The 288,358-nt window shown below is 42.4% G+C and overlaps 1 protein-coding gene and 1 long non-coding RNA gene across 4 annotated transcripts; one reads left to right on the forward strand and one right to left on the reverse strand.

Annotated features, from left to right (window-relative positions):
- Positions 1-1,817: 1,817 nt before the first annotated feature.
- LOC120409690 lies at positions 1,818-9,421 on the forward strand. 2 transcript variants are annotated; one of them, XR_005601437.1, is made up of 2 exons: positions 1,818-3,818; positions 9,007-9,421. It is a non-coding gene; the product is annotated as an uncharacterized LOC120409690 (long non-coding RNA). The 2 variants fall into 2 exon arrangements; XR_005601436.1 differs by having other exon boundaries at positions 1,823-3,818; positions 9,000-9,421.
- Positions 9,422-11,739: 2,318 nt separating this feature from the next.
- EGFR (epidermal growth factor receptor) lies at positions 11,740-170,274 on the reverse strand. 2 transcript variants are annotated; one of them, XM_039549019.1, is made up of 28 exons: positions 169,837-170,274; positions 60,571-60,722; positions 58,894-59,080; positions 58,110-58,244; positions 56,268-56,336; positions 53,953-54,071; positions 52,399-52,540; positions 51,599-51,715; positions 50,903-51,029; positions 50,731-50,804; positions 49,457-49,547; positions 48,520-48,719; positions 47,363-47,495; positions 45,885-45,984; positions 43,839-43,996; positions 38,401-38,436; positions 36,962-37,103; positions 35,160-35,282; positions 33,794-33,892; positions 29,196-29,381; positions 25,824-25,979; positions 24,964-25,039; positions 23,648-23,794; positions 21,171-21,268; positions 20,473-20,640; positions 20,336-20,383; positions 20,130-20,232; positions 11,740-19,104 (listed from the first exon to the last, which is right to left on the reverse strand). In XM_039549019.1, exons 1-28 carry the CDS (start codon positions 169,940-169,942, stop codon positions 18,728-18,730), a joined length of 3,669 nt encoding a protein of 1,222 aa, XP_039404953.1. In that variant the 5' UTR covers positions 169,943-170,274; the 3' UTR covers positions 11,740-18,727. The 2 variants fall into 2 exon arrangements, with proteins under 2 accessions (XP_039404953.1, XP_039404952.1); XM_039549018.1 differs by having other exon boundaries at positions 20,130-20,235.
- Positions 170,275-288,358: the final 118,084 nt, after the last annotated feature.

Below are 288,358 nucleotides of genomic sequence, written 5' to 3' on the forward strand. Positions count from 1 at the left end.
ACTGACCCTTTGATTAAGAAACTGTATGAAAGGCTGCCATCACCTCTGCTAAAGGCATAAGCATGGGCTCAAAAACTGACTTCTGTAGGTACTTCCTCCAAATGGTCTCCTGCTATGGCCCACGCTGCTTCTTCTCACTTCCAGGCAGGACCTGCAGTCACTTCTCTTCCTGTGGCACTGCCCCATAGACCTCTTGCAATGTCATCCTCCACTGAATAATACAAGTCCAAAAGACCATCCAAGGAGCAAATCTACCTAATCCTGTCCAAAACATCTCCAGAGGGCTCAAACCTTTGTCGCAAAACAAAATAACAACATGTATAAAGGGATCTAGTTAATAATTTAGGAAATAAAATGCTCCTTGTGTGCACGTGTCTTTGGTCACTCAACCATGACCAAATTCTGGTGCATATTTATTTTAAAGAAAATACCTGTTTTCCCAAGTCAGTCAGCCAGTCTCTGATAAGTCTCTTCGTAGCTAAGCCCTCTACCATGTTTTCTTCACATCATTAAAAAATATGCAATTCTTCTATCCTGACAGCCCTTTACAGTCCTGCCAACACCTATTTGTTCCCTCCTCTTAGGCCATCCCACACTAGGCCAGATTGTGTTTCTTTATCTCATTCTTTATAAAATAATAATAATAAAAAAGTTATTTTTACTACCTGTGTGTAATAAGCTTTCCTACCTTCCAGCGTCCTTGTAAGACTATGAGTCACATGCTGTGAAGCAGACAGGGTCACCTCCCTCCAAGGTCTCCCCATGATTTCTTTAGATAGTCTGAATGTCCCACCTACACCCTCTTGTCTCCTTCCTCTGGCTTCCCCCTTCTAAAGCAGCCTGGTGGAAATCCTCTGATATAGCTGGCCCAGCTACCAGCACTTCAATGGGCTCATCTCTGGCTAAATAATTACTTTTAGCTTTCCAGTGAGCATTGTCCCTCTGGGAGAAGTGACCTATTGTTCTGCACCAGTTTCTATTGAAGGGAAGCAGTAGAAAGCCAATGCAATTAGCACTCTGACAAAGTTGCTTACAAAGATGAATTTGGAATCAGTGTTACCTCTAATAACTATTTCCTTATCATATTTGGTTTATTTACATATAGATCACTGATTCTCCCAGGAATTGCCTGGTGCCTGCCTGCCTTTTGTGTTGTTTTCAAGTGCCCATTGGAGGTAGCCTGACCATCAAGTAACTATGAAGATGTCCCTTGCTGCTGCCTCCTCTGTGGTAGGGGAAGGCCCTGTTGGTATACAAAGTCTTCCTCATCAGGCTTTGATATGAGACAGGGGAGAAAGCAGCCTGACTTTTGGGAGGAGGGCAGCTGTTAGGATCCGGTTTAAACCCAGAAGAGCAAAGAAAATTAAGTCTCTTTGTATAAAATGGAAAGAACTTTGAAGGTTCAAAATATACCCAAAAAACGAGATTAAAACCAAACGAGGTTTGATGTTGGTGCCAAAAAATTGATATATTGTATTAATAGTAAAAGAGGCAAAGAGAAAGAAAGAGAAAAGAAAGAAGTGTGTGTGTGTGGGGGGGGTGGCACAGGGAGAGGTGACAGGGGTTAGGTGGAAGCATATCACCCATCCAGGAGTCCCAATGGCATCTCGTTGCTCCCCTCCATCTAGTCTGCTGGTGGTGAGGGTGCCCTGCCGCCGAAGAGTACAGAATCCTGTGGATTAATACCCGCTTTGGGCAGGTGGGAACACCCAGGTGCCTCCCCTGCAGGGGGCCAGTTTGACACGGTCCCTTGCAAGACTCTGGATTTGTTGCATCATCTGTGGTGCAGGGTCTGGGGACCCTTAGGGGGGCCTTTGATGGGCCGTGACACCCCCTCTGTCCTTCACATGGATGCGGCTTTTTCCCTGGGTGAAGGGTCCCTCAGCTGGGCTCCTCTGCACGGTGGAGGATGGGCGGTCACTGCGCCTCTCACCAGAGGCTTTTCCAGCACACACCCAAAGCCTCTCTCCCCCCACTCTTTGGTGGAGGGTGTGTTCGAGCCTGGCAGCTGATAGCCCTGGGGCCGTGAGCTCCACTGCTGAGGTGTTAAGCCTGTGCTTTGTGACTGTCCCCAGCCCTGAGTTTTACGTTATCTTCATCAGCGGGCCCAGGGCCTCATTCCAAAGGCCTATTCAGGGTGTGGTGGTATTTTCTGCAGCTTTTGTAATACAGTTTTACTGTGAGTCCTTCATGAAAATGTTTAAGTAATAAACTACAGTATTTCGGTCTCTGACAGCAACTGTGTGTGTGCTCTTGTAATGTTACATATTGGTTACAGACACATGCCTCGGGGGCATGTCCATTGCTCTGTGCTCCTAGAGTTCCCAGGTTTTGACACACACACAATTTGCTACTTTCCACCACTGATACAACTTATGTCTGATGGAAGCTAGATTTGTTAGCTTAGCTAACAAAACCCAAGAATAATTCAAAGTCTCACTTGTTTACAAGTCTGTTCCAGCATCATTATTCACAGCAGCAAAACATAAAGTGGCCAGATTTTTTAGGCAGATCCCCACTGGATTCTAAACCAATAAAACAAGTACTAGAAACAATCTTGCATTAGCAAGCCCTACGGGCCAACACTCTAATTTTTAAAAGTACGTGGAGGCAGTGTTTGCGTTAGGCAAAACCATGGCTTTTCTAAAACTGCCGCTCACTGAAATTAGCCTTTTTTTTTGTTTCTGCATTGTGTTAAACGCATGCTGGAGCATTCCCATAAGATACAAAAAGGCTGGATGAAGAATTCTCCCTACTAGCAGTATAATGATCACAAACCAAACATGAACCTAGATCTCTTTGTTCTGACACAGCCTATTTGCATTACTTTAAGATTCTTCACAGCATCATCTGCACAATATTGCTTTTCTTGCAAGACATGAAGAAACTCAATAACTGAGAATTAGGGAAACAGAATTATTTACAGTAACATGCACAAGAGCTTCTGAGGGCAGGAGGATGTCACACTTGTTATGATGCTGTCACTGGTACACTTGTCACCAAGGCTGTGTCCTTTGCACGTACATTGCCACGTCAGAAGTCAGCTCTGTAGTACATGCTATTGTCTTGCAAGTCTGCTAAAACTAAGCTGCCAAAGAGAAGGATTAATTTTCCATTGGATCAGCGCAGCAACCCTTTCCAGCAGCATCCTGTGAAGGATACAGAATGTTTTGTTCACTAAATATCAAGTAGCAGGAAACCAGCTGCCTAGATCTAGATAAGAGCCAGAGACAAATAGTGCTTGCCTAATCCCTATCTGTACTTGCTTAATCAGCTTTTAGTTCCAGGACCTTGAGCATAATGACCATATAAGGAGGGGTCAACCAAAAGACACCGGAGGATGACTACTACCCTTCATCCTGCGACCACCAGGAGGAAAAAAAAGACCCCCTAGCAACAAGTCACACATGCGCAGAATACCATAGAAGAGACACTTCAACCGGAAAAGAGACTGTATAAGAAGGAACTGGAACTGGCGGAAGGTGCGGCAGTTGGTGGAGCGAAGACTCCCCTGCCGCCCAGCGCTGTATTTGCCTTTGCCTTGCTTGCTTATTAATTAATAAAATTTTGTGATTGGCAAAATGGAGTTCCTGGATTTGTCACATATTTATCACAATTGGTGCTGTGACTCGGATGCAACTTGTACGGCGGGGTAACGGCTCTACCGGGGAGGCGCCCCGCCGATCTGTCGGCGGCCCTGGTGGTCCCGATCCCTACCTCGGTTGCACCGACGAACCTAAATTCAAGGCATTAGGCAAAGGAAGCCGGCAGACCCTGTAAATTTTGTGCACAAAGGTCCGGACGAAGACGCAGGACGCGTGAGTATCTGTGCGGAAGGATCCGTTCGGTCTGGGTCGGGTATCCTGGAGTGCTGCGAGTGTGTGCATGAGAGGGGAACCGGCAGCTCGGATTCTCCAAGCGAGTGTGGACCCTCAGTAGTGCGGTTCTCATTGCCCGCGAGGGCGTGAGCCACGAACCAGGGGAAGCGAGTGAATCTGCACCACAGACGCGCTTGAGGGCACTCCAGAAGATGGGACAGGGGAAAAGCAAGCCCTCCGTACCCATAAAACTTCCCCCGGTGCCTAGAGATAGCCCACTGGGGTTTATGTTAGATAATTGGAGACATTACCCTAGCACAGGGGGTAAGGATAAAGCTAAAATGATTCATTATTGTATAGAAATATGGGGCGGGAAGGAAATTTCCCAGGGTGTTTTCTGGCCTATATTTGGATCATCTGAAAGATAGGTAAAGCAGAAACTTAACGCCTGGGTAAATACAAAAACTCCTTTTAGTCAGGAAGCAAGTAAGAATGATAGTGGCGGCAGTTAGGGAGACAAGAGGAAACGATCCTCCCCCTCCTCGTAGACCGCGTCAAATGCCCCAGAGAAATGGGGGAGGGGACACACGAGTAGAGAAAAGGGATGTGAATGTGTGTTTTTATTGTGGAAATAGAGGGCACTTTAGGAGAGACTGCAGAAAAAGGCTGAAGGATGAGAGGATGTTTAAAGAGGATTAGAGGGGTCAGGGGCTCTATTTGCTGGGGGCACGAAAACATCAAGAGCCCTTAATAAAAATTAAGATAGGTCCTCAGCAACAGGAATTTAAGTTTTTGGTAAACACTGGAGCAGAACGGTCCACGATACAAGTGTTGCCCGCCGGGTGCAAAATTTCCCAGGGTACTGCCCAAGTGGTTGGGGCAAAAAGGGAACCCTTTGAAGTCCCCATTATAAAGAATGTATTAGTAAAAACAAGATCTAAAATGGGAATAGGGAGCCTTTTATTAGTTCCAGAAGCTGATTATAATTTGTTAAGAAGGGACTTAATTATAGAGATAAGCATTAATGTAGAAGTAATGAATAAATAATTAAAAGTTAGACTTTGTCCCTTGAGAGTGGAGGATGAAGAGAAGATTAATCCAGAAGTATGGTACACCCCAGAGAGTGTGGGAAGACTCGAAATACCTCCCTTCTCGGTAACCATTAAAGATCCTGAGGTGCCGATAAGGGTCAAACAATACCCCATTTCTCCAGAGGGAAAAAGGGGATTAAAACCCGAAGTTGACAGGCTACTGAGTAAAGGTCTTTTAGAACCTTGTATGTCCCCTTTTAACACCCCTATCTTGCCAGTAAGAAAGGCAGATGGGTCATACAGACTAGTTCACGATCTAAGGGAAATAAATAAAAGAACAGTAGCGCGCTTCCCGGTAGTGGCCAACCCTTATACCTTATTGAGCAGATTAGGTCCCGAAAATCAGTATTATAGTGTAATTGATCTTAAAGATGCATTTTGGGCATGCCCCCTAGACGAGAAAAGTAGAGACTATTTTGCCTTTGAGTGGGAAGACCCAGTAACACATAGGAGACAGCAATTAAGATGGACAGTGCTCCCCCAGGGATTTACAGAGTCTCCGAACTTATTTGGACAAGCCTTAGAGCAAATCCTGCAAGAATATCAGACTAGAGAAGGAGTGGTCCTCATTCAGTATGTAGATGACCTTTTAATTGCAGGAGGAGCAGAGGACAAAGTACGAGCAGAAAGCATCAGACTATTGAATTTTCTCAGTGTTAAAGGACTAAAAGTATCTAAGTGTCTCGGTTTTGAAAGACAGGTGTCTGCTAAGGAAGGCAGAAACCCCCCTTGAAGTGGCAGATATAACCCCTTTTCCCTCCAAGTTATTATATTTTGAAATCAAGGGCCTTTAGGCAAAGATGTGGGAAATAGGAATAACAGTTCTTTATTCTCTCTCTCTATATATGTATATAACCAGTCAAACAAAACAACAACAACAATGGCACAATGGCAGTAACAGCAAACAATCACAAACCCAGTCCCAGCCTTCTCGGCTGTCAGGCCCTTTCCCCTCGGGTGCAGTTCTGCTCGCAGCCGGCAGGGGCGCTGGCGGCTCCCGGTGAGCAGGGCAGGTGCGATGGTTCCCCCGCGGCTGCAGGGGGCGCTCCGGAGCGAGCTCGGGGAGCACGCGGCACTGGTGCCCTGGGATCCCGGGGAAGGATGGAACAATGAAGCTTCACAAACCCCTGCGCAGCTGGTCCCGGACTCTCAGGAACAGCAGGCTGGAACGGCAGGCTGGAACGGCAGGCTGGAGCAGCAGGCGGGAACGGCAGGCTGGAGCGGCAGGGACGAACGCAAATCCCGGGTGGCAGGCGAGATGTATCCAGATGGGAAAAACCCACGGAGGCCCAGGCAGGCAGGGCGAGCAGGGCTACAGCGTAGCAAAAGCTCGAAGCAGCAGTGGAGCAGGGCAGCCACAGCTCGGTCTCCAGCAGGGCAGGGAAAGCGGCTTTTGGGGTCCCGGCGTTGTTTCTAGCAGGAAGAAAGAACGGCCAAAAAGAAAGAAGCAGCAGCTCCTTTCTCTGCAGCTTCTCTCTCCGGACGCTCAGAGCAAACTGACCCCACACCCAGGTGTAGACAAAGGAGTAGCCAGGCCCGCCCCACTCCCCTTTTTGTTTTTCTTAAGTACAGCTATTTGTCCCCTAGCAACATGCCTATGGGAGAAAATTCCTTTAACAGGAAAAAACTAAGACTAAACTAAAACCCCAACACTAAGGCAAAATTACAATTTGTGGAAGAGGAAGTGAGATATTTAGGCCATTATCTAAGTAAAGGAGAAAAGAAAATAGACCCTGAAAGAGTAAAAGGGATTCTGTCCATACCACCCCCTAAGAACAAAAGACAAGTGAGGCAGTTACTGGGTCTAGTGGGGTATTGTAGACAGTGGATTGAGAACTATAGTAACAAAGTTAAGTTCTTATATAATAAGTTAAGCCAAGAAAGTTTAATAAAGTAGAGCGAGGAGGATAACCAACACCTAGGAGTACTGCAGCATGATCTAGTCAATGCCCCTGTCCTGAGCCTACCAGATTTAAAAAGACCTTTCTATCTATTTATAAATGCTGACAATGGAACGGCCCATGGAGTACTAACCCAAGAATAGGCTGGAAGAAAGAAACCTGTGGGGTACTTATCAAAATTGTTAGATCCTGTCAGTAAAGGGTGGCCCACCTGCCTGCAGGCAATAGTAGCTTGTGCTCTCCTGGTAGAGAAGACTAACAAGATTACCCTCAATGGAAAACTAAGGGTATTATCCCCTCATAATATTAGAGAAATTTTACAACAAAAAGCAGACAAATAGATAACTGATGCCAGACTCTTGAAGTATGAGGGGATCCTATTAGACTCCCCGAAATTAACCCTGGAGGTAACAACGCTACAAAATCCTGCTCAGTTTTTGTATGGAGAGCCCGATGAAGCTAAATTGGCCCATAATTGCCTGTTAACCATAAAAGAGCAAACTAAAATAAGACCAGATCTTGAAGAAGAAGAATTAGAAGAAAGAGATAGATTGTTTGTAGATAGATCATCTCGAGTAATCGATAGAAAAAGAGTATCCGGTTATGCAATAATGAGAAGAGAAGAGTTTAAAGTGATAGAATCAGGACCATTAAATAGATCCTGGTCCGCACAAGCCTGTGAGCTTTATGCCGTGTTACGAGCACTGCAATTATTAAATAATAAGTTAGGAACAATATACACTGATTCTAAGTATGCCTATGGGGTTGTGCACACGTTTGGGAAAAAAATAAGGTGTAGAGACCCCAAGTGTCACTGTTATCCGTTTGTATGCTACATCTGTAAAGTATGCGGGGACAAGTGGTGGAGTCACTGTAGGCGAGGGATTCCCCCTAGAGGGGTTTGTATTCCTTGCTGGACGCTCCAGCGGAACCTAACTGATTGGATCTTAAAGTATAGGGTGGTGCATGAAAGATTAATAAAAGAATCTGAAGAATGGTGGAAAATCTTTGCATACGGGATTGAGCCAAAATATTATTGCTATCATCCTAATGAGCCAATCCCCTTTATAGTTGAAATTATTAATTGCACCTGTCGTACCCACCTGAAGGGAATCCGGTGTGATACACCTCAGGTTAAGAACTGTAACTGGGACTCCTATGTTAAGAGGCAAAAAGAGCGACAGAATTGCCCCCAGGGGTCTCCTGAAGAATACTCTTGCTGCCGAGAAGATGGTACCCCTCGTGGCTCGAAGCAACCGAGTCGACGAGCGAGGCAGAAGAGTAGAAAGCTGTGGAGGAAAGAACCCCCAGAATGGGATAATAAAACTACGCTCATGGAAATGCCTCAGAAGTAAGATTAAGAGCAAGGATCCCTGGAGGGAGGGCAGGTCGCAATGTGTAAATTGGAGGAATCCTCGAACATACTTTTGTACTCCCCACGCCTTTAGTGATGCTCGTTGCTTGACCCGGCATATTACCCTTCTTGTGCTTACATTGTATTTAAATGAAGCTAGCGCAACAGAATCCCTATCACACCAACCATTTAAATGGTCATTAATACGGTGGGAAGATCAGAAGGTTATACAAACAGTAACTATGCCAAGTAACCCAAGCTTTAGTTGTCAACTCTGTGATCTTATACAGGTAGAACCATGCCTGAACAAAAAAGGATTTTATTTCTGCCCAGCATCTAACCCAGGGAAAACCTATTGTAACTGGCCTGGACACTACTACTGTGCATACTGGGGCTGTGAAACAGTCGCCTTTGGGTTTTCCCCTGGAGGAGGAAAAGACAAATATATCAAGGTCGGGTGGAGGCCCAGCGGGTGTCAGCCCCCAGAGGACCACTGATTTTGTTAGTGCTTGGACTCACCTTTGGACCATGTATATTTAATAAACTAATTTCTATAGTAAGAAGCCGCTTAGAAGCAGCACACCTTATGCTTGTCAGAGCTAAGTATGAACGAATACTTGAAGAAGAAAACTTAGAAACATTAGAACTGGCTAAACAAGAATTACAAAGATTCAGTGAACAAAAATGAATAAAGAAGAGAAATGGGGGATTGTGAAGGATACAGAATGTTTTGTTCACTAAATATCAAGTAGCAGGAAACCAGCTGCCTAGATCTAGATAAGAGCCAGAGACAAATATGTGCTTGCCTAATCCCTATCTGTACTTGATTAATCAGCTTTTAGTTCCAGGACCTTGAGCATAATGACCATATAAGGAGGGGTCAACCAAAAGACACCGGAGGATGACTACTACCCTTCATCCGGCGACCACCAGGAGGAAAAAAAAGACCCCCTAGCAACAAGTCACACATGCGCAGAATACCATAGAAGAGACACTTCAACCGGAAAAGAGACTGTATAAGAAGGAACTGGAACTGGCGGAAGGTGCGGCAGTTGGTGGAGTGGAGACTCCCCTGCTGCCCAGCGCTGTATTTGCCTTTGCCTTGCTTGCTTATTAATTAATAAAATTTTGTGATTGGCAAAATGGAGTTCCTGGATTTGTCACATATTTATCACAATCCCATATGTAGGTTGGATTAAATGTACCATGAATCTGTACTCCAAATGGACTGGAAAATAAATCGCCTATGCAAGCTCATTTTTTCGGCTCTATTTGCTGAAATAGGGAGACCTATTTTAAAGCTATGTGTGCTCTGGACAGAGTTTCTTCCTTCCAAGAGAGGGCACCATCATCTTTCCTTCTGCTGCTCTTTGAAGTAGGGGTAATAGGAATAGTCCCACTCAGGCCTTGCAAGCTTGGGTTCCTTTTGGATATCTCAGATAGCTGCAGATGTGTTCTACGAGTGCCCCCATAGGATGTCTGGCCACAGGGGCAAGGGCTGTGCCTGAAGGATCCCACCACTGTGCTGTGCCAGAGCTGCATTCCCATGACATTTATGCCTAGCCTCCTAGCCTGGCTTGGTTTGACCTAGCATGGACCTAGCTGGTCTCCATGGACGGCGGTAGAAGTTGTACATTGCTGTATTTCTTACTCACGATCAGTAAATTCACGGAGATCCTCAGCTTGTGATGATTTAACAGGCTCCAAGAGCTAGATGGGAATCTATACAACCAGCTGTGACCCTTACCGGCTGTACTTTGGCTTGCTAAATCAGTGCCAGGACAAACACTGCTAAATAAAAGCTGTCTGTGAGATGAGGATATCCATCTCTTGTATCATCATCGCTCCTATCTGAGAGGGACAGCGTCCAGTGAAGTCTAGTGCAATCCAGAAGTCTGTGCCCTTTCAAAAAAGAAAAGGAAAAAAACGTGCAAACATACAATACATACATACAATACAAGATAAAGATGACAAACACTTACTGCACTATTTCATAAAGATGACAAACACTTACTGCACTATTTCTGAGCTAGTTCAGTTTCACAGGGCTGTAACTCACTGAAGGCAGCAGTCTCTAAGGTTAACATACACATTAAATAACATTCCTTCTGCTGTCTTCAGAAAGAAAACACGTTTTCAAGTAAAAGGCTTTCTGCAACAAGAGCTCTGGTGTTGAACTTCACACAGATGGTACTTATTAGAGAGATTTCCATTTCCAAAAAACAATTTAAAGCACCACCTGATCTGCAATTCCAGCTCCTCTCTCTAATAAACAGCAGCGATAATTCACATTGTGGGATTGGGAACTAACTTCCTCCATATATATTCACAGACGGGCTCCGAGCAGGCCACCTCATGATGTGGGGAGCTGGATCAGCCACCACTAAGCACCCTGAGCAGGACATGTCTCTCTGTGCCTGCCATGCCAGTGGACCCTTCCTGGGTGTCTGCCGTGGGTCTGATGCAGGTCTGACATAAGAACTGAGCCCATCTCTGACAGCAAACATAATGCCACTTTAAGGAAGCTGAGTCATCTTCACTGCTCTTCCTACCACCCACCTTTGGCAATTGCAAGGCCCCTCTTTCTTGCCAGATGCATGCCTGGTACAAACACCTCTTATCAAAGGCTGCTGCAGAAGTGCTGCCGCAGTCAGCAGCCTTAGGACAGGAACAAACAAGGCCATTTGTGACCAGTTACTGCTGAAATGTGACTGTCTCAAAGAGTGATGGTGAAGCCCTTTCATGTTCATTGCTGTAGGAGGCACGTGGGTCTGTCCCAGGTGCCATGGTAGGTGGTCCAGCTGTGGCTGTGGGCCTCCTCAGAGCACATTAGCTCTTTTATTGGCTGTCTTGTACATTTCTGATGTGTTCTGATGTAATTATTGGGCATTCAGATAGTTCCCCGAAGGCTGGCTTTGTTGTTCTCCTGGGTCGAGGTCAGGAGTGCCAAAGGGTAAGGCTTTGCTAAGGCTTGCTCAGGGCTGCTGTTGATAATGATGGAGCCTGTGGAAGAGACTTGTATTCCTCTCCTATCTTTTAACGGCAATTTTCTATATCTTATCTTCATCTGCCATGTCCTGTGCAGGCAGATAGGGAAGTTAAACTGCAGCTGTGCTTCTTTGGCTGTCTTCTATTCTTGCACCCTCTGTCACTTTTCTGTTTATTTGAAGTTGACTGCACTGAACTCCGTGGAATTTCTGAATACTCATCCTTCCCAAACACCCACGCTTTTCTATACTTACATCATTCTTCATTTTAAGTTCCTCTCTTTTGGTGCTTTGGAAGTGGGATTTAGCAAGTCAGTGTCCTCACCTCTCTGGGGTAAGTACAGAGGCAATGCTCTGCTTCTGTCAGATACAGACAACACCAGTTTCCTGTCTGATAAGGACTTTTAAATCTACAAGTTGCTTTATGATCTTCAGAGAGGAGGTGCATAGATGTACAATGTATATTTCAATTTCCTTCTTGATACTAATTATTCTTCCTCATAGCAATACTAACTTATCTAGAATCTTCTCAAGCCAGATGAACTCTAAAAGGGGGGGGGGGAAAGGAAATAATGTGCCAAAAGAGCAAATATTTAATTACTTTTATTAAAATAAAAATATCATGCATTAATACGCATTAGACATTTCTGAGAACCAGTAATATGAAGATTAAGACTACGTAATTTCTGCATAAAATAGGTTGAGCTGGTAAAACATGCAGCCTATGTACTGGAAGGGACTGGATGGAAAGATGAAAATGAGAAAGGTGCTGTTATGGCTTTTTTTTTCTGTGTACAAAGTTCATCTATAAAGACAAAAATTATTTCATTTACTAATTGTGATACCAGGGACCTATCCAGGCTGAATGCATACTGACAGTTCCAGCTCCTCTCTTCTTTACTATCTTGCCAATGCAGTGTATATTGCTCTGTTACGTTGAGGATCCTGCAATTCCTTTAGTCTTTGTCTGTTACATGTTCCACCAGTTGGATAATTAAACACTGATACTCGGGGTACACTAGGGCTTCATTTGACTGTCTTTGCTAACAGAATTTCTTTTCCTGCCTAGTATAGTACAACAATTTAAGTGACCAGTGTGACTCTGGTTGAGACTTCATTTTGCCTTAGCTATGTACTTTGGAAATGGCCAACACTACGGCTTCATATGGATCAGCTTTTGAGGGATTGCCTTCACTCTGCTTCTGCTCTTGTCATGGAAGTGGAGTGGGAACCTGACATATAAAAGAGCAGCTTTTTTTAGGGCCCTGATAAGCAGCACCTGGGCTTTCACATTGCACTTCCATTGGTCACAAGTGTTGCCTGTATTATTGCTCACATTATGAAACTCCAGCACTGTGCACACAGAGAGCCAAAGAGTCTTGAAGAGAGGAAAGACTGCTGTTACTAGCTTCACTAAGCTCTGGATAAATCCCCAAGGTGACAAATTTTCCCAGAAAAAAAATCTAAGTCCATCAAAAAAGAACCCTTATTGTGAGTTCTTCTCTGGCTACAAGCTACAAGCTAGCCACTGCTTTTTGTTCCCCCCAAATACAACAGTATATCACAATAGAAGTCCTCCAAAAATTAAAAACAATTAAAAAGAATAATATACACCTCATTTTTTCATCGCTCATATACAAACAATCTTTGATCAACAGTATAAACCATTAAACCATATAAAAGTCAATAGTTTCTTATTTTACAAATAGTGCTTTCATAGTTGAGTAACTTTACAATGCTGTAAGGGTACCGTCTGTATCTATGGATATATTGCTTGACAGTTTATTAAAACCAAGTCATTATACCTTATACTCGGTTGATTGCATCAATACAAAGCAGCCTAATATGGGCAATGGATCCATAGGATCTCTGATTATTGTGAGGGATTTTCAAAAATCACTCAACATTAGCCTTGTTTTATACTCTCAGTGTAATCAATTTAAACATCCCATTAATTTCAAGGAGAACACTATTAGGAATGTAGGATTAAAAAAGCAACGTAGGTATGTGAGCCAAGCCTCCTACCACTGTAGACAACTAGTTTGATTATTTCCTTTAATAAAATATGAGGATAACATTGATGGTGGTTGCAAATGCACACTCTCCAGCTAGCTTGTGAGAGGTAAGGAGAAGACTCTGGATAAATTCCAGCTTGACTGAAAATAATGTACTGCATTGTCTGTGTAGGAACAACACCTTCTGCCAGTCCAGTTGTTAGTGGCATTCTTGATTTTTGGTTTTCACCTTATTAATCAGAAAAACCCATTACTTCAATGTGAGAGATACAAAGAGACCACAGGACCTGTGCTGCTGTGCATCCAGACAGCCCCATCTGCACCATGTTAGAAGATGACAGCAAAGCTGATGAAGCACCAGCCCCAAACCTTGGCTGAAGGCATTTTGCCTGCTGACTTCAGCAATGCAATAAGTGGCATGTCTTTTGCCAGGCAGGTCTCCAGTTATCAACTCTTTCCTTTGGGAAACCCATTTTTGGATGCTGTTGAGGCCTTAGCTTGACCACTAGCTGTTGTACAGCCTACTATGACTGCACTTTTCTCTCCCTGGATAAAAAGAAGGGGTTGCACCAACCCACAGTTCTCAGTCCACATGGTCATGGTAATAGAGGCGGTGATCTGCCTAACACCAGACATCAAACGCAGGCAGGATGCGGGGCAGAAAGCAAAGCATATCATGGAAGCTCTGTGATTTCAACTCCCCTGCATAATTAAAGTAATACATAACCAAGTGTTACTGTTTTAAAGTCTCACTGACTGCCTACACACTTCCTCACACAAGAAAGTTATTTCATCATTTCTCATCTTCACATCATCGTATTTTTTCATGATACTGAGCCAAAATATCATGTATTTGCTTCTTTTTTTCTTGGCTGTGTCTCTGTTTAGATATTGCATTAAGTGCAATATGGAGTAGCGGTTGTAGGTTTGGCCCTGAAGTGATACATGGTCCCAATATCCAGCTTGGTTTTCTACAGACAGGCTTCACACTCCTGCCAAGCTCACTGGAGGCCTGACCCAGCCTAAATGAAGGGTGAAGCTCTGTAGCTCTTCCCTATAAAAAGAAGCTGTGGAAGTGGTGATCAATACCCTATTCCTTTAAAGCAAGAAAACAAGACATTACATCTTTGGTCCTAATGCAGCCCATTTGACAAGCTACTTGAAGGTGTCACGTTTTTCTTTTGTATAAACTTTTTTTTCTATTATTTTCTTTATTATTTTAAAAAGGCTCCTTGAAAGTTGTATGTCAGAACAAAGAGGGAACACTTATAAAAAGAATGATAGAAAATGGGATCCCATTATAAAAATTTGAACCAGTGGTGATAAAACATTACAAAGCACTCTTGCTAAGTGTTATACACAGAGTTTGACATTTCACAAGTATAGAGTTTCCACCAAGGAGGAGGACACAGGTATATTTTCATACTTTGTCCTGATTCAGGTGTTTTCTCATAAAGAAACTCTGGGGGAAACAATGGCCATAGTACCGTAACTGCTCATTCGAGAGGCAGTGGTCATACTAACAGATGTTGAATCCTGAATGTGAAAAATGAGTGCTCGTCTGGAAACGCAAAGTTTCTCCTTGGCACCCTGAAGCACCCACAGACAGACCAAGACTACCCCAGACACCTTGTGATGGGACTTCTTTAAGCTGTTTGGGGTCCTGTGACATTGTTGTAACCCTAACTATGTCCCTCAGGGAAGAGATACCCCTCATAGTATGAATGCCATGTACCTTGGTTTTGCACAAGCAATCTCTGCAACCCCCTTCACATGACGCTGGGATCAGGGACAGGAAGGAGCACCTGTACCTGCAGGCCTCAGTGATGTCCCTGTGCAAACTCAGCAGCTGTCTTGGGTACGGATTGGTCAGCTGTAGCCCTTCCCTGGCATTACTCCCCCTATACAAGCCCCTTCCTTTCAAACAAGCCAGAGGACCACATTTTCTAATGCTAGGGTGGGCTTCAAGTCTCAGTGAGGTTGGTGGGATGGGGCATCACCCCGAGGCATTCCAGAAACCACCATCTAGTTCCAACTGCTCCCTCTAAAAAAACTTACTTCAATGTTGACTGTCAGTTGGGAACAAAAGGAAGCCCCTGGCCTCTGGATGAATTTACTTGACAAAATCAATTGCAACATGAAGAAAATTTTGCAGGTCAACTTCTTTGCAGCAAAAGAAAACAACCCAAGGCCCAAAATGAAATCAAGTGTGTTGACACTGTACACAATCACTGGAAAACATCAAAGTAAGATGAAGACTCTTAACTTACATTTTCATACACTTAGAAGTTATTAAAGGTCCTAAATTATTATTGCAAAAGGAGTTCTGTAATAACAACTGCTTTATGAGATATGCTAAGGACTAACTTGTGAGTATTTTATTTTGTCTTCCATAAGAAATACAGTAAAAAGGGAAATTCTATTTTTCTCAAGTGGTAAGACTCCACTAGCTTTTATAAGAGGCTGTGGAATGCTACATTTCCCTATTTAGCTGTGTTTTTAAAATCAGCCTTTTCTACCCATACCTCCAGTTGACCTTTCAAGTTATTTTTGGATGTTGATTTATGCTGCCTAACTATATTCTCCTGTATGAGCACCTATGATCTGCTGGGGCCTCCTTGCTGCTAAATGTGCAGTGAGCTGCAATGGGAAAACCAGGACATTTCTGCTGCTTACTGTTTTTTTTAATCCTGGTGGAAATTATTTGGTATATTGCTACTGTCTGTTACCCTGTGAGCATCACCGTGCACAGCACCTGTGCTTCCAGCCACAGCCGGTCGCTGCACAGTCCCATCCACTCCCAGTGCCCATGTATCTGCCCCTGCAGGCACTACCCAGTTTTTATTTTTTGCTGGCTTTTGAATCATTACTGAGCTGCCAATGTACGAATCATGGCTTACAGGATGCCTGTTTACCAGAAATACTTCACAATATATAGTTGATCCTGACAATCTGGAATCTACATTTGTATCAACAGTTTGTGATCCTACGTCCTCTTTCCTACATTTTTCATCAAAAACATCACGTTCAAAGGGAGATATGTTCTTTCTAACTTACATTGCTTAATTTTTAGATGAATCTCCTTGTTTCTAGCAATGAATTGCTACTGAATCCCTCCTGAATTAAAAGGGCATGTGTTAACCTCTATTCATGCTACATAATGTTGGTGATACACATTGCTATTTCTCAGTGGCTTTCTTGTTTTAGCTAACAGATCAAACAGATTAAAATCAATAAATGCCTTTGTGCAATAGTGTTTGAAAGATTCTGTGGGAGAATATGCACTCTGTGATTTTCTAGTGTTTGGCTTGGAGACAGATTCAGCAAATTGAAAAATTATCTGTGAATTCTGTTAAGATCTTTTTTTAGTTTTATGTACATTTCTGCCAGGGTGGTGGGTGGGGAAAAGCAGCGCTGCCTGTGCGCACATGTTGCACACTTGTGAGAGCAACACAACAAATCTGCTCCCAGGAATGCAAGGAGAAATCTGCCGCTAATTGGACGTGGGAACTGAATTTTGGTTACTGTTTTAAATACAAGCCACTGAGAATCCAAGTCAAACATTGCATCTTCCACTGGGTCATGGTGAGACACATCTACCAAACAGAACAATCTCTGGATTCTGACCCAACATGCCACTCCACTCTGTACTGTGGTGAGACTCATGAGCTGTACACATACAAACTGCTAATGCATGTTGCTAAAAAAAGGGGCTCATTTCACATGACTGGAGGGCTCTTTTCCTCAGTAAATCTGTAAAAACAGTGCTCTAAGGATTTGCTGCTTGATCCTGGACTTCAGATGCAATACTTAAACTGAAACACATAATGATGTAATCAGAACATGGCAGCGGCATAAATTTGACTGTTTCTTGCTACTTAATATAGACTACAGATCCTCTCCAAGTCAGCTGCTTATGCTACCCTCAAGCAAGTTGCCACCATTCAAATAGTTAAAGGCCTTTGTCCCCAAATAAGAATTTGCTTTCTGATCTAGTGGTTTGATTAAAATAGCACTGCCAAGCTGTTGGTGGGATGCATCTAAAGGACTGACTAAATTCACACTTTAGGCACTTTACTCCTCCTATATTCATAAGAAATGTTAGTGATGGAATAATTTTATGGGTCACTGGAAAGAGTAGCTGCTTTTGCTGCTGTGACTGACTTACAATATCAAGCTAAAATCTCAGCCTCACCTTGCCTGCCTATACCACACTAATAACCAGAAGATGATGCTGTGCATTTCAAAGAAGCAGTAGGCAACCCTGTGCTTCAGAAGAGGGAGATAATATTTTCCATCACTCCAGATTTTTCTTTCTTTCCTTAATTCATTCTCACTGCTCCTTCTGCATTGCCAGGATAGTAACCCCAAAGGGACATGTAACCAACTTCAGCATCTGCTCCAGAGTGGGACAGCAATTGGCAGTATTCTACTTTGAAGTGAGTGAAATGTACTACTTAGATACCCCTTTTCTTTGTCAAATGTATAAAGGAAAATGATTTCTGCTCTGAGCCCCTTCGAGAAGGAAAATAAAGCTGCTCACCTAGAGCTACCTGTGTTTCTTTCCTTAGTCAAGTTTAATTTAGTACAGTTCTTCCAGTCTGTCTCGTGAGTGCTCCAATTTGCCACTATTTGCATTTCCTTGACATTTAATTGAAGTCTGTTAAACGTTATCTGACACTTCATTTTTCAGATACGGCAACATCTTTAACAGTTTTGTTGAAGAAGAAAGGCATTTTGACAACCTGACAGCTGCATGAGGGATCAGAACAAAAAAAAGTCTTGGGTTTGACCATCAGAAAACAGACTAGTGAGCACTTTATAATCATGTATAAGTGACTTGGAGGTGTGTTCCTCTTGTCAGTTTGTAGATGTAGTGGTCAGCAGGTGATGCATTGTGCCATTTTGCTCCTTGTGCTAGTTCTCCCCAGACCAATCCACTCCATACTGCCCTGGGCAGAATCACCCATACGTCCCTCAGATGCACTTCTCACCTTTGGGCCAAAAGGCACTATATGGAGCCAATTTGTAAAAATCTGGTGGTTTGGAATAACAGTTTCAGTTCCAGAAGATTTGGAACATAATTTTTTTTCCTGCTGGTGATCTGAGCAACACTTAGCAGATGAGCAGTACAAGCATCTGATCTTGTAAAAGATCCAAAAATTCTGTTAGAAACATTTATAAAAATACAGAATGTAGAAAGGAATTTGACTGTACAATGTGTACAGCTCTCAAGTTCATCCCAGAGTGGCTTTTTACCATGCTACCATTTGAAAATGAAAGGAATGCATCCGTATTTCTTCAGTCCAGGAAGATCCTGCTCCATCCCAACATGCCTCCAAGCGCAGGTTAGGGGCCTCAGCTACTACATGGAAATGGGCAAGGAAAGACCCAAACTACCATCAGACAGGCTTTGCAGTTTAAAAGCCCCATGCTGAAAAGGAGAGGTGTGCTTTTTGATGCATTGTGGTTGCCATTTGCTCTGAGCCAGAGTCCGCTCTTGCAGCAGCCAACAGTTCACTTATCCAGCTTGCCTCGCTGCAAGAAGGAATTCTCTATGGTCATGCTGAGGCTTCAATGTATTCGCTTTTTGGTGCTGCTACCCTCAAGTACTCTGGGTTTTCTGCTGTGGGAACTTTCAAGAGACCGTTAGGTTTGGTTTCCTTCGGTAAGAAGTCCTGCTGGTAGTCGGGATTGTCCAGATTTATTTGGTGGTTGCCTGCCTGGATCCAGTAGGGAGAGCTCTCAAAGACTGTCTTGGCCAGTGGAGACTGGTTGGTGTTGAGATACTCGGGGTTGTCCACAGCTGTGCTGTGTGAATTCTGGTAGCTGGAGTCTGTGGGGATCTTTGAGTTTGCTGTGAGAGAGAAGTTGTTGTAGATTGGATTCTGGACTGCTGAGGCAGATGCTTTCTTGGGCACCAACTGGTTTACATATTCTAGAATAAAAAGAAAATAAGAATGAGAAGGAATGAAAAGGAAGATATAAAATTATTGCAGCCATTTGTGTCCCTTGACATTTTGTTTCAACCCAGCTGCCACTTGCTCTTCGCACACAGCACATCTCTGAACTTCCCAGAGTGGAAAAGAGCCACAGGCAGGAAATGCCACTCTGTGGCACCGAACATGCTGCCCTGAGGTTCACTGTCAAGAATTTTGTTTGCTAACCAGCAGAAAGATGGCTTGGACCACGAGACAGGGAGATAGCTACTGCTGATTTTAGTGGTGTGTGGGCGGCTGTGTCCCAGATAGTGTTCTGAAACGGCAGTTTGGGAGGTTAGCTGCCAGAAGCTGTTTCCCTGGAAAAAATGTTTAGAGATGAGGAAAATGCCTAGAAAATACAGGACTGGCAGTAACAGTGACTCCACATTTCACGTCAATGCTATTCCTTGCAGGGCCTTTCACCCTTTTTAGCTATGGCATATTCTTGGAACGGTTGGTTGGGACTTTTTAAGGACACAAAGCATCATCACTGCATTATCCAGCCCCACCTCCCTCAGTGCTCACTGGCTCTCTCTCTACACTAGACCTCCTACACTGTCCACGTGCAACCATGAACTGCCTTCTGTGGGTCAACTTCTGAAAGCAATGAAACAGCCACAAAGCTTTTTATATTGCTGAAATGGTGAAAGGAATGAAACCATATTTTTAGAGGATATTTTCTCAAGTAGAAAGCTTTAAACACATAACCACACATGCAAACTCCCTGCCTAGATGACACACATGGCTAACATAAGGAACTCGGCTCATGAGGGAACTGCAATGAGAAATGGTCAGAAGCAGACAGGTAAAGGCTAGGAAAACTGTATGTGCACACTTTTCCACTCCTATTTACTGAGAAAAAAGGGTAGAAAGCATTTGAATTGCTTCCTTTCTACAGAAAAGGAAGGAAAATGATTATATTTGCAACCAAATGGCTTGTGAATGAGTGGCCATGGGATAGAAACACAGGAGAGGTACTCACCTGGGGCTGGTAGGAAGCTGTCGTCTATGCTGTCCTCCAAGAAAGCGCCTGTTGGGTCTGAGCTATACCTCTGGACAAAGCTGTCTTCCCGCACAGGGTGCCCCTGCTAGGATGGAAGTAGAGAAAAACAGTATTAAAGGGACTGATTTGTAGAAGCTGTTCCACATAGGACGACTTACTCCTTTATTAAAGGTCATTCTACTTACCCCGTTCCTGTCAATGCAGGTTGTAGTAGAGTTGTTGCTGGTAGCGCTCTTAGAGAGAAAGAAAATACAGACATCATGAGAAAGCAGTTCACTCTTAAAATGGCTTGTCATGTTTCCACAGTGGAAAAATTTCATACCAATGAACTCAAGAGAGGAGTGCGAGATGTTGAAGGGCTGTTGAAAAAGCCCTGGTGTGGCACGAGGTACTCATCTGCATCCACTATATCTTCCATGTCCTCCTCCTCCATCAGGGTGCGATAAAACTTGGAGTCCGTAGGGCTGGGCAGGTGCATCCTATCATCTCCCTGTTAAAAAAGTCAGCATTAGACAGGACTTGCAGACTCCTTTCAAGCCCTCATTCTCCCCTAATCTCTGAGACAAAGTAATTTAACAAGAGGCACAAGATGCAAAATCTTGGTTCACAGATTCCGATTTGGAAGGGACACACAAAGGCCATCAAGTGCAGTGCTCAAGTAAATGGCCCATACAGAGATCTGTGTGTTTAACCAAATTTACCTAGAGTTTAGGGGAACTTGGGCCTGCAATCTCAGTCCATGCTGCTGTAAAGTAACTCCATTTTGAAGAGGAACAAACTCTGTTCTCCTCTCATGACAACATTATGGACTGTTCCTGGTCCTAGACTGGGACCAGTGCTAAGAAAATAGTGACCAGTCTTGACATTTTGTTTGTGGTTCTAGCTGAATGTGTTAAAACCTGGAAAGCAACAACAAATCTGGCCTTCAGTTATCCATATGATATGTTTTCATATGCCTTACTAGTTACTTTGGGCCTCAGATGAAATGCCCACCAGACGTCTTCCCACTGCAGTTAGTACCTGTATAACGAGATAGCGTGGAGGGTCACGGGCCATTTTTGAGAATTCAGCTATCAGCTCACGAAACTTGGGACGGCTGTCTGCATCGATCATCCAGCCTGCAGGAAAAGCAATGCACAAACAAAACTGTTTTGGTGATCAAACACAGAGTCTAAAATAAAATATAACAGCAAAAAGAGCAGTGCCATGCGTGGAACAAAGAAAGGAGCTACCCCTATGGGACCACCATAAACAGTTCATTCACCAGCCATGGGTGTGAATTTTAGCATTTAAAATGCAGATCTTGGCAGTTTTGGGAAGAAGGAAATAAAACCCCATGTTGGAAAACCTTCAGGCTGAGTCTGTCTCCTCTCCTATCTCCATGGGGGCAGGCAGGTCCCACTTGAGGGAGAATTCAAATTAGTCTGCTTTGAGAAAAGCTCTTGAAGGACAGGAAGCAAACTGACACCAGTGGGTGCCTGCAGAGGTACCATGATTTGACCATTGGATAGTCCCCAGACTGCTTAATGAAGTCCTGGGAAGCCTACAGCAGAAGCCTCCCTCCGTACCAGATATCTTCTAAAATTCAAAACATCCTCACTGGAGACATTTTGGAAGATTACTGCAACCAAGCTGTATTTAATTAGTAAACAGATTTTAACAAAAGTAAGTCCTCAGAGCTTAGTGTGGATCAATGCTAGAAGAGATTTCAAATATAGATACTGGAGGTTTTACATGTGATATTAGTTAGGAAACCCACATTTTCTGTAACCAACTCACAGATGAGCTGATCTAGAGACTCTTGTGTTTAAAATTAAAAATAATAAAGGTCAAGCTTAGTGTGTCTAGAGGAACTCAGAAGAAACAGCCTATCTGTACTAATGGAGAAATGCAGTGGTAATATGTAATCTGAAATCTGCATTAAACACAGGCATTCGCATTAGACAAAATCTCAGAATTTCCAGTGACTTTTTACTATGCTAGAATATGATTCCCTTCTAATTCAAAAGGAAATGCTTCTTGCTTTTAGACAAAATGGAGCGTTTAATGTTCTTGCAGGTGTAGATCTACTGTTTCTGACTTTACCTCTGAGATGCCTGTATTTAAAAGCTGTTTTTTAAATTAAAAAATTAGTAATTATTGTGCAATAACTTTGAATATTTCAGTTTATACTTTCTGATTATAAAAGAAGTGACTGGGAATCCTGAATTCCTTTAGACAAAATGGCACAGCTTTAATAGGGTCTGCACTGTAGCCTGCAAACATGAGGTCACCAGAGCAGCGAAAGATGTGCAACTGAGTCCTGTGCCAGAAGGAAGGCTCGGCCCCCAGCTCCTCACACTCTTGCACTTAAATTCAGTGTAATGGCATGAAAGGGATGGGGACACTCCACTGGCTGAGTTTTAAAATCAACAGGTGCTTGATTAGGTGACTGCTAAATGCCTCCTTTCTACATCTGGACTGACCCTAAGGAAAGACAGGGGCTGATGTGTCAGTAGGGTTCAGAATCTCTGAGGAGGAGTTTCTAGGACATTGCTTTGGCATCTGGGCACCTCCCAGGCTAGGTGCACACTTCTGGATGCAGTTCCTGCTTGCCCTGCTGAGCACAGGATCAGGCTCACCTTATGTGGTGCTTGTCCCACCACAGCAATATGTGGGTGCTCTAGGATTCCCCAAAATTGCTGCACTATGGAGTGTTCATGGTAGCCTGGCTCCTGTTTCAGGAACAGGTACATGTTGCTCTAGTGAGACGGTCTTAAATGCCACCTAGTGGGCTGCTTATCACATCCCCACAGCAGTGAGCAGGGATGCGGCAGTCATGGCCTAGAGATGTGTGTGAAGCCAGGTAGTAATCAGACATTTAGTAGCTGATATAGATGGAAAGGGGGTTTGAGGTTCAGAAGCCCTTTGGTGTGCCCTAAAATGGCCAGAAAGTGCTTCAGAAACCCTCTGCTCTTGAGCTACTTTACTGCAACAGCTGCATGCCAAAAAGGGACCAGCCAAAAGTGAGGAAGAAATTGGAAAAGGAACTGTGAATCCTTATGTGTATCTGACATTACCATGGTGCCTGCACTCCCGACACTCCTTTAGTAATAATCCACATGTCTGATTGCAGTGGGAGGCATATTACTGAACTAAGGGGGAGCTTGGAGGAGAAGGCAGTGTTCATTTTATTTCCTAGACACACAAAACCAGAATATCAGGCAAAGTGGTTGGTGTCATGCTAATTTATACTGCCTGACTATATCAGTTTAAAATAATTAACAATATCAGTCAGTGGTGTGAGTGCTGAAAAACACATTAGCTGGTTGAATGAGTGACTCATGAAACTACATCCCGTGCTCCTAGGTAAAGCTCAAGGTGTCGGAACACACTCTGGTGTCATCACTCTTTCACACAACCCTAGTTCTGTCCCATTACCAGGAACACAGCATAAAATGCAACTGAGTTACTTATTCAACTTAGATGAGCAGCCACAACCCCAAGTGTAAACTCACATTTGACCATGATCATGTACACGTCAATGGTACAGATGGGGGGCTGCGGCAAACGCTCGCCCTTCTCCAGGACAGAGGAGATCTCACTGGCAGGGATCCCTTCATACGGCTTGGACCCAAATGTCATCAGCTCCCAAACTGTCACACCTGCAGGGGGGGAAGAGAAGATCATGAGAGACTGCCAGGAGCTGGACTGCTTGGCCTGGGTGTGGAGAGGTGGCGAGCAGAGAGGGGTCCCCTGGAAGCAGGTCCCCAGTTTTGCCAGAACTCCAACAAGAGAAAGCATTTTCTGGCATGATTTTATAGAGAGATTAATGTAACAGTTTGAAATTATCCTGCTTCCCTTTAAGGTTTTGCTTTGTTCCTTTTTTTTTTTTTTTTTAAAATCTCAGCTAATATATTAGTGTTGAACATTCCACAAACTTCCCAGCCCCACAGAAAGGGAATGCAGGTCTCCCAACTCCAACACAGCAAGTGGTTTTAAAAATGGAAGTTGTCTCTTTGTTTGAAAACAAACTCTCTGGAGATGAGCAAAAGCAGTTTTTGAAACACGTGTAAACCAGCTGCCTAAGCGTCATTTACTGACATACCATGGACTCTAGTGATGTAGCTGTTGTGATTGTCTAGTAGCTTAGGATACAAAACAAGATTTTGGATGCCAAGATACATAAATGGATTAAGAAGACCAGAGGCTGTACTGTTTTGAAAAGGACACAGGATCTGACCATCTGCATTAAATATTTTCCAGGAATATAAGAGCCCATGGGGGGGAAATTTTGCAATAGGTTGCTTTGAAAAGTTTCCTTTCTGCTCCTTTCTTTCAAGCTGGCTTTATGAACTATACCAAATACAAAATAAATTCTCTAAGAAGGTTATCACTTTGCTTCCCTTTTAGCACAGTCCTCTCAACAGCAGGACAGCATAAGCATTTTAGGCCTCAGTGGAGTACACTGATTGACACCGACTGACAGTGAGGCTGATGATTTTAAGTCTTCCTTCTAGTTATGTGGTTCTACTGCCAGCTCCATTATATTTCACGTGAAGCTGATGAAGAAAAACATCAACAGAACTTCAGCAAATGGTCCAGAGTCTCCTACCTGTAGCCCCTTTCAGGGGAGGGGTCACTACCCAAAGCACATTCTGTGAAACATCTTACACCTCACTCACATGTTGAATAGGTGATTTGGGCCCAGTGTTTATATATTTGACCTCTTGTTCTTCTCACAATAGAGAGTAAAAAGGCCAGTGTAGAGTCACCAGCAAATCCTAAAAATTTCCAACCCATCTACAATAATTGTAACTGCTTTTAAACTCACCATAACTCCAGACATCACTTTGATGAGTGTAAATCCGATGTAAAATTGACTCCAATGCCATCCACTTAATTGGAACCTAGGAAAATTCACAAAGAATCCTTAAGAGGCTGACCCAAAATTTATCAGGGATATTTACCACCAGGTGGTGTGTAAACCAATAGTTTGGTTGCAGAAGGAAAAAAACAGCCAACACAACTATCTGAATGGTAGAACAGGCAACTTTTGAGTCCCCCTTTATTATTTTCATGTATCATGAAGAACCTGGAAACGTGGAATACTAGGTATATCAGAAATATCTCTTACAAAACAGTTTTACAATATTTTTAACAGTCAAGTAAGTATGTTTTAGCCTTCTATCAGAACAGGACATAAATCCAATCTTAGGCTACATGACAAAGACTGATCTACACTCATATGGTTTCTATTTATGGCCTCTGCAATATTTGCAAGCAGCTTCTCTTTAATTTCTCAGCAGGACACATTCCCTCCATCAGCACGCGGTACAACACGCAGGCATGTTGAACCTATTTCTTCTGCTATAAATATACAACATTCCCTTTCTCTTTTTAAACTGCACAGTGTTATTGTGTTGGCTACACCGATGAGTTTTCCCAGACATTCTGGGTGGGAATTTCAAAAGTATTTGCTGCTCTGCTATCTCTGCTCCCACCGCAGTCCCACTGGCCTGATGCTGCTTTGGCTGATTTCAGAGGACTTCCACAGGCTTCAAAGGCAGCATGCTGAGATGGCAGCTGAGAGCTTTGAAAAACACATTCCCTTTTTCCCCCCTTTGTGTGAGGCTTGTGCGCAAGCACAAACACCAGCAAATGCGCAGCAGTTCATTCTGCAGTGTGCTTTACCTTGCCTCCCTCAGCATGGTATTCCTTCTCGTCTGCACCGAGAAGCTTTGCCAGCCCAAAGTCAGTGATTTTCACGTGTTGAGGAGTCTTAACAAGGACGTTCCTGGCAGCAAGGTCACGGTGCACCAGGCGCCGTTCCTCCAGATAGTTCATTCCCTGCAATATAACACACTGTTGGTAAGGCCTCATGCACTCGGAGCTCGGAGCCACAAGTAAGTCACCAAACCTCAGCTGCTTTGTGGTAACTACACACACCACCATAAACACGTGGTAAGTTATCCCACCTGCACTCTCCATTTACATGATGTTTATTGCAGGGTGAGGATGAGTGCTTGCACTGTTACTCTTACCCTCCGGGAACCTTCTTGTGGGTCCAGGAGCTGGTGGAGTGATGAAGGAAAAAGAGGCAGTAGTGGGTATAGTACATATTAGCAGGACATGTGGTTCCTTTGGGATTTACTTCAAGAAATACAAGATCAGGATGGAACTTACAAATAAGGGGACAGAGTCTTCTTTCAGCTCTACTTATGCAAACCCAGTGACTTCAGGAGAGCACAGTACAGAGTTTAACTATCCCCTGCCATTATGTACACAGGCGAACCCTACAGAGAGTATGTAGACAATCATTCGAAGTCGCTCATACTGTGTTTTATTACAGGCAGTGTACTGCAAAGGTGAAAACGGGAGAAAAATAAAAAATTCATTTTAAGTCTGAGCTCAGAGTTGCATCCATTTTCCAGTCCTCTTTGAAAAAGGCAAGTTCTTCCAGTTTCACTGCCTCCCATGATTAGGCCGGATTCACCATAGCATACGTGCTTTTTCCGAATGACTGCCTCTTGAGGAAGAATATAACTAATTGTGCTGGTTTGACTTCTAAAGCACAAATTTAACAGCTGTGTTTCTGACCACAGAGATTACTCCCTTTTCCCTCAGTCTCTTGCTGTATGGAATCAAAAAGTTCATGATTTCCAAGTTTCCTGCAATATCTTTTCCAAACCCCACAATTATTCCCAGTCCATACGTTTCTGCTGGCAGTAGCTTATGCACTTGTATTTTTATGAAGAGAATTAATAAAAAATTACTTTTAACCTACAAAGTTAACACCAAAATGATCATGTTGATGTGACGGCAGAGGACTGGAGGGAATAACTGCCTTCCATCCTCCACCCGCTTCCTAAGCCCACTTCTAACCTGGACCACCATCGAATCCTCCCCCCAAGTCCCTCAGCAGAACTTCACCCATGCACTGCTCATGTTGCCAAAACAAACCACCCAAACAAACTGGCGCAGTGCCACTACGAGCGTGCACTGAATCACACAAATAGATCTTTAGCAAGCAGAGATCTTGAAACAAAGACTCTTGAGCGGCTGACAGAAAACAGACTATCTTAAAAAAAATAATAATTCCGTAATCTAGCCCTAGTAGGACAAAAATTTTCCTGCTAAACATGACTTGCTGCAGAGGCTAATAAGACTCAGAGCTGCTGAAAGGCAGAATATCAGTGTCACACCAAGCTAAGGCGCTGATGGCTGAAGACTCGTGCACGTGCTACACTGAAGATGTTGAACTGCCCATTTAGAAAGTTCAGCAGATCTTTAATTGTGTGCAGGCCTGGGGTTTAAGCAATTTTTCATCACTAAGCATGAGACCAATGTGTTCAAAGAGTTCCTTCACAGTGTTTCTGCACATGGAGTGTTTATGCTCTGTCATAACATCTTGCCTGAAAGAGAGGACTCCATACCTCAGGGAAAGATAATGTTTGTAAAAGATGCAAAGAAAACTTATTTCAAAGCTGTGAAAACAGAAACAAAAATAAGCTTCCCAGGGAACTTGCCTCCTGCTAGTTAGTTACCAGATATGTATTTGTTTCAATTTTTTTTTCCACTCATAAGTAAATTTCAAAAAAAACTTTCAAAAATCTAGGATAACTTTATCAGAGTAGTAACACCAGACACATTGGTGGGAAAAAGCTGTACACAAGATTTATGAGTGCTTTGAGGAAAACTTCAGTGTGGAGCAGCACAAAGGAGTATGTTGAAGGTCAGGCATTGCTGGCAAGGGTAGAAGTTGCTATGGGCAAATGTTGAACCGCCATGAAAAAATCAAACGAAAGCAAACAATTGTGAATAGCAACCTTTTGGGCAAGTGATGCCCCAAGGATCCATTTGGGGACCAATACTGCCACCTTAAAAATTAACAAGGAGAAGAAGGAGGAGGAGGGAAATATGGCCTCCAGCTCATCCTCCAAAGGGACTGAAACCAGGACAGAGCAGTAATTGATTTTAAACAAGAAAGCAAAAGAGTCACAAAAGCCACCAAAAAAATGCAACCCACATCCCAGGTGGACACATAAATTAAAATTCACTTGTTGTGGAACGCAATGTAAAAAAAGTACACGCACTGAGATGAAGAATGTGCTCTGTAGACATTTGGTGGATACATTTCTGAGGTCCTCAGCATGTTTCCTGAAAGCAAACCACAGCTGGGATGTATACAAGGCCTCAAGGGACCGATAAGGTTTTAAGTGTGTGGTTATCCTGCAGACCAGCATTCCTGAAATAAGCAGCATTAAAGCAACCATGCTGTGTGGACACTGCCATGTCATATGACGAATCTTCAACAAATTGCAGTTATTTTTTTTGCTGGTTTTGCTTCGTTCTTCCACACTTGCAAATGGCTAACCACCATCCAAACACAGCATATTGCTGCTAAGGACTAGAGGCTGTATTGCAGTTCCTTTGCTACTCTTTGGCAAACAGTACCAGGTGTGATAATGAGTCTTCTATGGCCATTGCAGTTAGCTTACAGACCCCAACTCAGCACCTGTAAATTACAGAACAGCTCTGGGGCGCCTGAATGCCTTTTGGTCAAAGGCAGCCTGCGCAAGGATGGAGCTGGTATCCAATAGTCAGCAGTTTCAATCCCTGGCCTCAGAGATTTCAGCATGAAACTCTCTGAGGCACACAAGAAGGTGTGTTCAACAACATCACTGTCCTGTGACACAGCCCGAAGAAATCCACTGAGGGAAGCAGCATTTTGCTATGGGAATTGACAAATTCTGTTGCCTTCCCTGCTGCCTGTGCTGCATCACATTTGCATCGCATTATCATTTCAATACTGGGTGTTTGGTTTGGACATAAATGTCGAGGTGATATTATTATGCTGCCTAGAAGCATTTTGAAGAATAGTTAAAGGTTTGCTCATCAGTATGAAAACAGTAAGTTGTTCCAGAAAAAGTAACTGCTTATTGCCATGTATAAGATACCTAGGATCCAGGTGGTAAAACAGAAAGATTTGCAGAGACAGGTAATTAAATAAACACATTACATGCTGTCAGAGTTTTAGCTGATCTGGAGTTCTGGTCTGCTTACCTTTGCAATCTGCACACACCAGTTGAGGAGGTACTGGGAGCCGATGTTGTCCTTGTGCTCTCGGATGTAATCCAGGAGGCAGCCGTAAGGCATCAGCTGTGTGATGAGCTGAACAGTTGAAGTGAGGCAGATTCCCAACAAGCGACACACATGGGGATTGTCAACACTAGCCATCACATAAGCTTCCTGAGAAGAAAGGCAAAGAAAACAATGTGAAACACTCCCTTTGGCATGACATGAATATTTGGAGGCAGTTTAAAATAAGTTGGTCATCCGAGAGGTTGCTAAAATACTATATGCAAACTCTGTACCTCATATCACACACAAAATATACATATTTCCCACTCTGTGGACCAGATAGTTTTCGTTCCGTGGAATGTCCAGATTTTGAACACCAAATCATCACTGAGACGCCAAAGAAGAGCCAATCTCTCACTACTGGTACACCAAGAAAACATTGGACATAAAATCCTAGCGGATTAAAACTTACAGACCAAGGAGGAATTAATAAATTGATCAACTGGAAGCTGATGGGATTTCATCATTTTGAGCACCTAATTGCAAGTGCAACACATTTTTGTGAACATGTGCCATATGGTTTTTTTTCCTCACAGACCTTTTCATGAAACTGACTGGAAATCAGTATTTTTGAGACTTCTGCTCCCCTGTCAAGGTTGGTACTAACCCAGAAAGTCAAAGTTGTCTTCTAGAATGCAACTGACAGTCTCATTTTTTAAGAGACCATGTTCTTCTTGACCATATTGTTCTTCAGTCCATGTCGAACCAAACAGATTAATTATCACGTCACCACTTTAGAACCTCGAATGCTTGTCTTTAAGTAGCAACAGTGAAAATATTGTCCTCAATTGGAAAAGCTGTTTTAGACTCATATAGCAATGTAAATGATACCAGGAAGGTACTTGGAATGTGGGAGCATAACAGACCCTTTGGTCAACTGGAATTTTGGGGTTTAGTTTCATATATATGTGAAAAACTCTTTTTTCAAATGTGGGTACACCATGTGTAGCTTTATGTACCTAGCTAAGATACCCAAGGTACCTCCTCTTCTTTTGTTCTTCTGTGGGAAGGGAAAGACCCCTTCAGAGGCTGCTTCAAATACATCCTTTAACATGGCCATGGGGTAAAAATCTCTGACCTCATGGTTTTTGTGTGCAAAAACTACTTATGGCTTGAAATTTGAGATCTATATTTATACTCAAATCCACTGCCAAGTGCCAGCTCAAAGAATGGATTCCAACTGGAGAAAAAAAATTAGAGCTGCAGTTGTTTGATTTCTTTAACTAACTTTGTATCTGATTTACAGTATGTCACTTCTAGATATTTTAAAAGTAATTTGATTGAAAAGCAACACAAGAGGAAATGAATGAGAATTTTTCCATTCAGTGAGCAGGTCAGCATCTTGATTCAGCATCAGGAGAAACACCTACTAATCACCCCTTGGCAATTCAGGCTAGCAGTCCCCCAAAGCTTAAAATCATAGTGAAGGCACAAATGGTGCAAGGGAAAGAGTAAATCTGCTCTTTCTAAGAGCTTAAGAAAATAAATACCATAGCACTTTACTCATCACCTAGCAAGCGTTCCACAAATGTCACATAGCTCCATAGCTGGTGAGAACTATTATTAAACAAAGCTATTAAGGCAATGACGTTCAAGAAATAAGCAACCCCAATTCTTAAGCAATACTTTCTGGCCTCTGTGTTGTTGCTTAATGTGCCAGCCTAAGCAAAACATGATGTAATGCAGCCTCTTTTGAGGTACTAGTTCTGCATTTGGTACCCTTGTTTTGGAGCCCTTGGGATGAAAAGGACCTCCAAGCAGACAGGTTAAATAGGACCTCCACCAGAACTGGTAAGAGCTCGTCAACCTAATGATGTGGGCACACCATTAAAACATCCCTCTGCCATGGATAGTATTGATTGTGTGGGCTAGCTCAAGGAAAGATAAAGCAGGAACACAATCTGCTATTCAGTTTGGATATATTTGTGGCATCATTTCTTAGAGAATCTTGCAAATTTGTTATCCAATACTCAGACACAAGCAGAGACCAAAACAACTTCATTTCCCTACGCTTCCAAACTGACCCATTGTAATGATGAAGAATGCCTTGCTTCCTGTTGGGATTCAGATCCATATTGTACTCATTTTGGCGGGGCAGGGTGGGGGGAAGACTGCAGAATTGGAGCTGTTCTCACTGCCGATCTGCCACGCAGCCCACATGGGGCTGACCCGGGGGCTGAGCATTGGGATGCCGAAGGAGCAGGGTGGGTGTTTGGGCCACACAGCTTTCGGAGAGTGTCCAAGTGTTGACACCCCCTCTTCCATTTGATACTGCAAAGGAAAATAGGCCACTGCCTCCTCCTCAAAGAGAGCAGAACAGAGCTATTGTGTGGTTGTGGGTCCCTCTAAGTAGCCCAAGACATTAAAGTGGGTCTTTGTTTCAACTGTTTATCTTGGAAATCTCCTCGGGTTTGCTCTGACCTGCTCCAAGTATGCTTGGTATTTAACAACAACCTTCTGAATTAACTCTACCCTAATAAAGTCAGCCAGAGCTTGCCTGGATTATAAGAGCTAAAGCTGCTGTGCTTGTTCTATACCAACTGTGATTCTGTAAGACAAATCATCTTTAATTAGACATTATTATCTTTGAGGTTCCAGTGACCTTGAAAAATTGGTTGTGTAGCAAAAAGTTTTGAGAAGAGCTTTTGGAGTCATCCCTCTGACTTCTTTCACTAGTTTTGTATTTTTTTAAATTTAGTTCTGAAATAAAGAGTTCCACCAACCAAATTACCTAAAAATGAATAGGATTGAAAAAGCAAGAGCTTTTTGTTAAGCATCCTAATTCAAAGGAAAAGATAATGTGGGGATTTGCTACAGAAACTTCTTTTAGAAGAGAAAGTACTTTGATACCACTAAAAAGCACACAGTCCCTGCATCTACTGCCCTGTCCAGTGATCTTGATCTGCTGAAGGAAGGACGAAGCACTGTAGGCTTGTTCACTAAATCTTCCTACAGGGTACATGCCTTCAGGAATTTAATGCAGCTAAGTCCAAAGCATCCTTTGTGAACACTGTGTTATGCTCCTTACCACTGTGAAGAGCAAAATGTGGGGCAGAGCTCAGGGCAGGCAGCTGAGCAGCATCTCACCCAGCTCCTCAGTGTAGGGAATGCCAATGAAGGGAGGGATCACAGGCAGGCGAGGGGCAGGAATGAGGGCCACATAGGTAGGGACCTGGGGAAGGGCTGAGACTTGTCTGGAGTCTAACTAAACTAAAACCAGAATGGGTATTGCTTCCTGTATGGATTCAGAGATGGACCACCTATTCTTTTGCACTGCTGCAATACACCTATCAAATCATATGGTGCATACACACAATCTGCTGAAGCAGAGTAATGTATTGGAACAACACTGTTTATTCAGGGTGACTTGAAAAATCCAGCTTTATTATGGTCAGTAGCACAAGTGGTGGTTTGTTCATAGACATTTCTCCTGAGACATCTCACTACAAGGACAGGCTTTTTGTTAAGATCTTCACCAGCTGCAACAACTGGAGATGAACCTTCCTACCTGAGGTGTCATTTACTGGCCAAAACTGGATTTAAAAAAAAAATTCCTTCTAAATTCAGTCCCTACCAAAATAGAAGTAATTCCACAGTTTTCCCCATGGCTGAAGGATTTGTGTGCTTGATTAACAACACCATCTGTTCCAGACAAACAGGTCCATTTGGGACATACCAGGGACAGGACAGAATGACAGACAGACACACTTTTGTTGCTTAGGACTGAACCACAGTCCTAAGGGAAATCTGAAGTTACACTGAACTTCTGAGTGCTCCTCTCCTCACTCAGCATTCTCCTTTCCTTGTATAGAAATTTATATATCCTTGGTGCCACATGTTCCATGGCTTTGGATCTAGTTAAGATTTTCATCAATTTCAGGTTCAGGGAACTTTGTATTTAGGACTCTGGCTCACTCACTGTAAACTCAAACATTTATGAACTCCAAAATCAGTATCCCATAGCCTTTCCTCGTGTTTTCTGAAGGGATGAGCTAAATCCAAACAATAAAATAAAAATTCCAAGCTTCTTTCAGAAGGTGAGATAATTTCTTGCATTTTATGGCAGAGAAACCAGACAGCTGGGATTTTTAAATTTTATTTTGGACTTACAGTTAATTTAATCCTATTTAACCAAGCAACTAGCTTATGACAATCCGCAGGACTCATAAACCATTAAGTCTGTTGTTATTTGGCTTAGCTGTACCACCATAATGACAATGAATGCTACAGCTTAAGGCCTGAAACATCAGAAAAAAGAAAAAGAGTTAGTTCTGAATGTATGGTCCTGACCACTCTTTAGGTGCTACTCCATGAGTATAAAATCTGTATTTGGATTGGGTTCATGGGAGACACAAAAGCACTTCACAGACTGGGCTGCAAAGAGCAGTACTTCTAGATGAGGAATTGAGTTTAGGATGCAAAATATTTCTTCCCACACAAAATCCTAAAACCCCTCTAGTTATTAGAGAAGAAAATCCACAGACCACTGACAACTTGAGAAAACAAACATGAAAACTCACATCAAGTATTTCCTTGTTGGCTTTTGGTGATGTAGCCTCTCTCAATTCTTTAATAGCAACAGGAATTTTAACCTTCTCTCCCTCTGGGATCCAAAGTCCCTACCAAAAAGAAGTACAAAGAGTTAGCCAGTCTCATACCTAACGGGTTAATTCTCACAGTTACATATATATTTTACATCTGAGTAGACTTAAATATTCTGAGCAATGGAAAGACATAGCAGACAACAAAAATATGCAAAAAATGTATCTTGTGGGTATTACCAAATTCCTGTTAATGGGCTGGTACTTCTCTTTCAGACACCTCTACCATATTTTTTTGAAAAAACATGTTCATAACTGTCCCTGTGTAAATAGCCCAAGAGTTGCATAAAGAGCAACTTCTGTGGGTGGAAATCTAACTAATTAGACCATCGCAGCAACTGCATGTGCAAAACCTTGCCACTTCCAATTTATAAATCATGTGATGAAAATAATTAGCATTTTCTCATTAAAACAAGATGGCATCTATACTGTAAAAATAATCCAGTCCTAAACATATGCAGTGGCAGGGAAGTCTATGTCCAACTGGTGCAGTGCTCTACATCTATAGTGTCAGGAGGCCATTTAGGTGGCAGGTCAGCAGTGTAGCACTGTGAAATCCTGCAGTTTTTACATTCAGCACTGTAACACTGCTGAAATCCCCAGCAGTTCAGGTGCACTTCTTTTTGTGCCCCTGAAGTTCCTAATCATAGCTGGAAGCCTGATTCAGAATATAGAGCTTTATAAAGAGATATAGGAACCTACAGTTACTGGCAAAGCCTGAAACACATATCCTGAATAAAAGGAGGAACACAGAAAAGTGGAACTTGATGAAGAAGAAGCACAAAGGATAAACAAACACCATGAGAAAATGTACCTTGTGAACCTACACAACTAAAGGTGTGCAGACACTTTCACACATCTGAATCAGTTCTAATGAAAGAAGGATTGAAAATTCCAATGAAAGAATGATTGAAAAAGAAGATCCCAGATGACACAGAAAAATGGCTTTGCACTGAGTTAACCAAAGTGCATTTCTTTTCCTCCTTAATATTCACAATAGGATGTATTTGACTGTGCTAATTTTTAAGTGAATGTCTTTGTTGTCCAGGTTCAGCAGTATGGCTTTGGCAATGTTTTATGTAAACCTTCTCCTTTTACCCAATTCCTAACAAAACCAATGATGATTGAGTAATCTCTCCACACTTCAACAGACAGATACATGCTATAAAATCTAGTTAAAAAAAAAATTTACACAATGATTGAAGCTCCTAGTTCTTGCTTTGTTTGGGTGGCTTCTGCAGGAGGGAGCAATATGAAAAGGGGAATAGAAACATGGTGATCTTACCTTATAAACAGTTCCAAAAGCTCCAGAGCCTAAAACTTTGACCTTTTTAAATTCTGTCTCCTTTAAAATTCTCAGATGAGCCTGGTTTGGTGCCTCCCCGCTGGGTGTCAGTGGTTCAACAAGCTGGTGCAGAGAGAAGATGATGTTAGAAGGTTACACAGTCTGAAGGCTGAACACTTTGTGGAAGCAAATAAATCCTTCCTTTAAAATAATGAACATTTGATTCCATGTGAAGTTTTTGGGAGGATACCTCTGCTCTGACTTGCAGGAATAAATACCTGCTCCAAAAATCAAGCATGGAGGGGCAACTGCCATTTTGAAGGAGAATGAAGGAATAGCTCTTCTCAGCCTCTTCTCAAATGGGGGCTTTGACTTCAAAGCCTTGAAACACATGGCATGAAAAATAATGTAATTACCACAGATGCTAAAGGAGATTATTTTTGTTTTGAACTTGTGAATAAATTATGAAAATGTTTAAAATAATGGGCAAGAATCATCTGCAACCTTTCATGTCTGCTCTTGTTTAACTGGATACAATTCCCATGGTACCAGTGGTTCCCCGAGACCACGCAGTGTACAAAAAGCAATTGAAACTCTGACAGTGATTCTTTCCTCAAAAAAAAAGGATGTTGAATTGGCTATTGATTTTTTCAAAATTTTATCTAAGCCTTATTGCAAACAGCAGTAATGCCCTCCAAAGACATTTAACACTTTTATGATGCGTAAGTCAGCTTTTTCCTTAGTTCTTCCTTCTGCTTTTCCTTTGAATAACACCATATTTAGCTAGATTCAATCTGATTTTAGAGGGTCAGCAGGCTCTTTGTTGTGACGAAATATCCTCATTTTGAGGAGTCCAGAGAGTACGATATAAGCTGAGCACAAATTGAACTCTACTATCACAACTGCAGAATACAGCAGTATGTGAAATATTGTTTCGTAGTACAATGGAAAACAGGCCAGCTTGGTTTTTTTTCTTTTTTTTTAAAGGATATTAGCAGCTGACTCTGCAAAGCTGGCAAGTACAGGAAGAAGCTGCAACTGGGATTTTAGCAGAATGTTAAAAACAATTGGCTTATTTATTAGAACTGCACTAGAAAGAGAAGGGGGCTAACCACAAAACAGCCATTTCCATCCAGGATTAGGAGTTTTGCTATGTATGAGGTGTCCAGAGGGTGATGCTGTAATGCACTCAAAGCCATGCAAAAACAAAAAAAGCAGTGTAGAAACCTTGTTCATGCACAACAGGGTAAACCACTCACTTTGATGGCTTTGTGGGCTTTTTGTGCTAAAAACAAACCAAAGACAAGATTTAAACACACTTCCTTAATTTCTTTCCCTCCTCTCCTTTTTTTCCACAGGATCAGGCACACACCTGATCAAGGGGGTAAAATTTTCAGAAGCACCCCAAGCTGCCACAGGAGGCTCAAGGCTTGTCTGGAGGGACACAAAATGTGAGGCTGAAGGTCTACACAGCAAGGTAGTATGGATCAGCAAACACATTGCACTTGACCCTGAAGGTGTAGTTTTTTTCTGAGTAGACAATCTCAATGACTTTCCTTGGGATTGAGACATCCAAATCCCTTAATTCTTTTGAAAATTATATGCAGAGGGATCAGATTTGAGATTAAGTGAGAAGATGTTAGGTGTACACCGCCCCTTTCCTGAGTAGCATGGCAGCTGCCGCATTTTCCATTCCCAGGGACTGCTGAGTTACAAGGCAGATGCAGGGTGCTTTAATCATCTGGTATGAGGAGAAGGGCATCCACTGCCCCAGATGAAGCAGACGTGCTGGCAGCACTCACCTCCCTCTCCTGCAGCAGCCGGCGCAGGGTCCGCTTTCTGACGATGTGGCGTCTCCGCAGGTACAGGCCGATGCCCAGGCCCACCACCACCAGGCACAGGAGACCTCCAACAACACCGGCTGCGATTGAGGGGATCTTGGAGCTGCAACACAGGAGGGGATGCAAGAAAGAGAAAAAAATTTCTTAGGTGTAAGATTTTAGAGAATCCCTACAGAGGTTGCAGGAAGCCTTAGGTTTTGATCAAACACACACACTGGACACCCACATTACAGATTTCTTGGGCACCTGTATTTTTAAGGGCCTCATCCAGTAATCTGTTCAAAGTGGTGCTTAATTTCCATCTGGGCTTAAACCACAAGTCTTCATTCTTCCCTCAAACTCACAAATGGAACTGATCCTCATAACTTAAGCAAGGGGATTTCTCCTCCTTCCAACAAACCCACCAAGCGCATGAGCATCAGATCTGTGAAGCCTTTGTGTGCCAGCTGTGGGCAGCCCACATGTGATCAGAGACATGAAGCATGTGGAGAGAAGGCCTGTCAGGAACACAGACACAGTTGTGATACCAGCAACGCAGCTGACATCCCCTCATTATTTGGGGAGGCATGCTGTAAGGGTCACAGTGAACGTCAGATCATCTGTCTTCCTTACAAGTACAAATGTCTGAAGCCAGGTATTGTGTACCATCCCCACTGTACATACGGATTGCTGCCTCTTTATTAGAGCCTGAGTAATTGCAAATTTAAGGTGAAAAGAAAAACCTGATTTCCAAGGTTGTTTTTTGGTCTGTACTTAAAAGATTCTTCCCAGCATTTTTCGAAGTTGCCCCAGGGATTTCTATTAAATGCAGTCACTTTTTAACAGTACTTCTAGGCTGAATTTGTCTTGCCATGGCATGACTTTGTGGCCAGAAATGAAATCCCTCTCTCTCAGTCCGAGAAGACTGTTTGTTTGTTGCATGACCTTGAGCACATCATGAAGCCAAACAGTGTGATACAAGATCTAGTGTGAGTGTGACAAATGAGCATCCATCTGGGCGCACAGTATTTGGATATGGACAGATCACAGGGCTGGAAAAGACCCTCTGCATCTCTGAGTCTCCTGTAACAGAGGTGACTATATCAGTCCTAAACATATCTCTCTCTGCCCTTAATCCTTTCTTTTTCAATCCCCTCCTTTTATTCTTCAGTAACAGATCCCTGGTCTCACCTTGACAAAAACTGTAGGCAGAACAAGATTTTGAAGTCTTGTGCCAGTAGCAATATTTCTCAGTTCTTTAAACCATTTTTATAGGTCTGAGCCTGCTCTAATCTGTCACTTCCCCATAAAGAGCTGAAGACTTAACTTTAGTCCCAGCCCTGCAGTGTCCAGTGAGGAAATGTAAACACACACGCATTCTTTCCAGCTCTGCCATTAATTGTAGCAGATGAAATACTCACCCATTTGGACAGCCTTCAAGACCTGGCCCTTTGCACCTGTAAAAACAAATGAATGTTACAAATATAGTAGCTCTGGCCTACATACTTCTGTAATTCCAACTAAGAGTGCTACTGATTGAAAAGTCTGTGTTTCAGAGCAGTCCAAGTGTTAACACAGGAATTTATAATAGTCATACACTCCATTAAATATCAGTCAGCAACAACCTTGCTCCAAAATCTTTTATCTAGAGAAATAGCCATGCTGCATGCTTAGTTTAAAGAATGTTTTAAAACAACATTTTAGCATGTGGTAGAAGTGGGGGAGGACACAGATACACAAAATTCATGGATTCTGTGGCTCTGTGCAGAGCCCGGGGCTGACCATGGAGGACAGACATAGCCTCCTGCTCGTACAAGGACACAAATATACGTGGAAACATGTCATTGCAGACCCTTCTGCCTACTCCTTGTTTCCTGATAAGGTAAAGGTTTTAATTTCTACACTTTCTATTGCAATGGAAAACTTGGGTAGCAGATACATCCCATCAAAAAATGGGATTTGACAGCACTCTCTCTGGCTGTAGTTTGTTGGCATGTGTCCATGATATTTTTCCTTTAGAATCCAAAGTCTTATGTTACTGGTAATGTAAACAGGTATAACAGTTATCCAGAGAGCCAGGAACTGTACTAGCAAGTCATTCACCCTCCATTCGAGTTCAAAATGCTCAGAATTTTGGCAGTGCAGTGCAAAACCAACACAGATGAAAACACAGGGACTGAGTTCACTTGATGGTCTAATGAGTGTGAGAGGCACAGTGCATTCCCCGAGTGCTGCTGGGCTATGAGATGGATGCTCTTCATGGGAATTGTGGTCTTTGTGGTGTCTACTGAGGAAGGACAGTATTTCAGAGAGGGTGACATCACCTCTGGAAAACAGAGCACAGGAAGGAGTAAAGTCCAGTTTGTGGTATCTGCTCCCTGTGCTGACTTAAAGAAAATGGATCATCCCAAAACAGTTCCAGAGGAGGTCAAGTAGGGGGTAAGGAGTGAGCCCATGCCAGGAAAACTCTGGAATCCCTCTTACTGAGAGGAGGAACCAGAAGAATTTCAAAACGCCAGGTAGAGTTGCAGATCTTCTCTCGTAACTTGGTCTGGGCCTGGGGAAGGAAGAGGTGAAGCAACTACTCATTTTACTGGGATTTTGTTTGTTTGTTTGTTTGTTTTCATTACTTGGATCTTCCCTCATGTATTTGCCTTGTTTCTGGGCCAACACAGCGCTCCAAGACCCAGCATCTGGAAGGTCTTGTAAGTTCACTGGACTCCCATGCAAGAATGTGCATCCTGGTGTCCTAGACATGCTGGAAGTGCTGTGCATACCAATCCCTGGATTCTGGATCCTCAGCCTGGTTAGCTTTCCTATCTGCATACAGCTTGCTTTGTTTGCTCAGTTGTAAAACTAAGCACAGAGAGGCTGCACATGCAGAGCAGATTCTTAAGCAGACCATTGCTTAGGGTCATAGGAGGCAGTCTTGCCTTGGGCTTCTCTCTTCGGGTGTTCAATGGAAAACTGATCTTGGACTCCAGACCTCATCCAGTCATGCTCTACCACCTGGATATAAATTTCTAAGGCAACAAAGCATGTGCAGCTGCTCTTGATAAGAATATGAAATTAGAAGACCTCACCTAATTTCAGAATATGACTATTGTCCCTCAAAATATCTCTCCCTCAAAAATCTGGTTTGCCATGCTATTTTATGATGACAAGTTCTCTACGTGCTTCCTAACAGCAAACAAAACTGGCTGAGGGGGTTGAATCTACAGTCTGAGGAATGACCGACCAGTTCTTCTCTTACACATCGAAGCAGAGGCAGGAGAAATGTAGATTTTTATCAGTCCCCTTCCCTTTCCCACACAAATCCATCAACAGCAAGTCTGGTGGGAAAAAGTAAAAGGTGTTTGGGAAGAAATAGAGAGTTCAGCTTGTGCTTTTCAAATCCCACTTGGTTTTTTGATTAATTTCACAAGTCAGAGAAGAAACAAAGCCCGTACGAATTATCCCTCCAGGACTATATATAACTATATTTGTTAATGTGGAATTTTATGATGACACCCAACATCAGTAACCCAGATTTTATGGAATCTAAACAATCACGTTTTCCATTCCTGAGTCATTTTTCTTCTGCTTACAGAAACCAAAATGACAAATGTGGCCTTATGTTATGAAGTACCTTAAGATCTTATGGATATGTTAGATGAATATAACAGCAGTGGTAGTCTTTGATATATTTCTCTACTTACTGGAAAATTAGTTCTGTGTACAGTTCCTGAAAACGACTTCATCCTGAATTCAGCATTTTACCTGTCTATGTAAATATTACTTGTCCCAGTGCAGACACAGCTATTTATTTCCTAAATCCATCAAGATTTTAACAACTTTCTCCTCAACCCATAGTTCCTAACTTGATAGAATGCAGTCAATTGTTATGATTAATGGCCTTTCAGAGGGGTCTCACATATAACAGCCTAAGTTACTTCACAATCATAAAAGAAATGGAAAATAATTTCTAAACCTTTTTAAACTTTTCAAAGATTTTACTTCATCCTTTCTTTCTAATTAACCTTCCAAGTGTGACAAAGGCATAGAATTTGTGCTGTGGCTCTGCAGCCTTCTCTCTCAGACCCACTTGTTCACTTTCTCATCTCCCCCAAAAATCCCTTAGCATTTAAAATGAAGACTGCTGAGACACAGAGTGTTGATAGCAACTGTGGATGGAGGCAGGATGTGTCAGCTAGTGGTACTGGCTACAGTGGTGGCTTCCCTCCTTGCTTATCCACCTCAGTGGCTGAGTTTAATTCCTATACTCTGTGAGACTGCCAGGGAAAATCAAATGCTTCAACATTGACCAGATTAATTAAGATCGTGAGTGTCATTAATTGATGAACATATAAATGGGGTAATTCCAGGGCTTTTGAGATGTTGCTTTCTTTATTGTAGCATATATTCTCAGCTGTACCAGAGGCAGGGCAAAAGGAAGCTTGTGTACAAAATCCCCATGAGAATACAGAAGAATTGGGAGAGAAGGGGTCTTTTGGGCCAAGCAGGAGAAACCATTCTTCATTCTATTTACTAATGAAGGCTGAAAAATGGACTCAGCAAAGAAAATGAGACTCGAAGGGATTCTTCTTGGCATTACAAAAGAAGCAATGAATGACCCGTACGCACACCTAAAGCAAAAAAATGAAGTGCATGACAAAACTCAGCTGGGAAGAGAAGTCTTTTACTTGAAGCTTCTTCAAATAAGGAAAACAGAGAGAGATCCTGGGAACCCTTACTTGCATGACTACTGAAGTCAGCACACTTAATCATGCTGATAAGATTTTGTGGGCTCTACCCGTGAAATTGGACAGGGACAGAAATGAAGTTGTTGTTTCTTGTCATGCAGAAATTGCTGAGACTGTGGTTTCTAAGGATGCAAAAGCTTTGTGAGACAGATGTTTTCCACCCACTGCTGAACAGATCCATTCCCAAAGCAAAACGAGGGAAAGGCATGAAGAGAAATGGCATTGCTGATGGATTGCCTTCAGAGGGACAATGCTGTGCCATACTGCATGTTCCTATATTATAACCTTGACACTGGCTCCCTACTTATCCATGGCCACAGATGTCCCATCTGTGTAGCAAAAATAGCAACATTACCTCCTTCTAGCTCTCTTGAGCCCTTCAGGGATACAGCCTATTTCATCTGCCACATTTGGACAGCAACTCGAATCGGGCTATTGAGCAAGTTCACAATGTAACTGATGCTAACTCAGCCCAGTTCCATCATTTGAAAGATGAAATTGATACTACTTTTTATGTTCTGCCTTAATAACACAGGGCCAAATGCACTGAGGCATATGTTGGGTAGCCCTCACTTAAAAAAATTCTTCTTACTGTAACCTCATCTCCTGCCTGACTCTTGTGGTTCCCCCACCCACTGCTAAAGCCAGGCAGGAATTGACTTCTCTGATCAATTCTGCTTGGGGAACCTGCTTGTGCATTAAGAGCCACCGTGTGGCTCGTTTTACATCCCTGTCTGGCAAATTATGTTCTCCAAGTCTGCGTTCGAGCCTAGTGTTTGATCTTACTACTGAGGCTGCACAGTGAAAAAAAGCCTTGTCCAGATGTGGTCACTTAATACACTATTCTGCCAATCAGCTGCATTTCCATGTGGCCAGTTAGAAGGAGGATATTGGATCACTCTGGCCAGTTCATATTAGTAGGGACTTCTGAGGTCATTAATAAAGAGCAAACTTATTAAGATCCCTTTTCAGCCGAGAAAATTTGTTCTTAGGCCTGCAGTGGGAAGCCCTGATAAACCTTGTCTGTGACTATAGCAAAACCAGTGGGCATCGCTGTAAATTGTGGCAAATCCACCAGGTTGGTATAACTACCATCTGAGAACTGTTGCACTGAATTTCACCACAAGCACTACAAAGGGCTGTTACTTGCTGATTCCACCCTTCATCTCCTTTTTTCCATGAAGGTGGGGAACCGGCAGCTGGATTAATAATTAATAATTAATGTACCATGTGATGGTTGGTCTGAATATGTTACAACTCCTCTCTTGCAACACTTATTACAGGCATATTATAGAATGATTTTGGATCAGACAGACCTGCAAGGTAAAAAGCAGAGGGCTGTCAAAGAAAATACACCAAACATGGGCTGGCTTTTTGCTCTGAAAGCATCACAGTACAATAACCAACTCTCAAACCCTAAAACCTCTTCCTGTGCATTCCATGTCCTTTGTAGGTTGGAAATCAGGACAGAGACAATTATTACTTGTGATGTAGGTTAAACAGATCAATTCACAGCTTGTTACAGGTTGCAGTTTAAGCATGTCCCCAAATGAGGACAAAAATGGCTCGTATAGATTGGGTTTACTCTGATGCCTGTTAATAAAACCACACTCACAAGGCTTTAAACTCAGACCGAGTGCTAGTATATGGAAAGAAGGAATAAAAGAAAATCCCTGTGTTATCCCACTTGGATTTCCCTCCTGAAAGTTGAAAGGTGCAGAGAAAAATGGGCCCTGGGAACCCAGTATCCACCAGATGTCACTGATGTTCCTCTCAAAACCAGAGGACACAGCAACAAGCGAGGTGGGAAAAAAAAGGTGCATCACTGGTGCATGAGTCCTGTAAAATTCGTTCTCCAGTTATCAAACAATCCTGTTTCAAACTCCTTAAGCAATTTATTTTCTTTCCTTCTGCATAAAGACAAAGTACCACTGACCTTTTCCTACTTATAAAGTCTGCCACACTCTGCAGTGTGTCCTCCTGACCTCTCTTGCTCCCTGCTAGTTCTTCTTCTCAGTGGTTTGACATGGGACCATCAGGAAGAGAAAGAGCTCGAGACAAGCTGTTTCTCCATTTCTTTTCTTCCCTGTCTCCATTCAGTCCCAGGTTTTACTCACCCCCGGGTGCAGTTTGGATGGCAGAGCTGGCAAACATTATTCCCATCGGCATATTTCCAGACGAGGGTGTCATTCTCTCCCAGAACCCCTGCTGGGCAGGATTTCACGCAGTGTGGGCCATCGATAAAATGGGCACACTTCATGCAATTGTCAGGACCCTGCAGAGAGAAACAACTTGTTTACGATGCCCTTACATCAGCCTATTCAAAAGGAAATTCAGAAGATGCCTTCCACTGCTGGAAGTTTTCAGCATCATCTGGTTTTATTACCTTGCTACCTGATATTCTTGCAAGTAATTACTCTTGTAGGATGGACCACACAAAGGCATTTCCTGCTGCTTTAAGCCAATGTTTTCTTGCATTACATTGTTGTTTCTTTTTTCCCTCTGCCTTCTGTCCAGTTGGAAAACTTGTGTTTTGCATTTTAAATGGGGAATAATTTAATGACACCCTGATAAGGGGTTAGCTGAAAAGCAGACAGCTTGGCTGCTACCTGGTGCAATCTACTGTCACACAATTTAAAATAGGGGACCTGGCCCTGCTGACACCCCTCTGAAATACTGGCATCAAATCATTATTTTTCTGGTTTCTCAGCACAGGTTCTTTCCTCTGGTAAGGAGAAGCATAGGATGATGGAGGCAACCCAAGGAGTCCATGCAATTTTTGTTTTCCACTTTGAAAAACACTTAGTTTGTATTTAAAGGCATTGCCTTTGGCCATTTTTGGCAGAACTGTTTTTATTAAGACTCTACCAGCACCATGAATGACCTAAATATTTTAAAGCAGAGGAACCAGCAATTGTGGGTCAAGTTCTACTATGGAGAAAAAACAGACCAGATCCACAGTGCTGGTTGCAGTGGGACTACAGTAAGACACGCTATAGGAAGATTATTTTAATCACTGTAATGTCTAAGGGCCACTATAATAGACTGATTACTAGATGCTAGGCAAATATGGAACAGGGGGTCACTGCCTGAAGGAGTTCATAATGTAAATAACATCCCTGAGGCCATGGTGCTAGGAGGGAGGATGGAAATGCTTCACATTACTGAGCAGTGACTCTTCAAACTGATGATGGGTGTCCTTGTTCTCGCCAGGACAGGGTTAATTTTTGCAGTAGCCAGAAGGGGCGTGGCTAGGACATAGGGGTTATTCTACACCATCTCATGTCATTGCCAGGGGTAGGGGAAAGGAGTCTCTTCTGGGGAGAAAGGGTTTCTTCTGGTTGAGCATGCATGGTAGAGGGAACAGTGGGGCAATGCTAGTTTCAAGCAATCACATGTGAGTCTTTCACCTTTCTTGTACACTGTTATTAATGTTGTTGCTGTTACTATTCCCCTTCTTATCTCATTGCTGTTTCCAGTAAATTGTTCTTATCTCAGCCCATGATTTAAACCTCTTATGCCTCCAATTCTCCTCTCCAGCCTGCCACAGGGGAAAGGGGGGAGAGAGGGAGTGTGTGACTTGTGAGAGAGAGTCTTTGGAGAGTCTCAGTGAGAGTACCAAATTGGGGAGTACCATTCCTAGACTGCAACAATGGGCAGTCAATGGGCAGTCAAACACTCAGAGGCTGCAGGGGGTGGCAAGAGGTGTTTAAAGAGTTGGGTTAAATATCACAGAGGTGCACCTGTGATGGAAGCAGGAGATTTGATCTCCCAAAAACAAAAAAAAAAGAATTGGACTTTTGCAATTAAGATATGAGTCCGAGCTAACATGTTCACACCAACTTGGAAGCTGAGTAGCTACATGTTACTCAAATGTTTGCCATGTTTGCCACAGTAAGTTTTTTTTTTTTCTGTAAAAATACAAAAAAATATTAAAGACTCTACAATGTCTGTGACTGTGGATTACATGTCACAAAAATAAAACTAACACCCTGAGGTTTCCTATCCTGCTCCCTTGCCCCAAGATCTTGACTTCTAACCACCCCCATCTCTGCTCCACCTCAGACAGGGTTAATATGAGACCTCAGGATTATCTGAACATGGGAAAAACATATTAATAAATGATTTAAGGCTCAGGTTTGCTAAGATGAGTCTGCTCTTACAGGTCCAGTGCAGGTTGCATTGTACATGGTGGAGTTTTGCACCAGGCACTCAGGGTGGCAGGGGAGGCACTTGGAGTCCTTTTCAAACTCTCTTGGCTCCCTGGAAAACAACAACAAAAAAAACCAGAAATAATTAAACCTCAGGCTGAACAGCAAGTAATAAACCGTGGTCTTCTCTCCTTTTCCAGACTTTTCCACGTTAAATTGAGATGATGATGGTGCTGAGACAAGAGGAGGGACCCTCTTGGCTACACCAGTAGCACTTGCTCAGTGCAACCAGGAGGACGTAAGAGTAAGGGAAATTTGGTTGGCAGTGAAACACATGGCACTCCAGATTGCACACTACAAATTAGTTTACTTTCCCTTTTAAGCTAATGTCACAGAATACTCACAACCATTCTAGAGGCTTTTAAATGGTAGTGATGCAAAGAGATCAGCAAAAACAGTTCAAGTGATTCCAAGGCTACAAATAATAATTAGGAAAGTTAAACAGCAAGGCACTGATAATTAAATTCATGTCCTCTCTACAACACACAATGAATCATTAAAATATGAAAGTTGGGAACAGATGGTTTCAATAGCAATAAAGCTGTTCCACTTCAAGTAATGGTGTTATTAATTAAACTAAATCTTCCCATCATTTGACACAAAAAATGCCCCGATCTGCCCTTCAGGTTATAATAGCTGCTAGAGGGAATTCACTTTAAAAAAAAGACAGCTGTTAAATGGCAAGCCACTAGAGAAATACAAACATCAGAGGCATTAGCACCCTGACAAGTACTTGCTTAAAACTCAGGAGCTTTAAAAGTCAAACTTTGAAAGATTTACTGAAAAATCCCTGTAATTTTGCTGCTAGATATGCCTTTTCCACCTACATCACCTGTTGAATTGACACACAAGGCAGCAGTATTTTTCCCATGTCCTGAGTGAGGCTGAAGCAGTAATTTTGCTTGAAATTGCTGCTCTCAGCGATTTTTGGATGAAAATTCCTTCTGCCTTGACTGCAATTTTGCGAACTGCAAGGCTCATCTGAGCAAATATAAGAATCCCTTTGCAGTAAGGAAGTCTACCAAGCAGCAAAGCCCTGGCTCTGGGTATGACTGAGCTCCCAGAGACTCTAAATGTCTCTGGCTCTCACCCATGACATGACAGTCACAGCTTGGGCTTTAAACTCCTTTCTTCCTTATGGGAAGGAATCCCAAGGCTTAGCCTGCTTGGGCCTCCAGATAGTCTGCTTGTGGGCTTAAGGGGATGTTTTCTTAGCAGTCACCGTGTCAGGAGCAAACTCCTAAGCAATTCTGAATAGGGAAGGAGAGGTACCTCAGCTAGGTACTGTGTTCACACAACATCTCTGCAAAGCTGGGGAAATCCCATGTAACCAGAGACCCAGTTTCTTGCTCTCTTTCTAGCTACAACACATTTTAAAAACCAAAACCCCCATACCATCACCAAAACCTAAAGCACCTGAGACACCTTACCCTTGCAGGATGTTGCACTGTTTCACACATTCCTTCTGGCGATCAAAAAACCTGCAGGAGAAGCAGTGGAAGGGCCCTGGGCCCCAGCAGCCTACGTCTGAGCACAGGGGGTCGCAAACATGCTTGGCAGCAGCTGAGAGAGAGACAAGAAAAGACATGAATGTCAAGGCAAGAGAGAGGTCAGACTCTCCATCCTCACTCCATCTGACCAACCAGTTTCTCCAACCTGTTCCAAAACAGATGTGAATGGTTCTGATAGTGTGGGAGAAGAGTAATCATGCTTTTTTAAATCCCAAAGCCTGAAATCTGAAATCTGACTTCTGGCCATTCAAAATAAGAATGAGCTCCTCTGTGACAACTTAATTGATGTATAATAAAGTTAAATCAGGCTGAGAGAGCTGGGGTTTTCCACCCTGGGGAAGAGACAGCTCTGGAGAAACCTTATTGGCGTTTTTTTGTACTTAAAAGGCACTTATAACAACTTTTTAAGGTCTGTAGTGACAGGACAAGGGGAAATGCTTTTAAACTGAAAAAGTAGATTTATGGGTATAATGAAGTTACAATGGGTGGTGAGACACTGGCAGGAGTTACATAGGGAATTGGTGGATGCTTAATCCCTGAAAGTTCAAGGTCAGATTGGATGAGGCCCTGAGCAACCCGGTCTAGTGAAAGACATCACTGCCCAGAGCAGGGAGGTTAGCCTACATGACCTTTAAAGGTCACTTCTCACCCAAACTATTCTGTATTTCTATGATAAATTTCTAAAATACAACAAATTCATATTCTGCAAAAAGAAATAATTAGATTTTGGCCCAGGGACCAGTGCAGTCAATAGCAGTATGGCTGAACAACAGTTTTGACCTTGTCAAAAAAGGCCAATGTTAGGAGTTAGCTTTTGTGTCCTTCAACTGACGTGGCTTCGCTATGCTCATAGTAGTGAAGAAGCTCCTAATCTGTTGGACATCACGAAGTCCACATTTTGGAGGGAAGAAAAGAAAATCCCACTCTTCCCTTACCACCTTCATTAAAGCAGTATCACTGATGAATTTTGCAGCCAGAGGAACAGGGAGAAAAAAGCCTTGCTTGAATTATGGAAAGCTTATTCTTGCATTTCAGCATGAGTTTTGGTGGGGAGCAGGAATACAGCCCTGACTTACCACACTCATTTTTATTTCTATTCTGCAAAATCTTTGTTTTCTGGCTCTCAGTTGCAAACAGGCTGTGCCAGTCCATGGTGTCAGCATAGCAGAGGTTCTTGTTCCTCATAATGGCAACATCTCCATCACTTATTTCCTTGAGGGAGCGCAGCCCTAAGGACTGTATTTTCAAGTTAACAACGGCGAGGGAATACTGGCCACTAAAATGGAGATGGACAAATAGAAAAAACATGCAAGAAAGGTAATTAGTAAGAGGGGTTTACTCAGCATGTTTTTCTTTTAGTTGTCAAATGTGTGTTGCTGTGAACTGCATTTTCTTCAAGCAAGATTCTGCTCAGCCCTCTAAACTTAATGCCTCATACATGAAATGCCTATTATGTAACAACTGCAATACTCAAATCTGGTTTTGCAAGGGTTTTTTAAGCTAAAGCTGGCAGGACACACACGTTCTGACAAGTAAATGATGTGGAACAATGGTTTCAGGTAAAGCAGCTATTATTTTGTGCTTGTCCACCAAGTCATTCTTCCTCTTGGGGCAAGCCTAGGAGGGCACTGGAAACATTGCTGCTGTCTGCACTGCTTGGCAGCCTCCATCCATGACTGCTCAGCTACCTCAAATCCCACTGTGCTTCTGATCACATTGTAACTTACCCCAGATTGTAAAGAGCACTTTCTGTCCTGCTCGTGCTTCCAGGATGGGTCCTGAAAGCAGGTTCAAGGCTGCCCTCCACACATGGCACAGAGGTGAGGGTCTTTACTCCCAGGGCACATTATCTACACTACAGAGATGGTGCTCTACTCCTTGCAGGGTTTGCCCCATTATGCATCAGTTTTGGGACACATGAGTCTCACACTGCCTGCAACGTTGGTGTGCTCAGACAAGAGCAGCTCGAAACAGCGTTTCTCTTAGAGTCGCTGTGGCACATGATTTACTTACTGTTGCTTTGTTCTGCCTCGTATAATCTCCAGATTTTCGAAAGCATAGAGATCAGTAGCATTCTCAGGCCAGGCTTGAATCAACAAAAATCCTGAAAGAGGAAAAGAAGATTAAAAAATAATCATAATGGAAATAAACTCACCATTAGTACTGACAGCAGAACCTTCTCCTGTAGCAAATCCTGCACCAGGAGAAGGCGCTTGTGCTTTCCCTGTGCTTATCTGAAGGATCTCAAAGTCTACCATGACATTTTAGGGAGCAAGGAGGTATTTCTAAATCTAGTTTTATAAACAGTTTACTTCTCAGCCCACCACAAGGGCTTAGGAACGTAACAGAGTGTGTCGGTGAGCCACACATCCTGCCACACAGAGTCACCAGCAATGACGGCTCTTGCCAGTAGATACCCTGGCTGAGGGGCTGCAGGCTCTGGGCCTGTGGGAGAAAGGCAGCACTATCCCATTTTTCAGCTGACCTCAGGGAAGAGGAAAACTGAAAAGCAGGAACAGAGGAGAATAGCTACTTGTAGTGGTTTTGCTGAGGCAAGCAGAATTCCCCACTCAGCTGAGGTGTTCGGGAGGAAGGGGAAAATTTGGAAATTGCAGGCTGCTGTATGAAGCTCTGCAATTAGTCATTGCTACCCTGAAGGGAACCACAAAGGTGAGAGAGAAAGAAAAGGAGAACTGGAGTCATGTCTGTAGACCCAGCCCTGATGTTACATTCATTTCATAATGGGCTGAGCACAATTACTTTTAATTGATACTTGGTGCAAGACAGTGGCTGAGTGCTCCACTGGCTGCTTTGTGCTAATGGAGACACGTTCACCCCAAGGAAGAGCTCTTCAGGCTGGAGAGGGTGTCTCCGTAAGGATGACGCAAGCCACTGAGCACGCTTCCCTAAGGAGCTGCTGAAAGGTTTCCCACAAATAGAAACACACTTGGCTTTTTTTAGCCGGAGTGGCACGCCTCTGCATCACCACATGCTTCTTGGGTGGCTGAGGATCTCCACTGCTTTTACTCTTCTCTAGGGCGGACGGTTCAGCAGAAGGGATGTTCTGGCCAAACCACACACCTTGGATGGAAGACCAGTACGGGTTATGTGGGCGTAATGCTGGCAAGGTGCTGCTGACCACCTTGGTTAGGAGTGACCCTTGGTAGCTCAGAGACAAGAAACACTCTGCATGCACTTCTCTTCATGTGCTTAAAAAATTTCCTTCCTCCTTTGTGTTTTTGGCAGTATCAGTCAAAAAATACCTCAGCTTAAAACTCACTGCTAACCTGATATTTCTTTGACTGTTTTGAAGACCTCCAACTTCTTGGGGTCCAAAGGTAGGGTCTTCGTGAAGGCATCACTGAAACAAACAGAATGAGAAATTGGGAAAAGAACAGCTTAGCCTGGATTTTCTCTAGCCCTTCTCTTTCAGTGCTTAATGGCCAGCAGGTAACTCACCCTAGAAATGCAACTGGGAGAATGCTGACGTCCCCGTTGATCTTGGTACAGTTTTTAAAGGAGTCGATATTTGTGGCATTTATAGAGAGGATCCCTTTAAGGTCACCTATTCCAATGCCATTGCATACTGTTAAAGGAGAGATATAAAAGTTAGGGGGGACAAAAGTGAAGCCCAGTCTCGTGGAAGGGTAGAAACATGGAAGTGCCATGAGTTCAGAAAGCATTCCCTAACATCAAACCTACCACTCTAAGGTGAGTTTCATAGATCTTTTGCCTATTTTTGCTTTTCAGAAGGTGCCACAGGATAACTGCTTCCTGCTTGCCCAGCTGTGCAGCTCTGGTCTGAGCATGTCTGCACACAGGCTCTGGCATATTCCCTCCTCTCCCTGTCCCATTTCCATTCCCATTGATGAGACACCAGCAAGGGCAAATGGAGAAGGCTGACGTGCAAGATATACATGCACACAACACACAGTTTATCTACTGTACTTGTGGTGTACCCCATCTAGAGAGCATGCTCCACAGCCATGTTTCCTGCTCAAACCACTTGTCATATCTCCAAAATATCACTGGATCCGATTTATATTGAATTTGCACTTAACTAAGATCAGAACTAAGATCAGAACTCCCTGCACTTTTTCTAGTAAGCTCTCAACCATCTCAAAGCCTTACTGGTTTATTCTATGCTTTTTATACCTTTGCTGCACAGCCCATCACACTTTTTACACTTCCGAACACCGTTTTCTTCCACTTCGTAAGTATCAGCATTGCATGAGCGAACACAGGAGCCGTGGTCTGTCACCACATAGTTGTCTGGAAAAAAAAAAGGATGCAAAGGTGACTGAAATACAAGAGGGATGCTTTGGGGGCCAGACAAGCACTTCAATACTCTTAAGGAAAAGGGGGTTCGAGCTTTTGGCACACTCAGGAAAGTACAGGCATTAACTACGAGTAGTCACAAACATAATTTGAAGATAGATTGACATACAGCACTATCACCATTTTACAGAGAGGGGAGTGGTCACAGAAGGATAACACAACATTCAAGCTTGATGGATTACAAAAATACAGAAATGAAACATCAAGAAAGGAAAAGCAAGCATCTGTAGAGAAAACAATGATCACAGGCCTTGAGAGGGAGTGTTAAAACCAATTACTTTTAACAGTCCTACTTAAGAACCAGTTAAGAGTTGATAATGCTTTGGTAATCCATAGGATTGATCCCATATAGCCATTGTTCTAATGGTTTTTAGAAGATGCCTTTCTCTTCACCAAGAGAAAAATTTTCAGAAGTCAAAATGCAAAGATTAAAATCACACAAGGTGATGGATGCAGACTAAAGAGGCCCACTTTGTGACCTGTTCTCAGTTCCCACAGAAGCCAAAGAGAACAAGTGCTCTTTCACCTGGCCACAACACAGAGGGATGACACAGGACTCTTCCCACTTTTCTCCAACCCCCCACCTCCTCTGGGGCTGCAACCTGAAATGAACTTACGTGGACATTCCTTCACACAAGTGGCTCCAAAGCTGTATTTTCCTTCAGGGTTCACATCCATCTGGTAAGTGGTGGGGTTATACAGGACCAAGGGGGGACATGTATCCTTGCAAGTAGCATCATCCCGAAACTTGCGGCATGCCTGTCATTGAACAACAGCACCCATTAAACTGCCTTCTCCTTAAAATGTGAGAGTGACTTTACATTAGGTCTTTAAAACACTCCGATGGCCTCATCTGCTTCCTGCTTAGCTCTAATGGAAACCCCAAGTGGCTACAGGGATGGTCTTTCAGGCTTTGAAGGTGAAAGGTTGCTTCAGGTGGGGCAATGGAGTTTAATTTTTTTTAAAAACACACCATGAGCTTTTCTTTTTCTTAACAAGAAACCTTGGCACTCCGGTGGAGAGCTGCTGGGATTCACGTGGGAACAGGAGCAAATCTGCATGCCTTAGACAGAAAAATTTTCCCTACAAGCAGCAACCAGATCAAGACAAACTGTACTTTTCTTGGCCATTTTTTAATAACCTAAATCAAATCAAGTCCTTTCCTGCCAATTACTGACTTTTCTGGCTAAATATTAAACTGAAGCCATTATATTTGGCTGCAGGTAATGAACAATTTAGCAGGCATTTATGAAGGGCAAGTTGGTTCTTCCAATCTAAATCTGCATTAAATTAATAATGACTCTCTTTTTCCCTTTCTTCTCCCCTGGCTTTCCAGATGAGAGAGAGTAACTGTCTTTGTGAGCCAGTAAGGGCATCACAGCCATCTTTGAAAGAAACCAGGAATAGAGGTAACAACAATAAAATCCAGGTTGGAAGATTTCTATGTTGATTACTCAGATGCCACTTAATACATAATGAAGTGTAGTGCAGACATGAGGAAGAGTTAAAACCACAGCATGCACCAAATCCCTGAAACTCTTGTGGAAAAGCAATGGGACTTTTATTCCCTAAAGAAACTCCATTTGTTTCTTCTCTCTTCACTGCCCCAGGGTTCCCCAAAAGCAGTGCTTTTTGCGGCAAGTCAAAAGCAGAAAGACAAACCTGGACTTCATGCCTGAAGTGCAATGAAATGCAAAAAAATGAATCTTATCTTATTCCCCTTACAAGTTCTTGCTTTAGTAAACCAAGATTATTACTGACTAGTGCTAAGGAGCACAAGGCAAAGCTGTGCTGGCCTGGAAAACTGCTGCACTGTGGGGGCAGCTGTGGGCTCATGGACCTGCTCATGTAGGGATGTTGCCTAAAGAAAGCACTTAGATGCTCTGCAACAACATTGAACTCACTGGGCAATCAAAGGCACTAACACTGGTTTGGAATACACTAGGAAGGTCCTTGGGCAGAGTCAGCAAAGACCAGCTAAGGGTGCTGTGAAGTTCATGTCATCTTCCCTCCTACCAAACACCCATGCAGGGAAGCCCTGGAGCACCCTCCAGGTCAGCATCTCCCAGGAGGCCTTCTGGGGCTGACGAAGGCTAGAGGACATGCAGCTGAAAGCCCTGCTCGCCGTGTCAGGGATTGAAGCCATTATGGTGGTGGTGTAGCATCATTACCAGGCAGTCACTCTCCCGAGGCCCCGTGCACCCTGCAGCACACTGGTTATGGCAGCAGTCGCTGGGCACCTTTCCCCTGCACCGGCCAGAGCACTGCTGAGCACAGATGACTTTTGTTACTGGAAGAGACAAGAAAAAATGAAAAGCATCAGCTGTACTTGCTGCAATGAGATCAAGAAATACGGAGAAAGGGTCTGGTGCAGGTTCTGTGCTAGATTTTCCTCATGGGACATTCTGTCCTCATTTAAGGCCAAAGTTTGGGAGGGGTGAGAGCGAGTGTGGGTGGTGGTAAGAAGGGGTCATGTTCAGCCTGTAATTATCTTGGCTCTTATGAGGTGCTAAGAACTCTGATCCCAGCTAGGAAATATGTCCTGCTTAGAAAGAACAACCCTGTTTCATCAAAGACCAAGTAAAACTCTGTGGAGTCATTGCATCTTATAGCTGGGCAACAGGGTAGAATCTGTCTCCATTTCATTGAGAAAATTTACTATTATTGGTGCTAACATTGGGAAAAACAACGTGACAGAACTTCCAGGACTCTGTACTATAACTGGAAACTGTACATTGTTGGTGTGGTGCTGTAAAATGTCCCTTTAATGCACTAAAATATTTCTGAAATTTGCAGAGAGAAGGGAGACTCACTCAACAAGCAGATTTCATATGCACATTGAATTACATTTCTTTAACGTTCAAATCCTTGGCCAAATTTTATCTTCATTAAACAACTCCCTCAGGGTTTGCACCAGTGCAACAACCCGAAGGAAGAACTGGGCCTGGTCCAGCTTTTTGCAGGGAAGCAAAAACTGCCTGCAACATTTTGTTGAGAATTGGGAAATCTTCTCCATTTGAACATCAAAGCAGAGAAAAGGATAATCAGAACAATTTAAAAAAACTCCAGAAATGAATGGCTAGCATGTTTTTGTACCAGAGACCCAAAATGTTTGTTCTCTAAAAAAATATTTACTGATCACAGAGCCTGGCATAAGGTGCCAGAAGAACCTGATGGCTACTCTGCTTCATTACAGCACCCTAACCATTTCAGCTGTGCACTGTGCTAACTGATATCAACTTCACAGTTGGCACAAATGAGTTACAATATTATCAGGAATTCCTGTTAAGTCTGAAAACCATGGTTGTTAATTAACAGAAAATTATTTGAAAAAATAGACTGCTACAGGGTATGTAACAGTGATTTTTTAAAATCATATATCCTTTTTCCACTACACAATTCAGTATCCAAACTGTATTATTTTATTTTTATTGTAGGCCTGTAGGCAAGGTAGTATATTTTCAAGGAAACAGATTATTTCCACAGTACGTATTAGCTTCTCTGATAGCAACTTCTCCATTCAACTAGAAACAGGGGAATAAAAGGCACATTGTTCTACATGAAGAGCATTTTGATACAATTTTTTTCGTAAGAATTAGCAGGGGAATAAAGCACCTCATCACTTTGATAACTATTGACTAGAGTTTCCTGCTGGAAACATATATTACATCAAACATTTTTACTTCATATAGAATATCCCATGCTCATTTTCAGGAGAAAGAGATGTATCCCCCAAACTTTCCCATGTATGGAAATGTGGGATACATTTTCAATTGGCCAGATTCTCAAATGCCTGGAGAGGCAAGCAAGAGCCTGCAGAAGATTTTGTTTTATGCACTCGTCAACCTCCTGATTCCAGTGAGGGTTTGTAAATGCTGGAAGCTTGCAGGGCTGAGACCTGAGGTTTCGCAAGGTCCTGGGACAGCTGTGCAGCCTCAGCTGCAGGAACCAACCCAGGAAAGGCTTTGTACGCACAGCCACTGTCCACCCTGAGAGCCAAACTGCAGAGCCAACTGACAAAAACTGAAGCTTATGCTAAATGAAGACAGAAAAGGTATATGCTCCTCTTTCCTCAAGCTGTAAGTCATACAAATTTGGCTCGATATTTGCAGGCAAAAAGCTTAGGTTCAGGTGACAATTTGCAATGGAAAACTGAATGTAGGATGTTGCTTCCATTTGCATTATGTCTAGATCAGCAGTTTTTCCACTGAACTTTTCACAAAACAAAACCCGGTGTATTTCCCCACATTTTAAACTAAATGATGAAGCAGTGAAACAAATTGACATGGTGTTCCTCCTCAACCTATACTTTAGGAAAAATAAACCCTTGCAAAATCTCAAGCACTTACAAATGGATGTTTCTGCCGCTCTCTTAGTATCAGGCAAGCATCCTACCTGCATAATTATGGTTAGTTTTTCAGTAGACAGAAATGTAGTTTCTATGTTAGAGCACACAAGCTATTTCTTAACTAATCTGCAGGCTTACATTTCTGGCAGTTTTGTTCACCAGGACCCCAGCAATAGTCTTCTGTGCAGTTCTGATGGCATTTGGGACCTAAGACACAAGACAGAGTATAATATTCTGTAAACAAAGAAAACAACAATATACCATAAACAACAGAAAACAATGACTTGAGATTTCCTCCTTGATAAACCAGGGTAGGAAGCACCAATGTAACAGTGCTCAAAAATTTTGAGAGCTTAATTCCTTATCCTTTGTTCACCTCTGCTTTCCTACGTGCAGTTTTCCACCTCCACACCTTTGACCAAGCAAGCACAATACCCAGCCAGTCTAGCTTACGAAAGAGGCATATTTTTCCCAGGAACAGGAATCTCAGCTACTGCCCGGCTGGCCCTTCTGCTGGGGTTTTCATGCAATGGCAAGTCATCACTGGCTTGCAGTCAGGCATGTGCCAGCTGCTCACTACAGGCCACATGTAAATCAGTGTTTCTGAACAACGCAGTTCTAAAAAGAAACAAATCCAACTGGATTCACAGGCAACTGCCAGCTACTCTGACCACAAAGTAATTTGACTTGTCTGCTTCGTACCCTCCTCCCAACCTCTGCCAAAAATACTCCCTGATGTAGGACTATGGTGCAGATGGACAACTGATGGAGAGGTAGGCAAGATGGATGGACACCTTGCCTGACCTTGAGGGTTCAGTGCTGGGTTCTTTCCCATCCCTCCCTCCTTACTCTCTTCTTTCTTCTTCTTCTTTCTCTTAATGACAAGCAAAGTCCCAGAGAAACAACTTATTTTAGAGTAGGGGATCATTATTAAAGCCATAAAAGGCTGTCTTAGCAGATTAATGTGGAATTCACTACATTTAAAAGGCATTTCCTACTAGAGGGCTTCTTCCCACTAACAACATGTGATTCTCCTTCCCCCCATCAGCCATCAAATAGCTGAACAAATGACAATACTTGTCCAAGAGTTGATTGATTTGGTGTGGGACCAAAGAACTTTTTTTTTTTTTTAAAGTTGAAAAGTTATAGGTTAACATTTCTGTGGTGCTCAGAGCCAAACCTCCTGTGCTGACATGCATAGTTTGCAACTCCTTGATTATGCCAGGGCTCCGTAGAAAAATAAGTCAACACAGAAGTTGTCTATTACCTCTCAGACAATTATGCAACTGGAGGAAGATAAAGAAAATATGTTTTCCTGCCAATTTATAGTGCCAGAAATGAAATGCTCAGAAATGAAAATAAACCCTCTCTTCTGCGAAATGACTGGGGATTTTACGAGGGACCCATAAGGCTGAAGGATTAGCTTAAGCCCACTCCAAGCATATGCTATACAAACTTTTAAATATCCCCTCATCTCCCTGTTGATCTGATGCATCAGACTTATCTACCTGTTTATTGTCACTTTTGCCAGTGTAATCTGTGCAGCCCAAAACAGGAAAATTTTATGGCACTCATCTTTGGTCTTAGCTCTAAAAAGGTTTCAAGTAACTCCATGAAGGTACCCAAATGGGTTTTCTAGACCAGAGCCTTACATTGTAAACAGAAGATTGCTGGAAAGCAAATGAATGCACATTTTTCTGAACTGTCTTTGAAGAGCACATATGCAGGGTACTGTCTTAAACCAACAGAAACATTCCCAAGAACTTTGCTGAGCTATGAGTTATGAACCTAACCATCATGAAAAATTCTATCTTAGGCCAGTGGTGCAGAAATGAAAGCACTTCTCTTGGAACAGGGGTTGGTGGTTGGTTCATTAGAAATTGTTGGACCAGGAACCCAGTGCAGATTAAAGGTGGGATGTTCATTTTACTCTCTGCAATGGAAGGGGAAACATAGCACTTCCGGTAGGTTAATACTCACAAGAAGACAGGTTGCTTGCAAATTCAAGCACGGTGGGAGGCTTCTTGCTTGTGTCGATGATGTCATTCCAAAGAACAGTGTCCATGTTGCACAGTTTGGGGTTGTTGCTGATTTTAACACCTCCATTGAGAATTTCTGTTACAGAAGCCAAAAAAATTAGTAAGTGAAGCAAATCCCTAATTTGCTCCAGAGACATCCCCAAAACGTCTCCGATCTAAAGAAAGAGAAATCAGTCACATCTTTCTCCACCTCAGACACATGACACTGACAGAAAAGAACAACCTGCATGGCATCAGCACTTCTGATGGTGTAACTAACACCAGGATCAGACTGATGGGTCCTGGAGAGTTGGTTGTTCTTGGATGCCACAAAGATGCCACTACGTGTAGCCTTCTGCCTGGTGCCACCTCTAGGGCCCACGGCGCTCAGCAGAGATGGCACTGCTGGTGTGCATAGCCAGAGACTGTGAGAGACACCAACACACATATCACCAGTTCCCACAGGGATCTAACAGAAAATATTGATATGTATGCACTGAAATCAAATAATACAAAATAACAAATGGATACTTCTTTGCCAGTTTCAGGAACAAAAATGAATCTTGATGAATTTTCTTTGTCTTTTGAAGAGACTGGCTAGCAGGAAAGCAATTAGATCCTTGCTTTTAAAGCAGGGTTTGATGGCATATGACCTTGAGAGGCAATCTCCAATCAGATCTTGACACCAGTAAGATAGCAGTTGAAGTTGGCTTTAGAGGTGCCTCCACCACTTGCCCGTGTCTCACCTGAAAGCCGCTTCATTGGCAGCTGTCGGAGTCCCTGGGTTTTATTCATGTGGTAGTTGGATAAAACTGCCAGGGCGTAAGAGTTGTCATATAGCACATTGCCTCGGATGATCTGGAGGTTTTCCAGGGGAATGACATCCACCATGTTAAGTGCAATGAGCACGTAGCCTGCAACCTCCTGTATCGTCTGAGAGAACAACAGAAGAAACAAGGTGCTTAATCCATAGTACTCTTCAATAACCACTTTCCTCCTCCCATTCCTCCAATCCACCATCTTTCAATTTTAAGGAATGACAGACCACTTAATCTCATTAAAAATAAATAAATCTAAGAACAAAAAGGGACTACGTGAAAAACTTTGCTGGTTAAGCATGTATAAACTCACCCTTTGAGCAGCTACCAGGGGGTCATTCCAAAGGTCCAGCATACCCCTGTTCTGTCCCCAAGCAAGAATAAGTGGGGCCGACTAGGGGATGCAGGAGAAAAGGGCAAGCATGCATGAAATGGTAACTAAGTGTGATGCTTCCCATAAATACTTGCCTAGCCTTCAACAACTGGCAGCACAGATGCACCATCTGATTCAGGCTTTTACATTCTCTCTTCTGTGCTCCTTCCCTTGCTCATCAGAGGGGGAGATTAGGCAACCTTCTCCTTTTTAAATAATATATATCTTTACAGGACAAAACCACAAGTGAAGTACTCTGCCTGCATGTGGGTTAATTCCTGTCTTGCACTGTGAAATATATGCATTTCTATCCCCTACAAAAATCACCGCAAGTGAAAAACCTTCAGGGTACTACTTAGGATATTTCCCTTCTCTTTGAAGACTACCAGTGAATTTTCAAGAGACTTGTAACATTCCTCAGAACCCCGAGATTCATGGTCAAGCTATGTTTGGGAAAGAAGAATGGCCATACCATCATATTTGTAACCCATATGTTCAAACCATAGATTTTTTGATCTTGCTCGTTACTTGCTGGTGGAGAACCTGGAGGTGTCCATGTCAGCCATGGCTCCTCCCCATGCTGCAGTTGCATTTTAACATCCGTCCTCTGTCCATTCTCTCCTCAGCTTGCCGTAATTGCTCATGCACTTGTGCACAAAACAAATGTTGAGATGGGAGTAACCCATGTGTCAACCACAGGGGATTATCTTGATGATCACTTCAAGAATCCATGTGGGAAGTTATTGCACAGGACTTGCCTGCCTGCTGAGGGTGTGAGCACTTCAGGCTGGAGAGGCACTTGCCACCATGGCAGGGAAAGGGATCGCAGTTTGGAGGGCAGTGAAAAGGACTCCACACTTCAAAATCTGCCACTCGCTTTGTGCTTTGTTTTGTCCAACAGCACCACAAAGCCTTTTGCTCTCTGGGAAGTGAGGTAACGGGTCAGGATGTAATTCTAATTATAAATAAGAAGAGACCCATCTGCATGGCACCCAGCACAGGTTGGCAAGTGCTTGAAAAGCTATTTCTGAGTGTACCTGATTTGTATAGTAGGGTTGAGCGCATCCTGCAGCCTAGAGGTATGCTTAGACTGTGAGCTGTGACTCCTCTGACATTAGCTAGCTATGTTTTTGGATCACCACAGAATTCTATCAGTAGGTGATCCTTTCCACTTAAAAAATGGAGTAGGATATGTTGTAGCAGAGAAGGCCCCATTGGCCACAAACACTAACCTTCAGGAAAGAGAGGTCACGATTGTGCTCGACGTATGTAATCTCCAGGTTGCTGAGTACCACCTCGCAATTGTTGTACATCCTCTGCAGACTGGTGAAATGGTCTTCCACATGTCCCAGTTGGGTCAGCTTGTTATTTGTCCCTTGACAAACTGTGCAGGAAAGGAGAAAGCTCCATGAAGGAAAGGAAGAATAACTACAAGGCAAAAACTTGTTGTTCACTTATCTTTAAAGGCACCACAGTAAGTTAAGCATCAGCTTCATAAGAAACAAGAACATTATCTGTCATGACTCTAATGGCAATAGTGTAGGAAGTATGCAGTGTTTCCCAGGGATAGAGAAGTACCAGAATTTAGAGCTGGAATAACCCTCCATCACTTTCTGTTACAGAAGAACTTCAATATGAGGCTTTTGTACATAGGTAGCGCTAAGTTTTCTGTATCACAAACATAACTCAGTTCCTGAGGAAAGGACATTGATACAGTTCCACTGACACACTACTGAAACTGGTATGCTGCCAGGTACCACCAAAGCTGATTTCCCTGAGGACCTATTTTACATTACTTTCAGGGACATTGGGTCTCTTTGTAAGCTCAGAGGGAGGAAGGGGGGCTTCCTGAAGGACTCCTTAAGCTACAAATCCGGGTTTTAAGGTCTAACTGAACCTCCAGAGCTTACACATCTCTTGCAACTCTGACATTTTGGGAGTATGACCGATTCAGGAGATTTTCTGGTTTATTCATCTTTGGCACTCAAATCCATTTTTGCCTGGTGGGGAAGGAAGAGGTGTCACACAGAGCACCACTGAGATTCCAAATATTTATAACAGCACAACGCAAAAATTAGTCCCCACCTGAAACTATATTACTCTGCTTTATTAAATCTAGAGGAACTGAAAGAAGTTATCACCATTGTATTTGATGGCAATGAATGAGCAAAATGCAAAATTGCTCTGAAGAAAGAACACCACACACAACCCTCAAAAATTCTGTACTCATACAGTCATTCCCTGGGCTATCCCTACAGAGCTCAGATGAACACGTCTCTCAGTTATGCAAAGAGAGAGCAAAGGAGAATGATACAGAAGACAATGTGGTGAAAAACTTCATACCCCCTTCCAGGGGCTCCTTCAGCTCACCTTTGCTCTTCAGTGGGAGCTGTTAGGAGGCTGTTATCTCATTGTATAATGCAACCCCAGCCTGACTGCACAGCTTTTCATAACAGAACAAAGCTTTCCATAACCAAAAGAATTGTATTCTTTTAACTTGGAGAAATGAATACATGAAATGATACTTCTGTAGAGCCATAATTTGTAGAAGCACCAATCACAAACTGGGGTGCTGCAAAGCAAATAACAAAGACTCTTGACAAAGCTGGAAATATGTTTCAGTTCTAGTAACAAAAGACACCACCTGTTGAAGATTTACCGAACAACTGATGCTTTCTTAGTAGGAAAAATAACTTCATAGCAGTCATAAAAACACACTTTCCAATCATCAAAACTAGTCATTGAACATATGGTACTTCTCAGTGTAACCATCAGCATTAGGAGCTACAGTGATAACAGATTAAATACTCTGAACCATGTTTAAAGCAAGGCTATTCATTCACATTCCTCAGTTATTTCTCATCATACATTATATAAACATTATAGTGTTTGGAATCAGAGTGGCAACTGCTGGTAAATGGGAACACTGTAACAGGGGCTGTGAGTACATCATCTAAGCTGCTTGACCCTTTTTATAGACTTCGAATTTCTGAATTTCTTAACATATGCATTAGAAATTCTAAGTGGGAATTTCGGTTCCAGTTTCTGTTTCAGTTTCAATCTTAACTGTTGCATTGTGTTCATACTTCAAATCTCTGTTTGCTGTCTGCTTCAAGTACAAGGACCACAAATTATCAGCCAGAGTCACTGGTAGGTTTTTATTCCTCAGAGTGGTCACATTTTGAAAGTTAGAAATCCTGTCACATGGCTAGTCTGCCCTGGAAAATGTGTTGTTTTTGGGGACAGGGGTGAAGAGGCTTTGAACTGACTGGAAAAGTCAAGGAGTTGTCCCAGAGGTCATCTTGAATTTTAAGCAATGTTTTCCTACAACCAAGCTAAAATCAGTATTAGCAGATTCTCAGACTGTTCAAAACCTCAACTTGGATGAGCAGTTCAGGCATCTCATATCTGATCTTTAGAACAGTGTGATTTTGGAAAGCACTCTAACACGATGCAGAAGCAGGTGCAGTTTAGACTGCTCTCAGAAATAAAAACATGTAAGTCATCCTGCTATGGTCTTCAGGGTCCACAAATGACCTGATGCACTTGTTGCATCTCTGAGGTTACCAGCAAAGACCTGCCCTGATACTCAAGACAGGCCCAATGCAAAAGCTGCAGTGTTTATGCTACACCTGAACCAAAGGACAGGTGGAAGGAGAAGTTTTCTCTCCTGGCCACCTGTGCCCTTGATCGACCCTATGTGGCTTGGCACCGGTCAGACAACACAACAGAACAGCCCAGATCACTGAATCAACCCCTAAGACAAACTGCACTCATTTGAATGTGCTTCTCTTGGGATCGGACAAGGGTTGGAGCTCTGAACTTGGGCCAGCCGTCTTGAGAAACACAGACTTTTTCATTGCTTATTAGGTCAAGGCTGATGCAGCAGTCAGAGGGCATGGTTACGCTTGCACTTCCCCCTCTACCTCTCCCATGGGACCTCTCAGGAAACCATGCCAAAGAGTTGATCCAAGCTACAAATAACATAGGACAATAAATAAATAATTGGACAGGGGGTATTTTTATCTCAGGAAAGCTCACTGTTTTGGTTCACCATGGTGCCCCATGCATTGGAAACAGCTCAGGGGACAGCAAGGAGGCAGAAGCAAATAGCCAAGAGAAGGAGACTTCCTGCTTGTGAAGCTGCAGAGGGAAACCCAGACATAACAAGCTCCAAAAAGGCTTCAGCTTGGCCCTCCAGGAGCTACTTTTTCCCCCTGTATTGTGAGTAGAGAGAACTTTGATGGCTCTCTGCCAAAGATGTCTTAAGCTACATGCAAAACCACTGGTCCCCTCATCACATCCTCCATCCAGTAAACAGTAGCTGTAGATGAGATGTTAAGATCTGGAGAGAGGAAGAAAAAGGGCTGCTTCTGCTCAGAAATCAACAGTATGTGGCTGTCAGAGTATCAGTCAGAACACCACTGTGGAGCTTTCTCCCTCATGCACAAATTTCTGTTTGTGCAAAGAGATATAAGGGATCTAAGTCCATCCACAAGGCGAACTTCATCACACCAGTATTTACCAAATGAGAACCCGGGTCATAAGCAGTATATGTTGAGCAAATAAAACCCAAACCAAACAAAACAAACCAAATCCCTGCAGCAGTATTACTGAACTCAGGCAAAGTCACACAATAATTTTCCAACTAGAACATTTGAAAAGAAAAGAAAATGGTCTGCTTGTATCTGATGAATAATATAATTCCTGCAATTTCTTTGCTTACGGAAACTGTGTTCTGAAAAGATACATGCTATAATTATCTGTATATAGTATCACAGTGCCACTCTGGCCAGAGGCTAAAGCACAGACAATGAGGTGCTCGCCTTGCTCCGCAGAGTTTTAAGTGGGATGTGCATGCTTGAGTGGACGGAATTTATTACGATTTAACCTCTATTGAACTCTGTCTATTTGCCCTCTAAAGGACAGATTCTGATGCCACATATAATACATTCATTACATACTTTTGTTTCAATGTGTAGCAAAGCTAGCACTATCCAGGTTTAGGAGTCAGTGGTGGGCATGGACACTTGCATGGTACTGCCGGAGGCTGTGGTAGTATGTACCACATAATGTATGTTCTAAAAAGGAGAGTATAACATTCAGGGTGAGAACATCCCTGACCAGAAGAAAAACCAAGACCCAGAACTGAACCTCAGGGCAGGCGCTGATCCCTGAAAGATGAAAGCTTTGCTTTTATCTGTGATGTTAATATAATAAAAACACAACCGGTCTGGAAAGTTTTGACACAGAGGGCATGTCCCAAGAGGCTGCTGTCTATGGCAGTGATGAGAGCAGGGCTGCATGCTGGGAGTGCAGGGTTCTCCCACCCCAGCCAGGGTGATCTCCTGGACCCTTAGTGCCCCAGCCACCACTCCTGTGACATGGGGAAACTCAGAATTCTGAGGGGCAGCATAACGGGATTACCACCAAAAAGCATTTAAATTCTATGTGATATAGATTTTAGCAAATATGCTGCAATTCCTAAATGCCAAAGTGATGTTGATCTTGAATCAGTTGCAGCATTACCTCAACAGACAGCCTAACAAAAATTTAGATATTGCTGAAATGACCCAAATGTCAGGTGCTGTACAAGGCAGGAGCAATCAAAGGGCTCAGGAAAGAGCCACACTACACTGACAAATGCAAACTCGTTGAATTTAGTGCTTATGAAAAGTGCAGGGTTGGCTGTCCTGGCTAGTAAAATCTTCTGTGTGTCCACAAACATGCTTGTTCCTCCCCTGCACTGCCTCAAACTTGGACTTACAGGACTATTTCTAGGTGATGCAAACTGGTTCAGTCTGCAACCCTTTGCTCCTTGGCCACTTTTTTCCTGTGCAGCCTGAAGTAGTAGCATGAAACCAAAGCATTTCCTAAATGGCATTTTCCCCAAGTGATGGTGGGGAGACAGAGGGCATTCATACAGCTGTAAGGCTAAGAGACTGTATTTTCCCAAATCCATACAAGCTTAGATTAAACAAAATGGTCCCTGCAGCAATTGCATTGATACAAGTAAAATCTGTTTTCATTTTCCCCCAGAAAATCTCCGATTACTGAAGTCTCAATCCTGTCACGCATATTTGCCCCAGACTTGAGAAAAATCCCAGAGAATGCTTTGAAACCAAATTATCACCAATCCCCAAATCATCCTCTGTTTCTATCCATGCTTAGCCTATGTTAGTCTCCCTGCAGCTCTGATAGACACATCAAAATAATAACTCACAAAGGCAATTTCAGAGATATGCAAGTCCATTTCCATGCTTCATATGTCACTTATAACTATATATGTCCCAGTATAATAAATTTATATTCTTTTGCATGTTTTCTAGCCATTGCTGACAGTAACACAAAACTTGTAGATAAGTGATGTTTGTTTAATCTGACAGTGCATTTAGAAATGCTCCTCTCTCCTCACTTGTTAGCAGTAATTTTACTTTTGATTGCTTTTAGGTACTTTACGGAAGAGCAGTACCTGCTTGGTTGGGATACAAAGCTGCCACTGAATGCCTGGGGAGATAATTCTACTTGGTGTGCTACCATCAGTGCCCACACCCAACATACCTTTACCAGAGTGTGGGGGACAAAAATCTTCCAAGTGAACTGCAATAATTTTGCAGGAAATGTTGTTCAGTTTGGGTCTGTATGGGCAACCACACCATCCCAACCCTTGTCCCTTGTATCCTCTGGGTCACTCCTGCACAACACAGAGGGGATCCCGGCCATGCCCTGCACCTCCATGATCTTCCCTGAGAGGAAAACTGTTTCCCCTTTATGAAGTCTGCCACTGACCTTCATCTAATGGGGCCTCAGAAATTAAAGGAAGATGCTTGTCCTTCAAGCATAAATATGCACATCAGCTGTAAGGGCAGGTCCTCTATATGAGGTATTTTTTTAACCAGCTTCAAAGCATACCCTTACAGCTATCAAATGGATCCACATAACCTGCAGTGGAAACCAGCAAAGTGCAGCTTACTAGCTGTCAAATGATCAAAATAATGATATTTAAGCTTATAATGAAGTACTAGAACAGACAGGACATTTGTCATCATGATTAAGCTATCATAAAGAGAAAGAACCATGTAATGCTTTCCCTAAAGAAAACAGGGTATGAAATACCAGACGTTGGAATAATAAAGTGACATTATGTTTTATGTAATTAATTTGTTAAATAGAAATATTTCTTATATTCACAAGTTCCTCAACTCTAGAGAGAGAAGGGATGGAGAAATTTCAGTATTGTTTGTTTGACACACTGAGTAAGAATTTCAAGAGGGAGGAAAGTTCATGTGACACAAAAAGAAAAACAAATCTGCTGCAATGTGCCATGGGAAGTTATAAAAAGGAAAGCTAGGAAACAGGTGAGGAGCACAAAGAGTGCTCAGATGCTGGCACAGGTTTTCCCTTGAGAACAGTGTTTGCAAACCCATACAATGCCTAAACAGTCCAGTTTCAGCTTAATGACAGCAAAATTTGGGCTCTGGAAATTCTTCTGCAGAAGAGAGTGATTTTTGCACATATCCAAATACTTTAATTTAAAACACTGTGAAAAACAACCTCATGTGGCTGTAGTAAGTTCTTGCTCAAACAGTGCGGTTTAGAGTAATGCAGTTGCTGAGATTAATTCCAACTTTTAGACACACTGGGACCAAAACAATGACAAAGCTCTTGCAAATACTTAGATGGAAACTGTAATTGTAAAAATTACCAAAACTAACACCCTAGTGGAGAAAAAGAATATGCCTTGAGGGAAAGCTTTCCCAGATGGTTTCTTATTCCTATTTACTTGACAAAAACAACTATTCCAGATAAAGGTATTTTTAGGTTTTCCTTCCTAACTCCAGTTAGGAGTGGAGACCTGCCCTTCAATGTCAAAAGTCGCATCCTGAATTGCAAGGGATGGAGGCACCCTGGCAGTTGGATGGTCTGATTGCTGGTGAGTGCCTTTGCCCAAAAGAACAAATAATCACATACAAATCAACTGGCTCCTGAATGAAGACCTTACCAAAGTCACAGTATTTCTGACAACAAGGGATTCAGCCTTATTAATTCCCCAGGGTGCTTTTTTTTCCTCCCCAATATAATTTACTAGTATTTCTATTTTTCTTCTTTGTTGCCATTATTTAATTCTGCATGTATGTTTATTAATCCTCCAGGGATTAAGGCCAGACCAGGATGTGCTGAAATCAGGCTTTCCACTGGCTTCAATGTGAACTAGATGGGGGATTAAATTTCTCTCTTGCTGATGCCGGTGTAAATTTGGAGCAAGTACATGTACAGGATGGACTAGCCCAGACTTTAAGCTTTGCCCTCTGAATGTCTTAGGATAAAACTGTGGGGTTGATACACATAATAATTTCTGTAAATACCAGCAGAATTTCAAAGAAACAGGAATCGTCACCTTGCAATTTTCTACAGTTTGGGGAAAAGTTGATTTCCAAAGGTGAATAATAGATGGGAATTTTGAGATAGGGTATTTCCAGTGAGGTACTGAGGTACCTAAACCTGAATTTAGGTCAGTTTTCTTCACATGTTTCTGTCAGTGATCTCTAGGAAGACTTCAAACCACTGCTGAGGATTCCTGCAGATGACACAAACATTGCAGGAGTTCTAAATAACGAAGAGGGACAGATGACCTGCACAGGCTGGTTTGTATAATTTAGGAAAATAAGCCCTCTGAACAACATTACATGAGCTATAGCCAAAGGCAAGGTGTTACATCAAAGACTGCAGAACACAGACAGAAAATGGGGTGCCGGCATGCAATTGCTCTGAAAAGGACTTGGGGATCATATGAGGTGATCAGTGCATTGCTTGATGAAAGAAAAACCAGCATCCACTGGGTCCATCAGTGGGAGAATGCTGAAGGAAGGGAGGCAGGCGCTGGCATTCATCCATGGCAGTGCTGGCATGCCCCAAGGGTGGTGGCCTCTGCACTAGAGGGCTCTCCTCTCCTTGCAAAGCAGGTGCCACCTGGGGCACCTCCCACTCCCAGTGCTACCAGGATGCTCCCCTCAGGCTTCAGCCCTTCTCCAAGCTACACTTGAGCCCATGTCCCTGACACATGGCCAGTGACTAGTGCACCAGGATTTTGCCTTGAGTCTTGCAGGCTATTTATTGAGAATGATGTCTGGAAAGTCAAGCTCCCCAAGATGTCCTCACCAGCAGCTGGGGTGCTGTTGTTGGGTTGTTCTCCCCACTGGCACCCTCTGGAGAGGCTGCTACAAAGGTAACTAAGAGCTTGCATGGGGCTTTCTGTTTTGAGCTATTGCTCAAGGTTAAAGGCCAGGTCTGTTGAAAATGCAATCACCAGTGAACTTAAATAATGAGTTGCTTCTATAATCTGTTAGTGACGAAGAACCAAGAATAAGGGAACTTCATATCTTTCAACCACTAGGCAAACATCCACATACATAAATACACCAACAATAATGAATAGTTTATAAATATTAGACACAACACTTTACAAATTTTGTGCAGAAAACCACAGAGGCACCTTCCCCCCCCTTTTTAACCATCTTCATAGAAATTCAAGCCATACAGACTGTGCTATTTGAAATCAGCATGGACTTTGAGGTCCCCCCATGAAGTTTCTCCATGTGAGCCCAATGGAGCAGGGTGATGAGCTTGTCTCTACGAGTATCTTAAGAGCAGGATGGGAAAAGTGGTGAGTTCATGCCCCAGCTTGCCATTTTTAGTCTCACTGTTCCCTACATACAACAGAGCAAAGGAAGCTGGACGCTATAGAGGGCAAAATGTGGCTCTTCAAGACAAAATGCCAACTGCAGCTTAGACATCCAAGTGGTGTACAGCACAGGGAAACAGCACTGAGTGCTATGGAAAGGAACAAGACTTTGGGAACCACTGAGGGGGAAATTAAGGAGTGGGGAAAAGGCAGAGTTGGTGGTATATTGGTTATGCTGGACGGAAGTTCTGCCATCCCATTTATTCTGGGTCCTCCAAGAGAAAGCATTGCCCATGCCTTTGTTTTACAACAGTGATCCTCATGCTTCGTGAAATCCACATACCGACCAAGGGAAGTTTGCCTTGCACTGTACTGTGTGTACCCAAACAAGACCATGCAAGGGGCAACAGACTCCAGTGTCAGTCCCCACAGGCTCTGTGTGCTCCAGTGGTTTGTTTTCCCCAAGGATGGGTCTATCAGGTAGCACAGGCCCTGGCTAGAAGTCCAAGGCTGCAGTCATCCTGCCCTCCACCTTCATGCACCAGCATAGCTACCGTATTAATTGCAAAAAAGCTGTGTGCATCCGCTGGGCAGAGCGGAGGACTGTCACACAGCTCCATTCATGCAAGGTTCAGGCCCTGGGAAATGGCTCACAGAAATGAAATGGCCCTCCTGGCATCTGTGGTGAAGTTTGTATTACTGTGTTGCTGCAAGTGGTGTAAAAAGTCTGCATAGAACACAGCAGCAACCAGCCAAGAGACCTCCAACAATGGGCATGGCTCACCAAACCTTGAATCTGGTGACACATGTCTGGCAGGGCTGTGCCATCTCAAGATCTCCACCAAGTTATTTGGGAAAACAAATAGATGACAATGGATACATAAGCCTGTGTTCCATGGTCTAAAACCCCTACATTCTTCATTGTTGTTTGTTCTGGCAACATCTATGAAGCAGCAGGACTTTATAGCACAATAAAAAGAAACTGAAGATGTGTGGCCGTGAAAATATGGGATCAGTTGCTAGTTACATCAGCACTGAATTGTTTAAAATTGTTTCAAAACGAGTTAACTTGAGAAACAAGAGCTAAAGGCACTAAACTATGCTGTGAACATTTTAGCATGTAGGATTTCTTGAGACACTGCAATTGCTTATTTCAATTTGTGCCTGCCAATGAAAAAGTCATATGTTTTTCTTTACTTATATTAAATCAAGTCTCATGTTGAAATAAGCTGTGGGGCTCACGCACGTATTTCTGAATCCCCTGAGGTGTAAATTCAATGTGAGCACTCACACACTGGCTCAAAAAGGACAAGAGAAACCACTTACAGATGATTCCAAGTAGAACACTAAAAGCTTGCTATTACAAATACAACACATCCTAATTTTTTTTCACCAATAAATATATGATTTCACATACACACATATATATATATGTAGCTCTCCCAGATAAGCAGGCTGACATCTCTAGAGGCTGCAATGTATGTGGAGAACTGCTGAAACACAACAGCAACCACACAAGTTTCATTTGCTGCCTTGAACTACACATGCCCACCTCCATGATAACCCCATCTACTTCTGTGCATGGTTCTGCCTGCTGAGGACACAGGAAATGCTGCCAGCAACCACGGTGAATGCTGCACCAAGCCTCTGGGCCTGTGTAGCTGCATCAGTCCCGACGCTTCCTCCCAGGCTGGTCTGCAGCAAGTTCCAGCCTCCTGTGGAGTCAAATTGGAAAGCTACAGAAAGATCTATGCCCCAAAGTTCCCTATGGGACATCTTGTCCCTTAAGAATGAGGTCACCTTCTCAAGCTAGACTAAAACAAGACAAAAACTGCAGACAGGACTAAGATAAACAGTATTTACTGCTTCAAACAACAAAAGGTACTGTTAAGTTACTAATGTAGCAAATGTCCTATCAACTGACTACAAAGAACAAATGCAAGCTGATAAAAAGCTTTAAAAGTTTGTTTCCAACAACTGTGCATTCATGGGAATAAATGCTAACACTTACTCTAGGGCTTCCAGACAAAATTTGGATATTTGTGCATGTTGACAAGCAAGCGAGTTAATACATGCTGCTGGGTTTGAAGAGCCTCCAGTAATACTTAACTTTAAAAGGAATAGCAGAGGAGCATATTAGATGTAAATGAGGATCATCTTCTGATCTTCATTTAAACCTTCACTAAAACTCAGTGGAAAGACTGCTATTGAAACGAATGGGATCTGAATCAAGCTCTTATTTTGCTTAATTTAACTGTGTGAAATTTAATAAATGAGATAAATAGACTTTCTACCACCCTTTATTCTGGAAGGAGGAGAACTACAATTACATTTTGAAAGCGCAGCTAAAAAGCCACAAAATGATTTAACAGCACCTGGGTAAGTTTTGAAGATGAAGAACAATTTATCTTCAAAAGTCTGGGCAGAAAAACCATTGAATTTAGTCGTTGTTACTATAAATGTTGCATGTTATAGCAAGTGGACTGCTTTTAGAGCTGGTCTTATTTAGCAATAGGGAATCTCAGTCATTTAATGCCAGGGTTTGGTTCTGTGAAGACATGTAAACAAGTTTGAAAACTATAAAAGGTATTTGAAATGCATGATTACAGTACGTTTCATGCTGTTCAAACTCTGAAGAAGTTCCCTCTCCATCTCATGATTTGCACGGTTCTTTCCTCATGTCCTTTCACCCTTTTCAACAAAGGAAATGCTCCATGGCTTAATATGGAGCCCAAAAATCTGCAATCTGAACTGCAGAAATATAATGTAACACTGGATAAAGCTCCGCTAACACTTTCAGACTTCTATGATCATAATGTCCATTTGTGCAGGTCACAGAGAAAAAACATCTGAGGTTTTTTTGTTTGTGGTTTTTTTTTTAAATTTTTATTGTCTTTGAAAATACTAATAAAAGAAATACTGGAAATGGGTAAGTGAAACTTTCTTCCTTGAAAAGAACAAAACCCCACATTTATCAAAAGGCTGTGCCTTGTATCGACCTGTGTGTCTTTTTAGGTCATTATTTCATATATACTCAGAATTAGTGGCTGCTTAATTGTGAACAGTTTAAAACCATAATAAAGATGACGGCAGCTGCTAAGTTTGATTCTGCAACTCCTTCGTCCCCAGTGTTTGAGGGATGGTCTTCCTCAAGGACCAGTTCTAAGTAATGAGGCAGGAAAAACAACACACAGCTTTATCAAACACAACACCCCCTTACATGCAAATATGAAAATCCAGAAGATGACACGCAGATAAGGATTAAAAGAAAATCCTCCCTTACCTAAATGACACAAACCTGCTTTAACACATTCCACACCCTGCAGAAAAAGTTGCCAGAAAGAAACTGCCCCATCAGTTCAGTGAACGAGAGGAATAAATGTCCCCTTGTATACAAAAAGCTGGTAAATCAGCTACAACCTAAGCTCCAGCACAGAATGTGAAAATGTTATCAGTAGCAGACGGTTGGACTGTGCTTATCTTTGCCAAAAGTGTCTTGAGGGGGGAAAAAAACCCAGAAACTTTTTACTACTGGAGTGAAATGCATGGAAACCAGAGAAGCCTGACTGTAGAACTGATCTCACTCACTCCTGTTCCCATCTGCTCCTCTGCTCCTGCAATGTTTCTTCTGCAAAAGATTGCACTCAAGTGTTTTGATGAATGGAGGAATTTTTGTAATCCACTGGGTTTGGGGTTTTTTTCCTTATTTTTTTTTCCACTCTGATTAGAAATAATCAGCTTTTACCTTTTACTCTATCACAATTTGGAAACTCGCTGCTGTACACAGGTTCCTGGATTTTTTTGTTTCCTAGAAGAAAACAAAGGGAAACAGAGCTGGGAACATCCCAGTTCAAGCTCCAGCACCAGCATTACTGCTGTGCCCATCTCAGCAGTGTTGCAGGAGAATTGGCCCTGCTCATCTGCCAAGTGCATACACCATGTATACATTTGTTACTCCAGTGCTGCTAGGATGCCTTACATCTTCCAAAATACAACTGCACCTGTCTAAGAAACCCACTGTTGCACTTCCTTAACTTCACCGTTTTGTGGGAAGAAGCTCCTTGAACAAAAAAACAGTTAAAATCACATTCTAACATATTTCTGGTACATTGCTTGGAGATGCCGTATTTTTCTCTAGCCTGTATCTTCGGTGGAAATTCAATGAAAGGAAGGATTGGTGGAGTAGCAACCTCAGAAGATACTAGAGGCAAGCACTGTCAAGATCTGAGATCCATCACTCCAAGAATTTGCATGCTTGAATCTTCCAAGGACTTTTACAGACTACTAAAATTATGAGGGAAAAAAAGGCATTTATGTGAGGCAGACATTTATGTACCGCAGCTGGGAAAAAAAAAAAAACAAACAAAAAAACCACACTTTGCTTTCCAGAAAATGACATTAACTTTGGAAAGATCTGGCCTTGGCCACTGCATCCCAGAAAGTTTCCAAACTGGCAAAACGGTCGCCTTCAGAGCAAATGGGCACATCACAGAGCCAACTCTCTCACTCCACTGCAAAGCTGCTCCCTGTCTTGTGAAGTATCTTCTGATAAGCCTTACTAAAACCACAGCCACCTTATCTGGGAAAAATGACACCTACCAAGTTTTTAAAGCTGTAGGTCTGGCTGGCTGCCTTTGATGCATTCGCCAGTCTTCAGTCACTATCTGTCACTTCATGGTGGAGCTGCAGCAGCTCTTGTGAGCCCAGTAAACTGCCTTGCTGCAAGGGATGAAATGCTACCAGCCCCAGAGAACAACAGAGCAGCTCTGTGTGTTAGCAGCTTCGTGTGTTAGCCGCTCTGTGTTGCCTTCATCTTCACCTCCCAAAGCTTGGAAACAAATACTCATCGTGAACAAATAAAATTATTTCTTCCATGGGCTAGGAAATGAACTTTGTGGTGTTGAATGTCAGACTGTGTAGTACTACACTGGATTGCATGGCCAGTCTTGGAAAAATAAGGCAGAACAAGCCTGCTCTCAATACTAGAGCTAAAGGTCTGCATTACAAAACTTCAGAAGATTTAGACAGATTTTCCAAAGTAGGAATAGGAGTTTGGCATGTAAGTCATACAGCATGCCAGTGGGAGGTGGTCATCAGCATGGGCTACTGAAAATCCTCTCTTTAAGATCCATCAGCTAGGCTCAAACAAAGATGGAAGTTTTGCCACTAAGAAGTAAAGTTTTCAACCCTTACTATGCCTCCATGAAGGAACAAGAGCCCCCACTTTGCCCCAAATGCAACATTACTGTGTTGATATCAGTGTTGCATGAGGGCACTTTTAGAGCTTGTCTCAGTCCAAAATGACTTCATTTAGTTGCACTGGGCTGCAGTACCTTGGAGTAGTACCATCATTTTTAAGCATAATGCAAAATGGCATTAAAAATAACAGTGGTAAAAGGAAAAAAAAAAGAAAGATGTGCTTAGAAGGGACAGAAAACAGCTGCTGGTAGATGCATTACAGCCTCATTCAGCTTACAAGCTCCCCAAAGGTTCTGGTACAGGAGTTAAGCAAACCCATGGGAAAATCGAGCTTCTGATCTGACTCTGTTATATAGCTACAGGATGTCTCTGCTGTCACCAGGTTTGCTTTTACGAGACAGTGCCCAATAGAAGGCATTTGTGTTTTTTAGCTCTTGGATCTCATAAATAAAATTACTGAGTTCTTTCAGAGCTTTGCCAAAATCAGTTTCCATTAAAAGTCTCAAAACTGTCTATGGAAAGTTTCCGCTATGCTTTACTGAACTCTCTCAACAAATGGCAAAGCAGTTTATCCTTGTGGGAAAAAGCTCTGTCAGTGCACATCTATTCCAGATAATGTGCTACTAACACAACTCAGGAAAGAAAATCTGGGTCTCGAAGTAACTCAAATGTGGTGGTTAGGGTCTTGCTTTTCCCTGCACATGTTGGAGCCCATTGTGCCAAGGAGGAGTCCCACAACCCTTGCCACTTTACTTTGCAGGATGTGACTGATGTGCTTTGCAAGACCCTGCGACACAGCAAAAATTTACTTCTCACTAAAGTTGCACTTTTGGGAGGAATTAATCCTACCCAAAAATGTGGGAGTGCTCATAAACACCAAACATATTCTTACCTGTTCTTAATAACGTATGTCTTCAAGCATGCAAAACTGTATGTCCTTCTTTTTCCATTTAAGTGCATTTATTTAAAAATTTGGTTTTCCATCAGGAAGGGAAAATAAGTTTTATGCTTCAAGAATACAAAACTCGTCAAGTAGAAAATCAGCATTGGCCTAGATCAGCGACCATGTAAAGATGAAGCTGCTGAAGCTCTGATGGTGATACTGCTGCTTTTGAAAATTCTGCCTTAAAGCCTTATCTCATTCTTTTAGGTTTTAAGCAATTTTTTAGATTCAAGCTTGACCGTAAGTAATCAAACGGTATACCACAGAACTGGAAGGCTGTCTCTTGTTGGAAAGCATTTCACTCTGGCCATTATGTGAAAACTTATGGAGAGGCAACAGGATTTCAGAAGCAGTGACTAAATATACACATCTCTGAGACACAGCACTGGAAACTTATTTTTTGCCTCCTTTTAGTGAAAAGATGCTATTAGATCTCTGTGGTTATTACAGCAAAAGTGGATTATCTCACTCATTCTAAGGCATCATCTAAAGTGCTTCCTCAACCAGAGATTTCAATTTGTGCTCTACACCTCCCTGGGAGACCCTGGACTATTTTCATGCCCATGAAAGCTAAATAATGAAAAGCAGGCTTACACTTGTATAGAGAGCTCTGTACCCCACCTCCCTCAGAACTACTGTAGGTGCTTGCATATTGAGCAGTGCTGGAAACCACTGGTATGCATAAGCTGTGAACTCCTTCAAAGCAACTCCTACCACTGCCTTACCCCCCGCACCCCCCAGCATTGTATATTCACACACACACATATGTAACATATATATTTATAACGTGGCCTCTTGATGCCACCGTAAGTCTACCTGAAGTACTTAAAGGTGAGACTGAACTGGGGTAGACAGGTGGTATAGCAATGCACACTGATTTCCAATCTCTCCCTGAGAATGAACAGTGCCTACCACTGTCTCCCATAAAGCCTCCCATGCTAATGCACAGACCCCTTAACAAGAAAATACTCACAATCATGCAAATGCTTACAGGAGTCTCCCTATGGAGCCGTTGCCATTTCTTTCTCACTTATTTTCAAGGAATATATGTCATCAGCTTCAATTTATACAGAGCAAATAAGTTTTTCAATCAGATGAAAAAATACCCCTCTAATTGTGTAATGAATATCCCGATGCTGAAGACACAGTGAGCTAGGAAGTGCTCTGGAGCACTTCAGAAGAACAGAGACTCAACACATTTTACAGATACGTATGACGCTAACACATAGTAGACTGTGAGTGAAAAACAATCCTGTCTCAATTTCCACAGAAGTTTATCATCACATAACCCAGATACTGTAACTGCTTCCTTGCTATGATGTGAAAAGCTTCTTTCCTTGTTCACCAGTTGGCTGGAAGAAAAGACGGGGGGGCGGAAGGGGAATTACGTGGGGTTGTGGAGCATTATGTTCCACTATGACAACTGCTCCAGTTAGTGCATTAATTATTTCTTAGCACTATCATGTAACAGTGTGTCCCTAAAAAAAAGTAGTTGGCATACTTATCAGTGACTAACAAATGTACTTTATCCTCTGTGGCACAATATCATGACTCAAAACAAAGCTTGAATGCTTCAGCCAGAGTTTTTTCATCTAGGGTCATGCTCCTGTCTTGATTAAGAAAATAGAAAAGTATTTGGTTGGTTGTTTAGGGGTTTTTTTGTTTGGTTGTTGGTATTTGTTGGGGTTTTTTTTCTTTTTTTTTGAGGAAAGCACAGTATTTTCCTTAGTTCTGTTATGAGATAAGATATTTACTGCTGAACACGTGCTACAAATAAATGACAGAGCAATAAAGACAATTTAATAGCCTGGGAATCTCTTGCTCAAGGGGGCTAAGAGGTCAAAAGTTACGTCTTTGACATATAACATATGCTTTCGGAGTGCCTTCTAATTGCAGGAAATGTTTTGATTTTGCAATCTTACAAATATTCCTGAAAACTCAGGTATTTCTCAAAGTGATTCACTCATACGGGATTTAAAAAATGGATGCTTCCTCTGACCACCTTACCTTAGCACCAAGCACCTTCATGAATGTACTTTAAGAGGTCATGGATAGCCCCTGAAATATTTCCCCTCCTGGAAGGGGACTGTAATAATTACATTACATGCAGAGCCCTGCTGACAGGGAGAGGGGGAGATCAGCATGGTTACGCTGGTCACCAGACAAACAAACATCAAGTCCAGCTGTGCTGCACATACACACAGGCCCTGCCAGTTCCCTGCCAGAAGGGCTCAAACCCTGCCTCAGGAAGGGCAGAAAACCCATGTCATGCCATTCCTAACAACTGGGTGCTGCTGAGTCACTCATGCCCAGGAAGACACAGCTGCTTCCAAAGGACTCATTGGTGCGAGGTGTCAGTAGACCCTCTGCAGTCAGCGGGCACAGATAAGCAAACCAATAGAACTATTCATCCTCTCTGCATAGGATGCCATGTCCCTTTTTTGTCAGGCAGCCTGAGATTTCAATAGAGACACAGCATAGATCAAATTTCTCTACAAACGTATGGGTTATTACAAGACCTAACCTGCCTGCAATTTATTAATTTACAAACAATTAGGAGATTAATAAGAATGAATGACACCAGTGATAGCTATAAACAGATTTCTCACCCATTAGAACCCATACGGTCATGTGATGTTTCTACAGGTTCCCTGTTCAATGCTCATGTGTGCCATGCCTGCTGAAGACATATGGAGCCCCAGGGAGGCAGCAGGGCCTTTTGTGCCTCTTGGAGGTTGCTCCAGACCTTCATCCCTCTGATATTTATGAAATTTGCTTCTAAATGTTCAGCCTAAACTCGGGCTTTACCATTCAGACTATTTGTGTAAGTTGTGCTAGCATTGTTCTTTCCATTAAGGTACTTTCTTCCCAGTCTGATATTGTCTTTTCCAATGCATATACCATGTCACTGATTATTTTGATTCATTCAACTTCTTAGCCTTGTCACATAAACCAGCATGTTCCCCTGATTTTCCTTTCATTATATCCATCCAGTTAATACCCATATTCCATTGCAATGGGGACCAGAACTATACACAGTGTTCCTGCCAAGGACTTAGCAGTGTATTGCAAATCACATTAATGCTGTATCACTACTGGGACTTTCTGCAGAGTGTAGCCTTATTTTCTGGATATACACAAAGGCTCTCCCATTCTTCCAGATTAAAACAGAGTAAGTATGTACTTTTGGGTTCTGCACAATTTTAACTTTTATTCCATTTCTTAGCATCCTCCAATTCTACTTAAATGCCATCCAAACCTTCCTCTTACTTCTCACTCTCTCTCAGCTCTCCATTGTGACACAGCACTGTGAGAAATACCTATGCAAAGATCCCTAATGAAAATATTTAATTAGACATGTCCCAAGATCAATTCTTAAGGATACCCAGTAGATACCTGTCTCCAGAGCTTTTCTGATACAATCTTTTGTGTCCTCTTTAATCAGCTCTTCGTCCAAGTTTAAACTCTGCTACTGAACTTCACCTCCTTCAAGTTATGTAGTAACTTCCACCATTTCATTACTTGGGTTACTGAAGTTCAGGCTAGTAATTATCCCCACAAAATGAAATAAAAGCAAAAACCCAACCATCTCACCACGAAACACAACCTGGTAGGACTGATCTTTGCTAACACAACTAAAGCTTCAGACTATTTTCCATTTACTTTATTTACCTTAATTTTCCTTTCCTTCAAAGCACTTTCTGAAGCTGAGCATGATCTCAAAGGCAGAATAAAGGTTCTATAGCCACGTGGCTTTCTTCATTCCTTGAAAACATGGGGGCCTCATTTTATTGCACAGACATGCAGACTCAAGACTGCTTGATGACAGATTAAATTGCTTACTTTTAAAAAAAAGTATTTATCACTCTTCCTAAACTATACCTAATAGGAGCTTGACCCGGGTATGCTGTGACTGGAGAGTGATTGGAAAAGTGGAGATGATACATTTCTCTCAGAGAAGATTTAAGATTGTGAAATTCCATTAAGAAATACTTTCCTGCAGATCTCTCCTGGCCATGTACCTTTTACTGTACATGTAAACACTCCGTCTGCCTTCAGTACCATATAACACTTTTCATGGTGGCAAAATTCAACCTGACTCAACTTGGAGTTAATTTCTGATTAATTTTCTTCTTAATTAATGTAAGTTTCTGGCATTCACACCCTTTGCAGAGAAATAAGGAAGGTTGGTCTTTTAAATCCCTTTTTGAGGGAAATATAATTATAAAAAACCAAACCCAGACAGTCGTATCTGTGTCGCTGAAGCTCTGTGAGCTGTACCTGATAAATCACCTCTGTGATGCCACAGAAAACACTCTGTGCTACTTCCTGTACACCTTGTTTGTAAAGCTCTGTTTACTTACCTGTTACTGTTTGGCTAACTATTAACCACAATTAACCTGACGGACTTTTTTTCCAAACAGAACTAATATTTATCAGAAAAGCAAAACTTAGTCAGTAAGCCAAATGCAAATGTTGTCTCAGGCAAGATCAGAGAGGTCATGGGGAGCAATAAGGTTCTACTTCCACATGCAGTAGTTTGTTCATTATTGCTGATTGCAAATTAGAAGGAGACAAATAGAAGAGCAGAACTGTAACTTTTGGTTTATTATTTTCAATAATTAATTTTAATTATTATAGATTAATATTAACATTATTATCCTCTTATATAAAATTATATATTATAATCTTAATATTATATTATATATTAAATAATTGTTTTTAATAATTAATTATTTATATTATTTTTTAAAAGGTATTATTTACAGAGTGGTTTGGAATCTAGTTCCAGATTGGAGGGAGAAATACATTGTTTTCTAGGCTCGCTGACAAAAACATTTTAAAATTCACTGCAATGCTACTGAAAAAATTGGGGTTTTTTCTTTCCTACTGTCTGTTTCTGAGCAGCAAGCAACAAAATATTTCAGGAGAGCAATGGATGTTGCATCCTACCAACTACTCCTGCATCCTTTGCTAACAGCTCACCAGTACCTCCTCTTGCTCTAACATCTAACAGAAGGTGAGGGCTTCTGTCCCCTTCACTGTGTCCCTGTGGGACAGACCTGCAGGGTTTACACCTGTAACACAGTCTTACTGCTTTGAGACACCACTCTCACACATGATTGTCTCCCCAAGTTTAAAAAAATCACTAGAAATTGAAGGAGGTAAACCCAACTTTTGTATTAATGGTGCCAAAATCAGTCCAGGCTATGGCTGAAATAAAAAATACAAAAGAGACCATCAGATGATAGCATAAGTGCTGGCAGATCAGTCTAACTCCCATCTTTCTCGGTGGGTGGAAGATGTGTTTCAGCAGACAGTGCAGACATCTAAAGCTGAGAGCTCGAATTGTAACAAAACATTTCACTTTTCCCAGACGGTGTTCTCCTATTCAAGGATGTTTGTGAAACCATGCTGCCAAATCTGTGATTTCACAAACTTTTCCACAGTGATAACATAAACAGTGAGTAGTGATTTATCTGAGGGATCAAGCTGCACTAGAAGGGGAATGTGAAAAAATGTGCATTTGAAGGCATTCTCTCCCCTGAGGAAGGACAAAAGCTCATATACATGCACAAAATGAACCACACATCCCAGACCTGACAGAATGCAAGCTTTTTTTGGTCTGCTTTCTGAAAATCCATGTCAAATTCAATGAACTGAAAAAAAAATGCAAAATAAAAAGTCTCCCTTTTTTTTTTTTAACTGAATTAGCTCTGTCTTACCTCTTAATAAAGAAAATTTGTGAGATTTGCACAGCAGAGCATTAAGAATATTCTCCATAACTTGCTGAGCTTTCGCTCTTCCTTTTAAGCTATTCGATGATGGCTTTCTCAGAGAAGATCAGATTTTGCTCCCAGTTACATCTACATCAAAACAGAAGTAATGACACTGACTGGGGCAAAATTATTCCAGATATACATTTCTCTCATGGACAGCACCAAGAAAGAACAGTTTAAAGACAATCCAGTTAATTAAACCTAAATTCATCACACTTTTTAAAGTTATGAGCAAGAAGAAAACCTAGAATTAGCATGTTATTATTGCTTATTGCCAAGAAGCACTCACTATAAAACCCACTTGAATTCAAAATTGAATGTGTGCATATATTATAGCAGGGAAGTTATGGCAGAAAGGAGAATAACTATCCAAACTTTGATAATTGCTTGATCTGGAGTTTTGATTAAATGGTCCTTCCAGTATGAAATTATCCTCTAAGAGGGCCACAGTCTTGAATTCCCCCTCATATTTCCTTAATGGTTTTCACATTTTATTTTCTCTACTGCAGTCAAAACAACTTCTTTGGCAGCCAAATCTTCCTGCAGTACACAGCCTATGTGACCACTCTTATCCCCACAGAAGGCATCTGGGACCACAATGCCTCCTGGATGAAAGTGAGAGCATCTGTCTTTGCCATTGAAATTAAATACTTCTCATTTTTGCAGAGCTCTTAGGGCTTTGGTTTAAGTGCTGGAGGAAAGGGAGGGTATCACACAGGGCTGCTTATGCAATTATCAGGTCATGTATCCATGGTACACAAGGGAATCAGAGGAGGGAGAGATGTATGGCCCGTTACCTGTCCCAGCACCCACACCTTGTCCTGGTGCCTCTCTCTCCATGCTCCAAAAAACCCACCCACAGGTTTACAGCAGCTAGTGCTGTTTAGAAGAACCACATAATCTGAAAGCGCTTTTTAAGCTTTGTTTTTCTCCTCAAAAGAGATGCTCAAGTGAGTTAAAAAACTGTGATAAAGCTGCCTAGAATATAACCTATCCAGTAGTTTATAATTTACTTGCTTGAGTACCACTCACAGTTGGGCATAATCATGCAGGGAAAAAAAGGCACCAGAAAGGATAAACTGTCTCAAAACACTACTCTGAAGGTCAAATGAGAATCAACATCTCAAAAGCAAGAGAAAGAAATGATGATCTTGCAAATCTTGGTTCATTTTTTTTTTGTGTGCACCATCACCACCACTCCCTGTCTAAATGAAGACACAGCATTGAAGAGCCAGAAGCCTGGAAAGACAAATACTCCTTTCATCAATAGGATGGCTGTACTCCTTGTGATCAGTCACTGTCTGTCGCTAACACATCCAAGGTTTTCTCTGCATGTTTCTTCCACCTGGGCTCCTTGTGGTTTTATCTTTTTATTTGGCACTTTTTCATTGAGATTCAACTTTTTCTTTGAAGATCTACCCTCTGAAATCTGCCTTCTTCCAAACAAGCAGCAGTGAACCAGAAGGCTGCTCTCTCCCAGTCTCTCTCAAAATAGCAAAGAGAAAAAGGCAAAGAGGAGAAAGGTCTTGTCTTAGGAAAGCAAAGCCCAGGAGTGAAGAAGGCATGAGCTTACTGTGCAGTGAGGAGTGCACCTGTGAGCTGCAGCTTGGGTGGGCTGGCATGGGCCAGGGGATATTGCTCCCATATCCTTGTGCCCATCACAGAGCCAACACTGTTTCCTTTCCCACAGCCTGACATCATCACCCAGAAACTCCCAAAAGCAAAATTCTTTTGCCTTCTTATCCACATCATCCAAAACCATCTGCAAGCTGAAAATCAGGGCTGTGACACACTCAGAGTTAATTTATCCAGAGTAAATTTAATAACTAACAGCAGTTATTGTTTGTTAATGTGTGGAGCCCTGTGTCCTATCGCTTTATTAAAATGTCTGCATGTATTTATCCACATTCAGGAGGTGTTTAATCTTCTCTGTGACCACTAACAAAAAATCCCTGCCAATATTTGATATTAAAGTACTACACCTTAGTGAAGTGCCAATTTCCAGGAGCCATGAATAAAAACTCCTTTGTGAACACACACAAAAAATTAAAAAACTAGATTATCTGAGTCGGATGAAAAACAAATAAACCCCACTACAAATAACACCAGAAAAAATATGCAAAAATCTGGACAGCCACATTTTAAGGATGTGTTTTAGTGGTTGATAGTTCTGTTAATGGCAGCTAAAGGGAGAAGAATTACTGGGGTCATCTGCGATGGCAAGGAGGTAAGAAGTAGCACCCCAGCCTCCCAATACAGACACCAAGTGAATTGCAGAGGGGAGAGCTGACACTGACTGTGGCTCTGGTAGCACTGCTGGGGCTGCTCCCAGCTCAGCTCCTGGTGCTGGCTGGGCATCAGTAAGGGCGTTCCCCAGTGAGGGTGGGGTCACTGTGTTCTGAAGAATATGCCAGTCATACTGAGTGGGTATTGTTAAAAAAAGAAAGAAAGTAATTTTTCCAATTAACGAAAACATGTGGGTCTTATCCTTCATTACACCCTTGGTTTTCTTTTAATAACTCACAATTACCTGGGGCCACTGAAGACCCTTTGCAGTAAGCCAAGCGAACCCAGATCACTCTGCACCACTGGATTTCTATTTCCAGCCCCAAAGAGCCATGTTGAGTGGTTTCTCAGCCACCACAGGGCACTGAGAGCTATTCTGCCCAGTGTCTGGTGGTTCATGGTGTAGTCAGGCTCCTGAGAGGCAGGGCTGGTCCATGACGAAAGGCCAGGTAAGCATTACGGAGCAAGACAAAACTTGCTCGAGCATGACAGCTGGCTGAAGTAAAGGTTACTGTGGGCTGCAGGAGCTCTTGCCCTGCCATCCCAAGCCACAGCAGAGCAGAGAAGTCAGCATTCTGCTGCAATACAGCACATCCTCCAGCTGAGTTAAATCAGAAATAATAATAAAAAATTGAATTCACATACTGAGTTAACATATATGGGATTTGGGAAGAGCAAATGGGAGGGGGCAACGAATAGACAGAGTAGTTGCAGTCAGCTGCTCACCACTAACTTAGGCCAGCGTTTGCACGGCCACTGGGTCAGCTTCTGGGCTGTGAATAGAAAAATCCAAACACCAACCAGCAAAACATTACAGGCAGGAGAAACATCCAGGCGCTCACTTGGGGCATGGACTCTTCACTGGATCGGTCACCCACTCAAGGCTGCTTTTCACATTTTAGCGGAGGAGAGGAAAGGGGAGTAACAAAATCACTGAGACACAGGATGGTGTCAGCTCTCCCACCCACAGGTACACTCCTCCTCTGCCCTTGCCAGCTGCTACCCAGCAAGGCACTAGGAATTTGATAGGACAAACCCATCCTCAATAAATTCCTTGCATCTCATTAAGGAATGGAATTATGCTCAGCAAGGGACAAGGGAGTTACAGATCAGGTATTACCCAAGATTTTATTGCTGCTGGTACCATTCACGTACGACTCATGGGCAAACGATGTAAAGCCAAATGGCAATTACTCACAGTATTTGGTGTGACACAATGTTTTACTATGAAGAAACAAAGGTCACTTTGGTCCACTTGATGCCAGAGGCTGAGAAGTCTGAAGTCAGTGCAAGTTATTGCTTCTTCAGGCCTCTCTGAAATACATGCTAGGGCCATTTAGGTGCCCCTGGGGACACCAACATCTCCGCCACCTCCATCTCTACCACCCTCCAGGGCAATGTCTGCCAGGATGCGGAGGCACCAAGCAGGGCAAGAAGAGAATAATGGCAAAGAAATCTTATAGTGTTCTTGCACAAAATCACCACCCATCCCTGTTCTCCCTCAGAAACAAAGCAAATTACAGCACTAGGAGATGATCTGCATAGCTGATTAAGGCTGCTAATTGTCAAAGAGGCTCCAATGCACATATGTGTATCTGACTACACAGAGTAGACTATGATTTTTCCTGTGGACTATGATACAGTTCCCTTCTTAACTTCCAGAGCTACAACAACAAAATTTGAAATGGTCTGTATAAGATAATTTCCTTAATATGCCCTCTGACTGACAGCATAAGGGGGTACAGGCCTAGGATTATTAAACCAAATTCTGCCCTCACTTAACACTATCTTCTTACTTGCACAGATAAACACATGGGGGAGAACGCAGTCCACAGCACACAGCAAGTAACAGGAACAATAAATGCAGTTACCTGTGCCCTGAAGCAAATACATGTCCCTGAACTGCTGCCATGGGAAAATACCCTGTTGAAACTACCAGTGATTCAGCCCAGAATTTCACATCATGTTTGTGCCTGCAGCACTGGCAAAAACACTGGAGGGGTTTCCCCTATGGATGCTCAAGTGTTCCTGGTGACAGGGTCTCTGGCCATAGCCTAAAACATGCAAGGAAGTGCTTGTCCAGATCTATGTTTTATGGCCCAATTCCAGGACTGCCTTAAATAATTAGGCAACACTAGCTTTTTTTTTTTGCAATGCAAAAACTGCAGTCGGGAACATGAACAGGGGCAGTGTGAAGCAGGTTTCAAAGTTAATCCACACGTGAATTTGAGAGTAATTCTTTAAATCTCCACTCTTTTTTTTTTATCATCTGCATAAATGACAAAGTTAACATCCCCAGGAAGACTGACTCATCTGGGAAAAATCAAGAGCTCCCAATTATTTCCCTTGTACCTGTCCCTTCTTGCTTCACATCTTATTATTTGTAAAGAAGAGAACAACTGTTAACCAATAGACAACATGTTTATACTTCCCCAGCTTCCTTTTTAAAGCTAACAGAGATCACATCCTATTCTTCCCCTCAAAGATACACAGCTGAGCCTGTCTCTGCACACAGAAGGGCCTTTGCATGAGCAGCGCCAAGATTGATCCTCTTTTTCCCTTCTCAGCATTAGCATAACGCTGTCTGCTTCCCCATCCTTTCTGCTCTCGAAATCTATTTTATGGATGAAAAATTGTTGAACCCAAAATCTGAGAAGTCTGTTCTTGGAATCGGAGAGGGGGAACAGGAGAGACAAAACTGCTCCTAAAGATTAACAAATCTTTTGCAATCTTTATTTTCTTTTTAGCAAATTATCAGAGCTCACTGTCAGTACCAGCACATGAATACATCTGCAATGACATGTGTCATATTAATGAAAATACCTTTAAAAATGCAAATTATTCATGCCCCGTTAACTGTGAAGGGCACACCTGTGTGCAGCTCTCTGCAGCAGGGATTGCCCCTGACTGACCTGGCAGAGCCTGGCCTTTCAGCTTAAATCCAGCACAGCTGCCCACAGGGACACGGGACAGGAATTTGGTGGCACTCAAAACTGCGACAGTGACTTAGTGAGAGCATTTTAATTCCTATGGGAAGGTTTTGCAAGGAAGGAGATAGCAAGATCTCTCTACCTCTCCCTTTTTTTTTTGTTCCTATTACAGGCAGATGCCTCATTTTCAGTCTTTTGTGGCGAGAACAGAAAGTCAGTATCTAGTTACTGGGAGGGGTTTATGCACTGTTGCTCTGTATATTTACATAGTCTTTAAATATTTTTATTAGCTCCTAAACAGTTCATCCTGCCTCCCAATGACTTGCTTCAGGGCCTCACAGATCTGTCTGGTAGGAAGAAAGGTGAAAAAAGGTGACTCAATTTTGTACCTTTTTACTAACAAACGCACTCAGGTTAGGTATCCTCAAATAAAAGTGAAATTTCACTAGGGAAGGTTTGAGTAGAAGGGGTGGTTATTCCCATTCTGCTCTCTGCCTTGTGTTTACCAGGAGTGGCAGAATTACACAGAAACCAAGCATTTTATACAACCACCTGAAATAACAGGATTTGTACTGTTTTAACTCCATAGGAGTTGGTGACTCACCAGCAATGATACTACACTTCAAATAAAGATATTCGGCTCCATTTTTTCTGTTTAGCAATCGAGCCTAGCGGGAGAGGGAAGGGGGGTCCAAGCTGTCATTCCTCTATTAATATTCCCTCAATAATTAGTTGCTTCTCACAGTTTTCCCTTTTATTTCATGCCAGAAAGCAAGCCTTTCCATGAACAACATGCCAAAAAAGAGCACTACTCTTTTAAAAGTGTCAGCGTCCGCAATATGAACTGCTCTGTGTAAACAGTGAGATCTTCTCTTGCCTTGAGTGAACCAGATGTTTCAGAAAAAAAACCCCAAACCTTCCCACACAGTCAAGATAGTTACAGCAGAGAAGAGATTCTTCCACCACATTGACTGGTGAACCCTTGTATTGCTGGTGGAACAGGTCTGCTTTTCACCTTTTTATTTCTTCTGGCTAATCTTCACTTTTCAGGCAGAGAGACATAAATCAGTTTCTCACAGTCACGTCTTAACAGCCAAATCTTTAAATGCAAGGCTGTCTCTTCTACTGTGCCTGTCCCCTCTCTCCTACAGAAACTGTCCTTGCTTTATTAAGATGCTGGATATGATTGATCGTAGTTTCTTGGGTTTTTTCTAACTCCCAGCCAAGGTTCATGGACACTGCTGGGTAGAGCATTCAACAATATTGTCTTCTCAAGCGGCAAACAGAGAGAGAAGAGAACTAGGTTATGAAGATGCTTCTGTTCCTCCTGACAAAGCCTGCTCACATCCCACCTCTGAGCACAGGTTAAAGTGAGCAAGGTTTTGGCTGTGGCTTGCTCAGAAGGGCTAACAGAGCAGGGATCAGCCCAACAGGACCTCTTTAATTAGTATTTGCAATGCTAATTTCCAATGGCAACATGCTGGACTTACAGATAACTGAGAGACCATCTTACAGTGTTTCATTCACCTCATTAGAGAGAAATCGGCGTTCAGTGTGTTACTGAAAGATTGCATTTAACTAGTCAACAGGAAAATAACCAACACAGCCCTGTATGATGTCCAAAGAAGTAAATATCTACAAAATTTTCTTCCTATTTCTATCATGAATCAAAGTTCAATTTTCTGCTAAGGTGATACAAAGTTCTTTTCCTGATGTAAATAGTCCTGTGCTTTCCCCCTGGCTCCTTCTACTGTTGAAAGAAAACCTCTGAATTACACTAGTGAGAAATGAACTTGCCCACTCTTCTGTCTTAATAAGAAAAATTGACGGTGGGTAATTGCATTGTCTATCTTTGTAAAAGCCAGTATAGATGTAAAATGTTCATGGCCGAGCTCAAATTATCTTTCACACGATGAATGTGAATACAGGAACTGGGTTTCAATACTGAAGTCAAGCACCTGATTTTATTCTCTGCCTAGAAAAACACAGAGCTGAATACTGGCTACTGCTAAAGAAATTAAAATCACGATGAAATGAATTGACTATGGTTGGGTACCAGAAAAGCATGGAGGCTTTGCACTGTAGGCTCTATGTCTTCCTGTAAATCATCAGTCAAGAAAAGATTTTTTAAATTCTGTTTTCTAACAGGTTCACTCAAGGACCCCCAAGGAATCCCATTTTCAGACGTGTTTATACTTACATCTTTTTATCCTGGTGTCCTCAGAATAGCACAAATTAAAACCAGAACCCCTATAACAAGGTACCTAAGCAAAAAATACAAACACGGTCTGTATCAAAAGAACCTGGGCTGTAGGATCTCAAATTTCTTTACAATACAGCTGCTGGAGCTACCATCCACACAGCTATCTGTTAAAATCTGTTAAATTGCTCAATCAGAAAGGATAAGGCCTGGTTTAGTATGTAAAAAAAGAGCATCATACAATTAGAAAATTAGGAACAAGCTGAATTACTCAAATCCCTTCGCCAGCTATGACACTCAAGTCTCTTCATAGCATCTGCTCGGCTACTAGGCAGGCTCAAACCAAAGCCTGAATGTCAACAGGCTCCAGTGTCTGCTAGACTAGGAAGAGAAACCCTTTCCAGACTTGCCAGCTGAGCACTCTCTCCCATGTTCTGTGGGTTTGATCTGTCTGAACCAGGGTTCTGGAAGATCTCTACTCCTGGAAGGGGGCACAGCAGCTAAATGGCCATATCTGCCTAGAGTCCAACTGAGATGATCAAGCCATAACCTCCTGCAAAATCTGCTTGGAATTTCAGATTTTGGGCAGAGGAGTGACTTAGCTGAAATGTGTGTTCCCGGACACAGCATTTCTAAGAGGGTTGCAATGATTACCTTCAAAACCAGAAACACACACTTTGCCTCACTCATATTACTACACAAGAAAGTACATTTCTGGCACCATTAAAAATGTGTAATTGAAAAGAATTTCCCATCCTGTTGTTATGCAAAAATTGCTTGTAGGCAGTAGACTACATAGCCTATTAAAAAGCTTCCAAATGACCCTAGAACTGATGCACAGGCAATCATTTAGTTTTCTAAAGCATTTCCAAGTTGGTAAACACGACCTTTCATTTGCAAGGAAAAACAGAAGTTACCTCTACCACTCTCTTGGCTTTCAATTCACTGTGCAGTACACCCAGAGAATCTTAACAGCTTTTCCGTCATCCTGTCTATTAGAAATTCGGCTGAAATCTTTCCCGCTTAAACTTAATGAAAATTACAGAACGACAAAAATCCTTTCTATCTTTTTTACCACTTCTCACTATCAAATAACTTTTTGGAAGGCTCTTAAAGTGGTAATGCATAGACCAGGCTCTCTAATATGTTTGGCTTCCTAGACTGGATAAGTGTTTTACGTTAATACTCTTTATATGAAACACGGATGGATTTAATATAGCTAAAAGAAACAAAAAAAAGTGCATAGCATTAGGGATAGCAAAAAGGTAAGATGCTATAGTATGGGGGCAAAATGTTCCTCCTTATGCTCTCCAACTACACTTAGTGGTTTGGGACCATGGAATTTAAAAAGAACCTAGAGCACACTTACAGATGCTGCACATTTTTATTATTAGAGATTGTTAAAGACACCTGAAGATTCTATTAAAATCCTAAATCAGTGAGACTGCTGTTATCAACACAATTATCCTAAACAGCAAAATCTGTTCATACACCTTTTTTAGATCCCAGACAGACTAGTGACAATTTGGGGGTTGAAGATCTGCTTATATTTCAGTTGTAGGCAGTCTCCCTCAGAAAACATCTTTGCCAAAAAATTATGATCATCTTATTTCATCATAAACAATATAATCACAAAAGAGAGAGAAAAGGGTTTAATATTAAAATATTTTGAAAATGTTCATGCACAAAATAATCTTCAAAGGTCGCTTCCGTCCTTTTTCAAAGCCTGAGTTACAGATATGTCATCAGGAAACGGCCTCCTATGAGAACTCTACAATTCTAATACAACTATTACAAATAAATACAACTGGTTATTCTGCTATCAAAGAATAAAGTTATTTCTGGCCCTGGTAGTGTTATTTGCAGACTAGACTGGATTGACAGTATAGGCTACATGCTTGTTTAAATTTGTCATGACAATAGCACCCTGCAAAAGAAAACAGTAAATGTGAGCTCCTGTAAGAGTAGGGCTCTAGAGGTAGTGGCATATTATTTTGACTCCTTTATTGGATGTTTGAATTATGATACTGAGCACAGCCAGTTCTCTCATGCCAAATAACAAGGGCAGAATTAACTTCTAAGAGTCTCATCAAAAACGTATTTAAGTATACACACAACAGCTTCATAGCTGCACTTAATCTGATACGCAACCAAGATCCCAATGACTTCAGAAGAGCAGGATTAGGCACTTAATATTTGCTGAGCAACAGCTACACCATACAACAAAGGCAAAGTGTCTCTCCTGAGCTTCAAATACTATTAATCTGGGAAAATGCATTCATAGAGTCCAATAATTCTGCTTACAAAATAGCTGGTTGTAAGAAGGACATCTAGTATGTACCTCTGCCATGAGTTTCAGCTTCAAATTGTTTTCCTAAGTTACCTTCTTCATAATGGCTTAGCACAAAATTCACTTACTTACACAAGTTCTGCAAGCAGTTATGCTAAAAACAAACAGAAAATAAATTTAAAACAGCAATTTTAAAGAATATCCATGAAATCTGCACACACAGCTGATTTTTCCCCCTAATTTTCTACTTAAATATGTCTATTACTGCAGCAAACCCTTTACACTCTTCCGAGGTACTTCATACTTCACTCAGTAGTACTGATAAGCATTAGAGCAACAAAAAGTTAACTATAAACAAAAATGTCCTGTTCTTCTTCGCCCTGCACCAGAAGAGCCAAAAAGCCTAACTCTATGACACAGGTGTTAACCTTTTTTTTTCAATGCAAAGAACTGGATCAAAGTTCAGAGACTGAGAATGCTGAAGAAAAACAGACTGGAGCTCAGTCAGCTGCTGTTAACTCAATTAATTTTCTCCCTCATACTGGTCTGGAGAAAATAACAAACAATTGGTTTAGGACCAACATTCCTTTCATGCATCAAATCAGCTCTTCTTTTATCTTGCTGGGAAGCAAAAAAAACCCCAACACCCAGATAGACAAATTAAAACAAATGTTCTTACAAGATATCTCTGATACAACAGTATGCTGAAAACATCTGTACAACCAGATATAGTTCCTGTGTACAAAACCCAGCTGAGATTGCACAGTCTCATGACCGTGATGTCAAGAACCAAAAAAGGAAATGTACATCTATACAAAGCCCTTGAAGTTATCAAAACTCAATTTAAAATTAAAGGAAACAGAAAGGAAAAATTTTCTGGCCAGATCCATCTCCAGGATTTATTAGACAAGAAGGCTTCTTCACTGCTTGGGACCTTCAGCTTGGGAGAACTTCTGCTTAGCTGCACACGTAGCTAGCGTATCACAGGGCTCTCCAAGCAAACCACCACCAGCACTGTAAGATGTGAGGTCTGATGCTTCTCAAAAAATGGAGAAGGTCATCACACACAGTCCTTAGCCAGGTGGGGACTGAGTTTGGAAAGTGCTCTGTTCAGGCATTAGGCTTCAATAACAGCAACGATAATGTGCCTGTTGCTTAAAGAAAGGGCTGAAGTGCCTGCAGTGCTTTAAGCATAAGGAGCAGTATCTTGTGGACTGCATGGTAATACTACTGGAAAAAGTGAGACCTAACATTTAAGTCAGTGTAGATCTCAGTGTGGAAGCCTCTGGACCAGCCCCTCCTTATTTTAATGTCATGCCATTAAACCTAACATGTGTACAGTGGCTTTTCATAAAGCCTGACCTTTAACAACAAGCCAGTGGTATTACACAACTAACACCAACAAAATACCCATTGCTACAGAGGGGTAAAACAGAAAATCCTGTTCCCGAGGGGAAGTCAGGCTTCAGGACAGGAAGGCAGTGCCGCCTGCCTCAGCCTATGTCATGGGTCACCAGCATGGCCCCAGTCAACCCAAGAGGGTTTATAAAATTTCTTTTTTAATAGAAAAGTCACAGACCACATTCTGCGGCCTTGGGAGTCACCAAGACATCCACAAATCTCCGCAGCAGCCAGGGTGTTCCTCTGAAGAGCACGTCCATGTTAGTGCCGTAGGTCAGGCAAGGGATGTGCTGGTAAGAGAAGAAGTCTACGGTTCATGGACACCCTCCCCAGTGCTCATTTGGGCTTTTTAAGTGCACTTTGAGTGATTGATTCTGGCACTGACTCCACTGGGTGCACACTGCCTCAAGCAGAATCCCCAGTCTCGTTGTATTTCTTGCCAACCAGCAGAAATTAGGCAAATACAAATACCTTGATAATTTTGGACCTTGGTACCATGTTGGAACAAGGTGAGACCATGCACCAAGACTTCCCTCCATAACAGTTCTGGGACAAAAAAGGTTCCAGGCTTTCCCTGTTGCAGCAGCCAGTAATGCAGCTGCTGAACACCCACTGCATCAGCAATGTGAGGACCATCCAAAGGCGTCTGGTCAATTCAAGTGGCAGAGGTTGAGCCTGCGTGTGGTAGGAGAGGCTGAAGAAAAAGGCAACACAAACAAAACCTAACCCCACGCCCCCTGATTTCCTCCTTCTAAACAGTACCAGAATAAGCCAGATGTGCGTGTTTCTGCCTTTCTCCGGAAAAACTCTTATATTGCAGATTTTTTCCTTCTTCCTTGTCACACAAGTCCAAAAAAAATGTGGCAAAGAGAAACACTATGAGCAGTTCCCCCAAGAGGGAAGGAGAGAGATGCCTAGAAATATAATAGATACTGACTACAAAGACTGCTGGATTCCAGGAAAAAAAACATGCATCTCCAGCAAACCAAAGAAACATCACCTATGATGGCTCAGTTTCCACTGATCAGCTTCCAGATGGGGAGGAATTAATTTCTCTTGCTGTTACTCCATATCTATGAGAAAAGACAGATAGGGCTCTGACTACAAAAATATGAGATAATATATTAGCCAAATATTTGTATAGGAAAATGATGGAAGCTTTGTAGGAGGCATATTGATTGGGAATGAATAACAAAGAGGCTGGCAAAAGGACTCCAGAGTAGCTTCTCCTCACCACCCAGAGGGAAGAGGATCATTTAAGGGAAAGAACACACATTAAACCTACCCTAAAATCTAACTGAACTCCTTCTCCTACTCTGTTTGTAGCATAAGCTACAAGCCACTCTTGTACAAGGTATGCTAGAAGCCTAATCCGCAGGTTTCAAAGTATGAAAGTGAGGGAAAGCACCTGCTGTGCTCTGAAAGAGAAAGTGCCCAATGTGCTCTAATAACTTGGTTTAGTCATAGCTTGAGACTGTGGTCCTCGGGACCACGTCGGAGAGACGGTGCAATGGCAACATTGAAGGGCTCATTGAGAAAGGCTGTTGGTGATACTCTTCCTTCTTGCCACCTCTCAGGGGCCAGCTGAGCCCTCTTCCTTCTCTCCATCTCTCTGAGGTTTTGAATCCATTGCAAAACTCCTCTTTGAGAGCGGGTGTATTCATTAACCTTTAGGGAAATGTCTCACCAGATGAATTAAGTCAGGTGACATTTCATTGGCAGTGAGTGATTTTCCAGGAATGTTTCTGTACTCGGCAGTAACATATTTGGATAAAATTTCAGTGTTGTTCCTAAGGCTTAGAGCTGGAAGGAGAAATGAGGACACTTGCGTGATGAGAAATGGGAAACAAGTGGCCCCAGTCTTCCCCTCTGTGGTATGTTTCCTCTGAAGGACCACAGATGAGAAGTGCTGGCATTTGTTAGGAAATACATATGTTTTGCTTTTCTAACAGTCCTAGACTATTACTCCCCCAAAAGTTTGAGGCCCAACCTTTTAAATCACTAAGTTTTCATTCAGAATTCCAGCATAAAGAGACCAAGCAGTGCAAACTATTTCAATTTCTCTCTGTCCCCAGGGCATTTTCTCTCTATACCACAGGCTTTCCTCCTGAAAACAGTCATCCCCAACTCCCCAGACAGTTTCTCCACATCAGCCTCTTTTGGGAAGCTACTGATTTTAACCCTGCAGCAACACTGCCCCTTGACTAACCTGCACGTGGGCAAAACCTTGCACAACTTACTCCCTTGACTATACACCCTCTCCAGATGGGAGCCATACCTGGCGAAGAAACTCTGGTCTTAATTTTATTTAAACACAATTTACTTTAAATGGAGGCATGTTTTGGCTGGCAGATTTTAAATCTCAAACATTTCAGTGGAAGGACACAGCCATGCCTCTGCACCAACTCTGAGGACATTCACCATTTTGTATGGTAGTGCTGAAACATTACAGGAACAGAGAGAACCTGGTGCCTGAGAGCACACGGATGCCTCCAAAACCATTCACAAGGAGAATGGAAACTGATAGTAGACTGGATCTGAGCAGTGGAAGAGTTCAAAGCCAGGTTGGATGGGGCCCTGAGCAACCTGACCTAGTGGGTGGAGTCCCTTTCCATGACAGGGGAGCTGGAACTAGATGATCTTTAAGGTCTCTTCCAACTCAAACCATTCGATGTCATCTGGATGGTCCTTGTCTGTGAGGTGAGGTGAGATATGAGCTCTGTTAACAGCATCTAGTAGCCCTGCAGAGTTTCATTAAAAACAAAACATCAACAAAACAAAAACACAACCCATGCCAGAACCTAGGTTTACACTTATCAAGAAGGTAATAAACAGGTCAGAGGAGAAGGTGTGGCTATAAGAATGCCTCTTTACTCTCATGAGGAAATGAGATATTCTGGGTACCACGATTTTCTTCTCTACTGCAGATACAGAAAAACTTTAAAAAATATCACAGGAGCATTTCGATGCCATATTTGCAAATAGGTGCTTATCAACTGGGGTGGTCCAGAACTGTTTTTTAATAATAGGATCATGTTTCCTTCTTCCAAATGCAGAGCTATTTAGAAGCTGAGCAGTATACCACAAATAGAAGTATTAACCAGAGTGGTCTGTATGAAAAAGCCACAGATTTATTTTTCCAATGTATGGACCATAAATATTGTTAGAGGAGAGAAACACTAAACATGCAGCATCTGGCACACATCTTTAACTTACAAACCAAAGCTGCTAGCAGCCTTATTCCAACCATGGATCTATTCTACTGAGGACATTCCAGCTTCTAATGCAGTATTATATTGTTTCAATACATAGCTGAAAAGCTTCCACTATAAATTAATTTTTCTGCTTTTTTAGAGCCCTGTTTGGCTTCCTAATGGTCTACAAAGGTCTAGAAACTCAGCTGGTTGAAATCAAAGCAGCTTTAGAGCACAAGACTTTTCAGATAGCAACAAGTTCTCTAGCAGACCATACTGTACTGACTCTTGGTGATAACAGGAAGGGGCTGGAAGAGATTGTGGTGGTAGCAAGGGAGCTCTTAAAGCTTGATTGAAGAGCCTCAGATACTTAACCAGAAAAGCTCCACTAATATTTCCCAAATTTCCTTTTTCAAAGGGTGTGCATAGTAAATGACAATACTAAATAGGCCACCTTTTCTGCTTGCCTGACTGCACAGAACATAACCCACACAAAAGAGAGGGGGAGCCATTTAGGTGAAGAATTTAAACGTTAGGATGCTAATTAGGTGCCCAGTCCTTGCAAAGCAGAGCAGTTTATAAACAATGAATCCTTTCTGATGAGTGCAAGTGCCAGGGTTTAAGCTTAATTGCAAACCTCTGATCCCCTCCCTGTGTTTCTGCAATTGCAAACTCTCTCCACACGCAGTATGCACCCAACTCCTACATTCAGAGCTCTTGCTATGTTTAGGGGTTTTATTACAGATTCCTGCAGAAAACTAATGAGCAATAAATCCATAGACGTCACTAATGACCATGACAAGGGTATTCTTACTAAGTTTCTCTGAATCACCCAGTTATTTATCAGTTAACTAGAATAAATATTGACTTGTTCTTTGCACTGTCCTCTACAAATACAAACCCACCAGAGGGCTCAAAAGGCTAAAAAAAAATATCAAAGTTGCTAGATAAATATGAAAAAGAGCTGGTTATTTGCCCTGGGATTTTCTGGGTGTTTCAGATTTCCAGTTTATCAGACATTGGCATTTAGAGAATAATCTTAAAGAAAGAAGACCTGATATTAATATAAAAACCTGAGTAGCTGAAGTTTTTTGTTGGTTGGTTTGCTTGTAAAGAAATCATACAGAAGAAAAACAAAACCAAGAGACCACTTTTTCATCTGTGGCTAAGTTTTCTTTCCAGGAACAGATAAACATACATTCTCTGATTTGCATGGGTTTGAAAAAGTCAATGACAATTAATCCTGGAGCAATTTCCTACATATTTAGCTACGAGTTTTCTGCTTCTCTTCTCCTCTATGGCATAAATTCTTATCTGAGTGGTTTCATTTTTGGCACCTCCATTCAGGCATCTTTCTTTCTATTTTCCAACAGAATCAAAGTATCAGCAAAACTACCAGTCACAGTCTGAGGGATGCAAAAGAGCACCTGAAAGCAAAAGCCCTCAGCATCTCTATCTGAGCACTTGCTCAATAAGACACTCAAAACCACAAAGAACTTGACAGTGTTATGCTTTTGTTTACGTGTCCCTCTCTCACCCATAAGAAGCAAAAAAGTAGTGAAGACAATAGAGAAATCAGTCTCCACTCAAAGTCACTCATGCAGATCAAACACGAGTGCAGGTCTGGCTGCATGTGACCTCATATATATAACTTCCTCTGTTACTGTAATAACAAAACATATAAAAGATACGGGCTCTAAAAAAAGCACAGCTTCACACAACAATCTTTCAGTTCTCCCCCAGGCCCCTTAACTAGCAAACAAAGGCTCTGGGGCGCCAGAACAGAAAAAAATTCCATTAACCTTGGCGCTGTTTGGGTTAAAACTTTAACCTCCCTCTTCCTGGGCCCCAGCATAAAGTTGGCTCTTCTATTCCTCCACTACTGGGCAAGTTGAACAAAGCAACTCCTACCCAGCTGTGAGGTCATGGAAGGGTAGGCCAGAAGTGGTGGTAAAGGAGGTCATGAGAACCCAAAAAGGAGGGCAACTGGGGTTACCATGATGAGGCACCATACCCAGGAGACACAACAAACATCAACAGAGAAGAAGCTCCTTTAATTCTACCACTCATAGATCACTTGGTGCTCAAAAATGACACTGAGAAGGGAAAGATAAAGCCCAAGAAGTAAGACTTTGAGGAGTAACTGGCTATGCTTAAATGGTCTATATTATTTTGGATGCTAAGAGACACTTGTAGCCTGAAAAAGTCTATGATGTATATGTATCAATGTTCTGCTGCTGATTTACAGGTAAAAAACCCAAACCATACTAACAAAGAATTTCCTTAAAAAATTCTTATAACAAAGTACTATAGCCACAGAAATACCTGTTCAAGGTAGTGAAAAGGAAAAATCTTAACAATTTTCATGAAAATAAAAACCTAAACACTCTATTTGGATGGCTGTCAGACTAACACTTTCTGTCTCTGTTAGTTTCCCCACAACTGTGCATCTGGTGAGCCTTACCTAAAAGTATATCCTCTAGAAAGTGAAGGTGCTCTTTCCCTAATGCTTTTCTTTCTTCATGAACATGGAAATGGAAATTCTGGAGGCAAATGAATTCAGCTCCTCAAATGAAAAGCATGTATTTAATGCCAAGATACTGAACACACTAATTTGTTTTTAATAAAACATGGGCTTGAACAAAGTGTTTTTAATAAAGATCAGACACCCAAAGCTTCTTTAAATGTTTTCAAAACCAGTTTTAATCTCACACTTAATGAAATGTATTTTATTTTTCTAGAATTCCAGCCCTCTTACAGATAGACTAACTTAAAAGAAAAGAAAAGAAACTGGCTTCAAAGTCACTCCAGCTGCATGCCCCAGCTGGAGGGAGACGGAAGGCGTTATTCCCTGTTGACTCCTTCAGGGGCTGGAAGGGCTCAGTGTTGTCCTTGACAGTTTGATACTTTAGGCCAGTGCCAGGGGGAGGAGAAGAGACACAAAGTTAAGAGCTGTCAGAATGTCGGATGGCTGGGTGGGAATTCTCCCTCAGTTACCCTTGAATTTGAGTGCTGAGATGTATCTTTTCCACTGGACGCTCTCCTGCTGCTGCCTCTGCTGACAGGCTCCATCAGTCCCTGGGGCATTAGGCAGGAGCCCATCCATTCACTTCAGCAGCACTTCAGTACCAGATCCCCAAGTAAGTAGGTGGAATTTTAATTAAGGAAAGAGAAAAAATGTTAATCTCATTAATAACCGTGAAGGGGAAACCCCACCAAGATGAAAGCCTTGTTCTGTAGGAGCGCATGAGAAGAATATCCCTATGACTGGCATGTGCAGCGCATTTTGCTGGTCTGTCCATCCATCCTTCTCTTCAGGAACTTTTGGTCAGTGGGGGGTTTATTGTGTGAGAAGGGATAACATCATGCTCTTGTCTTTACTCTTGTACTAGGTACCAGCAAAGCCAAGGGAAGAATGTGTTGAATAGTAAATAACACATTAAATCAGTAAAATCAACCAAAATGCAGCATTCTAGTGATGGTCTCTGGAGTGTTGCTCTTGCAGTAGGATTTTTATAAAGAAGTATTTTTGTGAGGCACATGGCAAAGTTCATTACACTTTGTAATGTAATGAGGCACATGATAGTAAATACTTTAAAAAAAGAAATGCAACTATGGCAAGTGATGACCACTGAGTGAATCAAAGAGCACCACTAGTATTTAAAAATATTACTCTTCAGGTAAATGCATAAACATAAGGGTTGCAATTTGTGTTATGCTGCCTGTTTACGCATATAATCAAAGTAGACTCAGAGCCAATAACAATAACTGATCACAGGTCATATTTAATAATATGTCTGTTCTTTTGTTAAGGAAGTGAAGAAAAATCCCTCAACATTCAGAAAATTTGGCGAAACTTGTAATTGGCTGATGGATGAGAAAGAGACACAGGTTACAGAAAGAAAAGGGAATTTTGTTGAACAAATTTTCAGGGACTCTTTTAGCAATTTATTCTCTACTTTGCAGCTATGAAAGGTCTTATTCACTTGACTTGGAAGTTTAAATAGTCCCCTGCCCATAAGTAAGTAAATGAAATGGAGTATAGATGATAATGTTTGTAAGCTCTGGCCTCAGATCTCCCTTTGAAATTGAAGAAAGTAAAGAGTGTTTATCACCTAAGAAACTTTTAAGTGTCCAGTTGTGCCCTTACTTTGCAGGTTTATCTCCTGTTGACTTAAACCAAGGACAAGATTAGACTCAACAATTAAATTCCCATCAATCTGTTTAAGCACAGGACCGTTTTCTGCTCGCTGCAGCTTAGATGCAATTGCTGTAAAAAGAGATTCCAGTGACCATGAAATGAAAATAAAATACTTGTCTGGCAAGTGGAATGACACCCAGTTCATCAGAAAGGGTTCTCTGCTGGCCAATGTCATCCAAGCCACCCTGTAAATAAAGTGGGTTTATTTGTATTAGGCAAACAATAGATAATCTAGACTTTCTATCTGATGAGTTAAATCCACATAACATAACCATGAAAATTTTAGTTTTAGGGGACTTTTAAATGCTCTGAGCAGATAAAATAAATAATTTTTTAATGCTCTTATAACTTTATCGGCTGTGAAACAAATGCACAGGACAAGCAGTCAAAGAGCAGCAGCCCATATTTTATCTAACACACCTTGTCAACATTGAGCTGGATGTCTTTCTTTAGCAGCTGGATACAGTGTATGGCACTGAACTGGTTATGCCATAGGGTTTTTACCTGGCAATAGAACTTCTCGCATGCAGCTCAGTGCTACTTAAATTGGAAACCTTTATTAATTTCAAAAATTTAATTATGTTCTCTAAACAATGAGTGGAAAAGTCATGCTTGGGAGATGGCTGTCGTTAATATAACCTGACCACAATGAAAAGAACATGTGAATTTTATATAATTCCGTCATTGCATCTGCTTCAGCAAAATTAATCCAAACCCTCCCTGAAGTCTAACGCCTGCCATTTCCAGGAGACAGCTGAAACTTTACAATATTCTTGTGTAATACATGGGATGAGTTATGTCCTAAGTGGGTGTGCAGCTTGATACTGTACCAATATGCAACTGCCATCTGCACAGAAAGAGAAGTTCCAGCGAATGAATGTTATCACCAGACATTATCCCCCGGGACTCAGCCTCAGGAATTATGTTCTTCTCTTGCAGTGTGGAAAGTTCAGTGTGCTGCATCTCTGGGAGCATTATGGACAGCATGTTCTATCATTAACTTGAGAAACATACTTCATAAATGACAGGGTTTGCATTTGATTGCTAAAATATATGTCTCACCTTTTTCTCCTTGGGTACACCTAGAAGGCACCGATTAAGAGTCCTAAGAAGTGACTTGTGAACACAAGAGTATTCACTACAGCAACTGGACACACTTAAGAAAAGCCAAGACCAGCTCTAAGAGTAACATACTGGCAATTGTGATTGTAGTGGTTCTATTACTGGTGCTTCAGATGGTTTTGGAGCTATAAAGGAGAAAGAAGAGGTTCAAGGACCCTGTTTTCAACATCCAGAAAATCCAAGCGGGCTTTTTCTGCATGCCCTCACATTCATCCTAGCCTGCAAAACACTTAGACTGAGAGTTTAATTAACAGATGGCTTACACATATATTTTTAAGACCATTAAAACTGTTTGAAGATGGATGAAGTCTCCTCTCAGCAATTCACTTGGGTTTTGGGCACAGCAACTCAGTTAGCGACAGGCAGACCACCCTGGGAGTGATGTTGCCCAGCCTCTCTTCTCCTTCATGTCCACAGCTCAGAAGATCCCCACAGGATGCAGCACAAGCTTCTTCCTGGCCATAAGCACACTCCACACTCACTTGAAACACACATTCACCTCTTGCTTGTCTGTCTCCCTTCAAAACATTTTAAGGAAATACTAATCTAATTAATGTTGAACTATAGCAGCCAATAGCTTTATTTGGGTGTTCTAGCTTAAAAAAACAAAGCACAAGAAATAAATGCTATTTGTGTAGCAGAGTTTTGCAAACTTGGATGGTTGGCACAGGAGGACATGTGTACACTGAGAGCTGGTGCTTGTGTGCACTCATGCAATTGCAAAGGCTTTACAGGCCAAAATGTCCAGCTGCTCACCCTGCACCCAGTTTTGAAGAAGACAAACCTGTGGTACAATATGAATGTAAATCTGGGGTTCAAAGATCACATAATTATTTTCTCCTCCGCATTAGCCCTAACATGGATGACTTACAGTCTTTCCCTTCCTATTTTACAATAATCAGCATAAAGTTCCTGACAAAAACTAAATCCTGTGATTTGTGCCATGCACAACAGTTTTTCTAGTGGCTCACCTACAGGTTGGCTGGGTTACTTACTTTATATCTGAATGCCAACCAGAGCCACAGGTTATCCTATAGAGATGCTAAGGATTCACATCCCCCCAATGGAGCTTCATAAGCTCCAGAAGATCTGCTTCAGAATTCTCAGCATGTTATTGGTAATAGCTTTCATGCTCTCCCATTAGCACATTAAAGACCTACTGCAACTGCACCCACAGAAGGGGATAATTAGGTTAAACTGGCAAACTTCTGAAGCAGCTTCTCTATAAATAAATAATACCATATAATATAAATAATAACCCATTGATATATACTAAATAGTAGATTAAGGAGAGGAGGAGCTTTTCCATCGTCCCTAGAACTGACTACAACATCCTCTCCTCAAGCCCCCACTTTGCTGCTGGAATGGAACAGGACCTAGGGGCTCCCAGCTGCAGCCCTGGGAGCAAGAGCAGGGCAAACTCCATGGGGATGGCTGGACCAAGAACTGAGGGCAGCTGGTGGTGGTGGCTTGGGGGTCAGGGATGAGAGCTGCAGGTCCCACCTGTAATTAAGTTGGTAGAGTGCAGGTGGAGCAGTCACATAAAATACCATTTTTGCTTGCAGCTATTGATTGCAGATGTACAAGTTCACAAAGGGCCTTGAGATCCCTAGGGAGCTGTGTGCTTGGAGTGCAGAATATGCATTATCAACACAGTCTGCACCAAATACATACATTTGCTTTTACAGAGGATATGCATTCATGCTCCAAACCCAGCCAGGGCAAACAGGGAACAATCCACAAGGTCCTGCCAGTGCACGCAGACCAGGCCAGCCAGCATCACTAGGATGAGACTAAACCTAGCACACACCAGTGGAAGCCAGTAAGTGCGTATGTGCACAAGCAGGCTGGTGGCTGGCAGCACAGCTGGCCGTCACTAGGACAGCCTTCAGCAGCCTTGCACCAGCACTGCCCTTTGCTGGGAGCATGTCCACCATGAGATCTCCACCAGCCTGCATGTTTGGAAACAGCAGTCCCACTTTGGTGCCAGGAGTAACCCAGGAGAAAAACCCGTGGTGAAACTTTGCAGCCAATCATCTTGACCCTAACAATATCCAACATGAACTGTGGAGGAACAAACATATAAAGGATAAATCTGTGCATACTGGATTTTTTTAGTACACAACTAGTTCTTTGGCCTGAGTAACATCACGGGGTGATTACAACCTGCATCAGAAACACTGAAAAACAAATGCTACAATCCCATGCCTTTTTTTTTTTTTTTTGAGAGCTCAGAAATGCAATTTAAACTTCCAAACAGCTCAGTGACTCTACAGAAAGAAAAAGAAAAGAATATTTTACTTGCTAAATGGTCCTTTCACAGGATAAACCAAATACAGCAATAAACTTCAGCACTTCAGAAGAGGAGCTGAAACTGCAGCTCTGTAAAGACTCAGATTTAGCATAAAGGAGTGGACTGGATCTCTTCTTTCACATATGTCACATAAGGGAACATTTCTTTCAAGTGCCAAATGATGTGGTAATAACAGGGGTAACTCATGCTATAATGCACTTACTTCACTTTACTGTAAATGTCACATGCTCATAGGTGTCCCACAGTACTGTAATTTGCTCTATAATGTAGCATTACCTTAACAAAATAACACCATCGGATTTTATTTTTAAAGTTAAAAAGGCCTCGCAATTCACTTAGAAATTGCACTGAAATTTTCTGCATTTGATGTGATTAACCATACATGCATTTTAGAAGCTCACTGCCTGAAAACTAGGGAATAACCTTGGTCTGAGAGCTGCCCACTGGCAGCTGAACATCATCTGCTGGCCAAGGCCCAAATTCTCAGTGTGTTAAGATTTTGAAAAGACGACGATGATAAAAAGATCAAAATCAGATTAGGGATGTTGGATTCTAAGTCCCACTCCTGATAAAGAAACCTAGAGAACCACAGAATATTCTGAGTTGGAAGGGGCCCACAAGGATCATCAAGTCCAACTCCTAAGCAAATGGCCCGTACAGTGGTTGAACCCTGACCTTGGCATTATTAGCGCCATGACTCAACCAACTGAGGGTCTTCTCAGTGTTGTACACGGTACTGCATACAACATCCTTGGAAAAAGGAAGGGTGGGGGATAACAAGATTGGAATTACTTCTGACCTGCTCTTTGCTGTCCCAGATCCACGCACCCCATCAGTTCAGTATGCAGACTCAGAAGAGAAGTTGCCAAAATAATTGATTGTTTGCTTTTCCCTCTCACTGCAGTGTCACTGCATACACTACTGTACGGCACAGTTCACACCAGTTATTTTCCCAATTGTTCCTTCTGAGCATCGGAAACATTTGAATGACAACTTCTGAGCAAACACAACAACTAAAACACCCTTTGGGGTTTATCATCCACTGCCTAATCTAAATTTATCACAATATTTCCAGCATGCTTCAAAGCAGAGGAAAGGAAGGAAAAGATAAGGGGTTTTGCAATGATTAATAAAGGAATGCTCTTATCTGATTCTCCTGTTCATGAAATATACAAAAGGACAATAAGCATTTAATATCTGTAACTTCTGGGCAGCCCTAACAGTGAAGACTTCTTTTTCAATCAGTTTTGTACCAACTGATCAGTGCTGCTGGATTAAAGCAGGCATGTAATGCTTCAGGGACCTCATGAAGGTGAGTCCCCAAAGCACTGACGAGAAGATAAACAGGATGCTTTACTGCCATAGGTTTTTTTCCTCCCCCGTTGTTATTGTTGACTGTAGGGGGAAAAAAAAGTTTCCACATGAAAATATGTGTGAGTGTAATGGAAATGACATGCAGGCAGCAGCTTCCCTCCCCCATTTGGCTGTCAAATTGAGCTCAGTCTAGAGCAGCCCAGCAAACTGCATGGGGGGGAGGAGTGGGGGGGGGTGAGGGGGAGGGCTTAAGTGGGCAGGGGAAGCAGTGAAAGCCTAAATAAACTTTGACTATTAGATAACTGGGCTATTATTGCTCTGTAGCACTTCCTGAATGGCCTAGAAAAAACACAGAGACAGTTCTTGTTCCTGCCTGAAGGAAACAAAACACAAGGATGAGTGCTCAGTATGTCAACTGAAAACTCTGGTTGTTTCCTTCCTCCCTTCTTTCTCTCTCTTTTCATCAGTTTTAATTTGGGTTTGTTTCATTTCTTTTCCTTGTTCTTCTTAAAAACCATGCTGTATACTTAGGCAAAGCCAGGAAGACCCTCTTTCCATGCAAAAAAAACCTATTTAAGTTTCTATTGCGGGACGTAAGCCCCACGTCTCACGCAGGCACTGGGCACAGGCTGCAGCCACTGGGGCTGCAAGGCAAGGCATCCCATGGCCCTGCCAGCAGCACCCCGGCAGCTGCAGCTCCCTGACAGCACCTCTGCACACAGACATTTCACTCCTTCACAACTTGGAATAGTTTTTTCTCATGTAAGCCACTTCAGTCACGGATGTTGCCAATTGTTACTTTCTTGCTTGCATATATGATACTGTTGGTGTGCTAAAGCTGTTAGACTCATTAGGGAAGCACCTACACCAGTCACGTATAATTACAGTTCCTCAGACCCAAACCAGATGCTCCAGACTGTCACAAAAACAGTAACTTATATGTGCTGTTTACATTCACTGTTCTCTTTGAAGGTGAAAGCAGTGTGAAAGAGATTGCTCAACACCACAACTGGAAGACAGTGTGACCTGGAGTTACAGCTGATCTTCCTCTCCAAAACTGTTACAAACTTCTCCATTCCTCTCCACCTCCTCCTGGTCCACCAAGCACTCCTCCCATCTGCTGCGAGCTCCTGCTCTGGCTGCTTCATCTTGCTGCACCTACAGAAACGTTGCTATAAAATGTGGCAACTAGGACCATCTCAGTGCCCTTTCTCCCAGGCGATGGCACACACCTCCCCTAACATGCTCACCGACTTCTGTACCAAACAGCAACTTTCTATCAGGAGGCTTTGCTAATGCCCTCTGACAACACCTGAATTTTCCACTTATTTACACATTCTTTATTGTGTTCTTGCTCTCGTCTAAACCACTCCATCTATATAGCAGTTTTCACTTCTTCCTCAGCTCCCTACTGCTCTGTACTTTCTTCACAGGCATTTCCCATTCCTTCCCCACTAAACCACTTTAAAGCCTTTATTTTTGCACCATTCAATATGAAGTCCCCATGGGCAACCATCTCTGTGGTGGAGGAAGGGTGGATCTGTGCAGGACTCCTCACACCCTCACACCTGCTCCTGTTTTGAGCAGCACCAGTTTAGCCACCAGGATGACTGGCAACTGAACAGGAATGTCAAACTGAAAAGTACTGGTCTGGAACTGGAGATAATGGGACAGCCTGACTGGACAGAGACCTCCAACCTCTGTGCACTCAGAACTGAACAGAAAGTATGTCACTGACACAGACGTACAAAAAAAAAAAAAAAAAGTCCAAACAAAAGAAAAGGCCAGACCCTTAAATGCTCCAGTTTTGGCCTAGTTGCTTCTCACGCAAGCAGGGAATATATTTAAAAACCAGAACCACAGAGGAGGTGAAAGAAGCTCCAGATCCAGGGGACCACAGGAAGGCAGTGAGAAGGACGAAGAGAGGTGAGAAGGGGAAGGACAGGTTTCTGAAGGGTAAAATTGAGCTGGTGGCAAATAAGTGGTAAAAAATACTTAAATGGATTTCTGGTGCAAATAACTGCAAAATAATTTTCCCTAACTCCTTTTTGATATTCTCCCAAATTGTTCCTTGTAATAACTGCCCCTGGAAAATGGAAATACTGAGAGGGGGGAAAAAAAGAAGTAAATTTGAGTGCAAGCAAATTCTGCATTTGTATTTTAGTAAGCCGCCAACATAAAGCATTCACCAGCTGTGAGCTCATCCAAAATGTTAAGGGGTAGAAAAGTCATTTTGCAGGACTGGAAAAAGTGATGTATTAAGTGACTTAAAGAAAAGTCCAAGTTTTTTCCTCCAGTTTCAGGAGGAAACCTGAGCATCCCAGGAACATTGAAGAGTCAATTCAGGAGACCTTGTAACCATAAACAATTTTTTTTCTGGTTAGTGGCTGTTTAATTTTTTTGTTCCCAGAAAGGCTGTCATTAAACAAACAGCAGGGATCACGTACGAAAAGAGAGACATCTTTGAAGCCTGAACAAAAAGAAAGCCATTCCAAAAACTCCTAAAATGAGCAACCGAACAAGAGAGAAGGACGGCATGGGATATGACTCAAGGCGTGACACACTCCTCCAAGCCCTAATGACTGACCTCAATGGGGTATAAACCTCTCCAGAGAAAAACAAAGTTGTTACACACAGAATAGGTGAGGAAAGAAAGGAAGCCCTGACTTGATGTTGAGCAGCCTTGTCATTGCATCCCATAGGTTTGAATCAAGCCTCGGTGTGGTCTGCTGTTTGGAAAGACCTTGTAGATATCGATGATGAAGCAGTTGGCTTACACATCACAGATGTGTGGTGGGAGTAAAATAGAGGAGCCAGAAGTACTTGTGTGAGCTGCAGGGCACCAATTAGCATCTAGTGCTTGGCTAGCAGGTGTTGTGGTGTTACACTGTTACAACAGTTGGCTCCTCTTGTTCTACCTCAGTGGTACAGGCGGTACCCGACCCTGCAATCACATTCACGGGGCTCCCAGGAGGGTGTGAGACCCATCCCTGTGAAGGTGGATAGCCTCACACCAATACAGCACGTTGGCTTTGGTCTTTGTCCTGTGATGAGGTTTCCCTCCTAAAGAGCTGGCAGGTAAAGTCCTCTCAGAAACAAGATTGTTCTACCAACTCCTGTGTGCGCCTGACACTGGCAAGACCTCACCCAGGGACTCCAGCAGCATACTGAAAAGCAATAATCTGTGCTGCTATTGAACCCTTCAGGGAGACTCAGAGCTCTTCAGGGCTGCTCTGAGAAAGAGACTGCCCTAAAAATGATGGGTCCAGACCAGTAAACACGCTAGAAATCAGTTGCCAGTATCTTGGCTGAGAAATTGCAACTAAATATCAAATCTGTGTAAGTGCTATCTTTTACTTTTGCCTGTGCCATTATCACATTCTTGTCCTCTCTGAAGAATGACCTGTTGGAAATTATCCATAAAGGTGAAATCACCTGTCATGGCTGAGTGCAGTGGGAGGGCTGGTGTCTGTTATCACATGGCTTATAAGTGATTATCAGAAAGGGTTACCTTGATCATGAAGTTCATTTATTCAAGCCTGGAAGGAACGTTCACACTGTGACTGAAGCAGGGGTTTTGAATTCTAAGTATCACCACAAAGAGAAGGCATAAGCAAATTTGGAGAAAATGGCCTCAAAAAGAGACATTCTTTGCAGCAAAACTCTTATGCCCCTGATGCAAGCACTTCAATGCAAGACAAACAAAAGAAAACAGAGACTCCCCATGCTCTATTTTTATTACACCTCCCCAGCCAAGGGACATTCACTCCAGTCTTAAGGGAGCAGCTCAGCAGTAAGGTGGGAAGGTTTTGTGCAGCTTTGCATTCATATGAATGAAATTTAAGTGCACAAAGAGGAATACTCTTGACAATACACCACTAAAGCTAAGTAACTTTAAAAGGGAGAGAAGTACAAAACCAGGTTGTTAAACTGGCTAACAATAAAATTTTTCGGGTTGACTGCATTTACCTCTACTATCATTTAAATGAAAAGAATGTACTCCATTGAGTCCTATTAGTCTGGGTATCTAAGGAACTTGACCAAAAATGAATGAATGAATGAAAGAACTTAAGTTTCACTCTAGTTTCTTGTATAAAGCTATCTGATCAGTACATTTCCTTTCCTTGTCCTCAGCCCCCAGAAGCAGTGGCAAGGTATCCAATTTCACAGGGATCGTCATTGCTTTACCTGGATAATTCTTTCTACTAAATGAAGCTGAATCCCATCTCAGTTTTTTACCAAGTGATACTATTACCAGAATGATGAAAATGGAAATCCAAGAAACAGGACAGAAACATAAAATGTGAAATGAGTTTCTGAATATGAAACCAGAAGGGGAAGGGCTGCAGAAGGTCACCATAGTCCTTTCAGTCACTCCGTACCAAGGCTTCCTGTGATTGCAGTGTAATGCCTATAAATTGGAAGCACAAGTCTAATATGTTTCAGCCTCTTAGCATCGAGCTGAGAGAGCTGCTAAGAAAAGCTTTAAAAATTGTGCCTTGCACATCTACCTCTAGGAAACAACATTTAAAAAATCCAAACAAACAAAACTCCAACAAAGCAACAAGAAAATCAGATGCAGTCAGTTATCGACAAATAAAGTACACTAATATATCTGAAAGTTTCAGTGAGAGGCATAAATGCCCAGAACCCCCCGGGAAAGAGTTCATACCTTGTAAAGCATAGACCACATTTTCCAGGTTATTGAGGGCAAAAGATAAGGATGCCTGATGAAAGAGCAAGGTAGGAACAATTTGCAGGACTGCCTTTCTTTTGATGTCTGCCCATGTCAAAAACCCCTCATAGTTTCCATTACTGTCAGTACCATGGGAAACCTCAGCCTGCCTCTTCTCCACAACAAGAAGGCAGCTCTGGGACACACTGGGCTCCCAACACCCTCAAACATTTTGGGGAGCTTTCATGGTACTAAATTCCTGTTTTTCCCAAAGCAGAAGACATCTTTCAGAAACCATATTGAACGTAAGAGTTTTTTGGCTATAACAACATGAGACTAACAGCCTGGGCAAAGACACGGTTTATACATCTACCAACTGCTCGTTCATTCCGATGGCAATGTGGCACTTCGAATGCCTGCTGTCTTGAAGGCCTGATCTGTTGTTCATCAGACATCAGTTCTTATGCTCTTCCACTGTTTTATCACCACTAGCCCATGAGGACTCTGGTCTTGCTAGTCAAAGACTATGGGGTATATTTATTTCCCCACTGTAAACGCTCTCCCACTGAAGCCACTTGGTGTGTGTCAGCCGGAATGTTAAACAAGAAGTCTAAAACATGGAAAAGCCATAGCCTCATCCAGCATTTCCAATTCTGCAACAGAAGTATGTTGCACAATATAAAAAGCAGGATTCTATTTTTCATTTAGATTCTAGCACATGGATACCTCTAGCCATTTGAGGACCTTTGTCCTTTCTGCTTCTCTCTCCAAGCCTGTGCCTATCTCTAGCCCAACTCAAAGAACTGCTTTTTTTTTATGCCCAACGCTTTAATCTCATCAAACACCACTTTCATCCTGTGCCAATGTTCTTACTGCTCTCACTGTTCTCACAGCTAAGAAACACCTCTGTCTAAGTAACCCTAGGAGAAAAGTAGCTAAAATGTTGCAGTTAATTATCTAGATGAGGAACATTACCTCTGTGCACCGGACTGGGCCTCATCACACACCTCCTGCACGGTGCTGGGTAAGTAATTCGCTTTCCCTCTATCTTTGCAGAGCCAGGCACGGAAGAGTTGAACCAAAATTGGATTTGCTAATATTTGCAAAGCACTTATTGATCATAGCTGGGAAGTGTTATTACTGCTTTATTACAGAGATGACCAGCTTTGCTGCAGAGACATAGCTTTCTCCTCTACAGCTGAGCATTTGTGAAATAACCAGCTGACCTAAAAACCTCATCAACCTCCTGTGAGACCTGCTGTAGCACAGGGAGGGGACTGTGGGGCAGAAATCTCATTTCATCCTGTTAAACAGGCTCAGCTACAGAAAGTTAACAAATTGCTAGAGAACCGTGCAAACCCCTGTCAGCATAGTGGCAATGCATGACTGCAACAGAGCACACAGACTGCGAGCCATGTGAAAGACTGGTGAGATCATGAAGCAAAAAAACAAACTATGGACTAGCAAATTAAGAAGAGCTTGTGTGGACAAGTCTGGCTCATTCCCTCCAGTTTTTGTAGTAGGAAAGGTGCCATTATGAAGTGGCTGGAGCGAGTTAAACACCTTTCAAGTGTGTTCTAACAATTAGTGGTATTATGAAAAAAAACCCCTTGGCATTTGTTTAAAAAGAAAAGTTGTCTTATTTAACTACATCTCCAGTGTTTAAAGTATTAATAGCTGTCTATGCCACTCGTTCCTACATGCTTACATGCTTTTCAAATTGCATTTGGTAAAGCTCAGTCCATCTGTTTTCCCACACTCCATCAACACGTGCAACAAAGTGAGCAGAGGCTACCTACAGTAGGGTTGTGTTTTGTTCAGAACTTTCTGCTTGCATACCAGAAATTCAGTGCTAATTCAACATGCTTTGGGCGCATTCAAGCTACAAAAGGAGGGGGCTCAGGAAGGGCAAGGGAGAAAGGTTTTCACTCTTCACCATACACGCACCTCCAGACGAAAAAGTACCCGGGAAGGATTTGTGCATCATGGAAGCCTGGTTGCATACCAGTGCCTCTCAACTCCAGAACAAACCTGTTGCAACACGCCAATATTATGCAGCAGAAACTGGACAAGCAGCTGCTAATTCACTGCACTAACTTCAAAACCCATAAATTTTCTTTTCAAACCCATCCAACAGGACAAAGAGAAGTCTGTTTGAGATTCATCACAAGTTCCAGGCTGGTGGCTAATTTGTATGAAAATAGGTATGGTGGTTCCTGTAAATAGCTCTCCTCAGATACTCTGTAGGTAAGTGGCCTGGGGAGCATTCGAAAAGAGATCACCCCTTAATATCAGCCTGCATCAAACCTAGAAAGAGACAAATTGCTTGGATGTGCAGCCCAGAAAGGGGGGGGGGGGTGGGGGGGCGGTGAGATAAGGGGTCTTCATAAAGAGATCCAAGGAGGAAAAGAGGAAAAGAAACAGAGGCAGAAAATGAGGATGTGCTACGGCTGTTTGTGGTTTTTCAGGCAGATTCTTCACCAGCCATACATCCTGGTCCTCTGCTGCTGTTCCTCCATCCCTGCCTGTCCCTGCCACGCCGTCTGTTTGTCTGCCACCTCCTCCATTGCGCCAGCACAACTGTTTCAGCAGCCGCATTCTGTGAACCGGATGAACAGGTCTGGCTCCAAAAGAAGGAAAAAAATCCAACCCAACCTAAACCATTTTAATTGTCAGGCTATTTTTAAATTCTCCAATGTTGCACAACATGGCAGGTACAAGTGAGGGGGTGGCATTCATCAGCACAAGATAAGGGCAAGCAGAGAATGAGGATGCTCTTAGTGGGTAACACCAGGTAAGATTTTGTCAAATGAAATGTACATGGCAACTTTCTCCTCCATTATAGCTCCCAGTGGCTGCTTTGCCTGTCATTTCTTTCAAGATGGTCTGATTCTGGGCTCATATTAGCCTGTGTGCTAGCACAGACATCTAAAATCACTTCTAATGTCTTCAAGCTTCTACATTTTTACTTATAAAAATATTTAAATAAATCTACCTGCTCTTAGAAAAAAGCCAACCACCCAGAAAGTTTTCAGGATTTATTTTTTTAAGAACTCTTTGGCAGGGATATATCAGGGTGCACAACCTACATCAAATGCTAGTTCAGCACTGCATGGCCATCACTTGTGTTATGAAATTGTCTGAAAATACCTGGGAAAAGACACTCTATTGGACAAACCACAGTCAGAATAAAGACTTATACAAATGAATTGGCACTTCCATCCCTAGAAGCAGTTTTAGGTGGAGAAAGGAAGTACTATCACTTAAATCTTTAGTGTAAGAAGCTTTGGAGGCTTTTTGGAAGCAGAAACAATTTTCAAAATCCACAAAAGAAAAAATTTGGAGTTAACTCACTATGGGTTTTTTACTAATGTAACTTTTCATGTTTGCTACACATCGTGACAGACAAACTGCTGAGCATTTACTGCTAGAGATCAGAATGGATATTTAAAATATCCCCTCTATTACAGATGGCTTTCGGGTGATGCAGGTGGGATGCTACATATATTTATGATTAAACACACTGGCAGCAGCCACCTGCATGGGCTCTGGATGCCATCTGAATATCAGCTAGCAACCCTGAAACAGTGCTCATAGAAAAAATTCCTCCCATCAATATAAAGGTCAAAAGCTGCCCTCATGCAAAGCCTAGATTGTAAGTATTTTTCCCATTTAAAGCTTTTGTGCTCTAACACACTGAATTCTAGTTTGAACTTCAGGACTAAAGGTTATTATTTTAAAATATGGATCCCTATTTGATTGATATCTCCCAACCATATATTCAATGTGACCACAAAGCCTTCCCGTAGTTTATGCCAATGTAAAACTTGGAATAAGAAAAAGCAGTTCCCATTCAGCTTTTACTCTTCATGGGAAAGTCCTCATGGAAGCATTTATTCTTTTACTAAAGATTTTGATATTTGGTTCAAAGAATGATATTCCACTCCTACTCAACTGTAAAATGTGGTGAGACAAAAATTTAAGCCCAGATTTAATCTTCTTAGCCTGCCTGCTATGTTTGAAGTACTACTGGTCTCCAAAACCTATGTCATGTTGACTTAAGTAGGGAGCCACAGTACTTGGCCAGTAAGTTTAGTTTTCCTCAGCCTCCCTCATCTGGAGCGCTTCCTGTGGCATCAGGGGTGCTCACAGCTCCATAAACTTTGACTCCACCCCCTCCCCAAAACAATCCCTGCACCTTGTGGGATTTCCCAACCATGCAGCATGGCTGAACTTAAGGGCCAGCAAATCTCTACTTCCACTGTGTTTACGCTTAGTGGCACGGAAACTCGGTGTCAATTAAAAGAGTTTATTTGGTGTCACCGTGATTTTTTTCCCCACCCACAGCTAATTCATATATATATACAAAGGCAAAGAAGGGAGCTCTGCAAATATAGGAGACAGTTACGAGTTTGTCCTTCAGCTGTTCTGCTGCTGCTTGCAGTCAACTTGCAGGGATGGGGTAAAGTGAAAACATGTTACGCTATGACTCACAGTTACACAGAGGTTTTCTCCAAACAGCCTGGAAGTGAATAATGCTAGGAAGTCCATAAATGTAAATGACAACAGAAGATTGGGAGCAGAATTATTTTCTGGTGCAAAATGACCCAGTTCAAAGAAAATCCAGAAAGATGGGCTATTGATTCAACTCTCAAAGCTGGAGTAACTAAACTATCTCTCTCCCCTGTGTTTGGTTCACTTTTGCTTATGAATAGTGCAGAATTTAATAGCAACCTGGACCTTCCAGCCTGCTTCTGACATCTATGTAGCAGGCCCCGGATGCTTGCAGGGGCTCACAGCACCTTCAGCTCCAAACAACCCTTGGTTCTGTTAAGATGATAGCAGAGAACAGCCAGACTCATTCACTGCTTTCACAACATCAGCCAGGTTGTAATTTGCTGGGAACAGGATGAGGCTATCAAAGCAACCCTGGGGAATTTTGTTCACTGCTGCTTTTCTTCCTAAGCCCAGTGTTTGCTTGAAAATGTATCACTTTATCTAGGAGATATTTTCATTCACAAGCAATTTGTCAAGTGACTTCAAACTTCTAGGACTGTATTGATTCCAGAACTGCAATTGCAGTTGTCAGCAACATGGGCTCCTGCAATCTGTTAAACACATTCCTTGAAGGTGGTTAGTATCCTCCCTTCTCTTTTCCTGTGGGAAAGACAGCCACAATGGGCTCTCACTCACCATCCTCTGAAAGCCTTCTCTGGGATAGTTTATTGTACTAAACCCTGCTGGTCTTTGCCCTTCCTCCCTGTGGGCCTGCCTTGCAGCGGAGCCAGCTGGGCTGGCTGATGCCTGGCTGTAGCCTGCTGACTGATGGCTACCAAGTAATGGATCAAGCCAGCCATAGGGGCTGGAAACCCAATGCTCACCACCTCTGTCACCCCAAGACAGGGACAACAAAGCCCCAGAGGCAGCCAGGGCACCATAGGCAGAAGGTAACCGCACCTTAATGTGGACAGGAGTAAAAATCATCCCCTCAGTGTATGTAAACCCAGGGTAAGAAGAGGGTTTTTTGTTAACTTTTTTTTTTCCTCTTTAATACATCTAACAGGACTAGAACAAATCAGCACCAAAATGCTTGATCCCCCACATATGGTCAAAGAGCCAAAAGCCTGGTAGTTCAGCTGCTGCTCCTTGCTGCTGCCTTACTTAATTCCGGCTGTGGCAATGCCTCTCCTTAAGAAGAGGCCCTGAGTCACACACAGCATTGAACAGACTCAAACTTAGGTCCTTTTCTTCCATGTGTCTTTCCTTTGCAAATTAAACCCCTTTTCAGACACAAGAGCAAGGTGAAATGAGGTATAAGAAATCACTTGGGCTGCTTGGCCAGCCCTCCAGCTCACGGAGCCTGGCAGAGGGCCACCGAGAAGCAACGGTGCTGTGCTGATTTGCACCAGCTAAGGCTCTGCCAATAACCCTTTTAAGGATTTGGAAAGAGTCCCTGTGAACTAACAGGCTGAGAGATTTTAATCCAAGTGAAGGGGAAGGGTGACTCTGCCTGACCTTCGCCTCCTCTGAAGGAGGGGGAAGGAAGGCGGGAACAGTCGAGCAGAAATTATCTGAAATAAAAGCAGGTGTCAGCACACACAAGGTACTGCCTGGAAAACAGAAAGCTGCTGCAGCCTAAACCAACATTCCTTCATACCAGAGAGATGAATAATATCAAATAATACATGCAAGAAAAACACACACCATACTCATCAATTCTCTGGTTTCTTCCCCCTTGCACTTCTCAACTAAGACCAAGATCAAAGACAAGGCTATTCTGGTGTGTAGCAGAGGCATTTGTTTGATTTGTTTTAAATAAAAATGCAACAAACTTGCCAAAAATAACACTCAAAGTATTTGCACCAGAACAATCCCACCAAGGGTGAAATGTGGACAAGTGGCACCAGGGCTAAACTCACGACAGTCAAAGCCCAAGAGGGATTACTTGGCTTTGTTGTAAGAAACTCCTCTCTAAGCACTTTCTCTTTCAACACTGCTGAAATTGTTGCTAGCAACGAAGCAAAGCAAAAACAGAACAAAATTTGGATCTAACATGCTTTCAGCAAGAGCAGGCATTAGCTGGCAGGCTGCATGGCCAAACAGACCTGCAGGGTTTCTGCCAAGCTATGCCAGAAACACAATATATGCAGCCAGCCCTTCTGAAAACTCTGCAGTTTGCCTTTAATTAATTTTACTGTCATATCATCTAGCCATATTCAATGTCCTTTAGAGGAATTGCAATGGATATCACAGTTATCATGAAATTATCAAGGACAAATGGCATGTTTTAAGAGCAGCCACTTGAACTGCAGCTCTTTTTACCAAACTAACTCAATTAGAGACCAGCTTTCTCCATAGGCATCACACACTTGACATCAAAGGCTGCTGGCTGTGTTTCTAAACAGGTGTATAAATGCATAAATGGTCCTGTATCTCCTTAGAAAGTAGAGGACATTGGATAAAAGCTAAGTGCTGTTGAGAGAGCAGGACATACTAAAAGGCATTCATGGAAACACCAGTGTACAGACAAGACTGATGTATATATGACTGCTATTATATAAATTACATTGTATTAGTCATCATGTTCTTCTTGATATTAAAATACCTTTCTCTAATGAACCATAAGCTACTCCAATTCTCTAAGTAGGTCACAGGATACTGGGACATGAAAATCCTCCCATCCATAGGCAGCAGCTCCAGCAAGAAGTGCAAAATAAAAACCATTTGTGTTTCATCTGATTGACCTTGTTTAGCTGGTATGCTCGGCTTGATACTCTTTGCATGTGAAGAGGAAGAGGCAGCCCACCCTATAAGTCTATATTGGTCTATATCAGGAGAATAGGGAAGGAAGAAGCAGAGAGAAAAGTGTCACGCTGAGCTCCCAGGGGAGCAAAACCACTTGGCTACTATTAGAAAGCCTTTCCCAATTTCCAGCCCATACCCGACCACCTCATTGTTGGGTTCTGCAGGGAGTCCAAGGTTTTCAGTTCATGGTTATTTTGGGGGTAGTTAATGGGATTTAATACTCCAAGAGTCACCCATGACATGCCAGGATTTCCCACACTGGTTTTAGTTCTATAATGGTTTTCCCTGGCAGGTATCAAAAATGCACTGGGCTATTCTCTAGCCTATCTTGAAAGTCCCCAACCTCCCACACCCGAATCTTATTGTTGTTTTAAACACAAATTAACTACTCTGACCAAAGGACCAGAGACATGATTTCCAGTACTGCCCTAAGTACAAACAGTTGTACAGGCACACGGTGGAGGTGGGAAACTACAGCAGGTGACTGTGAAAGAGGAGGCAAAGCAAATATTCCCTAAGCCAGCTTTGTGGATGAGGAAAACAGTCTTGGAAACAGTTTCCTAAATACAAGTATGCAATAAATTATATTGGTATTTCATTCCCTGCCTGTACGTTCTACTCCACTGCCTCTATCAACTTCTCATTCACTGTCCTTACAAATGTTTTAAATAAAGTAATAGAAGTTATTTAACTAAGGCTCTGTTCCACATAAAACCTTCTCCCCTGGGTGCTTCTGATTAATTTTGGTTAAAGCTTAATAAAGTAATACACATTGATAGGCTTTCTACATTTCTCACTGGAGACTCCCCTCTCCTCCTGCCAGCCTAGGCTACAGAAACCCCTCAATCAAAAAAAAATCAGTTGAGATTCATTTAAAGAACTCTTCCTCCTCTTTAACTTTGGCAATTCATTAGACCTCCATAATTAAACCAATGGGAAATCTTCCAGCTCACCAGTGGGTTTTTGTTACTCAGGAAAAAAAAAAAAAGTTTTCCTGCATGTGCTTTCAGCTTGCACTGAGAATCCCAGGCTTTTCGTGTGAGCCGCTGCAGCAGGGTTACCCAGGGTCGGCTTGGGTAGGAAGCAAAGGTTTCCTCCAGTCAGATAGGAGGAACATAGCCATGGTTGGCAAAAGGGAAAAGAGAAAACAACTTCCATTCAATTCAAAGTGCTTTTAAAAAAAAAAAGCAACAAGAAACATTTCAGGAAGGGACTTTGCTAATGGAGAATGATGAAGAGAGGAAAAACCAGAAAAAGCTAGATGAAGTGCTAAATATTCAGCAAAAAATGTAAACAGAACCCAAATAAACCACTGACACAAACTTTTTATTTTCTATCTATGAACAGAGAGAGGGTACTTTAATGTTGCAAACCTGCTTAATATCTTTCTTCCAATCCTCAGTTTCAGCTGAAGCAGCTTGGACTCACATGGTCTCTCCATCCTTCACTAAGCAACCCATATCCCTAAGAGCTTAGCATCCCAGGCTTTCCAGGTGCGCGGTTACGCACAGCGGCACGAGCCAGCACACGTGCTGTGTTCTCTTTGGAGCAGGGCGGGAGGAACACCCCCCTGTCCCTCAAAACAAAGGGGACAAGGGGAAAAGCCTGTCTTGAGAGCCTCTCCACTGCACTACCTACCAGCAGCCACCTCACATGGGCTCAAGTAAATCCCAAGGCAGTATGGAAAGATGCCCAGGTCAGAATGCAGGTGTGCTCTGCAGGCTTTGCTGCATCCAAGGCCCCACCCCTCTGAGGACTTGAAAATCAATAATAAATTGATCCTCCTCCTCCAAAATCCTCCCAAAACCCTAAAAATGCACTATGACTTGCAAGGTTCTTGGACTTTGAATTTTCATCCTGTTTATGAGAAAAGGCTATCTTACTCATAAAGGAAAATCAAAGCATTACTAACATTACTAACCCCCAGAGCAGCTCTTTATATTCTTCAAAGCCTCCCCCCTGACTTGTATATATCCTTTTTCTCTTTGTTCAACATGTGCCACTCATTAAAATCTCTGGGAGACTATTTTGCAGGAGCACCTGATGAAAATACCTGCAGAATTATTTTCAGTACTGGCAGTATTCATATCTCCTCCTCATTGCATAGGAAAAAAAAAAAGGATAAACCAGGCTTGAAAATATTTGCTTAAAACTTAAAAAGAATATATGAGAAAGCTGAGTTTCCCTTTAGAAGAAAAAGAAAGAAAAAACCCCATGCAGCACATGGCAGATTACAATAGCTGCAGAAACCGAAAATCAGTTTATCTCCAGAAAACTGCAAGGAAGGGATGTAGCAGAAGCTACTCCAGCTAGCTACCCTGGGCAGTGCCTGCCTTCAGCAATGAGAAGCACTCCTCTGCTTCAGCACAGAGGCTGCACTGAGCAGTGGCAGCTGCACTCCACAGAGGCACAGCAGCCAACAGGGATGTGACATAGGGATGAACTGGTGGTCTAGATATTTAACAAGACAGACAAAAATGAGCATGTTTCTTTCCCTCTCCCCCACTATATATCAGCATTATTGCAACCAAATAACTTGGTGCTGTTTTACATATTCTCACTATTTTCCTCCCAAAGCATCAGCGTACGTAAGTATATGACATACATAAATAGATGTTCAAATAATCTCCAAACGCAAGTATTGACAGGTCATAGATCTTGTTTACCATGTTTTGATCCTACAAGCTGAACATTTCACTGGGAAACCACATACCTATAGAAAAAAACCCCAAAACCAAACAACTCTTGTTATTTGGTTCGTGACAAGATTAGAGACTTGAAATGCAGACATTAGTTTCTTGCTTCAGACTACACCAATCCTGTAACAGCAGATCCCTGTTGTGAAATGAAACAGAGTACAACTCAATATGCTATTCATGAATAATCCAATGTGGATACAGAGTTATTCAGCTACAATGCAATTAAGAATGAAAAAGAGAGGGTAACAGTGGTAAACACCCAGGGACATTTTGAATTTAATTAGGATTAGCATGTAATACTCTTACAGCCTTTTGAAGAGAGGCTACACAGTGGCATACTGAGAACATAGGCATTTGAAAGCCCCAAGCACCTCATTTAATGATCTTTTCAGCTGGCATAAGTTGCTTTCAACAGTGGGTTTATTTGCACAGAGTTTAACCCAGCACTGCTGCTTGAAGCTGAACTCTGCTGGCGGGAGCAGACTCCACTGCTGAAGTACATTTTGCGGTTTCCGGGCAGGGGAACTGAAGCATGTGAGGGTATTTCTGAAAGCCCATGACCCAGTCACTTCTCTCACACTCAGCTTCTCACACACAGAGATACTACATGTAATACCAGGGAGCGTTCACCTTGAGGAGAAGAGCAGAAAAAGACACATTTGGAGTGTTGCCAACACGATGGCGGAGGTGTGTGCAATGCACCTACACAGATTCTACTTGGAGAGCAGGTGCCATCTATATGCACAGTTCTTCTAGGCGATATATAAATAGGGGGAAATAATCAATTACTATTTTCAACCCAGGTTTTGGGAAGATGTATAGGAAGAAATCAAGCCCTTGCTGGTTTATCCTCTGCTCACACATGTATTTATCAATAACTACCAATGTTCTGGTACTGCCCAAGCTGTTTAAAAGGCAATGGTGCAAGTATCTCCAGCCTGTTCGCAAGAGCAGAGCACACATTGGCATCTCAGGCAGTTGTGCTGCTCTTGCCTTGAAGAATGCCTCAGGGAAGGGAAAGGGCTGGTTCAGAGTCTATATCACCATTACGGGCTCCAAAACATAACCAGCAGCTATCAAGCTCACAGAGGGCATCTTCGAGGCTCTCACAGGCCTAAGCAGAAGGGAAAAACTGAAGTACTATGAATTTTACCTTGTGAATTTCCACAGCCTGCTCACTTTTTGGTGAATGAGTCTACAGGAGGATAGTAGGGAAACTTGGGCACACAGGGGAATGAAAAATAAGGGATGTCTTTGATATTTTTTCCTTTTCAACCTGCTTCAGATCTCTCCTTCAGATCGCAAGTGTCAGAATGGTCTTATAAAAGCCAAAGTTTGCGGTAGGGCTCTCACTGCAAAGGCACTACTGTCCTTATGCAGTCTTTGAAGATTTTCTTCCAAGCTGTTCCCACCGTGCGTCTCCTCAGTTACCAAACCCAGTGGGAATCAGTTGCACATGTTGCCTCAAGTATTTCTACAACTGCACAGCTTTGTTTGTATGTGGTGGTAGTGGGGGAAATGGCTTTATTCCAAATATATCTCCCTCTTACATCTGGGTGAAGAAACAGAGATGAGGTTATCCTTTTAAGTGCTGGTAACCGGGTCTGGTGTATTTGTTATTGCTGTACCTCTGAGAAAACCAAATCAGGGACTGTTGTACTAAGCGCTGTTTTTCTCATGTAAGGACAATCTCTGCTCTGGTGAGCTTATACAAATCCACCTTCTGCCAACAACTTAGCAAAACATGGAGCACATATTCCGCTGACTTATGTCTGCAGTAGTCCCACTGAAATCAATGAGGTTGACCTACTTGTAAATGGAGCAGAATTTGATTCCTGTGTTTATTTGTAAATGGCTATGGAAGAGGCTGACCAAGTGTGCATGGAAAAAAGATAACCCAGAACATCAGAGGTAGTTTCTGCTTGGACTAAACTTCAGAGGGTTTGAGGACAGAACATGGGAACGGATGGATGAATCCTTACAAAAACAGCAACCGGACTTAGCAGCTTTGCTTTGTTAACCTGAAAAATGCTCAGGAACTCCCATGCTGGGACAATTCATGTGATCTCACTATTACTTACTTCCCACTTTATCATTTTTCATTTGTGCATCTCACTTGAATAAAAGGAAACCAGCTGCAGATAAATGACATACACCAATACCACAGCAATGGCAAATTGAAAGCAAAAGGAAAGGAAAAACCCAGTAAAAGGTTTTTAGCTACACCATGCAACCAGCAAGGCAGCACAGCCTGAGACATGCTTCATCAGCCAGCCATTTGCAGCTGGCCTGAGCATCAAAAGCAACAGAGCAACACAGACCCAAGCATGTGCCCTGTACTGCAACAGGAGAGCATTAGTATTGGCCAAGCAACTTCTGGTTGCCACACATTTAACAGGGGATAGGAGAAGTGAAGGGACATAGCTCAGAGTCAAAGTAATTAAAGGTTTGGGCTGATGACCAGGATTAAGACACCAACACCGCTGTTTATCTGTAAGCACCCAGGAATCCCGGGAGCAGCTGCAATAGTTGCTGAGTTGCTACCCCAGGTTCAGCAAGGACCTTCCTTGATGGCCTGCAAATACTGCTCCACAGGGACAGGAAGGGAAAACACCTAGATGAAGCCTCAGCTTCCTCTGGAGAATACTTCTGAAGCTTGCATCTCAGCTGCAAAAAGGAGTTTTTGGAGACTACAAATTTTCAAAAGGCTGGAAAGTATAAGCACATAAGAATTGGAAAGACCCAGGACCTGCATTTGGAAACAGCTGGGAATAAAGCATCTCTTCAGCATCCTGCAGAAAGCAAGCCAGCCTGCTGTCAGAGCTGACGGAAGCTGTAGTTCTCACTCATTGACTAGCCAGTGTGGTGGGTTGAGAGACAGATAACATCATGTCTGCACCCTCATTCCAGAGGCAAAAATCTGGGCAGGAGAAAAGTATACTACCATTAAGTGAGCAAATATAGAAATTATTTCAAAGCTCACTGGGAACAGAGGAGGAAAAGTCTGAGCACAGACAAAGTAAAACATCTTAAAAATGAGCCTTCACACAGGGCTCTCCATCATTTCCAGGATGCTCTAAACCAAGCTGGCATGCTGCGGTACGAAGCCAGTTTTCACTGGCACACAGTAGCTCCTGGCTACTGTGATTTCCAAACTCGGCAAAAGCTAGGAGCCAGGAACCACTACCTCTCACAGACACTGTACCAGCATGCTTAATTTGGGAAAGGAAAATACAGTCTGGCACATTAGCCCTGAACAGCTGCCAAGCCCTGCTCTCATCTATGCTGTGCTGGAGCTGGCCAAAAAATAAGGGGAAAAAAGTCCGACACCAGGTTGGATTCCCTCAGTAAAAATCCCCCTTCCCAGCAACCTCAGTTTCAGTGTGCTTACCTCCTTCTGAGCATTACAGGGAATCAGAGCTTATACTCAGAGCTAACAGGAACACCAAACCACAAGCAATCTGGGAGAAATCGGGAGCCTGGTGATGCAGCACAAGATTGAGTCTACACCCTATAATGTTGAAATAACCAGTTCTGGAGATTGTGCTAGGGCTTGGTTCACCATCCTGCTCGATACCACCACCAAGCATGACAAAAATCTTGCCTTCAAGGCTGCTCCCCAGTGCACACTCCTGTGCCTAATCCAACTATAATTAAATAAACCTAATTTCAAACGGGAAAATTTCAAACCTATTAAGAAGAAACCTGGAGCTATTATATGGATTAAGAAGCATTTCAGAATTATTAATACATGTTATTAACAGATGTTAGGCCTAATCAGAAGAAAACCCCTACGTGTTTGAGTGGTTTACTACAATCACCTGGATCTTTTCAGAAGTCTCAAAGTAAACAGGTCTCCAGAAAGAAGTTTTATAAAAATAAATGTATGATAACAAATGCAGAGAGAGCTGTATTTATTTACATTTTAAACCCTAGGAAGCATTGATGTCTTACTTCATAACATTCTCTACAAGCAGGAAGACTAAACCCAGCATTTTGGGTGGGCTTGTTTGGGTTTGTGAGGGTTTTTTTTAAAGAAATCATTTTGTAATTTAATCACTTGTTTCCAGGATACTGGGCTTTGAAGAAAATGTCAATTGTCATCAACTGACACTGATGAAAATGGAATAAAATATGTACTTGTTTGCAAGTACTTACAGGATCTTCTATTTGGCTTTGACCAGTACTTACCAGCAGTGTTTACCCTCAAAAAACATGCTCCAGAAAACAGATTTAAATACACATGCAAATGTCTTTGCTTGTCATCTTTTGTTGCAAGTTCTGGTAACAAAAGCCTGAAAGTTTTCTGCATTCACTGAAGGAAGTGCAAGAAGAAAGGACTCTGGTAACACACTGTAATGCAGAACGACAATATGGTGTGGAGACCACAGAGCATAATTTAAAGCTATTCTATACATCCACAGTCTCATCAATTGCTTTTAGCAACAACTACAATTCCTATGCCCCATCCCTGGAAGAGTTCAAGGCCAGGCTGGATGGGACTTTATGCAAGTGGAAGGTGTCCCTGCCCATGGCAGGGCAGTTGGAACTAGATTATCTTTAAGATCCCTTCTAACCCCAAATATTCTATGATTTTACGAAGGACATAATGATGGAGCACATTTGCTGCCATCACCCTCCAGTGTTCCCACTCAGTCATACCAGGCCATGGAGCAGCTGATGGGTATCTCTGTCCTCTACACTGATACCTGCCACCCCAGTGAGTCAATCAGCTCCATGCCTCTCACTTTCCTCCCAAACCTGAGTCACCCTGGAGTTTTCAACCCCAGGAAGGAGCTCATACTAGCTGCAATTTCAATGGGCAGTGGTGGAACCAGCAGCTTGGACCAGCTTAGAGGGTTTTCTCATGGAGATGAGCTCGTGTGTGCTTTCTCCTCAACCCAGTCATTCCTCAGACCAGGAAACAGCAGACAAAGTAAGGTGTCCTTCCTGGTCAAGTATTAAATAAATTTCTTTAGAAATGTTCCTACCATTTATACTACTCAAGAGACCATTAATCGCAGAAAAACTAACCAAAGTTCACAAGAGTTCAGAAGATGCTGTCTTAGAATAAAAAAGAAACAAAGACCTATCTACCTTTGGATAGATAAAACTATTGAGAAAGGTCTTAGGAAAAAAACCCAAAGTTTTTCCTATGAACCATGTAGGTAAGGGAAGTGCCTCATTTTTGAAGCTGTTGACTTCTGATGCTTTCTTGCTTCCTCTTAGGTTCAATTAGCTAAAAATTAACTTCTCAGAAGTGGAGCATTAATATAAAAAGATGAAGCCACTCATTCATGTGAGGCAAACCTGCTTGGAAAGCAGCAGCAAACACTCTGCTGATCTGCTGCCCAAAAGAACTTTGTTTTAAGTGCGTGAAAGAGTACAAAAACTACATAAATAAGGCCCTGTTCTTACAAAACCTTAATATTCTGGACTTATGTTGCTAACTTTGTGACTTGAGGGAGTTGAGCAGCTGGTCTGTCACACCAGAATGACCCAGCCTCTTGGACACAGCATAGACTAAACAATGATAGCCCACTTTCAGAACCTGGCAGAAGTGTCCCAGCCTCACCCCATCCTTCTTTAACCACAGGCTCCCTCCTTGATCTCTTCATTTAACATTCACCACCTGCTTACTGCTCACTGCCTAAAAACTGCCTTAGTCTCTGGAGTTGCCAGAATGCTGTTTCTCTCACAACCCAAAACCCTTGATTTTCTCAGAGAACAACGGAACCATCTTTTGCTCTTTCTCATAATTTGTTTGAACAAACAGTGCTTTCAAGAAGAAAGAAAAGACACTCATATAACCAAACAAACAAAGACAAATTCCACTTGAACTGACCATCCCTAAGCAGACAAGTATCCTCTCTTATAGTGCTAGCACTGCCCAGATGAAGGGGCTGAAGAGGTTTGTGAAATAATTGTGATGTCCTCACGGTACCCACCTTGCTCCTCCTCTGTCTTCTCTTAGGAGAAATAGTGAGTTTGTATTTAATTACTTAATATTTTAAAGCAGTAATACTGCTTCATGTATCTTTCCCCTTGGAATTCAGCTAGGGTCAGGTATTGATAGTATCTAATGTAAAGCTTTGAGAGGAGTTCATGATCAGCTATCATTTTCAAATATCTTTTGGTAAGGAACAGAGATACACACAAACACAGCAAGGAAAATAAGCAGAAGAATATGTTAAAAGCTCCTGTTTTTCAGGAATATCATCAGAGGTTAAATTAACAGGACGAGGACATCTCCTTCTGTCCCGTAGCTTCCCCATATTGATCCCCTCTCCCCTCCTTGCTGGATAGTGTAGAGAGAACCCATGCTCCTGTTTATGATGTGCTTCCACTCCAGCCCACTGGAGCTCAGATATTTTACAGGTAGCCACCAAACAGTAATGGAAAACATGGCAGACCCTACTGGGTCACTTCAAACCAAGTTAATCTGAACAATGTGTGATGGGCCAGAGGAAAAAGAGTGGAGAGGGGAATACAGTTCCAACATTCACCCCGGGAAGTTGACTCTGAAATTAAACACAGCTCTTTCACTTGCTCTAGGAACTATGAGCCATGCTGGAATAAGCACGTCTCATCTCTGCTTTCCTTATAGGCATTTCCATGGGTTGTCCTAGAACAGGATCTTCAGGGCCGTACTTCATTATCAGCCTAAGCACCACCTCTTCTAAGGGGACCTTCGTCATGCCTGGGACCACTGGTAACGCACCCCAGAAATGAGCATAACAGGAGCTCACCTCTGGACTGCCTCACTTGCAGATAGTGGAGACCCAGTTTTACACAGGCAGAATTTCATGCAACAAATCCTTGCTTCAGCTGCACCAATTCACCATCCCCAACAACGCCATGGAGAGGCATGCTTTCCCATTTCAGTGTATGAACATTCTCTAGCTGCAGGGGACATTAAGCTTCCATAAAATCTATTTTAAGACATCAGCTCATCTCTTCTTTTTTTTTTTTTTAATTCCTATACTCTACTATGAAAGTCAACAAAACAAGACAATTTGTCATTAATCTGTCAATTCAGATAGACCCACTGAGCTCAGATAATGGCATATATTGAGTGGCACAAGACGTAAGAATTATGCTGAGCCAAGAATGCATTAAGCTGCCATGAGAAATCTGTGGTGTCTCAGCACGGTATCACATTGTAAATTCCATTCAAGGGAGACCTTGTCAATCAAGGTGTATTAGAAATGATCTAAGGTTTCTGGTGTCACACAAAAAGCTCTCAAAGCACCGAATTAAAGCCAATGCTTCAGTTCTAGTTTACTATATAATAGAGACTATGTCAGTGGTTGGGATGCTCATTCCTATCACAGCATAAACAAGTCAAGACACATAAGCAAAAGTAAATGAAAAGATGCCCCAAAATTGAAATGCAAATAGTAGAGCACGTTGGAAAACAAGCAGCAAGTCAACATGGAGTAAAATGTTCTGGTCATACATGGCAGACCACAGGAAAGTGACAAACAAGCCTCATCTCTAAAGCAAAGCGAAACAAACATGTATTTTTCCTTAAGCAAGTGTTAGAGGACTTGTAAATAAAGGTTTTGTCTCAAAAAACCTGACAGAAGAAGTACCTATCTGCTCTTCTAAATGCAATCTCCAGCTGTAGCTAATGGCAACGATGGGCACCAAATCCTCCTCCCTCCTCAGCCAGATCTGCTGCTCACGTGCAGCACGCAGACGTCTCCCAAGTCTTCCAGCATTACCCGCCCCCTCACGTCGTTCTCTCGCAAATTTTTTGGCTCAAGGCTCACCTGCCCCATGTTACTCCTATGACATGTTTGATCTGTGTACCCAAGTTGCCATGGAGTAGGAAAAAACTTTGTAAATCTCCGCCATTCAAACAGATTCTCTCAAGATGTGTCATTTTAACGCATTTTCTCAACCTCCCTCTACATACCAACTCTCCGCCCTCCTTCCCCTCCAGCCTGATCTCTCTTCCCAGTACCTTCGAGAATAGTATGTGCAGTAAGAAGTGAAATGCAGCAGCTGCTCACTTGTTAAAATATTTATATTTTTCATTTCTGCTTTACAGATTGAGCTAGTAATGCTCTCTGACCCAATATTAAAAAAGATATAGAGCTGTATGTTTTATTTTATCTAAATAAACAGGCAAAGAGACCGTGGTATTTGGGAGAGACAAACACAAGTGACAGGTTGGAAGATGGGACAAAAATAATGTGCTGGCTATTTCTTTTTATAATATAATCCTGCTTTCCAATCCTTTCTTGGGAATGTTTATTTTTGTGTTAACACCACAAATTATTTTAGCTGCACTGTAAATATTTCTATTAAATTTCCTAGTTTAGTTTAAATTTCATTAGTATCCTAAATACAGAAGAAAGGGAAACTTTAAACAACCAACAATGTGCAGAGAATTTTTTCTGGAATGCTGGAAAGGCTCCTGTTTGGTACTGACCCCACTCATTATTTTAGCTGCACTGTAAATATTTCTATTAAATTTCCTAGTTTAGTTTAAATTTCATTAGTATCCTAAATACAGAAAAAAGGGAAACTTTAAACAACCAACAATGTGCAGAGAATTTTTTCTGGAATGCTGGAAAGGCTCCTGTTTGGTACTGACCCCACTCCACTTCAACAGCCCCGTAGTGGTTTCAGTAACTTGCTCTTAAGCACAGTTAAAGAAATTACCCCTGAAACACTATAAAGCTGGAGTAAAATGTAACTAATGTGCATGGAAAGAGGTGCATTTTCTGCAGTGGTAAGTACAGGAATTAAGACCTGCTTGGGTTTCAGCTGCATTAACACTACTTGAGCACAAAAAGTCAGTCCATATGGAAATAATCAGTTAAATGAACACTGAAGGCTTGGTCCGAACTTTCCATCACTAAAGCAGAAAAATATATTACTTTTCAACTGTATGAATGACCGTAGCTCTTTTTTTGTCTTTTCCAGTAGAAAACTCCCACTGTTCATTAAAGCACCTCACATACAACAGAGGCCTTAAAAGGAGAAGTGGCTCTTGCCTACGAGCAAGATGGATATCTACCCTGCCCTTACCCCTACAGCCTTCTCAGCTCATGATCTGGGAAAAAGAAATTATTACTGCAGGTCTCCTCTTCCTCCTCTTCATCTCTTTAATTTTCCTCTCCGTTTATCTTTGCTTTTCACAGCATTAGGCTGAGTTGAGGTTGGATAATATGTCAAGTAAGAGCCAAGGTTATTATCTATCCATGGGTTTTAACTTCCTTTTCTAATTAGCAATTCTCTAAGAAATGGGGGGAAACAGGTCTTCAGGTGGACAGTTACTGTTTCAGACTTCCATTGCTCTGTGCCAGAGACCCACAGACATCCCCTTGCCTAGCAAACAGATGAGGCAACTGAGCCTCCTCCCATTTCCTCCCCATGCCTGTCCTGGCCCCAGCTCTGCTAGCAGGGGCTGATGGACCCAAACACTGAAACTCTTGGCTTACATTTCCTTCCTATCCTGAGCATGCCACCCAGCAGCTGCAGTGTCCATAGCTTATTTATTGAGCCAGAATTATATGTACCATATGACAGAAGCAGACTATCACATGGGCATAAGGAGCTCTGCTTTACCCTGTTAGTTTTGCTCATTTCTGATGATCCATCTTGCTTTTTCTTCTTTCCAATTCACAGATGAAGATAGCAAGTCTGTATTCATCATTCCTATTGCAGAGACAGTTTTCTACCCCTGTTTTGAAGTCCAGGTTAGTGCAGATAAAATACTGGACGGAGCAATGAAGAGGGCTGACCTGAGATGACAGCTACACAACCATGCACACTGGTGCTGGAGGAAATACACAGCCCCCACCACTGCAGCACAGCCACATTTACAGCAGGGAACGATGGCTGGAAGAAACCTCATCAGGGCAGGAGGCAAGGACACCAGCAGGAAGCAGAGGGGCAAACAACTCCTCTTTTCCCCCCTTCTTGTTGGCACTGATTATTTTACCAGATCCAGATACTTCACAAAAGGGTGTAACAACCTCTGAAACAAACTCTAACTCAGGTTATTTTCTTTATTTATTCAAACAGTGCCAGTGCTGAATTTATTTTCCACAGAAAGACTCAAGACTGTCAAGAACTGGCTGGTTCTTACATTAAAGAACCAAAAATCGCTTTGGTCCTTCACAGACAACTCAGATTACTTCTAAAGGCAGAGGCGAACCCCACCCAGGTCTTGCTATTTAGCCTTCACTCAAGAACTGACTCGTCACAAAATTTCACTGGCTAGCAGCTCAGGAACCAGGCAGAGTCTTCCAGAAGCTCCTTTTTTCTTCCAGAGCCACAGCATATCTATCCTTGATACATTAAAAAAGAAGAGATGCCAGAGCCTGACATTTGACAAAGAAAAATGAGCTCTTGGTAATGCTGTCCCCTGAGACATTACTGCTGGAGCCATGGTGGGTCGTGCTGAAGCCTCCCACCTCCCTCTTTGGTTTGAGCAACAGGACTGGAAAACTGTGGCTCCTCAATCATCCATGATAGGAGTCCCACAGGAGGACATGAGGGTCTCAGGTCAGCCACAGGCACATGACAGCATTTCTGTTGGGTTACCTAAGGCAGGTGATGTGACTCAGTGGTAGGTTACTTTGACTCAGTGCCTTCACACCACCTTCATGACAGCTGCAGAACAGCTAGTACCTGATCAGGCACCAAGCCAACTGGTACTGAATTACATAATTCAGCTTTTCTTATGGTTCTGTTTTGTTTAATTTTTTTAAATAAAAGTCTTGAGACTGGATGGGCAAGGGATAATGAAGTGGGATTTACTCTTTGTAAAGCCATCGCAAGCCAGAAACAGCAAGCTGGGGAGAGGCGTCCACATAATATAGATTGAACTGTCCATCAGACTCGGCCACTGTTGAATACTTCACCTCACCCTTGTCCTTCCAGTCACGCCTCACAAAAGCCTCCCACAAGAAACGACTTCCTCAGTCTGCCAAAAGGCTTAAGAAGAGCACAAAGCTCCTCCCTGAGGAGAGCCTGAGGCTGAGGGCTTGTATGCAGCTAAAGGAAGATGCCCTGACAAAAGTTCTCCCTGTCATTGCCAGGACATGCCACCTACCACACCTCTTCTACAGCTGGGTGTGTATTATTCACAGGACATTTTGCAGGTGCCATGACCCCTTCACCTTCCCTGTCCCTAATGCATTTTCAGTGTTTTCAGACCTCTGACTCCACTATTCCAGTGTGGTTCCTGGTCTAAAGGGCTCGAAAACAATTAATCAGTATGAAAAATATCTTTCAAAGGAAGAGAAATTCTCCTGTAAGCACTTGAGAGCCTCCTGTTCCAGCTGTTGCAGTAAGGTAATCCACATCTTCCCGTTCAGTTTAACTCAAACTCTAAAACAATTCTATTTAACTAATAAACCCATACTTAATAATCTGCCTGCTGCTGGGTTCCAAAGCTAAGGCATAACACAAACATGAAGTAGATTTTTTCCCCCCTTTTCTCAAACATTCTCAGGCATTTCTTTGAGGGATCTTTAAAAGAGGATATTTAGACTCAACGAAGTGAAAATACATGTTTTTAAAAAGTCGATTACTGCAGATACCCAGAACAACAGAGGAGAGTTTGCAGACTTAGTTTGAGAGAAGCCCCTCCATCCCCCAAACCCAGTGGTCTTCAAACTGCAAGTGCACACTCACTGCTGATGAATGTGTGAAGCAGCAAGTGTACAAGAACTAGAGCTAAGCTTTTCACCTCCTAAAACCATTTTTAGGTAGCTGAATCTGTGATAAGCCTAAACTGCAGATCTAGATTCAGGTTTTTAGTCTAGGTCTGTCTTTACTCGAAAATGAAAATGCACTTATATGCTCATGCATGTAAATGTTTCAGGACACCTATTTTATGAGAGGATCTGCTGTTACTACACCAGATGTCTCTCCATTTACACAAAACTATAATAAAAATTCCACTCATTGTTTTCTTCCATTTCTAAAATGTATGCCTAAAGAGTTTCATCATTTTACCTTAGACCACCAAACAAAATTCCTTTGGTGGCACTATATTTAAAAAATCTGGTGGTCTTCCTCACCTGCAAACCATCACTGCAAAGACATTTGAGATAACAGGAAAACTACTCTCCTCATTTGGAATTTTAGGCTTAAGAAGTCAGAGGTTATCTGAAAATATTTAAGCCCCAATTAAATTTAGTAGTAAAATCTTCAAGCTATTCAGTGAGCTTTAGTATGAACTTCAGATGTTTTCAGGCACTATGAGGTTCCCCTTGAGCAGAAAATGCTAAAAGAAATATGGAGTTAATCCTACACTGGTTGGTTTATCCCCATTTTCCAACACAAGTATGTTTGCTGGCAGGTGTTGGCAGGAAGCAAACTATAGACCAGAGGTTAAAACCATTACGAGGAGAGAGTCTTGCGACAGAAAAAACCATGAAGATAATAGCTAGGGGAAAGAGGTTTCCAACCCATGATTTCTCTCTGCTCTTCTATATTTTTTATGTATCAGTTTGGGTTTTTTTACCCCTATTTCTTTTCTGGCAATCCAGCTGACAGTGCTGATTATGAGGTTCAGGTCCCCAGAGTGTTGCAGTGACAGCTGATGACTAAGCTTCAGCAACTGCTTCAGAATGGAAGTGAAGCCCAGGAATCTTTTGTAAAATAGCCCTCCCTCCTCCTGCAGACTGCCTCCCTCATCTTTTACAAGGACTGTCCAAAATGCCTTGTCTACCCATCTGCAAGGGGAAGTGGCTTGGGCTGTGCAGGCAGCCTCACCTAGAGTGACTCAAAAGTTAGGAACTTTAACACAGAGGACATGGCTGGGGGGAATAAAGCCCCAAACCCAAATAACTCCCGGCGCACTTGACATCACAGGGGAGCAATTATGAAGGCAAAAGAATCAGAAATGAGCAAAAGGCAATATAAGCACAGTGGTTATTTCCTGTTCACTTACTTCTTAAGTTTTTTTTCTTCATGGGTAAATTGACCACATCTGTTTTTTTCATTCACCTCTGAAGGGAGAATATGGGCCACAGTTTAATAACAAAGTTCCCACAAGACTTGGCAATCCAGCATTATCTGAATACACAGTTCCAAAATGGAGAAGGAGGAACCACTCAAAAGACCATAGGAGTACAACATGACAAGCAATCACCATCTGCAGAGACCTGTAGGATAAGAGTGAACTGACAGCAGACCGGAGAATAAAACAAATATAATCCAAGATTAAACACTGAAGAAAGAGTGTACATTGTGAAAACCAGTTCTATCATGGCTGCAAGCAGCAAGAGGACTATCCCACTGCTACTCGTGACATGAATTTTGATGATAACCACGGAGAACTAGCAACATTGTGAGAAAGTCACAGACCGAGGATACTGTATTTTAGAAAAAGCTTCTCTAGATAATTCTTTTGAAATCTCTTCAGATTAAACATTATGGAAAATGAAAAATGTAACAATCTTTCAGGAACTCTGCAACACATTGTGCTAAATGCTAGCAGGTTCCTCTAAGGAGTGCTATTGAAGCCACTTGAGTCCCTGCCTGACTGAGGGGGCCATACTCCTCCTTCTAACAAAGACGAGCATTTCTTCACAGGAACCCATCTTAAAATCTACTTTTACACCAGTCAGCTTTGGGTACAAGCTTTCAGAGTTAAAGACTGACAGCTATGTGCATATTGACTGAAACCTTCTGTGCGGACAAAATAATCCTTCTGTGTCATTTGCATTTTAGTGCTTTTAATACAGATTTTGAAGGTTGTGGCCTTGCTTTAGATCCAAGTGTTATTCACAACTTATTTATAATAGCCTCTTCCTTAAAATAAAAGAAGTTGTCATTCATATTTCTCCTATACACCTTGGGACTAAGGTAACCAGCCCTCCACATTACCTTAGTACTCTCATTTGGGGTTACAATTATAAAGCACGAAGTGATTTATTGCCTTAGGATACTCTCTGGAAGGTACCCAGCTCTGAAAACAGGCTTAAAAAAAAGGGACCTTTCATGACCAGGTTCTTAATAGAAACATTTGAAAAAAAAGGAGGAATAAAATAGAAAACATATGCACAACTCAGATGTTGTAGGAAAAATCTGTTTGTTGCTAATGCACTGGTGAAATTGGTCAAGATCATCACATCTGTTCTGAAGCACAGTTCTCACAAACACAGCCACAAGCAAAGGCAAGGATCAGGCAGACAGTAGGAAAGGTTTAAGGCCTTCATCCCTTTATCCATGCTGACCACCGTGGAATACACCCTCATACTTGATGAGAGGCTGAGGTGCAAACACATACCCCCCCAGAGATCTGTGACCCTTCTTGTCTGAGCATGAGACACGGGCATGTGCTCAAAACAACTCGGCACCAGCTCTTTGGGAAAGCTGTTCCTATGTTACTGCATCCATCTGTTTTGGGACACAAGCTCAAATCCCACTGCAAATTTTTTTCTGAGAAAACAAGAGACCTCGTAAAAAAATAGGACAGGAAAAAAACTCCACAAATCAGATGCCTTTTCAGTAGATTCCAAAACCCCCCAGATATTAGGAAAACTTTAGTGAACATAGATGGAAATTATATTTTTGGAAACACAAAATTCAAGCATGTGTAAATTGAGAACAGCCAAGCACTGTCCAGCCTGCAGAAAAATGCCTCCATAGCCATTCCCTCTCAGCCCTGCAGTTTGAAACAAATAATTTTGCTATACAGGCAATCAAGTTCTAAGCAGAAATTCTTGCTTTTCAATTTTCATAGCAAAGTCAATGGCGAGTTCTACAAAACAAGAAAACCATAGTAGCTTGGTCCAGTGAGACTCGTATGTGACCATAAAATTTAGAGATGAAATTATAATAATCTCAGGGTACTTTCTGGGAGCAATTGTTGGATGCAGCTAGTTATAAAATAAAGATAGAAAAATCAAGCCTGAGAAAGCTTTTGGTATGTTGTATTTTCCAAGGAAATGCATCTAATAACGTGGTGCACTGAAATGGAAGAGTGGGAAAAATCCACAGTTGCCAAGGAGGAAGCAGCATGAACAAATAACACTTTCCTCTAAACTTCACTTATGAAAGAAGGTGCTCTAGGGATCCTCAGAGGTAAAAGCCACTACATAACAACTCAATAAAAGAAAGGCAATGTTATATAGAGAAAATCTCTATTAAGATTAATTACAAAACACAGTGGAACAATAAACTTTCCTTTGCCATGCTCAGTTGCCATTTTCTTTTAAAACCTCATGACCTTCTCACTGTGCCCTTGAATTGTACTATTAGTTATACACAATATATTGTGAACTAAAATGAACAATGATCATCCATGTCCAAACTTTATACATAGATTTAAAAAAACATTGGCAAATGGGCTATTAGAAGTGGATGCACTGTATTGATTCCCCCTTAAAGCAATTTACAGTTAGACAGCACTATTCGCTCAGTAGCTCTGGAACAAAAATTGCTTCTATTTATCTTGTTGGCAAGGAGAAAACACATCAATGCATTAGAGCTGAGATTTGTATCTTGTTAAAACAGTGCTAGAAGACAGTCCATTGTATCTAGCACAGACCTGCACGTGCCAATGTGACAATACTTTAAAATATGAAGATTATCAAAAGAAAGAAATATTTTGCCATACGACTGCATTTCCAAGTATTTCCCTATATTCTTCATTTCTCAGTGAGCCTTCAAGAGAAGTAATTACAGAAACCACTTTCACTGCAAGATGTCTGGAGGTTTAATAGGGCATTTAATCAAGACAAAAATATCTTTATATATGGTACTTTAGCTGATGGTCCCAAGAGGCAAAAGCACATATTAGAGGGGAAAAACAACTACAGAGGCCAGGAGAGGAAGGAATAGGTATCTTGATGGACCAAACAGTGCATAAATCAAAAAAGGAAGTCAATATGACTACAGTATGTTTCTTACAGTATGACTACTATGTTTCTTACAGTACTGTGGTTCAGGTAAGTTCCCTAACATGCCTTCTTCCCTCACAGGCCTCCTCTTAGACATCTTTTTCCAGGTCCATTGTTGGAATTATTACAAAAATGCAAGAGCATTGCATTTTGCCTAAGTCAGTGAGAAAACCACACAGTCCACATTGCACTGGTCAGTGTTTTATTACAGATACACAGAGGTTCTCATCGGCACATTAATCAAGTCACACTTATTGGCTTCAAAATCTGCCCACCCTCACCTGACATGACGTTGGGTACACACCTTTCCACTTTTACAAACAGCCTTCCTTAAAACCCTGAGACCAGTTTAGTTGGTTAGACCATGGTACTCTAACACCAAGGATGTGGATTTGATCCCTGTATGGGCCATCGGCTGAAGAGCTGAACTTGATGATCCTTGTGGCTGCTTCCAACCCAGAATTTTCTGCGATTCTGTGAAAAACACGCTTCCCAGAAAGTCAAATAGGGATCAAAATAAGTCATCATGGACAAAAGAGACTGAGGAAAAGACTTACTTTTGCTGCTTTGGAGGAAGATTAATAAACATGATAATCACTATCCCTACTGACTGCTAATGTCCTTTAACTCAGCTAAGGACTGAACCACAATGTTAAAAACAAGAAGGGATGACACTGATGACATCATAACATTATGTAAGATGACTTGAGACTGCTCCTTCTGTCACCAACCACTGCTCCATGCCCAAGCATCTAACATTAAGAGTTGAGCTACATTTGTTCCACCACAACATGATGTCACAACACGATGACACCCTGATCTTGACCTGCATTCCTCTGCTGGTCTGGTTTGGAAACCTCTTATTTGTGGGTGAATGCCATCTTTCTCTCATACTTGTTACCATCAGGAGAGTATTTCCAACTCAGGTAAACAATTTTTTCATTCTGATAAATTCTGAGGTGGATCCATGCAACAGATGTACTGATTCAGGGATACAACTGTGAAAAACCAACCTCATGTCTGTCTGTAAGGAAGGAGAGCTTTGAGACTAGAGGATACCAATGCCTTCACATATTCCTGCAGTAATAAATCAGTCCTTATTCACTTAACACTAATTATTTTGTTCTTGATGAACTTAGAAGATACCATCAGTGTTGAAATGTCTAGAACAAGTTCAAGAGTTGGTGTCCTTGTAATTAACTGATCAGCCACAGCAAGAACTGAAAACTCTTGATAACCACAGACCACTGTCCTCTTATGACAGTTTATGGGAATGAATTCTAGAGAAACAAGGACTTATCTCCAAAGACTCTAGGGAGACAAGGGAAACCACAGAAATCCTAAAGCCCCAAAACACAGGCAAAAATAGTGAGGCCTTCTCCAAGGGGTGTTTATCCGATATTTGCCATTTTGGAGGACACTAGTAGGCACACCAGGCAGGCCTCCTGTGCCGACGCAAGGGAAAGCATTTATGACCTCTGAGAAGAGTAATTTTTGTCACATGGAGATCATATACATACAGGAACACTTCCAGTGACCAAACGTAACTGGCATGTACTGGAGATTGGAATCAGGACACAGACAATAACAAAAACCCTGCAGCTGTCTCGACATCATGTGTTTGGATTGCACAAGTCATCAATAGCATTCTTCTACTGGCGTTCTACAAAACACCTACAAAACAGCCTTTTCTGTCATTGATGGCTGAATGCGATTGCCTCCCAACTCCTATCAAGGGGCATCATGCCTCCAGACACACCTGAGCTTGAAGGCCCCATGCACTCCTTGTTCTGGCTTTGGGGTGCCCATAAGTACATATGTTAACAGGTAAAACACACCACTGCACATCTTGTCCAGCAGATCAGATTTTACTACCATATTCACCACACAAACATCTGATGAGTTACATATAAATGCCATGATATAGGATAGGCAAGGCGTTTGTGTGCTTTGACTGCTTAAAGGAAAAAAAGGAAGCTTTTGGAACAGGCACCAAGCAGAGACGTACAAAAACTGTGTAAGGTTCATCTGAAAAACAAAACAGAGCTTCAAATCTCACTTTAGGCTTTTTACTGGCTTCTGGAGCCATATTAGTTACATCTTTATCAAATGCTCTACGAAAAAAGTTGCTACATAGATAAAGAGTATGTCACAGATGTGTTTTTTCCTTAAATACTCATTAATATACTGGAGATGGATGATTTATAAAGGCCTGATCACAAAAGTCACACCCATGCACTGACTTGCTTTCTTCAAATCAGTGTGAGACGAAGTTATTCAAAGCACCTCCAGAAAAGCCTTAAGAAACAGCTGTATTTTGCAGCTTTAACAGGCAGGACAGTGTTAGTAAATAACCAGATAATACTTCCATAACACGCTCCATTTCTATCTTATTGAAAGGGAAGCTAATTTTATGACTAAAGGTCAGTTTTCAGTGAGCACAGCTTTAGCACAGATGCTTTGGTGCTGCTAAAATCCACAGTAACTCCATCCTTAGCTATTATCACCATTAACTGAATGGATATGTGGTTTGCCAAATCTGTACAGGCAAAACACAGGGTCTCCTTCCAATTCAGGTAAGTTCCTAGATGTCAAACAGGACATTCATTCTCTCTGAATAAGCACTTCTGGTTCTTCAAGGCATTTACTGAATTCTGCAAACTAGACAGTGGCAAATTGCTCAGCTCCTCTGAGCGATTAATGCTCATTCAAAAACGAGTAGAGACATGTGAAGTGAACAAGAGCCCGCCTGGAGATATTTTTTTTAGTGGGTGGAAGGTGGAGATTTTCATCCAAGAGGCTTTAGCTTAAAGAGGCATCATGATCCTCTTAAAAATGGTTTCCTGGAGCTCCAACCAGTGCATGCTAAAAGGCAAAGAGCACAGAAACAACAGCAGTGTCTTCTGCCCATCTGAATATGACTGCCAAGAGGAAAACTGAAACTGGTTCCTGGGAATATCAATAACTTGAAGGAGCTGCTTTACAAAACCATTTATGGCAGCTATGAGAAGCATCTAGGGGTCAGAAGACTGCACTAGCCAGCACCAGCAAATCAGCAGGAATCACATTCAACCAGCTGAAGAACTGCAGATTAATAGCCTCTGGGCCACTCAGCAGTGTCCTAATTTACTGTAAAACATCTTAACATGGACAAATTGTTTCAAAGGCTCCACAGATCAGCAGAATGAGAAAAGAACAATCCTATAAACCATATAGATACCAGACTAGTGGCGGACAACTTCGCAAAAGAATTCACATGTTTGGAATCAGCTCCCTTTTTAAAGTCCAAAATCTTGTTCCAAACGTTAAGGCTTGTTGTACTGGACAATGGTCTGGGATGGACAACTAGCCCAAATTCTTTTTTTGGAAATTGCTAGAGGGTGAAAGGAAATCATCTGAAATTTGCCATCAAGTTCTACCATTCCTCAAAATCTTTGCTTTGATCATCCATTTCCTGCTGTCAAGTCACCCTGTTGTATACTAGTCTGATGTCCACTACATCACTTAAGAGAAGGAAACTGCCTGTGTTTGAATAAACTACCATGCTAAAACTGGGTTGGCAGCTACTCAGTGAGAAGAACTAAAGCCCCAATTTTCTTCAGTACTGGCTTCATGTCCAAGGATGCATCTGTTTCTTTTCTCCTCCAAAGCCTGAACAATTTAAATCCCAATTTTAACCTGTGCAGAATTCAAGTAAATCAAGCTCAGTGTGTCTCAGGACTGTAAAAGCCCTCTGGCCATTTGAACTGTAAGTCTCTCCACCTTGTCCCTGCTCCACTAGTATCAGCAGTAAAGGAAAGCAGCCAGGACAGTAGGGAAGAACTAAAAATACCTTTCATTATATTTTTTATCATTCCATCAACCTGCCACTAGAATAAATTCTGAAACAAGGGGATGCAGTTGTTTTTAAGGGCACTTGATAGATATTTCATCTATAGATTTCTCCTGCTTGCTCTCTGAACCCATGTAAACCCACTTGGTAAGGAGTTCAAAGGTTTTAAAAAATTCTAAGTAAAACTTGACACAGCTGTCAAATGGGACATAGGATACAAAGCACTGTTGAAGTATGTGGTATTTATGTGGTATTTATGAAAAAGCAAACATAGGAAAGCTAAAGGCATTGGTGGATGCTTTGAAAAGGAAATGCATGGGCCCATCTCTCGACCCCTTTGGCAGGAAGAAACTCATTAGTGACAAAGGGCCATGCCTCGAGTGGTTAAATGTCCTGCAAACATTCAGGCTCCAGCTCACTTGCAGTGGGATTCCTTGCATGCTTAAAGCAAAGGCAGTGTGTAAACGTTTGAAGAATGCCCCTTTGCTAACTGTAAGAGCACCGGGCATTTGTTATTGCCTTGGACAACCTGGGAACTCTCGAAGAGATGCTACATTCCTATTCACAGAGGTATTCAGCAGAACTTGGATCCCACAGCAAGGTAGACAGTTTCAAAGGAAGAAGATCAAGGGAACAGACCTGTTAATGAAATGCTAGAATTCACATCTTTTGCTTTTCCACTTCAGAGCCTGTCACCCGAGCCTCTTTCAGCCTCAAAAGCCTCTGACAATACATAGCTCTGTTTCGGAAACTCAGAACACTGGAAAAGTATACAGTTTCCAAATACTGTCTTTAAAAATATTCTGCAGTTTTTCTTCCTCTAGTCATAATGACAGAGCAAAGAAGAAAAGAAATTTAAAAGGGATTGTTTGGGGTTTTTCTAAGTACACTCCCTTGTTTAGGATTAGAAGATAATGACTTTTTCTTTGTTGCAGAGCAATTAAAGAAATACTTCTATATACCTAGTATCTTTTATCCCGAGAGATCCAAGGGGTATTTATGAACTACAGGCCAGAATTTTTAGCTCAGGAATGTGTGTAACTGCAAACAAACATTTTCTGGGCTTGCTCAATTCAAACATTTGCACATAAGAGCATCCAGCTACGTGTTCCATTTCATCTCCTTTTAAACAAATAAACAAGAAAACATCCTATTTGCAAAACTGATTAGTAGAAATAAAGTTCATGTGTATTCGGGAAAATACTGAAAAAGTTACACTATGAAAAAACACACTCTGGTAAAATTAAAAATTCAAGTGTTGTCCTGTTTCAGATTCCATAATAACTATATTTAATTACACCTGTGCATACCAATTTACTTTCACTTTCTTTGGAATAGTTTTATTGCCACAGTACAAGAGTATCTCCCAGGCAACTCACGGGGGGGGGGGGGGGGGGGGGGGGGATGGTGAAAACTGCTGTTTAATCAGTACAGCAATTAACTTAAGTTCTGCTTAATGGCTGAACATTCAACCCATGGCATGGACTGGAGTGATGTTTAACACCAGGGATGCAGCAAAGGCAAAAGTTTAAATCACAATCCTGTTTCAGAAGAAAGGCTGATGAAGGTTAAATAAAATAGAAATATTAAATAAAAGAAGTATCATATACCAACAAAATTTCAGTAAAGCTCGTTTTCAGGATTTTTTTTTTTTTTAAATAAGTCTGGTCCTCTTGGCCAAATACAGTAACACAACTCCCAAAGTGAACTTCCTAAGGGAGGGCTGAGGGTGGGAGGGAGAAGGAATCTTCCTCCCACTGCAAAACTGTTTTACATCTGATGGCTGGAAGAGCTTTCTGCAGCCACAGTGCTCCAGAGAGCTTGGGGCACAACCAGGAAAAACCTTCCAAATGCTTCCAGATGCACTGTGAATAACTAAAGTGAAAAACCCACCGAGCCTTCTACCCAATTCCTGAGCAACTGAGTCTCCCGGAGAGGTCAAGAACTGGCTGTGGGCTGGGGAACGCAGTTCTCCAACCCTTCTGGGAAGTATCGGGGCTTCTTATCCAAGCTGTGAATCACTATATAACCGTTGCTGATGAGGTAGGGAAGGGCAATACCACTCTGAAAGCCTTATGGCCCCTGTTAAACTCTGCAAAAGAAAGGCAGAGAGCCAACCAGGCATTTAACATCCGGCAGTGGACATGTGTTTGACTGAAATTCTGATTTGGGGCTTAATAGCTTTGCCAGGGACCCAAATTGGGCCTTTTGACTGTGATGAGAATCCAAGCTGTACTGCGTCATTCTCACGTTTTCTTGAATAACGCTTGAATAATTGCTGTCCTACAATTAGAAGTGAAATCAGATCCTCCTTCTTAACATAGAATACATTGTTATTAATATTATCATTTGCATGAAAAATACCTAGACAAAGGATGCTCTTCATTCTAGCAAAAGCTAGGAACCTCTTTGTAGTCACAATGTAGTATTGGAGTTGAACTCTCAAGTGAACTGTTTTTATCTATTCTGTGATATCTGATGTTATCTGATTTTTTGAATACGAATCACTGCAACAAAGTAATGCTAAACCTCTGCTATTCAGAGGACAGGGCAGAAGGTACAATTCAACTTACTTTAAGTGGACATGATTCACTAATTTTTAGAAGCATATGAATAGCTCTCCGTGTTACGTCTGTGCCATGTATAAAGTTTATTAACTTTACCACCTTTTTGTGTGATTTTCCAAACCTTCCTCCTGAATGAAAAGTGAGGATCAAACCAATTTGTATCCTCTGAAAACAAATACACTCAAGTCCAAAGCAGATGTTAAAGTGCCTGCTGCATGTAAAAAGCATGCAAGGCACAAGTATATTAGGAGGGGAAAAAGATGGTGCATTAGTACGGGCCCGTAGCATTTCTTCTCTTTTCTTTCCAGTTGAAAATACCTTGTGAAAACACTGTGCTGCTAAAAACATGATTATGTGGTATCAGCTGTCTTAGGCCACGTTCAAAATAACAGAAGCAGCCTTCCCAAGTGCCACGGAATAAATACAAGAGTATATAGGTTTTAATCAGTGGGGCTGCTTTAATGCAGAGCTTCACACACAGACACACACTGCTCTTCTACTACACCACCACCCACATATTGTGCTCTTCGGAAGTATGTGCTCACCATTACACAGACAGCTTTCCGCTTTCCTAATCTGCTTTGACTTCTCAGAGCAATCTGGCCACACATGAAGTCAACTCTGACCCGTCAGTTTACATTCAGCCCTCCGCTTACACCTCTTCCATCGAGGACAACGCTTGCAGGATGCAACCACATGTAAAGTAAATACAGGGGGGGGCAGGGGGGTCAGGAGAGCCCAGGGGCTCCTTCTGGAGAGAGACTGTTCTCCATGGAGGCTGTGGACATTGCCCTTTACCACTTTGTCCTTACACCACCCGATCATCCAAAGGGAACGCTGGGTCCCACCCTCTGCTGTTCCTACAGGCGATCCCAGAGCTGAAACCTTGGTGGCAAGTGCTGCTGCTGCAGAAAACTGCCTCAACTTGAAGCTCTTCAGAGAGAGCAGGGAGTAGTTATACCAATCAAGAAGTTCAAGGCAGAGGAGGGGGAACATGTTCCAGCTTTCAGTATAAACACAAGGAGCTCTGCTCAGCCAAGCTGAAGTTTTTTTGTCTCCTTTGCAAAGCTCACAGAGGTGTTCACATGGTGGAACAGAACAACTGGGTTGTTTAGCACCCCGGGCAAAGAACAAATGTTTATTAACTGAGAGAAAATATTCCTGCTCAGACATGGCCTGGCACGCACAGCTCTGATGAAAAGTCTCTCCAGCCATCTACATTAATCAGACTGAGCTCTTCCTTAAGACTAAAAGAAGCATCTGCTCTATACTTTCATCATAGCTTTTACTCCCTTTTTTCCTTTTTTTAAAAAAAATAATATACAAGTCTTTCCATTTTAGTTTTAATTAATCCATCAGTTCTACCTCTAGTCATTTGCTGGGTACATAATGGATTCAATATCAAAAGGGCCTGTTCAAAAATCTCCTTAAAACTTCATACTTAAACTTGAATCCCTTCTTCCATCTCTTAAGAGACTTGAAAATACACTAATTTATTTTAAATGCTTCAACAAAACATGTATGTGAAACAAATCTGAGATGAGTTTAACATCCCAAAGCTTTAGCAATGTTCAGGTAAAGTAAAATGGATGTTACGTGTCTGTGTGCAAAAGGAACAGAGATTTCAGGAGCAGAATGTGTTGCAGAAGCATTTCATTTTAAAACTAAGTACAGAAACTGTTAAAAAATTCTCCTGAAGTGAACAGTCAAAATTGCATTCTCCATTGGTATCAGGGCCACAGCACACACACAGTTTCACAGTGAAATTAATCTAAATTTCTTTCCCAAGCAAATCCCATATTTGTACTTCCTCTCTACAGTACGGGACTGCAGTGTCCCTCCCACATCGGCTAAGTGCAACCACTGAATTTGGATGAGTAATGACCAGCTGGGCTGAAATGTCTCCAGTAAAATGTTCCTCCACCACAAAGTATGAAACCTTTTTTGTTTTCTGGCTTTTAGTTCAGACTACAAAGTCTATGAATTCAAGAAAACACCCTACGTCTAAGCCAAAGGTTTGATCTATGGAAAGTTCATGCTTGCTTGGTAACGCAAACAGAGCACTCTATCACCTGGAAGGGACTAAATCACAGACACAGGGTGACGTGAACGAACAACACACCTTAAAAAAAACCCAGCTGAAATACAAAACACGATAAATTACCTGTACAAAAGAGGAATCAGCATTTCTCTCTGTAACACTCTAGGTCCTAATTGCATATAATGATCTTGCCAGGTAGCAAGTTACCCATCTGATCTGCCGCCTCAGCACAAGAGGTCAGATGTTCTACCACAACATGCAGGTTTTCCTGAGAAAAGTAGGAAAAGCCAGTAACTATCCCCTTAAGGTCTCTGTCCTGACTTCACTGCCTCCCATTCATGAAAGATAGGTTACAGCAATTTTCTTCACAAGCAGTCTTAGAGGGAGTCTGTGACCCCAGGGCAGACATTCTGAAAAACCTAAAGATAACTCCCAGATAGAGAAGCAGTGAGATTATGTCTAACAGAACCATATTCCAAACCATGGGACAGCATTTTAGAATCAAAACACCAGAAAGACCCTCCTCTCCAAAACACCTTGCTCTCCCAAATAATGAGGGATGAGACAACACAAGCAGAACACCTATCTGTCCTTTCTCAGCTGGGGTCTAAGCAATGCACCTCTGACTGTCTTCCACAGAATGGATTCCACAGACTGCAGTGCTGGCCATGGGCACCTAACTTTATGCAGGCAGGCACCAATCTGAAATGTGGGAAGGGACCCAGAAATCTCTCCCCAAAGACAAATGCACAGAATTCAACCATGTTATCTATAAGAACTTGGAAACTTCCCAATAACAGGTTAGGACAGCTTTGATATATCTGATGCTTCAGTAAGAGCCCTGTGGGAATGACTCAGACCAGCCTGTGCAGCTGGCAAGCATCCAGCTGCTACACAGAAGATCAGGAGAGTCCCAAGAATTTAGAGGGATGGTAAGGAATGATTAACAACTTCAAAATCAGAGCAATTTTCCCTTTTACAAGGGTGGGAGAGAAGACCTATAAAGGCCAAGCAGACAAAACACATTTGGAACTGTCCTGTAGCTCTCCAGCTGTAACCTTATGCCTCTCTCCTGGAAGAAGTGAAAAACCTTAAATCCTATACTTATGGGATGCATGGAATCCTACATGCTTTCCAAACTGCTAGCATGCACAGTCCCATGCATCATTAGCAAATGGCTTTTCTACCAAATGAAGACTGCAAACATGAATCCACTGCAAACATGAGTCATATGATGACAGGATCCAGAAGTTCCTCCACGCTACCACTCCCCAGAAATTTATATAAAAGTGGACTCTCTACAACATCACCCACCCAATCTCAGTTCAGCTCTAAATGTTTTACTACCTATAGAATAATTTCTGGTATTAAACTGCTGTGGGGGGGTGTTTTGTATCACTGCAAGTTTGAAAGTTGATTAATCAACCTTCTCAAATTGGCCTTAGGGGAACAATTGTTCTCTCTCATTATTTACTGAATTTTTAATTTTTTTTTTTTTTTTAAATTTCATTACAGCCAAGACCTAGATTTTGAACCCAGTCCCTAACCAAAACGACATACCTTCTCTTTTGGAAGGTGAAAGTAAAGATACCTTTCAGCTGAAAAGCAGTAAAATCTACCTTCACATTAGTGACTCCTCCCTCAGTTCTCCACTCTCTGTTTGCACAGCAGGATCAAATCAGGCTAACAGGCTGCACTCGGGTCACTACCAGCCTTATCTTCTGTTAGTAATCCCACATATCTTTAAGAGGCAGGAACAACTTTGGAGCGTGTAACTGTGAACAGCCCATGAGCTTAAGTGAGTGAACAATGGCATGGGCCTTCCAATTCATTGTGCTTCCCACCTGTGAGGTACAGAGAAACACCTCTTTTTCTCAACTCCATGGAGTTTAAGTGAATTTCAACAGAGATGCAACTGCACAGGAAGCATCTGCTTTCACCTCAGTGAGAGGTAGGGCTGCAAATAAAACATCTTATATGCTGCTCCTACTTATTTAACCTAGGAGTTCTCATTATGTTTTCAAGAAAAAATAATATGACTGGATTAAAAAAGAAAAAGTAAAGGCTGTGATTTTTTTTTTCCCCTCACACAAATATGTATGAAGTCCTTGGATGTTCCCATAATTTTCTGGCCTTGTCTTTAAAGACATTAATATGCTTAAATACCTGGGAATTAGGTTTCAATTACCAGAATCCCCCAGAGGTGTTTTTACATTTTTTTCTTCATTATGCAAAGAACATGAAGAAAGATCAGGTTTTTTATGAGCCCACCCACAAAGGCATCAAATATGCTGACTCTTAATAACAAATTTGGAAAGGAGAATCTAGTCTTGGTGAATGTATTTTAACGTTTAAAAAAAAAATTTAAAAGAAAACCAAGAAAGAGGTCCTTTCACTCTGACAGAACAATCACAGGACAAGAATGAAAATAACATGACTTCCCAGTATCCCCAAAACATCACAAACATCACTCCATTTAATTTCATCACCTACAAGGGGTGCAGGGCAGGTCTAACTATTGCTGCTGCCCTCTTTATTAAAAAAATTTTGTGTAAAAAGAGATTCGGCAGCTTCACTTTCATGCTGCTCTCCAGGCAGAAACAGTGCCAGCCATCACTCACTATACGTCCTCAGTGCTGAAAACACTGAGCTGGTTACCAGGACAATAATGCAAAAATCAACAGGTGTAGACCCATAAGAGGCAGTTAATGCAATTATTAATAAATACAGCCATTTAGTGAAACCATCCACTTACTTTTTTTACGCTCTAGAAATTCTAGGCCTCCTCGGAAATTATCTTTCATCCTCTGGGAATGAAGTCTCATGGCTGGCTTCAAAGATGCTGGCACAAAGCACAGACCTTTTGTTTAATTGCCCTCTTTTGAAGCGGAATATTAAGTCAGGTTAGACTGAATATGAAAGGGAGAGGCCATACTGGAGTTAATGAGAATGAAGAACAGTGGTACAAACCATATCTACCCCCTTCTGCTCCGCTCTAATGGTATTAAGGGAAGCATACTTTCCCATCCAGACTCTGCAAATGCCCCAGCATGAAAGGGGGAAAAAAAAAAAAAAAAAAAAAAAGTTTTGAATGGAAAAAGCACTATCCTTCCCTGAGTAAATTTTATTTAATTTTATTTTTTTAACACACAACAATATCAACAGACTGTGTATCTAAAGCTATCAGAGGTACTGGTGCTGGAATAGCTCCACTTGTCAGGAAATATCTGATACCAAGTTAGACTAAGGCTGCCTGATAAAAGCCCATTGGTAATGTTTTTAAAGAATCAGGGTTTCTACAGAGCAGATGTGTGAAAATAAGAATAGACATATATTTCCATGGATACATGTAAGTAAATACATACAGAAATGCACCACCAACCACACCTCTGTGGACACTAAGGGCTGGTTTGCCCCCAGGACTTAGGACTTTTCTAGCATGTTACAATTTAGTATTTGCATTTGTCAAAAAGAAACTGCCAAAGTGAATAGCTTGAACTGTTTTCGTTTGCTGATACAAATTGTTATGCAAACAAAAGAGAACAACTACTCAGAACCTATGGACATGCAGTGAAGTGCTTTACTCTTGACAAAGAAAGCTTTACGGGGGGGGGGGGGGGGGGGGGGGGGGGGAAGAAAAAGGATCTCCTCCTTTTCCTGTAACAACAAAATTTTCTACTCTTTTTAGTGACATTCAGGGCATTGCTTACTCAAAGCTTCCAAAATTTAAATGAAACCACTGCATTGGCTTTGTCCAGTTAAGTCAGCGATCATAGATGCTACAAGCAGTAAACTTCTAGAGTGCAAGGATGCTTAGTCATCCCTGTTGAGTGTCCTGAAACTCCTCTTTAAAGACATTGGTGCTGGATTTTTATTTAGTGTTTAGTATTTTATTAAGTACTTAGAATATTGAAGTAATTCTTTTCCTTTCCCTTGAAAGTCTTCACATCAAGTTAGTTATAGCAGGCTGGGATCTGATCAGGCAAGGGGGCAAAGCCCTGTCCTTTAGTTTTGGCCCCGGGAAGCGCATGTCATTCCCACGCAGGAGATAAACTGTGGTCCTAAAACGGATGTGCAGCCTGGATTTAGACAGTTGATAATGAGTCATTACATGTAACACACAGCGAAGCACAGAGGCCATGTGGATCCAAACCCCTGTGTGCACATAAGACAAATGCTTTCTCGGGCAAATACAGAACTGCACACTCTTCCCTGCCATGGCAGACAGGGAATTCTCCAGGCAGGCATAGATCCATACCGTACTGTAAATTATGGCCTGCTATAAATGAAAAACGCTGATTTGGGGATTGTTCACTTTGTTATAATTTTCCAAGTAATATCCTGAAGGGAACAGCCAAGTTAATACAATGTTTCCACTCAAAAATTGGCAGTGCGAGCACAGCCGATGGGGTGTATTTAATGAGAGTTCGCCTGCTGATAAAATGTTATTGCAGAACGTGCAGGCTAAGGAGAGCCTCATATTTTCCATCCCAGATGAAATGTTAGCCTAGCAAAACCCAGTAACTAGCAATAGTTCTCCGGGCTGGTGATACAATATATAGCTTTACTCTGTTTTAGACGTGTTCTGTAATTCATAAGATCATTTAGCCATCAGAAGTGTACAGATGCCCTTTTGTCTGGTTTATTCTCAAAGGGAGAGGCTTGGGATCTGCCACGGATACGACTCACACCCGTTATTTTCACACTTGGCTCTGATGTGCCACACAAGGTTCATCTGCTCCATCTGAACTTATGGAACTAATCACCTCCAACACAAGTATTTGCTCATCGTTCCTGAACCTACTCAGTATTTTCTCCAAACTTCCTATTTTTGGCACAGGGAGTGAATAATTTGCAGTGAAATGTGAAACTACAGTAATGTACAAAACAAAATCTGGGATTGAGCAACTGAACTGAAAAAAATCTGAAGTGTCAAAAAGCCCCCGCTGCTCTGTTGTGAGCATGGCACGGAGGTAACAGATGTGTGCAGCCCTGAAACCATCCTCTCTGCTCCTCTCCCTGCCCTATGCCTACAGCGCTCAGCACTCCTTTTGCATCCATCAGCTTGCATAAATCTCACAAGCTGCTGAAGTCTGAAACTCATGGAAACATAGCACGGGAAAAACTCCATTTCACGCTACATCTCTGTGATCAGCATCATGCACAGATGAAGTTTCAACTTCTGCATCCGTCGCCAGATGACAGATCAGTGCGTGAACACTGAGGGCTTGAAGGAAGAAGCCAAGTACCACAAAAGCCCCTTGGGCTGGGTGCGGGAGGTTACACAAACACACACCAAAAATGTTACAGGTCTCCCCCAGGGAACTTGGAGGAGAGCTGAACATGATGCAAATTGTATGGAGTAACAGTTTTGCCCTAATTTGTACAATATCGTTTTGCAGCTTAACAATGTTTTGCATCCAGTATTGTGCAGAGGAGGAAAGAAACCCCCAAGCGCTGCCTTGAGATCACAGGCCAAGTGCTTGCTAGAAGCTACTAACAAACATGTGCGTGTGTGTCAGCATGTGCGTGTAACTCCACAGCTCTTTTCTCCACCCCCATATACAGCGCAGGGAATCTGCTAATGCTTAAATGATGGGGAAGGTCAAAGATTTATTGTGGGAAAGCCAACAGTAATTTTGCTGCCTCTCTAGAATACTGCAAACAGTCAAATTACACAGCTTAAGTAGAAAAATGAAAGTTACGCTTTAGTTTCAGACTTTAAAGAAACTGTAGGTTTACTGGTCATAGAATCCACCACCCGAGGGTACAGACCCACTGCCTATTTCCATAAACTGAGGGCAGCAAGTTATTCCTCCATAAGCAGAGCTCCTTCTACATAATGTGACAACGAACTTTCCAAAGGTAGAACTGGAACGTCAGAAACCTCCTTGCTCACAGGCCTACCAAAAGCCCTAAATCCCTGCCTTTCACAAGGATTTCTCCAACTTTCCCTGCGCTCCTCCACAAGAAGAGGCATGCAAACACTTTGGCAAGAGGCAGAAAGATCTCCTGGAAACACTGTGGAAAGCACTGTGCTCGATCTGGAAGCAGGATTTCCTTTAACACCATGAGGGATGAACCAAGAGAGATTTGCTCTCTCCTCAAGAGTCCCTTTGCTTCTGGTTACACATGCAGAGCTTTGGGGAACACCATGTGCGGAAACCAGGAAGTGTCCCGAAGAGCCGACATAACCAAAGGCTTCAATCTCTGGGCTGCAGGGTGGCATTTTGAAAGATGTTATCTGACCCCCCAGGCTGGTCCCAGGCTCAGTCTTCACTTTTGGGAATACATTTTCCCATGGAAGAAAGCTGCTAGTAGGAAAGACCCTCTGTGCTCAGAAGTGGCTGCATATTGCAACACCCTCGTTTGGCAAAGAAGCTTGCAGCGTCCCTGCAGCTGTCCTGGGTAGCAGCCAGGGGCTCTCACTGAAGGTGCTTCATCCCGTGTCCAAGTCTTTTATGAGTCCCAGGCTTGCACAAGAGGACTGATGCCAAGTTCAGTATGTTCTTGGTTTTACCAGCTGCCTTTTTAAATTAAATTAATCCAAATCACAATGGGATGAGAAACCACGAATAACAAGGTGCAAAAGCTTCACTTGATTTTGTTCAGGTTCCCCTATGTTTAGCTGGGGATGTTCATTCCACAGCCCAAGGCTTCAGTCAGTGCCAGTGGGTGATGCAGACTTTTCTCTTGTAGGAGAAGGAGGCTAAAAGCATTAAAGTGACAATATCATGTAACAAGCATGGAGCATCTAGCCTGTCCTATGTTAAACTAATGCTAAGTGACATAAAAAGTGAGCATCTCTACGTACTTCATCCCAAAGCTTCCAGCAATTTGTTCCATTACCATACCTCAAACCATTTAATTTTTCAATCAGTTTCATTTTAGACCTCTGTGCACTACTTTTTCATTCACTGCAGATATTTAGAAACCAGGTACTTCATGATTTTTGCTCTCTCTACCCTTAAGCAGACTATGGAAAAACATGGGGCAACACTCAGTGTCAGGGCCTCCCCAGCTTTACTTCTCAGACCTTACCACAAGTAGATCCCCTGGTGACTTGGGCTCACCAACGAAAATTTTCTCTGCTTTGTAGGGCCCCAGGCCTGAGGGATCCTCTCTAGCATCACATAAATTTCTCATCCGACTGACAACTTCTTGCCATGATGATTGCAAAAGCAGATTAACAAGCATTCGCCAAATTTGAGAAGAAATCCTGAGGATGCTACATGAACCAGCTAGGTTTGGATGGCACATGCCCTGTCCAAACAGCTCAATCTTAACCAATGTGGGTAATGGAGTGAATAAACCAGACCAGTAGTTGAAATGTTTCCTAAAAATCACTGAAAAGAAAAAAAAAATTAAATTGCTGGCCTCACACAGTACCATCAATACATGACAGAAAGCAAGCACTTGGTTTCAAAGGGGTCATTAAGCCTTAAACTATCCACTTAACACAAGCGCCAGTAGCAATACTGGTCAAGTCAATGTTTGTGCATGATTACACTTCAAATTTAAATGTGAAGCTGTTCTACATAACAGGACCTGTGGAGACTTGTTTCTCTTTCTAATGGATTTAAATTGCCAATAAAACGGGGCCCAGGACAAAGACACAAAACAAGCTTGAAGAACAAACACGTATTTTCAAAACACCATGAAGTTATCAAGGGCATTTTGCATTGCCTGTCCAATGCACATAATTTAAAAGAAAATATTCATTAAAAATAAATAAAAATGAGGGGGAAGGAGCAGCTTTTGAATCAGATCATAGAAGGGACAGCCATCACACAGTGCTCTTCTCCACTCTTACCAGCTGTAAGATGCTTTCTTTCCTATGAAGCTTTGTCCAGAGGTGCGTTATCAGCCCTGAGAGTGCTCAGCCAACTGAAAACTTCTGGTGTTGGCAACAGGCGAGTGACTGGGCAAAGGAATACACCTATCCCAGCTCAGGACAAAATAAAGCAAACACAACATGCCCAAGACTGGCATCAGGTTCCTTGGCCAAGAAGAAGTGTCCACCGCTCCTGTTCATGGCTCAGTCTGGCCAGTTACAAGTATCCTTGTGATATAGTAGTTAAGCGTGGAAGTTGTGCACCACCTTTTGCAGGCTCCCCAGATATTGCAGGGCTACTGTTAGCTTATAAAGGCCTTTTGTCTTCAGAAATCACGTAAAATCCGCAAAGCAGCTACTGTCCTGAGATTCTGCCAACAGACCAACCCTCTTTCAATGGAAATAGGTTATGCACTCCTTAGGCCTCCATGGTATCAAATGCTTTAAAAAACAAAAGTAAGAATGGAGATGTAAATATCCCACCTGTTATCCTGGCATGCTGCAGAAAGTAGTGTCACTAAAAAAACACCCAAAACCCAGCCAAGAAACAACAACAAAAAGCAAACACCCAAACCAGCATTCCCTGTGCCATGTAGGTGCCTCAAAAATATCCTCTTTAAGTCTTCACCCGCAGTTGAATTTAGACAGCAGCAAAAAAACCTCATTTGTATTCAGCCAAAGGATTGCTGCTAATGCTGCAGAAAAACATAGTGCAGATTAATTCTCAATATTAATGAAAGCAGAATATCCTAAAGCTGTGAACTAATAAATACGCAGTCATGACCAATAATAGTTTACAGACAACATATAGTTCAAAGCTTTCAAAGTTTTTGCTTGTTTTCTTTTTCCCTGTTTTGTTTTCTATTGGTCCACAACTTAAAAACCCTGACAGACTTTGCAAGAAAACGCCATGGACAGATAAATTAATGGGACCTTAAGGAAGCAGTTATACAGTCCTCACCTAGAGAAGTTTTAACAGGGTGAATCATACCTAACCCAAACACAACCTCCCAGTTTATCAAGGAGGCTCAAACCCCTGCAGATGCCAGGCCGGGGCCAAAGAGCAAAGGCGCAGAGCTGAGCCAGCCTGCCAAGGTGAGTGGTGCCAGGAGCTGTGGGGCAGGCAGAGCCTTCCTCCCAGTGTGCCTGGACACCAGCTCCCAGATGGGCATCACCCACCTGGAGGACGTCCCAGCACAGCATTTGGCACTCGCGGGTGCCCACACACTCCTTGGAAAGTCAGAGGCAATTAATAATGGGTACATTTCCCCAAACCAGCGGATTTTATGGCAGTTTCCAAACGTGCACACACACACATTTTTTAGGACCCCAGCACTTAGATGTTGCTTTGGCTTCACGCAACCTTTGTTTTACAGCTAAGAAAATGAAGTCTCTTTAGCACGCACACCTTGTATTGCAGCACATAATTCTCGATAACACACAATTCCTCGGGGTTGGGGGGGTGGGGCTTAGACCATATCACATCTATAGAACAGTGCAGACAATTACGATACACAGATCCTGATTCTATAATCCTCTTTTGACTATCTCATGGGAAGTCCATTATTCTGATCCCTATACAGTCAAGTCAAACCCCAAACAAAACCAGAACCAAAGCTCTCCCCAAAATCCAGAGCTTGCTAAGGATTTGATACTTGAATTCAGGTAATTTTAGCGGCTCCTTGGTGTATCTTTTTCTTGGGCATACTTCTTCCAGCACTTATTCTGAGACACTATGCAAAAATCCCCTGCTTTATCTGCAACAGATTATGGTTTCCACGCAAAATTCCCTACTGCAGTTGCAGCGGCCTGAAATAAATACCCAAAACAACAAAAAGTAATTGGAAGACTATGGCATAGGACTTCTCTACAATGAATCATAAAGGACAAACATTTTTTTTTCTTTATTTTAAAAACAAGTCCTTTACACATCACAGCCTAGACTGGGAGCAAACCTGAAAGACTTGCATCCCTGCTTTTGAATATTGCTTTTCCTGGCTGTAGACCCAGGTCTGCTTTCAGACCTGAGCACAGCATCTCAGCATTTCAGCAGGGCTGCAGAAGATTTACTCAAGTAGAATGTGACCTTAGGTTTTCATATCAGAGTGCTACAGATACCTACACTGTCCCCTTTTCATACCTGTGCATGGTTAGCTTTAGATACTGTTAGCTTTAGATAACAGCTGCCCATGCAGCTGCCTGCAGTACAGGTAAATGTTTGCTATTCCTTCCTATAAATGAAAATATGCTAACAAACTTGCCTGGCTTTCAGAAGCCTCTGGTGTTTAACTTAGTCCATAGCTAAAGCAAGCTCTCTCTCTTTAGCACATCATGTTGCATACAATCAGGAAACACAGGAAGGGAACACATGCATTTTGAACTAGGAGTGCTAAGCATTATAAATAAATGTGGTGCAATGAAATATGGAGTCCATGAAATAACTTTCTAAACCTTGGGAAACTCTCTCTCCCTGACATCAGTCACTCACTTCGTGCACAGGCTGAGTTATGGACAAAACACCATTTTCAGGTATCAACCCCACCTACCATCACACTCTTTAGGCAAGGCCCTGAACTTTATGTACCGAAATAATGCCACTGCCTTTAATTTTAAAATTCAAAATAAGACTGTCCCCTCAATGTCTCTGTGAGCAGACGAACAAATAAATTCCCTACCTGGTTAAACCACTATGAATGGGGAACCCAGTTCCTCTGCCCCTGGGAGCTCCTTTCAGATAAACAGTCATCAGACTTCTAAGCTTTTCTGCCTCTACATCTCCAAAAACACTTTTAATATGCATCTCAAGCAGCTTGTTAAGAATTTGCTAGTGCTGGAAAGCATTCCCAACATAACATCGAGTTTATCATCAGAAGTGAGTGATTAATTAGGTATCAGGCAGACAGGCTGGATTTTTGAAGGTGGATATATATTTCTGAGATAAATCACTGCCTGCATTCAATTTTTGCTGTAGTACATTTAAAGCACTACATACAAATCACAAAATATATAATTAAAAACTCTGTTTTTGACTACAAACTGACTTCTTTTTGTTGTCTCAGGCAAATTATCATACATGGTACATGTCTGAACACCTTCACTACAAACCTATTCATTTAATACAGTACTGGGAACATGCATGAAATTATCTTTTATCCACTGGACTCCCCTGGCATATTTGTACCAGAACCAAATTGAGTTTCTGAAGAAACTTCTTGAGGACCCTCTTGATCAGTTTTTCTTATCCTTTGGGCAGCACCACAAAGGTGCTATTTCCAGTCGCAGGATACAGTCACTATTGCTGCCTTTAACTCAGTGTAACTTCCAAGTCCTTCTGGCATTTGTTCAAACAAAACATACTGAGACTGTAGAATGGTTATCAAGTATAAACCTGCTCCACCATCCTAAAGTAAGAGCGACAGTAAAGATAGATACCAAGAGAGAGAATCCATGAGGAAGATCAGAACAGGGATCACAGAGGAGGAATATCATCTTAAGTGCTGTGGGTTATACCAACAGTGAAGGTGTAAAAGGTAGAGGTTCAGAAGTCATCCCAAAACTGATCTTTCAGTGTTTGTGCCTACCTGACCCAAGCTAGGAAGGGAAAGCTGCCTTACAACCCAGCATGGCTTTCGTGCAAAACTGGTGAAATTTCAAAGGCATTTTAATGACAACCTATAGCTTCACCAGGGCTTGGGTTCAGCTCTGAACATTCAGCAGTGCAAGAAGCAGGGTCTTCTTACACCTCAGTGTCTTAAAAGGAAAACTCAAACAGGTTTACACTATTAGTTCAGACTAGCTTAAAACCTTTCCTAGTCTTTCCTAGGTCTCTTGCCTCCTCCTAAAACAATTACATTTTATAGTACAGAAACTTCTGTAATATACCACTCTAATGTACAATAGACAACCAAACATCTTTATATGCACACCCCTCAACACAGATTCCTTGCTATATCAAATACAGGTGATGCACAAATGTAACATGAAACCTTGTCCAAAATTCAAAACTATCCATAAATCAAAATTTCTGATACTTCCAGTTACTCATGACTTCCCTTTCAGTCATTTTCAGTGGCTCATTGTAGAGAAATGACAAGTACCTGCCCTCACCATGCACGCCCTACAAAAATGTCACCACTGGAGCCTCTCAAAACCACCACTTCCTTTTACAATGTAACTTTTGTCACCTGTAAAACAAGACTGTTGAATCTGCACAAACTCTAGCCCTTTACAGAACTCAGCTGATTTCAAAGGGATTGCACAGACTTGAAATAATGCATCTGTCAAAGAGCTTGCTGAATTAGATCTATTGCTACTTATTTCCATTAAGAACTTTTCTCAACTTCTGAACAAATTCATGCTCTCCTTCTACCGTAGCATTCACCAAGTGTGAAGTTCCTACTCTCACTTTAGCTACATGCACTTTAAAAATCTGTCTAATGTACTTTTATAACCGCTACATAGACGGGAGCTGCCTCAGTACCGGGTGGCACAGCAGTTGCTGTGGTAACACCGTTTTTTCTTATATGATAAAGCAAGAGTGCCAGAGGCTTCTATGTACTAAGAATTACATATTAACAGATCTTCTTAGGCCTATAGTAAATATTTCTCAGGAAGTGAGGGAGAGGTGTATGCTACACACACACATGGCTTCTTTGCAAGAGCTCCCATGCAAAAACTTTGGCTTCAACACATTCAGTGTGTGAGGAAAATGCCACTCAACTCCATCAAGTTCATTCCAGCAAGTTTAGAGATACTTCGTTTTTGCTAAACCATGAGACCACTGCTTTGGCTGGCAGAAAACAATGCCTGAAGCCATAGCACTTAACAGAGCCTAAAGAATTCACCCATATTAAATCACATCCAAAAATGTATCTAGAAACAATCTTTTAGGAAAAGAAAGTGGAAGGACAATTACCAGAATATGTACTTACTAGACTTACTTGCCTTACCCAGGCAAAAGACTCATTTCAAGTTACAACACTGATACCATAAAATCTTGGGATGTGATTATCATCTTACCTTCTGTTTTGGGAGAATTACTTTTTGGCATAGTGTTCATAGAACACAGTGGGGTATTCCATATCAGACTTTCCCTTTAAACTAGATGAGAAGAGTTTCCTTAGGCAAATAAAGTAATAAAAAAACCTGAACCTGCAGTGGCAGGCAAAATATCCAGAGACTTCAAAGGGATATGATGCCTACAGTTTGCTGGACTGAGCCTGAAGAGAAAATGCATGTCCCTGCTGCAGTGCTACTGTAACTGAGAAGCAAGAGTTCCAGATTTTCTTCTCTCTCCTCCAGCTCTCCATAATTTTACCTTTTCCATAAGCTTCCATGCATATAGCTGCAATGCCTTTTTTTGAAGTTGCATGTTCTGAAGCTGGGGAGCCAAATAATTTTGAGGCCCTCCTTGAATTCCACTTTACCACCCACTGTAAAATACATCAGGAAGGTGGAGATGGAGCAAGCAATTTTATCGATGGGCCATTCAAGATCATTAACTTAAGAATTATATTTTTCTGGGGTAAAGAACTCCTGAAGCTGTGTAGGTGGAGACTGGAGAATACATTTCCACAAGATACCTTCCTACCTCTACCATCACCCCCTAAAGAAAATAAAGCAAATAAATATGGGCAAGCAGTAACTCTAGGAGGACAGACTTTGTGCCTATTTAGCACATTTCTGTTCCCCTCCTTCCCAGAGTATAAAAATGAAACTCCACCTACAGGCAGGTAAACCAGCTCCTCCTTTCTATCCCATGCTGCAGAGGTGGAAAGTCCATGTTCAACTCTTCATTAATGTTTTGCATTATCAATGCATCTGCATTGGATATATTGAATATCACCAATGAAACATGAGAGCTGGAGCAATTCACTGCTTGACTAAACTAATGACATATTTTCCTGCTCTCCTCACTGCATTATCAGTGCAGTATTAACAGCTGTGTTGCTTAATGCACTGTTAAATACCCTGTGTTATTTATTTTCTTGCAAAAGAACTTCCTTCTCTTCCCACTTTGGATTAAAGCCCATTTTGCATCACACTGTGGCCAATAATTTATCTAACTAATCATGTGGAAGGGATGAGAGGAATAAAAAGGAGATAGGAAGGTAGTAGCTGTGAAAACAAATTGAAAGGGACCATACATTGACACAGCTTGTAAGTTATAAACAAAATTTAACTGCTTCTGCACCTCTTTTTTTAAATGGAGTACTCATGCTTATGAAACTAATTAAGCCTTTTTAATGTTCATGTTCTAATAATTGTAATGCCAAAAACCCCACAGTGAAAGCTAACAACAGAGTAGAAATACAGTAAACTTAAACTATTTTTTAATTTTCATACAAACCCTGCACTGATACTGCCAATTTCTGCTGACCTAGTGAGCACCCGGCAGAGGTAATGAAAAAGTGCCTGTCCGCTACACACAGGAATCACAGATGCAAACCCACCTCAGCCCAAGCCAGGTAAGGGATTTCTGGGAAGCTACAGCAATTGTGGACCTGAGTCATTAATTTTTAGCTGACAGTATTTTTTATTATTATTAGAGTTATTACATCTTCAGAGTGAAAGTCTTATTTCATGAAATTACATAAACACAATTGATGGTAGCAAGTTATTGCAGGACCTGAAGACATCCACTGGCAATCTAACAATGGATGGAATCCTTGTTGACAATTTTACAAAAGCTTTTATCAGAGTTTATGGGCCATTAAGCCCAACAGTGTGATTACCAGTATGATATCATCCCTCTCCGTAGTACAGTGTTGGCCCACAACAATCCGTTTTCTAATCCTCTCTATTATAATCAGTCCGTTTACTCAGAAGTCATATGTTTGCTATTTCTGAAATGATCCAAGTCTTTGAAACTGTATTTTAGTCCACAGATAGGATCCAACAGGTATCATACTAAACCAGCATAAAATAGCCCTTCTTTCAAATTCCAACAACCAATTCAGATTTTCTCTTCACAAGTTGAAACACAAAATACAGATGTTAGCTAAGCCTACCTACATCGAATTACATGATACAGGCAATACAATAAAAGAGGGAATATTTCTCTCCAGAACATCAAAGGATTCAGTTCTTGACCCCAGTTTGTCATTGACACCCTTCCATGCCCTATGCTGTCAGGAATTAATTTGGCTTGTAGTAACTAATGACCAGACAAAAAAGAAACAGAGAAGGTGTTAATTAGCTATTTTTACTCTTAATTCACTGAATAACACGTGCTCATTGATGCAAACCAGACTGCTGCTGTTCAAATCAAGATGACCCTCATTTAGAAAAAGGGCCTGTTCTTCCTTTTTTGCACATGCTAAGTCTTTCATGCGTCATCGAGAATTATCTGTACATACTGATTGGGAGCATCTTACACACGGCTGAACACAAACTTCCTTGGTGCTGGATTAGTTCATCTACCATAGACAACTGTGATAAACTGATGCTGCCTAGGGGATCTGCCTCATTAAGGAGGGAAAGAGAGAACAAGAGCAGATCTGAAATAATAAAATCATTAACAAGAGCACCTTGCAGAGCTTATTAGGTAGGAAACAGACTGACAATACCATTGTTCAACACTTAATTACTTTTTGAAGACCAGATGGAAATAAGAGAGCATTTCAGTGGTCATCCTTTCAAATCCCAAACAAAAAGACAAATATCAGACTGATCCATTAACTGGGCATGTATCCTAACACAGATGTTTTAATAAATAATCAGATCCGACCAGATAACTGAAGATGCTCAAATTTTGACTTCACCTCCTGCTGTAGACTTCCTCACCTGCAAGAGGTCAAATTAGGAACTACAAATTACTTTTATATCGAATTAAAACTGCTGCAACTCCACTACTTATCCTCACAGGTAGGTGGAAGCTGAACACACAACATAAATCTCTCTTGCATGCTTTCCCTTCCTCTGTGAAATACGTGTCCCTGCTCCTACTCTCGAAGACTGGACTCTTGCCATTAATTTCAGGGTAGTGATAATGGCATCAGTACCTACCCAGATGGTACAAACATGACAATAAAGGCAAAGTATGGCACTAACACCACCTTGCAAGCACCTCACTCAGTCTGCTGCACAGACACCAGCTCAATTCTCCTATTGACCTTACTCTGCTAGACAAGTGAAACTTCAAATGGATGCCTGTGCTCTGTCCCAACATGCTTTGGGTACACAAGGACCAGCTAGAAGGGGGTTTTTCATTAGAAAGCCTAACACCAAATGGTCCATTTGTACAGGCAATCAGTGCCCTGCTGGCCTTTGTGTTTCACTACACTGCCAGTCTAAGCATCCTGATACCAGTCAGAATTCAAATATGGAACCTGAGGTGGAAAAAACTCTCTTCCTGGGCATAGTTCATCTTCTGTTCACATTACCACAGGTCTCCATTAGGAAAGACCTGCATCAGTACCTGAGGGAGGGGAGATGTGACTGTTACTAGGTTTTCTGACAGCTTGGTTTTCAGGGAGTGTTTTCAGAGTCAGACTAAGGGAGAGAAGTCAGAGTCACACTTCCACCACTTCCCAACTCTCATCAAATGCCAGGGGGCCCACGTCCAACACACTGCTCTGTGGTGCAAAACCCATGTTCATGCGGAAACCTAACAGCTTCAATTATGGTCTAGCTGTGACAAATCAGCTTCCAGAGTCAAGATTTTGCCAACTAACAGTTCTGCTTCCAAAAAATTTGGTTTGTTTTGTTCTGGTTTAATCGGTTTTTCACTTGGGGTTTTCTGTTTGTTTTTAATGGGAAAGAAAAAAAAAAAAGGCATATACTTGCTGCTGAACTAGTCTGAAGAGCAGTAAAACAAATTGAATCCTGTTCAAGAAGTGAGAATGTAAAACTTCCATTCATGAGAAATAGATTGCAGTAAAAAAAAAAACCACTGCACTCCTGTAACAGCTTTTTGACTAAAGGCGCTTACTGCTCAGCAGTTTGCAAAACATTGTGCCAACCAGTCACCCAGAGACTTGAGGATACCTCCCCCACATTGTGGGGGAAGGTTTCCTTGTCTTCATGTGCCCAGTAGATGATCTGTGAACCTTCAGATTTAACACGTGAGAAGCAAATTTGTCAAACATTAGTCATGTCTACTCATATCACAGCTGTCCCTTCCCAATGATTAAAAGAAATGAAGGTTTTATTTTTCTACCAGCTTCTAAATGTTGTACAGAATTCACCACCAATGCCTTCAGGGTAGGAGAACCGTAACTTCCACTCACAGAAGAAAGAGTGATCACATATGCAAAATGGTATTTTTATCTGGCACTGAAGATCTGGTATCTTCATTATTGTGAAAGTCTCCTTTATCAAATAGGTATCCCCTTGTGTCTAATGTACCTTTCATGCTATGTTAACTGAAAAAGTTGGAAAGACACGTGATAGCCAAATTTTCTCCTGAATAGAGCAGATGATCACTTGGCCAGCAGGCCCCAAATCTTACCTATTCTCCATATCCCCTTCAACCAGAGCTACTTATTGCCTTTGATAGTCCAGGGTGTATTTCTTAAATTAATATTGCTTTGTCCATGGTACAAACAGGTATGACAGAGTAGTAAAATGACCATGCATTTTTTCAAAACACTGTTTTCACAACACCAAAACCACTTGGGATTTTTCAATTTGATAATATAGCCACTTAAAATTAAGACAAACTATAAAATAACCATGTCTGGAAACAAAGGCCAAGACCTTTTCTTCCTTGTCTTCTACACTGAATTGCAATGCTCTCATTCCAAGTCCAACAGCAGAAGTTGCAGGTAACCCATGAAGCACATCCTCTTGGGAACACCAAGGACAGCACGTAATCCATGAACATGTCTGAGAAAAGCAGTTTTCTGCACCTCTGGTTATGCACATCCATGGGAGTTGATGGCCAAGTAAGAAATGAAGGAAAGCTAAGACTGCAGCAACTGTAAATACTGGGGAAGCACTGAGAATTGCCTGCTACAATTAGAGAAAATGGAGGTGCCCTCGGCCAGGTGACTTCTTTTTCCTGTTAAGTATCTGTTTGCAGAAAATTCGCATGAAAACATAAGTGTAGAAGATACAGCACGATGCCACCTGTGCAAAACAAATGTGCACCTCATTTTAATGTAAGCTCTGGTTAAGTGGCTTGTGTTGAAATGCTACCTAGCATTCCAAGTGTAAACCAGCTTAATCATATCTATTGAAAACCACATAATAAATAACATGAAATATGCAGCATGCCATCCTAATTGCAGAGGCTGTCTCACTTACTAGAAGTCATTTATTTATTCAAATGACTTGAGCTACGTGATTCAATCTGAATCATGGGAACTAGTTACTGATTTGTGAAAACAGCCTCTTACTTCTTTGCTAAAGGCATTGTTGAAATAACTGACCCAACTGCTAAAACAAGCTTCTTCCTTGAACCCTGCCTCCTTCTTTAGTCTTACCTCCTGAGTAAACTTCAGAAAACATCATTGTTCTACAAAAACACTGTGAACTTAATTAAAAAAAAAAATTAATTCCAGTGTAATGAATTAATTAATGCAATGGAAAAATTGGTATTTTCAAGATCAAACCATTGCTTAGTAATAGGGAGCTGCACATGCAACCATAATTTCACCTTGCAGAATGGAAGTACACAGCTCTCAAGAAGAAACATCCACTGCCTCAAATGTGAATCAAACTCGACTTTCAGAATTGCACATACATCTGAGATCTTAATGGGGGGAGGGGGAGTGAATACATATCCCCAGACAGAAGCAGCTACAATGGGTTTTTTTTTGGTTGGTTAGTTTTAGGGATTTTTTTTAAAGTTAGGCCTTGCAAACATGAAAATTGCCACCATAACTGTGCTGCAGCTACATAGAAAGCATAACTCAGGAAACAATTCAGACTTTACATCTGCTTACACCTAACCTCAATTTGCAGCTACTGTCTCACACTGCTGTTATTTCAGGAGGTGCCGGGGCTTCCCTGGGGCGTCAGAGCAAGGGGCCAGGCATGCTGAGCCCTACCACAGGCAGGGAATGAGCACACTTCAGTCGCCAGGAGCCAAGCCAGATGCATGCCACCATAGGTCACCTCATTCCAGGCTCCAGACAGCCTCCATCAAGGGACATGTCCCCAGGGAAGGACACACAGAATTCTGGGCCTTCAGGAAAGTGAAGGAATGATGCTCCACATGAGACATTTTTCCAAAGCTTGTGAATAAGCCCCAAGTAGGATGCTGGTTACCTTCAACTCCAGGCAGTGTTTATCCTCAGCTTGGGCATGGGGTGAGAGGCCAAAATACTAGCAGCCAACTGCATCAGTGGCCAGATGTGTTGCCTCAGGCAAGCATTCAAAGTCTCTGTGGTTTCGATCCCTTGACTCATGATAGGTAAAACAATACTTTTCCCGATCTAGGAAAAGTGCTGGGCGAGCTCACAGTGCCCCAGTGCCAAGAGTGGCCAATTTCCAGGGCTCTCCTGGTTATCTTCATGTTTACTGCAGAATCTGCTGATGGGAAGGCAGGGATTATGCCACCGTGTTCTGATTACCAAACATACAAACCCTGTTCCCACAAAGTGATAATTTTCTTCTTATAAAAGCCAGAGCTAAAATACTACTATCCTGTCATCAAGACAGCTGGTTTATATCCTCTTCGTCCTTCCTTCCTTCCACCTCTTCCCCAGAAAACATCCTGTCTGACATGGTCCCTGCCGACTCATCCAACCTCACTGGTCTCGGCGCCCAGAAGGAGCCGTCTACCCCAGCAGAGTTCTAACACAACTGCCTTTGCTGACCCTGAACATTATTAGTTTCTCAGTTTGGGATGGAGGGGACTGGCAAATCCCCCACTTTTCCAAGGAGCTGGAGGATACTCCTGGGGGGGGCTACCCACCCTTCACACAGCACCTTTGCAAGGGAAAGCAACCAGAGAGAGGTAACCGCTAGACAAGAAGGCTTTTAACCCACACAGAAGCGTGGCTGGCCCTTGGGGCATTGCTACTGCTCAGCAGCGTCACCCTGCCTGCCCAGAGCCCCAGCCCGCCTGCTCCTGCACCTCCAGCAAGGAGCCTGCAAGCCTCGGGCTCCTCTGGAACTCAGCAAGGTAAGGTGAAGGCGCCAAACATGCGGAGTCCAGGGAGGCAGTGGACACCAAGCTTCTTTTAATTTACACATATTTATTTATCTCCATTTCATTATTTTTACTATTTCATTGTTTCAATTGATGGAAATAGAAAAAAGTTATCACAAGTATTTTGGCTTCATTAATCTCAATGTTCAGAGAGATCAGAGCAGAACTATTAATGTGTATACAAATGACAGTTTACCCCACTCCCAAAACCTTAATTTTACGAGCCAAGCTCAGCTAACACACCTTGACCAAAATCTAAGTGGGAGAGAGGTATAAGAAAATCAAGTGGTATTCTGATATTTTCGAAATAAACCTGCAAATTTTCATTTCAAACAATTCATTTTGCTTCTTACCCAACTTGAAAAAAAAATGGTCTCAGGTCAAATTTGATCTTCCAGATGATACTAAAACAGGGCTTTTTTTCTTGGTGTTTTGTTGCTGGTTTGTTTTTTTTTTTCTTCACTTCACCTCACTTAAACCACCCCTGACATACTTGTTTCAGTATGACTGGAAGTTATTCTTTTTTTCTAGGTTTTTTTTTCCTCTTCAACCACTGAAACAAACAAAAGCCACCCGTGATTCAATGCACACTGCTAGTAGAACATGCATGTGAACACGTAGATGTTTACTTTCAGGTACGCAGATGTGCTGAGCAGATCAAGGCACGCTGGCAGAAGGAGGATCCTTGCATCTGCCTTGCACAGATCTGTCAACAGGCAAAACACACTTTGCATTGAAGCTTCAAAATGAAAGCTCACACATCCCTATGAGATACACAAATCCAGTGCTTCTCCCTCCTAACTATGCCTTCAGTTCATTAAAAAATAATTTTAAAAAGGTGTGTTGGGGTAGCACTTGCACTTGTTAGCTCAATGGCCAACCCACATGGCAGCATCTTTTCACTCTGGTCATCAGAAAGATTTCCTGTTTAAACACACAATCTCACAGGTAGGTTTCTCCTCTTTCTTCCTTTGAGCAATCCTCAATAACATTAAGCAGCAAGCACAAGACCCACACCAACACTTTCTCCCTATAAGACAAACTACGAAGTCGTGTTGCAGCTCTTAATAAATAACCATCTTGCTTCAGCAGAAATAGACATTTATTTTGGTCCAACTTCTCTGTACAGAGGATTACATCTTTTTTTTCCATATTTCCTTTAAGAATTACTTCTTCTGCACATACTAATGCCAAATATTCTGTAACTATTTCTGAAATAAAAAAAAAAATACACTATTACTCAATACTGTTAGGTCAGCAGAATTCAGCCATAAAAAAGGAAGCATTACAATTCTGTTTGTCATAGTTGGAAGTCAAGAAGTAACATAACCAGAATGGACTGAAACACCACTACATCTCATACTGTACCTACTAATAGTGTTCCTGGAAGTTCCTAGAAGAAGGGGCACAGGAGAAGGTCAAATCCATATGTACTTAACCAGATCAGTGTGTACTGTATTAAGCTGAACAAGGACTGTCAAAGTCCACACAAAACATCAAGCAGTGGATTTCCACACTGTGTACCATTAATCCCTGGAAAAACATCATTCACCTGAACACTTTCTACCAACACCTACACAATGCTGGTAAGCCCATGTTGCAGGCTCTCCATGCCCTCATGCATTTCTTGAGCTCTCTAAAGCCATCAGGTATGAACAGCAGTGGTCCTCAGGAACGGAGGATTTCTGATCAGTCACATCCAACACAGATCTTAGACCACCCTCAACACCAGAGGCATGTAGCATTGCATCAGCCTTGTTTGAAGAGTGCATCCCAGTGGTGAGGGCCCCCTTGTCATTATCCCTGCTCCCCTGCCATAAACCTCAGCGTCACACAGCCCCTGGCCATGGTCTCTCTCACAGGTGCTGGGTGAAGCACTGCTCAAGATCCAGAGAGGCAAATTCTGCACTTAAAAAAAGATGTGTTGCTCAAGCTAACCTTGAGGTGAGTGTGAGACAGGCGACTATCCCTGTCAGCGCAGAAACTGCTGCTCGAGAGGTCATTGCACGCTACACGCCTCCTACAACTGCAGGAATCAAAAAGTGAGAACAATCCTTCCACTGAGAAGCAAATAACAGCTCTGCTGCATTTCCTAATAACTTTCTCTTTCTGATAAAACGAGCAATTTCCCAGCTGAGTGTGATTCCTGTGCCAGAATCCTGAGCCCTGACTGACAGAAGTTCATTTTCTGCTAGTAGATGCTCAAGGAAAGCAGTACAGCAGAATGGGGGTTTGAGAAATTATAAACACAAGTAGAAAGTGCCTAATGCAATTCACACATTTCCAAAATGACAATTATTCTGTCTAGAAAGTAATCTTTTTACAGAATTAGACTTCACCCCCGTTTTGACTAATCTAGATTTATAAAGGTTTGTCAGCCAGGTCACCCCAGGAAGTGTTCCTAATATAGAGCAGCCAAAAGATGCTTTTGTGAGTACAGCCAGTTCTGGCTCCCTCAAATAAAGTTCTACAAGTGAAATCTGTGTTACACAAACCCTTTTGCAATACAGATCCAAGTCTAACATGAGATTTAACACAAGTTCTCGTACCCGTAAATGTTGGTGCTTATAACACGCTGACACCAATTTTGAGTATCAGTTCTTTCTGGGATAATCCACTCCCATACACAGCGTGACTGTACTCTCTGATGCACACATACTACTGAAACCTGGACTAGAGCAAGAGTTTGTAGCAACATCAACAGTTTCTATGCAAAACCATTCCATGAAGGTACTGTCATCCTCCCTAAAAATGAAGTAAACCTTCCACTAGGCTTGTTTCTGAAGAGCTATTAAGCAACGGCAGTTTGTGCTCAAGGAAGATAAGGACACCTTCTGAAGGAACTGGTTTGGCTAGTCAGCTATCTTGCTGCTAAAGCTAGCATATCCCAGTGATTTCGGTGATACATGGATACCTAAATGCAAAAGTCAGCCCTGAGGACTATAATGGCATTGTGCGACACTCCGCAAAAGTCTCTCTTTATAAATTAACAAATAAATTACAATGGACTACTCTGATTGTAAAGTCTTGAGGGCATTGATCTTGATTTCCTATTTATCTGCAAATCTCTTAATATACTCTTGATGCAAGAAATAACAATTTGTATTTACTAGCACTTCAGCATCTACTTTGCTCACCATACACACACACACTTTGCTGAGATGCCAAACTCTCTTGCAAAATGTCGCACATAGTCACTGTATTTTGCAGATTGACTGAATTAAGGAGATGAGTGCTAGCATTTCACCTTCCCTTCCCTGCTCTTAATGATGTGATTTGGGTTTTGTTCTTAAGCATTCACACACTGAGGCATTGGAGTAAGAGCAGCTCTACACTCAACATTATTTATTTATTTCTATTATCTCACCAAATTGGACCGCATCAGTATCTAAGTTTCCATTTCTCCAACTGTATTTACCATCAAGATTGCAGAGATTTATTTTAGTTTCCAAATCCAAAATTGTTTGGTCATTTACCAAGGAGAATAAAAAATAATAAATGGCTGCACAGACAAGACCTCACATAATAAATACATACACAAACATAACTAGCTCCTGTCCACATAGAAAATTCCACTTGTGTCAGTGGTAACACAAACACAGGAATGAGAGAACAGTGTACCAGCTCTCCCAGGATTGTAACAGGAGTATGAGACATCCTTCACCTGATACCAGGTAGACAGAGAGCCCTGTTGATTCCTCAGCCAAGCTGTGGATGTGTGGGCAGACCCCCACTCCTGAGGGGCCCCCACAGCAAGCACAACTCACAGGCTTCTCCTGCCAGATCTCTGCTCCACAGAGCAGTGGCCAGGTTACACTGAAGTGCATCTAAAAAGACACTGGATGCTTGCATGGAACTGGATCAAGCTCTGCACAATCCAAAGACCCATCTACTTGTACATACCTGTCACAAGTAATCACAGAATAATACACAGTGCAGAAACTACACGACAAGGTAAAGGGCAGACTCAATGTAAGTGCACACACAGCCCACACGTAAACACTGCACAGGATATTTCACTTCACACGGACAAGAATACTTCAATATCCTTAAAGAACTTAGTCCTTTGTATAAGACTCCAGGTACAGAAAGCTACTACAGTCCACTCTGGCAGCTCCCGAGCTGCCCACCATGCCTGCGTGCACGCTCCCGACATGGAGCAGCACACTCCCATCATGGAGCAGCACACTCCCATCCCACAACGGCTGCAGCTACAGATCAAAACTAGAGATATAAAACCAATACACAGCAACAAAAAGCAATTTACTAAACCGTAGCACTGTCACTGAGCACTGGCACACAAAAAGGACATGGGTCAAATGCATCCAGCATAAGTGGCATGCCAGCCATCACAGGTATATTTATCTCAGGTACCACTGAGCAGGCCACCCAGGGTACATTAGTGGAAATCTGGATTAGTTCCACTGTGGTCAATGTCGGTCAACATCAGAGCAGGTAGATAGAGGCGGGCATTGATCCCTGTGATGAGGGTACTTCAATTTTGAGCAATGCTGTTTGGTTCTGGAATATGCTCAAGTAGGCTTCTTTTTTGTATCTTAATGACTACAATGTTATAACAAAACCAGTTTTCTCTCATCCATATTCAAGAAAATTCTTTCTACAATTTTGGGAAAAGGCACAATTATATTTAAATTTCCATTCAAACATTATGTTGATCAGATTTTGTAGGCTGATTCTGATGTTCTTCTAACAGTTGCCCAGGCACCTTTTTTGGTTTTTTGAGACATCTCCTTTTGGTAATAGAATAAATCTGGTTGAAATTTTTAAAAATGTCATTTCACATGCAATTTGAACTTGTAAAAATCCACAAAACTTGGTCTTAAAACTCAGAAGTGTTGTGTATATTTATGACAGCACATTTACTTTCAGCATTACTCTGAATTCTGATGCTAGGTCCTATCATTTGACCAAGGAGGCAGTCCCCAACATACACTGATCCTCTACTACCTCTTGGACCTGTTGCTTCAAATAAGTATCTCACAATTCTCAGATGCTGCTTCATTTTGTACCTCTGAGTAATTTTCTTGCTTATCTTCAAGTGTAGGGAGAAACTAATAAAGTCCAGTCAATTGATTAATGCTTTCTGAAGAAATCCTTCTGCCTTCACCTGTGCCACTGAGCCTCCAGCTCTTACCAGAGGAACAGTTACTTGCTGATACAACATCCCGAGAATAACCTCTATTGCATTTATCACGTAGCTGTTGATTATTTAGTAATCCTCAAAAAACTGACAACCTCCTAAGCTTGTGAGACACAGAATTAAACATTATAAACAAGGTATTTCTTTCACTCTTTACATATTCTACAGGGCATGTGCACCTGAGACTGCATCTCAAAAGACTTTTAACACAGGCAGAGCAGATGGGAGGCACTTCTCATCAGCTTCAAAGGGTGAGGAAAAATAAATAAATAAAAAAAAAAGGGGAAAGAAAAACTGCCCATGTTACATCAACAACAGGTATGAACTTGATTTCTGGAACAAGAGAATCTTTCCGCTTTTTAAAGGTTGTGCAACTAGTTCTTTTGGATGGGGTGTTCCTCACTTTCAGGGCGTCTTTACAGTCCACAGTCACGAAAGACTAACTCAGTTGCTCTAAGCCATGCAATCAGCTCTTCTAGAAAGCAATAGTTCTCTTTTCCCCCTTTTTCTTTAAAAAGAATGAAAGGAAAAAAAGAAAAACCAAACCACCCAAATCTGCATTTTTTCCTCTGGCTGGCAGATTTCCAAGATAAAGAGGACTGCTCTCCGGCTGGAACAGCAGCCGGGGCCTGCTCTCCAAACTCACAAAAGAGAACACCACACACAGAGAAAAAGCGACGGGGCTGACCAGCCAGAAACGTCTTCTCACCCTCTGAAGCAATTTCTCCAATTAAGAAGGAAAACCCAAGCACCCGCGGCAGCCCCACGCCCCGGCCCTGTTCCCACGCACCGGCGGGACGGGCGGGCAGCGCCGGGGCTGGCAGCGCCGGCAGACTCGGGACGGGACGGGACGGGACGGGACGGCGGCTCCTTCGCGCCGGGTCGGGCAGGGATAAATTGCTCCTCTTTCTGATAACTGGGGAACCAGAATCCACATGAAGCTTCCTCCCTTTTCAGTCACCCCTCCCCAGGTGCATACTTCTTTCTGTTATTACTGTGACTATCTTTGAACAGGACAAGCGGAGGTGTCCGGGTCACAGCGACGGCGGGTTACCGGAGCGGTGCTTACTCGGGAACCCCGCGGCTTTTCCCCGCCGCCGCGGTGCAGGGGAGCCGGGAGCGGCTCTGCTGGGCTGAGCCGCGGAGCGCGCTCCGGGGAGCGACTGGGCAACGTGGGAAGGGGGGAAGTAGAAAAAAGAAACACTAAAGGAGAGAAGCACAACAGATGAGATGTGCCAAGGCTTATTCCCTTTTATTTCCTCCACCCCCACAAAAGAAAATAAGCCAAGAATCAGGAAGTCAGGGCTGCGTGATCGCTGCTATAGGTTTGGTTTTCTCCCCGTTTCTCCTCTCTCTCTGCTTTTGGGGTGGGTTTTTTGTTTTGTTTGGTTTTTTTCTTAGGGAAATAAGTAGTTGGGACTTTCCCTCCGCCGCTCCCCACGGGAGGCCGCGGCACGCAGCCGCCCGCAGCCCCGGCTCCCTGGTCCCCCGGGACGCCGCCGGCAAAGGGCGGCGGAACCCCCGCGCCCTGGCCCCCCGCAGCCCCCTACCTTTTTTTCCCTCCACGGCGAGGGAGAGAGCGAGGCGCCCCAGCAGCAGCACCAGGACAGCGGCGCCGCGGGGCCCGGCAGCAGCGAGGGGGCTGCGGCCGCCCATGCTGCGGGACCGCCGCTCCCTCGGCGGAGTGGCTGGGGGTCGGACGGGACGGGCGCACGGATGATTCCGCGGAGCCGCTCCTGCTGTGCTCTTCTCCCGCGGCAGCGATCAGCTCCTCTCCGGCGCTCTGCCCTGCGCGGCTCCGAGCAGCATGCTGGAGGGCGGCCGTCGAGGTCTGCGCGCACACGTGGGTGCCCCGCTGCGGGTGGGCTGCTGCCTTCCTCTTCCTCCTCCTCCTCCTCCTCCCCCCCACCTCTGCTCCTCCTGCTGCAAGCGGCGGCGGGTGCGCAAGGGCTTGCGGAGCGGCTGGAGCCGGCTGTGGGACGGGGTGCGCCCGGCTGCGCTCTCCACTCGGTCGCGGAGCGCAGGGGCTCCCTCTGGGGACGCCAAGGAGGAGGAGGATGGGGAGGGAGCAAGGAGGAGAGGGGAGGAGAAACCGGCAGCTCCTTCCCCGCCCAGGTGGAGAAGGGGCGGGTCCTCCACCTGTCCCGGAATATAGGATGAGAGGAGGTGGGAGTGGTGATGAGATAGTTTAGCCGTTCCTCCTTGCTGGGAGGGGTGTGTATGTGTGGATTTTCTACTTCCCGGCAGCTTCTGCCCGGTAGCTGCCAAAGGCATAAGCGTGCGTTTGCGCCACTGCTCGCGAAGGAGCGGCGTGGCCCTAACGTAGCTCTGCCTTCCCGTGTGTCCCCGCCCGGGAGTGGTGGGGGAGCAGAGGTTTACAGCAGTGCGGGTGTCCCGGGCGCGTTTGCGCCAGAAGCGCTGTCCCGTCCCGTCCCGTTCATCAGGGAAAGTTGTGCCGGGCAAGGGAGAACTCTCAGCATTTTACTGGGGAGCAGCTGAGCCGCTCCGGAGGTTCAATCCACTCCCCAGAGGCGCATCTCCGGGGCTCCAGCCTTGTTTCTGCCGCCCGAAATCAGCGGAGCTCACTCGGCCTCTGCGGGTAGTCCTGCTCTTGTTCTGTCATTTTGCTCCCAATACTTGTAAGGCCAAGTGTGTGCGTGGAATGAAACAGTGAGGTTTTGGTGCTTATTTACAACACGGATGACAGGGTCCGTGTCTGCCCATACTGCTTCTATTCCCCTGCCACCAGCAGTGAGAAAGTGCTCGCTGCTCCGCGTAGCAAGTTACTTAATAAACACAAAATAACACAAGTGTTCTCGAGGTGCTCCAAGTACTTCCACAGACATTAAGCAAAATAGTACCGGTGTGGTGGTCCTTTCCCCCAAGAGGAAAGCCCAAGCTATTCAGTATTCATTAAAATATTCTTATCGTTTTTTTAACAGGCTGTTTCTTTGGAAAGTGGGAGGAAGCACTGTCTTGTCACTCAGGTATGTAAATAGGACACAGAAGTGCCACTTGTCTGGGCTGGGGTTTCTCGGAGTAAATCGTGATTCAACATTCAAACTTGCTGAACACTGGTGCTAATTTCTTCATAAAGCTCTTGTGAAGGCTTGGGTTACACAGTCAATAGGATATGAAGACTTAAAACTACTGTGATTAAGTGGGAATTCCAGAACTAAAGTCAGTAATGACATGAATTTTGGGAAGTTCCATGCTAAACACCTGCATCTATCCAGGGTATCGGAACACAACAGATTGCAAAATAGCCACTGAGTGTACCTTGACTTTCCTCTGTTATGCATGTTCCTCTAAGAGATACATTGCCCTTCTCCTACCAGTCAATTTCCTCTGTAAAATCTCTTTTTTTTCTGATAGTTTAACTAGTCACTGTCCTAACTAGGTAAAGAAAACTACCATCCCCTTTACACATCCTAGCCCAAAGCCCAATGCCTGACCGCATGCCTTTAACCATGTATCACCCTACAGGCCTGTAATCATTTATTAGGATGAGTTGCATTACAAGACAGCTTTCATATGCTGTAGCTGACATTCTGTTCAATTACATTTTGTAAATAATGTGAAAGATGTACTTTGAAGTAAACTCAGACATTAATAACATCCGAGGAACTCTATCCATATGATTGGTTTCATGGCTGTAAGTGAGGACAGAACCTGAACTTACAATACAATATTAATACAAACTGGCTTGAAAGATTCTCACTCAGTGCAACTTCATAAACACTATGTGTATATGGCTCATTTTCATTTATTTAGACAAATAGGAGGATCTTTAAAAGTGAGAGAGACCTAGGGAAAAGAAATCAGCTTCTAGGGAGGGAATATTTGCAAAGCATCCTCAGCACACACTGATGATTACAGCTTGCATTATGATAAAGGAAATGCAATTAAGACAACCAATAAATGACCTTCAAATCAGTTCAGTATGTAAATACTAAATAAAAATGTGACCCTAGACATGCACATTGGGTGTCAAGCTACCAATGTAGAAGGCAATAGAGTTTTTAAAATCTAGAAGAAGAAAGGGTTCAAAGTGACAAATGAAAACTAAACTAAACATAGGAAAAAAAAGAAAACATTTTTGCATATGAATTCAGTGGAGAAACTGGTCCAGATCTTGTCCTAACATGCTAAAGAACAAATACTTGCTTTGCAGAATTTTTGTGATTCTACCGGCTATACTGAGCAGGAACATTTCTTACTTGCTTCACCCTCCCATCACGTACTGCTCTTACATAAATGCACATAAATTCAAGTATTCAATCCCAACTGAACTCCTCCTTCATTGCTGACATGGTGAGCAAGGGGAGACTAGGCAAATTCCCCTTTAAATTTTTTTCCCACACTGCAGGTATCCACTACAGGAGACTCTCATCTGCTGCTGGCAGTGCAGCACTGCTGAAGGGGCTGCACGGCAAGCTGCCATAAATTCTGTCCTCCCACCTTTGTGAGCACAAATGTGTTACTTTTGTGGCATTGTGCTCTGCTTGCCAAGGTCATGAGACATGTAAAGGAACTCTTAAGACTGAAGTTTGAGAAACTTACCACAGGCAGGAATTTCAGGCCTTTTTTACACAACTGAGCAATTTCTGAAATGGTTCTGAAATGTCAAACGTTACATTTTCCCTAACCAGCTGGTCACATATCCAGTGACTGCCTTTGGTATAACTCCTTTGAAGCTAACATGAATTTTACTAAGGGCATGCAATATTCATGTTGCAAAACTTTTATTACTGGCTGCATGTGTGCGTGGATCAAAGATCATGGAACAAAGGCCAGCCTTTTGATCACCAATTTTTAAATTGATAGTTCGTAGTGAAAATACTAAATGCAACATCTGTCTTCAGCTTTCTTTTGATTTGCTTGCTTTATAGTATGTACATATATATGTATCTTGTCTTCTATATATTAAGCATAAACATGCTGACCTATGAAGATCATGGAATCTGGTAGTTCTTTCACGTGAAGATACTTCTGGATTACAGAATTTGACTGCAGTTGCTCACCACCACTTGCCTGCACCACTGAGTTGGTTACTTTGCCACACATGGAGAGGAGTAGCTGTAAGAGGATGAATAACTGATTTCCTTATGAGTGGAAAAAGCAGGATTAGTTCTCCTATCTCTTCCACATTCCCTCAAAACAGAATAGAGTTTCAAAATCCTCTCAAGAGTAAAAAAATCCCTGCTGCTGGATCATTTCCTTACATGAAAAAAAAGTCTTGCTTTTCATTATCCACCAAGAGTGGGTCATTTGCCCCTCAAAAAAAATTCATCAGCAACCATTCCTCAATGGCAATGCAGCTCTTCTCTGCATGTTGTGAAAGTGATTTTAAAGGGCAGGCCCTTCAGTGGAAGAGAAGAAATTAAATAGAGATGAATTAGCGTGGTTTTACAATCTGGTTTGCTTGGATTTTGCATGGTGTTTGAGATTGTTGACTGTATTTTGCATTGTAGTTTGTATTCTATGACTCCTCACTCAGGTTTTAAAGCACGGGCTGAGATAATATTTCATGGAGCTTTATGGCACTTTGCATGTTGAAAATATTGCACAAACATTAACTAGTTTATCTTTGCAAATCTCCTGTAAAGCAGGTTAGTAGCTATCATTTCCATTTTATAGATGTAAAATAATTTCCCTTGGGCAGAGTGTTAGTGGCAGAGCTAGGACTATTACTCAAGAGCTGTTTATTCTAAACATTCTATTTAAACCTTAGATCATGCTGCTTCTAGAGAGTGTCTCTGATGAAAATTGATGCATTTTTACACACTCAGATTAACTTTCTCTCCTCTCTTAACACTGTTTACAGAATCACAGAACTACGCTGAGTTGGAGGGGACTCATCAGGATCATCGAGTCCAACTCCTGGCTTTGCACAGGACACCCCAAGAGTCACACCCTGTGCCTGAGAGTGCTGTCCAGATGCTTCTTGAACTGTCAGGCTTGGGGCTGTGACCACTTCCCTGGGGAGCCTGTTCCAGTGCCCAACCATCCTCTGGGGGAAGAACTTTATTCTAATGTCCAACCTAAACCTCCCCTGACACAACTTCAGGCCAGTCCCTCAGGTCCTGTCACTGGTCACCACAGAGAAGAGATCAGTGCCTGTCCCTCCTCACGAGGAAGCTGTAACTGCAGTGAGGTCTCCCCTCAGTCTCCTCCAGGCTGAACAGACCAAGTGACCTCAGTCACTCCTTGTATGGCTTCCACTCAAGGCCTTTTGTCATCTTTGTTGCCCTCCTTTGGACTCTCTCTAATAGCTCTGTATCTTTCTTAATTGTGGCACCCAAACTGCCCCCAGGACTTGAGATGAAGCTGCACCAGTGCAGAGCAGAGCAGGGCAATCCCCTCCCCTGCCCAGCTGGTGATGCTGTGCCTAATGCCCCTCAGGACACAGGTGGCCCTCCTGGCTGCCAGGGCACTGCTGACTCATATCCAACTTGCCATCGACCAGGACCCCCAGGTCCCTTTGCACGGCACTGCTTTCCAGCATCTCGTTCCCCAGCCTGTCTGTACATCCAGGGTTGCCCCATCCCAGGTGCAGAATCCAGCAGTTTGTTTGTTTGTTTTTTTGTTTGTATAACAGCACTTAGAAAGGACAATACCAACAAACACGTGGGTGTTGAAATTAAACCTTAATTATAATAAACTGCAGTCAGTATTTCCACACACGACCATGGTGTTATCTCAGGAGGGTTCCTACATGTTCTTTATTTTTTTTAATATCCATGTTTTATCTATCATCTCAGTCACCAAGATCACTGTGGTATTTTGCAGGGAACTTCTCTTAAATCAGGAACAGACTTTTAAAATTATTTAAACTCTGTTAAGGATTCACAGCAGCAGCTTATACACTAATGAAAGTAGGCAACAAAAAAAAAGTTTAAAAATAAAACCTGTGTGGCTGTAGTGGTTTTTAGCACTCAAAGACTTATTGCACCCATTGCATGGGAGAAAGTTTGAGCCATCTATTTTCTGAATTATGGCTTCTCTTTGAAGCAACCCCCAGTTTTTGTCCTGTATAAAGCAGGACAAAAAAATGTTTCTTGCATTTTGATTAATATCTAAAGTAATTACAAGGAAAAAAAAAAGATATGGCAAATTCTTTCTGTATTGAAGATAAACGCTGCAATTGATAAGATAAACTGAAAATGGTTATCAGAGTGTCATAGGAATAACTACACTGTATTGACAAAAGTATTCACATTTACTTACCATATAATTATTCTTTCCCCTCTAACAAAAACTCTGCTGAATGCCTGGGGAATGTGGCACCTCCATTGCTATCTAGGACATAATTTCAAAGGGTAGAATACACTTCCTGCTTAAAAGCATCATTTTGTTGTTTGTAACTTCATGTAGAAACTTCTGTGGTTTTTCACAAACTTTAACAAGTCCCTCAACTAGGCATTTCTAGCTTTGTTCTTATGTCAGTAATTTTACCATCCACGAGGGTAAGGACATAAGGATTGATACTGTGATGGAATGAGCTACATTACATACATAATTTTTGTTACTAAACAGTACAAGTTTCCTGCATAAAAACTAGCTCCTGTTTTATTTCTGTACTTCGTTGAGGTGACTTACACTGGTATTACTATGGTACGTATATTATATTACATATATTCCCTCATTCAACCAGAAATTATACCACCCTGTATAATTTCAGCAAATACAGTTGGAGCATGCTGTCAATAAATGAGATGTCAGTAGAAGCAGAGCTAGCACAGAATCACAGAGTGGGTCAGGTTGAAAGGGACCACAGTGGGTCATCTGGTCCAACCTCTCTGCTCAAGCAGGGTCATTCTAGAGCACATTGCATGGAATTGCATCCAGATAATTCTGGAATATCTCCAGTGAGGGAGACTCCACAGCCTCTCTGGGCAATGCGTTCTGGGAAATCTGCTTGGTCATCTGCACAGTAAAGAAGTTCTTCCTCATATTCAGATGGAACTTTTTGTACATCAGTTCCGGCCCATTGCCTCTTGTCCTATTGTTTGGCCAATGAGAAGAGCCTGGATCCATCCTCTTGACACCCTCCCTTTGGGTATGTACATACATTCATATGGTTCCCTCTCATGGACATGGTTCATGGGCAGCTTGTTGTCCAGAAGGATCCCAAGGGCCTTCTCCATAGAGCTGCTTTCCAGCAGGTCAGCCCCCAGCCTGTGCTGTTGCATGGTGACATTATCAGATCACACTGTGTAGTTATTCAGGATGGGTGAGTAGTAATGCTAGGTGTCTGATTATGAACACTATTACTGCTAATTGCATTACTCTCACTGGCTGTTCTGCACTTTATGCCCTTGCTCACCTAATTCCTGACCCACTGCATAGCCTGTCACAGCCCATGTATGTCCACAGTGACAAAGAGATGGGGACAACAAGCCACAAGCCCATGCCATGAACTTTGCCCCAGGAAGAGTAAAAGTGCTATGAAGCCAAGCTCAGGTGTGATGTTTGGTTGGGGTTGGTTGTGTTTATCCTGCACCTTCCCTTCCCTTCCCTTCCCTTCCCTTCCCTTCCCTTCCCTTCCCTTCCTTCCCTTCCCTTCCCTTCCCTTCCCTTCCCTTCCCTTCCCTTCCCTTCCCTTCCCTTCCCTTCCCTTCCCTTCCTTCCCTTCCCTTCCCTTCCCTTCCTTCCCTTCCCTTCCCTTCCCTTCCCTTCCCTTCCCTTCCCTTCCCTTTCTCTGTTTCCAGCTCCCACACCAAGTTCAATACCACGTGCAAATACTGCAAGCGGTTGCTCAAAATACTCTTTAGGTGATCGTAGTGCTGAGAAATCTGTGGCACAGAGAGAGTGAGGAAAGCTGGTAGCTCTGAGTAAACACACAAAGAATGTGAGTTGCATCAAGGGTGTGGCTAATGGGGGTTTCTTCAGATTCAGCCATCTCCTGCCATTTGCATCCAAAGCGGACACAGATAGGAGTGATAAGGCATTGCAACACTGTGATTCTTCTGAAAAACTACAGCAACCAGTCTTTATGTAGGCTAGCAAACGTAAAATAAGTCAGCCTTCCCTTATATCCACTCCTTGTTTTGCACTATGGAGGTGTCTCTACCTTAACTGACTTTTCTACATTAATTCCTATATGTTACTCAAATTAAAACAAAGATACACAGAGGCTGACCATGCAAGTAACTGTACAGGGCCATTCTCCAGTATGAAATGAATTGTCACAGAGTAGATTGTATCCATCAAAATTATAAAGTCTCTCAGCCTACTGATGTAACTGCATCCACACTACCAGCAGACTGATGTGGTCGCATCCAAACTACCAATCAGGAGCACTCCGTGCCTTCTGCTGCCTCTCAAACTTTATGTGGAAGACTACTAGCCAGTCTAGCCTGGGACTGTATAAATGAATAGTGCAGATGATCTAGCACAATGTGCACAGAACACTCCCTGCACAATTGACCAACAGGAACATGGTCATAGCTATTTCCCAATATTTTGCAGTCAGCAGTTCTGTTCCTTACTCATCTCAGTGCACACAGATTCAATAACTAAAGTATCTGAGTAGGTAAATTTTCCTTTCTAGCCAAAAAAAGCAGAGATGATCATCAGTTCTTTTCTCCCAGCCCTGTTAGTAAGTATCCTAATGTTTGTGGACACTTCCTTGCTTCTTCCTTCTCTGTGATCCTGGAGATATGCCACTGAAATCATTACCTTGCATTTTTTCCATGGAAAACTAAGCCCAATAACAAAGCTGTCACTGAAGAGAAGGGGAAAAACATTTTTCTGTCATGTGCTTTGAGGTTTTGTCCGCCAAGGGTTTAAACCACAGAGCAGATAATAATTTTTATTTAAAGCAAAGTAAGTCATAATACTTTAGAAAAAATTCTATCATGTTTTGTTCAGCACTACATAGCTAAATAATAAAGACATATGTGGCAAAGGCTTGTCAATTCAATATGGTAAACGTAACCTAAATCCCAGAGATACTGCAACTGCACTGAAACAAATCCCTCAGGACATGGATGGGTAACCAGCTGACTTTTTTGCTTTATCGTACCTTTAACTTCCAAAATCTTTCTCAGGTAAAAGTTCTGCAGCATGTTGGAGACTGTCAACAAATGTGACTGAGCAGAAGAGCAGGTTCTGGAAATCAGAGATGTCACAAAGTGCCCGACTTTCCAGCAATGGAAAAATGAAAAATCCTTTCTTTTCTGATGAGGAGGAGCCAATGTAAATGCCCCTGAAGAAGGCCTTAAGGCAGTTTGGCCAACATAGCAAGGTACATAATTGAAGACTGAGATTTGGGTAAGTCACTTGGTGTTGGAGGATTGGATTTGTGAAGTAAAACAGCTGCAACACAGGCCCTGTCATCACTGCATGTGTTTCTGGGCATTTTAGTTCAGACTGCCTCTTGTGATCCTGTGGATTGAGTATCCACCACTTGTTGGGGTATGCTACATGTGCCCCTGGAGCACATCTTTCATCTTAGCTCCTTTTGGAAGAAACACAGGTTATGCATCCCAAAGCCCATGGCATGAGGAGGATCAGCCTCAGAAATGCACTCCCAATCCATACCAAAATTCTTTTACAAATTCTTGCCTGCAATCTGAGGTTTCTAGAAAAAGAGAAACAATAAAGTATTTTAGTTGCTACAGAAGTAGAAATTTTAATCTTTAGAAGGCAAGACAGGACCTAAAACTTCAATCTTTGAGGTTTCCAAATGGGGCTGACCCCAAACCCAGAACATAAACAGACCCAGTCTTTCACAGGTTACCTAGAAAACCACTCAATATGAAAATGGCAATGGGATGAGAGTGCCAAGCACTTCCCATTGCCCAGTGATACTGCAAGATAAAAAAGGTGAAGTAAACCCATGGGTAACACAAAAGATACATAGGACCTGTAATGAAAAGAATAAGCTAAAAACAGCCAGGCAGCTCTTCAGGTAGCCATTCCAGTGGTACACACCAGCAGGCAGGATGGCAAACAGGGCTGGCCACTGCAGCCACAGAAATCAGCTGCTGCCACTCAGTTAGGACAAAGTTAGTCCACAAACCAGGTAACCAAGAGCTGACATCACATTTTGGGTGCTGTCAAAACATGGCTACAAAAAGGTGTTGTGAGGAGCCACCTGAATGCCCTGAGCTTTTTCTTCCTTCCTATTTATAGCATGGTCCCCAACACACCTCAGGATATCTATTTGATCTCAGCTCTTTGGTATTTACTTCTTGAGCTTCCAACAGCTTTGATGGCATCACTCCCTTTCTGTTCAGACAGATGAGCAATTCTTTGAGTATTTCAGTAAACTGTCCAGAGGTAATTAAGATATAGCTGTCTCCGTAGCTTCCTGTTCTCCAAATTCGGAGTCAGTCCTTAACATCCTCAGCAAGAGGATGTGAACCTCTAATCAATTCCGTGTGCACACTCCCACCTCCATCAGACCCCCAGCTACCAGTGTGTGATATCCTGCACTGCTGGTAAGAACACAATATCCTGGTGTAATAGAAAGCATACCACGAAAGAGCCCAGGGATATATGAGGATAAAGAGACCTGTCTCCTGCCAATTTTTTTTCTGAAATGGGTCAGATTGGATAGGTTACTTCACATTCTCCATCATCCCATCTTCATAAGCAGCTCCCTAAAGTACAAGCTCCTCGTCATTTGATTTCATGCATTACTTCCTTTCCCAGCCACTTCTGCAGAACTAGAGACCCAATTCATTTAAAAATTGAGACCCAGTGCAAGAGCATTAACTTTTCCAGACCTGCTTCCTTCCTGACCTCACTGCTTATTTGACTGTAAAACAACTGATGCTGCAGTTTTCAAAGAGGCAAGCATGGACCACAATTTCTATTCCCAGTCTGTGGGAGTGGGAAAGTGACTTCGGCATAAATACATGCAATTTGATACTTTAAATATATTTTAAACCAGCTCCTTTTCCTTTAAGCCTAATTTCCTCTGCAGATAGAAATTTATCACCAATGACTGAAGCATCCTCAAGGTTTTATCAATTTAAACTTCAATAATGTTCTTCCTTCATGTGTTCATGCTACATTACCTAGCCCTTGCTTATCCAGCCAGCATTTGCTCATACAAACCAATACTTTGGCTTTTCTGGCTTATTTGCGTGACTGCTTTTTCATTATGTGCCTTGCCCAATCTATTAATTTGAGATGAGGGTCTTGTGGGAATTAATAAGTCTGCAAATGCATGAGCTGTTTAAAATCTTGCCTGTTTCCTATCTGGTTGCAGAATATAGAAATGCTTCTTCTATATGGAGCAGGCAACAAGTGCCTGGACCTCCCAGCAGTGGAACTACTGGAAACTGTTTTTCTACAAATTATTTTGCTTTCTCCTTTTGTTGCCTGTCATCTGCAATACCCTCCTGTGCCCTCCAACACCAGCTTGATTAGAGACAGCTGGTATGGAGATGTATCCATGGTAATTGGCCACGTGGGCTGATGGTGGTACAACAGACAGCTGCTGAGGTTGCAGCATCTCCTCTTTACCTGGTTTCACAAAACTTGGGAGGTCCTCGCTCTTCCATGGAATTTGGTTGAAGTTAGTTAACAGGCATGGGGATCAATAGATGGAATGAATCTTTCTTCCAAAATAAAAAATCAGGAGCTGGCAAGAAGCTGTGATTGTGTGATTGAAACAGTTGAAATGTGTCCTTGATGTCCTTTCCAGTGCCTCAGGAATAATGACAGGTTTAGAGAGTGCAATTCCATGACCTTATTTGAATTGGAGCACACCGCAGTGTGTCTGAACAGCTCTCTCCAGGCTTTTTTTTGGTAAGTTTAAAGAGACTATATCAGGACATCATAGTGCTCCAAGGTTACCGGAGTTGTTACGGCTCATGGCACAGGCATGTGTGCTCCATGATTCTGATGTTTGTCATTCACAGATCTGCTCCTGACCTTTGTTTTTATCTCTGCATCTTACCCTTAAGCTACCATAAAGTGCTACAGAAGCAGGTCTACTTGTGCAAGCCCATACAGAAGTCAGAGGGCTTCCTTAGAGAGTCGGCTGCCAGCTCACAACGACTTCCCTCAGGAAAGGAAAATAAGGATGCTGCGTTTCTCATGCAGTTTCTCAAGAACCAGAAGATTGACCATAAATGAACACCAGTCTTAATGGAGTCTGGAGAAGGAAGAAAGAGGAAATAAGAATTACCTTGAAAAAGTCTCGAAAACAGAAGTGGAAGCCTGTCACTGCCTTTCAGGGAGACCTATGTGTGGATACAAAAATGCTGTTAGCAAGGAATTTTCCTGCTTCTTCTAAACTGTGGGATAATTTTCTCTCTCATGGAAGATAATAGCAGAAGTTCTGTAAACTAAGAACACCTGTGACCTTGTAGAACTATGTTTATGGTACAGTAGAAAAATATTTTGACAATGGATGTTTTAGGATTTTAGCCAATCACCCCAGGGGGGCGGCTGATCCTTTGTCCAATTAGACTATGAAGAAAAAGTCTATAAAAGAGTTTGTAAAATAATTAAATAAATCAATCTTGCTCCACAATTCCTGCCTGCTGGATCTTCTCTCCTCCTCCCTACGGCTGTGGGACACGGTAATATTGACAGTGGAAATACCTATGCAGCTTACTAGTGCAAAAAGGAAAAAAGTCTGTCCCAAAGCAGGTAAATTTCTATGTGTGGCCTGAAAAATTAGATACTGAAGTAGGAGCCAGAGCTTCAAAACCTGGAAGTCTGTGTAAGACCAACCTTCCTTATGTAAAATGGGGATAACAAGTAGCACAAATACCTGAACAATTTTTAAGAATAACAACTTAATAACCACATGGTGCTTTACATCCAGGGAAGGCTTCAGGAATGCTAGATATTCTTAAAATCTTGACTTTCCGCAATGGTTTTGGTTTGTTATCTGCAAGGGAGTGTTTTCTGTCTCAGGGACCAGCTGCACTCTCACTTCTTAAGTGAAGTTTCTTCCCTGAAATAGAAAGATGTCCAAGTTGATGAGATACAGTATTGGCATTGCTGCTCTGTTCACTCTTAATTACTGGTGTGGTGACAAGAGCCATATAAATCAAGCCAGTCCAGCCAGGAGACCTTACCACGGGCTGGTTAACCTCTACATTAATATGAACATCTGACACTTCATTTTCTAGAAGGGCTAAAAACAAGGGTAAAACCTTGGGGGAGGCCACTCCTTTGTATGTATGGAGCAACGTGGGGGGAACAGTGGCCATGAGCAGCAAACTCCATGGCTTGAACCAGTATAGGTTCTTCAACCCTCCCATTTGCCCATGATGTGGAGCCCACTCAGACTTACTTGGAGCCCAGTGTGAAACAGGGCAATGAACTCAGGTGGAGTTTGCTTCATAGTGGTTGCGTATGTGCCTTGAGGTAGGTCCAAAGCACACAAAAACTTCACTGCTGTTGGTAATTGGAGTGGAATGATGTGTTTGCTTTCTTTCAATTTTAAAACAAAAACCCAGCCTGAGTGTTTTAAATAGCAGCATTTCTCTAGGAAAGGCATTTGTTTACTGTAGTGCCTGTAAAATTTGTCAGAACGAGAGTATGGGAAATAGAAAGCCTCGCATTATTCACAGAACAAGTATAACAAGTTCTGCAAGCTCTCTTCCAATGTTTCACCAATTCACTCTGCTCAAAGCTGGCAGATTAGACTTCATAGTCAACACAGTACAGAGATTTTCTTTAGTTGAAGAATTAAATACTGCAGTGTCTTTATAAAGTCTGGGCCTAACACATATAACTACCTCCCACCCAAATAGCAATGGCATTGCTAACAGGCACCAGTTTTTCTGGAGACAGGGCCAGGACTTTGAGAAACTTGCTCTGCTGACACTCGGCCCAGAAGAGCAGAGGTCACTGGCCATCTCCCGCAGGCCCCATAGCCCACACTCTGTAAGAACCTTATTTACCAAAGCTGTGCTTTTCCCCTCAGTGCCCAGCTTTGCTGGGAAGGACGTCGCCATGGGATGTGGTGATGTATGTGAGCAATTTATAAAAGAGTTTAAGTTCCTTGAGAGTTGTTAAATACTGGGACACAAACACAATCGTTGAGTCAGGGAAGCTGTAACACCACAGAAGCAACTGGGATTGTTTGAGATGGGGAAAGAGAGGTGTTATGGAAGCATTGATTTTAGTTTGACACAGTACAGCTTCTCTCCCCTTAATTAAGCAAGCAGAAATGGAAGTCCTTAGGCGCTGTTCTCCAGCTTTTAAGGCATTTACATGTACAGAACACCTCTTCTCCTTCCCCTGGCGAGTGAACAGCCTTTATCCAGCACCACCGGAGCTATTTTTAAACAGCAGAGAAGGCTTTTCCGCAGTGTCAACTCAGGAGCTGCTCTCTCCCTGAGCTTATGGAATAGGACACATATTCTGTCCAGCGACTAAGAATACTTGTGAAGTCTTGGATGTACAGGGACTGACAGATGTCTGAGATATCCGTAGATGTGGGTGATAATTTGGGTTGAGTTCCCCTGATTTGGCTCTGATATTGGGCTGCTGCCCATGTGTTTCTGGCTGTTGACTTTATTCCCACATGACACAAACCTACCCAGGGTCTGTGTGGGATCACATCGACCCAGAGGTACAGGAAGGGAAGAGACAATATTTGTCCCTAATATGACAGGGAAAGCCTCTAAGTCTTGACCATGTGTTAAGTAATGCTTCATTTCACTTGGAGCTGCCCTGATCTCCAAGGCATTAGTCATGGAGGAGGGATCTGCTCACCATGAGTAAAGGCTTTGGAATCCTGCCTCTAGTATGGAACACTGTGATAGCAGTACTGCATATGTAAATCTCTGCTTTGTACCATATGTGCATGACATTAGGAAAACACTGCATAACAAAGAGCAAATAAGGAAAGCATGTTCAACACCTCAGTCTACATTCATGCTGCTGATTTACAGGGCCAAGGGACAAGCTCTTGATCTTATGTTCCAACAAATTGCAGGAACAAGATGCTGATAAGTTATCTGAGGAATGTGGTCCTCTAAGAACTTATGGAACCTGTCCGTAAGTCCATCCACTCGAAGAGGCAATGCAATTTTGGACAGCACTAAGAAAAGAGACCAGCCTCTACAGGTACATTTATGGCTTCCACAGATTCTAGAGAAGTCTCACAAAGGATGAGGATACTCAGGACCATGAACTTTTGTGGCTTGACCTTCCTTAATGTCAAGCAGTAGGTTCCTCAGAATAATTTACAATGACAGAGAAAGAAAGACGACAGTATTTGATCTTTTGCTTTGCTGTGGAAAAGCAGAGCATATGGCAATACAGAAAGCACATTTTCTGCTCTGCCTGTCTGCTAGTATCACTATAAGAAATCAAATTCATCAAGTTATTGCCTAGTGAATCATGTTTTTAACTGATTTTGCAGGGGAAGCAGAAAGGGAAGGAGAAGGAATGGAGTTTGTTTCAAGCTTGTCTGTCCTCATCACATAAAAAAATAAAAAGAGGGAAAAAACCTCTTAGTTATTTTTGCTGTAACAGAATGGTGTTCAATGACTACACAGCAACAACACAAGTAAGTGTTGAAATTAACTCATGTCATATGTCACAAAAATACACGTAGGTTCTTTGACTGCTTTAGTTTCATATATGGCTTGCAATCCACAACCCACAATGAGATGTGAGAATGTGGTTAAGAGTTGAGAAAGGAATAAAAAAACCCAAACATGTTATTCTAATCAGCAAATTCTGCAGTCTACACCATATTATCTCACTAACTCCACTTGAAATTAAACAACATCCAGTCTGAATATCTGCTCAGTTCCTGTCCTACACAGAGGTGTCAACAAGAGGGCATAAGCTGATTTTTATGATGTGAATCAAGTCTGGTGGAAACTATTACTTCTTAAATTTCAGCAGTGGGTTGGACTGATAGATGGTATAAAATAAAGACTATCCCTGCCCTAGGGGGTTACAGTCTAAAAAAAGACCAAAGGAAAGTATTTGTCTCTTGCAAAGTGATTTATTCAATTGGTTCTCTGAGTTTATAGTCTACTTTGAAGGTGGGCACATTTGTCATGTAAATTTTAGTTTCTGTGAGAATCACAGAATAGGCCATACTGATGTATGCTGATTCCAGAAATTGTGTTTGGTTAAAAAATAAAAAAAAAATTATTTCCTGTCTGTTCAGACATTTTGAAGTTGAAATGATTTAATTTATTGGTCAAGAATAAGTTTTATTTCTAGACTTCTTTGAATAATGTGGCTAAAGAAAACATCTTATGGACAAAATGTGTCACTTCTAGAAGTGATTTTTTCTACATTGTTTTAGGGGAAATTTCTGGGGAAAAAACTATTCTGAAGGAAAAATATTGCAAACCTGCCAAACAACCTGCTGTTCAGTAAATTCTGCCACAATGAACAAGACTAATAATTTCAAGGAAGAGTGATCATTGTGAACAAACCCACAGCAGAGCAAAGGGCTGGACTAATTGTTGGATCAGGTAATCTGCAGGACTCTGTTTAGTGTTCGAAGTCATAATTGGGTCCCTGACCACCTGCTTTGGTCACTGGAAATGAATGCAGCTGGACTTGGCTGGTCACTCTGTCAGAGGTTTGCTAAAGGATGCACTGAGTGCTCTTGTTAGCAGTTTGTTGCTGTTCAGGCTAAAGTCAATGGAAATTGTTGTTGAGCTTAAGTCTTGTTGTCAGTAACACCAGAAGCAGTAAATGTTCTTAGGTAAAGAAATGGAATTTCCTCTCCTTTGCCACAGGGCCTTCTGAAGCACAACAGCAGGAATGCATGTTAAATACAATTCAGAATACTTCCTACACAGAGGAGGCAAAAAAAGTAACATGGCTTAGCAGAGACTGCAGGCTTTGTGTCAGAAACCTGGTGTCCCACTGCAGGTCTCTGCTCTGTCTCCTTCAGCAAAGGGCATAACCTCTGACCCTGCACTTTGCTTTCCTTTAGGTAATGATATCTACCCTCTTTTTAAAAAAATATTTTTAAATATACATGCAAGATAGGTTGGATCATTACAGAGCAAGCACACAAATACACACACACCCAGACAAGCCATAGTGATACATAAAATGCAGACACTCCCATGCAGAGAAATGTACTGATGACCTTAGGCTAATGACTGGAGTCTGGGTGGTACTGCTGGCATTCGCAGAGCACACACTCAAATAGCCGTGCAGGTCTGCGCAGGCAGCCTGAGAGCCCTTTTGCATGAGGCTGGCTAGCATGGATGTTCCCAGGCACACTGAGCCATTTGGGGTAGCTGGCAGCTGCTGGGATGCTGCTGGGCAAGCAGCTCTGCTAGCTCTTCTCTAGCCTCAGAGGGCAGAGTTTATAGTCATAAGTAAGGAAAGGGGAGAACAGTTCCTACTTTCTAGAGAGCTGGGATTTTTATTTACTTATTTATCATAGCTGCTATTTCATTTAAAACTCGTGTGTATTTAGCAGGAGCCTTGCTAGATTAAATGTGGTGCAGCTCGTGGTCAAGTCTCAGAAGTGTCTCTCGTTCAATGCTTCCCACAGTGGCGAATGGCCTGGCCTCTCTTGCATAGTTTAAAATTGCTGTGTTTGGAAATGCAGAAAGGAAAAGCCTTGGGAGGAGCAAGGAAAGAAAAGGAAAATCAGGCGTGGAGAATTTCTATTTCCCCAATTTTAAGTGCAATTTTGAAGCAATCAGAAATAGTTCATTCTAGGTGGGCCCACACTTTGTAATTTTCAAACTTCCAGAGCCCTCCCACAGGATATCAGGTTATTAATATTATTTTACCAGAAACAAATCCCACAGGTACATCATATTTTTAGTACCCTGCGCTGCAGCTCACTCTGCTGAGAGGTTAAGCCAAGCAATAACTCCTTCACTGTCTGTCAGCTCCAAGTCGTACAGCAGCTCATGTGTGGTTCACAACTGCGTCTTGTTTCATGTATTGTTTGCTAGCTCAGCTACAAACTTGTGAAGTGGAACTGTTGTTCCTTAAAAGAAAAAGTTCTAGTGGTGCTTTTGCTCGCTGTGAATAGAGCCTTTCTTACAAACTTCACGCAGGGTTCCTGTCCAGTCTGGAGCAGAGTGTTTCAAAGTGTCCTTGCCAAGCCCGTTAGCACAGGCTGAGCAGCACCAGTCAAATTACTCCATCCACAGTGTTCTGGTTAGAATCATAAGCTGAAATTTACTCCATCCCAGAAGGAAGAGGCTTACCACATATTGCTCCCCTTAATCTAAGATCTTGCCCAGATACAAGTTCAGTCACATCCGAACAGCACTGTTAGTGAACCGAAAGAGTATGTGATGCTTTGGAGCCATCCTACCTCATAAACAGGGCTCAAGTTCAGAAGTTATTCAGAAGTTTATAGCAGTTCTGTACAGTCAAACCAAAACCAAAAGCACCCAAACAATGATCAATGCCTGAACTCCAACACCTCAGCATGCTTTTGGCTGTTCCATAACCAAACAAATGAGTCTAATGTCTCACTGTGTGTATTCAAACAGGAAGCTACTCTGCAAGCTCCCAGGTTGCATTTGACCCCGAATAAAACTGCTGCTTTATCAGGCAATCCAATCCTAGGTGTACTTATAGGAGACTTAAAGTATTTCATATGCAGGCAAATAACTTTATCACCCTTGACTTGCTTTATTGCTTTGTCTTTCAACACATTAGACATTATGGGATCTTCCTAAGTTTCTGCCCCAGCAGCACCTCCTTCCCTGCTACTACTAACCCTCCAGGCACTGCTTCTAGTTTGGTGACTGCTAGTTCCCAAAAATAAAAGACCCTTTTAACCTGGCTTCTGAGATGAAACAGTCTTGTTGGGTACCAGACAGCACCCTCAGAAAGAGATAAATGTTATGTAGTGAAAGAGATTTCCATTGAACTTTTCATCCTCTTCAAACCAAAGACAAGAATAATAAACACATCTAAAAAATGTACTAGATTATTACAGGATTTCTACGTATTTCTTTAATGAAACATATTTTTAGGAAATTAGGTTTCTTTAGTTCATCTGTTCTTGGAACTACTCCTTTTCCTACTCTCAAGATAGTAATGAGTTTTATAAATTTGTCAGAATTACTCAACAAATGTTTTTAATAGTTAAGACACATTCCACTTCCAAAAGCTCTTTGAGGCAAAGGCTCCTCTTCATTTTTTGATGCTTGATACTCTGTGTTTGGCCAGCATGACTCAGCATAGGAACATGATTTCTATTCCCTGAATGGATGACTCAGTCTGTACATACGAGAACAGTGCCTGAAGAGCACACAGCACGTCACACACAGAAAAAGATAAAAAAAAAGAGGATCCTCTGAGAGTCTGCTTTAGAGGTATCAAACATGCTCTGAAGATATTACTGGCTTTTTCTATATAGGAATATAAATGGTCATGATTTTAAGGAAAATAAGTAATCAAATTCACCAAAAGTTCTTACACTCACCTTGGCACAAAATAATTTCCTGTTCTTTCAGTTTTTTGGGGTGGTGTTTTTTTTTTTTTTTTTTTTTTTTTTTTTTTTTTTTTTTTTGTAAATGCATTTAATGAATAGATTAGCATTTATGTCTGGAGAAATAAAACTCCCCTCAAATATTCCTGTGTACAAATGTGATAACTGGTTGAGTTGCTTGATGCACTATTAGAAGAAATCAGATGGTGACCATGGTACAAAGACCATAAGGAGACAGTGCACACACACTCTCTTGCAAAAAGTCAAGTAAAATGGACTTAGCAAACATGCTTGCCAAAACCAAAAGCAAACATTCTCCAATGGCATCAGACCCAGTGCTAAGACCACAAACTTCAAGAGATGGGATGACTGGGGCGACCCTCAGTGTACAGAGGCTTTCCCCACTAAACATCTTGACAGAGGACTTGCTCTTAAAACAGCACACATGGGGCTTACTGCGTTTATGGAACACTCAAGAAAAATTAACCATTCCCCAGTTTCTCACTCCAGAAGCAATAGATGGTTATGGAAGCATGGTTTAAGTCTGGAAATGCTTGACCAACATCTGCTGTATTTTAATACTTTGGTTTTGTAGATGCTGAAAAATGACAAGACACAGAAAAAAAGGATTAAAGCTGGTATTTTTTTCAGTCCAATGTGACTGTTATTAGGAGTTCTTAATTTTGCTCTGTTCACTGCCTAGATATAGCCAGAGACGAGGGGGAAAGCCATCGAAGGACGAAAACAAACAAAAGCCAGGCTGCCTTGAGTCAGAGCCCATGTCTCACAAACTTGCAGTAACCTGCAGCACACCTTGACCACAGCACTCAGACACTCCAGGCAGAAGAGCCCCATGGCTAAAGAGTATGGCTAACAGGCAAAACATTTGGGCAACGGACTACCAGTCACCCCACATTCCCACTGTGGGCAAAATATTGTAGCTCATGTTTGCCAAAGTTTATGGGTGCCATGAGGTTCTAGTTGCCTACATGGAATTGGCGTCTTGCCTTCCCAGAGCAAAATGTATCCATCTGCAGAGACGTATTATTGCTTACCTCACAAGAGTTTTGAGAGTTTTAAGGATGCTACTTGAGATTTTTACCTGAAAAGTGAATAATTATAGTTCATTACCAGGCCTGAATTTTTAGATAACAAAATAGAAGTCTCAGTCACTTCATTAAAAGGTGATTACATACCAGCACAGACCAATAGTTTGCTTCCAAGAACCCAAGGCATATGATTTAGGAATAAAGAATGCTTATGACTCTTGCACAGGACTTGCCAATAGCCCTGCTCACCTCATCAAGGAAATTTAATCCTTACCTGGTTTCTTGCTGAAAAGGCTTGTGGTGAGGCAGGCACATTTGTTGAGTGTTGGTGGTCTTGCTCTGAGCTGTGCAGTTCTGGAACAACAGAGACAGTTGCCTCTGACGGCCTCTTCAGCAAGTCCTGCTTGAGAAAGTACAGCAGCCAAATGAGGTGCTGAGGTGTTCTGGGGGCTTAACCACAGTCTGTGAGACCCAAGAGACCCAAGAGAGTTTTTCTTCTCTGTGTCAGGATTTGAGCCCTGCAGAAGCACCTGTCAGGTGCATGGCTATTCAAAAATATTAATTCAAACATCAGTACAAACCACTAAAACTTCCACATTCAATTCTAAACTGCAGTTCAACTGAGATAAATGACTCTCAGAGGGTACAAATTGCATCTTGACTTAAGACAGTCTGTAGCATATGAAAACAGAATCCAGCTCCTAATCAATCTTTTTTTAGGTTGGCTATGCTAAATTTCCTTTAAGGAGTTTTGACCTCTAGAGCATTATTTCCTTACCTTTCTTGCAACCTCAAAGTTTTTCAGGGGTGTTCAGTACTCCAGGGTCATGAAGCTCTTCTCTGAGGGCATCACCTGATAAGGGAATGATTTGTTTTCTATCCTGCTGTCTGTCATCCTTCTGTGAAGCATGTCTGACTCTGACGCATGCTGTTGAGGTTGTGCTTTTGCTAATCATTGGACTGGTCATATTTTACTTACTACATGTTTATAAATCATAATATGGACAACAGTTGTTTTAGTGTGAACCCATGGTATTTTCTATCTTTCTTAAATCCCCTGCCTTGGTTTGACAGAGAATTCCAATCTACATATTTTAAGGAAAATGTCATGCTCATAGGTGCTGCATGAAAACTTCAAAAATTGGTATTGAAATGATTGGCAAATAAATAAATAAATGAGAAAGAAGTAAATCCCTTTTCCCCCTGAAATTAAAAAAAACCAAAACATAAAAGGTGGTGATCTGTAGATGGAACACTAGAAGGCAAAGAAGCAAAATCATAGTTATTAAGATGGCCTGATTACTAAGACCAATCATGCTATTTCTGAGTGACAGAGTTTTGAATGTCTGTGGCTTGCAATACCAGGTATCAATGTACCTGAGCAGATGCCGGGAGAAAGGGGAGAAGTGAAAGGTACTATGGTGCCTCATCCCTGGGATCTGGGGATGCTCCCTGTCATCATCTACAGAGAGGCTTTTTTCACCTCCTGCACAGAGTTCAATTAAGTTGTAGGAAAACTACCAGGAACGTTTCATAGATGGCCCTCTGCTATTTCTTTCTCTAGTTCTCTGGAGTGGCCTGCAGTCCAAAACTCAGGCCATGCCAAGAAAGGTTCCCTGCGGAGTATTACTGGATCATTGCTCAGTTCAAGCAGTCCCAAACATGGAGTCAGATTGCTATGCATAGTTCAAAGCAGATTTTCTCAAGAAAAATTGCAATCTGTGGCCATTTAGCCCTTGACGATTTTTTACCATGGCATGGTAAAACTTCTTCTATTTGCAGTTACTTGTACGAAAAGTATTTCTTTTCCTTGTTAGGCATCTTTATACTTGCAGCATTAGGGAAAGCCACCAGAATAAACACTGCTTTATAAGTCTGTGGAGTTTATTATATGGTTGTGAGCTGGGAAAAATGCTTTGTCTGTGCCTTGCCAACTCTGTGGTAGCATAAAGCTGAAGCCAGACATCAAAACATTAACTGAGAGAATGCAAAACAGACTTGACAATATTTCGCACTTACCAGAGGCTTACTCAAATTTGGAGAGGTAAATATATTTATAGCTGCTTTCAGAAGTGTTTAAACTGAACTGAACTGTGCACAAGTACTTAGTACTTTCAATACTTTAAAGGAAAGAAATAGCTCCATAGATGTAATTCAGAACTAAACACTGCCATCTTTGCTGTTATGAGTAATTATTTTACTACCTACCAAGTATTGTACATGTCACGATGAATTTAAGTAGCTGATTTTTGCTGTCTACAACCTAACCTCAGTAATTTACAGTTACGTCAGACAGGATTGCAGATTTTACCTGACACCTAATTCTGACATCACTGAAGCATATTGAACACTGGGGAGGAATTCTCTGTGGAGGACCAACTCACCCAAAAATAGCCTTATTGTGAAGCAAGACTTGAGCGTTGGGAGCAGCATCTTGCCTTAATCTACCATCCACACAGCATCTCTGTAGCAGTGGGGAATTCTGTAACCGTGTTGTGACCATTATCACGATGTAGAGGTTAGAAGAGCAGCCACAGCATCTTGTTCCACATGAAACAAGGAGCAGAGACAAATGTAGCTTATAATTATCTGCAAGGGGCTGTTTCGGACAAATAAAACAAAAAACCTGGCCATGGCTTGATGCTTATGTTTTGAATGGATTTCTTCTCTTTTGAAAGAAAACACTGCAGAGCAACTTCTTGTCCTCTACAGTCAGGACAGTCCTCCACTAGGTAGGTATAAAAATGGAATTCCACCATCAACCTTGAATATATTGTGATATATTTCTGCAAGGACAATAAAAACAATTCTACTTTTTAAAGAAATATACCTTAAATTATGCCCACTGCTCAGTACAGCTGTGTGTGTATGCTGTATTACAAGCACACTCACGCTTCAAAAATATCTTTGTGTCCTGTGTATATTTTCAAGGTGGTTTTCTTTTGTGTCCTTTTGTTCTGCTTATAATTTTCTCTCTCTGTGTATGTCCATGTTCAGGTATCATTAAACCACTGGGTGTCCAAACTTTAGTGACTCCCTTGCTATGTGAGGAAAATACAATTTTTATTATAGTCCTACTACACCTCATGCTACTTGTAGCTCTTTTTCCTAAGGCAATGAGGTTACTGTAATTGTGCACTGTGTATGTTTGTGTGTATGCATAATTTGACTCAGTCTCCTCCCAGTAACCTTTGATCCTGCTGGCCAACCAATGCAATGTAACAAACACATGGCAGCTTCAGGTATTTTTAGTTCCTCCAGCAAGGAAAATAGGCCAGCAGATAGTGAGGAGAAAACCCCCAACAACTCCTCCACTGAGAAGGCTACAGTGTGGGTGTCCTAGATGAGTGCAAAGAGTGAAATGTCCAGAACTGTAGTCCTGGGAAAACAATGGGATTTTGCATCTAATGAGATAGCAGTTAACATCACTGCAAGACAAAACCAGAGAAAACCAGACTCCACCACGTCCACAGCTCTTGGATGAGTTGGGTACCACCTAGGCATGGGCTACGGTTTAGGTTGCCTCTTGAGACACGGCCACTGCCACGTTCCTCATTCAGGGGACCCCTAACTTGATTTTTACATCACTGAAGTCCACTGAACATTCAAGAAAAGTTCCCTGCATCCCTGAAGATGTGGAGCCCTTCTGTAGGCACAAGGGCCATCATGCTTTACAAATTAACCTCTGAGGGTACATGCCCTTTTCTTTCCCCTTTATTTAAGGTGCTCAGTAATTTGCTACCTTTGCAATGACTGACAATTACAGCACCTTCCAAGCTATGGAGATAGAGGAGGAGAGAGGAGAGCTCCTTGACTCAGTCTGCCTTAGCTGATGGTAGCTATTAATAGCTTAGACCTACAAATAGCTCACCTGGGGTGCTCAGCTCTTTCTGCAGTCCTGGGAATTGACTACATTACCAAGGCTACAGAGGCCCTGCGTATAAGCCAGCGAAACATCATTTTTCCAATTCTCTAATCAGCTTGCAACAGCACACCTTCTTTTGTGCTGTTGGGCTGCTCCACCCATGGGCAGAGGCCACGTTGGCTGTTCAGCAGCACAGCTGATCCATCAGCAGGCAGACAAAGCTGGGAAAAGAGCACGCAAGTCCTGCCAACTCATCAAGCAGCATTACTTCCTCATACCCAACTGGCTGCAAATCGCTCTGTCTTTCTAAAATGATGATTAGAATTGGATCAGCAAATGTAGCCTTCCACACTGTTCATTTTCCTTGTGGGAATGCCTTGTTCCTATAATAACAACGCCTTCATAAAGCCAGTAGGAAATGTTCTGGGCTTTGCAAATCGGAAGATATCTCAAACTGGAAGGGACCCATAAGGATCATTCAGCCTAAATCCCTGCCCCTCATAGGACTACATAACACTTAAATATGTGACAGCATCATCCAGCCACTATTTGAACTATGGCAGGCTTGGTGCCATAACCACTTCCCTGGGGAGTCTGCTCCAGCACCCAACCATCTTCTCAGTGAAGAATCTTTTCCTAATGTTCAATCTGAACTTCCCCTGATGCAGCTTCATTCCATCTCCTCATGTCCTCTCGCTGGTCACCAAAGAGAACAGATCAGCACCTCCCTCTCTGCTGTCCCCTTGAGAAAGTCATAGACTCCAACAAGATCTCCACTCAGCCTTCTCTAAGCTGAACAAGCCCAGTGACAGCTGCTCACTTCACCGTGGAAACACCTCCAACCTTGGTGAGCCACCGTCTTCATCAGTGTTTGCTTTGACTTCCAGAGGCTTGTACCTATTGTACAAGGGATAAGGGGAGACTAAATATTGTCTTATGATAAGCTTAACTTGCGGCTTTTCTGAACAAGAGACAGAAAAACTAGATAACCAAGCAGCACACCAAATAATCCCTTACCCAAATTTCAGATGAGTATTTTTGTCAAAGCCTCTGACCATGTCAGAGATCAGCAAGAGAAAGGTTGCTTCATGAGAGAGGATAAGCCAGAGGCCAAGTGTGATCCCAGCACAAGCAATGCTACCACCACCTAGGGTGTCACCCCACAGGGCAAGAATAATATGGTTCAGTAACAATCCCTTACAGGACAAGCTAAAGGATCAGGTCCAGAGGACATTTCAGAGTCCAGTCACAAGGAGCAGGAGGCAGAGCTAGAGGTCCAACCAGGGAAATAGTCACAGACAACATTGAGCGCATACATACCCACAATATAGGTCAGAGAACCAAAGGCTCAGAACTGCACCTAAATTGGGCTTCTGGGACCACTGGAAGAGGGTGTGGGAGAGGTGAGTCTGATCTGGGCTATTAAGGTCTATTAGTGCCCTAAGGGCACTGAGAAGAACTTGAAATTTTATTCATGGTCAGGTATCAGGAAAACAACTTTAGCTCTTCATGCAGTTTCTTCCCTGTGTGTGTCTGTCTGTCCATCCAGTCCCTCAGAAGAAGCTCCCACCAAACCTTCTCTGGTCCAAGATTAACAGTATGTGATGGAGTAATCACAGTGTGTACCTGCACCCAGGAAAAGCCGCTACCAACACAATGGGTGGAGCCACAGACAGTGACACCAGCTGGGAAAGAATGATTCACAGGTGATGGATCACCACCCAGCACTGGGAACCACCTGCAGGACAAAGGCAAATCTGTGGCTGATAAATGAAATGCTTTTTGGTTTCTAGGTCAGCAAAGCAGGTTTATTGCAAAGAGTACCTGCTAATTGATCAGCTCTTCAGCTTGAAGACAAGCCAGCCTGCACACCCAGGTTTTCTTGCAGTCGGAAGCAGTGTGTAGATGTGAGGCATGGGAGAATTGGAGGAAGAATGCATGGAGATTTCAGTGTCAGGACCTGTCCAGGGCTCATGCCCACCCCAGGGAGACAGATAATAATCCCTGGAACTGCAAAACACACAGAACCAGCTTATTCCATGACAGATAGCACAACCAGGGTGGAGCAACCAGAAAAGAAATAAACCAAATGTGGTTGCAGTGTTGCCTCCTAAACCATGGGTGCCCAGCCACAATATACCCAGTAGCTGTGGTTATCCAATCTTCAAAGTCAATAAGAGGGCAAGAGAATGCTCATGAAAATGAGTTTACATATTGTACTTTGATACCATATCAACACAGAGTGAGGAATGGCACCTACTGGATACCTCCCATACCCTGAAGCATCACTGCAAGATTCTTCTTAGTGTTTGAATATTAAAGCTATCATAGGGTAAAGTGATGTTGCTGTGAGGTTAAAAGCCAGAGCAGGACTTAACATTTTAGCAATGTCATGTTCACTGGATGATAAAGGAGTTTTCTAACTCAGAACTTTGATATAAAGCCCATACATTTACATTGACTTATTTTTTTTCCCCCAGAATTAGCCTCCGTGTTGGAGCATTGTTGCCACTATAGCTAATGGTACAAAAATATTTGTGTGAATGCAAACACTGGAAAGGGCAGAGAAAAAAACTTTCCCCTTTTATCTATTAGGAAATTTCTAAAAAGTTGGCACATAAACAAACTGCAGAAGAAATTTACCTTATTTTTCATAGTGTGACATAGTGTCAGGTCATGCTGGCTTTGGCTGTAATCTTATCAACAGTATCTCATCCTTTAGGAATCCCTGCTACAATTTCAGTTGGAGTACCTTTCTGGAAAAAGAGGACTCTTGAGAAAGACAAGCAGTTGTACAAGATGACCTAATAGTTGAATAATCTTTTCCCTTTAGGCAAAGCATGAAAAAACATGAAAGCTACCAAACAGGGTGATCAGAAATAACTGGAAATACGTGTCCTGAAGGGTGGTACATGATAGATCCCGAGAGTCACTCAAAACCTCACTACCAGTTATTTGCCCCTTTTAAAGCCGAGGGTCTTTGGAGATTGACACTTTTTTTCCCCTTTATTATCTTTGATAAACACACACACACACATGCACACACATACTCACACACTTTCACATTTACAAACACGTGGTGCCGGGATCTACACAGATATGTACTGCTAATGGAAAATAAATGGCAGTATAGGAGCCCTAGAGATTCAAGAACTTTCCTATTCTTATGTGAGGGCATATGACTGAACCGACAGACTCTCCCTTCAGGTATCTGCCATACATATGTTGCACAAAGATGCACCCATTATACTCTACTTTGTTGATCATGTATTTCCTCAAGTTTTCTCCTCAGAGCTAATTCAGCATAATGACAGTGGACTGTAAAAACCATTACTTAGGACAATATTAATACGCATTTTGTTTAATGGGGCCTTGTTAACTCACTGCCAAGTAATACGTAAGCAAATCATCATTCATTAGGGAAGCTTGAGTAATGTTGTAAGGACCCAGTTTGCTTAAAGACTCTGAAGTTATTGCTGGGCACATGTCCAGTGTTTCTTCAGATTTGCAGGAGCATAGAAAGAGTATTTTCCCCCTTAAGTAACCTTTGTATTCTTCTGCTTTTTAGATGTGTATTTAAATACAAAAATTCACATGAACATAATACCTGAGAAGTTACTTTCTTAATAAAAAGCAATTATAGGTGGTAGGTAAATTTCTGGTCCCAGTTCCAAACACATTGATTTCTGTGGGGGTTTAGTGACCTGCCAAAGACTAAAATTTGACTTCATGTTCCCAGAAGGGGTTATGGTTAAGAAATCTGAAACCATGTAACCTTTGTGCATTCATTAAATGTGTAAGTAATAGAACTGCTGGTGTACAAAGTACTTTCGGACTATGCCCATGAGACTGGCTGTCAGCCTTTTCAGAGAACAACCTTGCCTCTTTCCTTTCCTTGAAATTGAATGCAAAAAAAAAATACAAAATCCCCCAGAACAGGCTGACTAGACCTGTAGGGTTAGGGTAAGGGGAGTGAAATTCAGGCTTTTCTGAGACAGATTAGCAGCAAGTGATCTTGGTAGTTTGGGGTGTCAGATGGTTTGTGCTAGTTATCAGACACATTAGAGAGGGAGTCAGAGCATCCTGCAGCTAAACCATATTGCAGCAGGGAGACTGGCTGGCCTTAGTGGCAGCAGATGGGTAGGCAGACTGGAGATGTCTGTAGTGGGACATCTGTGCCCGGGGACCGCTGCACCACACCTGAGTCAAAGAGACTACAAGGATAGCTCTGGAGAGCAGGACTGCAGGCTGGCTGCTAGTGGCTGGCAGAACATCAGGGAGGGAAGGTATATGGAGCTTTTATGGAAAAGAGAGGATTTATGACTCTAGGGAAAAGAGCAAGGGAAGACAAAGGATAAATGCCACCTCAGTTGCCAGGATCAGCAGTGAGACTCACAGCTCTCCAGTTTGGAAGTAAACAACTGATAGCATGTGTTTGTAGCCCAGAAAACCAACCTTATCCTGATCTGCAGCAACAGAAGTGTGGCTAGCAGATCAAGGGAAGTGATTCTTCTGTTCTGCTCTGGTCTCTTGAGACCCCACCCAGAGTGCTGCATCTGAGGAAAGACGTGGACCTGTTGGAGTGAGTCGAGGAGGTCACAAAGCTGCTCAGAGGGCTAAAGCACCTCTCCTACAAAGACAGGCTGAGAGAGTTGGGGCTGTTCAGCCTGGAGAAGTGAAGGTTCCATGAAGACCTATTGGGGCCTTTCAATATTTAGAAGAGGTTTAGAAGAAAGATGGGGACAGATTTTTAGTAACAGGGCCTGTTGTGATAAGACAAGATGTAATGGCTGTAAACTAAAAGATCATGTAGATTCAGATTAAATATAAGGAAAAAAAACTGTGATGAGTTTGGTGAAATACTTGTACAGGTTGACCGAGAGGTTGTAGATGTCCCATGCCTGGAAACATTCAAGATCAAGTTGGACTGGGCTCTGAATGCCTTGCAGGGTAAGAGTTTGGGTTTGGCAAGTCTTAATGAGTCTACAAAGCTGAACAACTCAAGACTCCCATAAAATAGGTGTTTAAGTAGTCTTGAAGTAATTTTAAAATTTGCCTGACTTACGGTAAGACCTGAAGAGAATGTAAGAGATGAGTTCTACCCCTGCTTTGGCCCACTGTGAGATGCTTTAAAGGAGGTTGTTCTTCCACGTGTAAAGAGAAATCTCTCAAAATAAGTCTTTAACTTGTCTCAAAAGCGTTCTAAAAAAACTGAGAACACCAGACCCAAGAGTAGCCTGAACAAGGAGACCCCACACAGAGGCACAGCACATCCTCATGGAGGCTCAGAAAAAGAACAGGCAATGCTGTGTCTCAAATGCTTTTACATCTGGCTGGCAGAAGGTTATCTCCAGCCTGAGGTGCAGACAGTGATATATTACCCTGGCTTGTGAAATATCTAAGACAGAGAGGCTTAGACAAGCCCTGAAGTGAATGCTATAGATGTGTTTCCTAAGAAAAAAGTTTAAGTCCCAGGAACAAACCTGAGCAGTAGGCCCTTAGTACGGCTCTGTTTTGTTCTACTGCAATAAGCTGTCCCCAAGGTTTGGGGTAGGGGTATCCCCCACAAGCTGGTAGGTATTAGGCTGCATTAATTTTGACAATGCTCCCAAACTATCCCACCTCCTCTTGTACCCTTAACTGTTTTAACACATCCCCATGACATTATCAGGGCATGAAACAAATGCCCTCAGATGTACTACATGCTCTGGAGGAACACAACGCAGTCCTCACATTAGTTCATTCACTCTGAACAAAAAATGACAGCTTGCAGTCAGGAGGGCATTGAATGCTCTGCTGACTCTGAGTGTGGATGTCTCTCTACATCTGCACCTGCAGGCAGAAGTACAAGAGTTTCCCTTTGGAAAGAAGGCACGCAAAGTTGCAGGGTGGTGATACAAACCTCCATCAGTTCTGACTCTCCCTTTTCTCAGTGGGCAGATGCCTTTCCTGCAACTTCAGAGATTCCTCTCCTATGAAAAGACATCAAAGTTTTCAATTCAGCCCCACGTTTTCTAAAAATAATTTAAAGGAATTATTTCCCAACTTTCCCTTCTTTTCTACATTCCTCATGCCCTATGTTGAGTGCAACACCTTCAAATGGCAACAAGTCACAGGAGATATTGGCAATCTTCCTGTTTCCTAAAGGAGAACCATTTCTTTAATGACCACAGTGGGACCAAGACCAGTTCTTTCCTAATTTATTTGTCACTGAGCGCAACACTTGGAAAATACATGTTTCGATGCCTGGTGCATTCCTGTGAGAGGTACATCAACTTCCAGTCCTGTGGCAACAGCTGTACTCAAAGATGCAGTGCATGTGTTCTGAATTGCATTGTTATGCACATACTCACACATGTAAATATGTTGCATTGTTTTTGTGATCATAATCAAGATGTCTATGCAAAGTCGATGTTAATCTCACGTTCAGGCACTGGGGCAGAACTTCCACTGCAAAAACAGATCAGTCAGGTGTTGCACAGGGTTGCCAGGTTCCCAAAAGGCTGTAGCTCAAACAGTTGGCCCCTCAGAAACATCCCTGTCCTGTGTTTGCTTCTCCCTTTTGTGCACTGCTGCCTGTAAGTGTGTTTACATGCACAGAGCATGTCCTTTGTAAGCAAACACTGGGAGAAGGAATGTATCTGTGACATGGGTACATACATGTAAGTGCAGAGAAAATCTTTTTTTTTTTTCAGAAAAGCAAGTATCATTAGGGCCACTTGTTTCCTTTGGACTCTAACCATTAAAGCACATTTATAAAGCAGCAAAAGTACTGAAGGAATTTCTGCTTGGTGGCATGGAGAGTAACACATTTTAGATCTTTCTATTACTTATGCAAGAAACTCTGATAATGTGCTCCTAAATACATGAATTTGAACAAAGGTAAATAATGTTTTATGGATCATTCTTTAATTTCTGTTAAGTTTAAATGAATATAGCTTTTTTACTTGTTGAGGCTCTTCTCCTCAGATATACAGGTTTCTGAAATATTTTACTAAAATTCATACATAGTTTTTTGAAGCAGAAACTGACTGTTTTAAATACACTTGCTTAAAAACCTTTAAGAGATGAAAAGTCAGTAATTTTTTAAAACTATTAGACCTGACTGAAAAATATTCCCTTGAGACTTTCTTTTTCTTTTTTATTTAATGGAACAACTAAGACCATGCAAACACACATGAACTATACATTTAACCCTTTGCAAAAGAAAAGCCTTAAAATTCTGCCTGTGAAAGCATGAGAATCCCATACAGTTCATTTTTATATATGTGCATATATACACACCAGAAGTTTTGGCTCATCCTCCTTACAAGCAATTAGTTATTTGAGCCTTTTGATGAAATGATCTGTGGAAGATCAGTGTTCCAGAGAACCAAAGCTTTAATAGATATTTAATTGTATCTTTTGGGTAAGTGACACAATGATGGATGGAGTTATCACAAATTACATTCTCTTCAAGTGAAAGCACCATCTTTTGGGTACAGTAAGCAGCCAAATAATAGTTAAGTGATTTTAAAATAAAGAAGCTGATACAAGCAAAGCCCCAAAAAGTACTGAGCTTTCATTTGCCTTTTGGGAGGACAATGCAGACACCAAATGCTTGAGGAGCTAAGCTTTAAAATATAATCAGGTCAGAGATATTGTACTGGGTATTTCTGGTGCAGATCAAAGGAAATTGCAAAGAGCTCAATTAATTCTTCTGTCCCAGCATGATGCCTGCTTTCACATAAACAGAATCTGGTGGACTGGTGTTTGTTACACTAAGGTGGTATCTTTTTAATGGCCAGTTCACAGCCACTGCTCGGGATGTGCAGGAAAGCCCATGAAACGTGGATTATTTTGTATGAAATTGTTGCTAAACTCTTGCAGAAGGTGTATGCTACCCAGAGAACCTGTCCTCTCATCTTTGAGGTGGTGGCTTCATGCTTGCTACCACCACAGCTCTTCTAAGCTCTTGAGGTAGGTCTGCCCAATGCTGTATTTCAGGAAGGCTCATTCTGCCTTAAAAAGATGCAAATTAGTTAATCAGCATTGTAAGTTGGACAGCTAGTTAAAAACTTCTTTACATATTCTTTGACTGTCTTACACTGTCCATATGAGACAGACAGATCTATGATAAAAAATATGACCTGATCAAAGACATTGCTGTTGAGTCAAGTAAAACTGGAGTGTCAGAAGGAGTCTGGAGTGGGAGGAAGGCTGCAAGAGCTATGTCCTCAGCTGAAGCCATGTCACCGAGCCTGAGAAGAAAGCCTAGTTCTCATACAGCCCTTTGTATAGGCAAAAGATAACTTCCAGCTTTAAATCCCAAGGATTTATTTTAACTGCCTCTCCCTTTCTGTTCTGTTCTGCAAAGTAACAGTCTGTGATGGAATCCCCAAAAGAAACTCCAACAGCACAAAAATTCCAGCATATTTTTGCTTGCATTCAGAGACACAAGCAGAGACTAAGCAGGACGTATGGTCTAACTTTGACACCTCTCATCTATCAAACCAGTTAGTCCCTCTAGTACTTCACATACAAATCAGAACAACCACAGGCTGGGTAGACATGAACCTTCCTGCCCATGAATCTTTGCGCTGCAGAGGAATAAATCCTGGCAGTGGGCAAGAAAAGTTAGTACTCAAACAGAAGTCAGAGATGTGGGGCTGCACTTGTCATTTTAAGAGTTTGGTGTTTTCAAGCAAGTCTGAGAAGAAACAGTGGTCAAACACCTTTCAGATGTACAGCTCTAGTGCCAGCCCTGGTTTGCAACACTGTAACCAAGAACAGCCTTCTAACTTGGTAAGGAGTGCAACAGAAGGCTTCTCTCATCCTCACTGAAACTTAGAGAAGACCAGCTGAAAGGTCTGTCTGTTTCCAAATGTTATGTGCTTTCTGTGTTACTTGTCATCACACATGGGACTAAATAACAGAATAACTACTAATTTTTGCAATTATAATATTATCATCTTACCTGGAATTTCTTAGAGGCCTCAAGCTCTCAACTTACCTTCTGTTGTAGAAGAGTTACAGTCAGTCCACATATTTTGATGTAGTTCATCAAGATAGAAACCGCTTTTCTTTTGTTGTGTTCCCAACCTAAGATTATAATCAAACACGGGTGGCAATAAGTTCTAATTAATTGGTTTGAGATGCCTTCATTTAATAGTTTGCACGGTATATCCCAATAATGGGGTACCTGAGTTTTTCCAAAAACTGAGAGACTAGAACGAAGTCAGAGTTAAAACTGTACAACAAAATGCTATCTAGAATTCTTTTTTTTGGGCTAGATAACCTCCAGAGGTCTGTTCCAGTTTAAATCATCCTGTGCTAATGATTTGTTCCACGAGGTTCATTTTGTGCTTCCATGCACATTCAAAACACAGAATAAGAATCTGTGTTTTAGCTTTACTTGTGTCTTTTAGTTCCTTACCCCAAAAGCTCTGCCAAAACTAGCAAGACTCTTGATGGAGTGAAATCCTACTCAAGGTGAGTAAGTGCCACAGGATCCAAGATCTGCTGTTAAAATGCAGTTATGCATATTTGTGCACCACTCTACACGAACACTCTGTGTTTGGAGGTTGGCAAGATGAAAACAGGTGTCTTACCTTTCAGTTACTCTGTGACTAAGCACATTCTTTCCCCAAAGAGTCCAGTCCAGTTTGCCATGAGTTTGTTATGACTATGAGCCATGACAGCAGCAGAGAGACATCTTTTTGGTTTGATCCAAACCATGTGGAAATTGATGGAAAAATGTACTCACTTTCAAAGGTATTCTGTTTTTCGCTCGTATGTAATACAATTAATATTCTATTCTGTTCTATTCAAGTATCACACTTGTGGCATACAATCATTAGGACATGCACTGCTTTTTTGGCTGTACAAGAAGAACACAATACTTTGGCATTCATTTAATAAAACATACCTGGGTTGGGGGAGATATGAAAGGAAGGACACAAGGAAATACCACATGGAAGAAGTAGTCAAACACGCAGAATTTCGCCAGAGGCACCATTGGAGCTACTTTTTGCATATCAAGACAAATGATCATACTATTTTTGCTCTTGTGCTTCTGAGGAATTCCCTTCAAAATACCTCTTACTTCACAAGGGAGACATGCTTCTTAGGAAAAAGTCAGGACCAGCATGAACAGGAAATTAGGTGAGAATAAGCAGGACCAGTTGTTCAGACTTGCAGAGCAAAAAAAAAACCCCAAACAAACCCCAAATCAGGCACACAAATATGTGAGAACTGGCTCAGGTCTTTAATGGGTTGTTTGGATTAACATATCCCCAAGAAAGAAAAAAGACACCATTTGTGTTTACAGTCCAAGTGCTCAACCTTCCTTAGCTCTGCACTGCTTTCACAGAAAGGATGTTTCCAAAGCTGCTGCAGAAGTGGCAAAGAGCTCAGTCTGGAGAATGCTGAGGGAGATCTACTGAGATGAAAGGGTCTGAAAAACAGGAATGAGAGGAATTACCTGTCCGGGTGTTACAGCCACTTCCCCCAAATTTCCTCTGCCCAGCAGCAGAGAACCCAGGTCAACTTCTGAGTCAATCAGCACCAAAACAATACAAAAGAGCAGGTGGGAAGTTGCCCATTTCAGCAACCACTTTAAAAAGGAATGGGCCTTTAACACTTCTACTTCAGAAACATCTCTCCCTTTTGTGTAGTTTTGCTGTGACTACACACACTAAGCAAATCTATTGCTCACCACAGTCAAAGTAAATTTAAAATTTTCCTGTCGTGCCAAAACCCCAACCTATGCCAACTGAGAAGGCCCTTAGCAGGCAGAAGTTGTCCAGCTCTTGGCCATTCAGGCTTTGAAAAAATCAACAGATAAATGAACAGCTGGACTTGCCCTTGGGATCAACTTTAACCCATGACTCCCCTCGTCTCTCTGGGGTAGATAAGACTGGCCGGGTGCTGCTGAGCATTAACCAGTCATGTCCTTGTTCTACAGGTCCTAGAAAGCAAGTGAAGTTGTAGGTGATATCTCTCTATCTGCACTCTTCAATTGAAGAGCAGCGAGCGACTGCTCAAAAGTTAATGCTGTTTGAGGGAACGTGCTTGTAATTCATTAACAAATCTATAATTCTTCAGGGGCTAGCCATGAATATCTCAATATATGATATCAAAGACTGAAGCATTATTACTATGAATCTTCTAATTCTGCAGTCAGAAATATATTTTTTTTCAGTAACTATAAGGTGAGCTGTATTTACTTCACAACTTCATGTACAGGAATCCTACATATTTAGTTCTTCCACAGCCTACAAAATTCAGAGATACTGAAGAAATTGTATGTAAAACTCTCCCAGAACACATTACATGTCTACCATTTCTTCTTCACAGCTCCCCAGATGTGTTGCTGGGAGTCCAGCTCTACAACACCAGAGCCTTTCCAACTACTAGCTACAAGTGGCAGTATTTCATTTATTCCCAGAAGCTCGCTTCTCCACTTGCACCTTTTCCATGACTGGGCATATCCTTTTTTCCCATCTCTCCTTCAGTAAGAGTTAAGGTTTTTCACCTCCTGATCACAATTTCAGAGTTTCTTCGCAGCATATTTTCATCAGAGTGTATTTTCCTGCCATAGAGTAGTTAATCCACCTCTTCCACTTGGATTTCTCTCTGTCTGAACTGTTGTACCTTTCCTGAGATCAGAACCCAAATGGAAATAATCACCAAGCTGTGTTAGCTCAGCACAGAAGATGACTTTGCTCAGATACCAACTGGCTTTGAGAAGGAAACTTCTCTGTGTGCATGTTTACAATGCTTTCTGACAGTGCCTACAGAGTCACAGGTTGTGATCTTCCTTTGCATCAGCAGTCTGCAGAGACAAGCTCCTTAGGCAGTGATGGTATTTGGCTTGTATTGAGGACAAAAATATGATTAAATATATTCCTGGACCACTGTCAACTGACTTTCTTTCCAGAAAAGCAGCCAATGATCTTGGAAGTTCCATCTGAGACATCTGACTTCCAGAGGAGAATGTCAGGAATTTCTGAAGAATCAAAACCCCATACCCAGCATATGTTTCGAACTGGGCACCCAAAACAAATGGTCACTTGGAAGGAGGCTCCTGTTTTCTGAACACTCCCAAATAACTCTGAATACTCTGATGAGGAAGTGATGTGTCCACCAGAACACTGCAAACTATTCAGAAATGCCAGGCACCAGAAAGGAACATTAAGAAAAGCCTACTTGTCATCCAATTGGAAATTTAAACAATAATTTAAAAATTAAAACCCCCAAACAAAATCCCCCACCAAAACAAAACAAAACACAACACAACATTATTAGCACTTAAAATAGTAAAAAATTCTGACTCACATTGTTCAGCAGCACATCCCTGGCAGAACTGGGGTTAAGAGTGGCCCAGCCAGAGGTACAACACCAGCTCCCAGCAATCAGCCACTTCAGTATTTGCTGCCAAATACCTCCCCTGGGAACACTATTCCTATGCATATGCTATCTTGCTTAGAATGCCCCCAGGAAAAGACTTCGATAGTGCACTAGAGAGGGGAGGAAGGGGAGGCATTGCATTGACACTGGGACCAGGGCACAATACCTGGGCTCCACCAGCTGGTTACAGGCTCTGTGAAGTTTGACCTTTAACTTTGGCTCTCACTGACTCAGACTGCACACTCACAGTTCGGCACTGGGTGAAAGCAGGCTCTGGACTGCGTGAAAGCTAAAACCGGAGCAGGGGAATTCTTGCCCTTGGCATGAACAGCTACCACAGCAGCTGGCTGAAAATACTATAATACATGGGAATCTGGCAGGTGGCTCAGGGCTGCATAGCTTTTGTGGAAACATTCTGTAGTGCCCCAGAAAGAGGGAGTCCAGAGAAAATGCAATTTGCATGTACTGCAAAGTGATAAATAAAAGATTTAAATAATACAAAATATACCATCCATGTTTAATATTAAATATAAAGCCCAAAGATTACTATGAGGTCTTCCTGTGTCCTGAGAGCAAAGCTTGCCATCTCTCAGAGATGGGATACCATGTACATACCACAAGTTCTCCAGATGGCATAGCAGTTCAACAGGCGATCATGCTGCTGCAAATACTAGAGGAGGCACGTGGGGATCTGTAGGCTCTGGAACCCTCTTAACAAGTGCTGTTTGCTGTGCAGGAATCAAGGAAAGAACTTCTGCACAGGCAGGGTCACCCCATGCCTTTGCAATGTGTGCAACAGTGTTTGAAGCCTCACCTGACATCTCAGGTAAACCTACTTTTCCAGAACCACCATTTTGGCACTTGCAGATGTTGATCTAGTTGTAGATAATACAACAAGCAAGATTAAAATTCCCTGAGCTGAAGACAAGGCTCAAGAACATCATGGAAAGGATTCACTCTTTCTTTCCCTATCCTGCTACATACTTCTTCCAGAGAGCGGTGAATGCTTTTGAAAGAGAAGAGGAAATAGCAATGAAAGATTTTGAATACCTGTACAAGTCATCAAGGTCTGAATAATTCTCTCCAGAACAAGTTCTCAGATATTTTGGGATATTTTGGTGGCTGTGAGGATGTGATGCTCATAATTTAATACAATAATACTCATGAAATCAGCATGATGTCATAATGTTTTGTGCTGGTATAAGCCCCAAGGAAAGCCAACCTTTTACAGTCCTCATTCTTTTGAAGAGAACTTTAAAAAGACATTAATTTAATACTATGATTCTGTCTGTGATCAGCAGTGGGAATAAAAAAGTAGGTAGAACAACAAATTTAAACGATATCCTGGAGAAATGTATTCACCAAAGAGATGCACCCATAAGTTTTTAAATTTTTTTTTTAAGTCATCTTGTTAGATTTAAATTAATGCCAAACCAAATTCAGTAGCTGTTCTGTGACCAGTCAATGTACATTTCCTATATGTCAGCATACATGCACTTTTGCACGTGCATTTCCATAGCTGGTCAGTAATTTCAGGGTTGGCTTTTCCATTGCCTAGATGATGCCTGCAAGGCTCGAGTCCCAGACTACTGTAAGTGCTTCTGTATGTACATTTATTGGCATGTGAGGGTTAATGTGAAACACCCTTAGTGAGACTTACAGCTCTCTTCTATGTATATTACCCCATTTCTTGTTTCTGAAAAATATGAAGCAGGAGTAGAAGAAAGACCAGATCCCCACCCCAAAAGGGGTGGAAGGAAGGCCAGTTCCCAGTGTAAAGGTACATGCCCATCCTCCTTTGCCATGATACCTGCAAGGTGCAGCACACCCAATCCTGCCACAAGCTCCATATTTTAATGGTATTTGGATGCCTCATGCTTCTGAGAGTGCTTGCCCATCACGAACACCTGAGGGGCTCTCACACATCGTTTAACACTTTGCACATGTATGTGAAAAATTGTACATTATATTCTAGTTTCATGTACAGGCTCTGTGATTCTTTTTTCATTTTCCCCTCCTTTTTATTTTCCTATAAACATTCCTGTAAAACCAATGCCTTTAATATCACCTTGTGTTTAGCCACAAAAATTGCCAACTTTTGTTGGAAATGCTGCTCATGATTTAAGTGTTTGCCAATTATTTCCTTTAATGTTTTAATCCTATGTGGTTTCATAAAATAATTCTATGCAAGTTTGATTTTTTCAGACATTTGATCAGTCCAGCTTGCCTGCTAAAAATGATGCTTGACTCATATCCTGGCAACAGCGTTTATTTGACGTGCACTGGCGAAGCACTCTAAAAAAACTGTACTCAGGCTATTCCAAATTTAGCCTCTTACATCTGTGTGTGTATTGGTGTTTGGGTGCGTCTGAGTTATTGGCTGTGTCTAGTGGGTGACACAAGCTGATCAGTGCACCTTTGTTGTTTAATTAGAAGTCCAGTGTTGAAGAAGCCATGAGAGAGAAAATAACTGTGGTCCTTGTAGGCTTTTTTTCAGATCTGTTTATCTTGGGTAGCTTTGTGCCATAAGAAAATCCAAGTCTCTTTAGACTGTGTCTATCCTCAGCCAAACTCCAATTACTTTTGTATTTTTGTCCAAATAAAACTACTTGCCTTAAGTCCAAACCTATGAAAAATGTGCAGCTGTGAAGTTACATCCATTCCTACGCTCAGAAATGTTAAACAACAGGGTCAAATTTTTTTTCCGAGAGAGGCATACCTGAAGACTAGACGGCAAGGGGAGAGGCTGGCCACAGGCCGGGTTTCACGTGGGAATGCGGGACACTAAGAAGGGGAATGTCTCATTAAAAGGAGCTGTGCTAAGTTGGCTGAGCTGGTTTTCCAGTGCATGACGGGTGTCAAACAATGTGAGCACCTTGCCAAGGAGCATCCTCCAGGATCACAGCAGCTGTGGTGGGAGTGGAGGCATCAGGCCAAGGTTCCAGCCAAGCCCCAGGCTAGGATTGCATGCTGCTTACTGAAAGCTTCTTGCAGTTTCATTTCAGTGATATATTACTCTCTCCTGCTTCAAGAGGTGGAAGGATCTGGGGGCTGGTTTGTCCTTCAAAGATGAGTATGAAATCCTCTTATTCCTGTTTACAAGAAGCGGGCAAACACGTAACTGCTCAAATAACCAGGCACTAAATTCCCTTCATTGGCACCTCCTCAGCAACTTCACCACCCAACACAGACCTTCAGAGCCTGTGGTGCCACATGCCAGTGCTAATTGGGTTTGCTCATCAGTGGGAGCAGCAAATGCACTGGTGCAGGCAGCGGGAGAGGGCAGCTGCCTTCACCACCAGCCTTTCACCATTGCATCTGCCTCAGACACCTCAAAGAGCTCCCGTGTGGCTGCATGAGCTGCAGTTACACTGTGGGTTTGGCAGACAAAGGCTGAGGACACCTCCTTTCTTACCACATCTTCGGTAAATTAGGCTGTATTTTCACTGAGCAGAGGTACCCCTGCCCCTACAACAAGGATAAGGCAGCACCCTGTCCCAAGGAGCCTGCTGTCTTGATGCCGGGCTCTCTCTTACGGTGGGATAATACCGCTCCTTCAGGAGACCTGACCGTTCCTGTTTGTAATGTATGCAAAGCTGTGGAGGATGATGGGGCTGCTAAAATTCCCTTCTGCTGACTCACTCCTACCTGAGACGATTTACCTTCAGGGCTCAACATTAATCTGATTTTGGAATGTACCAGATTGTACCAAAAAAGAAATGATGGGGAATTGGCGGGATAACAGCAGGAGATTTTAAACCAACCTACCTGCTGCCAGCCCTGACTCTATACATGCTCTCCATTTCACATCACACAAGCAGGGTGACACACAAAAGCCTTAATGCATTCAGAATATTTCTTTTCATTATGAAAGTGTATTTCCAGCCAACACAGCAAGCTTGAGTTAGCCTGCCAAGATTTGTTGCATTTTTCTTTAATTACAGCAGCAACCAATAGGTTTAAATTTGAGAACCAATGAACAGAATCCCTGCCTCTCTGCCCTGTTCACTGATGGTTTGAATCTTTAAGAAACACCTTCCTAATGTCTTAGTCAGGAAAGCCTTTAAGCACACGATTATCTTCAGGTAATGCATTGCGCTCAACTGGGTGGTACATGTTTGGCGTGTGTGCTTTCTGGGGTCAAGGCTGGAATACTCTTGGTTCACAACTCTGAGAGCATGTGATTGCAATGAATTTGTCTTGCATCAGAGAGGATTCTTTTTGGAAGGTGTCCTGTTTAAACAACAATCCATTGGTGTTTCTGAGGCTTCTAGAACAAAGTTGCTATTAAAAAATGCAAGTATTTCATGTTGCACAGATGTAACATTATGTGTTGTATATAGTTTGCAAAGTGTGGGCGACTTTCGATTGAAAAGTGCTCTGCACATACATAATATCACCATCATCATTATAAATGCATTGAAGGCAGAGAAGCCTAAGCTGATCTATTATGGGCACCTGTCCCTGTATAATTTTCTAACCCTGCCTGCCTGGCTGAACTGATGAGATCTCCACTAAATTGGGGTAGCCTGTCATTTTATTCCAATTGAAATGGATTTTCTTGCCTTGAATTCCTGGCAGAGAGAAAACAATCAAAAGATAATGGCTCACAGAAAATAAGGTTGCATGTCGAGCTAGGCATAACAGATACACAGCTGTCAACAGTTTTCCTGCATGTGTTTACATCGTTTCATTAGGAGATGAGCAAGCCCAGGATGAGAGGCAAAACAGGACCAGGGTGTTTGCCATTTGACCCCCCAAAACACACTTGGGATCCTCCGAATAAAGCTGGTTCTCATAATTTACAACAGCCAGAGAGATGGGCTCCCTGGCAGAAGGGTAGGCAAATAGTTTGCCTTCCTTCAGATAAGCAACACTGATTATGTTCCACTGAAATGATATCTAATATGGGCTTTTGTATATTTTGGCCCTCAGCATGGCACCACTTCTCCCGCTCTCATCTCTGGAGAGCTCTTAAAGTCCAAGTGACGCATTTTGTAGAGATTTCAAGAAAAATACAGGCGTTCTGGACAGCTTTCCTTTTTCAAGTCTACATGGGAAGCTGTAACTCAATACATAATGGCTTGCCTTGGTTGTCAACAGAGTCACACTGGCCCAGGACAAAACCCTGCTTGAGCCCTATGACTCCGTTATACTACTGTGGCCAAGGCACACCAACTTCACAGCAAGAAGCAGACAGGACAGGGATGTTGTTGTCACACCAGGCTGACTCTGATTCCCCAGACTGGATGAAACTGTGACACTTTCCAGTGGGATGTGCCTGCAGTGTCTTGGTTCTCTGGTTCCAGAGCCAACTGCTTCAGCTGCTCTGCCATCCTGTGCCTGTCATGTCATTTTTGCTTACCTGATTCAGCCGTATCAAATTATTTTTGGAGTATGAAAAGATATTTAAAAGATATGCTTGATTTGTCCCTTGCTGTGTCTGAGTACGTACTGCAAAACTGGAATCAGTGGAGTTAGCAGCAGCTGCCTGCAGCTCATCTGTTGGCAAGGCTGGAGCTGAAATCACATTCTCAAAGTGCCAGAAAGATAGACCTTCTGAAAGGAAATATTGGGTGAAAGAGCAGGAAAGCAACTTCTCTTCCAAACAATAAACATGCAGATTGGAAATAATTGAGGCACTAGAACAAGGAGGAGGCACAACAAAAGAAACCATAACAACAGATCCTCAGATGAACCAGTTTTCCTTGTAGTAGGGAAAGAGGACAAGGTGGAAAAGGAAAAACGCAAAACCACCCAGCTTTAGGTAGCTCAGAACTGACCAGAATAAGATTTTTCACTTTGTGATAAATCCCCAGGAGCTGCTATGTTCAGTATCACAGTGATAAGCTGGCATCCTGGTAGCTCTGGCAAAACAGATGAAGACTTTCAGGACCTGTCTGTCTGCTGGCTGACCTGCTGATGAGCCAGGCAACTACTTGCTGCGCCTGGTTTCCTTTAAAACACCAAAAAAATTGACCTGTTTCAACAGACCATTCTGGTTCTATCAACTTGCCGTCTTTCCAGAAGACTCCTGTCTGATGGGGAGATTTCCAAGCTGCTCCATGATGCCAGACAACTACAGCTATAAATATTTTTATTATGGAATACCACAATATCATTCTGTAGAAAGACATAAAGACAAAGAACAGAATAAAAACCAATTTCCTTTACTACTAGACAGCACTTAAACTGTAGGTGAATGATACCTCCAGGCTCCTAGCCAGATCACATGTGGGTCGCTTGGGGTCTGAGGAAAGAGGGACAAAGAACTCTGGAAAGATGGGGACACACACATAAAAACTAGAGCCAAGCAGGGTAAATGGACTTTCTTTATAGCTTCATGGGATACAGTGTACAGATATAAATGTATGTGACACTGTTTTCTACAGCACAAGAAGGATTTCTAAAGCACTGAATTTAGGGACCCAGCCTAGCTGGTTTCGTTACCTGGCTTGCCTCCTTGAATTTCCTTAATAGAGAAGCTCTCCTAGAGGCAATTCGGAACAGAAGCCTGATACAGGCTTACTGAATTGCTCCTGGAAGTGAGTCTCACTCCCCCTATTTTTCCATTGACTCCAGGGGCAACCTGGAGAGCCCATCTGGCTAGCTTAACCAGCCAAATTGGGCGGCTAAATTTGGGTGGTCTGAACACCTTTGCTTCTAAATGAGGCCTGGATTAGGATTGGAGCTTTTTCCTTAACATCTGCATTGCTATAAAAATACATTGTTGTTCTTCAGCCTTATGTTGCTATGCTTTAGATAACCTGTATATTTATGTAAGACATTGGTTTTCACTTGTACATAGGATGTGAAAGTGAAAATCTAGTACTGTGGTGTATTCAAGAATGGGAGGACCGGGGGAAGTTGATAAACAATCTGGAAGCCATCAGAAGTTCATACTCACTTTAGGGCTTTGCCTCTATCAAAGACAGCATCTTCCTGCTCTCTGAGTGACAGGAGTGAATAATGAAAATCAGTGAAAGCCCTGAGTGGCTGTATGAGCAACATGGTATTTTTCACTCCTTGTTCACCAGCTCTATAATGAAATCTCTCTGAGTGTGTCTGCTCTCTGTCTGGTTTTTTGCAGCCTTCCAAATATGAACATGCCTCACTGGCTTCAGCCTGCATTATTGCATTCCAGCATACTCGCTTTGCATGACATACCAGTTACCTTCAAACAAACTTCGGGCTAAGTTTGCACAGACTGATTCAAAGGGTGTCATTTAAAGAAGCTGAACTTTCACCACACATTTAGTCAGATGTTTCCTTCAGGCCAATAAAATAATATGCAGGCAGCCACCTACTGCATTTCCAAAGTTGGCCTTCAACAGTGCAGGCTCAGACCAGATTAGGAAGCTGAATTTTAAATTATCCCTTAAAAAAATAAGCCAAATCACCACTTGTCTGTGGTCCCAAGAGCCCAATTCTTAACCCAGTAGGATGAGCTGCCTCTCCTGTGACAGAGTTTACAGTCTGAATGTAGCAGTATCCACAAGCACTTGGCACACTGGAGGAAAAGCATGGGATAGACCTGGGTCAGTCCAAGCAGAAGCTTGGGAGAATGACGTGGTCCTGCTCTGGAACATTGTTCCTTCCCCAGGTGATGCACAATCACCCAAAGGGTCACATTTTGTAGCCCACACCTCTAGTCCCTTCCTGAACAGACAAGCCTGCAAAAGAGAAAAAGATATTTATTATCAGAGCAATCCAAGCATGAACCTAATAGGTCAGAGGGTAAATATTGTTGACAAAGATGGAGCTATTGGAGCTATTGTTACTAATACATTTTTCAAAGCAGAACCACAAGGATTCTGTGTCATACATCTAACTTTTCCATATGATGGGGAAGAGGAGTGGTGTGGTGGGAAGACAGACTGAAATGTTTTCCAGTCTTGACATTACTGCTACTGCATACTGCTTCTTATAGTTCCTTCCAGCTGAAAAGGCATAAAAGAATCAATATATGTTTGGATTCATGCAGAGAAACATCAGAGAAGAAAAAAAAATTCCCATGCTCCTGTTGCCTGATTTTCACTATGCAGAGCACAGACTTGGAATTGTGCTATTATAGTTTATATATTATATATTCCTCAAATAGGGGTAGGTCTGAAAACATCTGGCCTGGTCACATTGTGCTTGGCAAGGATGAAACTTAATATATAAACTCTAATAACCAAGATCTACTGATAGGCGAAAAATGCTGCGATTTTGTTGTGTATACTTTGGGAAAAGTAATTACATTTCGTTATATAATCAGTTATACAACACAGATTCTCCTCAAAGTAAACGGTAGCTCCATCCATGAAGACTTTTGATGTGTGTTCCAAGAATTTGTAATAAATCAAGGCATAAACAGACTATTTTGGTGGCACAGGTTGGATGGCTTACAAGGAAACAAAAGTTCCCTTGAAAAAAACCACTGCTTTTAAACAAACACTTGGTTTTCACTGAATTTTTACCAAATCCAAGACTTTGGGCCATACATGGGTCTTGGGAGAGTTTGCTTGAGGCCAGGGGTCTTTGGGTCCTGAAATCCCTTGGTCTCATAGCAGCTCACACGTGCATCTGGTCTGCAGCCACATCCCCATCCTGCTGCCAGAGCTGCTAACACTGCAGTGCTCCTAACACCTGTGTGCTCCTGGCTCCAAGGCTCACTCATCCAACAGCTCTGCCTTAGGAAAGGGGGGTCTGGAACCTGATTCCAACCACCCTGAGAGAGTAATGTTTTTGGGAACTGTGAAGCCAGCAGAGCTTCCAGCTTGATTGCAGAAAATTAAATGAAAGTTGGATTCTCATCAGAATCCAGACAAGTTGAATTAAAGTAAGAAATTAGCCTGCAAGCCCCTGCGTGGTATGTGGCACTCTCAGTATTAAATATCTTGGCTTCCTCCAGAACTGGAAGCAGTTTTGTCAGCACACTAGGATGAACTATCAGTTGGTTCTCATTCAAGTCAGACGGGACTATGCCTGATCAAATTGGTCAATGGTATAGTCAGAAGGTTCAGTTTTTGGGCCCATTAGTGTCATGTAGAAGTAACTTTCTCCTGTCACCACTGAGAATCTTTAACATATTTACTGTGGTCACCACTTGAGATCTCACATTTCGGTGCTGCAATCCAGAAATGAGAAATGTAAGGAAGAGGTACCAAATCCTCCTGGTTCAATCCAAAAACTTGTGTCTTCCTTAAAAGAAAACTCTAAATATAAAACCTTGTAGTATTTAAAAGAGAGAGTGAAGAAGGAAAAAATGGGGGGACCTTTCTAAACTCTAGCACTAGTAGCTTGGCCCATCTTGTGTTACATGTCTGCAGGAGCTGGCCAGCAGTAATCTCAATATTTGGTCCTGGAGGCCAGCAGTCAGGCAATAACCAGAAACATTAGGCTGAGGTATTAGTGGGGAGATTTAGGCCACCTGACATGACCCCTCAGATTCATGCATAAGTTAATTCATTTTGTTGTGGTTATCCTGACATTCTGTTTCCTTTATTACTATGGCCTGAGGTCAGTAATACACTTGAAAGTACATGTTTATCTTTACCATAACTTTGAACTTTTGAGAAGCCCCATTATCCTCAATGAACATATGTGAGTACCTTCCTGGAGACTGGGCATGATTTTACTCACTGGTTCAACAGGGGTGGCCAAAACAAGAGCCTCATTTTTTTTTTTTTAATTAAGTAGAGCATGACAATAAAGATTCTGTAAATTATGTCCCCCATTAAACCAACAGAGGCATTCATTTTGATGCAGTCATTATTTCTATTTCATGGCTCCAAATTAACAGGCTATGGTCCATGGCAGTCTGTCGGGACTCAGTAGGACTGAAAATTTTTGTTGTAGCAATCATATAAATTTCTCAAACTGCCTTTAATGTTTTTCTCAGAGACCATATTTTATGGGTTATCCCCTGAAGTCTGGCCATCTTCAAAAAAACATAGGATAAACCTATTGTCAGCTTCAAGTTTGGATCCTTATAAATTAATGCAGCAAACTCAAACAGTGTGAAATATCTAATTCAGTAGACATGTTTGCAAACAGGACATTCTCCTTTCCTACCAAAGCAATAACAAATGCATTTTCTTGCTGAATGGCCTCCACAAAATGGGCTACATCTATTTATGCAAAGTTAATTAAGTCATAACATTTACTTTTCCTGTTCACAGATTCACAACTTCTTATAAATCAAAATTGAAACTTTGCCTCATTTTCAGTATGAATTTTTTAAAATACTTCTCGTGACTATCACAATTTTTTTTTCTGAGATATTATTTTTATTAAAATACTTGCAATGGGAAATCCAATCAATTAAATCAGATTGTAGCTTTTCAGGCATCACACTTTTCCACATGGCAGGTCTCAACTCTTTTTAATGCTGAAACATGATCCTGAATTTTTAGTGAACCTATGTTAGATATTTTTCTAAGGATTAAACCCACAAACTGATAAGTCATACTATCGATTTTCATTTGGATGTAAATATATCCATTCAGTGGATCCTAAGTCTACAATAAAAAGACACTCATGAACATGTTCCTTATAACAATTGGAAGCCTGTTCAAGAAAATACCTTCAAATTCACCAGTTAAATGTATTCACAGATATGTACATATTTATATATATATAAATACATGCACATATATGTATGTTTATATATGTAGCACTGAAAAATATTTGAGAAAGTACCAATCTTTATGGGACTGCTCTCATTGCCAAGAAAGTAATTAATGGACAGTTGCAATAATTCTGTAAATTATACTTCCAATAATAATATATGGGCTTGAAAAGGGGCCACAGTAGCATTTTTGGCACAGTGTGAAGCTATTAATTTCTATTTATGTCTCTGCAACAAAGTAATTAAACACATGCATAAATCCCCAATAACCTGAGGTGAACTTCAAAATATTTCCAAGGGCTTTGCATAATGGGCCTGGGACATGAGAGGTCAGAAAGGGCACAATTCTATTTCCCAGAAAATACTGATATTTTGACTTTTTTCCATTTTGAAATGGGGCAATAGGATGAAAATATTTTGCAAAATGAACACTTCAGTATTAATTTTTATAGCCAAGGCTATCAGTTTCAAAGAGATTTGACATGTAAGACATTATAAAATAGTAATACATAAATTAAAATAAATCCCTGTAATATCAATAAAAATGGAAAAAACCAGAACGAAATATGCTGATGCCCTCCAAGCAAATGAAAATGAATTCTCAATCTAAATATTTTCTCTTCTCAACACTATAAAATCAAGATAATCCCCAGAAACACTTCCAGTTTCAAAAAAGAAACCAGATTCCAATTAATTCTGTTCTCGAGCTGTTTGTAAGCCAACCGACCTGCGTTATTTGTAAGTTATGGCACATAAAACAAATCTTGATGTCTATCGTGCCTTCAGCATTCCCATTCAGTTTCTACAATGCTGCAGAAATTGATCTTTGTGGTTTTTTATACAATAACTAGAGCCTGGGTTGCATCTTCCATGGTTCCGGGTTATGAAGCAGCAGCTGGGTATCTTCATAATGGAATTTTGGGAGTAACCAAATACTGAAAGTACATCAACTCTTTGCAGAGAAAAGCAATGAAAAGATGCACAGTTTGAGCTGGGGAATCAAATGTTCTCAAAATTATATATATAAAGAAGTATGACCCAACCCATAAAAAAATCTTAATTTAAAATCAACCAGGCTTGCTCACAGCAAGATACACATCCTCCTGATATAATTTATGCTGCAGTAGTTCCTACAAGCCCCAGGTCCCCATCATGCCACACACTACACAAATACAGAGTGATCACACATTTATTTATTTATTTGTTTATTTGGCATTAGATTTACCTGCTCCTGAGTGAACAGGTAGAGCACTGATTACCGAGGACGCCACATACACCCAGGCAGTCAGCCACAGAAAGTAATTTCAGCCTCAGCCTTTGTTTTAAATAAACACCTGCATTTTTATATGGAGAAAAGAATTTGTTTCACAATGAGCTGTTGCAGCATGTTTGCCTGCTAATGAACCAAAAGCTCTTTGAATTCTGTCTCCCATTCTTCCCACACTGCAATTTTGCCAGCCCTGACTATCCCTTTTAGTGCTTTTTGTTTTTTCTTTTTTTCTTTTTCTTTTCTCTTGAATGAAACATTCCTGCTTAGGCCTGCAGTTACTTTGTAATTCCCATGTCATTTACTATAGGGAAAGGCCTCATTTCCATCCACAGAAGAAAGAAACAGATCGTTGTCACTGCTATGTGCAGACAGGTAGTCCCTATTTGATGGTATTTCAGTGGCAAAATATATTTGGTGGTCCAGACAGGGAGCTGAAGACAAGGCTTCTCATGGCATCCAGGATCATAGCATGGGTTACTGTGCCACATACAACCCAACCTAGTCCAACCAGTGGCTGTACACTCCAGTGAAGTAAATCCCCGAAGACTTCCATGGATGAGGCCGTCCTCCAGCATAAGAATGTCTGGCATGTGTCAAAGCACGCCCTGCTCCTCACACGAGCCAACCCCTGCTTCTAGCGCTGTAAAACATGGACTCAGCCTCTGCTTTTCTGTATTGTCTTGAGCAGTGCTCCAGCAGGACTTTACATAGGAAAGCCTGTTTTCTTTGGGCTCCTGGATCAAGGCAAGTCCTTTGGCAATTATGGCATTTAACCTTTCTGCTCCCCCTAGATGCTCACTGGGGAGAAGCACATATTGAAGAAGTGATGTTATGCAAGCACAGGGTTTTTTAAACCGAGGAAATTTCTCATGGGGCCCATTATATCATATGAGGAAGAACAACTGAGTCATTTTTAAGTATAGGAATTTAGGCATAAAAATAGCCAAGAAATCCTTAGCTTGAGCATCTGTCCCAAACTCACCCCTCCTCCCTTTCCTTCTGCCTTCCCATCATGCGTGGGCTTTCCCCTGATCTCATTCAGTGTTTTCCTTGCCTGCATTATACTATTGCATGTATCCCACCTAAACCTTACTTCATGGCAACATGAAAGGGACTCCAAAGGCACTCACTTCTTCCCCCAGCTTAGCAGAGGAAAGCCTGCCTTGGCAGCCCACCAGACTGCTGAGGGTGGGGGGTTAAAGAGGGTCTCTGGCAGCCAGGGCTGGGGCATGGGAGTGAGAGAACAGCCTTGGGAGGGGAGGGGACGGGAAGGAGCTGTGGAGGCTCTCTGCTGTCCAGAGGTGCAGTGATGTGTGGGCACAGAGGTGTCAATGTCACCATAGGACATCTTCATGGGGTGCCCCCAGTCATCCTCAGCACTTCACTATTGGAAAAGTCTCTTTTGAGCTCCTATTTTCTTCCAAATCCTCCTTCCCTGAGCATCAGACTCCACAAACCACACTTTTTTTGAGCTACACACACAAATAATGGAGAAATAAAATGTTCAAGAACACTGTAGCACATTTTGCAAGACAAGTACTGAGAGTGGGTAAAGGAAGGAGATGGGATGGCTCACCAAACTTCCCACTCTTCCTGCTCTTTACAGGAGTCAGCTGGGCTGTCCTTAGGGGGCTGGCATGCATGTCCCAGGTGCCTGCGTTGGTTGTCACCAACAAAACTCCACTGGAGAGAGGACAGAGTCCCAGCCCTGCCTTGCCTTTCACAACTAGGCCAGGAAGGTGAAGGAGCTGCTGCCTGCTGTCCAAATCCTCATGCTGGCATCGTGGTGCTTCCTGCAGCGTCCCATCTTCCTCCAGTCTAGGGCCACCAGCATCACCTTCCAAAGTGGCCCTCCATGGGCCAGCACACCAAACCAAATATGTTTAACCTGAGGCTGTAGCAAGCATGGGCTTTGCTCCTGTAGCAAATGCTTCCTCTCAGCAAAGTCACCCTCTGCTTTGTCAGCTGCGCCTTGAAACTAGAAGTACTTAATAAAATAATAATAAAAGGAATATAGCAAATAAGAATCACCTAAGTACTGCACATCACATTCCCTATGAACCTGGACAGCTGTTCCACCTTGTTAACTGAGAGGTCAGAATAAAACCTGCGTTCATGTCACAGAGATGGGGAGGAGGGTGCTTTTGGCTGTGAGGCAGAGGATGTGGGGCTGTGACTCGGTGCTCCCACTGCCCCTCTGCCAGGCCAGTCACTGAGTTACCCCTGCCCCGCTCTGCCTGGGGTCCACTCTCTGCCTTCCCCTCCAAGACCCTCAGGTGGACCTGACACACAGGGATGCCCAGCATGGCAAAGGCTTTGAAACTCCTCCTCTGCATAGGTAAGAAATAAAGGAGAGTATTTCCTTTAATCCTTGCCATGAGCCAGATAGAATTAAGGCAGTTTACAACAGATGAGTTTTAACTTGTAAGAAAGAAAATGAGGCAAAACAGATATCTGATAAAAGTTCTCAGCTGGAGGTCTTTTAGACACTTATTGCCATCTTTACTGTATCACATACCTGTTTTACATGTCCAGGGATATCAAGCAGCTAATACTAACAGAAAATTGTGTACTATTCCCATAGCAGAGTTAAACCAAGAAATGAAAAAGAATCAGCCTTGCTTTGAATTGTGGCTGAATTTAACTGTAGGATGTTGAAGTCAGATTAAATAAAAAAAAAAAACCCAAACCAAAACAACCAAAAAGTCCTTATTTACAACTGCATATGCACACTGAGGCTCACCAAGATTGAAAGGACCAGAGTGGTTTTCTTACACCTTGATGAAAGGGAATCAGCAGGCCAAAAGACCATATTCAAGCTGTCTTGAAAGACAAACTTAAAAGAAACACTTTATAACCAGAGGGGAAGGTGGTAGGATGGGATAGGATTTTCTTCTCCTGTTTATTAAAAACACACCTTGGGCATGATTCTAATCTGATTTAAGCATCACGTGAGGTGTACTTGTTACATGGGAAAATTGCCTCAGTGTGTTCACTGACACAGTTTGGACCCAGCCTGTAGAACCTCCTCTGCATGCAGAGGACTCTCCTGTACACAGAGATGAAGTGTGGGGGAGGGAAGAGCAGCCAGGAAATAAAAAAGGGAATATCTGGGAGGAAGCCACCTGAAAAACAGCAGAAGTTGGTGTGAGCAAGGATATCCTGCTCCTGAAAGCTGCAGGGTAGTGGCAACCAAGAAGGGTGGGACCGCTGGCAGAGGGAAGGGAGAGTATGAGGAGAAACCAGTGGAGTCTGAATGGTCTTGGAGCCACACCATAAAACTAAGCAAATTATAGTCCGCAAAATAATATGTGAAACAGCCAGATGTTCCTGAAAATGCTGGAGTCCTGCTGCTGCGAGGTTTCAAGGCTTATAGCCTAGAGGCACAGAAAACCCAGAACAAGGAACAAGTAGCAAGACTCTGGTCTTCCAGATGGATCAAAGATCATCTGTGGGTCCCTGGGACTATGGGATACCCACTTCACAATACAGGCAACTAGAAAACATCTTAAGGGTGCAGACAGTGAATAAAAGTGCCTGGCAATGACAGCAGTGGGGACTGATGAGCTGAAGCTCCTCACTGAGGGTGCAGTGAGCAGAGGAGAGCAGCCTCATACCACAGGGTTAACAGGCATTTGGTGAGGGCTCCCTCCATGCAGCCCAATCTTGGCTCCACCTCAGTGGAGCTGTTGGACTTGACATCAACATGCCGTGTGCGTGGGATAAGGGAGGCAGTGAGAGAGAAACAGCCAGGGTCTCATATAATCATGAATCTCTGCTCCAAAAGTACAACTTATTATTCAAAAATAGCCAGTTTTCTGGGCAACAGCCCAGGACAGTACTTTGCCAGAGGTCTGTAGAAACCAAATCCATCCTTTTCCCTTTGCTGCCAAAGAAATTGCAATAGGCTCCCCATATCACAGTGACTCCTCTCTCCTAGAAACAGTTGGAGAAATCATCAGAAATGTCTCCAGAGTTAAATCCCAACCTCTCAGAGTAGATCAGCTGGTTACCAAAAGACTTCAGCAGGCCCTGGGTATCACTGCAACCTGACCAGGAAATCGGGAATTACTGTGTTGAAACTGAAGTGTACTCCAGATCCTAATAAACAGACACACTTCCTTCGGAAAACTCTCCCTACAAACTTCTGGCTGCACAGAAAAGCACATTTAGCCCAGTCTCATCTTTACTCACAGCTAGAAGGAGCCTTCTGAACTTTCAGAGTCCTGTCATATGGAAACTAGAGGTGGAGAGGCTGAGGTTCTGCCTACAGCAGCCAAAGGAGGAGGGGGATGATGCATGTGTGGGGAAAAAGATCATAAAAGTGTCTTTAATTATCAATATTCACCAAAGCTTCTGAGGGCCCAGTGGGAGTTAGGACCCCAGAGTGCTGAGCACCACACAAGGCTTTTGTCCCTGCAAGGGGATGGGTCACTACACAGAAATCCCTGTGGCAACAGGAACTCCACATGCTCTCAAAGCAACAGCATCTTCTGTCAGTCACTGAACAGCTCGATTACGTCGGGCAAGGCACATTGTTATGTCTCCTGAAGCCCTGTCTGACACATCAGCGGCTGAAGACCTTGCCAGGGGTGCCCAGCCTGGAAAAAAGCTGGCAGGAGCAATATCTTACGCTGCAACATTTGGATTTTATTCTAGTCCCACCCCCTCTGCCCAAGTCTACAACCCTGCAGCACAGCTGGTGCTGAGGAGCACAGCTGGTGCAGGCAGCCCGGTTTGCAAGCTGCAGCCTGAGACGCAGATTGAGCTCCGGGTGGGAGCCCAGAGAGACAAGAGGCCGTGAACTGCCACCCTTTGCACAGCAAAGGGCACAAGGAGCGGTGGCACAGCCGGGGAATGGGCACGGAGAGACGCGGCAGGAAGAGCGAGGCTTGTGAGAGGGTAGATTGTGAGGGGATAAAAGCCCGGGGTTCCTTTGCTGGGGATCCTCCTCGGAGGCACCAGCTCGGGCTGTTCCTGTGTTACTGCGCCCTGAATAAATGGCTTTATGGAACAACACGTCTGAGACTCTGCCACGGGAAACCCAGGGTCGAACCTCTCAGCTCTATTAAGTGACAGTATTAAGATCAGGCTAGGAGTGATGAGACCCCTTTTGATATGACATCTATCAGAATTCATCCGGAAGTTGGCCAAATTGTTCTAGAACTTGGTTATAAAGTGCAGACTATGTTTGATTTATGAATAGTAGGCTACACCATTACTGTCCATTTTTCAGGATCCAAAACTACAAAATGTCAATATACTACAAGAAATGCCTCATCCCACATCATGGAAAGCAATTTTAATAGGTGAGACTATAATGGTAGCAGCATTTTATGTCAGTCACTGACATAAAAAAACAACTCCTGTCTCCTACCTCCTCAAAGAGACCCTCTGTTTTCCTTAAATTATGTGTAAAATGTATAGTACATGCCACATTAGGACATGGGCTTCCTACTTAGGGATAGAAATCCACAGTCAAATCTACAGATGACCAAAGCACCACCTAAACTTTGGCTAGCACATGCATATGCAGAAGATATGGATGACAGTATCTGGTGCCAAGTTCCAGTCCTGTACATAACTTCTAAATGTGAATTCAGGGCAATTACTTATGCAAAAGCGTCATTCTCACTTCACAAGTCATACAGACAGAGGAAATCATGGCAAAGTCAGTTAGGAAGGGGCCTCAAGAAGATTTCTGCTTTACCCCCTGTGCTGAGGAGAATCACAGGTTCCTAGTTAGTGTGATGGTTGACTCTGTGGCTGAGACAAATGAATGTTAGTGTGGAAGAAACCACATACTGACTTTTTACGATACCAGGTTACTTCTTACAAAGCTGCATGGTCCAGGAGAGTAGATTGAGGTTGCAGCAATGGGATTTGTTATTAATTAGATCTTTGGCTGCAGCTTAAAAGCTTCATTGTATCTCTCAGGTCAGACTTTCCGCTGCCAGTGCCATCAAAGAATTTGTAATTGCCTCCATAATTCACTTAAATTTCTCTGGCAAAGCACTGTATTGAGCACTACCTGACACTCTGTCTTACATAGGTTCCTTACAGTGTACAGGGTAGTAATGACTTATTTAACCTTTGCATATACGTATTTTATTTCCTATGCATAGAGCACCCACTGACATCCAGATTACATTTTTTTTTAATCCATAGAAAGCAACTATCTCATATTTCACATGGAATTCCTTGCAAATACATCCTGGAAGAAAACAAGCAATTCAGGGACACTTGCAACTCAGATTTTCTTCTTTCTTGCCATACAAAATTAATGATTTATTAAGAAATTGGTTCTGGCTCAGCTAATCTGACTGGCAAGGACAGAACAGTGCCTTCCAGTCTGCCTATCCCATCCCTAATTAGGTACTCCAAATTAGTTGGAGTAGCATTTCATGGGAAAAGACCTACAGTTCCTGCAGCTACTGTAGAAAACACACTCATGAGCTGTCTACTGCTCCACCAGGAATTGTGGTGGTGTACACTGTGGTATAAATTCCATGGATTATGTCTGAGCATTTAATGGTGAAACTGCATGAAAAAGTAAAGAAATATAATAAAAATAATTAAAGAGAAGGAATAATAATTAAAAAGAAATCCATGCATGGTATTTCAAATGCACATTACTGTTACTTCCAATCAAAGCTAAATTAATTTTCTTCAGATTTGTCTTCTCAGACACAAATGAGTACTCCTCTTTGATCAGGAGCAAGTACACCTAACATGGTAACAGGGCTTTATTGTTTCAAAACCAGAAAAGTTATGTGACTATAGAAATAGAAATTACAGCTCCACTATGGAAGTGCTCATTCTCAAGGCTGCCATTGTTTCTCCACAATGTTGCAGGAAAGTGGTCATGTAATGGGAAGCTGAAGTGCAAACACTATGTCAGATGTGGCTTTGACAAAACATTTATTCACTTCAGCAGATTTGGTTCACTATCTTAGCCTCAGCTGCCGTGTCAGCTTCCAGAATGACAACATGGATCATGAAGAGTTGTCACTTACTGTTAATATTCTAACAAGGAATAGAGAGAGCTATAAGTTCCTCGCACTTTGCGTGGGATAAAAGCTTGATTGGTTTCCTGAGCTGCAGGATGTAAGAAGCATGCTTTGAGGTGACCCTGCTCCACAGTATCTCCATATATCAGTTCTGGTTTATAGGAAAGAAATCAAAGCAAAGGTGACTTGTCTGACATGGTGCTAAAAACAAAATCTGGGTGTCCAAAATCCTGGTACAACAGCAACCTTTCCATTTCATACCAACCTATTTCATCTCCAGCTCAGCAACTCCAGGAGCAAGATTCTGTACTTGGGCTTTATGAGCTACTGGCTCATTACATTTACTTTAGATAAGAAAAAATGCCATGGTCTAGCCCTGAAAAACTCCACCTTCCCTACCACCTGCTACTCTCCTACACACTTACATTAGCATGGAATACACTGAGTTAACAATTTTCAACTAAATTGATTTGCAGCCTCCTAATGTATTTTTCAAAGCTTATGATGAGTGAAATTTCACTTTATTGACAACAACGTGCTTTCTTATTTACCTGTCATTAATCTCCTCAGAAGCACCTCATGGGCTGTGAGGGACCAGGCTAACATAGACTGAAACCACTTCTCTGGGGAACTGCTTCTCACAGGATTTTATGGCCTGGTCTTTTACACTGCAACATAAATCCTACAGTAAAACTAACACAAACTTTGTATGCAAGTGGACCTGCTTATTTACAGAGTTTATTACTTCCTATCTTGTCACATCTTCACCACCTTTGATTTACGTAATACTTGTTGTGCATAAGGGCTTTAGACGCTTGCTCCAAAATGCTTGTGCCTGCTGCAGACATTCCTGCTCTCCTGGGACAAAAACCAGAGCCACCCTCTCTCCTCAGACTCCACCACACAGAAAAATAGAGTACTACTCTCCACTAAGGTCACTGGTTAAAAGCTGTACTTCAAAATGGCAAATACCATGGACAGATTATATCTGTTACAGGCTCATATGAACTACAATGTAGTAACTAGTAAGCAAGATTTCTACACTGATACCTTAAACCTCTTAAACCAATGCCTTTCTCTCCCTAACACAGGCTGCTGCAGAAGGAAGTCTCTGCAGGATTTTACTCAGAGGCAGCAAATCTCCTCTGCTTTCACCCATGGCTGAAAAACAACAGACACATTAGGGAGGAACTGAGCTCCTGGGCATGGTTTGCACGATCATCAATCTCACCCCCGCACCAACTCCTTGAGCAGCCCCAAGAAAAAAAGCAAAAACAAACCAACAAAAAATGACCCTTCTTGTCCCGCTGTCTGCATTTCATCAGCAAGATGAAGACAATAGTAACTTCTTATCAATGTAAAATGTCTGTCAATCCACAAGGAGACCTGCAGCACTACAGATGTTACCACAGACTGCTGAACAGCCATCCCTGGCTACTGTCAGTAAAGCAAAACTCCTCTGGGAGAAAAGCCAAAAATAATTGTACAAAATAATTGTAAATATACAATGCATTATGTTATTATTATTATTATTATTATTTTAAACAAAAGCAAATTGTGGTTATTTGATGTTTGGATTTTGCTCAAGAAATGATGCAAACTTTGAGGAAAATATTTTTTGCTGAAGAAAAGAGGAAAAATTTTGTCGATTCTCCCCCTGCAAAGACGTGCTCGTTTTGGAAAAGAACAGATAAAACTGACAATCTACTGAATGCTGAGCACAAGTCCCATCCCTTCGACATTTTGTCTTCTTGTATAGTGGTATTTCCTCTTGTGATGAAATATCATAGTCTCTCCAGCTTTGAGGCATCAGGTCTGGCTGAGCAGCTGCCAATGAACCAGACACCCCCGGCACGTGGTGACCTCCAGCATGGGTATGGGCCTGCCCATAATGGAGCAGCGTGTGCTTCTGAGCAAGGGTCCTCTTAGGAGGCACATGTTCCTAATGGCAGATCCAGCTGGTGGCCCTCCCACCGCAGCAGGGCCTTGAGAGCTCCTCCCAGGGGCAGATAAGGAGAGAGGGGCCTTCCCTCCTTATTAGAAGTCATTTGCAACACACAGCATGGATAAAAGGAAACAAGTCTTGAAAATGTAACTCATGTCTGAAGAACAACCTTGCTTGAAATAAGTGCTTGGATGTCTGGATCTATTCAAACTGTGCAGCTCTCTTGGGTTTGTGGCAAATGGGCTGTGAAATTTCCAAGGCAATTGCCTGTTATGAGGTTATCCCTGCTACAGGGAGTGTAGGAAGCAACCCAAAGTTGTTTTTCCTGACTGTCTACGTGCACAGAAGTCCAGGAGACAGCTACTATTTGGTGCACTGATTGCCATTAAAAAAAAAAAGTCTGTCTATCCTTTTTTCTCTACTTATTTCCCTTTTTTTCCCCATCCTCAGTTCGGTACCTTATGGTGACATTTGAACTCCTGTGCAGTGAAAGTGAATGTGCCCCTGCAATCTGGTAGTGCTGCACATCCACTTTGAGCTAGCATAAATTATTTAGTAGTGTTTCAGACAGCAGCAATCGGGTCAACACCATCCACCCTCTCACAAAGACAGTGCTTTTTGCTCTTGTCTTGTTTGCTTAATCTGAAAGGTCACTGCAACTGGAAGCATATGTTTATTCTTTTGTATGGAAAACATAATACTACTTATTTCCTTCCTGAGAAGCCAGAATTGCTGGAACAACCATTTCTTCCACAGCATTACTGCACTTCTGCTTCTTGTCCTGTCTGGAATCTAGAGTTTCAAAAGGGCATAGAATAATGGAAAATTTATGATGAACATTTCTGGAAAGTAAAAAAGGGAAATACTGATTTGAGTTGTCTCTAAAAGTAAAAGTCATTATCTATTAAAATCAGTTCATCAGCCTTGCCTTTGTGTTCCCAGGGGCTGTCATCCAGAGCAATTGCTAAGTCTTCCCAATCAGCTGTTTTGAAATGGTGCATTTTCTTTTTTAATCATCAGTTTGGCCTACACTGCAAAATGATAAAGAAATAAATCTATATTAATGATGTGTACCCACACAGTTAATCCATCCTTTACTTTTAATTTAAGCTGTCAGAGTTTTGTGGCAGAGCTGTAAGCAGTTCTATAAATCCTGTATTTCTGCAGTTCTTCCCTGTGGATCCCCTTGGTACCTTTGCCAGAGCTGAAACCACGCTCAGCTGCTAAGGCAGAAATTGCACAGGTCTGTGGAACAAAATTTCCTGGTGCGTGTCAAGAAAATACTTTGATTCATTAAAAAGGTGAAAAATCAGAAAAAATTGACTTTATTTATATAGTAAATTGACTTTATTTATGTAGTTCTGCAAACTACACTTCGAATTTCTGAAATACTTTCTGCATAGTTTGAGTTTTAACTTATTTTAGCTCTGAGTCTCCTATGGGGAATTTCTGGTTATTTTGAGAATGTCAGATGGGCAAGAACCTTGGCATTTCCCTGATTTCCACATTAGTCAGTGACCAGGAGTCTCAGTCTTTAAAAGCTCTTTGCTTTCTTGAAAATAGAAGTGATATTTGATGCATGTGATACCTGGAGACCAAGGCTGAAAACTCTGCACTTGAGAGTCTTCACAGAGCTTTCCTCTCTGTGTTATCCATGCGATCAACAACATTCCTACTCAGGAGTGATAGGTGAAAGGAATGAAAGGCATGAGGAGAAGTCTTTATAAAGAATAAAACAAATAGGCTAAGTTTTGCTCTTTCACATGACTTCTAGCATGCCAGGAAAAAGAAAACAACCAACCTTCTCTAGTTCTTCAGACATACTCATTTTAGTGTAATGATGATAAATGAAAATGTTTTATTTAGCTTTTCATTTCTTTTTTTCAATAAAAAGCCTAAAAAGATAAATTCTTCCAGACAAAGAAATAATTCCTCATTAAAGTGCATTAAAACTCTTGCAGTTTTTTCTCAGGTATGCCTGCTGTGTTCTTACAGTACAATATTCTCCTCTTTCTTGTACAGCATTTTACTCCACAAGTTGTGCTCTGAAAGTGAGCATGAAATGAAGAGCTGGATGCTAGCTGGATGAATGGCAACAGCAAAACTAGAACAAGAAGCTCAGGCACCTACAGTGCATTGTAAGCAGGTTTTCTTTAACCTCTGGCAGGAGCTTGCAGAGCAACTACCTAAATTCAGTCTAAAGAGGAGTGGCAATGTATTCAGCCACCAAATAAAAACCACTAGATAGACCAGTACCTTGTAAAGTTGTTGTCCATGGTGACCAAGACTTTCTTTTTCCATTTTTTTTTTTTAAGCTAGGGATGTGATTATGGGAAAAGGGTTTTTTTCCTTCACTGGAACTATATGTAAAAAAAAAAAAAAAAAAAAAAAAAAAAAAAAAAAAAAAATCTGTCTTTATTCATTATTTTTACATTTCTCTTAATAAAGAGGTCATCTACAATTTCTTCATTTATATTTTTCATCCAAAGAAAATCACTTACAAGCCACGAAGAAATGACCTTGGAGGTCCATAAATCAATGTGACAGGTGATTCAATCAGCCACATGCCTTCTCTGATTTAAGCAGCTGCTGACTCTCCTGGAGCACACTGAGAGCAGGTCCCAGCGGCCCTACCAGTGATGAAGGAAGCAGCAGGTTTGCACTTTTAAAACCACTGAAGCTTGGCTGAGGAAATCACTGACACAAGTGAAATAAGAGGGACTGAATATTTAATTTGCATGATCTGCTTGCACCGTGCACACCTCCACACTTCGTTTTCTCCTCCTGCGTGCGCCTTCAGTGTCGCTGCAGAAACTGCAGCTCCTGTGGGGATTTTATTTCTACAAAGTGATACTTCAAGTTCATGACTGCAATTTTTGTGTAATTCCCAGGCAAGCACTTAATGAACTTTAAGAGAACTGCAACAAGGGTAGGGAAAATACTGTTCAAACTCAAATGGGAGACACAGAACTGGACAGGCTGCTGAGTGCCAACAGGAGACCTTCACCTGGTGGGCCAAATTCTCCTGAAATTCAGAGTGGCTCATTATATCAGAATGGCTTACTGCTAAATTTTTATGGCATTTCTTTGGTTTTTTTTCAGATAGATAAAATAAGAGGGCTGAACAGAGTTGCTAGGGTCTAAGCAAAGATACAGTTTATTCCTGCAACAAAAAATATATACTTCATTTACTGTGATAGCCCATATTTTTCTCCTCACTTAAAATTTATTTGCATATTGCTATCTCAACATACCCAGTAAATTCAACAGTTCACAGTGCTTTCCCAGCAGTGAAACCTGTCTGCTCAACTTTACTCCTCAACTTAGCACAAAAAGATTCAGGAAGATTTTCTGTGAATGCTCAAAAGTCCCATCTTTGAAAGCGAGTTGCCAGTATGCTCCTAACTTTGTAAAATCTAATTTGAATGAGTTTTTAACAAGCTTTGGGAACTAGCAGGTTTCATACAGTTACTTAGAATCAAGTCTCTGAGTCTCAGTACCATTTTTTTTAGTAGAAGACATTGTACAGATTAATTCACTGAAAGAAAATGAAAACATGTAAGAAAAACCAGAAAACTGTCAGCATTATTTTAGTAAAACTTGTAAAATTCATCTCTTTCTTGGTGGAAAAGCAATGAAAATGTTCTGAAATGTATGTGGAAGAATTCCTCTAGATCCTGGAACATAAGATCTGTCAGACTGCCTCTACTGCAAGATCCGTCTCACCCAGTGTCCTGATTTAAAAATACAGACAGTGGAAGCTCAAGGTAAAAGACACATGAAAAGCAGCAGATACTTATATAAAGCAAAACCTTCCCTTATCTTACCACCTCCTGTCTCACTGCCTTAGCACGTGGCCACCATCCTGATCGAGTGGCAACTGCCTTGCCAGGGCTCTGGATTGCACCAAATTCAAGCAATAGGATGGGCCACATGCACATTTCACCTAGAAGGAACAGCTGATTTTTCATGGCATGGCTCCTTTTTGTCCTCTCCTCCACACATGGTTTTGATCAAAGCTTAATTTGGGAAAGTTTTGTGGCTAATGCTACAAAGAAAATCAGACTGATTTACTGCAATGGTCCATTTTGTCCTTGAAACGGGAAAAAAATGGTGCACAAAAGTTTTGAAGGATGTACTTGCCCACTTTCAGGAGGAAAAATGAGAAAGGTGAGGAAAGGTCTCTAATCCCTTTCTCTTATGAATTATTTTCCTTCTACTCACTGTGTTTTCTATCATCATTATTTTTTCATGGATCTGCTTTCTCCAGTATCTTATTGTCATCTTTCCTCCCTCAAATAAGTCCATTAAGCATGTTCAACTTCAAAAGCTAATATGCAGAGGTGCTAAAAACCACTGACACACACGTGAATATTAATAATGAGCAATGGTGAGCATGGTCTTATGCTTTTTCTCTTTAATTGCAGTGCATCAGCTGTATTAATGTAAGCTGCCTAAACTCAGTCCCACAAAATAATCCAGACTTAGGGAAACAGCCGCCCAGTCCTGATTGTTTCAGGCAGGCTTCTTGTCACCTTCAAAGTTGTAGTTTTCTACTGAAACCTCAGCCAGCAGTGGGGAATATGCAAGTAGAAAGAGTGAAATATTGAAACGAAGATCAGACCTTCCTTTGGCATAAAAGACTCTCAAGTGCAGTACACCGTATATGCAAGAAATCCCTGAAACAAATCTATCCTCAGGCAGGTTGCATCACTACACTATTTCATGCTATTTTTTACTTAGATGAGATGACCAAAAGACATGGAAAATATTTAGGAAGAGAATATGGACCATGCCTCTCAGATGGAAAATTAACTTCTGTGAAGACAAGGTGAATTTAAAGCTTGGAAGAATAGAGATTGCTGGTTGGATTAGGGGAAAAAATAAGAAAAAAGAGAGAGGAAAGATTTATGGTACATTCACTCTGAAATCCATCTGAAACATAGGCAATAATTCTTGATTGTAACATTTAGTAGTTAAAGAACAGATTAAAGGCTACATTCTTAGTTAAAGCAGATTAGTTCAGGTTTATGCATGTGAATAGAGGTTTGCATAGGGCAAGGAGAGGGCTCTATATTTTTCTAAGTGTGTAGTAGATTTGCCTATTTTCATTTAAATGCTAACAATGAAGTAATTTGGGGCAGAACCGTGGAAGAATTAAAGGAAAAAACATAACATGGGAGCTAGTGCCAAGGCTCCAGCTGCTCAGAAATGACAAGTTCTGAAAGTTCTCTCTGAAGCTACAGTGAAACACTTCTGTCTATCATTTCATCCGCTTCAAGGATTTCCAAAGAAATACGTCACTACATTCCAAAAACTCAGTCCTTTCTCCCGTATTGCTTCACTTCTTGGAATATTTTTGACAAGTCTTCCTCATAAAGTAAGTCTGGGGAAATGAGCAGACGAAAAAGAAAAGTTATTTCTAAGGAGTTAAATTACCAAATTATTCTTAGAACCACAGAGATGACAAAGATAAGGGTTTTTTTTTGGATAAAATCTGTAAAATATTAGTTTCAAAAAAATTATAGAAACTTTATTGGTTTAATGATCTGTCCAGGCATGGTATTTTCTCTACCTCTCTTTATCTCTCTCTTTTTTTTTTAAACTAGTAAGATCCCCACTAAGGGAGTGGGCTCTAGGTTACTGTCATGTCACATCGTGGGATCCCAGTCCACCCCACGGAGCTGCTCCTCCTCTGCTGATCACTCTAGTTAATCTCCTGCTCCTCTGCTCTGCCTGATCTCCAGGACTTCGGGAGTAAAGACTAAGGACAGCCATTTCAAAGAGGTAACACTTCGCAAATACTTTCTCATTTCAAAGATGTGACATTTTACAAAGACTTTCTTTTCTTTCAGGCTCCAGTTTTTGCACTCCAAAGGTGCAAATTATTGCCCTGCATTAAGATGACTCCAGAACTGCTTAGAAGTAGTTTCTTAACTGTCATTTTTACACTTCATAAAAGTGTAAAAGGATAGGTTTATATTTATTACAGAAATTCTCCAAATGTGATAACACAAACAAACACAAAACACTTAAGACACTTAAGGCCAATCCATTATTTATATTCATGCTCACACCTCTCAACAAGACATCACTGGACTCTTTCCCCACTCTACACATCAGAAGATCAAACTTTGGGCTACATTTTTTGTCTGAAACATGTCTTTCACCAAGATAAAGGCAGCAGACAGAAGTGCAAGGTGTGAGCAACATATGCCCCATCATGTGCAACTGTAAAAGTCTTGTTCTGATGACTGGTAAGTCAGGTAGATTTTTTTTCTGCTAAGTAAAAAATTAATTAACTCTTTCATTATGTGAAAGAAAAATATTTTTATCTCATTGTCAAAAGTAAATACTTCCAGACATTTGATATGACTCTTGTAGCAAGGTTTGTATGGAAAACAGGAATGGTTTTCTATCCAAAATTTCTAAGGTACCTTGAGGATTATGTTTTCCATTTTTGGTCTTTGCTCAAAAGTACAAGCACAGCTCTGTCAGCTCATAAACAGTGTAATAAAGATGAAAAAGAGACTATGCTGGAAGAAGAAACAACTGAGTTTTTAACCTGACTTGTATTTAATCCTCATTAATATCTTATTTGGTTTGGATGCAATAAGAAGCAGGAGCATGGGAACAAGGAGAGTGCTGGAGAGATTCTGATCATTATTCTCATTAGAGATGGGAAAGTTCACTTTTGAAGGTGGATATTTTGAGCATCAGTAGACAGCATATAACAAAGCCTGCTTTTCAGAGTTGGATGAAAAATGTTAACAGTAATTCCACTCTTTTGTCTGACATGCCAAAATCTTTACGTTTCTCTGAAATTTTAAATACATTATACTGACCCATTTTAAGGAGGCTTATATTTCTCTCTTTAAAAACTCATGCAAGATACTTTTTTTACTTTTCTTTCATTCCTTTGGCAATTTATGAAACAGGGGCAAAATAATGGCAGTAAATGCCATCTCTGAAAGCTCAAATGACCAGGAAATGTAGTGGATTTTCAATCATGTTGAGGCTTGTGGAAGTGAGCATAAATCTATTTATTTCAATGCAATCACCATCAAACATGCCACACTTCTAAAATTCAGAGCATTATTTTGGAACTCTTTAGGCACTTGGTTCAATTTTATCAGCATAGTATAAGTTTGAGGAACCTTGGCCTGTAGCAGTATTAACTTTTTAATCCTCCAGACATCTCGGAGAGATGCGTGGTCATGTGCAAGGTTTTCTGGCTTTAGGGACAAGCAGAGTAGGGACAAAACATAAAACAATCTGCTCATGGGCAGGTGGCAATTCAGAGCTGTCCATGGCTCTTGTATTGTGCATTTGGTGCCAGCTAAGGGAGTTCCTGGTCTTGCTCCATAACATCACATTTCTAAACTTAAGCATGCATGGGCTGGGATCAGGAACCACATAAATGAACCATACTGGTTCATTAAGGGAATTAAAGGAGTTTATTCTAGCCCTTCTCTGAGTTGCAACTGGTTTACAACTGAGAAAACAAATGTGTGCATGTGAGGTGAAGAAGGATAATGTGGGAAGAACCAGCTGGATCAGCTATGACAGAAGGGAACAGTTTAGACTGACATAACTTCCAAACAAAAGGTCTGAGCTGGCAGAGCCAGGAGAAGAACATGTATCTTCCTGAAATTTATTTGCAGAGGCTTGGGTGATACATGTCATATCTTGTTTAACCCAGTATACCACCTGAGTTTCCTACTCAGTTCTTAAGATCACCCTCAAACATTAAAAATTTTCTTCTAGCTTTTTCTGCACAACATTTTCCTCATTTTCACCAATGCCATCTGTTGGGGTTTTAGTTTAGTCCTAGTTTTTTTTTCTGTTAAAGGAATTTCCCCCCTATACATGTTGCTAAGGGAACAAATGGCTGAATACTTCAGGAAAAAAAAGGACCTGGCTGCTCTTTTTGTTTCACCTGGGGGTGTGGGCAGTTCGGTCTCGGCGTCCAGAGAGAAAGGAAGCTGTTTTATTTCTACGTCCGCTTTTCTTTCTGCTGGAGAAACACGGGGATCCCAAGCCGCCCTTCCCCTGCCCTTCTGGGAGCCAGGCCGTGGCTGCCCTGCCCCGCCGTTCCTTCGAGCCTTCGCTACGTTGTAGCTTGCCCTGCCTGTCTAGACCTCTGGGGGGTTCTCCGTTTGGATACATCTTGTCTGCCATCTGGGATTTGTGCTCGTCCCTGCCGCTCCAGCCTGCTGTTCCAGGCTGCCGCTCCAGCTTGCTGCTCCCAAGGGTCCAGCCGGACACCGGGACCAGCTGCCCAGTGGTTTGTGAAGCTTCATTGTTCCATCCCTTCCCGGGATTCCCAGGCCGCCGGTGCGCGTGCTCCCCGAGCTCGCTCCGGAGCGCCCCCTGCAGCCGCGGGGGAACCATCGCACCTGCCCTGCTCACCGGGAGCCGCCAGCGCCCCTGCCGGCTGCGAGCGGAACTGCACCCGAGGGGAAAGGGCCTGACAGCCGAGAAGGCTGGGACTGGGTTTGTGATTGTTTGCTGTTGCTGCCATAGTTATTGTTGCTTGTTTGACTGGTTATACACATATAGATATATAATAGTAAAGAACTGTGTTGGGGTTTTAGTTTAGTCTTAGTTTTTTTTCCTGTTAAAGGAATTTTCTCCCATATGCATGTTGCTAGGGGACAAATAGCTGTACTTAAGAAAGACAAAAAGGGGAGTGGGGCGGGCCTGGCTACTCTTTTGTCTACACCTGGGTGTGGGGTCAGTTCGCTCGGAGCGTCCGGAGAGAGAAGCTGCAGAGAAAGGAGCTGCTGCTTCTTTCTTTTTGGCCGTTCTTTCTTCCTGCTGGAAACAACGCCGGGACCCCAAAAGCCGCTTTCCCTGCCCTGCTGGAGACCGGGCTGTGGCTGCCCTGCCCCGCTGCTGCTTCGAGCTTTCGCTACGCTGTAGCCCTGCTCGCCCTGCCTGCCTGGGCCTCCGTGGGGTTCTCCCATCTGGATACATCTCGTCTGCCACCCGGGATTTGCGTCCGTCCCTGCCGTTCCAGCCTGCTGTTCCTGAGAGCCCGGGATCAACTGCCCAGGGGTTTGTGAAGCCTTTGTTCCATCCTTCCCCGGGATCCCAGGGCACCAGAGCCGCGGGTTTCCCGAGCTCGCTCCGGAGCGCCCCCTGCAGCCGCGGGGGAACCATCGCACCTGCCCTGCTCACCGGGAGCCGCCAGCGCCCCTGCCGGCTGCGAGCGGAACTGCACCCGAGGGGAAAGGGCCTGACAGCCGAGAAGGCTGGCACTGGGTTTGTGATTGCGGTTACTGCCATAGTTGTTGTTGTTTTGTTTGACTGGTTATATACATACATATATATAGTAAAGAACTGTTATTCCTATTTCCCACATCTTCGCCTAAGGCTCTTGATTTCAAAATATAATAACTTGGAGGGAAAAGGGGTTATATCTGCCACTTCAAGGGGGGCCTCTGCCTTCCTTAGCAGACACCTGTCTTTCAAAACCGAGACAGATCTTGGCGCCCAACGTGGGGCCTGAGGGCATTAAGAGATAGAGGTGAAAAAGGAATAACAGTTCCTCGATAACTTTATTTTGTGTGCTGGATATTGGAACCTTGTTAGGCAGCACTATGTGGTCTAGTTTACCCTGGTTTGGGTGGCATGTGGCCGTGGCTATATTCTTCCCCTTTGCAGCTCCTTACTTGAATATGGGTCCTCTGACTAAGGCTACCATTGCTGTTATCCAGCTTGCGTTATGGGTCGAGAAGGTGAGGAATTCATGGGTTTTTAACTTCCTCCGGAATGTGGGCACATGGATAAACAGCTATCACACACTGAGCACATGTTTTTGGGGTTATGTTAACAATGGTACCTTCTGTGAGGAAATGACACCAGGGGAAGTTTTCTCCCAACCCCTCAACCGGTTCTTTGGGCCCACCCCATCAATTTTCGAAGGGTTTAAATTCCCTCTGAATACTAACCATCTGCTGCTGATAGGCCTACTCTATTTAGCATTCAAGGATAAGTTGAGATTGGCTTGGATATCTACCCGGACACCAGCCCCAGAGACTAGAGATCCTGCCCCAGAACCTGACATGGCCCCAGAGAGTAGAGTTCCTACCCCAGAGCCTGATCCTACCCCAGAACCTGACACGGCCCCAGACACTAGAGATCCTACCCCAGAGCCAGAGCCTGCCACAGCCCCAGACACTAGAGATCCCGCCCCACAGACTGATACTGCCCAACAGTCCACCTCAGAAATGGACTACCCAAACTGGGTGGGGGTACTGGCAAAAGGGATGCAGGAGATGTGCCAAGAGATGGGTCAGGTGCGCCAGGGGATATGCCAGGAGATGGGTCAGGTGCGCCAGGAGATATGCCAGGAGATGGGCCAGGTGCGCAAGGAGATGTGCCAGGAGATGGGCCAGGTGCGCCAGGAGATATGCCAATTGCTAAGGGAATACACCTCCTCAGCTAGTGAAAAACCCTCTCCCTGCCCCAAAGAGGGTGAGTCCGATGGTGCAGCAGTGGAACCCACGGATGTTACAACCGTCCAGGCTTCAGCTGAACCACAAGGACAACCACAGCCAGCAGCAGTCGCCCCTGTGCAAAGGAGGAAGTATAAGACCAAATCAGTACGACCAGTTAATGATGATGGGCAACCAGGGCCCTCACAACCAGCAGGAGAGCCAGAGCCAGAAGTCATCACTGAGTCCCTGTCGCACGACAGTCTCCGTGCTATGCGAAACGACATTGTGCGAAGGGGGCGTGAGCCTTATACCACCTGGCTGCTTCGGGTTTGGGACCTTATGGGCACAAGTGTGCAACTGGATAGTGGTGAGGCAAGGTATCTGGGATCGTTGACCCAGGACCCAGGTGTGGACCAGATATTTGTGAGGGAGCCAGGGCCTCTCTCTCTTGGGAGCGGCTCTTAATGAGTGTGAGAGAAAGGTTCATTCACAAAGAAAGAATGCAGGAGTATCATCATAGAATGCAGTGGAAGACACTCGAGCAAGGGATCCAACAGCTAAGAGAGGTGGCAATATTAGAGGTACTCTTTGGGAAGGATGGACAGCATGATAATGACCCCGATAAGGTCAGGTGCACAGGACAGATGATGTGGAACCTGGCAAGGCTAGGGCCATCACAATACACCACCTTCATTGCAACGATTGATGCTGACAATACCCGAGAAACAGTGGGCTCTGTTGCCAACAGGCTCAGGCATTATGACAGCATGATCAATGGCCCGCTGAAAGCTCATGTCTCTGCTGTGGTCCAGGACCTCAAAGAGGAGATGAAGGAGATGAGGGAGGAGATGAGGGAGGAGATGAGGAGGGTCAGTGTGGCACCAGTGCGAGTCACAGGCCCCCAAGTCAGAGCCCGTCGTCCCCCTGCTAGAGAGAGAGGGTACACCCCACGAGCTGAGCTGTGGTTTTTCCTGTGTGAGCATGGGGAAGACATGAGAAGGTGGGATGGGAAACCCACCTCTGCCCTGGCAGCGCGGGTGCATGAACTCAAGGAGGGAGGCACTAACCGAGGGGGTTCCGCTAAGGTGAAGGTAGCCTCAGCCTCCCGTGACCGAGCTGCCAGGCATTACAGGAGGGAGGATGATATGTCGGATCCCCTTGAAGGTACCTCGGGCATGTACGCCCAGGGAAAGAATGATAACCAGGGCTAGAGGGGCCCTGCCTCTAGCCAGGAAGAGGCACGGGAGAACCGAGTTTTCTGGACGGTGTGGATCCGATGGCCTGGCACATCAGAGCCACAAAAATATGATGCATTGGTTGATACTGGGGCACAGTGTACTTTAATGCCATCGGGACATGTGGGGGCAGAACCTGTATCCATCGCTGGGGTGACCGGGGGATCACAGCAGTTGACCCTTTTGGAAGCTGAGGTGAGCCTGACTGGGAAGGAGTGGCAAAAGCATCCGATTGTGACCGGCCCAGAGGCCCCGTGTATTCTGGGCATAGACTTCCTCCGGAATGGCTACTACAAAGACCCAAAAGGACTCAGGTGGGCATTTGGGATTGCTGCTGTGGAGGCAGAGGGCATTAGGCAATTGAACACCCTGCCTGGACTATCAGAGAATCCTTCTGCAGTTGGGCTCCTGAAAGTGGAAGAGCAACGAGTGCCAATTGCCACCTCGACAGTGCACCGCCGGCAGTATCGGACAAATCGAGATGCTGTGATCCCCATCCACAAGATGATCCGCGAGCTGGAGAGTCAAGGGGTGGTCAGCAAGACCCACTCACCCTTCAACAGCCCCATCTGGCCTGTGCGCAAGTCTGACGGGGAATGGAGATTGACTGTGGACTATCGTGCCCTGAATGAAGTGACTCCACCATTGAGCGCTGCCGTGCCGGACATGTTGGAGCTCCAGTACGAGCTGGAGTCCAAAGCAGCGAAGTGGTACGCCACTATTGACATTGCCAATGCATTCTTCTCCATTCCTCTGGCAGCAGAGTGCAGGCCTCAGTTTGCCTTCACCTGGAGGGGCGTGCAGTACACCTGGAACCGACTGCCCCAGGGGTGGAAGCACAGTCCCACCATCTGTCATGGACTGATCCAGACTGCACTAGAAAAGAGTGAGGCTCCAGAACATCTGCAGTACATTGATGACATCATTGTGTGGGGGAACACCGCAACCGAAGTGTTTGAGAAAGGAGAGAGAATAATTCAAATTCTCCTGCAAGCTGGTTTTGCCATCAAGAAGAGCAAGGTCAAGGGACCTGCCCGAGAGATCCAGTTCCTGGGAGTAAAGTGGCAAGATGGACGACGTCAGATTCCCACTGAGGTCATCAATAAGATCACAGCAATGTCTCCGCCGACCAACAAGAAGGAAACACAAGCTTTCCTAGGCGCTATAGGTTTCTGGAGGATGCACATTCCCGAGTACAGCCAGATCGTGAGTCCTCTCTACCTGGTTACCCGCAAGAAGAATGATTTCCACTGGGGCCCTGAACAGCAGCAAGCCTTCACTCAGATCAAACAGGAAATTGCTCACGCCGTAGCCCTTGGCCCAGTCAGGACAGGACCAGAGGTGAAGAACGTGCTCTACTCTGCAGCCGGGAACAATGGTCTGTCCTGGAGCCTCTGGCAGAAGGTGCCTGGTGAGACTCGGGGCCGACCACTGGGATTCTGGAGCCGAAGCTACAGAGGGTCTGAAGCCAACTACACTCCCACAGAGAAGGAAATCCTGGCAGCTTATGAAGGAGTCCAGGCTGCCTCAGAAGTAATCGGCACAGAGGCACAACTCCTCCTGGCACCCCGACTACCGGTGCTGGGGTGGATGTTCAAAGGAAAGGTTCCCTCCACGCATCACGCCACCGACGCTACTTGGAGCAAATGGATTGCCCTCATCACGCAGCGCGCCCGAATTGGAAACCCAAGTCGCCCTGGGATCTTGGAAATAATTACAAACTGGCCGGAAGGTGAGACTTTTGGGTTATCTTCTGAAGAAGAAGAGGAGCAGGTGACACGTGCCGAAGAAGCCCCACCATATAACGAGCTACCAGAGAGTGAAAGACAATACGCCCTCTTCACTGATGGTTCCTGCCGAATTGTAGGCGCTAGCCGGAAATGGAAAGCCGCTGTATGGAGCCCCACACGACAAGTTGCACAGGCTACTGAAGGAGAAGGTGGATCGAGCCAATTTGCTGAGCTCAAAGCTGTCCAATTAGCCCTGGACATAGCTGAAAGAGAGAAGTGGCCAAAGCTCTACCTCTACACTGATTCATGGATGGTAGCCAATGCTCTGTGGGGTTGGCTGGAAAGGTGGAATAAGGCAAACTGGCAGCGCAGAGGAAAACCAATCTGGGCTGCTGAAGAGTGGAAAGACATTGCCACTCGGGTAGAGAAGCTATCCGTGAAGGTCCGTCATGTAGATGCTCACATCCCCAAGAGCCGGGCTAATGAAGAACATCGTAACAACAAACAGGTAGATCAAGCTGCGAAAATAGAGGTGTCCCAGATAGACTTGGATTGGCAACATAAAGGAGAACTGTTCCTAGCTCGATGGGCCCATGATGCCTCAGGTCATCAGGGCAGAGATGCCACCTATAAGTGGGCACGAGACCGAGGGGTGGATCTAACCATGGACAGTATCTCCCAGGTTATCCATGATTGTGAGACATGCGCTGCGATCAAGCAGGCCAAGCGGGTGAAGCCTCTGTGGTATGGCGGGCGATGGTCCAAATACAAGTATGGGGAGGCCTGGCAGATTGATTACATCACACTGCCTCAAACCCGCCAAGGCAAGCGCTATGTGCTCACAATGGTAGAAGCCACCACTGGATGGCTGGAGACCTACCCTGTGCCTCACGCTACTGCCCGGAACACCATCCTGGGCCTGGAAAAGCAAGTCCTTTGGAGGCATGGCACCCCTGAGAGAATCGAGTCTGACAATGGGACTCATTTCAAGAACAGCCTTATAAACACCTGGGCTAGAGAACATGGCATAGAGTGGGTGTACCACATCCCTTACCATGCACCAGCAGCTGGGAAGGTTGAGCGGTGTAATGGACTGCTTAAAACCACCTTGAAGGCACTGGGTGGGGGGACTTTCAAAAACTGGGAGATGCATTTAGCAAGAGCCACCTGGTTAGTTAACACTCGAGGTTCCACCAGCCGAGCAGGCCCTGCCCAATCTGAACCCCTACAAACAACAGACGGGGATAAGGTTCCAGTGGTGCACATGAGAGGTATGCTTGGAAAAACTGTTTGGGTAAAGTCTGCCTTGAGCAAAGACAAACCCATCCGTGGGGTTGTTTTTGCTCAGGGACCAGGTTGCACCTGGTGGGTGATGCAAAAGGATGGAGAGACCCGATGCTTACCTCAAGGGGACCTTGTTTTAGGGTGAACTACCCATGGCTCTGTACTTGTATCAGTATCAGCATGTATATTTGTATATAATTTGGGTAATGCATAGATTTATATGGTTAAAAAAGTTAAGTTTCATGTAACATGTTAGTATGGGAAAAAATTCGGGGTGGATAATGTTGGGGTTTTAGTTTAGTCTTAGTTTTTTTTCCTGTTAAAGGAATTTTCTCCCATATGCATGTTGCTAGGGGACAAATAGCTGTACTTAAGAAAGACAAAAAGGGGAGTGGGGCGGGCCTGGCTACTCTTTTGTCTACACCTGGGTGTGGGGTCAGCTCGCTCGGAGCGTCCGGAGAGAGAAGCTGCAGAGAAAGGAGCTGCTGCTTCTTTCTTTTTGGCCGTTCTTTCTTCCTGCTGGAAACAACGCCGGGACCCCAAAAGCCGCTTTCCCTGCCCTGCTGGAGACCGGGCTGTGGCTGCCCTGCTCCGCTGCTGCTTCGAGCTTTCGCTACGCTGTAGCCCTGCTCGCCCTGCCTGCCTGGGCCTCCGTGGGGTTCTCCCATCTGGATACATCTCGTCTGCCACCCGGGATTTGCGTCCGTCCCTGCCGTTCCAGCCTGCTGTTCCTGAGAGCCCGGGATCAACTGCCCAGGGGTTTGTGAAGCCTTTGTTCCATCCTTCCCCGGGATCCCAGGGCACCAGAGCCGCGGGTTTCCCGAGCTCGCTCCGGAGCGCCCCCTGCAGCCGCGGGGGAACCATCGCACCTGCCCTGCTCACCGGGAGCCGCCAGCGCCCCTGCCGGCTGCGAGCGGAACTGCACCCGAGGGGAAAGGGCCCGACAGCCGAGAAGGCTGGCACTGGGTTTGTGTGTGCGGTTACTGCCATAGTTGTTGTTGTTTTTGTTTGACTGGTTATATACATACATATATATAGTAAAGAACTGTTATTCCTATTTCCCACATCTTCGCCTAAGGGCTCTTGATTTCAAAATATAATAACTTGGAGGGAAAAGGGGTTATATCTGCCACTTCAAGGGGGGCCTCTGCCTTCCTTAGCAGACACCTGTCTTTCAAAACCTAGACAAACTGTTATTCCTATTTCCCACATCTTTGCCTAAAAGTCCCCTTGATTTCAAAATTAAAATAACTCGGAGGGAAGGGGGTTGCATCTGCCATTCCAAGGGAGGCTTCTGCCTTCCTTAGCAGACACCTGTCTTTCAAACCAAGATACCAGCTCTAAAAAAGGTGACATGGAGCTCAAGAAGGGAGGGAGGAGAAAAAATGCCCCTTCATATGACAACTTACATATGGATAATAGTACACAGTGTTCGTCAGCTGCAGTTAGAACCAGGTCTCCAGAGTCTTTGAACCAATGTAGTAAACTGGGGCCAGGTCCTGACCAAATCTGGGCTGAATTTCAGGTGATCTCATTCCCTCTCCATGGGCTTCACACAAAGTTTACATATTATTTCAGTATGGTTTGGATAGATACCGTGAAGGTGTGAGCAGATGGATTTTATTTTGTTTTTAAGTCAGAAAACATCTAAATGCATTAAAATTATGAATGCTCCAAAGTGAACGCTGGCCCATGAGCCTCAAATTCAGGTTTTTATGCAAGAAATGGTGCAATACTTATTACTATGATATTTGGGTGGCCAGTTTTCTTATGATACAAAACACAAACAGTGCTTAGGATGGCTTTCCGTACTAATACAGTGACAATCACTAAAAGGTCCCTGTTTACTAATAGTTATAAGGGTTACCATAAGTCTTTTGTACTGAATAAATGTGAGATGACACGAGATGCACACACCTAAGCCCCATGTGTAGACTGAACTTTCTAGCACTGCTTGGGCTAGGCCATGGCTAGATGATACAGCAGGCAGAGAGGTAGAATAATGTTTTCACTTTTCTGATAGTTTCAAAAGCAGAAACTGAAATAATTCATCAAATGCATTCCAAGAGGGGACATGGCAATGCTATCTTTGGATGGGACACACCTGCTATAACCATGACTTCACAGAGACTAACTACTGATGATTAATGATTATGATCCTCAGACAGGGACAATTGTTCATCTGCTGAACTTCACTCAGTGTCCTAGTCCCATGACTGAATGCAGAGAATGGTGACTCTTTCCGTATTGTATTGAACCCATCTGCTTTCACCCTTCAGCTTAAAAAGCTACTAAACCCTAACGCACTGTTAGACAGTCATCTGACTTTGGATGTCTAACAAATTAGAAGTTCTACTGCAGAGCAACATCACTGCACTCTTCTTTCTGTTTTCCTTAGTTTCATCTGGTCCAATAAACGTTCAACATTCTTGCAGGGATACGAGCAAATGCAGGGGCTGAGAGAAATGAGGGGAGGGTGCAACAGTGCCAGGGTCTAGTGCCTAGGATTGTTGAGGCTGAACCATTTGGACACTGCAGAGGTGGAGCCACTGACCTGAGCAGGACAAGCTGTAAGTCCTACCCATATGAAAAAAGAGTCATGGTATACTCTTGATTTGTCTCCTAACCAAATGACTCTGCTTCTCAGGACTTCCAGGTCAGAGATGCCAAGCTTCCTCTTTCTGCAAGGGCAGCCATGGTTTTGGGGACTCCCTTTGAGCCTGTATGCTTTGGCAAATCCACCAGTTTTCTCAGAGGCTCAAAAAGGAAGGCAGAGAAGGTACTCCAAACCTTCAAGTTTTGGCCTTCAAGTAACAGCTGGGAAATTGGAGCAGGGACCCAAATCAAACACGTTCAGAGGCTTGGGGAAGAGAGTCCTTCAAAAGCTGGCAAGGAGAAAACAGAGGGGACTGCTGTACTGAGAGGAAGGTGATCTGCAAATTTCCCATTCAAAAAATCCTCCGGAATGCACTTAAACCCTTTGAACTGCACTCCTTTGATAGTCACAAACACACTCCTGCACCTCAGTTTTCTATCACATTCCACAAGGTTTAAAAAAATTATTTCTATAGAAAGCTATTTACTTAATTCTTTTAATCTCTTCAAGTGTATTTTCTGTGTTTGTTATTCAGTCCTGATCTTTAGATCTATGGGATTAAATTTATATTGTAGAAGAACCTGGAGTGTTTCTTTTCAGTTTTATTTTATTGAGGAGGAAAACCCTTCCAAGTTTAAATTACTGAAATAAATACCAAATGACCCAAGCAGCAGTTCATCAAGTTCACACCACTACAAGTCAGATCAAGCTATGGGTTTAGAGAGCATGAACCATGAGAACAATTGCAATATAGATCCAGTGAAAACTCCAGTCCCTAAAGAATTGCACAGCTGTTTTAGGCGGTCTACATCTATCTTCCCTGGGCGCATGCTTTGATCATTTTCCCACAATGACATTTATTTCAGATTTTGTGACCTCTTCCCTAATTCTTTGTTGCCTCACTCCTTGAATGCATGGTTTCTTCTTGTGCCCTATGCAAAGTGAGTCTGGGGTGGTTGTAAAAAGCCACTGAATTGAAACAGCTCTACTGCCCATGGGACATTCACTTTGTATAGGAGTGCGCAACTCTCTCTGTAGCTCTAGGAGGCAAAAAAATAGTGGGTCTTGCTGGGTGGTTTTCTACTCTACCCCTCCCCTGCCCTTTTTAAAAATCAGTTTGCAATATGGTTCATGGCCCAGCCTCACAAATAGCTTTTCTGCTGCAATGCAGGGAGCAGCATGGGAAAGCTGTGGCCTTAGAAGTTCAAGTACAAGCAAAGGAATCTGCTGAGTTACACAAACTTCTTTTTAAACTATGAGAAATAAAGAGATAACTATCCTGGCTTTAGCATGAGTGTATTCTGTAGGTTCAGTTTCATAGATGGTATATATTATATTGGCAAGAACTAAAAAAAATCCCTCATTCAAAAAAAGAATTCTTTGCCACTGGAGAAGAGCAATTTCTCTGTACAAAAGGTCAGTCTTTATGAGGCTACATGCAAGTCTCATTTCAGTATCTTATATCAGTATCAGTCTGTGAGGAAGTTCAGGATAACCCATTGAAAGTGTGAGGGGAAAGATGCTTGGTGATGTTTATTCTCAGCTGTTCTGTGTTGGCAGTGGGCAAGTCCCCCTTGGTAAATCAAGGAGATACAAGGTTGTGGGGTATGCCCAGCCCCTGCCCTGGAGGGATCTCTGCTGAGATAAGAGATTTCACAATCTCCCAGCAGGACTTCCTGGAAAGGCAACCACTTTGGTCACGGAGAGGAAAGACAGACCCACAATCCTTTGGGAGACACTATGCAGATTTCTCCGTAACCCATTGGCCTGTAACCGTCCCAGATCCTCTGTAATCCATTGGTCCTTTACTGATCCCCTGTAACCCTATAAAAGCAAGCCCTATGGGCCCCTGTAGGAGGAGGGTTCTTGTCCCTGGCTCTCCCCTTTGCCGGAGGGGACCCACAATAAAGCTACCTTCCGTGTGGAACCAGCCACACGAGCCTTCTCATCTCTCTCTGGTCTGGCTTGGCCTGGAGGCTGCCCTGCAGAGCTGAGCTGAAATCACGAGCTGATAATCACTAAAGAGCTGACAGTCTCTGCAAGGGCCCTCCTGCCAGCAGCTGAGGGAAGACACCGGGCCTCAGAAGGCGATTCCTTTAGGGACCATCTCCCCGGGCCGGTCACCTCTTCCTGGGTCAGAGCCTCGGACCCCATCACCAGCTGTAATACAAGGTCATGGATTTTACCCCATATTTTGCAGGTAATAAGTCATCAGCCAAGCTGACAGGAGGTAACTCATTTACCCATGAAATACACCTCAGCTGACACACCCAGTACCTGATGTCACCAACCAACTCACACCTTGCTCACACTCAAATCCCACAAAGACCTTGTACCTATTACCATCACATTCCTGTCTCTCATCGTTCACTCCAACTAAGCATAGCTGGAGGGAAAAGAGTACATGGTGGGAGTGGGGGTGATGTTCCCAGACTGTAAAGCAGTAATTCAACAGTCTGATAATCTGTCATGTGAGAGAACCAGGTTCAGCTTCTTCTCCATCAGAAGAGTTCTGAGGCTGCACCTTCCCTTATACAAGGAAATGTTTTAGACCAGACCAGAAAGTTGAGATGTCCCTTACTCCCCTTTGCTGAAGAGGTTTAGAAATGAATCAGACAGATGAAGTAATTATTGCCATTATTGACAAAAATTACCAAATAGTCCTAAATCCATAATTACTGCAGATCTTAAAAACAAACACACAACTCTTGGCCTCACAATGAAATAATACAACGTAAGGATACCTGCTGCAACTGGCAGGTGGCCTCCCACACATGCACTTGTTCAGCAATCACACTTCTTTTTGCTGGAAGGGCTTAGATATTTGCTTTGAAGCTCAGCATGGAACTAAGGGGAGCAGTTATCACCAACCACTGCATGGTCATCTATTCTTTTCTCATTTTCTTTAAGTCCCTTTTGTAAAATATTCTATCTTCTTGTAAGCTGCTGCTCCAGTAAGCTGCAGCAAGGTTTTTGTGGATGTGTGCTGTGCTTTGAATACAGAGTAAGCCATGAGGTTGCTGTGTCAGTGTTTGCCTCGTGTGAAGCAGCTCTTACTGCGTTTTCAGTTTGCTGCTTCTATTTTCAAAAGTTTAATGACTATGGTAACAAGTGTTGTTGGCTTTGTTAAGATGCCACCATTAAGGAAGAAAGCAGTATGTAGTGTCCTAAATAGGAACCTCTAAACTATACAAAGTTTAGTCTAGCTACTCAGTTTAACTTGCTCTCCATCATAGGCTCTGTGAGGGGCACTATTCATCAGCAGTATTTTCATTTAAGACTCTGAATGTATATTGAAATTACCCCAGCAGCTTGACTGGAAGAAGAGGCCTTTTTAAAACTGCACTAACACATTAAGATACTCAGAAAACACATGTGTGTTTTGACGGTTGTAGGGCTGTATGATTTAACTTGAAAACTTCAAGAACTTGAAGGAACCCTTTTTTTTCCCTCTCAAAAGTACAAGGATGTTGCCAGCAATTATTAAAACCACAGAGCCTCAAGGCACAGTAAAACACCTCTGTTCTTAAAATTCATTCTAGAACAAAACCCATCCTCATCAACAGTATGGATAGGTGAAGAATAGTTCAGAAGCAAGGGAGAGGAAGAACACCTTTTAGCATAATTTAAACCTCACACTGAACACCTGAAAGCCCCAGCAGTGCTAAAAGCCCCTCTGAGAACAAAGCAAGACAGGCAGCAGAGCAGAGGACACCTTACAAATGTCCAAAACAGGCAGCTCTACTGCAGTGGAAGGCTGAGTAGAGTCAGTTTCTCAGATGGATCCCAGCTCACAGCCTGGAAGTCCTGCAACAATGCCTCCAGAGATATGCAGTGTGAGAAGGGCAAGTATATTTGCCTCCCTGAAAAATACAGAGCGTTTCTTGGCCCAGATGCCCCTTAGAAAGAGATGCAGGGTTCCTTGGCAGCCCAGGGGAAAGAGAGAGAAAGAGCAGGACATGGAGATTAGGAGCCACCCTGGAAAATCATAAAGAACATATTCTAAGTCACAAGAGTGTGAACCCATTGTGTTCAGAATTGTGTGCAGAAACACAGATTAATTTGGGTAACAACCCCTCTGCTGCACTCCCCCCCTCCTCACAGAATTTAGTGGATATTCACTTGCAGGGCAGGGTGCTGGGGCAGAAAGGTAGAAGAGATGCAAAATTCACAAACCTGGAAGCATTTGCAAGTGATGCAAGTTCAGGGAGAACCTGGGGTGTGTGGAGGGTGTTGCTTGATCCTCAAACACCACTGACTTACTGTATGCAATTTATCCTCAGTGAAGCCTTCTCTGGCTACCAGCAATGCTACGGCAAGATGAGATGCAATAGAAAACACTGTCTGTTAAAGAAGTTTTTTTGAAAAGGGATTGAGAAAGAAATTGTAATGCACAAACAATTTGTTCAGTCTTTTTTTTGGTCAGAATGCGAGTGGTTTAGCTGAATTAGAGCTGTGGGGTTGCCCTTCAGTGCTGCTCTGAAAAATTCTTATCAAGAACTGAACCTTACCATTTGTATTGGCCCAGCTCCTCCTGCTTTTCAGAAAGCAGTAATTGCACACAGCTTGCTTTACTTTGCTTCAGCTCTCCCCCTGGGAACCAATACTTCTCATTTCAGTGAACAGAGCTGAAGCTGAGAAAACGAAGCCTATTGTTACTTGAGCTTAAGAGGTGAAAGACGTTTGGAAGTTTTATAAATTTGGCTTAGAAGATGAGAGCCTTTCCTACCCTCACCATCCACTGGGACTAGCTGATCTACAGGCTTATGTTTTGAAAATATGGAAAAATACTCTTGCACAACTGCAAGGGCACCACCCTTCTCCGAACACCTTTGTCCATTGAGCAGACCTCTTTGGCAGCTCCCTTACAATTACAGTCCATCTCAGGCACTGGGTATACCATGTATCCTGATTTCCCCTAGGTGTTCAATTCAGACTGAGCATAAATGAGCCATAAATGCATCTCAGATGGGAAATAAGGCTTCTAACAAGCAGAGCAGAGAGGAAACAGTCATGTCATCGGAGGAATGAATGCAAAAAGTTTATTTATTTTTAATGCAGAACTTGCTCTAGCATTCCCTAGCATTAGCGTGAATAACTGTCCACACAACCATGAAGTTACTGCTCACGGCATCACTTCTAGGCCCATGGTGTACTAAAGAACTTGCATGAAGCTAGTAAGCCACTGGGCTAATGCTCTGTGCTCTGAGCTAGCTAGCACTCACTGCAGCTGCCTCTCCATTTCCTAACAACCACCTTTGCACATACTAGAGAGCTGGAATACACAGATCTTAATCCAGTGGAAAGATGTGCATCTCGGAGACTACAGAATTTCACAAGATATGCTGGCAAATCTGTCTTCTGTTTGCCAGAGAGGCATCATATAACTTCTGCTGCAAACCTTCTTGTTTGTTGTATAAGCTAAGCTACCTTGAAGCTGTGGGACACCCTCCTCTTCCCTTCCTCTTAAAAAGACATCAGCTGAGCCTTCTCTCTTTGCAGTCTCTGCCACCCACACCTCTCATTTACATACAGCTGGTTATGGTCCTGTGAGACTTACGCAGGTGAAGGGCAGTGTGGGCCAACCATCTTCAGAGACCAGGCCTTGCTATACTTCATCTAAGTCCAGGTTTGCAGTGGCCTGAAGCCTCCTAAGTCCAGTCCCTCTTTTCCATAACCCTTTCCTACTTGGGAAACTGCAATAAGGAGTTTCCCCAAGAAAAAGCACAATGAGACCAAAGGTATTCCTCATTAATGTCCTAGATCCTGTAAAAGAAATCCTCTAATCAGAAGTTGATTTAAGATACAGGATTGGTTTTAAAGTATTCCAAATTCTTGATACTTACCTTCCTGGCTTGGTGTGAACCTACCACACAAATAAATGATATTAGCAAAACCTAAAGATGTCTTGAGTGCATTTGGACATAGAGTTTTAAAACTCATAACTGTTTCTAACATTACTGTAGATTATTCATCACTCACATTATGCTCCTACACAGAATACCCAGCACTTGGGATCCACCTCTCTAGTGACTGGTCCACCAAAGTTTTCAGATGCTCTATTCTACCTCATAAATACTCAGTAAGTCTGACACATAAAAATGTTTAGGAACTTTAACATGTATCACTGCTGAACCAAAGGGATCCACACTGTTATTAGCTCTAGAAATGGCAAGGAAATAGTAATCATACCAGCACAAGCAAAATGTTGAAAATAGGCCCTATCATGGCATTTCTACTTTTGCTTCAGGAAGGCAGCATTTTGAAAGCTTTTTACAATTGTAAGGGATTAAATTTTTCAAAAAGCTGCTCAGGAAATATGTACTGCCAAGAAAGTCCTAACTTTGGGATTTTACAAAACATTTATCTGCACATGGTGAAGTTTGGATTTCTGACAGCTCATACATCAGGCAATTCTAACCCTAGAGGTCGTTCTTGTAAGAATTGTTTTTGTTCCCTTTTTTGGCCTTATTATTTGGCTTCTTATTCTAGATCTGCGATTTTAAACAAGCCTTTCTTTCAAAACAAGACATATTTCCTGCTGGAATTTAAACAACAGTCCTACAGCACTACATGAATTATCCCCTTAGACAAATGTCAAAATATATAGCAACTCAAAACAAAATAGTGTCTACTGTCTTCAGTTCAGACTTACAAGCAATAAACTCCCAGAAGCTTATGTAAAAGAACCTGATTGTGTATTTTATATGAAATAGCAGAAATACTTCGGCACCAGAGCACTAGCATAGAGCGTAAAAGTATACTTCTCTTGGTATTTATAGAGATCAGGCAAAAGGGCAAATGTGGATGAAAGCAAAAAGTTTATTTTCTATGGAAAATTCTGAAAGGCCAAAATAATTCTCTTTAGATGTTTTAAACTAAAGTGTTTTTAAAACATATACATGGGGGGTTTTGTCAAAAATTAAAATGTTTGGGTTCTTTAAATGTTTAGGTCCTTCCCAAAGAAATAAGACATAAATCTCTAGCAAAACAGTTGCTCACTAAAATTTTGCTTTAATCTCTTTTTTTCCCCTTCACTTATTTTGTGAGAATGACACCCATGAGAAAAGTCAAACTTCAGTACATGGTGATTTGCGTTACTATTCCATGTTTCCTAAAGCTTCAAGAAGGTATAAGATATAGCATTAAAATTATGTCAGCGAGCATGCACATTCCTCCTGAAACCGTTGAGATTTAGGTTGAAATTCAAAAAAATGTCTTTTGGTATATTAATCAGAGCTGTGTATGTGAGGAAGTAAAAGTACTAAGCTTTCCCACTGGCTTCTGTGAGTGGCTCAACTTTTTTCAAAGTCTGGCTTCTCTTTTGTGATCCTGAATTTTGACATAGAGTTTTAAATATCCGGGCTTTAATTTCCATTGCTATAAAAGTTTGTACATTTCATTTTTATTGTGAAGGCTTTGTATAGCTTTACACACACAGACAGAAAATGATATCTTCAATGTCACCACAGAATATTGTAGAAATTGAAGTTATATTTACCTTTTTCAGACAGTGTAACCTCCGAGTATCATCACTGAAGATAAAGCTCTTCACAATGAATTTCAGTGTAGCTACAAGCACAGCTTGGTCTACTCTCTCTTCAGTGGGTTACAAAATGGCCCTATGCTACATCTTCCCTGTAGCACACTTGTAATTACTTTCTGGCCCTGATTTTGTCCTTTGAAACTAAGCAGATGGTCCTGCCACCCCACTGTCCCCTTCTCCATGAAAGACTGGTGTTGGCAAGTGAATCCTTTGTAGATGGAACCCAGGAGAGGCACTCACAGTGACAGCTGTGGGACCAGCTAACCCTTGACTAATGGGGCATTTGTGATGTCTGTGGTTTCTGAAGACATTGACAGTCTTGGAACCACACTGACAGCCCTGGAGGGAGGTCTGGTATTTCACACACACTGTCCAGTACATAATTTTTACATTTGGGGGTTATGCATGGATGCACATGAGCTAGGCTCTCCACAACCATATTTTGAACCTTTCTAGTGCTTGGCAGTGCAGGTGCATTTTCTCTCTATTCCTTAAAAAGAACCAAAACCAAAACACCAGGCTTGGGAGGCCAAAAGCAACAAAGCCACAGTTTTGAAAAGTGACTATTAAATTGATGTTCTGGGATACTGTAATTTTGAGATAACAAATTTTGTGATTGTCACTCTTTCTTCTTGCTGCCAGGTCTCTGAACTGATGACCAAGAGCCAGGTCCTTCTGTCTGGCCACCTGTCATGAGGTACTGCAGACTGAGTGGTGGCCTCAGAAGAACTTGTTCACCGTCACTGGTTTTACAGATTTGCCACATGGAGCTGGTTAGAGTTTGGGAGTCAGTGGTTTGCAAAAGAGCTGCTGACAATCACTAGTAGCAAAGTGCACTTCTGTTCAGCAGACTCAGCAGGTAGGACAGACAGCACCTCTATCAAATTAGAAAACATTGTTTTAAAATAGGCAATACCTCAGAGAAGGACCCATTTTTTAGGCCTTGTGTGACGGCATTTTGACACATGTGATGGAGAGAAAACCTGGAGGTCTCCCATCTATACGCAACCTGTTCCAGCTGTTGCTGAGCCTCATTTCCTGACCTCAGGGACCTAGCATTTGACACCTACTAGACCATTTTTAGCCTTGTACCAGAAACTGAGATAATGGCCTTATTCTAACGGGAAGCATGACCTCTGAAATCCTGCCCGTGTGTAAACACCCATCCTGACCCCGTTTGTACAACTGACGCAGCACGGCTGTGCACAGCAGCCAAATGAAACTTCATACGCTTAAAATACTTTCTGTATAAAGTCAATCAGTAGTTGAAGGCAGGCCTGTCTCATCTCTCACCTGCCAGTCACTCGGCTTGGGATGCTAGTCAAGTGAGCTCTCCCAATTCATCAGATGCCAAACCAACAAAATAATCTCTTTCTTAACAAGATCTAAGCTTAGAGTAAACATATTTTGCAAGCTATTCTTCAATGCATTATATCTGTTATTTATCAAATGCTATTCTGTTGGCTTACTTCATGCTTTTCTGCTGCCCACCCATAACTCTTGGCACTTTAAAATTAGCATCTCCTGCACTTCTCTAAAATAATGAGCAAGCTTTCAGAACAAGTGTTCAGTTAATCTTCTTTCCAGTGCTATTCTTTCAGTTTCTATCCTTCTACACAGACCAGTATGCAGCCTACCCAACTACTACTTAACATTCAAGGGAGCAGGGGTAGGGAATTAAAGGGTTTTACTCAGACTTACTGGAAAATAAGAGAGGCCATTTTTTTTTTGGTTATATGATGCAATTTTCTGCAATTTTGGTGATATTCAGGGGTCCTTCTCTAAAAGCTGTGAAAACTATAACTACCCAGACTGTTCTAAAATCTTCTAGCATTAGAAGATAGGGATGAGAGGTGTATGCCAAGTAGTTTGTTTTTGTGGTCTTTGGGCCATATATACATATAGCTTCCCCATACTCAAACCAAGGAAGAGCTTTCTTTAAGGTTGTTAGGTTTGAACAGAACTTTCTGAAATCATATTCCAGCTCTGAACTTGTTTAGACAGTCCTAATGGCTTGGCACCTCTTCCCAAGCTTGTCACATGCTCTACTTTTGGTGAAGGAGAGTTGATAAGCATAATTAAGTGCTTATAACAAAGAATCCAGAGCATAGGTCCCTAAACAGGCACCTTCTCACTGCTCACAAAAAAGATGGATTACCTGACATACACACAAACTGCACTGCTAACATTTATCCTGCCAGTTTTGCACCATCATCAAGGGGACATGCAGATGCTCTTGAACCCAGCCTACACATAACCTGTGTGACTCCAGACACAGTTCTTCTTGGCAGGAAGCAGAAAAAACAAATTAAAAAAGCACAGTGGTGCCATTGGCCTTATTTTATTTGGAAAAACATGATCTAAGGTTGATTAAAAGGCAGAAAGTTGCTCAACGTATTGTTAAAAAACAAATAAAGTGGATATATGGATGTTTCCTGGAAGGGACAGGAGATCCATGTACATGGGGATCATGAAAAGATTTGGGAGAGCAGATGAGAGAAGAAAAGCACTGAATGGGTGAGATGATCAAGTAAGCAGTATAAATTATGAATGCTGAGGTATTTCCTGAATATTCACATCCTGAGTAATGAGACAACTTAGGCCCCTGGATGGACAAGAGCCGTGGCTCAATAGGTCAGAGCACAGCAGGATGCCCAGGCCTGGAAAACTGCTCAGTTTGATTTTCCCAAAAAAGAGGTGTACCATCACTTGGACTTGTAGTAGAAGACACCAAGACATCAACAGCAATTCACTTGTGAATAGTTTAGATGAATAAACTGGCTTAAAGGGAGGGAAAGTGGAAATGGTAGCTGAAGGGGAAAGACAGACACAAATCTCCCTTGTTTTTGGTTTCTGTAACACTGCTATAAAATGGCTAAGACTTTGGGATACAGCCCAGGACTGTGATTCCTCTTGGTTGGTAAGTTACAAGTGACACACACGGAGTACTTCAAAGTACAACAATAATCTCCTTTTAATGTCAAAGGGTAAGGGATGGAGAGGGAGAAGCAGGTAAAGCAATTCAGTTTCTAACTATAGGAGTGTCTTAGGCAGATAAACTCGTTTCCCTTTTGGCTGTGAACATTTTCCCATGGCAAGAAGCTTGCTGAGAGCTACCACACTTGCCACCTTTGGGAGGAGGCATCCTGGAGCTCCTTCACAGGCACCCAGGACTATTTGTTCATACGTGGCCAGGTGAGGCAGCAGAGCTCTCCTGTCTGACACAGAAACATGGACCAGTCACATCTTTTCTTATCATATCTAAACTGTGCTTTCTTACGAGAAAAGCTCTCTTCTGACTGATAGAATGGGTACAAGCCAGCCAGTCAATGCAGCCAGAAAGTTGTCACTGGCTACTGCTGGCTGCAGGGAAAGGGCAGTGGTGGGCTTCAGTATGCGAGGGGTGTGCTACAGTTTTGTTATCTATGGGTTTTCAGAGAATTGATCCTGAAACATGTAACTCTTCCACCACTCCAGAGACGAGATGTATGCTGAACAGTCTGTTTCAGAAGGCAGTGAAACACCATGGGATATCTTTCACTGCTAATGAAATTGACTGCTAAGGAGGAAAGCCCTGAGGTGGCAAGTTTGAGTTGCAATGGCAGCTGTACTCCTTGAGCCCTCAGGGGAGATACTGTCTCTACCAGCTCTTCCTTGGCTTCTACCACTTCAGAGGCCTCACTTTATTAGCAGGAAATCACATTTACTTTGCCAGTTTCCAGAGTCTGTTATTTTTCTCTACTGCACCAGCTGTACCCTCCGTGACACCAACACACAAGTGAAAGTTAGCGTCTCTTTCTCTTGTCATTTATTGATTGCATATCCATATGATGGAAAGATAAGCTCTGCACCTGGGAGGGCTGCCTGAAACCCACAGCAGTGTCATGCTCACATGCATATGTGACTGCAGGTTGGCTCACACTGGAGGCTGCTTGTGGTAATTCCTTCCACCGTTTTGTTTACAGCTGTTTCTGCATTTTGTGTAACAGGCTGCGTTAGCAACTGCTGCTTGGGATTCTCAACATGTGTCTGATTTAAGAAGACAGATGCCAATGCAAAGGAAGCCAGAAGTGGCAGCAGATACTGTTGGCATGACTTGTACATAACAAGAGTGAGAATCACTGCTGCTTCTTCTGCTGTGCAGAAAAAAATTCACATAGGTCAATCCAAAGTACTAATCAAAGAACAAGGAGAGACTGGATTTTCTTCTGGACTGATGAGGAACTATAAGACTACACTAAAGCTTTTCACTCCCTATGTCTCCCTCTGTTTCATGAGAATGCTTAGAGCTTGACCACATTCAAGTGCTACATGAAGCCTTAGACCAGCTTATAATTATCCCACATGGGTCTTTATTAGGGGGCTTGTACTGAAATGGTGTGATTTCTGGCTTCTCGTTTATACCCCACTTGAAAGCTTCTTAATTACAAAATTCTCTCTGAATTTTGCTGCATGTTTGAAAAGAATGCAAAATAATTATGTATCAAGTAATGAAGGATTGCTCATTAGACTCTTGGCCCCTGAAGAAGAATGTGGTATTCATTCTGTCCAAGGTATTTTATACTGTTTTGAGTTTGGTGTAAGCAGCTGTCTCAGAATTCCTACTGGAAAGAGATAATAAGGGAGGCAGTCAGCATGAGATGCTGTTGATGAAACCAGCATTAACAGAGGCGTTCGTGAAGCTGAAGAGCAAAACTGTGCACTACCAGCTTGGTCCCCCTGACCCCAAACCCACAGGAGATAAAAATATCTGCAGAAGTGGGGGGGCTTCTCTATAGCTTGGACCTCTGCTCAGTTCCTGCTATGGGCATCCCTCAGAGCCATTGTCACCAGATGTGGCTCCCATCCACTGTCACTGCAAAGAAAGACATATCTCCCAAGTGGCTAAAGTGAAGATAGGAATTACAATTTCTTTCCTACACATCCACACAATTCTGGTGACAAAGGCAACCAAGATCAGAAGAGGGAGCCTATCATTAATGCTCAGTTTGAAAACAGACAGACCTAATTGTTCCTACTCTAGCTGATGCTTTAGAAAAATTAGACCCACCAAAGAATTCCTTCTTCCAGAGTAGAAAGCTGAGAAGTCTCTTGGGTGACCTTTTTATCCCCCCTCAAATAAAAGTCAGAATTTAAAACATAAAGCCATGATTTGCTTACATTTACTGTGAAGATCTTTCTGGGATTTTCAAGGAACTCTGTCTTACAATTCTCTCCTTTACAGTGAGAAATTTAACAATTCCCAGGATAATGAAAACAGAAGGAATTTGCCGAGTTGTATCATATCCAAATGATAATGGAATCATTTCAATTCAAGGGAGTCAATTTTTCCATTTTAGCATTCTCTTTAGGACACCCCACCCTTTTCTACAGACTTGCTAAATCTCATTCCTTCCATCTGAGCTGCTCCAAGAAAAAAATGGAAGTAACTATCTTCCTCAGCAAAAGCTGACTCGGGAGAAAACATTATCCTTTTGAACATAGCACACAGCATGCTATCTTATCAGGAGCTGGATGAAAATGTCTTGGAGGCATTTTCTTTGTTCAGTACAGTTAAAGGGAGCTTTAAGACTGTTCAATCACTGACAGGCTGTTTCTTTTCAGAGGGATTTCACTATCTGCCTTCCATTTGATCCCACACTACTTAATATGTGGATATTTCTGCATGTCCAACCAACATATCTAGACAGTGATGGCTCTGTCTCTAGGAACTGTGGTGGTGGTGGTGAGATGAAAAAAACTAGTAATGAATTTTATTCCACTGTTGCAACTGTGTGTGCAACTCAATGCAGAAAGCAGGGCCCATTCTGAAAGTACTCTTAATACTGCCATTAGCTCTGGCATCTTCTTTAGAAACACATCAGGCTATTAAGCCCCAGATCTCTTCTTTTCAGGCAAGCTGAGGTGACCACTACAAAGATTAATACGTGTATTTGGAGGAAGCCAATGCCTGGTCAATCTGTATAACCAGATCTTTGGAAACAGATTTTAATTGTGGAGCCTTTCCCTCTCCTTCTCTCTTCTGCAAGCCCTGTAGAGGCAACATGGGCAGTGCCTGGCTATGAACACTTGAGCAGCCTGAGGCACAGTGCCTTCATTCCCATCTTTTTCTCTGAGATGCATATCAAAACGTGGAGCCTGACTGTGTGCAGAGTTGTATCATTTTTCCACATACTGCTGTAGGAGCCTTTACTGCCTTTCCAAGGACAAAGTTGATGGTGGCCAGAGAGCAAGCTCATCAGCTATCTTGGATGTCTAAGACATGTTAAACAAATTAGCTTGTCTGATATCTGTCACCGCGGAAATTGTTGTCTGAATAAATAACCTGCTTCTCATATGTACAAAGCATATGAGCATCAACTGGAGCCTTGAGACACAGGGACCTCAGAAAATTAGGGCATTTATGGGGACTCAGAGAGCAGTAAAAAATATTTGCAAATAGCAGCCAAGACTCTAACACTTACTCAGTATGGGCAATGTTGAGGCTTGTTCAGCTTCCTATAAACGTTAACAGTGCTAAAAAATATCTAGGAGGGCTTTTAACTTGGTTTGTTTTCAGAAAGAAGGAGAAAGAGAGGAGGAGAAGTGAAGAGCATGAATACTTGTTGGTGCTTGCTTTCAGCATACTATCTGAACCAATTTCAGTAAAATTCCTCACTATGTCAACAAGTGAGACTAGAGATACTGTCAACTCACAGAATTTGTCAGGACCCACCTTAAAAATGGCAAGTGTTTGGCTAAGCCTCTAACTAAAGCTGTCTTAAATGTATATTCTGCTGTTTGTAAGTGTTTGGTAAGCTAAAAATATGTGCCATTCTGAAATGGACACTCACTTATGCAAATTCTGTGATAGGTAAAGAGAGACTAATGTTTCTACACAAGAGATTTGTACCCAGATATGGAAATGTGTCTGCTGTGGATTGCCACCCTGTCCCCCACTGTGATGTGCAATCGTGCAATACCTGCATGACATGTTTCTTGAGCCCTTACCCACATAAGCACACAAACACTTTATAATGCTACAACCAAGCAACAGCCTACATAAGAAGAACAAGAACAGGGGTTAGTTGCAATACTGGCACATTTGCTCTTGAATCTGCATTTCTCTGAACCCCTGTAAAATAAGGGGTTAATAAGGCCTGAACTTTGCCAAGCTGTCTCTATGATCCAGATCCATTCCTACCTGCACCCCCTCCTCTGCTGCAGTTTGGCTGGCATCTTGGCTGGACCAAACGGGTCACACACATTCCTTTTGGGAGCAGTGGTCATCTGTTCTTCTCTTCACAGCTACTGAAATCTCCTCCTGGTTCCAAAGCCATGATAAATTCAGGCTCCCCTACATGGTCTGTGATTTTGTGATTTACATATCATATGGCTGCTCTTCACACACGAATGACTTTCATTTTACATTCAGCAAAATTCATAGGTTAAACCTTGCCCTTTTCTTCCATGAAGGGGGAAACCGATATGAGTACTCAGCAAATGAGAGGAGTGGGTGAAGAGGTTGAGAGAGGGGGAAAGAGGAAACCATTTATCAATCTTCTCTCATGCTGAGGTATCTGCCTGATGTATGGAGGTATCCAGCCCTGAGAAAAATTAGGAGAGACTGTTGATAAATTTTATTCTGTTGTTGCACATTTTGTGTCCAATTTAACTAATGCGTAAAGCAAGACCCACTACAGAAAGTACTATTAAAACTGCCATTAGGTCTAGCATCTTCACAAGAAATGTGTCTGCCTACTAAGTCTCAGGCCTCCTCCCTTCAGGGAAGCTGAGATACAAGGAATAATACACTTTTTGGAAGAAGGCATTTTCTTGGTCATAGGCTGATGACCCTGGTTATCTGGTCTTGTTGGTCCACTGGGAACAAGATACGTTCAGGATGAGCACTGAAAAACAATAATTTTTTTTCCTTTTTTAGTAAAATAGGTGACTATCTTACAGTCATCAGCACAGCCTAAAGGCATAAAAGGATGTTTAACAGCCTGGAATCTTCGCTCAGTCAGCAGGGGCTGAAGTGGGGCATCCCTTTAGGATTTGCCTAGCTGATGATGTGCACAGTTGGACAAGCCCTACTCTGCCAGCTCTACCTACCCTGCTCACAGGCCTTTCCAAGCCTGAAGTGCCAATATAAACACTGAGATGAGCACTTGCCTTGCTTCTGCTGGTGTTTCAAAGAGGAATGAAACATCATGCCATGAATTAGCTACAAGCCAGAATTCATTGTTTTTTCAGCTATTTTTTTTTTTTAATAAAAAGTAGTTCTTCATTTCAGGAAAACATCTGGAAACATTGTTTCCAAATAAATTGCTTTCAGACTAAATTTTGAACGACAAGCTTCTGAATGAAGTGAGCTCTTCTAGCAATTTATAAGAGAACTGCCAGCAAATAGTAAAATACATTGTTCAGCTATAATTAGAGCAGCAGACTTAAACAATAAAGTTAGAAGTGTTTGGGCTATACCTGACTTAATTTGGGAGGACATTCTATCAGAAAAAACTGTTTCAGTGTGAGGATGAGTGAATGAGTACTGATAAACCCATGCTACATCCAATATAACAGTATATCCATAGCCTTGCCAAACAGAAAATTCAACCCCAAATGGAAAGGAGCTTTTAGTTGCTCGAACCTGTGTTAATGCTAGTGAAGTTAAATCAGACAGACAGATGCTACACATATGAGCAGCAGTATCTAAAACTCCAAGCTTCAGCTGGACAACAGCCACGAGCCAATCTGACCTGCTGAGCTATTCCTAAAATGCCATTAACTCAGTATTAGGGTACCAGCGCCATTGTGATGTTAGAGGATGATCAATTCAGGCTTTGGTTATCAACAGAGAGTGCCATTATGCCAAATTCATGGACCAAAGCAAAATCTAAAATGCATAACAGGAACATAGTTACTTGTGTCACTGTGAAGGTTCACTTAAGTATTGCGTGTGGGAAGGCTCTGCATCCTTTCAAATCAAGACATTACTCATGACTGTTTTCCTTCCAAGTAGTTCATCTGTATGAAACACCTCTGATAAGTGTTATTGCTTGCTCATTTATGTGCTGTCCCCCCACAAAGGTTTTTACCAACAGATTTTAAGAGGAAATGCTTTTCAGTGATGCACAGTGCAGTGTTTTGGGGCTGCCTGATCCTATGGGCTCGATTCTCCCTTGGCATTTGCCTGGCTGGAGGCAGGTGGCAGTGGGGGTCTCTGGCAGTCGGTCAGCAGATGACAGGCTCTGGGTACGCTGTCTGCTCCAGCATGCTGCAAGGCAGCCAAACTGACCTCCTCAGGGCCAGTCCTCCCGTGGCATTCTGAGGATTGCTCTAAATCTGGGAAGGACTGTAGCTGGCTGTGATGGGTCTGCAGCCTTAGAAAGCTGATTAATATTTTCTTTGGGAGTGAGACCTCAATGTAGTCACTCCCAGCAATCTATCCAATTCCTTTTTAAAGGCTTCAGCATCAGATATCAGCAGCATACAATCTTACATTAACCAAATTTTAGCTTTAATATTTACAGAAGCAATGAAATTAAAAGATACCATAGGCACATCAAATTGTAGGAGGTACCAAGCCATGAACTGTATTTTGTGCTGGTTTATAACTGTGTCAAGTCACAAGACCATTAGATATGTAAGAGCAGGGATGACCCCACTCTGGAGAGGCATGGAAGTTGGTTGAAACAAAGGGATTTTAAATTTAAGTTTCCAAGAAATTTGGGGATTGTGAAGATTAAATATTGCTTTGGAATCATCTGTTGTCTGAGGCGTTCAGTCCGGTGCCTTGACCAGACACCACATGCTGCTTGTTCCCCATGGCAAACCTTTCACACTCGGCAGCTTGGAGAAAAAACAGAATACATTTGCTGGAACCTCACACATACATTAATTCTTGGCCAGAGTTAAAGGAAAATCAAAACAATCATTTCATGGATAAAATGTTAAACCATTGAAAAGGGTGACTTCTAATAAAACTGATGATTTAATCCATATCAGCAAATTGCCCATAGCTGGACCATAAAGTTGTCATGGCAAATAGTCCAGTGTGAAGATTTTAGTCTCTGGGTCAAAAGCACTGGTGTTTCCCATCACCCTCAAAAGCACAATGCATAGCTCAGACTCTGTGGTAATAGAAGGACCAATCACTTTCAGGTGAGGTCATAAAGCACCTCAGCCTGTCCTCCACAGGAGATAGCGAGACAGAACCCACTCAGAAACAACTTCTAGGGAGGAATGCAGTCTAAGATACCCTGCTGGGAAAGTGGTTTGTTTGCACAACAGTTTTATGAAAGATGGCCCACTGTATAACTGTGGGGATTTCATTGTTGGTCTTCTACAGCCAGTGGGGATTTAACCTTTAGGTCCTCAGATGCTCCCTAGGGCAGCAATCTTTGTCCTCAGTAACCTTACCAGCCATCACATTTCTCATCCAACAAACATTTGGAAATTCCAGCCCGATTTCTCAAGACCTCCTAAAAAGTAACTGAAGCAATATCCCCAAGCCAAAGTCACAAATGCCTTCCTGCTTGCAGAAAGGAGCTTTAAAACTTAGTCACACAATAGCTCATGTAACTTGGCTACTGGTGGGAGCAGTGGGAAGGGATAGCGAACCTAAGTAGTGGTTTATTGTGGAAGGGAGGAGAAACCGTTGTAACCCATCCCAGAAAATTTGTGCTGAGTGGGGTCCTAGGCATGAACAGACTCCCACTGTTAAGCTCTGGGGTGACAAACACTTTAACCTCAGGCAGATGAGGAAAAAGTGCTAGACTAGACCTTTCTGCCTATTGGTCTGTGAGGTGAGATACCACATTGTGTAAGGAATGTGCTCAACTTGGCTCCCCTGGGTTCATGGAGAAGAGATGAATCCACACTGCAAATCTGAGTTCATCCCAGACAAGATGACTTAACTCCTCTAGAGCTTGCTGGTATTTCTGCTTTTTGTCTACCAGAGAGCATCATCCTTTCAAACTCAGAAGCTTCTCAGAATCTCAGCGATATTTCCTATTTTTCCCTAGTAAATTCAAACAAAAGTATCTTCCCACATGTCTTTGTGCAAGGAGAACCACGTATTAAGTTGCTCATCCTTCCTGCTCTGCTCTTACACAGCTGAACAAGCGCTGTTGCAGATCCAAACACCACTTCAACACGTACATGCTTCCCAGATTCAAAAACCATTCATAGTGGGGCTCAGGACAGGCCTGTGGAAGCTTGCCAATGCTCAGGTAAAATTTAAATGAATTGAATAATGTTTCTTTGGGGTGCTTTGAATGGTTTTGATTAGAACTGCTTAAGGTAAAAGGATCTTTCCTTTAACTCTTGTGCACTGCTACTTCCTCAGGAGAGATTTAGAACAAATTTTCCAGATACCGATGCCTATGTTTGTATTGGAGTGTTACACATCTATGTGGCCAAGAGGTGCAGATGTAGCTGGCATTATTTTCATTCTCCAAGCTGTTAAATACATCAAGCTCTAGACAAAAAAAAAAAGATTGGTACTTTTCAACCCCCGTGTAAAAATAATCAGATGTCATAATCGTGAGAAAGAAGTCAAGGCCACATCCAAGTCTGAATTTATGCTGCAAATTATACTTGAAACATCGTGGTGTTGGGATCCTTATGATGGGTGCATTCCTGCTAGGCAAAAGGGCTGACTGCAAAGGTCATTTGTGCCAGGAGATGTCAGAGCTCCCAAGTGGCCTTGCTGGCCAGCTTGGAGGAACCAAACTGCACCAGGGGAAAAGTCAGGGAGATGAGGAAGGATGGCTGTTGTGGCAGAGCCACTAAGCAACAAACCTCAAAACTATCAAATCCAGACAGACAAAGTGGCAGAATCTGTTCAAAATGGCACTGATTTAGGAAGGGGGACAAAAGTAAAATAACAATTCTTTCTAACTATCATACATGTAAGGCCTACTACTTCTGGAAAAGATTTGTCTGTTCACCCAGTCTAGAATTCAGCCCTTGTTTTGAAATGTAAAAAGGTGTTTTCTCACCGTCCAGAAATATTTTGCATGGTCCGGAATTCGGGAAATCCTGTTATACCACGCTTAGGAGACGGGTGTCTGTCTGACCTTTAGGAAGCAGAATTAACAGAAGTCATATCAGTCAGAGGTATTTTAAAGCAAAATTAGCAGCATGGAATCCTGTGGAATGACCTGACAGGGCAGCATGTGTTTGCTTTACAGCTTGACCTTCTGGCACTAGAAGTTTAAACAAATTCAGAGATTTTCACTGGCCTTGGTACTCGGCTTCTCATATCCTATGCCACTTCTCACAAACTGTGCAAAATAATTACATATGCAATGGAAAATTGCAATTTTTCTTCCCTGTGACTTTTTCCCATAATATAAGTCTACCATCTGCCTAAAATCCAACAGGGAGCAAAAGTTATTTAAAGTAAGACTGTATTTTTTTTTCTGTTCAGGGCAAATCAACTATCAATTAGAAAAAACAAGGGCATATTAAGTCAGTTTCTCCTGAACTCATTTTTACCATAATCACACATGGGACTGTAGGGAATTGCCAAAACTAGACAGGTAAATAAATGTGCAGAGCTTTCAGAAGACAGTGTAAAGCTAAGGCATAAAGAACAAAGAGATTAGGGACACAGTACCAACTCTCCTGGGAGACTTATTAATGAAGGTGATAGGATTAAAGCTAAGAGGACAAAGAATCTTAATGCTTACTTTTCACTCTCCCTCTTCCCCAGACTTCTCCAGGGAAGGTTTTTGAAAGTTTGAACACACTCAAACCTAAGGGGACAGAATTAGGAATCTGATCTGGCATCCTGTTTCAGAGACTCTCTATGATCTTTGGAGCTGACATGACTGCTCTCACACATTACATCTTACAGTAATATTATTGCAGCTGTGAAGAAATCCCAGTGTCTGTATTTCTGGATGATTACAGATGGACATCATGCCCTGGATATAACCTTTTGGTATGGCATGTAGTAAACTGTAAATCTACCATGACAATCAGGAACAGAACTTCAAATCAAGAAGCATTGGTTTTAATTGCTCAACACCCAATGATACTAATAGGCATGTGGCAGTCAAAGCAGAATATAAAGCTCTGAAAACACGCCAGTCCTCAAGTCATCACTATGTCTAAATCATGCCATTATACTGAATTCAGCATTGGCATGAATGACCAAAACTATTTAGACAAACACATTCAACTGCAATTTAATCTGAGTGATGTCTAGCCCATAGGATTTCCATTAAAATGTATTCAAAAGATAGCTCTTATCTCTTCCTCTGTTTAGCAGCAAAGCTAGACATGACAGTTAAAAAACGCATTTACTAAAATATTCTCAGATACAGTTATAACCTAGTTTCCTAAGCTATGCAATTAGCAGGAAGAAAATGGTCTTTAATTTTTACCATTATCTTTTGACCTTCTCTGGGCACCACATTTATCACAAACACTGTTCTGAATGAGACAGAGGCACTGTAAGAGTACTTCTGAACAGTTAACAACAATACCAAGAATTAGCACAGGGATTTTTTTCCCCCCCACTGTTAGCTCACAGATTGATTTTCTTCTTCTGTCTTGACTTTTTTCCTTTAATAAATATTAACAATTTTGAGCCACTGGGAAAGTTGATTGGGAAAAAAAAAAAATCAGTATCCCCTAATGACAGCTTTGTTAGAATTGATAACCTCTCAGAGTACAATTAGGCAAGCTTCAGACAAGTAATGAATAACTGGGGAAGCCGAGAAGACCTTTTTTTTCCCCGCAGAGTGTTCATACACACACAAACAGAGTAAAAAGTTCACTGCTTATCTCTGCTGCCTTTCTCATAAATGTAATTAAATGTTTCCCTCATTTGTCCCTGAGAAAGATTACCTTCTCAGGCAGAAACAGCAAAGAAAAGCATGGTTGTACTCTTATATCTTTTAAATGCCTGTTATGTGAGCAGCTTAAAAAGCAGTATCTAGAAAGGTTTTGGGTTTTTTTTTCCACCGTACTTCTGTCACCATCGCTCTGGTGTGTCATTGCCACTCATCTGCTAAGACAGACACACAATGTGCCACACACTTTGCGTGTCTCAAACGAAGGGCTCTGCTGGGCAACCAAGATGCAGAGTACCCAGCACATCTATCCCATGCTCCCAGGAGAGGACAAGTGATACAACTGAGTTTTTAGATTCAGAGATCTAATTTCATCACTCCTTATTAACTCTACAGAGCTGCTCCCTATTGTGTAATTCATCAATTACAATAATAGTTCATTGAATTATAATAATAGTTCCTGATCCTATTCTCCACCCCCCCCCTTTTTTTTTACAGCTAGAGAGTCTACCTATCAGCAGTTTCAGAGGTTTATTATTATTCAAAATGAGCTTTAACACCTAAGATAGAAAGCTGTTTTTCTTTTTGAATTAAATCTGGCTGACATTTACTTAGTCATTTCTCAGATCTACAAGTAAAACAAGAGAAGTAGCTTTGTTATTTCAGTCTGCTTTTATAATTTTTCTAGGCCAACTTGAATTAAAAAACAAACAGGAAGCCCATATGCTGGGCTTTGCAAATGAAAAAGCCCTTTGAACAGCTAAAATGGTAGACTAAATTCAGGGGTTATATGTCAAGTGATTCAAGGTTTTCATCAGAGATAGACACAAGAGTCTGCAGCTAAAATCCCAGCTCTGTTTAAATCAAAACCAAAGACTCATGATCACTTCAGCCCAAGATCATGTAAACCAGTCAGGAGAAAGGAGGAGCACAACTGAAAGTTAAGTTGGAAGGAATCTAAATTAAACATCCTTGTGTGATTCTTCATTGTGAAAGATGTCCCCAGAAGGCAACAAACAACCCCAAACAGAGCAAGAGATACAGTGAGATCAGAGGTCTATGGAATTTGGTAGATAATAACACTTCTATAAAATATTAAAGTCGTTACTAGAGCACAAGGAAAATTTCACCCTGTTACAATAATCTACAGATGGATTTAAAATTAATGGAATTAATTCAAGAGTTTTCTATTACATGCCGTAATTTTTCCACAACACTGTTGCTATTATCTAAGACTTGGCTGGATGACTCACAAATACTGGAAGTGACTCATGCTTTCCACTGAGATCACCATTAGGGCAGGTAAACCCTGAAGAAAGGTGCTTCTGGCCAGTATGCAGAGACAGCAATTCACGCATGAAGCCAGGAGATAGATCTTTTCCCAGCTGAATGCTCCTAGTCATTTTGGCCACGTCAGAACAAGGCAATTGCAGCGATTGCAGTGCGGAGACCAGCCAGGCAAGGCTCCAATTTGTTTGGGGAGGCAAGGGTTCCTCATTTTTGCTGTTCTACCAGAGCATCCAATATCACTTTGACCATTTTGATATCTTTACAGAATCACTGGCCACTGATGATCTTGCTATAGGTACCAAACGTTTTACCAGAGAAAAATGGTTGGCATTACCTCCAACTATGAGGACATAGTAGACCCAATAGAGAAAGGAGACTACTGCTTGCCTAGGCATCATACTGGAAACTCACCAGGCCTAGCACACAGTGAGAAAGATGCCCTCCTTTCCTCTTCTCCCAGTAATTAATGCAGAAGGAGGAAAACCAGGACATGGATCATGATGAATCCCTGTGAGTTGAAATACGGACTCTATGGAAAGTGGTACAGCATAGAGGATCTATAACTTGAGAGGCCTTTTGTCGTGACCAGGAAAAAAACTACCATCTATGCTAGATGGCAAAAAAAAATCTTGAGTAAAACTATGTCAGTTTCTGGAACATGTAGTAGAAAGTAGGTACTTTCCTGTGGTTTAAATGGGGACTTCCAGCACCTATCTTGGATTCCCAAATGGTAGCAGCTCGAGTGAGTTGCACCAGTGCTACACCACATATAGGTTTTGCCACATAGTTTTATTTTTCTACTAGCAGTAGAAACATACAGGTAAAATGTGTTAAAAAGACAGTGAAAATATGCTCACATAGCTATTGAGAAAGGGATTCAGGGAGAAAGAGCAAGGCACATAGAAAACATATTTTCTGCATGAAGTAACTGTTCTTTCTGCTTAAAAATAGTCTTTGGGGTTCAACGAGGAATTTCAATAGGAATCTCAAATGTTTGATTTCCCTTGAGCATGTTCATTAAGCATGTACAGGCAGACTTTCAAACATACTCACTCCTCAACAACTCCTATTAAGAATAATGGGACTTGCTGTATGCTAAACAAATTAAAGATATAGCAGGAACAGGATAAGGAAGCAAAGCCTTCACAAACACAGCAGTGCCAAGGATCTGCCACTGAGCTCAGCACTGTCTCTTCTTGGCCTGTTCTCTTATGTTGGTGCTACTGGAAACAGTTGTCAGATGAGGCAAACATTGTGAGCTGGTTTCTCATTGAAGTCATGCAGCACCTAACCCTGAGAAACTATGGACAACCATGTCATTATTTGGCTTCATCATATTTACATTGATCTGACATGTACGCAGAGGAATGGGAACCTGACCCTGAAACTCCACATGCCATGTAGGAAAGGAAAGTCACTTGTTGAGCACCAACACCCTGTTCGATGAGTGCCAAGAGTCACAATATATTAATAATATTTTCTTTGTGGCATTAAGAAGCTTGGAATCAGATCCAAAAGAGCAAAGAAATTGCTTGAAAAAAATGGTGTGCCCTTTCACTGCCGTTGTATGTCAGCCAGCCACCATGACTGATCCTACAGAAGATGAGCCAAAATAAAGAGTGGGTGATTTCCTTTGCAATGAGGACAATAAAATATATTTGCTATTAGAAACAAGTCATAAAGTTGAAAAGAAATGTGGAATGAAAAAAAAGATTATGAAATATTTATATTTCTTGCAAATACTTGAAAATATAATGAAATAATTAATCTCTGATTATCACCATAAATGGTGGGTAAGGCAATCTGCTGATAGCAACCGTTTTTCTAAACTGACAAGAGCTAAATCAATAGATGTCCCATTTAAGCCAAAACAATGCCCACCAAAAGTTTTGTGTTATCTTGAGGCTGGTTATATGGGGGGAAGGGAAGAGCAGAAGAAAAAGAAGAAAGATAATCAAATCACACTTTAAGTAAATTAACACAAATGTGCTCTGAGGTCCTGGATTTAACAATCCTGCTTGTTGTACCTGAGCTTAGAATAATACCTTCATTCATGCCACCCAGTACACAGGCACAGTTGCTGCTGAAGCCCTTTAATGGGCAATCTCTTAGAATGTTACTCAGTGCATGCGCCAAAGAGCCAAGTTCAAACAGGGCAATAAACCCTGCAAATGGGGAAAGGAGGAAGAGAGTAAACAATACTTTAAAAGATTAAAGAGAACAACCAAAAATATTTCAGATCAAATAAAGTCTTAAATAAATAACACAGAAGCCAATAGTGACAATGAATGGTAGCAATAAGATCTTCTCTGTGATCCTAGTGAGTGTATCTTTGGGGAGATGGGAATATAAGTATCTTTTCACATCACAAGGTGGCTGTGAATATAAGAATGTTGCAATCTGCAAGGCATTCCGGTACAAGGATGATATTACCTTACAAAGGTCAAAGTGTGGTCACCTAGAAAATAAGCCAAAACAACAAAAAAGAGATCTGTGGTTGCAGCTGGCATGGGGCCTTCTCTGTAGCTACAACTTTCCTACAAATGAGTCTGATACTGCCACCAGCTAATGTTTGCAGACATCCACTAGGCTCTACAGCCAAGCCAACATAAGCATGTTAATGCAGAGCTGCTTCAGCAGACCATGAAATGTGTTGTAGAAATCCTTTTGCTTCTGGTGTTCCAGGTACTGGTGCTTTCCTGATAGTTTAAACTCCTGGATTCCACCCCTCAGTGCAAAACTGGAACCAGTTTAGTAAAAGCACTGAATCAGTCTCATTGACTGAGCTATTGAATGAGCAGTTTAGTGCTGTAACTACCTACATACTGATGCACAAACTTTCTGTAAGTTTTTCCTGGAGTCTTATAGGCTTATAAAGACTGGTATATATGCCACATATATGTAAATATGGATAAATACACAGGAAAATTCATTTATAGAATTTGAGTTTAACCTGCAGATCCAATCATCTGGGAGAGGTTCTTTGGTTTTGCCATTTTACTTATTTTACTGCTTTTTTTACTCCCTTAGAGTGAGGGACACTCTAAGGTTATGTACTAGTTTCAGCCTTCCTCTATTAATTGATGTTTTATCTTAGTCCTCCTCCCTGCTGCATATAAAAACAAAGGACAAACATGTTAATAGCATCAAGAGATACTGAACGGATATTTAAGGTGATTAACTGGCACACACACCTGGTCACTCACATGAACCCATATCAGCGTGTTCCATGAGGTTCCATTATACAACATGCTATAAAAGAAGGTTACCAGGCCAAAAACCGAATTACTAAATATTTAGATCTGGTACCCAGCTGTAACTCATACCAAGTCAAAATTCAGTACAGCAAGATGAAGTAGGGGGAAGGAAAAGGAAAGAAAAACAATTCAGAAGAGATACTAATTATCTTTTGCAGCTCAAGCAGGGGAGATACATAAGCAGGGAATTATCTACGTTATATTCAGGGAGAGTTTGGATTACAATCTTTTAATAAAAGGTCATAAATGACTATGTAAGAAAATCAGGTAAAGAAAAGCTCCATAATGTAGCTGCAGTTACAGTTTGGTTTGACTTGGGTGTGGAATCGGGGAGAAATTGCTCATGGGAAGTTTTGGCATCTGTCACAAAAATGTATTTAAAACCAACATGAGTTTCAGCTGCAAAGCATGAACATAGATTTCCCCAAAGCTCACAGATGTTTGACTCCAAGGTTTGGTTCAAGCTCATCTGTATGTAAAGAGTCGAATTAACCCATTTACTCTAGCTGTTATTTTAAACCTGCTTTGAAAAGTAAAATAAAAAAGGGAATTTGAGCATCTACAGTTTAAGACAAATGGTTGATCTCTAAACCCAATTGAGATGCATCCAACCAGGTCTGAATAATCACAAAAATTCGCACCCCTACCTCCTAAAGTCACTTTTAGTCAAGTAACTTGGTATGCAGTCACTGATTATTTTAATTTGCTCATTAAGATTTCCACTGTTGCTTTGCAGAGTGACAATTCCTTTGGCATTTGATTTGCCTTCCACACTACACTCTTCTTGCTTTTGTTCCCTGAATCCAGTCTTCGGATTCAGTGTATTCAGCCTATTATCTGATTCTTCTTATTCGTACCTTTCTTTGATGCAAAACAGGAGCAAAAAACAACTACCACAAACATGGTTGATGTTCTGAGGTTGCACCTGAAAGAGCTGGGGAGGAGTGGGGAGAAGATGTAGCAGGGAATAACAAGAACAGTATTCCTTTTCAACCAAGCCACTGTCAGAGGGACTCACAAGCCCAGGAGTGTAAAGCAGCTGATGAGGGTCAAAGCTACTACCATTCAGAATCTCAAGCCCGCCACAGTGCTACAGAGGTGATTGTGACTGCTTGCTGCTGCCCTCAGCAAAACCAGTGTGTGCTGTGTTCACAGAGACAAGAAATCCAGACTATCCATCTGAAATATTTTGAATAAAGCAACTCTTGCTTGTTCAGACCTATAGAATTAAAATCTCTCTTTAGGTAACCATATCAGCAACTTAAGGTTTTTCCTTCAGGTACTGGAGCACAGATCCATTTACACTCTGAACTGCTTTGAGTGACAAAGGCCTAGAGCCAAGGATTTTGCTTCCATTAGCCTTATCATAGATGCAGGTCACACCAAACATGAAACACTCCCATTACTCAAGACATGCCTCCCACATCCTCCCATGGAATGAGTAAAAGCCTTTTCTTTAGCTGGCATCAGTCAATAACCAGCTGCAGTTTGCCATTCCTTTCTCATCTTGCCATTTTGTTCTTTCATTTTGACACAGTTCTGACCTCAGATATCCTCAAGGCCTTCATATGGTGCAAAGCATGTGGCCTAATCCTCCTCCTGCTGCCTACATGCTGTGAAAGTCCCATGATGGCATTTCACTTCTGCACCTGGAGCCACATGTTCCCATGAATCACCCCACTGAACACCTGTGGTCTACCTGCTGGTGGCCATTTACCCTGCAGAATTCTAAACCCAGAAAATATCACCTAAACATCTCACTGCTTGAGAGGTTTTAAGAAAACAGCAGGGCCTCTGAGGTTACAACTGCTCTAGGTTGTCTTGGTTTGAAAGACAGGTGTCTGCCAAGGAAGGCAGGAGTATCCCCTGGGGGAAAAAAAAAAATTGCAACCCCCTTCCCTCCAAATTATTACAATTTTGAAATTAAGGGGCTTTCAGGCAAAGATATGGGAAATAGGAATCTCAGTTCTTTACTATTATATATATACATGCATAACAAGGCAAACAAACAGCAACAACTATGGCAGTAACAGCGAACAATCACAAACCCAGTCCCAGCCTTCTTGCACCCCTCGGGTGCAGTTCCGCTCGCAGCCGGCAGGGGCGCTGGCGGCTCCCGGTGAGCAGGGCAGGTGCGATGGTTCCCCCGCGGCTGCAGGGGGCGCTCCGGAGCGAGCTCGGGGAGCACGCGGCACCGGTGCCCTGGGATCCCGGGAAGGGATGGAACAAAAGCTTCACAAACCCCTGGGCAGCCGATCCTGGTGTCCGGCTGGACCCTCGGGAACAACAGGCTGGAACAGCAGGGACGAGCACAAATCCCGGCTGGCAGATGAGATGTATCAAACTCCAGAGCTGCAGCGGGAACTCCAGGAGGTCTCAGCAGGCAGGACATGCAGGGCTACAGAGTAGCGAAGGCTCGAAGCAACAGCAGGGCAGGGTGGCTGCAGCCCGGCTCCCAGTGGGGCAGGGAAGGCGGGTTTGGGAATCCTGGGGTTTCTCTGGTAGAAGGAAAAGCAGAAGTCTCCAGTGCTGACGAATTCCTTCCAGCCTCCCTCTCTGTCCAAACGCTGGGAACTAACAGCCCACAAGCCCAGGTGAAAAAGAGTAGCCAGATGGACCCCTCCCTCTATGGCTAGGTCTTTTGTTTTTCTTATGCACCCAGTAATTTGTCCCCCTGGCAACATGTATGGGGAAAATTCTTTAAGAGAAAAAGAAAACAGAAGGAGAACTCCTAAAACCCCAACAAGATAAAGAAAGATCATAGGATCAGTGGATAAATGAAGTGTGGCAGCCTGTCACTGTTTTCAGTGGATCAATATCATCTCAGCATCAGGATACTTGACATTCTCTTACCAGGAAGTGGCAAAGAGCACTCAGGTAGCACACTAGAGCCTACATCTGCCAGCTCTGGCAGACACAGCTTTTCTCTTGCAGCCTGGCTCTGGTAAGCCCTTTGCATATTACCCCTCACCTTCTCCTGTGTGACAGCAAGGATAGACCTCAATCCTGGGACTGAGATCCCAAGACCAAGGAGTCCTGGACATTGACACAGCCCTGCTCACAGGCTGAAAGCCATGCTGACACTCACCACATTACCAAAGAGGAAGGATTGAACCTATCAGATCATACATCTCTGACACCACCACTCTCAGAGGAGTAGCCTTGGCTTGTCACAAGTAAATAAGCCTTGAAGACTAGGGGATGGACAGATGTGAAGCTTCCATCCCTACTTGTTCAAGGCCCCATTTGGCTTATAATCTCACCAAAATGTCCATGGCAGCTTTTTCTGCACAGCACTGCTCTGCTTCAGGACTATTTGCTGTTTTCTCATCCTAGTCCTCATGGTCTGCATGAGTAACTTCCATTAGCAAGGGACACTATCTTGCTTTGACACCTGAATGATTTTTTTTCAGTTTCTTCATTCATTAGTAGGCAGTCAGAAGTATTTAGGAACAGTACTCAATTAGTAGAACTGTGTCAAGCTTAATTTTTTCATGACAGTCTTTATAAGTCACCTCTTGGTAATACTGAGTGTGGCATACTGTGTCAAGCACTCAGAAGAATGCAGATATGTGGATCATCTCCCAGAGAAACAAAAGATGTCTACTTACTTGTAACTTGAATTCTTTGAGGTCTGCTGTCTACATCTTTGTTTTTTTTCTGCCTCTCTCACCTTACTCTTGACTATTTCTGCTTGACTCACATTTTCAGAAGAGCTGAAGGAAAGAACATTCTCTCCTAGCCCACATGTACATCTAAGAGGGGGGCAGATACTCAATCCACTATTGCTAAGGAAAAAGAACAGCTTAAATGCTGTGTCCTCTTGACTCACAATCATGAACACACACAACAGACACAGAATCTTAAGCAACTTTGATTACAGGAAAATGGCACCACTTGGGCCTGAGAACTTGTGATTTCCTACACCCAGGGTTGCTTAGATATCTTCAAATTTAATTAAATATTTCGATTCCTATCCTACAAGAAAGAGAAACGACGCAAGGTTGCCTTATTACCACAGTCTTTCTAACTTTGTCCAGTGCTGCTGCAAATGTCACAGATGTTGCATATTTGGTAAGATAGCTAAGCTCCACCAGATATTCCTGGCTTATATAGCTATGTAAGCACAGATTTTGAAGAAAGTATATTACATTTGGAGTCACTTCAAGTCTTCTTTTGCAATGGAATGGTTATTTCTGGTGAAGGAACTAAAATAGAAAATAGGGCACAAAGCTGGCAGCATTGCTGACCTGTCATAAATATGCTTATGATTCTTACAAATTTACATTACAAATATTTTTAAGTGCTCCTGTTGAAACCCTGTGTTTTGGAAACATCAGCAAATCTTCACATTTCGAGTGAAAATAGAATCCCACTTTGATGACTGAATAAGTAATGGAATTACAGGAAAACAATCCTCAATGTCTCCTTTTGCTTAATAAACCATTGGTCAGTCATCTGGCAGACTTTCAACTTCCAGCTTCTCCTATTGACATGGATTACACTCTGGGAAGTATAATTAGGAATATGCTCCTGTGGAATAATTTTGGGTATAGCAGCCTACTGAAAAACACCTCAAGTTTCTAAAAAACAGCTCAAGTTTCTTAAAAAGTCAGAACAAAATGGCTTTTTGGACAAGAACAATGTGGTGAGACAGGCCCTTGTCTTAGGTATTGCCTTCCTTGCCTTTTTTTAACCTTGTCTTAAGTACGTACCATTTCTTAGCTATTATCTAGCCATACTTTCCTCCTTTCCAACTGCTCTTGCCAAGAAAACATAGTAAATCCAAGCCTACAGCAAATCTTGAGAGGCTCAGACATTTTCCCAGAGGAACGACACTGTAATCTGGCTGAGGCACATGAAAGTTTGGGTATTTCTAGGGTCTCTGCATTCCAAGATAAATAAAGCAGCAAACTCTTACACACACCTGCTGCACTCAACTGCTGGCAAATCGTCAAGCTTCTCTTCCTGCAGGGAGACTTGGATAAGCAGCAGCCTTGCTTGGACTCCAGTCCAAGTAAGATCTGCAGGGAGAGGGTAAAGACTTCTTCAACCACCCTACCTAGCTGCCAGTCCTGGTGCTGTGACCTCCAGTTCTATCCTGGAAACCTGCACAGAAAGTTTTGCTGCCTGACTACAGGTTTAGTCAGCATCTTATTTGTACTGTTGATGACTAAATCAATTTTGTTTATATCAGCACCATCTCCCTTGCCAAGAGCAGTAACAATACACATCTATTGGAAAATAAGGGCACACATTTCCATGGAAGGAAAAAAAATGGCTTGCTGTTGACACCTCCTTATAATTTTGGTTACTTCATGGTAGACACCACACCTAATAATATGTGCAACAGATTTTGCCAGTTGCTGATTTTCAAGTACTTGTAGGACATAATCTCTGCTCAGAAGGTAACCCCAACTAAAGCTATACAAATAAATGGAATCTTCATTTTAATGCCTACATTCAGGCCTTGCCCTTTGTTTAAAAAATAAAAAGAAAATAAATTCCTTCAACAGCATGTGAGTTAGAAGGAAATATTTTGTTGCTTTTCTGGGTAATTTTTCTGAGAAATTTTGAAATAAATGGTTCAACATCTTAATTTTGAATAAACTGAAAACACATTTTAACTTTTGATATTTTTATCTTCTGTTTTCTTGGTATCAAGTCCTATTTAATGAATAGTGAGAATCCTGCTTGAAACAGTACATTTGTTTCAAAACACAATTCATTGGGGATCACTTGCCCATGTGTAAAATTGCTCAGTGCAGACTTTTGTGCAATGGCAGCCTCCCAGTGGACCATACTGACTGATTCTCCCCAGTTCATATAGATACCACAGCAGAAGCTCACTACTAACTCAGGAGCCTTTTAGTCTCTTTGTTCTGGAAGACTGTTCCGTTTCCTTGGTGATCATGTGGTTAGTTTAGATGCATTCAGCAGCATGGTAGCATTTTCTTCCTCTCAATTTTCTAGACCAGACATAACCAAATAAATCACTGCTGAGTAGTATGTGATATTTTCTCCAACATTCAGACAAATCTTGATAGAAAGGTTAAATTCTGTTTTCTCCCCTTTCAATAAGTATATTCCCCTCTTGTAAACTACAGCCTTTAATTCTTTTCACCATCATGGACTTGTACACAAAGAGGGACATATACTTTGGAGTATCCAGCCAAGAGGGGCCAACCTTCTAATCTGGAGTCAACTCATTGCTAGTAAAATCAAACACATTCAGTGAAGTGAATTGACCAGCTTTGAATGATAATTACACCAAAAAAAGTAAATTTCTGTTAGACACAAAAACTGTTGCCACCTAGGCAGTGTAGACACTTTACCAAATTTCTTTCTTATGAAGAAATAGATATACCATAAAATCTTCTGTATGCTTTGCTGGCAACTTCCCTGGCAGAACAGGTATCAAAAACGAGTTATGAGATTACATAGAGACTGGCACCATCACATACTTTCCTTTGCTGCACAGCCAAATTCAATTTTGTGCTGCTGACCCTTGCAGCCAAAATAAACATACAGCTGGGACAAAGTCGGCTGGTGACTCCCATTTGCTTAGCTTTGCCGGGGTTAAGGATGCTTGGAGTACTGCAGAGGCATTGCCTCCAAGTCTCCAGGGAAAATGCCTTTTGCAGAGGCCTACTTGAGTGACAAAGTACACTGAGCATCAAAGTAAACAATGCAAAATAACTACAGAACAGACACCTGGAAGATGGGGAACAGATCTGAACCTGAAAAGAGACACCCTTTTCTCCTGTATCCCTCCAGTGCCTGTGGTGTTCTCTCCCTCCAGTGGCACAAAGCTGGGTGTAGTAAAGCTGAACTATGGATAATACAATGATTGCTAAAGGTTTTGATGAACTTTTGTTTTTCTTATAGATCACTTTTTACATTTTACATGAGAGAACCTCATGCTCACCTATAGTCTTCTCATTTCAAAGTTACAACAGAGCTCACATCCCCACAGCACTGGATCATAATTCTTGGGAATATAGGCCTCACCTTGGTCCATGCAGCTTTCATGAGTCATATTGCATCCCTTTCATGTGCCTCTTCTCTGAAGGCAGATGGGCATGAGCCCCAAACCAAACTCAGTTTTCAAGCAAGGCATTTAATGCAAGAGAAGCAGCTTACTTAATTGTTCTACCTCATGCATATTCCAACCAGTTCTGGAGAGCATCAGAAAGCTGGAGCCATCTGTGGTTTAGGTGGCCAAATAATAAAGAGTCTCTAGTACTTTTCAGCTTGAAGAGAGTGCCAAAAAGAAAATCAGAAAGAGACCAAGCAGATCTCATGACACTGCATCCCTCTGCGGTCTAGTTTAATTTCCTTGCTTCCACTCTAGCCCAAAGCTAACTTGCCCACTTCGGTTATAGCACTCTGCCAGTCTGACACAGCAATCACAGATACAGGTGCTTCCTTCTTCTCCTTGGCAATTTTATAATAGCAATTTCCCTTCAGCTATGGGTAGGGTGAGCATATGAAGAATACTTGACACCACAGGTTTTTTAGGGTGGGTGATTAGAAACACAAGTGATGCTGTGGGGATGCCCTGAGATTCACTGCCTCAGCTTCTTTGAAAATACAGCACTTTCTTTAGGTTGCAATTACAAGGTACTCAAAACAGATAATGGGCAACAGCCTTGCACACAGCTGTAGCTCATTTAGAGAGCACTCTTCCTTTCCCTGGAGCTAATGCCGTGGAGAAGCTCTTCCATCCTTCTTTTGGATTGGTTTATTGTAATGCCTTTTTCTATTTTGATCAAGTTTATTGCTACAGAGGTAAGTTATTGTCTGACTTATTTCACATGCCTATTTTATGTAGTGCATGTTGAACCATGCCTTTGCTGGTGCTCCAGCATGTAGAAGCTTAGCTACAGCCCCAAGGGGTGCATCAGTTGTCACTATGAATTCTTTTGATCCAAAAGAGATCATGTCTTGTCTTAGGCATGCGTGCTTATCTCAAATAGCAATGTCATTGCACATAGATAAATAAGAGTATTTTGTGTTGCTCTTCCTCCCTCTGTGCTCTGCTTGGTGCTTTGTTTTGAATGCGTACAGTTACTCCTTTATATGGTGCTGAGTAGAGACTAAAATGTGTCACCATTCCTCCTGTCCCTCCTGATGACAGAAGTCAAACTCCATAGACCAAACAAGTCTAGCAGAGAAAAAGAGCTCTCACATATCTGTTTTTGTTAGAAAGCGTGGGCTACTGTGGGGCAGATTTGGCTACAAAGAGATCAGTAACAAGGGAATCCAGTCCGGTGGCTGTCTCCTGTTGCTCTTTCAATGATGCCTACCTTTTTAATGATGCCCAGCTATCTGCCCTGCTCTGACTGTGAGGGGCTCCCTGAGCACCATTAGCTTGGCCTCACTGCCATCGGTGGCAACAGTGCGGCCAAACTTTCTCTGAGTTCTGAGCACAAGATATGAGCAACCAACACAGGAGCCAAAGGATGCTTAGCTCTATGAAAGAAGCAACATAGCAAACATTTTCATGAGGTCTGTGTACCATTGATGAATAGTCACACCAGGTTTAAGCTGGTTATAGGCTGAAGCCAGTGATCACACTTGCAGGGGCAAGAGCTTGCAGTGAAATACATGCATTTCCCTGGATAATTGTATTAATATTATTGCTGCAACTATTACTGAGTTATTAGAGTCACTAAGTTTAATAGTTATCTGCAAAGAAAGACAAGCTATTAAGGCAAGGCACTCACTATTAAGTACCTTACAGCAATCCTTTGAAGGCTGTCATTGGAGAAGCAGAGCCTGGCTAAAGGTCCTGCTAAACTGGTTTCAAGGAGCAGGGCAGAAATCCATCAAAGCAAAAAACCAAAGGACTCTTGGTTCAGTGATGACATCAGGCTCTTGGCCAAGTGCAGAGATTGTGTTAATGTTTTGTATTATGCCAATATAGATGCAAGTCGTTATCCCTCTTTCTCTTGACCAGAAATGTTGCAGCCAGAAGACAAACATCCTGACAGATGAAGGGGAAAGGAATGACCTGATATAAAATATAATGATTTTGTATCAGATGATGGAGAGCAAGTCTGATAGAGGCATTATTCAGCAGCATAGGATTCCAGCTTAAAGGACCTGCACTCAATTTGTTGGTCCTCTCTTCAGTCCCTGTGTGATCTTGAACTAGCCAGACACTGTGCTTCCCCTTTGGAGAATACAGCAGGCAGTTCTTCCCTGCCTCCCTGCGTGTTTCTGAGGATGTGCTCAGGCACAATACTACAGGCTGTCAGTCTGTGGGAAGAGACACCAGTAGGACAACGGACCTGAGTGTTCCATAGCACCACCAAGCTGTGGTTCCAATGCTGCCTTGCCATCTTCCACTCTCCAAGGCACATATTAAACTGGAAATACAAATACCACCTCTCTTGTAGATCAGATGTACTGATTACTTCAGGAGTTTTCAAAGGATTCATCCAGCAGATCTTTAGAACATAAAACTTTGTTATCTGTCACTCACTGAAAATCAATCAATAAAAATTTTAACACCCATTTTTTAGTTATCTAGAAAAGCCAAGTAATTTACTGGCAATCACAATACAGCTTATGGTAAATGAATGTATTTTAACAACCAACGCCACTTTACATTTTCTATTGGAACTTGGTAGATTAGTGAGACAATAAATTCTGGAAATAGATACAAGGTACTCACAAATGGCACTGTGACACATGAGATTTAAGTGAATGCCAGTAGTTGTACCTCACTCCTAGGTTATGTGCGTGCTCACTGAGTTCAGTAGCAAAAGTGTCACCAAGTGTAATAACAGCTGGTCTGACAACCATTCACTGGTTTGCTGTGAGCCAGTACTTTGAGGGCCACAGCTACAGAAAGCCCAGCTTTCTGCAGAGTCCTTGCTCTTCATCCTGAAATGTCACAGCAGGAGTAGGTAGTCTTATTGCGCTGCCAGAAATCACTGGTGGAGACCAAGAGCACTGCAGTAATCAAGCTACAAAAGCAACTTGCCACGTAGAGTCAATGGAATATGTTTGTCTAAGCAACATTTTCTATGCTAATTAAAATGGATACATGCCACTCAGATCTGAAATTAAAAAGAAACACAGAAATCCAGTCTATCATTATATTGCTTTGTTACCTCTGAGAATGTATTCCCATTCATAAAAAAATTCTTTGGCATGCACAAATATCGTGTAACACTCTCAAGAGGAAGATCCTGTCTCGTCAGAAACCGGTTGAAGTACTTAAGGATGCAGAAAAGGAATAACTTCACCAAAAGAAACCCCTTTCTGCAATTGTCTATGCATTAGCCTGCAGTAAAGAGGCAGGCATTGGATATTTGGAGCAATTCATCCTGGCGGGACAGAATTAACTCACGCTGCATGTGTGGTCTCATGCCAGTCACCTTCAGAGGTACGTGATGGATAAACCTCTCAGAAAGGTTTATGTACAGTGAGGAGGGCATCAGGATTGCAAATGTATGTAGATCAAACAGAATGTGCATTATAGTAACTGAGGAAGTCCTGAAAACAACCATTTGCTCAGACATAATTTTTTTTCCTAAATATTGTGGTTCAGCAATAGTTGGTCACTGGATGGCCCACTTTGCCTGGGTGTTACCTGGGCCCTCAAAATAAAGGCTGTGGTTAGTGGCAACACAATTGGGTAGGAAATCAATCCATTAAAGGGGTGAATCTTATCTTTAGTGTCTTAGAAACACAAATTTCAATCCCAGGGATGTTAGGATTGCAGGATATGGGCACAGACAGAATGCTGTCACGTACCTTAGCTCAGCAGCAATGGCCAGCCCTCAAAAAAGAAACAGCCAGGCCATTTACAGCCGAGGGGTTGGTTTACTGAGGGTACAAAACCTCTCTGCTCCTGAGCACAGCTTTTCTCTGCTCTTCTCCTTCAGGGTTTCCTTGCACACACCTGCAGCTTGTACATCCTAGCCACACAGTGAGGCTCGGGGCGGCAGTGAGCCGGCCCTCCCTTCTCTCCTCCTGCACCTGCATCCCAGAGATGCCAGTGCAGAAATTCCTAAATGGCTCAGGCTGCACACAGACCTCAAACATTGCTTTTATATACAAAGCTGCATGTTGGGAACTGGTTAGCCAGCTTGAACTATGAATCAGCTTTACGCTGCTGTGTTTCCTCCAGAGCATTCACCTTTGGGGCAAGAATACCATTCATGTGTTCCGGCTTTCAATCCACGTTTGACAAGAGATGGTGTATGAAAGCAGGCTTCCCTTGTGATAATACCACCTTTCCCCCCCTTCCACAACTCACAATTAGATCACTAATGCTCATCCTGCAAGAATTCGACATGTTACAAAGAAAGAGAAAACATGAATTTCAGTTTTTCATTTTACCAACTTAGTTTTCTCATTCCTTGTCTGCACATGCCAAAGGAAGACAAGAATAATTTTCTCCCAGCTGGCACCACACAGGATTTTTTATCTCTTGACACATATAAAGACCCAAGCAGTTCAACTGTAGCTAATTTCCAGAACTGCAGGTGCGGAACCAGCCAGTCAGTACAACTAAAGCAGGGCTGTAGAAGCCTGTACATTATATACATTTAGAGTTTTTAAGTCTTCCAAAAAGCAATGGGTTGTTTAAGTAACTTCTAGCTAATCCCTTGGCTGTTACCTCCCATAAAACATTAAAAAAATCCTTTACTGAAGAAGAAAAAAATCTTTTTCTCTAAATTGCCTTTTTATTTTTGCAAGGTGCTTCAGTTCATTGGATTTGACCTTCTGTAGGTACTCCACAAATCCTTGTATTTTAACTTTCGTAGTCTGACCTTTCTTATTGTCAGTTGCTTCCATGTTAACACTGACTGCACCACCCAAAGGTCTCTTAGGAAAAATAAATATCTAATTGAACTTTGACGTACTTACAGAGAAGAGATGATCTGGCTGATTGTATGGAACTCTTGTTGTACCCTCAAAAGATGCAATGCATTAGTTCCCTCATGTCTCCTCCATCTTTCTGCACCAAAATCCAAAGGCAGAAGCCATTTATCACTGGCTACGTCTGTCATATTGTTTCTCATGTCAAAGGAGGTCTTGCACAAAGTCAACTTGATGCATCCTGTCATTAAACAATCTGATATTTATCCCATGCAAGAGAGGAGGAAAAATGGGAAAGGCTGCTATTGATCATTAGGCTTCATTGCCATGATTTCCTGCCTGAGTTAGAACACTTGGGTTTTATTCATTTTTTTATCTGTCTATTTATTTATTGATGCAGGATGCATTCCTATTATCCTATATAATCTGTCACTACACAAAAGTCTTACATTGATATTATAATACAAAACAAACTATTTGAAGAGAAAAAATTGCATGTGAATGGATGCAAGAAGGCACAAATAAGGGACATCCTTTAGATCCTTCCTAACAGTTCGAAGCAAAGTTATTTTCACACTGCTTTGATGTTCAAATGCTATCTGTACTATATACTATGCAGTTTTATGGCCTGGGGGGTAATTAGGATTTACGCATTCTTCTAAAATCATTCAGTGGGTGTCACCCCTATATTTAAGCTATGTAAACACTCAAATGTTTTCACCTTTGTCGCGGGTTCGGTTTGTAACCAGGCAGAAACACCAATTTAGTGTAGTGGTTTGGCCCAAAATACTCATTACTGTTTATCTGCTGTGAGATAAGAATTAGGAGAAATGCAAAGCAGGCACCAAACTTGAAAGAATATAAAGAAGTTTATTAACAGACCTAAAAGAGGAAAGGAAAAAAAAAAATTATACCACCTTCAGAACTCTCCTCCTCCCCCCACCTTCCTCCCTTCTCCCACTGACAATGTGAAAAGACAATCCTTAAGATGTTCAGTCTGTTTACCACTTCCATAATAACCTTGTTCAGTCCATTTAGAAAGAGAAGTCTCTTCTTGCTCATGCTACGAAAACATTATCACAACGAGACAGCCGCCCACTTCCAAATATTGTTCAGTCCATTTAGGAAGAGGAGTCTCTCTGCTCCCATGTGAGTCCCTTCCCCCCGACTTGCAGCTTTTCCCGCAACTGCTTTCGAGGGTCCACTCTTGAAGTTTTTTGGGGTACAATTTTAAGGTTGAGCCGTTCAGAAACAAAAAACAGAGGCCCATCTCCTTCCCTGGGAGCAAAGGGTCTTCATCATCTTCATCGTTAGGACTATCTCTGGGAGCATCTCTAGGGACTGAGGTTTTCTTCTTTCCCGTTTGGAGCAAAAGTCCTCATCTGGTCCATCTCTCCCTGTCCAAGCTTCTCATGAAATTACAGCTGCGTCAGCATCTGCCTATCTCAGCGCAGGTGCTTTTGCTTACGAGTTGAACACTCCACCCCCCATATCTTCATGAAATTACAACAGGATACTCTGATATATCATAGCTTCACAAAAGAATTTCAGCTTTAAGCATCTCCTCTCTCTCTTCCTTCAGGTTTTCAGCTCTTCACAGCAATAAAAAGGGTTAATCTCACCTCGGCCTTGCAGCTTTGCAGCTGGAATGTTGAATTTTTCTTATCGCAGTGGAGAGGGGGGAGAGCGGAGCCGCTCCGGCTGCCCACGGCAAGGCAGTGGGGGGAGTTCCACGGCTGGAACAGGTCCATGGCTCCAGGATGGCCGTGGCCTGGCCCAGCCTGGCCCGAGCAGGGCCTGGCCGGGCCCGCTGGCCCCCACACGGGGCCCGCAGCCACCTGTGCCAGCGCCGGAAATGAGAGAGAGCTTGGAGGGGAGTTTGCCTATTCTTAAATGTGGATCACAGAGGTGATCACAACTTTAAGTGGCTTAGAGAATTGTCCATATTCAAACTGGCCAGCTGATAGGTTCTATCAATTCCCAGAGGAAACTGTAAGCACCCCTTAGCAAGGACGTCCCTTCCGGGACTATGCTTGCTAACCTATGACAACCTTTTAAGCAACGGCTGTATCTGCCTTATTTGTTCTCCTAATGCCTGTCCCCTACCTGTAGAAAGAAACAAATTGTTGGTGTCCCTTACGTAGATACAGAGGGCTTGCTTCAGGTTTTGAGAGCAACAGCTGGGAAAAGCATCTGTTACCAAAGCAAATACAAATACTTCAATACAATGCATACAGAATACATACAATTATTTACAATACTGCGGGGACTTTGGAATTCATCATGTGAAAAGAAGAATGAAGGCGCTTGCTGGTTAGCAGAAGTATTTGCACCATTTGAATTTCTGACACCTTTGTAGGTACAACTGATTTTTTTTAGTCTAACTAACTACATGCAAGACTCTACAAGTCAACACTGCTAGAAATTCCTCCTAAAATGTTGTATTAGCCCACTGAAAACTGTCTGAGAGCAAAGAGACAAGGAAGAGATAATTTTCCAGCAAATTAGAGTGCAAGTAATATGAAATATTGATCTGAAATCATAAGCCCATGAGAATCTTATTTAAAAAAGCTGCCTGAACTGGACAACACATCCTTCCACATAAAGCAGCACAATTTTCTCTATGATACCTGGTCTCATCAGCTCCAGCCTGGTTTATTATTAATTACTTCTTAGAGATGCAGCTGTAGCTGGGAAAGCTAAATGTAGTGGTGTCTGGTAGAGATTTTTCCTTCATATTAATCCCTTTTATGTCTGAATTAAAGCCAGAGGCTATGGAAGTTAATTCTATGCTGGTCATGCTAGAACTATAATAACTTGTGAAAACTGCAGCCTTGACAGAGAGAATTAATCACTGCTTACATGTATGGGCTTGTGAAACCAAGCAAAGGTTTACATCACTAGGAAATGCATTTTTCTTTTGCAGATTGAAGGACGTGAATCTACGTGCTCATTCAACATCTTGGCACCATGAAACAGGGATTAAAAAAATAAACATTTTTACCACTTTTACAGAAGAAATTGGATTTGCCAAGACATTTAAAAATACAAAGTTGAAAGATTTATTTGTGTAGGATTAAATGGGGCAGCTGAGAAAGTGAAGGCTGGCAGAAGAGCTGGCAGTGTAGTTACCCCCACCATGCAGCTATGTTCCTGCCCCAATCAGTGCCATTAAATTTAACATGGAGACAGTGCAGAGCCAGAGAAGACCGCTGGTGGTCCAGGAAGCTCACAGTATGTCCTGGGAGCTGGTTGCTAAAACCTTCTGAAGCTAGGTCAGGATTGTAATCTCTCTGGCATGCAGGTTCCTCCATACAATCCCTGACCCAGAGCACAAAGCCGGACTTGGAAAGCACCCATCTGAGCAACAACTAGTCACTCAATGTTACTTGTAAGATCACAGTGGCTAGAGTGCCTAACAGGGGATCCAGATTCAGATCCTTCTGCTATGAATTCAAAATACTCTCCCACTTCCTAGGCATGTACTTTCATCTACATACCCACTGAACCATCCCTGTTTAGGCTGTGGGATGAAATGAGGCTGTTGTGTAGCTGGCAGGAGCTGTGAGGCAAGGGAGGCTGAGCAAAAAGGGAGACTGATGATAACCTGGCAGTGGCAGCACTTGAAGTCCTAGGGGGCCCATTCTGAGCTGTCGTTCCTCATACACGTATATGTGCTTAACTTGCTTAATCTTAGATAGTCAAACATCAAAGGAGCACAGTTCCAGGCAGCAAGCACCACCCTGCTTTGCACCTATGGTCTTTGCCTATTTCCCTCTCCTTCCAGCTCCCTGTTTACATCCCTCGCTGTACAGTAACCAAACGCAACATGGAGGTTAGGTCCCTCTGTCAGGATGCATGGGATGCAGGAGTAAATCCCTTTGCCCTGAGATAGGAAGTGATGCAGATAGCTCCATTCTTAGGTAAATGCTCCAACTATTAGACAATTATACAAATCAAAGGAAAGAGAGGTCCTGCCTCATTTTTTAGGCAAGAAGCTGGTTGCTGAGCTTTGTTCCAAACTACTTTCTGCCTGCAAACACATTAAGTCTGTTCAGAGATTTCAGCATTATTAACCCAGACCCCTCTCTGTCTCATTTATGAACTGCTATAGTGCTACATAAGGTGCTGAGCAAGCAGACCCTAAATTCTTCGGAGAGAGGCTTGCCTGTTGCTTTGTATTTGGGCTGCATTCAGACAGAGACATTTAAATCCCCTTGAGGATCTGATGTATCTAAGTGCCTGTTCAATATCCCAGAAGAATTCTCCAGTGAAGGAAAGAACCAAGTGGAGAAATTTTCAGTCTTTAATCAATTATTAATCTGTGAGATCATCTACTCCTAAGAGTACCGGTCTCGTACTATGCCCAGGCTCTTACCTTTAATAATTCACTTTGGACTGAAGAACCCTAAATTATTGAGACCCACTTTTAATTCTCTGTATATCTATTGAGAACTGCTTATCTTCTCTATGTCTAATAATTATTTTCACTTGTTTTCCTTTAGTAATGCACTAAGTTAAATAGTTTCTATAACCTTGACCTTTGCCCCTACATTTCCATTCAAATTCTGCCAAACATTCCCCATACTCAAAAAGCAAGCATGGGCATGAAGGTTTTTTTTCCAATTAGGAAAACAAGGAGATACAAACTTGAAAGGAAATCATATTTCTATGACAGCACTTTCTAGTTGCTACAGTGTAAAAACGATGTTGGTTAACCCTGTAGCCAGACAGCATTTGCAGGTATTTAGAAGAACAGACATAGAAAACATGATTGCTCAAATTCTCAGGGCAGGAAACTGCCACAATGTATGCCATGATGAATGAGTTGAGGCCCTACTCATTTTAAAGAAAGATGCCTTGCCAGACCTCAGCAACTCTAAAGTGATAAAACTCCTCAGAATACTTTCACGAAACCTCTCTCTGGATTTTAGTGACAGCAGTGTTTCCCTGCTCCGTCTCGCTGCATTGGGCTGCACAGGGATTTGCCTACAAGTCATGAGAGCCGGTGGCACTCTGCAACACGACAATCACTGCAGTCAGGTCTCAGCGCCATTGCAGCAAGCAAAGGAGGACTGCAAATCATCTCAGGTTAAACTGGCAAATTTCTGTGGGCTCAGACTCAAGTTACATAAAACAACACAGACCTCAGCAGCTTTGATTCATAGGCACTTCAATGAGCTGTTTTTTGTCACTGGAGTGACTTCCCTAAAGCTAGACCTTAAGTACACATCACACCAGTCACAAGGGAGAAAGTTCAGTGGAGGGTGTTTACTCATCCTCCCGGAATTGTCTGCCCTTTCCACAGCCCCTGGGACAGCTTCATTTCTGGACAAGTGACTGAGGTGTGAGTCACAGGTGAAGCACTGCCAGCTTGTGAATGGCCACTAAATGTTCAGGATGAGTAACGGTGCAGACAATAAGATGAAAGAAAAGACAGAGGCTGAAGGGACCTGTCTCCCAGACTGAACAATTATATGAGGACATGAAAATCCCCGAGATCTTTACCAGACTTTTCAGTAATGGGGCATGTAACTTCCTTTGCCACTCAGAGTAAGTAACAGAAACCACAAGAAAACTGCAAAGCTGGAGAGGGTCTTCCTTCTAATATAGGCCCCTGGCACAAAGAGGGTACTGCCATTTGGGTAAAAGACAAAAAAAATCTCTTTTCATATTCTTGTGAGAACACACACATTTAAAAAACCCAAAACCAGTTCCTTTTTGATCTCAAAGTGCTGGCAGTTGCTTCATGCCATGAGAATGAGAGCTTTATGCCTTTTCTATAAATAAGGAGTAAAATGATGAGTTGTGTCATTATCCACGCAAACACCAAATCCTTTTCTGGTTTCCACTAAAGTATTTGCTTTGCTTCAGGCTCAGGGCTTCCACAGCTTAGTTGAGCTCCATGTTGCACTTCACCTGTTACAAACTCATGCTCTATCAGGGAGATCTTATATGGAATAGGTATGTTGGGACCATGTTAAGGCAACATTAAGCCTCTACATACACTGAATGATAATACCTGCATTCAGGTACAGCAGCAGGGTCCACACCTGCCAAAATGCAGAGAAGATGCTGCACAACCCTCTCTCTCTCCTTAACTACAAGTTTGGTTTTGTTTAGTGTTGAAAAGCTTCATTATGTTCTCCAGGATTCATCTACATGGTATCTGTAACTTAAGAAGAACCAGATTCAGAATATGCCTCAGAGAAGCAAAACCCTTGATGTGACAGGTCAATCAAAGAACACAAGTTATCTGAAGGATTACTAAGAGGAGCTCTTAAGGATCACAAAGCACTTCTCAAAAACCCAGCATTTATTTGGAGAGGGTGACTTTCTGGAACTACACTTTACCTTTCCCACAAAGGAGATACTGCTTTTCTAATTTAATGATTTCTACATTTGGAAGTCTTTCCTAATACTTATTCTTTGTTGGCTGATCTTGCAGAAGAAGAGTCAGTGGTTACAATTCTGCCTGAGACTCAAGACTCGCAGGGTGCCTACTTTGTGATGGGTTCATTCTGGATTTTAAGCAAGTCA

This window comes from Corvus cornix, chromosome 2 (genome assembly GCF_000738735.6).
Source record: "Corvus cornix cornix isolate S_Up_H32 chromosome 2, ASM73873v5, whole genome shotgun sequence".
In the NCBI taxonomy this organism is placed as follows: domain Eukaryota; kingdom Metazoa; phylum Chordata; class Aves; order Passeriformes; family Corvidae; genus Corvus; species Corvus cornix.

Bases quoted from the DNA above. Each gene is read 5' to 3' on its own strand.
- EGFR (XM_039549018.1), bottom strand. From the start codon at position 169,942: ATGGGCGGCCGCAGCCCCCTCGCTGCTGCCGGGCCCCGCGGCGCCGCT. The intron at 33,893-35,159 runs GTAAGATCACCA...TCTTTTTGGTAG, and splicing joins CTTTTGGAACTGTTTATAAG to GGACTTTGGATCCCAGAGGG. The intron at 29,382-33,793 runs GTGAGTTTTCAT...CTTTCTTCTCAG, and splicing joins CCAACAAGGAAATACTTGAT to GAAGCTTATGTGATGGCTAG.